Source organism: Pleurodeles waltl, chromosome 10 (genome assembly GCF_031143425.1).
Source record: "Pleurodeles waltl isolate 20211129_DDA chromosome 10, aPleWal1.hap1.20221129, whole genome shotgun sequence".
Taxonomy (NCBI): domain Eukaryota; kingdom Metazoa; phylum Chordata; class Amphibia; order Caudata; family Salamandridae; genus Pleurodeles; species Pleurodeles waltl.
The window spans coordinates 244,638,774-244,899,103 of record NC_090449.1 but is presented as its reverse complement, the minus strand read 5'-3'; the positions used below and the strand labels follow the sequence as shown (position 1 = coordinate 244,899,103).

General features: G+C 45.1%; 1 protein-coding gene across 1 annotated transcript; it reads right to left on the bottom strand.

The window, feature by feature from the left end:
- Positions 1 to 95,664: 95,664 nt before the first annotated feature.
- Positions 95,665 to 250,404, bottom strand: DAGLB (diacylglycerol lipase beta). The gene is made up of 15 exons (XM_069210317.1): positions 249,949 to 250,404; positions 218,678 to 218,829; positions 206,179 to 206,353; positions 204,517 to 204,778; positions 199,313 to 199,435; positions 198,326 to 198,450; positions 196,685 to 196,811; positions 171,951 to 172,034; positions 145,609 to 145,686; positions 143,052 to 143,132; positions 142,833 to 142,960; positions 140,227 to 140,295; positions 140,055 to 140,127; positions 108,400 to 108,653; positions 95,665 to 102,680 (listed from the first exon to the last, which is right to left on the bottom strand). The coding sequence occupies exons 1-15, from the start codon at positions 250,041 to 250,043 to the stop codon at positions 102,482 to 102,484; spliced, it is 2,025 nt and encodes a 674-aa protein (XP_069066418.1). The 5' UTR covers positions 250,044 to 250,404; the 3' UTR covers positions 95,665 to 102,481.
- Positions 250,405 to 260,330: the final 9,926 nt, after the last annotated feature.

Sequence of the window (260,330 nt, the reverse complement as noted above, 5' to 3'; positions counted from 1 at the left end):
GCAGCAGACTTTTATAGTGAAACTCACTTGATGTTCACTAAAGAGATGTAGGGGTCCTTTCTTTGTAAGTTGGACTTGTAATGCCTATTAAGCATGAACAGGTACCTGCTCTTGGTCTTTCTCACCACAGGAGCATGGTGTTCTGTGAAAGTTTCTCTTCACTACCTTCTTTTCACTTCCATTCAATGCTACATCTTGGAAATTCCTACTGTACGGCAAATAGAGCCGCTCTATTTTCTGTGCTGGAAGATAGCCTAACAGGAGTCATTCATTAATTTGCACTAAGTTTGGATTGAGGCAGTCTGCGCTGAGCCAAGCCACCTATTGTTTAATGGTGCTAAAATTCGGTTTGAAACTGATTATGCTCGCTAGTACTTGTTTTTTTTTTTTTCTTTTAAAAGATATTTTATTTGAATTTTTACTTAATAAAACACTCAAAAACCAGCAAGACCACAGTTCGATTCACAAAGAAATGCATACTTTAACACCCACTACAGCAGTAGTGAAACTTTCTATACACGCAGTGTCCCTTTGACTTGAGGTTGAGACCGAACTAAAATATATCTGTCATCAAACTAGTGTACATAAGAACTCTGGTCCTCCCCAGCTCATTCTAAGAGATCCATTTTCCATGTACGTATCTCAGGGGGGGCCAGGCATCCAGCCATTAAATTGTCATGCGTCACTTGGCCACCACTAGGGCCAGTTGTGCAAACTTATCACTCAGCCTCCTTTTGGGCACTCCGCGCAAAAGGGCCAATAAGCACTGTTTTATAGTCAGTTCAATCACCCATTCCCTAATAGTTGTGATATACGCTAGAACTGTTGACCAGTATGTGTGAATGACCGGACAGGCACACCCCACGTGGAAGAAATCTGCATTAGATCTGGTGCACCTCGTACATGGAAAAGTTCTGGTGGGGAATATGCGCTGTAGTCATTATGGTGACATGTAGTTGTATTGCACTAATTTAAAATGTGTGTTAAGTGCGATGGTCCATACAGTCACATGGGTTCTCATCTATCTATACTCTGTCAGCGATAGGCTCCATGCTCTCTTTTCCGCCACACATCCTCCATATGAAGCGTTGGGCCCTGTCATCTAAGCATGTAATTAAGTTGTGACCCCATGCCACGGACAGCATTGTTTGCACGGTCTGGGTGGGAGCCTGGACATCTGGAAACGACGGCCAAAGTCCTAGGGGTGGTGGGCAGCCATGCTAGAAGGCAGGCGGATTCTAACGCAGCTCCGACCAGACACCTGCGATCCTGACCTGCTAACCGCCATCTCTAGCCAGACAGGCCAAGCAACAAAGGGGCCAGCGGGGCGGACAAGTCGGGGAGTCCAGAGAAGCTGAAATTGTGGCTCGTGGTGTTGAAATCCTTTCTTATTGAATACAAGGCCAAATACTTTGAGCAATGTGGCGCCCCCAACCTTGATCTCCATTACTATACTGGCTTGTGAGTGGGGTTACTGGTGAAGAGCAGCACAGTGAAGCTCTGTAGGAAAGTGTCCTATTTGGCATGTTATCCCCTCTCCCCGCCCCCACCTCCACCCAAAACACACACACTTTTTACTCCATATTGATGCTGACTTGACTGTGTGCTGGGATTTTGCTAACCAGGCCCCAGCACCAGTGTTCTTTCTCAAAAACTGTACCATTGTTCCCACAATTGGCACACCCCTGGCTCACAGTTAAGCCCCTTGTAAAAGTTGCCCATGTTACCAAGGGCCTGTAGCCAGGGAAGATCCCTAAGGGCTGCAGCATGTATTAAGCCACCCTGGGGGACCTCTCACCCAAGCACATGTACACTGCCATTGCAGCATGTGTGTGTGCTGGTGGGGAGAAAAGTGTGCTGGGGGTGGGGGGGTGGGGGGGGAAGCCTTTGTTCTCTGAGGCCTGAAGCAGAGCAGGCACTGGTATTCTGCAGGGAGGGGAGTAACATGAGCTCTGGACACCTTAGGGTTTGTCCCAGCTGAAGTGGTCTCCTAATTATTTTTCCCGCCAAAGTTGCTGCCAAAAGTGGGACTTTGTCCAATGGGCAGGCATCTCCACTAGCTGGAGTGCCCTGGGACATTGTAACAGGAGACCTGTGCCTCTGAGGCTCACTGCAAAGTGTTAACAGTTCCTGTAGGGGGGAGGTGTGAAGCATAACCCAATGGGGTCAGAAACTTGTCTCTTAGTGGTCGACTGGAGCAAACTTGTCAGTCCTGCACTAAAGGATTGGGTAAAATACAAGGGGCATCTCAATATGCCCTCTGTGTGCATTTTACAATAAATTCAACACTGGCATCAGTGTGGGTTTATTATGCTGAGAAGTTCGATACCAAACTACCCAGACTTCAGTGTAGCCATCCTGGAGCTCTGGAGTTCGTGATGACAAACTCCCAGCCCATGTACTTAATATGGCCACAGTGCAATTACAATGTCTAAGAATAGACTTAGACACTGTAGGGGTATATTGCTAATGCAACTGTGCCCTCACGTGTGTGATAGTGCGCCCTGCCTTAGGGCTGTAAGGCCTGCTGGAGGGGTGACTTACCTATGGCACAGGCAGTGGTCATGGCATCCTGAGGGGGATGCCATGTCAACTTTCTTTTTCTCCCCACCAGCACACACACAAGCTGCATTGGCAGTATGCATTTGTTTGGTGAGGGGTCCCTTAGGGTGGCACCATATATGCTGCAGCCATTAGGGACCCTCCCTGGTCACACGGCACTTGATACCACTGGTACCTTTTACAAGAGTCTTAGCCTGGTACTGGGGCCTGGTTAACAGGATCTCAGCACACACTCAGTCAAGTTAGCATCAGATATCCTGCAAAAAGTGGAGGGGTTCTGCAAACAAGGGGCCTGTTTGCTACAGGGAGGCTCGCTGCACATGATCTATTGATAGTCACGCTGTACTGGTTCTCCCTTAGCATCACCATAAAGGGCCCAATAATATATTTAGGATAGGCTGCAAGGGTGGAGCAGGGCCTTAATCTCATATGCCGAGTGTTGGAAGCCCTCAGGCCCCTGGGATGTGCAAACCTGGCCCCTCCATGGCAGCGTCTCCCACCGAGGACAAACTAGACCAAATATTGGGAGCTATAGCGCCTCCAAGCAGGAGCTTGGGAACAAGATGGACATTGTAGCTGTTGAACCTTTTTAGGGCTGATCAACTGAAGCTAACTGACCAGGTCAAGCAAGTTGAAAAGAAGGTGGGAGAGCTCCTTCCATCTGTTCAGGAGCTGGAGGGGCAGGTGCGTCCACTTGCCGCTAAGGTCTGAGAACTAGAATCCAAAGGTGAGGATGCTGAGAAACGTTCCTGTTGGAATAATATCTGAATTAAGTTTCCTGGAAGGAGCGGAGGGGACAGACCCCACAATCGTCTTTGAGAACTGGCTGAAGTAGCAAGTGACATCTGAGCAGTTGTCTGAGACCTTCCTAGTGGAGCAAGCCCATAGTGGTAGCTTAGTGCCCTCCACCGGGGTCCTCAAGTTTGCGGTAGCCTGCATATTGAACTACAGAGACAAGGTGGCCCTCATGCGGACAGCATGAGCAAAATCCCTGCTTCAGTATGATGATGCCATGGTCCACATATTCCTGGACTACATTCACGGTGCAGCGCCGCAGGGCCTCCGTTTTGTGCATCAAGCTTAAGTTGCAATAAGCTGGCCTCCGTTATTCTCCTATGTTCAAGGCAAAGTTGAAGGTGATAGCATGAAACAGGATCTTCTTCACAGAACTGAAGGAGGCCTGGGACTGGGTGGAGCAGTGCGGAGATGAGGCGATCTCTGTAACTGCAACACCAAGGCATAAAGTCTGTGGGCAGATGGCGACAGATGTAACATCGCCCCAAGGCCACAGCCCAAGGCACTCCATCAGAACAGGCCAGAGGGGAACGCACGCAAGCGGTGACCATGGCGATCAATATTTGGGCAGACAGGCGCTCAGAACCAGCCTGCTCTCCAGATAAAGTTACAGCAAAGAAGACAGCATACATTTGAATTAATTGCCTAATGTCACTCCTCAAACAGCATTCGAGCTTCTATGGCACTATGACTGGAGGGTCTCTAACGTGATGGAGCGGTGACCTATTCCTGTGGATGCAGCTGAGGGTGGTGGCATACGAGAAGCTGCGAGAGGTGGCTGCTTGACAGACACGGGGGTCCTTTGGCACATGACACGTTACAGTTCACACTACCAACCTTAGGGTAGAACATGGACACTGGCAATGTTGTACTCCCCAACCCCCGTTAATGCTGCCCCCTTTCTCTTCTGCTTTAGTTGACTGTCAGACGCCATTGGAGCCCACAACAGCCAGCATGGGAGCACCCTATCAATGGGATATATTGATCATTGTTTGGGTGACCCCTGGTTCCGGGATTGCCCTGGGTTGGGAGTTCTAGTTGTTCAACTAGTCCTACTGTACTAGAGAAAAAAGAAATATAAATAAAATAAAATAAATACGTTAAAAAAAAGTTGAATATAAAATAAAATGTACTCTCTCGTAAGCTTTACTCTCTTGATCACCCTATGCCTCCATCAAATCTATCCTCCATCCCCACTCTGACTCGTCCCAAACCCATTCTACTACTTTGATCTCCAAAATAACCCTGCCTAAGCTCTCCCTCCTGTACTGCTCCTGGGTCACCCCACACCTCCATTTACTACTATGACCTCCCAAACAAGCCTACTAAATTCTCCCTCATTTATCTCACCTTTGACACCTGTGGTCCAAATCGCTTTCTTTTAAGAAACTCTTAATTATAGGGGAAGAAGAATGCTTGAAGAGGTGTTGGAGAGGACATTGTTATTGTACTACGAACTCGGTAATTTGCATGAGGGGTTATGGTGTGGATCTGTCCTGGAGTCCCCTTCCAAATGGTGAGGATAGACGTTGACACCCGAGGGCAGATATGTGCTGGTAGAAGGGCCCCTAACTCAGCATAACCCCTTTTTTCTCCAGACTAACCATCGAATTAATGCAATGGCTTATATACCATGGATATTAGGGGTGACTTTAATTGTATAACTGACACACGACTTGACTGCTCACACCCTCCTTTGCCTGGGTGTCCAGTTGAGGCAGCAGCAGTGCTTTTTTTTCCTCAGTGGCTCCAGCACTGGCACTTGTTAGACAGCTGGAGATCTTTATATTCAGCTGTGATAGACTACTCATATCTCTCAGTAGTGCATGACACGCATGTTAGACTTGACAGAATCCTGTGTGACCTGACGACTCCACTCCGGGTGATGGGTGAGGAATACTTGGTCAATAATTTTTCAGATCATAATCCATTGCAGATGCAGCTAGAGTTGGGGGCTGCTAGACTGCCGGTTCCCTCTTTGTGACTGAAACCGGCCGTACTTGAGGATCAGGCACTACGTGCTGAGATAGGCCAAGCAGTGACGCACTACTTTGCTGAGAACTGGGGCACACCTTCCTCCAAGCTCAGACTGGGAGGTTATGAAGGTAGTGTTACGGGGTCATTTTATCCATGCAGTAGTGGGTGCTAGGGCAACAATACACAGGTACCTGACACAAGTGGACACACCACCACCACCCGCCCACCCGCCTGCCCGCCTTTAGGTCGTATCAGGCCAAGATGCATGCTGAGGTTGCAAAGGCTGGACGTTTGTTGGCTTGGCTAATACGCAGTGCAAACCTCATCCCCAGTAAAGTTTCGTATATCGCTGACTGAGTTCACTTCACAGCAAACTCGGGTACATGGTGCATTTGCATCGCACTACCGCACACTGTATTATCCCTCACACTTGCCCAGACACAAAAACATGCAAGAGTTCCTAGCTGGGGTGTTACTCCCAGTTTTATCACCCGAATAGAAAGAAGACCCAAATACCCCCCTCACATTAGTAGAGGTTAAGGGGGCAATCCGAGGAGCAGCCACTCACTAAACTACGGGCTTAGAATGGCTCCCTATCTAATTCTGCAAGCCATACGAGCACCACCTTGCCCCCACTCTGCTCGAGCTATATCAATCTGCGATGGAACAGGCAGGAATACATGCATGGACAGAGGCGGGGGTGGACACAATGGGAATGCTGTTCCTGGAGGGCTCGCTACTGACTTACGAGCCGCTTCGAGAAGCATACCATCTGCCTGTAGGGCACTTCCTGGCGCACACTCAACTCTGCAAAGATGGCCAAGGGTGTAAACTGATAACATGGTTCGCCCAGCCATTCGCAGGATCTGCTGTCCACAACCCGTAGGGAATGGGAAGACTGCCTGGGAAGGGAGATTGCCATGAAGGACTGGGTAAAGATCACTGAGTACCCTCATAAAGTATCTCAGAATGCAAACATCCAGTATATCCAACATAATATTTTACACAGAGCGTAGCTAATGCTTGCGACTTTCCCAAATGTTTGTCTCCCTCTCCGAATGCCCACGATGTCAACAACCAGAAGAAGACATCAGGCACATATTTTGGACTTGCCCAGTTGTGGAAGAGTACTGGACCCGGATAATAGCTGATCTAGAACGAGTTTCACATCATACAGTCCTGCACATGTTGAAGAGGCAATGTTGGACCCCTTTCCTAGATCAGTAGCTGCTAAAGCTGGTAATAGGTTCATAGATCTGGCACTACTTCTAGCCCATAGACCCATTACAATGCACTGGAAATCACTGCATTTCCCACCACAGTGCACTGGTGGGCAGCAACACTTAAATGGGGTCGGGCGGAGGCGGTGGTCTTCTTGTGGGAAGAGATAAGGGGATTACGGAAGTACCCCATAGTCACGGCCTGGGAAACATTGCTCAACTACTTATACCCTCACCCAGAAACACCCAATAACTCTCAGGAGGATGCATGAGACCCACTCTACACCTCCCCTCCTGTTGTAGTCCCACTTCTTCTCACTTGTTATCTCATACACTTCACGTCCTATCCAGCACATACTCTATTCAGGCCGTGATTTGAGCTGGATGTAACTTGCTGCACTGCCTAAACACCACCCTAGAGATCAGGCCTGCCCCGAATGAGTGCACTAATATCAGGAGGACGAAGTAGATGTGTCACAAGTTGGTTTTGTGAGTGGACGTGATAATACTGTGTGATATAATACGACTGATTATCCTGTCAATGTAACTGGAGATTTGAAGATATAACAGAGAACAATGTGCACATGATATTATAGCCTATGTCCCCTCGGTATATTGTATGAAATTGTACTTGTGCACATTACTAAAAAGGGTTAAAAAAAAAAGTCCTCTGGCGATGGCTGATATCTTTCCATACTGCAAAAATTGCCAGTGGCCCAGTCTGAAGGTGTCCTGAATAGTTATGAAACTACCCCCCCAACCCTGGATAAAGATCGGAGAGTGATAGACACCCCCCTTCCTTCCACTTGTCAGCTGTCATCACTTGAGCTATCTGCGCAAATGGGTGTATTGTTCAGAGATCAAAATCTGGGTCATAGGGAGCGCTGCTAAATACTCGATGCACTGCTCTCTCTCTCTCAGCCTGCCTAACAGTTGGATGAAGTGTGGCAGTGTAACAGTGATGCGAGCACCATGCATCGTCACTCAATTGATATCCTTCAAATGTGCCTGCAAGCAAGTCCTGTTCCCAGCTGTTTTCCGTATCCAGCCTAAGCACTGCGTGTTGGAGATGCGCCGCCAGATGGTATCATTCCTCTCTTATCCCAAGTTCGCTCCAGCATCATCAGCCCAACCTTACACCTCCCACCTCAGAGGACACACCAGGAGCCAGTCCAGGTCCTTAAAGGTTTTATGTCGTATTTCGTGCATAGAACTCCTGGAGGGCATACAAGCAGCTGAGCAAGAATACCATATTAATGAAGGCAATCTTTCCCATAAGGGACAGGAATAGTGTGTTCCAGAAGTCAATAGACTGACAATCTAGCAATCACTTGGCCCATATTCAGCTTGTAAGACCTTTGATCGTCACACGCAACATATATACCAAGACTTCACTGACCTCTGGTCAGCATTTGCGTCGCTCCCCCTCCGCTGCACCACCTGTTACTTCTGCTGCCCTGCATCCTGTGAGCCTGCCTGGCATCATGTGTTCGGAGCCTTCTACCCGCAGGCAACCGCCTGCACCTCATCTCTGGTCACCAGCTGCCTTTCTGCTCCTTTTTTCTGCCTTTTGCTTTTCACTTTTCCCTCTCTTTTTGCCTCCATCTATTGTTTGTTTCTGGCCCTTTCTCTCGTGTTTCCCCCTGCTGCTGCCCCTGTGACCCCACTCACCTCCCAGCGGGGCGACCCCTCCCTCCCCTTAATGGTGGTCGCTGTGCAGTGGAAGAGCGACTTCACTTACCTCTGGCCAACGTTTGCGTTGCTCCCCCGTGCAGCACCACCTGTTGCTGCACTGCATCCTGTGAGCCTGTCTGGCTCCATGTGTTCGAGGCCCTTCTTCACACGCAGGAACCCTCCTGCGCCTCATCCCTGGTGGTCAGGGGTGGCCTTTCTGTCTTCTCTTTTGCTGCTTTTCAGCTCCTTTTTTCTGCCTTTTGCTTTTCACTTTTTCCCCTCTTTTTCCCTCCATTTATTGTTTTTTTTCCTCACCCTTTCTCCCATGTTTCCTGCTGCCCCACCCCCTTCTAGCGCTGTGTTTCCCACCCTCCCAGCTGAGCAATTCCCTCCCTCCTCTCTCCCCTTCTTTATGGCGGCTGCTGCTGCATGCACAGACCCTGGGTCCAGCACCATCCATTGATACAACACCAGCACCGTGCACCCCCAACAACACCGAGGCTCCACTGCATGCCATCATGCCTTGCTGACAGCCATTCATGGCCCATTTTCCTGTTGCAACTGCACGATAACCTGCTGTCATACACCAAACCTCCCTGCCGCTAGACCACCTGGACACCTCAGATGCATACTACTCAACACTCGATCCCTCGTCAGACATGCAATAAATATGGGACCTTCTTGACTCCATCACCCTCGACGTCTCCTTCACGGAGACCTGGATTACCTCCACCCCAGAGCCGGACATCGCCACTGACATCCCCATGGATACAAGATCATAAATAAAGAACCTGCCAACCAACCAGGAGGAGGCGCCACAATCGCCCACAAAAACTCACTCCGCCTCACGACCAGCATCAATGCCCAAACACTGTCGCTGAAGACATGCAGTTTCAGAGTCAGACTAATCATGACACCACCCTCATCTACAGACCCCTGGGACCCGTACCCCCTTCAGTGAAGCCCTGACTGACCTCATCGCTACCCATTCCCTCTCCTCAAAGGACTATAGCCTCCTCAGCAACCTCCGTTTTCACCTCAACAACCTCAGCAACTCGAACACTTCAACTGTCATGGAGGTCCTTGCCACCATCTGGCTCAAACTGGTCGACCTCCCCACACACACAGGACACACCCTCGACCATGTCTTTTCCACCAAAAACCACATTTCCTTCTCACACAGCTCTGACCTCCACTGAACCGACCACCGCTGCATCCATTTCTCCTTAACCAAGACCACTGAACGGCGCCAAGCCCTCCCCCCCCCCCCCCTGCAGAAACTGGACCAAGGTTACTGAAGCTCAGCGAGCCGCTGCTCTCCACCACTCCTCACCACTAGACACTGCGGACTCCACCGCCACACCTCAGCCCACAACCTCCACCAATGGATCTCTAACTGCGTCAACACTCTACTCCCCCTAAGAAAACCCGCTGACAATCAGCTCCATAGGAGACCCAGCCTGTTCTTCCATGACCTTTAATAATCCAAGAGCACTTGCAGATGACTGAAGAGAGAAAGTGGAGAGGCAGTAAGAGCAAGACAGACCACAAAGCCTTCAAAGATGCCATCAAATTGCATTACTGGCTCATCAGATCAGCCTTCCAGGAGCGCATCAATGGCAAAGCATACAACAGCAAGGAACTCTTCCCCACAGTCAAAGAATTTGAGAAACCCCACACGGACACCACAGACATTCATCTCTCCCAAGAGCTCTCTGACAACCTTACCACCTTCTTCCACCCAAAAATCCAGGACATCTACAAAGGATTCACAAGCAAAAACATGCCCCCTCTGCATACCATCACCACCACCACCGCCGACCCCAACCCCGCTGACCCTGGACCGTTGGACCTTCCTCACTCCGAAAGTCACCTAGGAGCTCTTGCACATCATCCACTCTGGGGCACCCTCAGACACATGCTGCCACCACATCTTCAACTGAGCCAGCGCCACCATCTCACCCGAACTATGCTACACCATCAACCGCTCCATCAAGACTGCCACCTTCCCGGAAGAATGGAAACACGTGGAAATAAACCCACTACTGGAAAAGCCCTGCACAGTCCCAATGGAGGTGAAGAACTACAGACCAACCTCACTGCTCCCTTTTCCAGCCAAGGTAATCAAAAAAGCGATCAACACACAGCTCAGAGTTAGAGACTAACCACATCCTAGATCCCATCCAATCTGGATTCAGGAGCAACCACAGCACCAAAACTGCACTTCTAGCAGCCACGGGTGACATCAGCTGAACCATGGTGAAAAAGCTGCCTTCATCGTCCTCGACCTTTCTGCAGCTTTTGACGCAGTCTCCCACACCACCCTGTGCACCAGATGACACGATGCCGGAATCCGGGCAAAGCCCTGGAGTGGATCCGCTCCTTACTTACCGGCCGGACCCAGAGAGTCAGGCTCCCTCCTCGAAACCGACGGAAACTAGCTGCGGAGTACCTCAGCGCTCTTCTCTGAGTGCCACCCTCTTCAATGTTTACATGACCTCACTCGCCAAGATCATCAGGCCATGGGCTCAACATTGTCTCATATGCTGATGACACTCGGCTAATCCTCTCCCTTACCAATGAATCATTGACAGCCAAAAGTAAATTTCACAACAGAATGAAAGCAGTCGCCGACTGGGTGAATCTCAGCTGCCTCATCTCAACTTGGATAAGACAGAGATCCTCATCTTGGGCCCAACACCACCGCCTGGGATGACTCCTGGTGGCCCACTGCCCTCGGAACTGGTCCAAATCCCATGACCACGCATGCAACCTCTGCATCATTCTTGACTCCTCACTCTCTAACATACCAAGTCAACACCTTCTCATCCTCGTGCTTTCAGACACTCTGACTGCTCTGGTAGATTTTCAAATGAATCCCCCATCAACATGACAAGAAAAGTCACCTATGCACTCGTCAGCCATAAAATCGACAATGGCAACGCACTGTATTCCGGCATCAACAAGAAACTCCAGCAAGACTACAGAGAATGCAGACTACCATGGCCAGACTCATCCTGGACATCCCCCACCACAGCCACATCTCCACCCACCTGAGAGGTCAACACTGGACCCCGGTCAACAAACACATCACTTTCAAACTGCTGACACACTCTTACAAGGCCCTTCACAACATCGGACCTGCCTACCTCAACCACTGCCTCTCCTTCTACGCACTCCCCCAGGCTACTCCGCTGTGCTCAACTGGCACTTGCCACCATCCCTAGGATCCGGAGGAACACTGCTGGAGTAATATCCATCTACCTGGCTGCGCAGACCTGGAACATGCTGCCACTTCAGGCAGTCTCCCTCGCTGGCTCAGTTCAGGAAGGACCTCAAGACCTGGCACTTTGACTGACCTGTGCCCCCCCTTCAGTGCCTTGAGACCCCCCCCCCCCCCCCCCCCCCAGGTGCTAAGTCGCACTTTACAAATATTTGATTGATTGAGATATTTAACACTATCCATGGCAGTCCCACATCCGGCAGGAATTCTGCTGTAACAGTTCAGAGCAGCCTATGGGGAAAAGTAATGACTTTGTGGGATTGACATATAAGCCAGAGGGTTCTCCAAACTCATTAAGGAGGATGGGGACTTGATATTCCGGTTGGCGAAGGTACAGCATGGTATCATCTGTATAGATGGAGAAGATATGCTCAGTACGGCACACTTTGATACACCAACCCTTCATCACCCTTCTGAGAAGGCAGGCCCAAGGGTTCCATTGAACTGGCAAAGATCAGTGGTGATAGGACATCCCTGCCTCGTACCACGTTGTGACCGTATGGGCCCCAAGACCTATCGTCCTGTCTTGACCCTCATGTCCAGATAAGTGTACAGTATCTGTAACCATTGAATAAACCCCTCACCTGGTCCCATTTTTTTCTAATACTTTCCAAACCTAGTCCCAGCCCACCAAGTCAAAACCTTGTTGTGTATTGAGGAAGGCTAGCGCATGGTGTTCAATCATCACTCACTGGGTGTATGAGATGTGGGTCATTTATCTGATATTGCACAGGGTATTTCTACTGGGATAACGCCTGGCTGATCAGGGTGTATACGTTGTGGAAAATATGGCATCAGCCTCGCTGCCAGCACATGGCCAAGTATTTTTTGATCCACATTCAGCATAATAAGACCCTGTTTCCAACTGATCTTTCCCTGTCTTGTACCAGTGCCTCTCTCAAAGAATCCGGAAGGGACCTTTCTTTTAAGGTTGTTACCATATACTTCCACCAACTTATCGGCCAGTGTGCCCTCAGACAAATGCTCGTTAGTACCTTAGTCGTTGCTTTGTGCATCAGTGAATCATTGGGTAGACAATCGAAATGGCTCTGAACTTTAGAGTGAGCCTTGACATTCTGACTAGGACATATAGGCTCAAACTGTGGCTCTGCATCTTAATGTTTGGATCGAGCCCAAAGTTATTGCTGACTCCGAAAAAGACCGGCGTCGCTCTATGCCGATTCCAACTTCGGCAGGGACTTTGCACCCTAGATCCAGATCCTGGCCCTTAGTCTTATGTGTATGGGTTCGGTGAGAATATGGAGGGAGGGTCACTGGACCTTTTAGAATACCAGCTTGAATGCCATATGGACTAGGCTCAAGAACTAAAGTCAGCAGTTTGGACACCTCCACTGAACCTGGCATGCTTTTGCCACCTACTGTGGCTACGGAGGAGGGGGTGTCTTATTCCATGGTGATGCGAAGAGCGGCTGAGGTCTTTGGCCTCGTGCTGCCTTCAGGGGCTGTCAGGACTTACCTCCTGGCTGAGGTGCTTCAACCTAGGGCTTCCATGTCAGAAGCCCTCACTGATGTCCTGATGAGGACCTGGGCCAAACCCAGCACAGGGGCTCCTGTGAACAGGACAATAACCTGTCCCTATTGATCTGTGCCTAACGACCCAGCGTTCCTGGCCTAATACCCTATTCCTGAGACCTTGGTTATCCAAGCCTCAACATCCCATGACGCGTTCTCTTCCCGACCCTGGATAGGGAATCCAAGAGGCTGGGTCACCTTAGGAAGAAGCTCTTTTCTTCCCCCAACCTGGCATTGCAGACTGTAAACAAGCATGCCTTTTGGGCCGCCATACCCCTACTTTATGGGACACGGTTGCGCAAATGCTGCCACAAGTCCTGGAGGAGCCCCTTTCTGAACTGGAGAGATGCAGATAAGTTCACAATTCGATGTGGACTCTCTGGGGAGATCGATTGCTTCCACAGTGGCCTTGAGGTGCCACACTTGGTTGAGGACATCTTCCTTCAGGGGATGTCCAATTCACTCTGATGGACATGCCCTTTGATGGCACTCATCTTTTCGGAGACAAAGCAGACTAGGGGTTTGAGCACTTTAAGAAGTCCCTAGCTATGGCCATGTCCCTAGGCCTCGCAGCTGCTCCTCATCCACCTCATTCTGCTATTCGCCCATTACGTGGCTACGGAAGGGGCGCCCAGCCACATCAGTTCCCTGTCAGCTTCCGTGTCGCACATGCTGCACAGCCTCTGCGTGGCCAGGGACATGGGATTCAGCATCCGCGTGGATCAGGGAGCCAGTGGTCTAGCCAGTCCACCACTCCTCCCCCTCCCCCCCCCCCCCCACTCCATCCATTAGCCTCCAAACCTTCCTAGTCTGACACTTCACCACCAGGGACTAGCCGGAGACAGGATTCGCTAACACCTGCCCCACTGGCACACCATTACGTCAGACAGGTGGGTTTTGCAAATAGTCCTAAGGGGATACTCCCTCCCCTTCGAGACTACTCCCCCTCCCCCATCTGAGCCACCATCTTATGACTGAATGCCAGAGGATCACCTGCCACTTCTCCGCAAGGAAGTTACGTCTCTCCAAGGCAGCCATAGAGAAGGTCCATGTGCCAGAGGTAGGTCTTGGTTGTTATTCCCACTTCTTCTTGGTGCCCAAAAAGGGCAAGTATCTCTTCCCTATCGTAGAACTCCGGTCCCTCAATCTCTTCCTCAAAAAGAAGTTCACAAAGCTCACTCTGGCCCAAGTCTTTTCTGCCCTGGACCCAGGAGACTGGATGGTGGCATTGGACTTGCAGGACGTATATTTCCATATCCCCGTCCTGCCTGCTCACAGGTGTTACTTGCGGTTCGGGATAGGTCCTGAGCATTTTCAATTTACCATGCTCTCCTTTGGCCTTACCAGCAGCCCTCAAGTTTTCACCAGCGTGAGGGCGGTGGTCGCAGCTCATCTGTGCAGGTTTGGGGTTTCAGTCTTCCCCTACCTCAACGACTGGCTGTTGAAGACGGGCTTTCCCCAGGCTGTTGTCTCCCACCTCCAGACTATGGCAGACCTCCTGCATTCGCTGGGGTTCACTATAAATGTGCCAAAGTCAAACCTGACTTTTTTTTTCAGATGCTCCATTTCATCTGAGCTGTTCTGGACTCAGTGCAGTTTCAGGTTTATCCTACTGAGCGGCAAGTCAAGGATATTCAGGCTATGATACTGATGTTTCAGCCTCTATCCTGTATTTCGGTGAGAATTATTCTGAGGCTGCTGGGCCTCATGGCCTCCAGCATCCTGCTGGTGACACAAGCCATATGGCATATGCAGGCTCTGCAGTGGGACCTGAAGTTCCAGTGAGCTCAGCATCAGGGTACTCTCTCTGACATGTCGTAGTTGGACTCTCGCTCCTGGGCAAGACTGCTGGCTTAGGGATGACAGCACTATTATTTGTAAACTATTAGGCCAATCCTACAACAAGTTGCAACTGCCGCCCCAACCCTCCTGGTTCACAAGCAGTACCTCACCAAAAACATAACCAGTAAAAGATGATTTCTCGCAGCCTTTACAAATCGACTCCAGAATGCAAAATTTCAGGGGAGTTGTGGTGGAACGGAAGTTATCCTTTTCTTATGTTAGAAATAAGTCTGTCACACACAGGGAATATGGGAGATGCAGGAAAGTTTCAATAGGTCTATTAAAAAGACTGCAATCCACAATAAAATGCATGAGCTGCAATGATTAGGATATTGAAGGATACAAGAATCATAATGGTAAAGATGAGTTGTGAATACAAAGTCCCCCACCATCTTGCAATAACATGAAATGTAAAATCCCTAAAACCCAAGCATGGAGAACCTGATCTCTAACCTAACGAGAGCTAGGTGTGATAAACCTAATCTGCCAGTATCAGATCCATGAGAAGCACCCCCTAACCCTTGTTACCTTGGAATTAGGTCTCTAGATCAGATTCCATGGTGACATGAAGACTGGGTCTGCATCAAGTCAACGTGCAGCATAGATTGCGTCAATAGCATCTGGTAGGAATCCCTCTGATAACCTTTTCTGTGGGAGATGTATTTATACAGATCATGGAGGACCCTGATTCAGGTATGTTCCCAATCAATAGATAAGGGGCAGGCTTGTGGCGGCAATTATGTAAACAAGCCTCCCTCCGGAGGTGGGGGAAAGGTTTCTTTGAGCAGCGGGGAGAGCCTTGGTTAGATCTGTTCACCTCCTCAGAGATTGTGCAATGTCAGCTGTTTTGGGTGCTGGAGTTTCCAAGGTAGCACTCACTCGGTGACACTTTTTGTAACCAGTGGAACTCTGGCCCCATTTATACTTTTCTGCTAATACCACTCTGCCCAGAATTCTCAGGAAGATCAAGAGCGACTGGTCTCAAGTCATTCTTGTGGGTCCAGACTGGGAACAGAGTCTGGTTCCCGAGCTTTTAAGCATAGCCATCGGTCCACCACTCTGACTTCCTCTTCGGGAGGATCTTCTGTCGCAGCAACAGGGGAGGGTTCTCCACCCGAACCTGTCCAGTCTCTGCCTCCTTGCTTAGAGATTGAGCAGCAGCAGTTGACAGTCTTTGACCTTCCACCCAAAGTTTGTAATGTTATCTTGGCAGCCAGGTGCCTCTCCACCAAAACGGTATACATCTGTCGGAACAAATTTGTGGCATGGTGTATAGGCAAGTCTGTTGACCCCCTACCCCCTTTTCTGTCCGTCTTTATGATGTTTGTTTGTTCTTTCTCTGGCCCAGCTGATCTCTGCTCTGGGCACCCTCAAAGATTATTTTCTACCATGTCAGCTTTCCTCCGATTACCTGACCAACCCTCCTTGTTTGAATCTCCCATTGTTGGAAGATTTGTAAAGGGTCTTACCCATCTGTTTCTTCCTTCTCCGTTCATAAATCCCCAATGAGAATTGAACTTAGTTCTTACTTTGATGTGTGCTTCTTTTGCGCCACTTCACAATTGCCCACTTAGGCTTCTCCCTTGTAGCCATCACCTCTGCTCACAGAGTGAGTGACCTGTAGGCTCTTTCCTCCAAGCCACATTTCATCTTCATCCATCCTGACAAGGTGGTGCTTTGTACCGGGGCTTCCTTTCTACCTAAAGTAGTCACGGTCTTTCATGTAGGACAGTCCATCACCTTGCGTACATTTTACATGCCCCACATCCTTCTATCTTGATTGTACCAAAGAGTTCCGGGTGGATGATCAACTCTTTGCAGGGTATGTGTGTGTGAAGAAAGGTCAGGCAGTGCAGAAGAGAACCTTCTGTAGATGGGTCATTCTCTGCATTAAAATGTGCTATGCATTGGCTAAACAGCAACCCCCAGAGGGTTTGCACGCTCACTCTACCAGAGCAACAGCCGCCACTACTGGGTTAGCATGCAGAGTTTAATTCCTGGACATCTGCCAGAAAGCAACGTGGGTATCTTGCACACGTTTGCCAAACACTACTGCCTTGACAGTGAGGTCTGAAGGGATTGGTACTTTGCCTGTTCAGTCCTGCAAGACTTCCTAGTATGATCTTAGTTCACAGACCCACGTCCGGGGATGGTATTGCTTGGGTATCTCTTCTAAGGTAAGGAATCTGCAATTAGAAGTTTCTATCAGGTGAACAAGTTATTTACCTTCGGTAACAAATTATGTGGTAGAGCCATAGTCTAGTTGCAGATTCCTTACTGACCCACCCATCCTCCCTGATCTGCAAATGGATTTCTGGGGACAGGGACTGCCCTTTCAGGGCCCTAGTTCTGGAGCACCAGGGTCAGTGTTCTTCATGGCTCTGCACTTCTGGCGACAAAAGTCGTGAAAAACTGACGTCAGCACGCTGGGGTGGCACCTATATAGGACCCGCGACTTCATATCCGGCAACCACAATGACAACAACAGAAGTGGAGTCGACCTGCACCACCTGACTGCTCGAAGAAAAATGTCTGGTTCCAGACTGACGCTTCAGAGAAATTTTAAGGTGAGGACTCTGCAACTAGAATATGTCTCTAGCAGATAATTTGTTACCGAAGGTAAGTAACTTATTTTTTAAGACTTATTTCAAAGTGATGAGCTGTTTATTTGAAATTGCATATATTTTCAGATAATAGGAATGTATTTTATCCTTTTAGTGGAGGTGACAAAGGTCTAAAAATGTAAATATGTAGATTCATAATAAAGTGAAGAAGAGGGGTAATGTCAGGAACAAATGTATTTATGTACAAGCAGCATGTATGTAAAGGAAAGAGGTCACTTTGCTTTAAGGGGATCCTCTTCAATAGCTATAGGCACTGAATTGCTTCGCCACATGCAGGATCCCAGAGCACTTTCGAGTAGTAAACCACGTACATATACACATGACCTTTCAGTAGAAACGTGCGCTTAAGCAGAGAAAAAACATCTTGGCAACAGATTAAAAAGTCAAAATGTCCAGATTGAATTTTTCATTAAAACAATGGTTAGACCCATTAGTCACTACATTAGCAGTAGGTAACTAGAAACCTTTTTCACAGACCTTTTTTTAAAAGGCACAGCAGTTAGTGTCTGTATGGTATGCCTTCCAAAAGACCATTGTCTCAGGACCCACAATTGCTGCCCTATATCCAGTAGAGCCCTGGAGGACAGACAGACTATCCAGCTGCACTGCTTGCAGGATAATCTACAAGACTGCTGCTAGAAGGCCATAGGAGCGATGAGAAAGTGCTCCCTCTGATTTGGTTCAGTCTTTACTCTCTGAGTAATTCAAAGATTTGGATCGAAAGAAAGGCCTCTTCAGGAGAAAAATTGTGATCACGGTCGATGTGAGAGCTACATTGATGAGGGCAGCCATAGTTCTGACTTGTTAGCTGTCAGGGGCTGGCTTGTTAGCTATCAGGGACTGGCTTGCCTTCAGCATTGAAGAAACCTGGGTGGTCTGCTAATACCATTGAAGTTGACACTCAAAGCTTCCAGAGAGCAGTCATTCTTTGAGCCTGCTTCATCATTGAGGGAAAGAGACCGTTCCCCTTTACCACCTTCTGGCTCATTACCTTTTCAAGGACATTCTCTGAAGCCAGAGCAACTCTGATGGCAAGTCTTTCACCTACTCCGTCTCCTCATAGATCAGGTTCACTTTGATTTTCATCAGCACCTCTTCACTAATTTCTTTAGCATCTCCCAGAGGCATCCGTGCTGCTTTACCCTCCATCTGCTACTTCCAAGCATTCCGAACTGTGCTCTCCACACAGGAGTAGTAAATCCTGCTCGAAAGCAGTGTCTCACAGACATTGTTCGCATTCAAAATGTTCACGGTGATCTAGCAAAAGTTCTAGCCCCGTAGAAGCTATTCATGGCAGATATACTAGAAGTTGCATTCTTCTATAAGAGATCACTCACCGATGTTCGCCGATTCTCCTCCTGCTGAAGTCTTGCCTAGTTTGTGGTGTGGCCAGTCTGAATTTCCCTAAACCAACTAATACTACCTTGACAGCAATTCTATTTGAAACTACACAACAGATCCTTGTCCAGGCCTCACAAACGTTTGGTTGGTGGAACCGGAAATGCAGTTATTCCTAACCCCTGCATCATTGATGTCTGCTCCACCTAGACTTGTTAAAAAAAAAAAATACAGTGCTTTAGACCAGGGCCCACTATTGAGGAAAGACCCTCCACCGGACTCAGTCATGCTTTCTGTGACCAGAAACATGCTCTAGCGTCTTCTACTGTTCCTCTTGACAAGGATGGTAAGCGTATAGATGCAGCAGGTACAGCACTTCAGCAACTGGCATGAAGATTGCAAGTGCCATTCTTTTCAGAGTTTTACAGAAAAGCTGACTGGAGAGGACAGGCAACACTTTTGGGGGTTCATTCAAGAGGGAATGTTAGTATCAAATTAGATGTGTGACTGCAGACTCAATGGAGCTGGATCCATGATTACTGCTATGGATTTTGTCTAAGGCAAATCTCTTGGCTGAGATTCGGAGGTCTTAAATGAGAGGCCTCACAAAGAATTTTGAACTTCCTGTTCTCGGGCAATGCTCTGTTTGGGTCTTGTATGGACAATGAGATGGCCTGCAGGAAGTCTGAGATGGACACCTTTAAGGAATTTGGCTTGAAGAGAAGAAAAAAGGAATATAGAAGATGGAACAGGCTTTATGGAAGATGCCCTTTCTACTAGAGTTCAAAACCCTCAATGGCCACAACAGTAGGTGTTGCATCAACATGGACAGCCTTACCAACACAGAAGACCATCTGGCGGAAAGGCAGCCAGCAGCAATCTGCAGCTGCAAGATATGCTACTGCCAAAAAAGCCATTATTACCTCCCAAGCTCATGTGGAACGTGCTTGGGGAGCATTGTTAGTCATCTACAGCAGTGGCAATGAATAATAAAGGAATATTAGTCTTTAATGTCGTTCAGAATGGATACTTTCTAAGGTTCAAATCTCCTCCAGCTGTCATACCACTGAAAAGAGCATAGGTCATCAGGAGTTATTCAGAAGCAAAAACACCTTGCCTCAGAAGCATGCTTTGGAAGTTGTTCCCAGCACCAAAAAGGAAGTAAATTCCTCTTGCTTTCTGCTCAAAACAGTCGTTAAAAGGAGGCACACCATTGATTACAATGGGCTTCAATGGGTCTTGCAGGATTAGTGTCAACGTTTTTGACTGTAATCCTGCAAGGCTCCGACCTAACGTCAAAAATGTTGACACTAGTTCCCCTAACTACCGCCATGGTGCGCCAAATCTTAGTTAAGGCACACACATGGTGGCATTGGGGGGGGCGCTAAGGGGCGGCACTTTTCTTAAATCAGGCCAAAAGTATTGCAGATCTTGGGGAATTAAACTAATCTCTTGGCTCTTTAAATCTCTCCACGCAATATCTATCACCACACAGATGAATCCAAAGGCATACTGGTAAAGTGCTACTAGGCGAGAACTAAGGGACAAGGAGTGGCAAGCCATTGTTGTTCACCCTAAACAATTTCTAGGAACACCAGATTCAGGAATACACCGTTTAATTATTTACACCCCACCTATCTTACACTACATAGGTTGAATTTCACCTGCCAAAATACAAACAGTGCCAAAGGTGTGCCATGGTTGACAGACTTCCTTCACATGACATGCCCAGTTTTTCTGGGATTTTTGCACGAGATTACTACAGTCCTGGGGAGAATACTAAGTAAGACCACTGATGTGTGTCTGTTGGACCTGTACACCCACACGACTCCAGAGAGGATGAATACCAGGTTCACGGACCTGGCCTCCAGTACCGTAGCAATGCATTGAAGATCCCCTAAGGGGTCACACTCCTCTACCCGCATGCCCTCTCCCACCCACCTCTGTGTCGGCGGAAGGAAGAGGTGTAAACATGGGCAGGAGAGGGCACACTTTTACTTAATGAGTAATGCTTACAGACCTTTCCTGTTTATCGGGTTTTCATGTTTTCAACTTTACTATGAGTGAAATTATTTCCCATTGAGATTCCATGACACACTCCAGTTAAATAATGTATATATCATGTGTTAGAATGTATACCTGTGGATGATGACTTAAGTCAAAGTAATGAAGTATTTAAAAAAAAAAAAAAGATTAACAACCCAGTGGATCCAAAAGGAAAGATTCTGTCTGTTGGTATTACATCAGATTCACCCTCAGTCACACCAAAGTGACTGGATGTGTGCCTTAGATTTATAGAATGCCTATTTCCACAGATCAATCATGAAGCATAGGAAATGTTTAAGATTTGTGGTAGGTAACAAACAATGCCAAGTCAAGGCATTCTCGTTTGGTCTAAAGTCACACCTATAACAATTATGGAGTGTATGGCAGTGGTTATGGCGCTGCTAAGAAGACAAAAAATTTTTTGTCTCCCCATACCTAGACAACTGGCTGATAAAAGCAGCTTTGCAAGAAGAGGTACAGAGTCATTTCCACCAGGCCATGGATATCATTTGCTGCCCATGTCTGTACATCAATTAGAAGAACATGTCTGTATGCAGGTCTCTGAGAATGTGTGTGTTCGACTGTCGAAAATGTACTTGAAAAGTCTGGCCGTATTAAGTCATATAAGGGTTTTATGCGTGACGCATAATCTGGAATGTAAGTTCTGCCAAAATGTAGGAAACCCAATAAAGATTGGAGTTTTTTAATTGTATTTGGAGGTTGTAACGGTGCGCACTTTCCTAAGAATTGTAGTGCTAGGCTCTTCCCTTCACTCAATAGCTGTTATCCCAGAAACAGGATGCTGAGGAAGGCTATTTGTGTTTTAAAGTTGATTTGTAGTCAAATTTGTCAAATCCCACAACAATGCAGGCTACCCATCTTAAATGTTGTAGCAATTCATCATCCGTAAGATAGATATCATCTACATAAGACAATGCTTCAGGGTCAATGTCGTGCAAAATTGCAGTCACACGAGCTGCAGTCCTGGACTGTTCCTGTAACCCTGGGGTAAACTACATAATTTTTTCTGAGAGCCCAGTGCGCGGAAACTTGTTAAGTCTCTACTCTCAGTTACTATATTCTGGCAGAAGAAACCATTGGAAACATCCAGTGTTGTTTTGTATTTTTTGCACACTATTTTTTTAATCAGTGCTGTGCTATGTGAGTTTTGTATAGCACATGTGCGTGTATGACTGTTTAAATATCTGTAGTCTAAGTCTATTCTGTATGAATGGTACATACATGGTCGGTTTAGCTACTGGGATTAAAGGATTATTCATTGGAGAGACACAGGGTTCAATTACGCCCTGGTACTCTAGTTGTGTGAGGATTTATCTCACAGGTGCTTTCGTATCATGTTTTATTGGATACCGCGGTTGAGGTTAATTTTTAATAGGTATTATGTGGCAGAGGGATTCTTCATCCCATCCTACATGGTTGCAATATAACACTGGTGCCTGCGCCAATGCCCAATCGATGGCGTAGGATTCAGCGAGTTCCTCCGGAACGGGGGGGGGAGAAGGAAGGTTTAATAACCTCTTCCCCCATATAGGCAGGTACGGACAAAATCAGGTGGCCAATCTTGTTCTGCCAACAAGATATCGTATATATTTACCACGCAATCCCAAAAGATTGCATCTATTGTGAGTTCAATGTCTCCTTCTAACTGTAGCGTTACTTTATACACCCTATCAGGCGTGGAGACTCGCATGTCCACAGTTTCTACTTGTAGAAAGTCATAAGTTTCTTTCACCTCCAGATGCCCTAGAAGACTCAGGCGAACTATTGTGACCTCTGCTGCGCTGTCTAGCAGCGCTAGTGCCCACTTCCTGTTCTTCAAGAGGACCCTCTTCGTGAGCGGCATGTCGTATTGCAACTTTGTTGGGGAGATTTCTCTTCCTTTTTAACAGAAACCTCTGATGAACGTTGTGATTCCTGTCACAGTTTCACGTACACTGTTCTTCGCTCTGATCTCCCACCTCTCTCACTGCGTTTTTCCGATGAGTCCTGAAAACTATGAGATTGGCGTGTATCAGTATATTGATATCTATCAGGCGTTTTTATATTATCTCTATTTCGGAGATTATATCTATTCTGTGGGGTCTCCTTATGTGGAGATTCTCCCCTTTCTTTTTTAGGAGTTTGTTGTTTTATCCCAGGGTTTCTTGTTGCCCTCAGGAGCTTGCTTGGAATTTTTTTTATTAGCTTTGCCCTGAAATTGTGGTTTAGTTGGTCTGGCCCCTAGACTATCTTGACCAATGCTAGAATAGGTCTCTGCGATAATCTTTGGCAGCTTGCGTTCCTGATCCTGTTGAGGAACATCACAGAGCCGCATGCGCACTGCTAGTGCGACTGCTTCCCCTTTAAGATTACTTAAAACAATTGAGGATACTGTGGCAAAATTGACCCTTAATTGAATCTCCAAGTCCAGGGCTGGGGCAGCCCTGTATTCATCTTGAATTTGCTTCAACACTTCCCGTAAATTGGCAAGTGTCTGTGTACCGTGTGCGGTAGTATAGAGTGCGGCAAATACCGTGCACCAGGTATTACAGTTATCTACTGTGGGGACCATCCCAAATGGCAAGCACATCGTTAAAATTCTATGTTTATCCTGAGGTCCCGTATGGGGAAATACCACTTCCATTGCATTTATTTTTTGAGCTAACCAAAACGGAGTTTCCTCTCGTTTGGCGGGTATTTTACCCATAATTGAATGTACAGTTGCAGGGTTAATACCTGGCGTCACTGCATGTGGTTGCGCTGGAGCAGCACATGCTGGGTTTGTATTTCATGTTTGCATTACAAACTATACTGATCGTCTGTATATCGCTGTCAATTTAGTATATAAGCGATGAACCTCAGCTACTGCAGGGCGAGGTGTGTAAGTGGCTAATAAAGGCCAGGTAGGACCATCATTACTTAGAGGACCTAACCTAACTGGTAAGATCGTGTGGGGTAGGGCGCCATCAAGCCAATTATTAAGTTCTTGATAAAATAGAGGTATTTCTAAGTATGCATATGCCCTGTATTGTCCAGGTACGTTTGCAAGTGAATAGTGATAAAATGTGTTGTTGCTCCCATCAGCTGCTGGAAATGTGTTCCAGGAATAGAAAAGTCCTGTTCTATAAGCTGCATGGGTGTCCACCACAAATGTGACTGGACCCCCCTGGGCCGTTAGGCCGTTTGCTAATAAATGTGCAGTCAGGGGTTGTCTCATATTGACTACAATTGCTACCGGTTGCAGATTCGCCTTAATAGATGGTGAATTTGTTCAGGGAAGGCACGCCAAATAGGGGTTTTCCTTTTAAATTTCAAGCTTGAACAACCTCCAGCATCAGATAGGATGTCCTACTTAGCCAAGGAAGAAATCCTCAGTACCACGTACATCTCCCTATATAGTACTGAGGTGTCTTTTTATATAATGAAACCGATTTACTCAGGAGGACCCGAAAATTAGAGCGTGTCCAAATGTTGGCGGCGCCATGTCCCGTAGGCTCTCATTATTCTAATGAGACTACTGGATTGGAGTGGCAGAATCGCCTGCGGTGTGGGAGACTGAGTCTAACCCATTACAGGTGACACCTGTCGCTCCAATCCGCGTTCTGCTCCGGCTAACTAGCAGTGCCTCATCTCTACCCAAGGGCAGGGAAGATTGGGCAGCCGGGCGCATGGCATACCTGGTTTCTCAGGGAGGCCGTGGTCACTCAGGTCTCATCCGTTTCTCTTAGTTACATTAGTCTCACATACACAATGTCAAACAGAGGCAGTATATATTTCAATAATGCTTTAATAAGGGAACTGCATCTTAGATAGCAAAGCGTGGACTGCAATAATCAGGACGATACAGCATGACAAGATTAAAATTGTGAGGAGGAGAGTAAAACATAAAAATAATGCTACCATATTGTCATGAGAGTCAACAGACTAATTCCTACCTAAGCGATGATAGAGCACAGCGTCTTAAGCTTTAATTCTGCCCTTCAGGTTCCCCTGGGAAGACATCATCCCTCAGACCTAAGCAAAGGCCTGAAGTCTGCAAAACATCTGTAGCAAAGCATTTGGCAATCAGCATACAGTTGTGGTTCTCTGGCTGGAATCTCCCTCTAATGTGTAAGGGACAGGGAAGTGTTTTTATAATAAAACGGCTGATGTTCTGAGAAAATGTCCCTACGTAAGGATGTGTATTTTCTATGAATGTCAGAGACTAAACATACCACGTTCACCAGCAACCTATCTTTCTGTAGCCTTGGAAGAAGCACAGAGTGAGCAAGAATGTCTTGTTTGAGAACAGAGTGCTCGCCTAGGCAAAAACAGTCAGATAGAGAGAAAATAAAACAAGACCGCAAAAGTGGCTACTGTAACAATAATAAAGCAAAGCCGAATAAAATATAACTAGGTTAAAGTGCACAGCGTCAGGCCTAGTATGTTAAAATAACATTCATGGAGCTATAACCAAAATGGCTACACAACAAACTCAACAGCCACCCCAGTTCAAAGGATTCTTTCCTTAGGCGTGACCTCAGATACCAATGTGGCACCAGTGTATCCTTCAGAGCAAAGACTTAAAATCAATCCATCTGAAATCTTTCTGTTATGATCTGACATCATGCCAGATTTCTTCTGTACGAAGATCGATGGCCTTGTGCATCTTCCTAGTCCTGGACACCGTACTTCATGGGAACCATCTGCAACTGTGTGTATGTGTGTGTGGAAGACCAGTAAAATAAGCTTTCAGACAGACATGATCAGAAAAGAAGGCCCTATGTCAGTCTACTGGAAGAGCTGTCCATCTAGCCCTGAAGTAATTTCATCCTTCAGGACAACATTTCTTCTGCAGGCAGACAACATAACAATATACTATCTGAATAAACAAGGAGGAATGTATTCCAGACCATTGGCGGTAAAAACTGAAACAATCTGGAGGTGGCTGATGGCAAGAGGCATGGCCATCACAGCTGTTCATCTTCCAGGATTACAAAATTCTGAGGCATACTCACTCAGTTGAACATTCCGAGAAAACCACTAATGGGTTCTCAAGGACAGGGTGCTTCAAAGTGTCTTCGGTAAGTGGGGCTAGCCCCAAATAGACTTATTTGTGGATGTCGCAAATAGACAGTGCCCAGACTTTGCTTCAAGGTACTACTAAGTAGGGCCAAAAGGGAACTACCTTTAACTGACTTGTCATGGAAAGTTCTTTGTTTTTTGTTCCCAGTACACTAATCCTAAACATGCTCTTCAGGTTACACTATTACAAGGCCTGATGATACTCGTACCCTGGAATGTCTATGCTAATGGCTGTTCACGGATATCGTGCATGTTTCTGGGAGACCACATAGGAAGTTGCTGTGCAGACTGGAACTCCTATTCAGATGCCAGATACTAAGGCCCTGATTTAAGAAAAGTGATGCTGCAGTGGGTGTAGCGCCTACTTTTCTTGCGTCCTTTAGCGCCCCCTTAACTCCACCGTGTGTGCTCTGTATCTAGGATACGGTGCACCATGGCAGTAGTTAGGGGAACTAGCATCAACATTTTTTACGCTAGTTTGGAGCTTTGCAGGATTAGTGTAAATAAATGTTGACGCTAATCCTGCAAAGATCATTGAAGCCCATTGAAAACAATGACATGCCTCCTTTTTAACCCCTGCTCTGAGCAGGCTTTAAAAGTGCTGTAATAAATGACACAAATAAATCTTTTAGATTTCTTTGCACTATTTCTTCTGCACCCCTAACGGGGGAACGCCCCCTTTGCATACATTATGGCCCATTTGACCTGGGTAAGGGCTGGTACTGTTGCTAAGAAATGCTCCCATTACATACATATCTAAAGTTGCTAACTGGACATCCATCAATACATTTACCAGACCCTTAGGTTTGGATTCTGACTCACAAGTTAGTTGGTGAGGCCTCTTTGGGGAATCTGGATAAGGGTGGATGCTGTCTTTCTTTCTTGCCCGCCATTTTTATTGGGATTTGCATGATATTGATTATTGAAAAGGATCCCTCTGGAGCAGGAAAGGTTACTTACCTATACTTCTAGTTCTTTATCAAGAAAATCTTCACCAACATCAAATTTGACCTTTCCTGGAGAAGAAAGATTGTAATATAATCCCATATCATTTAAAAAAAAAGTTTTTTTACACACTCCGGATACTCTTGTTGGGCATGGTAGGACACAGGAGGAAGGGATGAGGCCAATAAAGGCACAGTATCAGCTTTCACTTTTTCAGTGGTAACCTATCAGCAAATATTTCCCTTCATTTCTTTCGCTTCTCTTTTAAAAAGGGAACATTCTCCTTATGTTGCTGGCAGCCAATCAGAGCGCCCGCTCCCGCTTGAGTCTAACTCCCAAGGGAGTGAGAACACTTAAGAGAAATAAAGTTCCCTGGGCCAATCAGAAGACTATGAGCCAGATTTACAAGGAAGTGGTGCATCAACTGTGATGAGTCACTTTTCTTGCGCCTCCCCTTGTGCCCCTTAACACTACCATATGTGCGCCGTATTTACAGTACGGTGCACCATGGGGCACGTTAGGACAATAGCATAAAAATGTATGACACTTTTGTGGTACATCGCATGATTTGCGCCTTAAATTGTGGCGCTAATCCTGCAAAGTAAAGGGAGGCCCATTGAAAGTAATGGGCATATCATTTTAACGCCTGTTCTGAGCAGGTGTTAAAAATTACGCTTAAAGTGGCGCAGTGAAATGTAAATTTCACTGCGCCATTTTTACGGGCCTCCCTGTCGGGGAACAACCCCCTTTCATGCATTATACCTGGTGCAGGCATAACGTGGCACAAGTGGAGCAAAGTGGCGCAATGCAAGCATTGCACCACTTTGTAATTATGGTGAATTAGAAAGGCCTCCTTAATCCCACAGTGTATATAAAATTATGCTAGTGTGGCTCTAATAGGCACTAGGGCCTTGTAAATTTGGCCCTATATTTTTAAATCTGCACTACTGTGAGTTCCTCGAGCCTCATGCACACCCAACTGTCCAGATATACAATTATTTTTGAATCTCTAATCTCAAAAACTACTGAACAGATTTATACCATATCCCAAAAAGCACATTCTGCGGGCTAAAATCTAACTTCCTGCCAAAACCGATGTAATTCCGTTCAGCAGTTTTTGCTGTAGGACTTCTAAAAGAAGAGGATTTTACAATTTTGGGACCCCCCTGTTTTCTTGCTTAACAAATCACACTGAAACTATCCACGTCCAAGCTAGTAAAAAAAGCAGCACCTTTTTGGAACATTTTGTGGAGATTCCGCAAACGGGACCCAAGTTACTAGCAACACAAACACATTTTCCTATGGAACAACTGACCTAACTATAACTACCGGAGGGTGACCATCTATAAAGTGGTCTGGGTTCTGGCATGTCAGTGGGACCATTCAGTGTGTGACTGTGCATTTTACTAGAAGAGAACTAAGATTATAGTAACATCCTATTTTCTAACTAAACACCTCTGACACAGATAAGATGGCCTGCATCAGCTGGGGAGTGATGGCTAAAAATTAAACAACATATTTAAGAGCCCCTAGAACCACCGGAGCGTCACTTTTCATGACGCTCCAGTGGCGCTCTGCCCTGCGCTGTATTTACAAGGTGGCGTTAAGCCACTTTTTGTGGCTTAAACCCACCTTGTAAATACAGCCCCTTCACACGCAGCACTTTGCGTGGAAGGGGCGTGCCACATCAACCACTCTGATTGCATTTTGACTCTGCCCCCAAATTTACAAGTTTTCGTAAACCTGAGGCATCACCAAAATCTAACGCCACCCTACGGGTGGCATTAGAGTGGTACAACAAGGAGTAATGCTTTCATTTCTCGTTTTTTGCTCTTTTTGTGTGCTGCATTAAGCAGTACACATAGAAAGAGCCAATCGCCATTTAGGATTGTTTATGTGCAGGAAGGTGTTCTTTCATGCACAAAAAACAATCTCCCCCTCAACACAGCCATCCTTGCACTACTGTGCAAGGGTGGCTGCATTGGTGCATGGCAGCAAATTTAGCACTGGCGCAGGGGGAAACACAGAGGTGCGCCGTATGCTATTAAATACGCCACATCCTTGCGTTGTGACAATGATGGTGCACAACGCTGCCATATTTGGTGCAGTGCTGTGCAACATCATTTTCCATTAAATCTGGCCCCAAGTGTTTTTTTTCTCTATAGGAGCCAATCAAAATATGTCTGATGCTAAACTCACCCTGGTAATCACAATGAAAATGACAGTTCATGGACCAGCTTTGAAAGAGTAGACCAATAATACTGGTCTCAAGAGTAAGGGTACTTTGTTTAATACTTTGTGAGTTTTTGAAGGCTTTATACTGTTTTCCCGTATTCCGTTTCTTGAGGATATTTGTGAAGTTGGGTCCCTGGTTATTGGCATTACTGCTTTTCAATTAGAAGTAGTAGATTGTTTGTCTTCGCCTAAACCTGAGGGACAGTCCTTCAAACTACATCTTTGTTTGGCAACCCTGTCTTGTGAAATATTACATGATGCATTTCAGTACAAACCTCAAGACATCTTTTGAGTAGACCACTTACAGATTTTTTTGCGTGTGTTTTGGTCTCTACTGTTTCGGATCCACATTCCATGGTGGCAACATAAAATAGCTATTCCGCAAGTATTGAACTCCTTTACTTTCAGTGCCTGGGCTCTACAGCAAGGCTAGTTCCAGTATGAAGATCGCACCTGGATCAAGCAGGCGGGAGATTCCCATTATATATTTTATAAGTTTCAGCATAGATGCCCAGTAAGACTGGTCCTGTGAGCAAGACTACCAAACTTAGGCCATAGTGCCTCTAGAGTGACAATCATTCCAGCACATGTTGGCGGCGCTAAACTTGACCATTACGTCTGACTGGAGTCAGGTACTGTTGGGTGATGACTTTTAATACACACTCATATTTGGTGCAAATAAAAGCTGTTGCTGATGTTAGCCTTACAGCCTCCTTCTCTTCCACACCTAAGTCCCTCGGAAGCTCTTCCTCCCATTTACCATATCATTATGACATACTGCTTATAGAAAATGCCTTTTGGGCTAAAGGCCTGGTCGCATACTGATTGACCATGCAGTGGTCATCTCACAACCTTTCTCAGTTCCTCTTTCCACAGTGCTCGCCCAGTGCAAAACCTGATTTAGTTTAAACCTGTCTCTTCCCTATATTTGATCTGAAGGTTCACATTCCTCCCTGGTGTAGGAAAGCACCTTCTTTTTGACATTGTTACCCCCGCTTTTTGCCTGCTATCAGTGTGCTTAGACTGTTTTTACTGGGATCCAGGACCCCGATGATTATGCTCTCTCCCTCTAAATTTGGTTGCACAATCCACAATTGGCATACTGGTGTCCCCTTATAAGTCACTAGTTTATGGTAATTAGGTACCCAGGCCACTGGGACACCAGGGGTCCCCCATGGGATGCAGCATGTATTGTGCCACCCAATGGGAGCCCATGCAAAATGTGTCTGCTGGCCTGCCAATGCAGCCTGCGTGAAAAGGTGCATGCACCCTTTCACTACAGGTCACCGCTCCTGGTCACTGTAAGTCACCCCTATGGTAGGCCCTCCTAGTCCAAAGGGCAAGGTGCAGGCCCCCGTTTGTGGGGGCACCAATGCATGAGAAGAGGTGCCCGATGAACTCCAGCTCCATTACACTGGACTTCGTAACTGCGAGGAAGCCATTTTACCCGTGTACTGGAACCTGTGTCCAGCTACATAATGGTACTCCGAACCTGGGAATGTTTGGTATCAAACATGTCAGAATCATACCCCAATACTTGTGCCAGTATTGGTTGTATTATTCCATGCACTCTGGGGGCTCCTTAGAGGACCCCCCCAGTATTGCTCCTACCAGTCTTCTGGGCTTTTCCAGGCAGCCCACGCTGCTGCAACCCCACAGACAGTTTCTGCCCTCCTGCTGCTTGACCAGCACAACGAGGGGAAGGCAGAACAAAGGATTTCCTGTGGGGGAAGGAGGCAACACCCGCTCCCTTCAAAATAGGTGTTACAAGGCTGGGGAGGGGTAGCCTTCCCAAGATACTGGTTTGCTTCCTTGCATAAACCGGTTTGCACCAGTCTAGTGATCCCCAGTCCCTGCTCTGGTGCGAAACTGGGGTGATGCCCAGAGTTCCTCCAGGTGGCCACTCAATTCTGCCATTTTGAAACCAAGATGTGCAGAGGTCCCTGGGAGCATCATAGTGGCTAGGTCATGCAGGTGAGTCAGAGACCTCTCCTGATAGGTGGTCACCTTGCAAGGTGATCAACCCTCCCTTTTAGGGCTATTTAGGGACTTCCCTCGCAGGTGGGTCCCCAGAGTTGACGTGCAAGACTCCCCAAGGACTCCTCTGCATCATTTACTTCTATTTCTGGCCACTGGAACAGCAACTGGACTCTTCAGGAACCAACAAGACTGAAACTGCACTTCGCTATGCAACATTGTTTCTCTGGCTCCTTCCTGCAACTGCAACATTTCCCCAGCTGTGCATCCGCTGGAGTCAGCGAGACTTCAGCCTGCACCAAGAAGCAGTCATTCCCATGCGTCTGCAGGCACCTACAGCAACAATGTCCAGCTGCTAGGACCTGCTCTCCTCTGGAACCGCATGGATCCTGCATCACAGGTGGTGGTTTGGAGTGGTCCCCTTGGTCCTCTCTGCCAGTTGTCCAACTTGGGAGACCGTGAGCCCTTGCCTCTCCTTGCAGGCAGGAGGGCAGAAACCTCTGCACTGCAACTCTTGCAGCAAACAAGGCTTTTTCTCTCCTGCTCCAAGAGATCTACAGGCTCTGAGTAACCCGGGCCCCCAGTACTTCTTCCTCCCAAGCACAGTCTCCCCTCTGCTTATCCAGCGGCGTGGGACTCCTCTCCAGGAGTGCTGAATGGGCCTCATTGCGACTTACTGTGCCTGCTTCCAGTGTGTTGCCTGTGGGGGCTACGACTGCTTCTGTTGGCTCTCCTGACATCTGAAGGTCACCCCGGACTCTCGTCCAAGGGTTGAGTCCCCTGGACCTTGCTGGTCCTCTTTAGTCTTGCAACTCTCTTTTTGCTTCTCCTGCATTTGCCAAGGCTTGTTAGTGGTTCTCCTACACCACTGACCATCTGCAACCAGACAACCGGCGTGGGACACTATCTACACTGTTCCAAGGACTCCTCTTCAGCTCCTGGGCTCCACAGCTGGTCTTCTTCATCCCCGTCGACCTGGATCTTCAGAAGGGTGGGTAGTAGCTCCTGCCCCCACTGGGCACTCCATCATGTACTGGACTCTTCCCCTTCGTTTGCAGGTCCTCTTCTACCTGAATCCACCTTTGATTTCTTCTAAACAGGTCCTGGTCTTGCACAATCCTTTTTCTAAGTTCTCTTGTTAGTCCTAGGGAAGACCAGGTACGTACCTCTGCTCTCCAGGTCGCTTGCGGTCACTCAGGTACTCACCTCTTGGGGTTCCTAGGCCTTCCAGCTCCCCTCTAACAACTTCATATCCTTGAGTGAGGGACTTCACTTTGCGTTCACTATTTTCTACAATTCTTGCCAATGCTTGTTGTTTATATGCTATTTCTGATTACTATTGTGTATTTATATAGTGTGTATTTAACTCCAGTTGTGGGACTGCCTATAAGTAATCTAGTGCTGTCTTACTATAATAGAGTTCCTTTTAATATTTTTGTAACACTGTATGGTTCTTTCATGTGTGATAAGTTGCTGTGTGACTATTCTGGTATTGCATAAGCTTTGCATGTCTCCTAGACCAGCTGTGGCTGCTCATCCACAGCTACCTCTATAGAGACCCCTGGCTTCCTATACACTTCTTACATACACTAATAGGGGTCTCCTAGATCTGGTATAAAGTGCCAGCACCATAGGTGTCCACCACACACCAGGGCAGCTTTCTACATTGGTGGTGCCGCGATGGGATAAGACACTTGCAATCGCCTTACCACTTTGTCACTAGTAACTGTCCACAGCAGAGTCAACTACTATTCTTTTAGGACACACTGCACTTAGTGATTAGGATCACTAGCCTCTCAGATTGGGTAAGTCGGGGTCTGGCATAGCCATTTCTCCAAACTCTTAGGGAGTCTAGTTGTTTAGAGTAAATAGGTGCATCCACACTACTCGAGCAAGATGTCTTCAGTGGAAAACACAACTCAGGTCCCATACTCTTAGTAGGAGAGCTGTAATTTTCAGGAGTTGAATGAGATATGTGCTTCCAGGAAGCTGAAGACAGGGAGAAATCCCAATAAGAATCTACTTCTGAGATTACTACTCTAAGCTGACGAGGAAAACTCAGGTAGCCAGGAGGAGGAAGAAGTAGAAACGGACCCTCCAATCCTAGACAGGTTAGACGTAGGCTACACTGAGGTGGGTGAGGAACAAACTGGCGGACACCACAGCCCTGTTAGAAGCACTGCAGGTAGTGAAAAGGGGGGGTCACTGAAACAGGCCCACTTTTACTCCTGGAGGGTTGGTACAGAGGGTCCCCAGAAGGAGGGATAGGTCCTCCTCATCCTTCAAAACCCATGTCTCATCAGTGTCTGATGGGACCCACCACTCCAAATCAGGGGAAGATTCTCTAGACAGGGAACTCAGAAAGCTGAGGTTGGAGGAGGCCAAAATGAGACAGCAGCAGTTATCCCTAGATAAGGAGGCCTTGGCAGTGGAGAGGGAGAGACAGGATTTGGGGCTAGATCCCAGTGGTGACAGCAACAATAACTTCAGGGACACCAAGGTCAGGGAGAACTCCTATGACTCTAGGGACCTGAATAAGGTGGTTCACTGCCTTAGAGAGGGCCTGTAAATACAGAGGGTCCCTCAAAGACAGTGGGCAGCAATCTTGTGGGTCTCCCTCTCTGACAAAGGCAGAGACAAACTCCTCACTGTCAGAGAAGAGGATGCAGATAATTATCAAGCACTCAAGAATGAACTCTTAGATGGATTTGGGCTAACCACTGAACAATATAGAATCAAGTTCAGGGAGATGAAAAAGGAGTCCTCCCAGGATTGAATAGATTTTGTGGACTGCTCTGTTAAAGCTCTGGAAGGCTGGTTGCACGGAAGCAAAGTAAGTGACTACCAGGGCTTGTACAATCTAATTTTAAGAGAGCACATTCTTAACAGTTGCATTTTTTATCAGCGGCATCAGTACACGGTGGACTCTGGTCTGACTTTCGCAACATTGTTTCTCCGGCTACTTCCAGCAACTGCAACATTTCGCTGGCTGTGCATTCTCGTGAAGTGAAGAAGTAATTCCCCTGCATTTGCAGGCACCTACACCAACGAAATCCAGCTGCGTGGATCTGCTCTCCTCTGGAACCAAATGAATCCTGTATCAGAGGTGGTGGTCTGGAATGGTCCCCTTGGTCCTGTCTGCCAGCTGTCGAACATGGGAGTCCTTTCCTCTCCTTGCAGGACAGTACCCCTGTGCACTGCGACTCCTGCAGCTAACAAGGCCTGTTGTCTCCTGGTCCAGGGGATCTTCAGGCTTTGAGTAGCCCCGGCCCCATCACTTCTTCCTGCCAAGCACAGTCTCCTCTCTGCTACTCCAGTGACGTAGTACTCCTCTCCAGGTGCTGGTTGGGCCTCACTGCAACTTACTGTGCCTGCTGCTAGTGGGAACTACAACTGCTTCTGTTGGCTCTCCCCACAGCTGAGGGTCACCCCTTGACTCCCCTCCTGGGGTTGTGTCCCCTTGACCTTGCTGGTCCTCTTTAGCCTTGCAACTCTTCTTTTGCTAAGGCTTGCTGGTGGTTCTTCTACTCCACTGACCATCTGCAACCGGACGACCGATGTGGGACACCATCTGCATCTCTCCAAAGTCTCCTCTTCAGCTCCTGGGCTCCACAGCTGGTCTTTTTCTTTCCCGGTAGACCCGGATCTTCATCTACAGAAGGGTGAGTCATATCTCCTGCCCCCACTGGACACTCCATTGTGGACTGGACTCTGTCCCCTTCTTTTACAGGTCCTCTTCTACCGGAATCCACCTTTGATTTCTTCTAGACTGGTCGTGTTCTTGCACAATCCTTTTTCTAAGTCCTCTTGTTAGCCCCCTGGGAAGACCAGGTACTTACCTCTGCTCTCTTGGTCACTGGGGATCACCTAGGTACTCACCTCTTGGTGTTCCTAGTCCTTCCAGCTCCCCTTTAACAACTCCATATCCTTGGGTGGGGGACTTCACTTCGCATTCCACTTTCTTAGTTTATGGTGTGGCCCTCCCCTAGGGCCTTCATTATTTTCTACAATTCTTACCAAAGCTTGTTGTTCCTATGCTAATTTCTCATTACTGTTGTGTATTGTACGAAAGTGCCACTGTTGGTTACCCCCCCACTTTTCACCTAGTGTTGATGCCAACTTTGATTGAAAGTGTGTTGGGACCCTGCTAACCAGGTCCCATCATCAGTGTTCTTTCCCTAAAACTGTACCTTTGTTTCCACAATTGGCACAGCCCTGGTACACAGTTAAGTCCCTTATAAAAAGGTACCCATGATACCAAGGACCGGGTGGCCAGGGAAGGTCTCTGAGGGCTGCAGCATGTATTATGCCACCCTAGGGGACCCCTCCCTCAGCCCATGCACACTACCTTGCAGCTTGTGTGTGCTGGTGGGGAGAAAAAGGCAAAGTCAATATGGGACCCCTCTCAGTTTGCCATGCTCCCAAACCACTGCCTGTGGCATGGGCAAGTCACCCCTCTAGCAGCCCTTACAACCCTAAGGCAGGGTGCACTATACCACAGGTGAGGGCATAGCTGCATGAGCAATATGCCCCTACAGTGTCTAAGACCATTCTTAGACATTGTAAGTGCAGTGTAGCCATATTAAGTATATGGTCTGGGAGTTTGTCATTACGAACTCCACAGCACCATAATGGCTTCACTGAATACTGGGAAGTTTGGTATCAAACTTCTCAGCACAATAAACCCACACTGATGCCAGTGTGGGATTTATTTAAAAATTTACAAAGGGCATCTTGGAGATGCTCCATGTATGTTAGCCCAACTGCTAGTGTAGAACTGGCCGTTCTGTGCCAGCCTGCCACTTCCAGATGAGTTTCTGACCACATGGGTTGAGTGCCTTTGTGCACTCTGTGGTCAGAGACAAAGCCTGTCCTGGGCGCAAGTGCTTTACACCCCCCCATGCAGGAACTGTAACACCTGTCGGTGAGCCTCAAAGGCTCAAGCCGCGGAGTAGAGTGCCCCAGGGCCCTCCAGCTAGTGGAGATGCCTGTACCGTGGACAAAGCCCCACTTTTGGCAGCAAGTCCGGCAGGAAAATTAGGAAAAACAGGGAGGAGTGACCACCCCAGCCAGGACCACCCCTAAGGTGTCCAGAGCTGAGGTGACTCCCTCCCTGCAGAATCCTCCATCTTGATTTGGAGGACAGGGACTAATAGGGAAAGGAATGTCCCCCCCTCCCCGAAGGGAGTGGGCACAAGGAGGGTGTAGCTGTCCTTACGGAATGTAGCCATTGGCTACTGCCCTCTGACCCCTAACATGCCTCTAAATCTAGAATTTAAGGGCCTCCCTGAACCCAGCTCACCAGATTCCTGGCGACCTACAAGAAGACGAAGGACTGCTAAGCTGAAAACCCCAGCAGAGAGGAAGCAAGACAACAACTGCTTTGGCCCCAACCCTACCAGCCTGTCTCCTGCTTCAAAGAACCTGCAAAAAGAACACCGATGTGTCCTGCGGGCCTAGCAGCCTCTGACAACTCCAGAGGACTGCCCTGTACCCAAAAGGACCAAGAACTCCTGAGGACAGCGGCTCTGTCAAAAAGAAACCTACAACTAAGGACTCACACCCTACTCCAGATGCGCGACTCCTGACCCCTGTGCACCCGATGCCTACGGCTTGTGTGCATGTGGTCCACCCAGCAAGAAAGCGTCCCCAGGCGATTGGGAGCAAGAGTCCACCCTGGGCTGACCCCTCCAAACCTCCACAACAATGCCTGCAGAGGGAATCCAGAGGACCCCCCCCCCGACGCAAGCTCCGGATGAAGATATCCGACGCCTAAGGGACACACTGCATCTGCAGCCCCCAGACCTTGGAGAACCTGACCCCCAGTGCAGCATCGACCAGCAGGCGGCCCTCTTCCCTGTCCAGCCGATGGTTTGTCCGAGAAACCCCCTGGACCTCGTCTGCAGCCTCAGAGTGACCCCCAGGGGTCCCCTCTTAGAGTTGCATTGAAAACCTGATGTCCTGTTTGCACTCTGCACCCAGGCGCCCTAGTGCCGCTGAGGGTGTGTGTTTGGTGCCTACTTGTGCTCCCTCCAGTGCTCTCTTGAACCCCCCTGTTGTGCCCTCCGAGTCTCGGGTACTTACCTGCTGGCTGACCAGATTCCGAGTACCCCCCGGTCTCCATAGGAGCCCATGTTAATTTGGTGCCTCATTGACCTCTGCACCCGACCGGCCCTGTGTAGGTGTTTGGGGTTAACTTGAACCTCCAACGAAGGACAACCTAAAAGCCGCAGACAGGAAATGTAAGTTGAATACTTACCTATAAAACTGTACAATCATGTCTTCTCCCAGGAACTGTTGAAAATTAGTGTCCACTTTTAAAATTGCTTTTTGACAGTTTAAGAAAACCGTATACATTGTTGATTCCATTCAAATCCCTGATTATATATGCAAAGTACCTTTCATTTTATGTACTTACCTGCAAACTAACTCTTGTGGTTCTAGAAATAAATTAACAAAATTTATTTTTACATATAAAATTCTATTGGTCTGGAGTTAAGTCATTGAGTGTGTGTTTCTTCTATTGCTTGTGTGTGTACAACAAATGCTTAACACTACCCTCTGATAAGACTAACTGCTCGACCACGCTACCACAAATAGAGCATTAGTATTATCTATTATTGCCTCTGTCAAGCCTCCGGGGAACCCCTGGACTCTGTGCACACTATATCTCATTTTGATATAGTATGTGCAGAGCCAGCTTCCTACATGTATATATAGGTCCATATTTATACTTTTTTTGCGCCGCATTTGCATCAATTATTTTACTCAAATGCGGCACAAACTTAACTCCATATTTATATTTTGATGTTAGACACATGCATGAACCTACCTTGCGTCAATGACATGCAAGGTAGTTGTTCCCATCCAAAAAATGGTGATAGCCCCATATTTATCCCCCATGTTAAAACGACACATGGATGGGAGGAGGAGGGGCCAAATAATGGTGCAAAGCCTGCTTTGCACCATTATTTAACGGCTGGGTCAGACCAGGCATTAGGGGACCTGTGGACCTATTTCCATGGTCAGACACCATGGAATAGTTCCAAAAGTGCCCTCCCCAAGCCCCAGGAACACCCCCAACCCCACCAGAGGTACACCGGAGAATGGGGGACCCCATCCCAGCTAAGTAGGGTAAGTAGAGTTAGGTATTTTTAAAACTTTTTTAAAGTGCCATTAGGGGCCCTGAAATGGGCCCCTCTAAATGGCACTGGGTGCAGTGGCCATGCCCAGGGGACCCTTGTACCCTGTGCTGGCCATAGGGGTGGTGGGCTTGACTCCTGTCTTTTATAAGGCAGGAGTCATGTGGTGTGGATGGTTTTGTGTCAGAAAATGTCGTTAGGCTTGTTAAAAGGCATTTTTTTACGCTAGCCCACTCTTGGCGCTGGCTTGCGGGATTTTATAACTTTGGCACCCGGCTGGTGCTCTGGAATGATGCAAGCCGGCGCTGTACCTTTTGACGCAGAACTGCGTTTGCGCAGTTTTGCATCAAAAAGTATAAATATCGGCCATAGTGTGCACTTACCTCCAGTTGGGAGGACTGCCTATAAGTAATCTGGTGTTGTGTCACTATAATAAAGTACCTTTATTTTTGTAACACTTTGTGGTTCTTTCATGTGTGAGAAGTTGCTGCGTGAGTATTGTGGAATTGCATAAGCTTTGCATATCTCCTAGAAAAGCCTTGGCTGCTCATCCACAGCTACCTCTAGAGAGCCCTGGCTTCCTAGACACTGCCTACATACACTAATTGGGATCACCTAGACCTGGTATAAGGTGCCAACACTATATGAGTCCACCGCACACCAGGCCAGCTTCTTCCACATGGATTTTAGGGTTCTGTTTAAAAAAAAAATAGTGTGTTGTCTGGGTGTATCTGGACCTTCAGCGTTTAAGAAAAGTAAGCCGTGTTTTCCCGGGCGTTTGTGCCACATATGGTAAGCAGTGGAGGAAGTATGCCGATGCTATTGAGTCGCCTAATCCAGAACAGGTCCAGCCTGCCAGTTATTTTTTTTTAAAATTTGAAATAAAACACGCCTCTTCCTAAAATTAGGGCCATATATGTGCAATAAGACAACTAAATTAAAACATTTAACATCACATATAGTAGAACAGCCTGGGTATTATCGATTACGCTTGTTTACTTGAACGAGTATAGAAACCCTTTTTTAATGTTAATGTGCATCAGAAGAAAATGATACTTCCCGGCTTGAAGAAGAGGTGCTATTGACTTTCAATTACTGTAATCTTAAGGCCTAGTTAAGCACACAATGACCTTCAAAAATATAGAACTGATACAGTATGAAAGAAGTAAATATTACAAGACCTAAAAGTAGATCTAGAAATTGCAGAATGCAACATGCTTTTGCCTCGAAAGCGATGGCTGTGTTGACAGTGTCACTCATGGCTTAGTCTACTCAGCAACTCCATTTTTTGTTTTCGAGGTAATCAAAGGTTAATCAGTACACTGGTGAAAGGGGAGTGATTAGATTTTAAGTGCATATATTACCATATTTTAACATCCAATTGGTAGTGCGAAAAGATACACACGCCTAAAAAATAAATGGGATCATTGCACTTTATTGCCCATCCCAGTGACGCACACCAAAGGGTGTGGCCTGATGACATGGCACCTTCTGTAGTTTCTTCCTTTCCTGGCCACACTCTATATCAGCAGGAGCTGAAGACACCAGGAGAAGAGAGCACTTTTATGATGGTGATTCTGTTCTTAAGCTAAGCCCAGGTTGGGTATGATTTTATAGGCAGTATTTTTTTTAAATACGTCCTACATGTGCTGCACCACAAGGAACACCAGTGGGGCATGCATGTATCTGCTTGTACATAGTTGTTTATCCTTTTCTGCATGCTTTCGGATTCATGACAATGGTGGTTGCTCTCACTAACTCCTCATCTCTCTCCTTGCAGTGCACCACAGTTTGGTTATATACACTAGCAATTTCTGATTCTTCTGTGATTTCCCTCTTGTTTTTGCAGCTACGATTGTTGTGACCCCTTCTTTTGTCCCATACGTTGCAATGATTTTTTGTATCTCCTGTGATCCCTCATTTTTTGTAAGTCTACTGTTAGCCAAGACCTTTTTAGATACATTTATCTCTAATGGTGCGGATATGGTTAGGTCAGAATGTCTATAGGAATGGCATATTTCGTTTTCTTAAAAACGTTAGAGCTGTTTCCCCAAATCTGCACAAAATGTCCAAAAACGGTATATTATATTTATGACAAATTCGTGCAGACCTGTGAAGTGGCGACCAAAAGAAAGGGGGAGGGGGGACCATGAAGAGTAATATAATTTTTTTTATACCCATAGACTCCTTTGGGCCTCAACTGAACAGAAGTGCACCAATTCTAGCAGGAAGGTAGAACTTTCATTAAGGAAGTGCCAGTGCTTGGTGTATATCTTGTGAGATTAAAAAGGTGCTTGTAGGGGCGCGGCTTGGGGCATCAAGATGGCGCTCGCACTCTGGACCCCTCCGTCATCCGCCCCCATCCTCGTCCACATTCATCACTCCAAACTGCCCTGACTGATTTATGCCCACGTCCTGAATGCAGCACCATATACAGGAGGGGCTGGGTTGCTCCCGACGGGCCGGAGGCCGCCCCTGACCCTGCAGACCTAGCATCACCTGAGCACAAGATGGCGGAAAAAGCCGGCTGTATGGGTGATCGCTGGCTATAGGAGCCGCGCTGAGCTATGGCTTTTTGTTGGTGGATTCTCCAGCCCGGGGAACATCGTCGACCACAGGAGACTGCCGGCTGAGTCTGATTGGCAGAGCGGGGACTGCACTCCTTGGCGGTCAGTGAGTATTGCGTCCGTGCAACAGAGGTAAGAGGGAGCTTGTGGCTCTGAAAGGTCCTGAGCGGGAGAAGCTCGCTTCCCCTGGTGCGGGGTAGGTCAGAGGAGCGAGGTCTGGAGTGGTGTGCTGCCTGGTGTCCCACCAGTGTGGCGATCCCCGGGTTGGAGCAGCACAGCAGGCGGTGGCCTGGTGGAGGGCAGGACCTGGCACAGCTGCAGCCTGCGTCCACCTGTGAGCCTGCCTGTCGTCTGGAATTTCCTGGAAGAAGAACAGCGACTCACTCCTCTCGGACTGCTTGTTGGCTTTGAGCTGGCGGCTTGGGACCCCATGAGTCCTGCCTGCGACTTGGCTGGTGACTAGTGGACAGCGGGGGGGAAACGAGGCACTGGTGGGAAGACACGTGGCGGCCCGCTAGACAATGATGGAGGCCTGAATTTGAAAGGCTGGTGGGTCAGGGGGAATCCTAAACCTGTGAGTTAGTACATGTGATGGTGAAGCAGAGCAACATCACACAAATGAACAAAGTGGCAAGTTAGTGGTGCATGAGGAACGCAAGGATTCAGAGGGCTGGCGGCTAGCCTGAATGTTGGCACCTCGCTCTGGCACAAGTGAAGCTCCGGAATGTCAGTGGCGATAAATGTGGCCAAGGAACCTACTTCAAACCTGGGGGGGGGACGCCCGATGAATGGGAAGGGAGTATCCAGATGCTCTACCTCACAGCAATAAGAGAGGGGGACTCTGCTTGGACTGTGGGGCCTGACTTACCTTGTGTCACATCCAGATAGAATACAGTGAGTTTTGAGGGGCTGCCTGGTTCCCGGGACCGGTGGACCTGGAGTGCTGCGGGAACTGCTGGCGAATGGGTCATTGTCGGGGAGACCAGCTGAGCAATCTGTCCTGAGACGGTAGAGGACCAGCGATGGGGAAGGGTAGACAGCCGAGGCTGCCCGCCTCCCAGCCACGCATCCACAAGTATACTACTCCTGTGGGGGCCGAGGAAGATGACAGTGTGGAACCCTCTGCTCCTGGAGCGGGGACACGGACAGAATCCTGCAGGCAATCCATACCTCCCAAGCTGCTGTAGAGAGTAAGATTGGGGAAATACAAGTCCACATGGCCTTGCTCCATCAAGACCTGAAAAACGCAAAAACCCGTAAAACAGATGCTTAAAATCATGGAACAGTGGTGGAAGATGAAGTCAAGGAGTTGAAAAACAAAGTTAATCACCTCCTCATCAGCGACAACAACATGCAGAGGATGCCGAAAACCGATCAAGGTGCAACAACTTGAGATTTATTGGCTTCCCTGAAGAGGTTGAAGGGGCACAGGCGGTGGACTTCCTTGAGACTTGGTGGAAGTGGATGCCACTAGATAAATTGACTCCGTGGCTTGCGGTATAGCGTGCGCACAGGACCCTTTCCTCCAGGCCACCCCAGGGGCTCTACTCAGGGCCATCATAGTTTGTTTCTTTAGCTTCCGAGACGGGGACTGCATCCTTTAAGAAGCTTGCCTACAGTCTGAACTCCATTACCAAAATGCAAAGATTTTTATCTTTCTGGATTATTCTGGGCAAGAGCACATGCGCCAACGATCCTATGAGCCGGTCAAGAAAAAGCTAAGGGCACTCCAACTCACCTATGTGCTTCTATTTCCAGCTCGCCTTAAGGTGCTGCATGCTGGCAAAGCCCATTTCTTTGAGACCCCCGAAGATGCGTGAGAGTAGGTGAAAGAGGAACATCACCTGCAGAGGAATGCCCGTGTGAAGTATGCTTCTTGTATTCCAAAACATTCAAAGATGATGCTTTGCCAAGATAAATGTTTATTGATAAATCCTCAGAGAAAGAAACTCCATACACAGTAAATACAGATGTCATCCAGCCTTCACCTCTCCAACTGTCATCTACATGGAACACTCAGTCCAGAAGGGACAAAGATGATCACAGTTGGAGGGGGAGACGGACTATACCAAACATAACTAAGTAAGACAAAATACAAACGATAAAATATACACAATAACAAAATAATATATAATAAGTATTGCTAATACCTACCCATGACATACTACACCACCTCCCCTCCCATCAATGAAAACAAACACCAAAACAACATGAAAATAATACAATCACCCAATTTTTACAACTCTATTAAGGTTCCAAATACGACCATCATCAACCTTAATAGCACCTTTGAAGACTTTGACAACCTTAAAAATTTTACTGTAGTGAGATTGACCTGCCCTAAATTTTCCAGGTAATTTAATCTTGACACAGTCACCTATATTTACATGCAATTTCTTTACCGATTTTCTCGTGTCATAATTGTTTTCCCTCTTGTTTTGACAATCTAATTCTTTCTTTAGTGCCAAGCTTTTACACTTATCATAGTCAAATTGTTCCTTTACATAGGAATTGACCCACGGAGGACACATCTTAGTGTGAGGAATTCTCTTTCTGAACATTAGAAAAGGAGATGCATTCGTGCTAGTGTGAGGAGTAAATCTATATTCCTCAACTCGATCCTTTATCATTTTTTCCCACTCTTTACCAATCTGTTTTGCCAATTGGATGGTTTCTTTAAGAGTCCTGTTAAATCGTTCTACCATGCCATTGGATTCTGGATGATACAAAGTACACTTTTTTTTAACAATTCCTCTAGAATTAAAAAAATCACACATTAACTTGGAGGTAAATTGAACTCCATTGTCCGTTAATATACATTTTGGGTTTCCTTCTCTCCCAAATATTTCTGACAAAAAATTCACAACAGTCATAGATGTAATTTCTGAGGTAATTAATACTTCAGGCCAACGTGACAATACATCCATGACAACCAGAACATATTTAGGCGAGCTTCCTGAGCTGATAGGACCCACGATGTCAACTGAAACTTCATCCCACACATCTTTGGGAACCTCCTTTAATACCATAGGCTGAGTCCTAAGCATCATGGATTTGTCTGCCAACATTCAACACAATCACAAATCATTCTTTCTATTGATAAATCCATGCCTGGCCACCAATATGCACTTCTCATCCTCTCTTTAGTCTTACAAATACCATGATGCCCTCCATGAGCAATATCCATAAGGCGACTCCGTAAACACGAGGGTGGTATCAATTTACTTCCTCTCATTATCACTCCCCCGTGAACAGACAATTCCTTCCAAACTTTCTTAAATTGCAATCCAATATTCTCACTATTACAAGGAGCAATACCAGAAATGAGAAGTCTTTTGATTTCACACAACTCCTCATCACTCTCAGTCTCTGCAGCCATTCCTCCTCAGAAATGCAACCATCAATTACTACACAAATCTTAACATCATCCTCGACCCACCATGAGGAATCATTTTCATCTTCAATGTAATCCTTACGCGTCAATCTAGACAAACAGTCAGCAGTCTTATTCACACACCCTGGTAAATACTTCACCACAAAATGAAAATCTTGAAGTCCTACAACCCATTTGCATATAGGAGAGGAAATGTTGTCTAAACCCTTCTTCTCAAAAACCTCACGCAAAGGCTTATGATCTGTCGGTACTTCAAAAAATGTTCCCCACAAAAACTGCTTGAATTGTTTAACTGCCCAGTATATAGCCAAAGCTTCTTTTTCAATTGTGGAATATTTACACTCTGCCCCACGCAAACTCCTGGAAGCAAAAACAATATTATTGAACTCACCATTCTTCAACTGTTTCAACACACATCCAAGACCTTTATCTGAAGCATCAGTAGCAACATAGCATGGTAAACCCGGTTGAAAACTACTGAGAGCTTGGGCAGAGGATAATGCTTTTTTTAAATCATCAAATTCTTCTTGGCATTTGGCAGACCAATCAAACTCTACTCCTTTCCTGAGCAAATTCCTGATCGACGAACTTCTCTTGGCAAAATTCGGCACAAACTTAGAATAAAACTCGGCCATGCCAAAAAATACCTGCACATCCTCTTTTTTCTCAGGAGCAGACAAATCAACAATTGTCTTCACTAAATCCCCTTTAGGTCTTACACCATCGCCCGACATGACCTAAATACGTAATTTCAGATTTAAAAAACTTACATTTGGTTTCCTTAAGAGTGATGCCTTTCAGTCGTAAAATCTTCAAAACCTCTCTAACACACTGGACATGACGTTCAAGTGTGTCAGTAAAGATGAGAACATCATCCTGAAAAAACTTAACACAAGTCATACCACCCAAAATCTCATTCATGAGTCTCTGAAACACAGAGGCAGCAGAGCAAAGACCAAAAGGCATACGGTTGAATTTATAAACACCAAATGGAGTGATGAATGAAGTCAACAATTTAGACTCATCACACAATGGTACTTTGTGGTAAGCGGAACTGAGATCTAAGGTTGTGAAATATTTAGCATTGCCCAATGACCCAACCATTTCAGCAATATTGGGTAAAGGAAACTTATCTTCAACTACCACTTTATTCAAATTGCGTAAGTCCACACAGAGTCTGATGTCACCTGAGCCCTTAGTGGCAACTACAATGGGTGCAATCCAGGGAGAAGCTTCTACCTCAGCAATTATTCCCTCTGACAACAGTCTCTGAAGTTCCTGTTTAACCTTATCTCTTAAGCTAAAAGGAATGTTCCTAACCTTGCACGCTATAGGTGAAGCATTCTCCTTCAATATTATCCGATGTTTGTAGCCCTTGACACATCCAATTTTGGCGCTAAAAACATCACTAAACTCCCTCACAAGTTCATCTCCAAAATTATTTACCTTCTGTATTTGTACCTGTGCTTCAGCATTAGGATTCAAAATTATACCCAACAGCTTTTGATGTGGCCAACTTAGAATGGTATCCCCTACCACGGGGACATATACCTTACCGTTAATCTTGTTACCTTTGAAATTGATAGACGCATTAAAAAAAAACTTCAATTCAATTGGTTTTCCACCATAACTATATGGTGTAACATCTGGGTCAAGCAATGTTACTTTACCACAGAAGTATTTGAAGTAGTCGGAAAGAGAAACTAAAGTTAACTTAGCTCCAGAGTCCATCATCATGGAAATATTGATACCCTCTACTTCTACCTTGTCAGCAGGATACTCACAACCAATATGATTTACGCAATTTACATCATTAATCACCTGAAGAATAAAATCATGGTCTTTGTCATCATCACTGTCACACACAATTTCATTAACCTTAGATTTCACTTTCCCAGGGGATCTGCAACATTTCGCAAAATGCCCTTTCTTCCCACACTTATTGCAAACAACAGTAATTGCAGGACAATCTTTACTATTAGCTAAATGAGAAGGCGAATTACACCTAAAACATAACAATTTAGATTTTGCTATGGTAGAAGTCTTCAATTTAGCCTTCGTTTCCACCAGCTGAACAGTTTTATATTCATGCTTGGATTTTCTTAAGTTCTCAATGCATAACTCCGAGTGCTCAATTTGTTTTGCAATGACCAAAACTTCATCCAAGGTTGGTTCACTTTTTGACCACAATGCTTCTCTGATTTTATCGTTTTTACATTCCAGCATGAATTGGTCACGGATGCGCTCCTCCACACAAGTACCGAATTTGCATTGGCTTGCTAACTTACGTAAGTTAGTAACAAAATCCTCCACAGTTTCAGAGTCACTTTGCTTACATTTACCAAAGTAGTACCTTTAAAGAATTATGGAAACTTTAGGTAAGTAGTGTCTATCAAGTTTTAGCAGGATTATTTCAAATTCATTCAAAGACGCATCCCCATCAGCACCATCTGGGGATTCAATAGAAGGAAGAGATTCCAAAATTTCCTGACCTTCAGTTCCTAAACAGTGTTGAAGAAGTGACGCTTTTCTGTCTGCAGATAAATTACTCCCACACACCCTAATATAAGAGAGAAAGACTTTCTTCCATTTGTTCCAAGCAATAGGTGGCTCACCAGGTAATGTAAGAAAAAATGGAGGAGGTGTTATGTTCTGCATCTTGTGGAAATTATTATTATTATTTATTTTCTTATTTAACTATATTATATACATGTATACTTTATGTTTCTTCAGCCAGGAGATCCAAGAGATAGCCAAAAAAACAAAGCAGATAATAAACATAAATTTGAGTTTTTTATCCAATGTTGCTTTAAAGTCTTGGAATAATCCTCATTGTACTGTGCACCTCAGAATATTTGAAGAACAATGTGTCAATTATCTTCAGAAGTTAAGCCACGTCAGAAATGTTCCCTCATTGCTAAGCACGCGTTGTTTAGAGGCGTAACGCGCTGCCAAGAGCCGTGGCAATGAACAAAATGTTCCCTCATTGCTAAGCACGCGAGCGCGTTGCTTAGAGGCGGCACGCGCTGTCAAGAGTCATGTCAATGAAAAAAAATGTTCTCTCGTTGCTAAGCACGCGGGCGCGTTGCTTAGATGCGGCACGCGCTGCCGAGAGCTGTAACAATGTTTACTAGCACGCAAATGCGTTGCTAGGAGACACGAAGCGTTTAGCAATTGCGCAAGGTTATATACAATGCAATTGCGCAACGCAAAAAAAATTTTGAAACGTCAAAAGTATCGCAACGCGGAAGCGCCAAAACAAAACATCAAAATGTTGTTTCCTGACTTACACGAACGCCGCATCAATGCATCGGAAGCGCTTGCAGGCAGTATCTGTGTTGAAGTCTCTTTCAAATTCAAAGAAGGTTCAGAAAACCCAGTCGTCGCCAAAAATGAAGTATGCTTCTTGTATTCCAAAACATTCAAAGATGATGCTTTGCCAAGATAAATGTTTATTGATAAATCCTCAGAGAAAGAAACTCCATCCACAGTAAATACAGATGTCATCCAGCCTTCACCTCTCCAACTGTCATCTACATGGAACACTCAGTCCAGAAGGGACAAAGATGATCATAGTTAGAGGGGGAGGGGGACTATACCAAACATAACTAAGTAAGACAAAATACAAACGATAAAATATACACAATAACAAAATAATATATAATAAGTATTGCTAATACCTACCCATGACATACTACACCGTGCATGCTCTCTTTCGCCGTTACCCACAGCATATGGATGCAGACTACAGGACCGGAAATCCGGCTGTTCGAAGCGATACCACCCTCGGTCCCGCCGGTGGCGGAGAGGGACTAGACCTGCTTCTTGCTCACCGAGCTCTGGCACTTCGGTGCCGCTGCTCATGCAGCACAGAAGTAAGTCACCGGTCCCGGAAGATGGGGAAGGGGTGTCGGTGCAGCAGGAGGAGGAGGAGAGGCTGAGCCAGATACCGCTGGTGTTGTTTAAGCTGTACCAGGGCAGCTAATTCATTTAATTTCCTACATTTTAGCTGAATAGGCAATGCTCTAATCCTACCATTTAGCAGGTTCACTGCTCGACGTTATGTGTGTCTTTAGTTGCTGATTGTGGTATTGTGGCTGAGGGGACAGATGCTTCTGGTTGGGAGGAGAAGTGTGGGGCAAGGGTGTGGTGGGGGAGATGGGTTGTGTTTGAATACGCACTTGTTTTAGTGTTGCTGTTGTTATTTTGTTCTCAGTGTCACGGAGGTCGTATTACTCATCTGTACCCAGTAGTGTCCCGTCAAGTCCAGTCAGGGACGATGCACACACACTCCTTGGGGGCCCTGGGTGGGCCCTGGAGCCATCTAGGTGGACTGACCTGCTCTTCTCATGGCCACAGTTAATTTGGTGTTCTGGAATGTAAATTGGTTGTTGGATAAAATCGTATGCAAAAGCTTCATCCCTCCATTCTATTTCTGCAAGAGACATACTTGCTGGGCACGTCTTGTCCCTTCCTGGCCTGTTATGGGTTTGACTTGGTCTACCATGAGAGGTTCACGCGTGGCTCCCCGGGGGTTGCGATTCTTATGCGATGGGGATTTCCCATGGAGGTACATCAAGAAGGGCTGGACCCCTAGGGCAGGTATGTGGCGCTAGCAGGCATGGTGGGGGGGGGAAATTCCTTGAACTTGATAAGTGTCTATGCACCTCCCACGGCGCTTGACCCCTTTCTTGAGGAGCTTGCGGCTGTCGCAATGCAGATGCCTCCTGGCCTCACTATCCTTGGAGGTGATATGAACGCGGTCTTGGATCCCATCTTGAATATTACGGGTACAGTCTTGGATGTTAGATGTCGTCGTTCTGCTTCCGTGCATCAATGGATGTCAAACCTGGGCCTCTGTGAGGTGTGGTGGACTTGGAACCCCCGCTCCAAGCAATACACCCATACTTCTGCAGCACATCATATGCAGGCAGGCGTTGATATGATCTTCATGCCGGCCGCTGACCTCCCCTCTGTCATAGAGGTCCAAATACTTGCTTGGGGCATATCTGACCATGCCCCGGTTCTCCTGAACATTGGCTCAACTGTCTGGACACAGCGCCTTGTGTGGCGCTTTAACGCCGGGCTCCTACAAAATGGAGAATATAAGAACTTACGTAAGGAGATCAAATAGTACTTTGAGTTAAATGAAGAAACGGTACAAACAAAGGCAATATTGTGGGAAGCTGGGAAAGTCATGATTCGTGGTCAGTCCAAAGCTCTTCTCCGGACAGAGGAAAGAGCCAAGCATGCCCACTTGCCCATTTAGAGGCCTATGCACTTCAATTGGAGAGGCGCATGGACAGAGGGACCAAGGGGAAATGGAAAGTGCTTTGAACCTTGTGCGGGAAGAAATTTGGGTGCATTTACTGGAGGCTGCAAAGCAACTATGGCCTGCATTGCAGGGGAGGGTCTATGGCTGGGGTGATAAGAACAGCAAATTGCTGTACTGGCTGACCACCAAACCCTTGTAGGACGGGCGAAACCGAAGTCGTTGTTAAGACAGGATTGTCTCAGGCCACTCCTGCCGGCATAGCGGACTTATTTGCGCAGTACTATGCCACACTCTATACCACAGGACTTAGGCCCTTAGTGGAGCTAGATGCACTGCACTGACCTCTATGAAGAGGCAATGGAAATCGGCGGATAACGTGGATCATAGTGGTTCGGCCAAAGACACAGCCTCCATCCTTGTCATGTGCAGATTATAGGCCGATATCTCTGATCAATGGCGAACTAAAAATATATGCCACTGTCTTGGTGACCAGTTTTGGGACATTTGGTCCACCCTGATCAATGTTTCATGCCAACCTGCAGTACTAAACACTGTTTTAGGCGCTTGAATGATGCACTGATGCGAAGGCATATCCTTCCAGAGTTTCTGGCACTGATGCTGATAGACTTTGAGAAGGCGTTTGATGCTGTTGATTGGGGATAACAGAGACAGGTGTTCGGTAGGGCGGGATTTGGCTACAAATTCCGGCGTTTGGTACATCTGCTTAATCACTGTCCAATGACCATAGTGCTGGTTAATGGGACGGTGTTGGAGGCTTTTTCTATTTGTAGGGTAGCAAGGCAGGGATGCCTACTATCCTCTCTTCTCTTTGCTTTGGCCAGTGAACCCTTGGCATGCATGCTCTGAGAGGATCCATTGGTGATAAGTTGGCATTGGCCTCATGGGCTGGAGGACTGTATTGCCTTGTATGCTGATGAGGTGCTATTGTACCTGTTAAATCTGGCAGAGTGGCCCCCATTGTCTACGTCTACTGCATCTTTTTGCAGAGGCGTCCAGACTACTCATAAACCCTAAGATATCCCTCTTAGTTCCTTTGACTGGGACTCTGGATACAATTGAAAGGCAATCCGAATTGCCCATATCGCAGCTTAGCTTTACCTATCTGGGAATTTAAATTGCGCTGAGACATCCCTCGTATGGGCGTTAAACATTACGCTGCTCATCCACAGAGTTAAAGCTGACCTGAATAGGTGGCACTCATTGCCCCTCAACGTCCTGGAGTGTATTACCTTGTTTAAGATGCTGGTGTTGCCATGCTTTATCTCCTTTAAAACCTTCCAATACAATTACTGTCTCATTGGTTCGGGGAAATGGATGCAAGGGCTACTGCCTTCCTATGGCAGAACGGGAGGCGATGTCTTAGTTGGGCCATATGTCGATGAAGCACATACGAGGGAGGGTTTGGCATATCCAGTCTATGGGACTATTATTTAGCATCCCAGGCTCTTGTGAACAATGAATGGGTCACGGGGGTTGGGTGGATCCAGTCTATTGTTTAGAGCTTACAACACCGGGTCTCCCCCACATTATGGACCTTCTCTATGGTAGCGTGGTATCGCAGAAAATCCCAGGAGTAACCAGGATGGTGTTCATGGGATGGCTGGAGGTGCAGTGTCGTACCCGGTGGTGGAAGAATCTAACACAACAAACTCCACTGTGGTGGGGGACCTGACTGGGAGAGGTGAGTGCACTGGAGGGGGTTTCACAATTGGACTCTATTGGCATAACTGTGCTTGGCGATGTGTGGTTGGATAACCATAAGCAGTCCTTCCAGGAACTCCAGCTGGGATACACATTGTTGCATACACAGTTCCATAAATCTCTACAATTGCAGCATGCACTGACATCCCCATACCTGAGGCTACTCCAATATCTGAATTTAGTCCTATAGTGGCTAAAGAGATGATGGGGGCATTGGGCAAATGGAGAATCTCCCAAATATATTGTTTGATCATACTAAGGGGCAGATTTATGGAAAGTGGCAGTGCACCGAGTGCAGCGCCACTTTCCCTGTGTCCCTTAGCACCACACTACCGCCACCATGTGTGCAACGTATTTAAAATACGGCGCATCGTGACACAGGGTAGGGGGGCAATAGCATCATTTCTCATGATGCTATTGATGTACTCTTCAGGAGTGGCGCCAAAATATACAAGAATGAAAGCCCCCTTTTAATGCCTGCTCTTGAACAGGCATTAAAAGTGCCGTAAAACATGGCGCAAGGAAATCTCATAGATTTCCTGAAGCGAATTTTCTGTCTCCCCTAATGGGGTAATGCCCCCTTTGCATACATTATGCCTGGCACAGGCATAATGCAGTGCAACGGGTTACAGAGTGGCTCAATGGATGCCCTCAGAGGCATACTAAAATCCGGTCCAAATGGACTGGCGACCCAAGGGCCGAAGTGAAAGAGGAAATGTAACATTTGCTATAAAAATTTAATGTTGACATAACTGAATATTTCTAATGTACAATGGGGCTGACTGGATGAACAGGGGACGCATTCATATGTTTTATTCTACCAGATCTGTTTTGTGACAAACTTTACTCTGAATAAAATAAAAATGTGGTTATCAAAAAAAAGGTGCTTGTGCTGGGTTTTTGAAGAGGTTGAATTTTAGAGATATCTGGAACGTTAATTTGCAAGTCAGCAACTCTAATTAAAAAAATAAGGGCACTCAGTTGGACTAGGCAGCTTTTTCTTCTGCCATTCAGCTTAGATTATGAGGTCTTGAGACCGCCAGCCACACAGTGACAGTCGGACCGCCGGACTCCAGACGGTCCGACCCCAACATTGTGACCCTGGCGGTAGGACCACCAGAGGACCGCCATCACCAACAGGAACATTGTCCCCAAAGGGCTGATGGCGGTTGGGCTCGTGGTCCGCCACGGCAGCGCTGAACTCAGTGAAGCTGTGCTGATCTTGACTCCTGTTTCCGCCGGCCTTTCCAATAGCAGGGACCCCGCCATGGAAAGGCAGGTGAAAACACAGTGCAGGGGGACCCCTGCACTGCCCATGCCCATTGCATGGGCAGTGAGGGGCCCCTCCGTCCACCTCCCTCAGAATGCACACTGTCTGCTCAGCAGACAGTGCACATTCCAATGGTGCTGGTGTGCTATGGTATTGGCCTCGGCTCCCTTGAGGGAGACCAGTGGAAATGTCTTAATATGACCAGGGGGAGGTAACCAGTATGATGTCTACCTCCTCCCCATGGCGGTCAGAGTATTCCGACCGCCAAAGTCATAATGAGGCCCAAAGTATTCAATGCCCTACTACTGGGCTTGGTCAACAGCCAAACACGGGGGTTGGTTGCACATGGTAGGATGTAGCCATGTTTCAGTTGAAATGTGCACGGCTTAAGGTTGTGAGCAGTTGGGATTGCCCTTTTTTGGGGGTTTGAGTATAGGGTCTGGCTAGAAGTCATGCTCTGTGGCCAACTCCTGCTGAGGGTTGGCATAGGGTCTGGTCAAAGGCCAGGCGCTGTAGCCAACCCCACTGACATTGTAAGCACTGCACATAGTGGGGGTAGATGCAGGGCCTCGAGGCCAAGCCCTACAGCCAAGCACACTATGCACAGCCAAAGGCTGTGTGCAGTTGGGTTTGCCACCCCTTGGAGTTTTTGCTTATGGGGCCAGGCCACCCTGTGGCAAACCATCTCTGTGCACAGCTGAAGGTGATGTGTTGAGGGTCTCATTTTCCCGTGGACTGCTATGTGTGCAGGGTCTAGTCAGAGGCCAGGCTCAATGGCCAACTCCTGCTGAAAACAGCCAAAGGCATGGACATCCATGGTCTGTTGTCTTTGGATGGTTAGGTCCAAGGAAATGTTGGATGTGTATAAGATACAAAAATATCACTGAAGAAAATGGAGTTACGATTAACTTTGGTAATAACAGCTAAAAGTTTATTTGAAAAAAACTCAAATTCACCAAAAACATCGTTAAAGTGCAGTTATAGTTATGAAATAAAACAAAAAAAACAATGAATTTTTGTTAGGAGCACAAAACATAACTCGCATAACAGCCATGCAAACTCCAAGTGTAAGAGTAATGTGATATGTAATATTACGTGTAGGATGTTTTACATTTGTAATTACATCTGTTTCATTGAGGGTTAGGTCATGAGCATTACATGTGGTGTGTGAGTTATAATTTGCATAGTTGTGTATCAATAAAAAAACGCACTTTTAGCAGATCACAATATAGACTTTCAATCCCCTTAGATACCTTGAGAACCGCTCCTGGAGACATTAGAATGAAGGGTGCAGTAGCACTGTTCCCGCCGGTGTGACTCACTGGTTACCCTCCAGAAGTGCAGAAAATTCCACTCTTTTGCAGACTAATAAGGAACAGCACCATATACAGGTTGGTATCTGTTCTGCATTATCTTCTAGAGCGAGTGTTACCTGTGTCAGATCCACTCCCTGTCTGTCACAAAACGTCTTCAGTGCATCAACGCAGGAACCAGCCCTCAGCTTCCCACAAAGAACCAAACACAATGACTAGAGAAACAGCAAAAGGAGAAGAATTATATAGAAGAGATGCAAAGTTCAAAGCAGCCACTGTCGCCCAAGAGCTGATGGCAAATGAAAACTCAGGTTAGAGGAACTCAACCACCATTGCCTAAGGACATCAGTTAAGGATGTGCAGGGGATGCTGGTTATGAGGCTTCGATTATTGATTGATAAGACAAGGCTGGGCCAGTACATTCTAGAGGGGGATTGGGTGTAGGAGGCATAGAACCACATCTAAGACAAGGACATAGCAGTGCTCACCCAGATGTCCAGGCTTTGGCCAGATGGGTGTTTTCTAAATGTTTACACAAGAGGAAATGGGAGGGGGGTGGCTGAGTTCTGTTGGGAATTGTTCATGTTGTTTTGTTCTGGGTTTTTTTTCAGCTCACTCCTAGGGATGGAATCATTTATTTAAGCAAAATCACTTTCTTCCCAGAGATCCAAAGTGTAATGCATGCACAAAGGGTGAGTCCTGATAGAGAACTTTAACATGAACAAGATGATGTCCACACTGAAAATAATTACCATGAACGCACAAGGATTGAATGCCCAGCCAATGATGAGTAACATGACTCTGTACAACATATGTCTGCCACAAGAAAAGTAGCAGTATATTTACTAAGATTTTGCACTGTTTGCATCTCAACAGGGGTGCAAAATCTTAAACTTATTTTGTGCTGGAAATTCACTTGAAAGTAGTGCTAAGCAGCACCTAGCATTGCTTTGCATTACTTAGAGCCAATGGGGCACTCCATGGGTGGTGCGTGGGTGTTCCCATGCAACCGCCCAATGGTTTTTGATGCAAAACCCTTTAGACACGCTTATGCATAAAAATAATGCCCCATTGAAGTGGGCAGTATCAAGGAGAAATACCTATATTTCTCCTTTCTTTTCTGACTTTTCATGTGTGCTGTACTGTACAGCACATATACAAAGTAAAAAAGGTTTTAAAGTTACTATGGGCCAGATGTATGTCCATTTTATTTTTCGGTCTCTAATTGGGACTTTCTGCGAGTCGCAATTAGAGACTCGTAAAATGAAATGTACAAATAGGTCTCAGACACATTTAGCGATTCCCAATGGGGACATCAATTTTAATAACGTAGGTCGCAGTTTGTGACCCCGTTGGGAATGGCTGCACTCACAGGGATGGTGGCCTGCTGGGTACAGCAGACCACCATGTCTGCGACAGCTTTTAAATAAAACAGTTTTTTTTTTTTTTTTTGTTTTTTTTTATGCAGCCCTGAATGGAAAACGGGATGCATTTCAAACAAAAAAAATTAGTTTTCTTTTAATTTTTTCAGGGTAGACAGTGGTCCGTGGGACCACTACCTGGTCTGAAAAAATACTTATGCTTCCTTTCACTTCCAGTTTGCGAATGGGTTACCACCAACTTTAAGTTGGCGGCAACTGTGAATGTTTTTTGTTTTTAAAGATTTTATTGTAAACACTGCGATACTGTACAAAACCCAAGTGGGATCGAGGTCCCAGCATCTGCAAACAATTGTACATAATAAGTCAGAGAATTGGGGAAACGGGTAGGACAATGGGATATTGTCAATTGTGTTTTGAAAACATATTATACTAATCAAGTCAAATGGAAAAGGAGGAAAGGGATAAAAGAGAAGATAAAGATAGAGATAAGAGATGGGGAGTAGGCAAAATGTTGTACTATAGGACACTCGGGGTAGAGGCGAGAAGGGGTAGGGAGAATAAGCAAACTAGCCGGGTGGTGAGGACATAAATACAGAGTCATCTGGCCCCCTGGGGGTAGAGGGTGGACTCCTCACTGTGTCGACATCTGAATTGAGAGCAAGTCGTGGGGTGCATTTACAATGGGACATCCGTGTCAGGCCGGGTGTCTTTCCCTTGGGGGTCATAGCATCGGGCAGTAGTATACCCTGGACTAGTGTATTATCAAGGTAGCAGCACAATCAGGATATTGGGGCCTAGATCTTCTGTCTTCACTTGGCCGGTTCATGCTTATTACTAAGTGTCCTTCCAATGACTCGGAAAGATGGATCTGCGAGAGGAGCATGCTAAAAGAAATAGGAGAGACCAGGATTGAGTCTCTAATGAAGATGAGGAAGAGAAGAAAGAAAGAGAAGAAAGAGAGACTAGTGAGGAGGAAAAGAGGAAGAAAAAAGGGGGGGAAGGAAAGGAAGGGGGAGAGTGGGAAGTGGGGGAGGGAGGGCAGGTGGTTTCAGGTGGTCTACGATCATCCCACAGTGAGGAAGGGGGTCCCACACCTGGTTAAATATTTGAGCTTGGTCTTGCAGGTTATAGATGATTCTTTCATGCGTGGCAGTACGGGTCATGGCTATGATCCATTTTTCCGGGGTTGGAGAGCCCTCCGACCGCCAGTGACGGAGTATGCAGATTTTTGCGTTGTTGTGTGCAGCAATCTTTTGTGCGGTCTAGGGAGGTCTGGGAGGGAGGTCGTGTCTTGTAAAAGTATGAGGGGGGGAGTGGTGACGGGAGTAGCATGGATTCGGCTAGAGTGGAGCCCACCACGTCCCATAGTAGCCGGACCGTTGGGCAGTCAGTTAGGATATGTTTTAGGTCACAGCAAGTCTATGGACATCGCCAGCACTTCGCATGCGGGAGGAGCCCTGTCCTGTGCAGTTTCGCTGGGGACCAGTGCCAATCGTGTAAGACCTTAAAGAGGCAAAACTTTAAAAGTGCCTTCCGGGTACCTCTGTCCAGGGCTTCTAGGATGCCTTCCCAGTCGTCTGGGTCTAGGGTCTGTTGCAACCGGGTTTGCCATTGTAAGCGTAGCTTATCTAGGAGAGGTTGGGAGTAGAGCTGTCGGGTGATTAGGTCGTAAAGACCCGCCATAACTCCCCTGTGTTGCCCCCACTGCTGCAGGTAGGCCACTATGGGTGAGGACTGGGACCCCCGTCGAGTAGTATCGGTCCTGTGGGAGATACAGTGCTTGAGTTGTAAGTATCTCCACACTTGGCTCGGCGGGAGATTGAATTCTTCCCGTAGCCTGGGGAAGTATTTGAGCTTGTCATTTTCCAGGATCTGAGAAAGAGTGTGGATGCCAGCCCTCTTCCATTGCGGCCAATTGAGCACTTCACCGCCTATCCGAGGTCCACTGTTGCGCCACAGAGGCGCATGGGCTTGTAGGAGAGGATGGACTACAAGCAGTTGGTGGACCCTTCGCCAGGCTGCCCTAGTCGCCTTCAAAATAGGGTTCAACGAGTTGGCAGATGGGAGGTCGTCACTGTAAGGTCCCCAAGTCCCTCATTCGCAGATAACAGCTGCCTTTCCACTGCAATCCACTGAGGCGGATCCAGCACTTTGGACAAAGTATGGGACAGTTGGGACAGGTGTAGTGCTAATTAATAATGCTCTACCGACGGAAGTCCCATGCCCCGTGGGAGCGGCGGGCTAGGAGCTTGGCGGGCGATAAGCGTGGTCACATTGAGCCCCATACAAATGATCTGATGAGTGCATCTATGCTTTGTAGCGTGTGACGGGACACCTGTAGAGGGAGAAGTTCCGGAATATAGGTGAAGCGGGGCACCGTGACCATCCTGACCGCCTGTACTCGACCCCACATGGAAAGGCCCAGTTGGGTCCATTTTGCAAAGTCAAGTTTCGTCCGTGCGATGAGGGGATCGATGTTGTCCGCCACCATATGCACCAGGCCCGGATTGACTAGCACTCCCAGGTATTTGAGGCGTTTCGGTGTCCAGCGAAATGGGAAATCTAGGAGTGCTGGTTTTGTAGTTATCCGCGAGAGGGGGAGCGACTCGCTCTTAACCCAGTTGATGCGGTAACCGGAGAGGGTTGCGAATCCATCATTGACCTCCAGCGGAGCTGGTATAGAGCGTTCTAGATCCGTGAGAGTTGATAGGACATCATCGGCATATAGGTAGATTTTGGAAATACCTTCAGGTAGTATAAAGCCAGTTATGAGGGGGAGGATCGGATAGCTGCGGCCAGGGGCTCCATTGCCAGCAGGAACAAGAGGGGCGAGAGGGGACAACCCTGTCGTGTACCTCTACGGATAGGGAAGGGGTCTGAGATGAAGCCTCCACAATTGACTCTTGCCGCGGGCTGATCATATAGTAGCCGCACCATTGAAATAAATCTGTCTCCCAGACCAAATCTCTCCAATGTCGTAAACAGGTAAGGCCACTCTATGCGATCAAACGCCTTTTCGGCATCCAAGGACAGAGCCGGCGCCCTCTCTGGTAAGTCCCTCGAGGTCCATAGGGTATGGCATAAAGTGCGCAAATGGTTCCTAGAGGTGCGGCCCGGTACAAACCCCACTTGTGTATGGTGCATTAAGGATGGTATAACTTTGCGTAATCTATTTGCCAGGACACTTGCTAACATTTTGAATATCACCGTTTAGAAGAGATATGGGCTGATAACTGCCACACAGCAGGGGGTCTCTCCCGGGTTTTGGTATGATGGCTATCGTGGCATTGTTGGATATGGCCCCCAGTGTCTGTGCTGAGCAGGCTTCATTCAAGGCCTCGTGCAGATTATCAATCGCCTCTCTACCTACCCATTTGTAGAATTCCGCCGGGAATCCATCCTCCCCAGGCGATTTGTGGTAGGGGATGTCGGAGATGACTCTTTCTATTTCCTGTCTGCTTATTTCCCCATCTAAGAGGCTGCAACCCTCATCTGACAGAGAGAGTAGGTCAAGGCCCCGCTAGGAAGGCTGTAATCTGAGCAGGACTGGATGTTGTTTCTGGTGTATAAAGGCACCTGTAGAATGACGCGAATTCGTTTGTGATAGCTTGCGGGTGTGTTAGTATTTCTCCGGAGGAAGCACGGATAGCCAGGATGGCAAGAGCAGCTGTTCTTTGGCGAAGCTGGGCTGCTAGCAGATGCCCCGCCTTCTCGCCCTGTTCGTAGTGTCTCCCTTGTAACCTCTATAGGGCATATTCAGCCTGGGTAGTATATAGCTCATTAAGGGCCATTTGGGTACGCTCTAGATTTCAGCGCCCTGAGTGGGAGGGGTGTGCGGTGTATTGTCTAGTGAGTCGACGAATGTCGAGTTCCAGTGCCGCCTGTTTCTCTTTTCTGTCTCTGTTCACCAGCGCAGCATCCTGCAGGAGCTGTCCCCGTATCAAAGCCTTAGCTGCGGCCCACATGATTCGGCTAGAATCAACAGTGGCCAGATTATCTTGGGCAAAGGTGGATGCATGGTCCTGCAGTTGTAACCTACCTTGGGGGGAGCGATAGCGATGGACTGCAAATCGCCAGGGTTTGCGGCCCGGGGATCCTAGGCCCAATTGGATGGCTACACTGTTTGGGGAATGGCCTGAAAGTCCGCCCTCTAATATGCTGTCTTCATGGGTGTGGGCCACAAGTTTGTGGGACAGAAGAAAATAGTTGAGTCAGGATTGGGTGCCGTGTACCGGTGAGAGAAAAGTAAATTCTGTTTCTGTTGGGTGGGTCAGCCTCCAGTAAGCCACTAGGCCGTTGTCCGATAGTATGTCAGTCTGTAGGGCTCTGTCTGCATTATTACTTACGTCCAGGGGTCCCGTTCTGTCCAATACTGCGTCTCTGGCTATGTTCCAGTCACCCCCTATTGCATAGCGAGATGCCCCTATCTCAGTCAGAAGTCGATTGATTTGTAGGAAGAAGAGGCGTTTGGGGCCACTTGGTGCGTAGACAGAGCCCATGCACAGTGAGGAGTTGTCTATCTTTAGTTTAGCAAAAACGTCACGGCCCTCAGGGTCAGTCCATGATTTGATAACCGTATGGGGGAGGGTTTTACGCAGCAATAGCGCCACCCCGCATTTTCTCGGAGTATTCTTCGTACTAGGTGAGGGTGGGTTGCAGCTAAACAGGACGGTGCCAACCCAGTCTCGTCGTAATTTATCGGATTCCAGTCTGTCCAGGTGTGTCTCTTGTAAAAGGGCAATATCAGCCTGTTTGGAGTGAAGATAGGATAGAACCTTTTCCGTTTTATGAAATGGGTGAGGCCATTTATATTCCATGATATGATCCGTAGAGGTACTGCCAGTGCCTTGTTCGAATCGGACATCCCTGCTCCTTATGGAAACCTACCCGGGAGTGGGGGCACTAGGGGCAGGGCAGAGGGGGGAGGGAAGGGGTTAAAAAGGGGGGGGAGTAGGGACTTGGCACGGACTCTAGAGGCGGGGAAAGAGGATGGGGGGAAGAGAAGGCAGTAAGTATGTAGGGTGATAAGAAGAGGAAAGGGGGAAGAAAAGTGTCTGCAAAGAAAAGGAACAAGTGGGCAAGACTGAAAGAGAAAAGAAAGATTAGGAAAGAGAAAAGAAAATCAGGACAGAAGTCCCGGCGTTCTCGAGCTGTGACCTTGTGGGTCTAAAACCCAGGCGTATTGAGCTCCGGTGCCTGGCCAGCGGGCCCCGTGCAGAGGGAGGCGGTGTACGCGCAGCACCCCGGCACCCCCTGAACTGATTCTTCCATCTGGGCGACGAGGGAGGGAGGTGAAGGGTATGAGGGGAGGGTTGCATAAAGAGTATGTGTAGCTCTCATGGTAGCCTAGGTCCAGAGGCGGGGTGATGCTGTACCTTTGGAAGAAGGTGGGGGGGGAGGTGAGGGGAGAGAGTGGAGGGCAGGGGAAAAGCTCTGTGTGGAGCTGCAAAGATTTTGGGAGATAAAATCAGTACCTTGGTCGTATCCAGAGGGGTATAGCTGTAGGGACCATGTATGTTAATTTGATCTAAATCGCTACGCTGCTCTTGTACACTAGGCAGTTGCAACTATACCCTACCGCCCACAGTGGGCCCTCAACAACACTCATTGAAAACAATCCAAACCAAGATGAATTGGTAGTAAATGGGAACAGTGTAACAATTCTAACAGTTCTAAGGAGGTGCATAATATCTTTTTACCAGATAAAACGGGAGTCATGTTACTGAAAGGGTGGTGTTTTTCTGAGTCTCTAAGAAAAGAGAGAACAGAGAAGGATACACGGAAACAGGTAGGCAATGGCCCTCAGTAATAGAATGTCAATAAGTTCACAAAATCAGGTACTCATCTCTCGGTTTGGTCTTCTCTGCAGCAGGATCCCTTTGGCACATCCGTGACAGCCCATAGTCTACGATAGCGAAGGCCCTGAAGGGCGCAGTGCTTGTTGGACCTCACGTGGGGGCCACCGAGGGCTTAAAAAGGGGACTGGGATTTGTCTCTGTCCGACAGCTGTGTGTGCCTCGCCACCGCCTAGAGTACATGGCCCCTGTTGTCGTAGCTTTTTGTGAGTCTCTCTAGGTCTCTTCCCCTGGTTTGGGTGTCCATGGTAGATCTTCCGTCAGGATCAGGTGCGGATTTTGGATGGCCGGCTCCCGAGGGTAGGCCCCGTATGTCCTGGGGGATCTGAGCTGTCGTAGGGCTTATACACCAAGCTGAATTTAAATTAGTCATCAAGCCAGGAAGAATGAAACCAGTCACTATTGAAAGTAATGTTACTAACTGTATTCAAACTGTTTCTCACACTGCTGATTTTTGGCAACAGAAATTCCACAAATTGTTTCAAGACAAATTAGGGAAAATTATAAATTTTGCACACACCATAAAGATAAAACAAGCTGCAGTACCCATAAAACATAAATTGAGAAATGTTCCACTTAGTGTAAGATCGGATTTGTCCAAGTTGCTCAAAGACATGTGTGAACAGGGTATTATAGAGAAAGTGGAAGCTACACTTTGGCTGTCTCCCATAGTTCTGGCGAAGAAAAGTTCTGGAGAGTTGAGGATGTGTGTGGATTTGAGGAGTTTGAATGAGGTGATCTGGGTTGACAGTTTTCCATTACCACGCATTGATGATCTTATTACAAAAGTTGGCCCTGCGTGTTGGTTCACAAAATTAGACCTAAGATCGGCTTATCATCAAGTAGAATTAGATGTTAATTCGAGACACCTGACAGCCTTTGTTACTCCGGATGGAACCTTCCAATTTTGCAGGTTGCCATTTGGTCTAGCTTCTGCTGCTGCCGTATTCCAAAGACTGATGACTGATATATTTTCTAACAATTCTAATGTGGTGGTATTTCAAGATGACATACTGTTTTTTGCTGACACAGACAGTGCTCATGATAGAGTTTTGGAAGAGGTCCTGAAGACCTTGGAGGAAAGGGGGGTGACCCTAAGGAAGGACAAGTGCATTTTTAAGACTAGGGAAATTGAGTATTTAGGTCATGTTCTTTCTGACAAGGGGGTTAAACCCAAGCCAGGCTCAGTAAAGAGTATTCTTGAGGCTCCAGCACCGGAGACCAAAGAGCAATTACTATCATTTTTGGGGTTGTGCGAATTTTACGCAAAATTTCTGAAGGATTTTGCCAAGACCACAGATTGTCTCAGGTCACTACTTAGGAATAAACAGACTTTTGTTTGGTCTAAAGAATGTAATGAAGCATTTGAGCAGATTAAACAAAGTATTATTAAATCTCCAGCATTGCAACCTTTTTCAGAAGATCGTAAAACCATAGTTACAGTAGATGCATGTGAGTATGGTTTAGGAGCAGTTTTAACGCAAATTTCTGATAGTGACTTCGGCAAAGAAAATACTGTTGGCTTTGCTTCAAGAACTTTACGAGAGGTAGAACGGAAATACTCCGTAATTGAAAAAGAACTGTTAGCTTGTGTATGGAGTGTGGAGAAGTTTAGACAGTATCTTTGGGGTAGACATTTTATTTTAAGAACAGATCATCGGCCCCTGGTGGATATTTTATCGGGTAAAAAAGTTAGACACTCCACTGCTCGCATAACCCGACTTTCAGCTAAGTTATTGGAGTTCAATTTCTTGGTTGAATATATTCCAGGAGGGAAGAACAGTAGGGCAGACTGTCTTTCTCGTTTGCCCATCAGAGAGGATGACGAGTTAGAATGGGAAACTGAGATTGAAGAGTGTTTCATAGCATCCATCTCTGACTTTGATGGTATTTCAGATAAAGGGTGCTTGGTTGAATCATTGAAAAAGGATAATTTACTATGTGATGTTATGCGCATGGTTAAGGTTGGCTGGCCGAAGGAGAAAAGGTTGTCTTTAGATTTGCAGCCCTTTTGGAAAGTGTCAGACGAATTGTCTATTGAAGGGGACAAACTTATTAGAGGTGATAAACTTGTTCCTCCTGAACGTTTTAGAAATGATTTGATAATCAAAGCACATTCTGGTCATTTAGGTTCCACAATCACCAAAAGGAAACTAAGATCAAACTTTTGGTGGCCTAAGATGGACAAGGAAATTGAAGAATTTGTGAGAAATTGTACTAGGTGCTGCTCTAGCGACAAGGTACTCAACACTCAGGAGGCGGGAGATTCTTTTGTTCCATCCCCAGCTAGAGCTTGGCAGAAAATTGGGTTAGATTTTCTAGGGCCTTATTACATATTACCACCGGATATGAGGTACTTCGTTGTAATTGTAGACCATCTTTCAAGATGGGTGGAAGTTCTACCAGTTAGATATCCAACTACACAAAGTGTTATCAATTGCTTGAGAGATGTTTTTGGTCGGGAGGGTTTCCCAGAACAGATATTGACGGACAATGGTGTTCAATTTGTTTCTGGTGAAATGTGTGAATTTTTAGGCAAATGTGGAATCAAACACATAAGGACCCCATTGTATCATCCTCAGAGTAATGGCATTGTGGAACGCTTTAATCGTGTGCTAGTGGAGTGCATTCAGGCTGCTCTCAGGAGCAACTTATCAGTGGTTCAGGCAATTAAGGAATTGATTTGGTCCCATCGTACAACACCTCATGTCGCCACTGGTAGAAGTCCTTTTGAATTAATGAGAGGCAGAGTTGCTACAACGGAATTGTGCCCTTTCTGGATGATTGAGCTTTTTCATGATGGTAGCAACTTGAAGGAAATTTGGAACACTGCAAAACATAATTCAGATTTTAGTGGCAGGAAAAGGCTGGTTGTGTTTAGGGATAACAATACTCTGCAAGTGGGTGACTGGGTGAGAGTTAAAGATCCCTTAGTGGTTAGGAAAGGCTTGTCAAAGTTCAGAGAGTCTCAACAACTTCTTGAGGTACGTAAAAATGCAGCAAAACTTACTGATGGTAGTTGGTGGAGCATAACTAGACTGGCGTTGGATCCCAGTGTCTGAGATGAAGTTGCGGAGGGTAAGAAGTATGGGCACAAATCTTTGGGTCAAGCTAAACAAGCAGGGAAAAAAGTTATTTCTGAACAATCAGATATGGGAATTAGAAGGAGTGTGAGGAAATGTCACAGGCCTACTAAATTCCAAGACTATGTTTTGCCTAGAGGAAATATATTATAGTGTTGAGGAATAATTTTAATTTTATAGTGTTTAAGCTTCTGTGTGATCATTTTAGTACTTGTATTTTATTACTTGTTTTTCTTAGATTAGTTTCTCTTTAGTCATTTAATTTGTGTTTTAATGTTGCATTTTTGTAAAGGGGGGAGAAGTGTGGTGATGTAAGAGAGAATGCTAGTGCGTAGAGTGGAATCCACTGACCGGCAACGGGCTGGGGATTCCACACTACGCCAACGGGTGTCGGTGCTGATGGTTTTCTCTGTGCCTCCTATTACGATGTAACTTGCTTACTGTTTTGGACTAACATTAAACTACATGGAAAAGAAGAATGCTTGTCTCTCGTGGTGTTCCCCACAGATTCCCCGTTCTTGGTGATCCACATCCTGGCCGGCTCGAATAGGCCGAATTTCACACCTAAGCGGCGGAGGCGAGTGCGGAGAGAAAGGAAAGCTCTCCTTCGTTCTGCAGTCTCTTTGGAAAAATCAGCTGAGAGTCGGATTTCCAGGGTGCCCGACTGAAATGGACCTTGCATTCGGGCTGCCTGCAGCAGTTGGCGAGCCTGCCCATGGCGCAGCATACAGGCTATAATTGGACGAGGGCGTCCCTTTCCGTCTTGCCTCTTGGGACCCACTCTGTGCACCCTTTGAAATTCCAAAGGAGGATCAAATGTTATATCCGTTAGCTTGGGAAGTGCTTCCCGTAGGTAGGAGAGTATGTCCACGCCTTCGATGCCTCCCGGAAACCCAAGAAGGTGAACATTGTTCCTGCGGCTCCTTTCCTCCAAGTCAGTCAGTTTGCTACGAAGGTGCAGGAGTTCTTGGTCTCTGTCGGTCCAGGAGGCTACTTGAGTTTCGCAGAAGAGTAGTTGGCGGGCTGGTTTACCCGATGTTTTGCCCGTCGTCTTGCCCCTGGTCATTGCAGGTTCCCCCGTGCAGGTAGGGATCCGAAGGGTACCTGTCCTTGGCGCAGTAGATGCAGAGAATGTAGAAAATGTAGAATAGGGGAGGTGGGGGGAGGAGGCGGCAGGTGGTCGGCAGATTTGGGTGGGTACTTCGTTGTCTCACAGAAAAAAAAACTCAGAGAACAGGCATCCGGGCGCTTGGGCAGAGTGTGGGTCCGGGCGCAGGTACAGCCTCAGGCAATCTCCCGCTCTTCCAAGGGAGGGAGGAGGTCAGTGCAGCAGTAAGTCCGGCCGGACATTGATTGGAGATGCGAGGGCGAGAGAGGGCCCCAGTATGCGCACCGGTGATGCCCCCGCCAGGTTGTGGTGTCCAGGGTCCCCAAAAAGGGGGGGGGGGATTCTGCAGTTCCCCGCTCCAAATCAGGCGAGAGGGGGGTCCGTGGCGCTGTCGCTACCCTCTATTGGCTGTCCAAGTTTCACCCCCACGCCCGTCGGGGCGGGGCCCTCCAGGCTCCGGGCAAGGGGGGGGAGTGGGGTTAAACGAGGAGGCCCCCAGCTGCTCACCAAACCCAACGTCCGCAAAGAAGTCCGGAAAGAAGAAGAAGGAGGAGTAGGAGTGAGAGTGAGAGTGAGGTAAGCCCCCTAGATCAAGCCTCCTGGATGCTTGAGGTCACAGCTGTTGTTGTTGTTCTTGTTCTTTCCCCCCACTGCAGGCCTCTGTAATGATATGAGATGGAGGTGGAGGAGTAAGTATAGCGAGGGCCACAGCATGGGCACCGGCGACGTCCCCACTCATCCAATAGCAGCAGCGTGTCTGGGGCCCTTGGGGAGGGGGCTCCGTGGCTCGCAGATTCAGGTCCAGCTCCAGCATCGCTCCCCGCGAGGACAGGGCTTTCCAAGCCCCAAGCGAGAGGGGGGGCGGGGAAGTTCCTGGGCGCCCGCCGCCCTCGAAGTCCACGGCAGAGGGAGGCACGCCTCCTGGGTCGGGCCTTCCAACTACTCGAGGCCGCCACTTTCCGTCCCGCCGCAGGCCTCTATCTCATCCTCCGCTCTCCCCAGTCGCTCAGGGGAGAGCGTGCGTCCCCCGCTCGAGCCAGTGACTCTCCTGCGCCGCAATTCTCAGTGCTTGGTTCGGCGATGGTTGGGGGGGATGGGGTAGGCGGGGAAGTTCCTGGGTGCCCGCCGCCCCCGAAGTCCACGGCAGAGGGAGGCGCGCCTCCTGGGTCGGGCCTTTCAACTACTCGAGGCCGCGGCTTTCCATTCCACGCAGGCCTCTATCTCGTCCTCCGCTCTCCCTGCTTGCTCAGGGGAGAGCGTGCCTCCCCCGCTCGAGCCAGTGACTCTCCTGCTCCACCGATCCTCAGCGCTTGGTTCGGCGATGGTTGGGGGACCTTCAGTGCACCCCCGGCGCCGCCACCCTCGTCCCGCAGCCCGCGGCCTAGCGGAGCCCGGCTCCTAGGCGGCCATCACTGTTCGTGGCCAGACCACGCCCCCAACTGTGAATGTTTTGTGACCGCATTCATGGTCGCAAAACATTCCTACATGCCAGTGCAATTCAGTATTATTAAGGGACACCCTAAATATGCCCCTTCCCAATACTGAATCACAAAAGCAAAATGTGATTAGGTAAACAAGTTACTGAGTCGCATTTTGCTTTCGTACATAGAAAAAAAAAACATTTTTCTGCTTGCAAATGGCCTGATGGGCCATTTGTGACCTCAAAAATGCTTTGTACATCTAGCCCTTTAAATATAGTATTTTGTTCTGGAAGGGTACTCTTCCAGTACAAAACCTATTATAGATTCACTCAGATGCCTTTGCACTATGGAGCAAAGGTGTGTGCATGGCACTTGGCAGCCTGATTGTGTGCTGATGCTAGGGAGAAGGGAGGAGAGACTCATTTCACTGAAGATATGGTACTGTCCTGCTCTCCTTCCTCACGGAGCAGCATGTTTTGTGCTGCACAAAAATTCTGTAAATAGACTGCCTAATCTTTTAACTACAGGTATGGTATAGACTTAGGGCCTCATTACAAGTCCGACGGTCTGAAAACCAGACCCGTGGAGAGGAGATCGCCGCAGAGCTGGCGGTCTTCACCCCCAGCCCGGCCCTATTACAAAGTTTCCACTGGTTTGACCAGTGGAAACCTCTGAAATCAGAGGTTTAACCAGTCAGCCCAGTGGAAACCTGCAACAGCATTGGCCTCTGCTCCTCATGGAGCCGAGGCCAATGCCGTTGCACAGAGTGCCCCCAGCACCCTCTGAATGCTCACTGTCTGACATAGCAGACAGTGTGCATTCTGAGGTTGCTGGGCAGGGTGGCCCCTGTACTGCCCATGACATGGTTGTAGGCAGTGCAAGGGCCCCCTGTGGCCACCAGCATTGGGTTTCCGCCATCCTTTTCATGAAAGGGTCACCCCCATGAAAAGGCTGGCAGAAACTGGACTTGTGATCCGCGCAACAGAGCTAAACTCAGCGACCCCATGGCTGAGCTCGACTCAGACCCCGACAGCCCATCTGAAACCATGTTCCTGGCGGAAATGGCAGTCCCCTGGCGGACCAACCTCCAAGGTCATAATGTGGTGGATGGACTGGCAGTCCGACCTCCAGGGGTCAGCATGTGGAGGTCGGATCGCCTGGAGTGTGGCGATCCAACTGCCACTTCGAGGCTGGCGGTCTCAAAACTGCCAGCCTCGTAATGAGGCCGTTAGATGTTTCCCCACAAGGCAGTACTTCTTGGCTGGTTCCCAGAAGAAGGGAGGTGGTGAAGCAATATTACTGGCCAGCACCTTTTTTCTGTGGGAGGTCCTAGAGAAGCTACTGGAGGTGAAAGGAATAGTTCTAGCTCTAAAAATGACAGGTGGCATATTCACATTCACACTGGTTAACATTTATGTGTCAAATGACGGCCAAAGCCATTTGTAGAACGTTCACTAAATTCTGTCTTCTGTCACGGAGGCAATTTGAACTTAGTGATGGTTAGTGACCTAGACAGAACAGCTCACAGAGTGGGGCAAGCAGTTGCAATCACAAAGAATGAGGAAGGTATGGTTCCAAGAGGTGGGGCTGGAGGAAACCTAGTGAATGCAATGCATGGGGTTATATGTTATTTATTGGCTCACTGACGTGGGCTAAAACTGTCAAAGAAAGGGATCAGGTAATAAAAAAACCAACATAAAGCAAACATTAAGGATGACCTTGGAATCATGAATGAATTTAGGAAATACTATAAAGCTCTATATACCAGCAAAACTAGGCCTCCTAGGTCTCATATCCAGGTACAAGAGTACCTTAACCAGTTGCATATTACTAAACTCTGGACTAAACAGTCTAGACTAAACTCTAGACTGTTTTATTCAATTAGAGGAGGTGACCTATGCCATCAGTAGACTGTAACCTAATACGTGATCAATGCTGGTCGCTTTACATTGTTCTTCTACAAATGATTGTCAAATTCATTCCTTCCTTTTGACATTTTATAAGCCCTTTGTAGAAACTTCAACATTGACATACAATGTTAGTAGTGGTTACAGCTCTCCCAAAACCTTGGATTTACACCACAGAATGCTCTTCCTTCTGCTCCATTTCCTTCATTAATGTTGATCTGAAACTGCTAACTGCAATACTGGCTCATAGATGGAATCGCATTAATGCCAGGTTTGATAGAGTCACATCAATCAAGGTTTATCCCTAACAGGAACTACTGCGATAATATAAAAATAATTCTACATATCATATATGATGTCAGTAGAATTGCAACAATGTGTTGCTTCTTTCTATCAATGCACATTTGATAAGCGTCACAGGCTATTTTTAAATACAGTACTTCTGCATTTCGAATTTCACCTTAAATTTTACAATTGAGTCTTCTGTGTTACTAGCAATTAATTTCTATGTTTTTCATTTTAATTTTGTTTAAATTTGTAATATTTTTTTAATTTATAGTTGGTCTATTTTTATTTTGTACTTCATTTTATTTTTACTTTTCAATATTTATTTTATTTTGTATTGTTTCATTTGTATTTCTGAATTAAATTTTTCATTTTGCTTAATTAGTTAATTGCTTCTAATGTACTTTTAATTTAGAAATTATGTTTTTGTTTTTATTTTACCATTTTTAATTTACTGTTTTGTTTTAAATTTTTCAGTTTAATTTTCATTCTCATATATTCTCCCTTTTTTAATCTAATTCTTTTAGACTTTTATCTTTTATTTTGTTTTATGTTTATTTTATTTTTGAATTAATGTTCTGTTTTATTTTTACTAAAAGAGAACAGAATGCAAAATTAAAATGATGTAAAATAAAATTGAAAACACAAAAATGAAAACAAATAAAAAAGAATCAATAATCAAAATTAAAAAATAAAATTACAAAAACGTAATAAACATTTAAACAATAAGTTACATTTGAACTTAAATATAAAGAAAAGAAATACAAATACAAAAATAGAAATACATGAAAAAGTTACATTTAAAACATAGAAAAATCAAAAAATAAACAAAATAAAAATTAGAAATAAAAAATAAAATAAATAAAAAGTTATGTAACAAAAATCCAACAAACTTTATAAATAAAAAGTAAAGAATAAAAATGTATACAATTACACAAAAAAAACAAAAGATAAAAGTATTTAAAAGATGAAGAATTAAAAAATAATAATAAAAAACACAAAATGTCAAATTAAATGTAGATAAAACAAAAACTAAAAGATGTTACAAGTAAAGCATACAAAAACAAAGAAATAAAACAAGAAAATTAATACACAGAGATAATATGAAAATTAAAAAATTAAAAACAAGTACAATTAAAATAAAAATTAAAAATACAATGTAAAAAAGTAAATACAATATATTTCAAATTACAAACGAAAATGTAAAAAAAATTAAAAAATGTAAATGAAAAAAAGGAAACAAATTAAAAAATTATTATTTTAAATACTAAAACAAATAAAGTATGGAACTTAAACAAAAATAGATTTTAAAATGTCAGGTTAAAAAATACAGCAAACTAAAAAAGGAAAAATTAACTAAAAAAGAGTATAAATAATACAAATTAAATGAAAATACAAAATACATTTTTAATAACAAATATAGAGAAAATATAAAACATATATAAATTACAAAATGAAAGAGAACAATACAGTAACTAACTTAAAACATGCAGTAATAAAACCAAAAATAAAAAATAAATACAAATATAAGTAAAAAGTATAATAAAAATTCAAAAAATAAAAACAAAAAACATAGAAATCAAAATGTAAAAAGGAATAGAAACTACAAGCTATCAGATTATTAGGTCAAAACATTGGTTGTGCAAACATCCCACTCCCCTCATGTACCCTTTTACTGCAGCTCTAATTTATAGTTGATGCCATTGTCTTGTCCCATTGAGTGCACCTTCATGATATGTAATACCCCCTTTAATAGTATTCAATTTATGTTTCCAGTCAGTGTCAGCTCATAGTCCTGTCAAACAGCCCGTAGGCTTATAAAATGCACCATTAGGTTATACATTAAGGTATTTAAATCTAAAGAAAGTGTGTGCAGTGACTGCTGAATGTTTAGTACCAAACAAATGAGCAAGATTGGAAGCAATAACTAATACCAGGTTTATCCCATCTTTATCAAGGAAGAGACGCACCCAAAAAAGGTGAGGGTTGTTGTCCCTTTTTGTTTCTCTACTAGCCATGTGAGCAAATCGACCAGGTTTGATCGGAATGCCACAGGGATGGAGTTTACACAAAGACATATAATCCTTGGTAGAAACCCTCATTCTGAGGATGGCGGTCTCGAGACTGCCAGCCCCGATGTGACGATCGGACCGCCGCACTCCAGGGGGTCTGACCACCAAATTACGACCCTGGCGATCAGACTGCCAGGGGACTGCTGTCACCACCGGGCTGATGGCGGGCCGATTCGTGGTCAGCCATGGCGGCGCTGAACTCATTGCTGTCGTACTGATCACGACTCCTGTTTCTGTCAGCCTTTCCATAGGGGGACCCCACCGCGGAAAGGCTGGCGGAAACACAGTGCAGGGGGTCACGGGGGGGCCTGCACTGCCCATGCCCATGACCTGGGCAGTGCAGAGGAACCCTCCTGCCTAGCACCCCTGGAATGCACACTGTCTGCTCTGCAGACAGCGTGCCTTCCAAGGGTGCTGGTGTGCTATGGTATTGGCCTCTGCTCCCATAAGGAAGGTGAGGCAAATACAGTAGCATTGTTCTTGCCAGTCTGACTGGTGGGAACATCGTAATAAGATGTTTCCGTTGGTCAGCCCGGCGGGAATATCGTAATATGACTGGGGGAGGCAACCGCCAAAGTCGTAATGAGGCTCAAACTGTGCTTTATTGCTGTTCTAAAAACGCTTTGCCTTTAGGGTATTACCTTTTCAAATAAGAATCACCCATTGTATGCTGCTATCGACTACTCTAAGGTCCACCGCATCACCATAGGTATCTAGATCTCATTACCATATCTCTTCTTGACTGCTTGGTTGTTTGACAGCCTGGATTTTCTTCGACAGACATCTTTGAAACAGGAGAGCAGTTTGTTCACCCCAAAGAAGAGTTGGAAAACTTAGGGCCTCGTTATGAGTTTGGCGGTCCCACTGCAGGACCGCCAAACTCACAGCGAGTATGCCACCTACATGCTGTAGACGTCCACCCGAGCATATTAGAACGTTCCAGCCAGGCTGACCGGCGGGAACATTGTAATACGGGAACAGTGCTATGATATTGGCCTTTGCTCCTTTAAGGGAGCAGAGGCCAATATCCTAGCACTCCAGCACCCTCGGAATGGAATGCGCACAGTTTGCAAAGCAGACAATGCACATTCCGATGGTGCTGAGCAGGGCTTCCCTCCCTATCTCCTGGCACTGGCTTTCTGACCGCCTTCTAAGGGCGGGGTCCCCGCCATGAAAAGGCTGGTGGAAAGTGAGGTTGTAATCAGCCAGGCAGAGCTGAGTTCAGCACTGCCCTGGCTGGTTACAACCCCGACCTCTGTCACCCCGTTGGAAACAATGTTCCTGGTGGAGACGGTGGTCTCCTGGTGGGTCTGCCTGCCAGGGATGTAATGTGGCGGTTGGACCATCACAGTTCACCGGTCCAAACACCACAGTGAGAATGGCGGTCCTAGGACCGCAAGCTTCGCAATGAGCCCCTCAATCAAAAAATTGTGATAGTGAGAGAACTAATTGGTTTCTACTATGCTTGCATCACTTGAGCTGAAAGTAGTTAAAAGCATCCACTTTCAGTGGCTAAGTCGACAATGGAGCCACCACCTACCAATACTAAAGTGACTTTAGGTTGGGATGGTGGTTAAATGACTAATAGTTCACCGACTGTTAGAGAATGCTGTGTGTTGCAATTTCCCCCAGCCACCTCCTCTTGATTTTTGAGCCATCTTTCCTTTTGGTGGTACTAGATGCTCCAGGACACCTCCGGGCAGTGGGGAGGCCCGTAATTGCCACAACAGAGACAGCTTTGCTAGTACTATAAAGCTCTTTTGGAATACCCGTGGCACAGGATGCAATCTTTCTTCTTGTCGGGACTACATGCTCTAGGACATTGCGGAGCAGAGGAGAGGTCCCGGAACAAGCCACACTAGAGCCAGCTTTGCTATCTCTATGAAGTGCTCTTGGAATATCAGTGGTGCAGGATGCAATCTTTCTTTTTGGCAGGACTATGGGGCAAATTTATAAGTCGCTAGTGCCACATTAGCGTAATTTTTTTATGCTAATGTGGCCCAACAAGGCCAAAATCCTAGCACCATATTTACAAAGTGGCGCAATGCATGCAATGCGCCACTTTGTAAAGCTTTATGCTACATTATGCCTGCACTAGGCATAATGTATGCAAAGTGGGCGTTTCCCTGTTGGGGGGACTGAAAAAAATGGTGCAATTGCGTCATTTTGTACAGCACTTTTAACGCCTACTCAGAGCAGGCGTTAAAAGGGGGCTTCCATTATATATAATGGGCCCCTGTGTACTTTGCAGGAGTAGCGCCACATTTTGGTGTGAATCCTGCAGAATACATCAACACCGTCATGAAAAATGATGCTATTGCCCCCTTCCTAGAGCCATGGTGCGCCATGCCCCAGGGACTGGACTTAGCTGATTGGCTCCCTGAGTCTCTGCTGCACCTGAGGCCCGCCCCCCCCCCACCTGCTCTGGCTCCTTAAGTTTGTGGAGGGAAGGCCAAAGACAGGCACCTCCATTTTGTGTTCCTCTGTGCACTCTCTCCTGTGTCCTGATACAGCCCAGTGTTCAAGGATTGCAAAGAGACCTAGGTAAGGAGCCCAAAGATATTTTCTAGTCAAATAGTATTAATTGTTCAAACAGTGTTTGTTTTACTGTGGACTCTCTGTGTTTTTCAGGCAGCTTGGCCTCTTTTAAAGTGGTGTTTGTTTCAAAATCGTTTTTTTGCAGTGACTGTGTGAATTCCCTTGCTAGTTTAGTGGCTCCCCCCCCCTGCCCCCCTTTTTTTCACCCCTATTCTTAGTAAAAAAGACTACATAGACCTTTCAGAGTGTGGTTTTAGGAGACTGTTTTTTAATCTGTTTGTGTGATTTAAACTGTGCTTACAAGCTGTCTGCCCCCCTGTCTTTTTTGCCTTAAAAAGCCCGATTTTTAGAGTGTGCGCCCAGAACTATTGCAGTGTTTGTCTCTTAAACAATCTCCCCCTTACCTGAAAAGTAGACTCTGCTAGCTTGAAAGTGTGGATTCAGCCTGTCTGTATCCAAGGAGATACTGAATAGAGCACCAGTAGCCCCCCCCAGGCCCCAGGGACTGGACTTTAGTTAACTTGCTCCTTATATAGGTTCCTCGTGGTTGTTGCACATGCTGTTATGATAGGTTCTTTTGGGAGATGGTGTTTCATTGGTTGCTAGCTCCAGGGATGCATTTATGATTGGTGGATAGGGCTGGGATTCTGATTGGCTGTTTGTTTCTAGGGCTGTGATTGGTGGATAGGGCTGGGATTCTGATTGGCTGTTGGTTTCTAGGGCTGTGATTGGTGGATAGGGCTGGGATTCTGATTGGCTGTTTGTTTCTAGGGCTGTGATTGGTGGATAGGGCTGGGATTCTGATTGGCTGTTTGTTTCTAGGGCTGTGATTGGTGGATAGGGCTGGGATTCTGATTGGCTGTTGGTTTCTAGGGCTGTGATTGGTGGATAGGGCTGGGATTCTGATTGGCTGTTTGTTTCTAGGGCTGTGATTGGTGGATAGGGCTGGGATTCTGATTGGCTGTTGGTTTCTAGGGCTGTGATTGGTGGATAGGGCTGGGATTCTGATTGGCTGTTTGTTTCTAGGGCTGTGATTGGTGGATAGGGCTGGGTTTCTGATTGGCTGTTGGTTCTAGGGCTGGGGCTGTGATTGGGGGTCAGGAAATAGGGCTGTGACTGGAGATTAGGGCTGGGTCTCCCACTAATTGGCTAAATTAGGGTTTAAAAATCGGATTGGCTAGGGTTAGGACCAGCTTCTTATTGGCCAGTAGGGCTATAAAAGGCTAGGATTCAGGGCGTCTGAGCCCGGGCGTCGAGGCAAAGGGCGGAGAGGACAAGGGCAGCTGTCTGTTCGGGACAGGTAGGGACTAGGGACTAGGGCCAGAAATGCTGCCCAATTCCCATTCTCATTCCACCAGAAATGGTTTCTGCCCCAACACATCCCTCAACATGCAAACACATTATCCGCAAAGATATCCAATTCATGCATCACAAACTGATTACAGACATAATGCATTGCCCCACCACCCAACACAATACCCTACATACAACACATATACACATACACCCCATAACTATTACAGTCAAACACCTTCATACTCACAGCAAACACTACTCTATCCCCTCCCACTAACACTACCTGCCACCACCCACACAATACAAAACTACAACATACAACTCTCTCAGTTTCAGTCTCCCAGATACACACTCTCTACACATACCAACCAAAAACACTATCCGCTGTTCGCTTCACACAGACCGCCTGAACTCATAACAATGCCCAAACCCTGCCTTCAAACACATCATCTACACACACTCTTCCCCTCTGCTCACCAATTACACACAACCATACAATTCCCACATTTCACTCCACCACACATATTACCTCTTCCAGTCATCTCAACTAATACTTATCTCCCTGACACACATCCATCACCTCATATACACCTCATACATTCATCTCCAAAACACATCAACACCCCATCTAACACTCAAATTCCACTTAACAGCACTAACTCGCATACAAGTCCCTCACCAAAAACAACTACACCAATAACCCCTCTCATTATTCCACAAAAACAATACCAACCACAAACATCAGCACATCAAAGCAACACAAACTTACATTACACTCTTCATCATACCCACTCTCACCCCCAAGACTACACACAGGATACAAATTCCACCCTATCTCCACCCCTACCCCCCCACTCTTCACAAACACCTACCACAAGCACCCCATCCCAGCAACCTTCATTCAGTCGCCTCTCCTCCATTGCACAATTTAGAGCCTTACATCATGATCCACATGCTCCTCCCCCACCCCTAACCCATACTCCTTCCACTCTAAACAAACGCAAACATAATAAAAAACATGCCACTCATAGCAACCTCGCATCCCCTTGTTTGTTTCATAATAAAACTACCCTACAAAAAACACTACACTCCTCATGGCTCTCTCAGCCACCAAGTTCACCACCCACACACACAGACCCAACAAAATGCCTCCTTAACCTGCTGGAAGAGGAACACTATGTTGAAAAGCAAGACTATTGTGAGCCTCAAACAGTCAACACAACTAGCAACACTCCTGCTTCAAGCTCACATTATACTACTTACCCTTCTACTAAACAAAACAACACTACCACTAACACACCCTATCTAAACTGCCAGCTCATAAATGCTCGATCACTCTCAAAAAACAAGCACCACATCTACGACCTGCTCACAGACACACAACCTGACTTACTATTCATTACGGAAACCTGGTTGGGAGATGACATGGCACCAGTATTGCACGAAGCCCTTCCTCCAGGCTATCAAACCATCACACAAAACCGTATAGGCAAGAGAGGAGGTGGACTAGCTATTATATTCAAACAGGCAATAAACCTCAGTAAAACAGACAACATCTCCATACAAGGTTGTGAAGCCCTCCTTACCAGATGCCACCCTACTCCAACTTCCACCTGTAACTTTCTCCTCCTTTACAGACCTCCACCTAACAACTCCACTTTCCCAGATGCCTTTCTTGACATAGTCTCAAACCTTATTACACTATACTCCAATCTATGCATTCTTGGGGATCTAAACATTTGGTTTGACAAACCCAATATGCCCCATCCAAAAGCTATCACCACTGGCCTACTCGCATTGAATCTACATCAGATTGTACACTATCCCACACACATCGCTGGTCACATCCTAGATGTCATTTTTGCTAAGCCTGAACTTGTTACTATTCATAGCATCACACCAACCACCTGGTCAGACCACCATCTGATAACTTTCCGACAGACAACTCCACAAATCAACACACCCCACAACCACCTACATACATACACCTATCGACCATGGAGAAAACTCAATTTGGATCACTTAGAAACACAACTAACAGCAAAGACAGATCTAGATACAATCAATTCTGTACCTAAACTTTATGAGTGGCTACAGGAAGCTTTTGATGTCCTAATACCACTCAGAAACACTAAACATGACAAAAGAAAACCAACACCTTGGAGAAACACAGAACTTAAAAAGATTAAAAAACAAATCAGAAAGTTGCAGCGGACCTGGCTCAAAACAAACAACAGTCAGGACAAACTGCAGCTACACAAACTTAACAGGATATACAAATCATCAATCAAAAAAGCTAAAAAAAGATACTACTCAGACAGAATTCTAAATGCTCAATCTACAACCAAGGAATTTTACAAAATTCTCAATGAATTTCGAAAACCCACATGCATGGAAGGAAGTCATCCCACCACTCAAGATTTCACAAACAAATTGGCAACTCACTACACAACCAAGGCAGACACACTGGACTCCTATTTAAAACAGAAGAAAACCATCAGCACCAACCCCTTTACTAAAATACCCTTTAAGAATAAACCATCCCAACCTCTACAGTCCTTCAAACAAATATCCCAGGATGAATTTATGGATTTAGTCAAAGCAAGCAGACCTTCTGGTTGCCCTTCTGACCCTTGCCCACCACAGATCTTCAAGAACATCCTGCTATCTACTTCCGCTGCCACACCTGTAAGAAGAATCATCAACAACTCTTTAACTTCAGGAACTTTTCCTACAGACCTGAAAAAGGCATACATACGACCATTATTAAAGAAAACAAATCTAGACCCGCAAGACCCAAACAACTACAGACCTATCACAAATGGACCTTTCCTGGGCAAATTGATAGAAAGAGCAGCATTTGCCCAGATGTCACAATTCATTGAAGACAACTCTATACTTTCAGACTTCCAAACTGGATTCCGCCCAGGAAGAAGCACTGAATCGGCACTCATGGCAATCTGGGACGATCTTAAAAACACAGTTGACCGAAATGGAGTTGCTGCTCTACTTCTCTTGGACCTCTCAGCTGCCTTTGATACAGTTGACCATGACACCCTAACTCAAAGACTCCACGAAGCCGGCATACAAGGGATTGCGCTCGACTGGATTACTTCCTATCTCCAAAAAAGAACAAATATCATCCACTCACCCCCCTTCTCATCCGAACCCTACCTCACAAAAACAGGGGTCCCCAAAGGGTCAATCATCTCACCTTTGCTTTTTAACATCTACATGATATCTTTACCAGAACTGATCAATGATTTCCATCTCACATGCTACAACTATGCAGATGACACACAAATACTACTTCAATTAGAAGACCCCAAAAACATTGAAAACTCTCAAATCTTCAGTTGCCTCAGAGCCGTTGATCAGTGGATGACCTGGAGCCATCTCAAACTAAGGGCCGTATTTATACTCCGTTTGCGCCGAATTTGCGTCGTTTTTTTCGACGCAAATTCGACGCTAAACTAACGCCAACTAACGCCATATTTATACTATGGCGTTAGAGGCGTATAGCGCCAAAGTTCCCGGAATGTGCGTCATTTTTTAGCGTGAACCCCTTCCTTGCGTTAATGATATGCAAGGGAGGCGTTCCCGTCTAAAAAATGACTCCCAGGCCTTTACGTGGTATTTATACTCCCGGGCAAAAGAGACGCCCGGGAGTGGGCGTGGCTAAAAACGGCGCATTTGCGCCGCTTTTTAACGCCTGGGTCAGGCATGGCGTTAAGGGACAAGTGGGCTCAAAATGAGCCCAGAGTGCCCTCCCCTGCCCCCAGGGACCCCCCCTGCCACCCTTGCCCACCCCAGGAGGACACCCAAGGCTGGAGGGACCCACCCCAGGGACATTCAGGTAAGTTCAGGTAAGTATTTTTTTATTTTTTTTTAATAATTTTTTTTGGCATAGGGGGGCCTGATTTGTGCCCCCCTACATGCCACTATGCCCAATGACCATGCCCAGGGGACAGAAGTCCCCTGGGCATGGCCATTGGGCAAGGGGGCATGACTCCTATCTTTACAATGATAGGAGTCATGTTGATGGGGGATGGGCGTCGTTAAAAAATGGCGCAAGTCGGGTTACGACGATTTTTTCGACGTAACCTGACTTGCCCCATTTTAAGACGCCCATGCGCCATTTTCCCCCTACGCCGGCGCTGCCTGGTGTACGTGGTTTTTCTCGCGCACACCAGGCAGCGCCGGTCTGCTTGCGCCGGCTAACGCCATTCAATAAATACGGCGCCCGCATGGCGCTTCAGAATGGCGTTAGCCGGCGCAAAACTTTTTGACGCTAAACTGCGTTAGCGCAGTTTAGCGTCAAAAAGTATAAATATGGGCCTAAATACCTCCAAAACTGAAATACTCACATGTGGTGACTGGAAACATTATGACCCTCTGTGCGGCTGGCCTGACGATCTCGGACCACCTCCTCAATTATCCAAGGAATTGAAAAACCTAGGAATCACCATGGATTCCAAACTAACTTTGAATGCCCAAGTAGACAAATTAGCACGCACAAGCTTCATCACCTTAAAGACTTTACGACGCATTTTCCCTCACCTCGGATTTCCACACAAGGTGCAAGCTACTATCTCACTTGTATTATCCAAACTGGATTATGCCAATAGCCTCTACCATGGATCATCTCTATCTGTTATGAAAAAACTACAACGTATCCAGAATTCCGCAGCCAGGCTACTACTACATATAAAGCCGCAAGCCCACATCTCCCCTGCCTTGAGAGCACTACACTGGCTACCCGTTGCCAGAAGATGCACTTTCAAGCTGCTTTGTATCACCCACAAAGCTATACATGGAACAGGACCGCTTTTCATCAGAAAGAAAATTACCAAATACATCCAACAAAGAACCCTCCGCTCAAGACTGGCACCCCGCCTTAGAACACCACCATACAAGAAAAAGACTGTAGGTGGTACATCCTTCTCCGTCCAAGCAGCCAAACTATGGAATTCATTACCCCCAACTATAAGAGCCACAGATAACTTTCTTGTTTTCAGGAAACTACTCAAGAGTTGGCTCTTTCCTTCATAACCACCTTTTTCAAACAACTATGAACTGCATATGCCTATGGGGATAAATATTTTTTTCAGATTATATGTATATTTCTATTGATTTATAGTTTCTTTGGAAACTAAAGCAATGCGGTGCGCCCAGAGATCCCATAGCAGAAAAAGATCTAGAATCCTTCCTGGAGGTGAACTGATGATGTACTAGAGCGTAATCTGTATCTGACTGTGACGCGCAGGTTCTATCTCCCTCTCCTGGAGACACAGAGTAGAAGGTTCTCCCTTTATGAAGCACCTGTAAGCTCCGCCCGCTGAGCCACGCCCCGTCCACCCTCGAAGTAGGTAAAGGAATTCCCGCCTTTTACCAGGATGACGGACAGCCTTCCAAAACGACCCCACTGCGTTTACCGCCGATTCCGGTGGTGCGTTGCTGATGCACAGAAGCACGAGGACATCTCCACAGAGACACACTAGTAACAATAACATTGCCAAAGGCACACAAGGTTGCTGGAGACGTTTTACCCCGTGGCCCATCAGGTACCCCTAGTGTACAATATAAACGGGGCGTATAAAACATGCTAGGTAACACTTACTGACATACTCGTAGAAAATACTCCGGTTGGTTCGGTCACGATGCTCATTTTTACAGAAACTAAACCTCAACAGGAAACACTTACCAATATAAACGTAGCAGGTGCCCCAGTTGAAGCTCAGCTTCTAGAAAGGACAAGCCACCCTAACTCTCGGGCTTGGCAAAGATAAAGCAAGGCTGTGCGCTCAGAGATCCCATAGCAAAAAAAGATCCAGAATCCTTCCTGGAGGTGAACTGATGATGTACTGGAGCGTAATCTGTATCTAACTGTGACGCGCGGGTTCTATCTTCCTCTCCTGGAGGCACAGAGTAGAAGGTTCTCCCTTTATGAAGCACCTGTAAGCTCCGCCCGCTGAGCCACGCCCCGTCCACCCTCGAAGTCGGTAAAGGAATTCCCGCCTTTTACCAGGATGACGGACAGCTTTCCAAAACGACCCCACTGCGTTTACTGCCGATTCCGGTGGTGCGTTGTTGATGCACAGAAGCACGAGGACATCTCCACAGAGACACACTAGTAACAATAACATTGCCAAAGGCACACAAGGTTGCTGGAGACGTTTACCCCGTGGCCCATCAGGTACCCCTAGTGTACAATATAAACGGGGCGTATAAAACATGCTAGGTAACGCTTACTGACATACTCGTAGAAAATACTCCGGTTGTTTCGGTCACGATGCTCATTTTTACAGAAACTAAACCTCAACAGGAAACACTTACCAATATAAACGTAGCAGGTGCCCCAGTTGAAGCTCAGCTTCTGGAAAGGACAAGCCACCCTAACTCTCGGGCTTGGCAAAGATAAAGCAAGGCTGTGCGCTCAGAGATCCCATAGCAAAAAAAAAAAGATCCAGAATCCTTCCTGGAGGTGAACTGATGATGTACTAGAGCGTAATCTGTATCTGACTGTGACGCGCGGGTTCTATCTTCCTCTCCTGGAGGCACAGAGTAGAAGGTTCTCCCTTTATGAAGCACCTGTAAGCTCCGCCCGCTGAGCCACGCCCCGTCCACCCTCGAAGTAGGTAAAGGAATTCCCGCCTTTTACCAGGATGACGGACAGCTTTCCAAAACGACCCCACTGCGTTTACCGCCGATTCCGGTGGTGCGTTGTTGATGCACAGAAGCACGAGGACATCTCCACAGAGACACACTAGTAACAATAACATTGCCAATGGCACACAAGGTTGCTGGAGACGTTTACCCCGTGACCCATCAGGTACCCGTAGTGTACAATATAAACGGGGCGTATAAAACATGCTAGGTAACGCTTACTGACATACTCGTAGAAAATACTCCGGTTGGTTCGGTCACGATGCTCATTTTTACAGAAACTAAACCTCAACAGGAAACACTTACCAATATAAACGTAGCAGGTGCCCCAGTTGAAGCTCAGCTTCTGGAAAGGACAAGCCACCCTAACTCTCGGGCTTGGCAAAGATAAAGCAAGGCTGTGCGCTCAGAGATCCCATAGCAAAAAAAGATCCAGAATCCTTCCTGGAGGTGAACTGATGATGTACTAGAGCGTAATCTGTATCTGACTGTGACGCGCGGGTTCTATCTTCCTCTCCTGGAGACACAGAGTAGAAGGTTCTCCCTTTATGAAGCACCTGTAAGCTCCGCCCGCTGAGCCACGCCCCGTCCACCCTCGAATGTAGGTAAAGGAATTCCCGCTTTTTACCAGGATGACGGACAGCTTTCCAAAACGACCCCACTGCGTTTACCGCCGATTCCGGTGGTGCGTTGTTGATGCACAGAAGCACGAGGACATCCCCACAGAGACACACTAGTAACAATAACATTGCCAAAGGCACACAAGGTTGCTGGAGACGTTTACCCCGTGGCCCATCAGGTACCCCTAGTGTACAATATAAACGGGGCGTATAAAACATGCTAGGTAACGCTTACTGACATACTCGTAGAAAATACTCCGGTTGGTTCGGTCACGATGCTCATTTTTACAGAAACTAAACCTCAACAGGAAACACTTACCAATATAAACGTAGCAGGTGCCCCAGTTGAAGCTCAGCTTCTGGAAAGGACAAGCCACCCTAACTCTCGGGCTTGGCAAAGATAAAGCAAGGCTGTGCGCTCAGAGATCCCATAGCAAAAAAAGATCCAGAATCCTTTCCTGGAGGTGAACTGATGATGTACTAGAGCGTAATCTGTATCTGACTGTGACGCGCGGGTTCTATCTTCCTCTCCTGGAGACACAGAGTAGAAGGTCTCCCTTTATGAAGCACCTGTAAGCTCCGCCCGCTGAGCCACGCCCCGTCCACCCTCGAATGTAGGTAAAGGAATTCCCGCTTTTTACCAGGATGACGGACAGCTTTCCAAAACGACCCCACTGCGTTTACCGCCGATTCCGGTGGTGCGTTGTTGATGCACAGAAGCACGAGGACATCTCCACAGAGACACACTAGTAACAATAACATTGCCAAAGGCACACAAGGTTGCTGGAGACGTTTACCCCGTGGCCCGTCAGGTACCCCTAGTGTACAATATAAACGGGGCGTATAAAACATGCTAGGTAACGCTTACTGACATACTCGTAGAAAATACTCCGGTTGGTTCGGTCACGATGCTCATTTTTACAGAAACTAAACCTCAACAGGAAACACTTACCAATATAAACGTAGCAGGTGCCCCAGTTGAAGCTCAGCTTCTGGAAAGGATAAGCCACCCTAACTCTCCGGCTTGGCAAAGATAAAGCAAGGCTGTGCGCTCGGAGATCCCATAGCAAAAAAAGATCCAGAATCCTTCCTGGAGGTGAACTGATGATGTACTAGAGCGTAATCTGTATCTGACTGTGACGCTCAGGTTCTATCTTCCTCTCCTGGAGACACAGAGTAGAAGGTTCTCCCTTTATGAAGCACCTGTAAGCTCCGCCCGCTGAGCCACGCCCCGTCCACCCTCGAATGTAGGTAAAGGAATTCCCGCTTTTTACCAGGATGACGGACAGCTTTCCAAAACGACCCCACTGCGTTTACCGCCGATTCCGGTGGTGCGTTGTTGATGCACAGAAGCACGAGGACATCCCCACAGAGACACACTAGTAACAATAACATTGCCAAAGGCACACAAGGTTGCTGGAGACGTTTACCCCGTGGCCCATCAGGTACCCCTAGTGTACAATATAAACGGGGCGTATAAAACATGCTAGGTAACGCTTACTGACATACTCGTAGAAAATACTCCGGTTGGTTCGGTCACGATGCTCATTTTTACAGAAACTAAACCTCAACAGGAAACACTTACCAATATAAACGTAGCAGGTGCCCCAGTTGAAGCTCAGCTTCTGGAAAGGACAAGCCACCCTAACTCTCGGGCTTGGCAAAGATAAAGCAAGGCTGTGCGCTCAGAGATCCCATAGCAAAAAAAGATCCAGAATCCTTCCTGGAGGTGAACTGATGATGTACTAGAACGTAATCTGTATCTGACTGTGACGCGCGGGTTCTATCTTCCTCTCCTGGAGACACAGAGTAGAAGGTCTCCCTTTATGAAGCACCTGTAAGCTCCGCCCGCTGAGCCACGCCCCGTCCACCCTCGAATGTAGGTAAAGGAATTCCCGCTTTTTACCAGGATGACGGACAGCTTTCCAAAACGACCCCACTGCGTTTTACCGCCGATTCCGGTGGTGCGTTGTTGATGCACAGAAGCACGAGGACATCTCCACAGAGACACACTAGTAACAATAACATTGCCAAAGGCACACAAGGTTGCTGGAGACGTTTACCCCGTGGCCCGTCAGGTACCCCTAGTGTACAATATAAACGGGGCGTATAAAACATGCTAGGTAACGCTTACTGACATACTCGTAGAAAATACTCCGGTTGGTTCGGTCACGATGCTCATTTTTACAGAAACTAAACCTCAACAGGAAACACTTACCAATATAAACGTAGCAGGTGCCCCAGTTGAAGCTCAGCTTCTGGAAAGGACAAGCCACCCTAACTCTCGGGCTTGGCAAAGATAAAGCAAGGCTGTGCGCTCAGAGATCCCATAGCAAAAAAAGATCCAGAATCCTTCCTGGAGGTGAACTGATGATGTACTAGAGCATAATCTGTATCTAACTGTGACGCGCGGTTTCTATCTTCCTCTCCTAGAGGCACAGAGTAGAAGGTTCTCCCTTTATGAAGCACCTGTAAGCTCCGCCCGCTGAGCCACGCCCCGTCCACCCTCGAAGTAGGTAGGGAATTCCCGCCTCTTGCCAGGATGACGGACAGCTTTCCAAAACGACCCCACTGCGTTTTACCGCCGATTCCGGTGGTGTGTTGTTGATGCGCAGAAGCACGAGGACATCTCCACAAAGACGCACTAGTAACAATAACATTGCCAAAGGCACACAAGGTTGCTGGAGACGTTTACCCCGTGGCCCATCACGTACCCCTATTGTACAATATAAACAGGGTATATAAAACATGCTAGGTAACGCTTACTGACATACTCGTAGAAAATACTCCGGTTGTGTAGGCCACGATGCTCATTTTACAGAAACCAAACCTCAAAGGAAGCACTTACCAATATAAACGTAGCAGGTGCCGCAGTCGAAGCTCAGCTTCTGGAAAGGACAAGCCACCCTAACTCTCGGGCTTGGCAAAGATAAAGCAAGGCTGTGCGCTCAGAGATCCCATAGCAGAGGAAGATCCAGAATCCTTCCTGGAGGTGAACTGATGATGTACTGGAGCGTAATCTGTATCTGACTGTGACGCGCGGTTTCTATCTTCCTCTCCTGGAGACACAGAGTAGAAGGTTCCCCCTTTATGAAGCACCTGTAAGCTCCGCCCGCTGAGCCACGCCCCGTCAACCCTCGAAATAGGTAGGGGAATTCCCACCTCTTGCCAGAATGATGGACAGCTTTCCAAGGCGACCCCACTGCGTTTGCCGCCGACTCGCGTGGTGCGTCGTTGATGCGCAGGGGCGCGAGGACATCTCCGTGGGGACGCACTAGTGGCAATGACATTGCCGGGGGCACACAAGGTTGCTGAAGACGTTTTTGCCCCCGTGGCCCATCACGTACCCTAGTGTACAATGTGGACGCGGCAGATGCCGCGGTTTGAAGCTCACCTTCTGGAAAGGACGGCCCACCCTGGCTCTTGGGCTTAGCAGGGATGGGGCGGGGCGGGGCTGTGCGCTCAGAGATCCCATGGCGGAGGGGATCTGGAATCCTTCCTGGAGGTGAGCTGATGATGTGCTGGAGCGTGGTCTGTGTCTGACTGGGACGCGCGGTTTCTGTCTTCCTCTGCTGGAGACACAGAGTGGAGGGTTTCTCCCTTTGTGGAGCACCTGTGGGCTCCGCCCGCTGGGCCACGCCCCGTCCACCCTCGAGGTAGGTGGGGGAGTTCCCGCCTTTTTACCAGGATGATGGATGGACGACTAAGTATTTTTTACCCATGTTTCTAATTATGTATTGTATGTGCAGATGTGTGTGTATAGTCATGTGTGTGTGTGTGTATAAATATATATATATATGTGTATATGTTGTTTCTGTGCCTGGCATGTTTCTATGAATTTCTGCTCTCTTTTTATCACACTTATCTACTCATCGCTCTTATGTCATGTCTCTATCAAACTATCCTCCATTCTCACTCGGACTCATCCCAAATCCCTTCGACCACTTCCATCTCCTAAATATCTCTGCCTAAGCTCATCCCTCCACCCCCACATCTAACTCACCAAACCTCACTCTACCTCTGTGACCTCCCACACAACCCTACTAAATTCTCCTGCATTCATCTCACCCTGCTACTATGCTCTCCCTAACCCTTCCACATCCTCTTTCCCCTCCGCCCCCCTTTTATTCATCTCAAGCCTTTGGATTGAGCAAATGAAGGATAAACTCCCAATTAACACTTCTGGATTTCTTTCCTCCTCCACCCCTCCATTACTCCAGTCAATCTAACTAACAAACTCTCATATCCGCAACTCAAATTAACTCATAATAATACTAAAACTGTACTCCTTATTAAATTATACTAATCCATCACTAATTCTTGTTGGGTACCGGAGTAGCGTGCTACTCATCGAAAAGCGCTTCGACGCCTCGTCAGGGGTAGTAAGCGCTATATAAATACGATTACAATACAATACAATACAATATTTTAAATACGGTGCACACATGGAAGCTGGTAGGGGGTGCAGGGAAAGTGGCGCTGCACTCGGTGCAGCGCCATTTTCCATAAATCTGCCCCTACATCTCCCAGGACTAAGGTGACCAGATGTCCCTGTTTTTCACCAGCTGTCCTAGAAGATTTTGGTAATGTTTGGTCAGGTCCCGGTTTTCAGTGAGGGTCGACGCAAACAGTTGAAAAGCAGTACTAGCTAGCAGCTCTTATTAAAAAGCTGTTCAAAGAACGTTTGATACTGGTTTTAAAATTTGACTTTTTATTTCTTCCCTTAGTACCTCCTCAGTGTTTCTATATTGATAAGTGCTGTCATTCTCTGCTCCTAGAGTGATGTTGAATTAGTCCTTTTTTTGTGAAATGTCCCCGTTTTTGCCTTTCAAAATCTGGTCACACTACTCAGGACACCAACCTGTTTTGAGTTAATTTAGGGGTTACATTTGGTTGCACGCCCTCCCGCTGTGTTTTTGCCCATAACCACTGACATTTTATTTTAGGTATTTGTTTAGCAGTAGTGTCCATTGTTCGAAGGCCAGTAGGTATTGTCCAGTTGTGTGCTCTGATGGAGGGGCTGTAATAGGCAGCACAGCCTTGCCAAAGGTCCCCCGCTGTGTTTCAGTTTAGGTGTACAGATTTCACCGTGCCTTGTGCTGCTATGGAGGGCTCCTTTAGGCAGACTATTCCATTTCATAATTATCGTCTGCAGTATTTATCTATAATTTTCCTTTGTTTTCATTTTTGTTGGCATCCTTTAGGGGTTTCACTTACGGTTAATGTGCAGTCATGTTGTTTGTCGATACTTGTTATTAGACCAGGGAAAATAGGGAAACAGAAAGTAGACAATGGGATGGTGGGGAGCTCAGCGAAGGCCATGAAACAAGCAAAGCGTGCATCTCTCAGTTGTACCCTGGATGATATTGAGGCATTAATTGAGGGAGTGGGGGGTATGCTGAAGGAAAAACATAATGGGGGTGCTTCTCCACGGTCCAAGTCTAACTGTAAAGACATAAGGTCCTATTTAATCAAAATACGTCCAATTCAGACCATGACTGTGCCACTAGTTATTGCAAGTCCCATTAGTAATCATGAGATAGACTCTCACTCTCCCCTGATAGAGGCAGTCTCTGACGCTTGCATGGGAGAAAGAACCAAGGCCCAGATTTATAATTTTCACTCAAAACTGCGCTAACACAGTTTTGCATGAAATAGAATACTGCCAGCTAGCACCATAGCAAGATGCCGGCCGGGCGTCATATTTATGGAATGACGGTAGCCGGCAGTAAGGCTCGGCTAGCGTCATGAAAAAGATGCTAGCCGGGTGGGGGAAACAGAGACCATGGAATGGGCCCACAGGTGCCCTTCCCTAGCCCCAGAGACACTACCCTCTACACCAGAGGATGGGGGGACTCCATCCCAGGCAAGTACAGGTGAGTATTTTCATTTTTTTTTTAAAGTGCTATAGGGGAGCCTAACTTGGACCCCTCTACATGGCACTGGGCCCAAAGGCCATGCCCAGGGGACAAATGTCCCTTGGGCATGACTCCTGTCTTTATTAAGCCAAGAGTCATGTCCATGGGGGTTGTGCGTCAAAGGATGACTCTAGTCTGGTTAGAGGCATTTTTATGCCTCTAACCAGACTAGAGTCATCCTTTGACGCACAACCTCCTACTCCCCCTACGCCTCCCCCACCCAGCTAGCGTCCTTTTTCATAACGTTAGCCCGGCCTTACAACCGGCTACCGTCATTCCATAAACATGACGCCCAGTCGGCGTCTTGGTACGGCGCTAGCCAGCAGTATGCTTTTTCACGCAAAACTGCGTTAGTGCAGTTTTGCGTGAAAAAAGTATAAATCTGGGCCTAAGGCCTTCATTACGACTTTGGCGGTCCAAGGACCGCCAAAGCTGTGGTGGCAATCAGACCACCGCACTCCTGGCTGGCCGACCACCAGATTACAACCCTGGTGGTCCGACCGGCAGGATCATGGATCACGGTGGGGTGGCGGTGGTCACAATTGTGGTCAGTCACGGCGGTGTTGAGCTCAGCACCACCATGCTGATCATGAGTCAACTTTCTGCCATCCTTTTCATGGTGGGTCCCTGCCACGGAAAGCCTGGCAGAAAGGTAGTGCTGGGAGCCACAAGGGGGGCCCTGCATTGCCCAGCACCCTCAGAATGTGCACTGTCTGCTATGGCAGACAGTACTTATTCCAACGGTGCTGGGGGGACCTTTTCTGTGATGACATTGGCCACTGCTCCTAAAACTGAGGTTTCCGCCAGTCAGCCCAGATGTTGGAAGCCCTTGGGAGACATGACTACAGAACCTTTTGGAAAACGGTCATGAATGGCACTGCTCAAGTGCTTGTTCGAGTAGATTCTTGGGTTGAACACTTTAAATCTCTATATAGCAGGGTTGATAATGTCTGTCTAGATCCCCCCCCCCCCCCCCCCAGAAGCGGTCCAAATTGATCCTTGCCTCTTGATCTCGTTTCATTTACCCTTCAGGGAGTAATTTGCTAGTGTTCACATTGGACGACACTAAAGCTGCTCTTCACATGAGAAAAGAAAAAGCACCTGACCCGGACAGTATACCAGTGGATCATTTCCACTCAAAGGCAAGTATTTGGGTCCCATATCTAAATATGCTAATGAATGCTGTATCAGAAGGTGAGGAAATACTGGAGTAGTGGCGAGGGGCCATGCTCTTATTCATAAAAAGAGGGCTTTAGATGTTCCTGCAAATTATAGGCCAATCAGCTTAATTGACAACACTCCAAAGATCTTCTGCAGACAAGTGTTATCTCGTCTGCAGGTGTGGATGGATAAGACCAAGGTTCTGTCCCACCTACATCCAGGGTTCTGTGAGAACATCAGGATGACAGTTAAGATATTCTGCTTCATGACCATCTCCTGGAAGCATGCCACATTAAGAACGATCATCTGTATGTAGCCTTTATGGATATGAGGGCTGCATTGAATCTAGTGCAGACAAAATCTCTGAGAAGTACCAGATCGAAAGGGGTTTCTCCAGGACCTTCCTCTATTGGTCAGGCTTCCTACAGATACGTATGCCTAGGTGGGTGGAATGACCAAGGGGGTTTATCCCCACCGATCGAGGAATGAGACAGAGGTGCATCTTAGCTCCCACACTTTTTTCTTTGTTTATGAATAAAGTGGTGGAGGTGTTAAACAACTGCCAGCATGACACCCCCAAGATAGCTGGCGCTATGTCCCTGTATTGCTCTTCACCAATGATACTCTGTTACTCTCTCGTACACTGATGGGCCTCCAGCATCTTCTGAACCACTTTGTGGATTTTGGTAAACACAGGGGCCTGGAGATTAATGTAGGTAAAATAAAAGCTCATGACCATAAATCCCCACCTCTTATTTAGAAACAACTTGAAGGTGGATGGATCAAGTCAGGAGCTTTGCTTACATGGGCATTAGGATCATCACAGAGGTACTCCATCGGTACATGCAACTCCAAAAAAGAAACTCCCACTTATCTCTTGGACATGACCACTGGAATTATGCAACAATAGAACGCCAAATTATGTGGCAGTATGAGTAGATTATGCGGCTAGAGAAGGCAAATTATGCGGCATAATGTGCCACATTTTGTAATGTATTAATTCATTATTTCGCCATTTTTAAACTTGGTAACACTGTTTAGGTATTGGTTGCACCTTGTTAGCACAAGTGTAATACTCAAATATAGAAAAAAGCAAAAGAAAGGTGACCCGTCCAGCTTTTTAAAGGCTTTCCATTGTGCATCAGCACGTCTCGCTGCATTTTTACTTGCTAGAAACAATTTTTTTTTGTTAATCCATCATCTGCCTCACAAGCTGCAGATTTTATGTGGCAAATGTGGACAAGCTACAACCATGTAAAAATCACTGCAGCTGCACAATCACATAATTCCAATGGTCCTGCTCATAGATCAGTGGAAATTGCAGGGAACACAAAACATCGGTTAGTTGAGCTGTTTCTCCAGCTGTTGAGAAGCTTTGAGTTGGGCCCTCTATGGGGCAGGAATCTGAAGTCCAGGGGATGCCTCAGGTTTGAAAATTAAGGAAAATTAATTTGTAAGAACATTACTGAATGTCCCAGCTAGTGCACCTCTAATTCTTTTACAAAGGGATTTGTATCTTAAGAGATTGACCATATTGTTTGCCTCAAAATTCTGACCTATTGGACCAGAATTTGGATAACCCAGGAGTTAGTTGCTTATAAGGAACCTTTGCAGGAACTAATTTCTTACGATAAATCTTGTAACTCACTGTGGTTGAGAGACGTGAAATATGAATGTACCCAGCTAGATATGGTGGCCCTGTGGAAGAATCGAAATAAGATGGACAAAAATTCAGCAGCTACGACAACTGGAGCATACTGGAAACTCGTCATGCAGAAGATATGGCATGATACGAGGTCTGAAGGGCATATTGACAAATTTTTAAGCCACAAATGTACCCCGCATTTTGAATTATACCTTGATAGAATACTTCCTGCAGAGGCCAAGTCCCTATATAGTCGTCTCTGTATTGGCAAATTGCCTCTTTCCTTCACTTCAAAGAGGAAGCTTGATGATACGGATTCGGAGGGTTGTCCATTTTGTCCCAACATGGTGGAAACAGAGGTGCATTTCTTATTGATATGTCAAAGATACAAATCCCCGAGGTCAAGATGGATCCTTCTGTTAAGTGATAATTTAGGGATTAAACACTGTGCAGTTGCCTTACATTTACTAAATGTGACACTGCTGAAACAACTGGTTTTGCTCTTTTGAGAGCTAGCACAGTGAGTGAATAATCAATCTTCCCTTTACCCGCATAAGTGAAGACAATAATTTAAGTGCAAACTATCCTTTTAATCACAGTTTGTTTTATCAATTGAATGGAAATGTTTTTACGTGCAATTTAAAGGTTAATCTTCCACGATGCTGCACCTGCACTTTTTATAAGCCCGTAGTACTGGGGGGGAGGGGAAGAGTAGAATTTACTACCTGGTGGTATTCAGTGCTGATAGTCTGTTATCAATTGTTGCTAATTCTCTTTGCAGACAGCACTCTCGTTTTCAGAAAGGCCACACCATTTAATGGTGGCTGGGGCGCAAACGCGTTACTAGCAGAGAGAGTGAGTGAATATTCAATCTTCCTTTTACCCGCATTAGTGCAGACTGTAACTTTAGTGCAAACTATGATTTTAATCACAGTTTGTTTTAACAAATGAGTAGAAACGGTCTTATGTGTATTTGGAAAGTTAATTTTCGGCGACGCTGCACCTGCACTTTTTACATGCCGTACTGCTGGGGGGAATCTGGAATCAAGGGCAATATGGCTCACCTCATTTTTTTAAAAGCAGAGCTTTCAAGTTAGTGAGGGACCTTTTCTTTCAGCGAGACATCAGCTGAACTGTGGGGTACCTCAGGGTACTCCCCTGAGCCCCACATATTTTAATGTATATGTTCGCCCATTATCTGATATTATTTGCTCATTTGGCATCACAAGGGTATTTTACGTGGACGACACCCAGCTGATCGTCTCCTTATCGCCTGATACGGGCTCCACATCTGAGTTTTAACAGCTGCTTAGAGAAGGTCTCTAATTGGATGGCAGCCATCTGCTTAAAACTGAATGGGGAGAAAACGGAGATTATGGTGGACGGCAAAACCCCCCATACTCTGGGAACAGATTAGCTGACCCCACTCCCTGGGAGAACGTCCATCCCCTAAACCGGAAGTCAAGAGTCTAGGGATCACTTTAGACAAGCAGCTCTCAATGGCATCCCAAGTAAAAAAGGTAGAAGGCAGCTGCCTTGGCCCTCTGAGAGCTTTGAGGAAGATGTTGGAGTGGCTCTCAAGAAAGTCCAGAAGAATTGTGATCCAAGGATTAACCCTTTCCAGCCTCAACTACAGCAACTCACTGTATCTGTCCTTTGTCAGTTGTTAAAAACTCCAAGTTATCCAGAGTGCTGCGTACCGGATACTGTTAGGCATTCCCGAAATGCAGTCAGCGCTCGAAACACTGAACACCCTGCACTGGTTATCCATAAGTTGCTGAGTACAACTCAAAGCACTCTGCATCACACACCGGGCTAAATACAAAGGTGGCTCACATGCTCTCAAGCAGCTGATTACCCCATATCACACTAACTGGGCTGTTAGGTCCAACAATATCGACCTCCTTGCTGCTTCCAGAATCAAAAAAGCCAGAGGCGGAGGTCCCTCTTTTACATTTCTTGCTCCGAGGCTCTGGAATTCTTTGCCTACTAGCCTGAGAATGGACGGCGATTAGATGATTTTTAGAAAGAAACTAAAAACGTACCTATTTCCTGAAATGTTCAACCTATTTCACTCGAGCTAGCTCTGTTAGCACTATGAAGCCCGGTGCCGGGTTGCCATGCGCTTTTTAAAATCTGATTAACTGAATTGAATTGAGAGATCTAAAATAGGCACAGTCACTTTGAGCTGCTGCAATGAAGATCCATTTGGAAACGATCTTGTGAAAGTATTATGTACCTTAGGGACTTTTAATTATTGGTTGCCTTGTGATATGCATCTCAAATTGTTTGTCCATTAATGTTATGGTATATGTATGTTTCATTATGTTAAAGTAAAATAGGCACTTTAGCATTAGGGAATGTGCACCTATGCTGGTAATAATTGTATCCTTTCCTAGATCTGGGCAAAATTTAAATGATAGTGGTATGCAAACTCTGACTGTGTAAAATAATTCTATGAAAGTGGTTGCACCGTATTTCATGCAAAGCTACTGGGTCAACCCCAAAAAGGCTAGTCTTTGCCCAACGAACTCGAGTTGATCTTGGACATGACAATCTTTTTATGGACGTTGTTTTAATTGTAGCTGCTATTAAGAATTATTGTACTATTTAATCTCTTTTAATCAACATGTTTTTTTTTTTTTTTAAATTAATGAAGTATGATTATTATTGTTGCTGCTGTGTACTTTTATTGTTATGATCGAAATGAAGTAATTGATTCTACTGACTGACTTTTGAAATTGAAATTTTGTTTGTCCATTTTAGACTCCAAGGTCCACGTAGACTTCACATTGCATAAAGCCTATAAAGTCACAACTTATCATTTTAAAATACATCATTTTTTAAAAAATAAATCCCTCACATTAACATTAATTATAAAATGTCATTATTTTAAATTGACTCCGTAAAAATAAGCAGACTCTTACTGCCATCTTGTCACACTAAAGGTGAATAAATAATGAAATGGCTGCCCAACAAACCTGATACCGACTTGAATAAGCAACAGTTTAAAAAACTTCCTTTGTTCTGATAGCATAGTAGAAGGTAACAGTCTAAAGAAATATTGCATAATTACTGGTTATACAAACACACGAGTGCAAGGGCAATACAAGTTCTTAGTAAATCTGGGCCCAGTTTCTCAGGCAAGTGCAACGAAATGCAGGACAGGCAAGCTTATCATCGTAGCACAGCTGGCAGATTCAGGAATGAGTGATGCAGTATGACTGGGAGCGAGGGAGTGGGCAGAATGTCTGGAAAGGGTATTCAACATCTCATCATGTGGAGCTCCGAAGGGAAAAGGGAAATGGTGTCCAGCAGAAAGGAAGTGTAAGTTAAAGGTTCATCAAACAGCAGTGGGTGGAAGAAAAGGGAGGTGGACGGACAGCTGACAAGGAAACAATGGGAGGATGTGCTCAGAAGTACAAATGAAGGGTGTAGTAATAACATAAAACAGCCACTGCTAAGACATTAATTGACCTCCCTTCCAGGGTGTTGCGATCTACATCTCTGTTTCTAGATCTTACTGTGTCCCTTCTCGTCCACTCGCAGTGTCCATGTCTGGTTCCCCAGCTTTTGCCAATGACAACTTGTACTTCTCCCCACCTTTGTAACTTACGGGGACAGAGTCTTTTTGATTCCGCCTTGTAAACGCTTCGGGACCTGACATCACTCATCTGCCTTCGTTTGATCCACCTACCACAGGATGGCCAAGGTCGATACTATGCTATTTATTTATGTACGATATAGCATCCGCCATGCCACTTACATAAAATTTCAAAACATAATTACTGTGTAGGAAACCAACTACAACAACGTAATGCAAGTGATGCTGGAATTAATCCCACTCGCTGGTGATGTTCGCGAAGGCTGCATTCTAGTCTATTTAATTTTATGCCCAGCCAGATGCAAATCAGACTTGATCCTGTTCCATTAGGAAGAGTCGAGCCATCACAGGAACACAAGCAACATTAGACCAGGTCCAGCTTACTTAGCCTTATCAGTTAGGCTTAGCTTAAGTCCTTTGGGACAACAAGCCTGTGAGCCACAAGTGGGCATTACATGTTGCACTTGGATAATCTACAGCAACAAACGAGAAAGTGGTGGACAAAATGTATGACAATCTCAGCTTCTGGCATTCACCTGGGATCTCATTCTCCTCCAGCATTTTTTGCTCACGGTGCCTCGTCAGACAGAGCCCAGCCATATGCAAATCAGTCTGCTACACATAAAGGTAACAAAAGGTAAAGGCCCAGATTATGAGCTCAGGCCTAAATTCTGATCCCTGTGCAAAAACGTTTACTCAGGAATATGAATCACGAGTTAATTATAATACTCTCGCAATTTCCCCCAGTTAAATTCTGGCAGGTCAATTATGCAGAGATTTATCTGGTAAAGACTTGAAAAAATACAAAGCATGCTGATTTTGGTGTGTAAAAAACGACATTGCATGTTATGCCTTATGTTTCAGCTCAAAACGTGGAATAAGAGGTTATTTGTTTACCATATGTGGTAAATACCTCACCCTGGACTAATAGTATTTACCTCCTATGATAAATACCGCCCGCTCCCCTCCATTTCACCAAACTCATAAAAGTGATAGGTTTTAAACATGAACCATTAGTACATGAAGAGGCAAGACAATTGTCACGTAAACACTGTATATGACCCAGATTATTATAGAGCACCGTTACAGTCTATTAAATCAAGCACAACAGGTTTTTGTACAACTGGTGTTCTGAACTCACACAGTTGAAAGAGCTTTCATACGCCATAATGGAAAAATAAAAAAGAGTTTCGGTGAAATAAAATATTTGCCTAAGATCCCATAATTTAAGCACGGAAGTCACAATATATTCAGGCTCTTTAGTTTCACACTGTACATATCAGCCACTTAATGAGTATCTAGCTGTTTTTCATTGTGTTAAGGCTTTATTTTCACCTCTTTGAGCATTTTTAGCAGTTTTTACATAGCAGGAACTTGACCCGAACATATTGGAGAGATTCACATGAGCGGTAGTAGCATTACACAAGGTCACATTTATTATGCAGAGGGAGATTAAGTGATTTGCCCAGAAACACAGGATTTTGAGCCAACGCAGTGATTCGAACCTGGTCGCCAGTTCTGGGTTATTATGCCACAATATGGGTACTGGGAGGCAGAAGCCACAGAAAAGCTCAGCTCGTTAAGGGTTCGAGGTTCCAACAGGACCTTGAGCTGAGCCAGAGCCAGGCATAAGGCCCGACTAGTGGCTCACCCACCTCTAGGTCAACAGTTGTTGCAGTATCTCCAGACACATCCATACTAGAAGCTGGAATTGAAACAAAAAAATTACTCCAGGAGCCCATAATATGGCGGAGGGATAGAGTGTGCAATCAAGAAGCGGAATCACGAAAAGCGAGTCTGACCGTCAACGTATACAAATCTGGCTCAAAGAAATTGGCAAAAAGGACAATGTGACAGTAAACCTGTCCTAGCTTACTAACTGATTACACAGAGGCTGCATTTAAAATATTACAGAGCTAAGACATCTGCTGCACCACAGAGCTCTTTGTGTGCACTACAATTTTTAGGGGATAGTAATAATGGTAGCATAACTCTAGTGGTTAACAAAGTTCCAGGAGGGTTCTCTGTCTGTCCAGTTACGTTACAGTTTTGAGCATAGTAGCATAGAAGGTTAATGTGCCTGTTGCAAAACACATCATGTAACATACAAATCACTGATTTTGTATCTTGACAGGTAAGTGGGTCGCTGCTTTTGACACAGTGATCCTTGTGATACTTTAATTTCAAGTTTGTAAAGAGGGGTTCCTTGGTCAGTAATAAAGTGTTGATAATACAGACAACCCCAATTATGTTTTAAATCCAGATGTGGTGTTTCTCTCGATCATGCAATCTTAGCATATATGCCCAGATTTACAAAACATACACACAAGGCAGCACAGGACCCCAAAATACTGTGCTGCATTACGTGAGTGAGTAGGACAGCGCCATATCTACAGATATATGGCACTCTTCTCTCCTCTCCCTAGCGCGGACGTGCAATCAGGCTGCTGAGCGCCATGCACACACCTTTGTGCCATAGTGCAGTGGTGTGTATGCGCGAGTCTCGCATAGGCATTGTACTGGAAGGGTACCTTCAGCTCTAAAATACTATGCACAGACTTAACTCTAAAATGTTTTCCACATTGGATGTGTGCTGTATAATACAGAGCACCTACAAAGTGAGAAGAGTCGGAAAAAATAAAAGCATTTCTCATTTTCTTCCTGCTTCATTATTTTTTGGTGCAAAACCCTGTCTACTAACGTTATTAGACAGGGTTTTGCATAAAAAAGCATGGGAGGTTGTACGGCAACACCCATTTACCATTCATGTTACTCCCCCTTCATGCTAAGTAAAGCAAAGAAGCTCTCTGTGCCGCTTTGTGTTGCTTTTACGCAACTATCCAACCGCCTTTTTGGGAGTGGCAGAACTCCATCCCTACCTGAACTGTATCCTGACAATGCCAAATTGCTGAGCATTATCCTGGACAACCATCTGGACCTCTAGAAAGAAATCGCGGCTAGGACCAAAAGCACCCGCCTCCAAATGAGACTGGCTCTTTGAAATTAGTAGTTCACTCCTCAGCAGAAGATGAACTCTTGTTCAGGCCATGGTTCTTTCCAGACTAGACTATGGGCATTCACTCACCTCAGGACTTCCTAGGGCGCATTTAGCAATCCTCAGAGCAGTTCTCCATGCAGCAGCCTGCTTTGGGACAGGCCACCGAAATCTGTCCACATCGCCCTTATTCTTTGTTTCCTGCAATGGCTCCCCACAAGACCGCAGGCATCACATAAAGCCTTACACAACCCCACCCCCAACTATCTGGTAGGAAATCTAAAAATATGTGGCACTCACTGACAATTAAAAAACGTTGAATCCCTCCTACTGAACCCCGACTTTCAGTAAAGAGCGCTATATGAAGCACTGTTTTCGGGATGCGAAGTAAAACTGCGGAACTCCCTCCCACAGGACTGTTCCCTTTTACCTCCTCTACCCTGAAGAGATCAGCTTCTTCCCATTTTCTTGGCACTTTCTGGTTGTTTGTATCGTGATTTGTACCCAAGTAGCCCATGGCCTAGATTGTCAACGAAGTGACTAATTGCTTGTTACTGTCACTTCCTTGGTGTTCATCGTTGACTTTGTGATGTTTGTTCCACAGTGAGTGCTTTTCTGTGAAGCACTCGAATGCCTTTGGGCTACACAAAGCTGCAAAATGAAGAAATAATAACTAAGGACCTGCAAACTTTACTGAAGGGCAGAGGGCTAAAATTAGGCAACCGTCACTCTCTGATCACAGCACAGCTTTGACGGTCACAGGTTCACTCCAAGATCACCTCACTCTGGATCACAGCTACATCATGAGCCCTGGGAGATGGGCAAACAGGCAGGTGAAGAGAGGCCTGATCACGAGCGCCCATGGATGTCGGCCATCATGGGACATGGTCAGCTCACCTCCCATCTGACATGTACTGGCTTGCGTAGCCTTCTTTGCTTATTCTCAAGTCTAATTAGAAACTGCAGTAAAAAAAAAAAATGAAACTACAGAGGTGGTGTCCTTTGTGACCCACCTTGCCCCTCATAAAACAGAGGTAGAACAACAAATGTCCTGTTTTTTGTGATGGGGGGAAACCAGTGATATTTGCCTAAGAATCCTATTGTGAAGCTTCATTTGCAAACGTTTATGCCAGCTTCTTTTTATATTTTTCCAAGCTTATTAAATAATTGGTCACCTGTGACTTAATGGTTAACATGGAAGACTTATCTTTATAGTGGCAGTTACATCCTTGCAAAGTACTAGGGAATTTGGACTCCCTATACTGCATTCCATGGAGATACAGTTGTGCTGGGAACTACACATTCACGCAAACACCATATTTTGTTAGTTTGCCTCCTTAATCAAAGAATCGTTCTAACTTCCATATGTCCTAACCTGACAAGATGGTTAAGCTGTGCAGTTTTATATAGAATAAACTGAATATTCACTCTTTCAACAGACTCTTATCTCATACGCGATTTGATCCTTGGCATGCAAGCATCCAAGGCTTTCTTCGCTCCATGGATAGTCTTTTGAATTCTGGAAAACTGCAATATAGTTGGGGGTCCTACCCCCTGAGGGCATATGTCCAAGGGGGAGTTGGTTGGTTTTCAGCGCAATGTGATTTGTGGATCTTACATCTGTTCTGTAAACTTCACTCTACAAGTTTGACCAAGCTCTTCCTAAACATATATTTGGTTAGATTAATTAGGTGGCAGTCCTTCCCATCCCTATTAAGATTCCCATAGTTTCACGTTTTCCCCAGAGGCTTAAGCAACTGAACTAGCACAGCGCACCGATAAATACCGCTCACAGTCCTTCTCGCCTTTAGCTCATGTCTGAACAGAGAAAAAACATATTTAGAGCCAATGGTGGGTGCTGTGCATACACAACTGGTTCCTATTAAAAAGGGGTAGCCATTTAATACATAGTAACTTGGAGTTTTCAAAACAGAACTGCTGTTCGGACAGTGGGTGCGGATGGAGGAAAGTATTTCAGGTTTTCATGAGGAAAATGACGTCAAGGAGTCAGGCTATTACAGTGAACAGCAGTGGCTCAGAGGTGTGTGACGTTTTCTTGACAGAAGTATGTTTGCTAACTACAAGGCTGACTCTCGCAGGTATGTACCTTAAATGAAAGATAAAAAACACACCTGGGCGCTTTAGTAAAACATAAACAAACACACACATTTATGTATTTTTAAACCACCTGCTGGTGTGGCTTAATTAGCTCTAGCACTACTGAAGTGACTTCATACAAACTCATTCTGGATTAGAACGGAGGTGTCCTAAGTGAGTCCAGTACACTCGCATCCGTGGCAGATTTCTAGAGATCCACGTAAAATAAATGTACATACAACAAATCTAAAGTGGAGCTCATTTACATTGCCAAAGGTTTTCTTGCGAATCTGTTACAGCCCTACTTTTGAAAACCTGCGTCAGACATCCCCGATGTACAACAATTCTATAGTAAGTACATATATAAGTAACATTCCACAGAAGGTTCATATTCCAATAAAAATACTCTTTAGGAGTAAGATTGACTACATTCACGGCCTAATGAGAAAAAGCTTAAGAAATGTGGTCTGGGTAAAAAGTTGAGGAGAGAGTCTGTATCTATGTGCAGTAAGCTTACCATACTGTATTACTTGTTTTGAACTGAATTAGTTCTCTGCAAAAACAAGTTATAATCAGTACTTAATTCGAGCCGGTGGTTTCCGGTGCTCAGCACCGGCACTTATTCATCAACACCGGGACTTATGACAGGCAGTCACATGGCGCTGCTTGTCTAATTTTGTAATGGACACAACAACAGTTGTTTAATTATGCTATATATATTAATAATGACTAATCCTAACCACCCAAAGCTACAAGAATAGCTCGGTTGGCTGCTATTAATAATTTTTAATGTATACAAATTCTGAACTGTCATTAGTAGTGCTGACAGAGGCACTGGGTGGTGCCAGCTGTAGTTGTCTCCTGACAAGGTCCTGGCACTTATATAAAAAATTTTTTTTCAACAAATTAAGTACTGGTTATAATCTTTTCCCTTCTCAGTAGCCTACCTTAATTTACTGCTTTCTGTTACAATTCTGATGAGTGGATCCTTCCACATTATTAAAGAGGGATTTATTTGACTCTGGTCCTTATTCACTATCACATCTGCCCAACTGGTTGTAGCTACCATCTTAATTCACAATTTTGACCTCCCTTTTCTGTCCACGTTTATTGTGCTGCCTAAGATTTTTTTTTTTTTACATCTTGTTTGTGGAAAGCGTTTACTAGTTTTGACTTGTGTTCAAATTATACACTTTCTATGTCACCAAATCTGAGATTTTAAGTTAAATCAACTGTGTTTGTGTAGGGCCCAGTCTGCTTTTAGTGTGGTCTCACGTGTTAAATGATGGATTTGGACCACTCAGAAAATGAAATACTGTCTCTGCTTTTATTGCTCTTTTTTTTTTACCCCATTTGATTTGTCCTTAACTGAGGCTTCGTGGTAATTAGTACTATTGAACAGCTTGGGTACTTTTTTTTTTTTAGTTTAAAAAAAAAAAAAGTTTTATGCACATTTTCTATCATACAGAACCTGTTTTTAAAACCACAATATACTTTTGGACACTATCAAACGCAAACAAATGGAAACTTGCACGTATAAGATGTCTTTGTGAAAGATAGCTCTCTTGAGAAACTTTGCTCATTGATACTTTTTTGACGTAGGTTGATCTCTGCGCTCTGAATATACTCTCAAAAAGAAGTTTTGGAATTCTGCAACATGGATGCCTCTGTATTTCTGAACAAACAGACAAATGTATTTAAAATAGGTGAACAATGTCTTTGTTCCTATGGCAAGGAAGATTGGAAACACTATTGTAACTTAAAATACTCTACCTCAACGTAGGCTTTCAAATAAATAAAAAAAGTCTGTTGCACATACTTAGAAGGAATAATTGACAGGATGTATCAGGTCACCCAACACCAGGGTTGTGGCCCCCCCAGCGAGAACGGCCGTAACACAGATACACTCTGCTTTCTAGGATAACTGTGTAAACAAAAAAACACTCCCATTATCACACGCAATAACCTTTCTATTTACAGTAACACAGGTAGCACAACTAAATAACCAAAAATGCCACTTGAAAAGAGAAGGTTTCGGCAGTCTCAACATCATTTGAAAACAAACATTTTTCTTTCCCTCTTGCTTTCTCACCCTCCTTTGTACATCTATTCCGATCCATCTGTCCTACAGAGGTGGTGGGCCCAATTCATGCGTAACTCTGAAAAAAGACTCTAGTGTCGTTCGATATATCTTTGAAGGAGGAGGCAGACTATAGAAATCACAGTAAAAAAATTAATTAACATTCCACTGCTGCTAATGCATTATACATGGAAAGCGAAACAAAAATGGGATCGGGGAAGGGAGACTGAACAATTCTAATCTTTTGTACTCACAGAGCACTTTGTGGAATGGAGGCAGGAAGCATATTTAATATCAATAAAAGAAACAAAATAAATGTTTATACATGTTGTAAAAATACATTTTTGCATAGGTGATAAGCCTGCCTGCCTAAATGTGGCCATTAACTCGAAGGCCTAATAAAAACTGGCCAATGTGTACCCTCTCCTGACATCAAGTAAGCTACCAATGTGAGTTGACGAAAGATCAGTTAACTCATGCTTATCAAAGGTAAAACAAAAACAAATATATACTCCATGTAAATAATCCACAGATGCACATTTATAAAGCTTCCCTTTTTTCCCCTCAAGCTAGGTCATAAGACTGGCGTAAAAAAGCGCCAGATTACTGCTCACTATACACATTTTATTTCTCGTAAATCTGATACTCAAAACAATTCCCAGTGCATTCATCCTTATATACAGTGTACATCCCAGGCACGTTTCTGTAGCACCAGACAGTGGCCAGTGCTCAGCTATGTCCAGATTTCTCCCTAAGGTGGGTCCTTACTTCCGACTTGTAGAAGCGGACCTTTGATTTCAGGCCTTGACCTGTATAGGACATTCAGGAGATTTCGGTCTTGACGTATACGGGACGTCCATTACATATTGTTCGATACAGGTCAGTGGAAGAAGAGATCGCGAAACTTCCTAGTAGTGGAAAAAAGAGCTGCCACTGTGCGGCTGCAGCAATCATACGACATGTGTCCCCAAAGGGTCTTGCGGGGCCTGGCAAGAGATGCAGCTTGCCTTCTCTGGGCACAGGCTGTTTAAAGCTTTCAGTACGGCGTCTGGCATGTGATCCGTGATCATCTTTGGGCTGATGAAAATGCTGCTGAAGGCAGTTTCTTTCGACCACTTGGCACTGTACTTGACGTCGGAAAAACATAATCTGAAATGGATTAAGAGAAATGTTGAATTCAAGTAGAACATAAATGATGAACTAATGCATCTGCACAAAACACTCCATGCCATGTTTGTTTTACTGTCATTTAATAAAGCAAATAACAGATTGCTCTACTGAATTGAATATGGTATCCTGTGCTCTAAATGGTAATATTATTAAAGCCTCAACTCAAAACAAAAGAAGTGCCATTCTTAAATGTACTGCCCAGTACTGTTCAGTTCACTGCAGCCTTTCTACATTTGATGAACAGAACATAAGCCCTCTTTGGAATCCATACATGTGCACTCTGTGACAACTATTCAATATGGGTCCTCTATACGACCAGTTTTCTACATATGATATGCTTACTGTCTAAACTTAGTCAAGTGATCTTACTACAGGTAAACATGTTCCCTCTATCTGTAGACCAGAGCTGTAAAGCAATACTATTGGCAATACAGTGTTATAGAAATCTCTAACATTGCACAGGTCCTCAGTTACAATACTGGGCAAATGTGGGGCAACCAGAGGAGGCTCCTCCTTAAAGGCAGAGGAGTGTTACCCTTCCGCCAGCAGCGGCAGCTGCAAAACCTTTCTTTAAAAGGGGTGGAGCCACGGGGGTGACGTGCACTGAGGGGAGTGCACAGCACTCCCCCTCACTGCGCATGTATGTTTGGCTGGCTGTCTCGGGTCGGCCAAACACACATGCGCACAGGGCTCTCTGCAGCACAGCAACTCAGTTGCTGTGCTGAAGAGAGCCTCCATAGGCTTCCAGTCTGCCTGGGAGCGCCCAGTCAGGGCGCTGCCAGCCAATCCTCATACTGCTTTGAGCAGCGTCAGGATTAGCCACAGGGCAGGCTGGGAGCCTGTGCCTGCGTGCAGCGACGACGCAGGAGAGAGGAGCAGCTCGCAGCCGAGGAGGTAAGTTAAAAAAAAATATATATTAAAAAAATTAAATGTATCCCCCCGCACCTTCCTGCGCCCAGGAATCCCCGCGAGCCGTGACTGTTGGCAACACCACAAATCAGTAACTGCATTACTGCACCCGATCATCATGTTATTACAACACGTCTAGCATTAAAGGGGGAATGGCTTGCAGAAACACTTGTTTTCAAAAGTTGGAACACAAACGTTTCCATGGGATAAAGGAAGGGTTATTCTAGCACTGTCCTCCATATTCAGGAGGATTATATGACGGGGAAATTGATCTGCCCGAACGCAAGAAATGTAACATTTTGGCTTTGTAAATGATGGAAATAAGTCACTGGGTATTTGGCATCCAACAAGAATCATCAGTGCTGTCAGAGAGAAGGGCATTAGGACCCTAGGGATACTTTGGTTCCCTCTATGGGGTGCGGACTTCAAATAGTGGTCAGATCCTATTAAACAAGCTAAAACATGTCAGGAAGCCAATAAACACATAGGCTGACAAGAAATGCTCATCTTGGAAACACGTTTGTATACCTCTGGAATACTGTAAGCCAATGCCATGACACCGTATGAAGACTACAATGACTGCATACAATCATAGTTTTGGCTCATTCCTCCTAGGGATGATAAACCCACCCACAGAGGTGGGGTATCATTTTAATCAAAAGAAGACTGTCAATAAATGATAGAAAGGGCCCTAACTCAAAGTCCTGGAGTTTCTGGTCACATCAGTATGAGAAAATCATTTTTTCACTAATACTTTAGCATTTGCAGAGCATTCTGGGAGGGAAAACATTGTGGAATCCATGTAAGCCACACGACAGTGGACTCCTTGGGGATTTCTAGATTTCAGAAATGCCTAGGGTTAGTAGGATTTCTTGGGTGTTGACTGACCCCAGGCCAAAATACTGCAGGCATTCAACATGGAAAGTGAGAGCAAAAGGGGGGTTTATTAAATATACAACTGACATCTGAGGGTCGTTCTGGGTAAGAAAACATACATGTATCAACACAAGGCACTTCACCCTGGATTAACCTACATTTCCAGCTTTCAGAAAAGTCAATGGTAGGGTTTATGTGATGTTAGCTGATTGTGCCAAATACTGCTGCCATCCCCATGGATACAAAGGAAATTTAAGCTTTTTGGACATGGTATTGCCACTTGCATGACATTCTGTGTAAGAAAGAAACATGTTTGGATCCATGCAAGCCACACTGATCTATAATACCCTAGCTCTATGGCTTTCAGAAGTGCCCCAGGATTGGTAGATTTTACTAGGTGCAGGATAGCGCACCAACAATCACCCCAAGAATCAAAGTAACTTCAAAGCAAAATTCCTGATGTTGGAATTAGTTATTTCTGGGCCCTTCTTATCTGGGCGATAGGCCACCCACACAGTGTAGCATTTATTCTATGGAGAAGAGGGAGAAGGCTGGATTGAAGGAATTGTATTGCTCCCTGCAAATTCTTGAACTTTCTCTCACAGAAATATATGGACATTCAGTTGTTTTTGCTCAAAGTCCAATGTTTGCAGGACATTCTTGGAAAGAAAAATTAGTGGGCTCCAGGCAAGGTACACCTACCTAGATTACCTGGAGTATCGTAAATCTCTAAGGTTGTAGGGGTTTCCTGGAATAGGGCCAATCCCAGGCTGAAAGAGTGTAATTAACCACATTCTACAAAACTTTGAACTTCAAAGCTAAATTCTTGGCAATTCCACTGTATGTTTCTGGTCCTCTCGTCTTGTGTTCAATCAAACAATCAATCTGGATTAGTATAATGCTGTTAACCAACCAATTGAGTATCCAGGTGCTTGCTAGTCCCAGTCGGCTCATTCAGAATCTGAAGTGAGGTGATAGCCCAGAACTGTGTGGGGAGGCTGTTCCAGGTCTTTGCTAAAATGTATAAGGAGTGTTCTCTGCTTCTGCTTCTGCTTCAGTAGATACTAGAGTGTAGGCACGAAGGCATGAGAAAGGGAGGTGGATCGTAATCTTCTTGACAATTGGTGGAAGTTCAGGCGATGGTTAACATAGGCAGGTCCTTGGTTGTGTAGAGCCTTGTGTGCATGGGTCAGCATTTTGAATTGGCATCTCTTCTATAAGGGGATCTATTGGAGTTGACAGAGATGGGGTGTGATAAGGCTTCGTCGAAGGAGGTCCAGGAAGAGTCCGGATGCAGCGCTCTGTAGGGTTGCAAGTTTGTGTAGGAGGTGTGCTGCGATTCCTACATAGAGAGCGTTGCCATAACCTGTCGGCTGGTGATGAGGACCAGTGTCATGGGGCGTCTGGTGTGCAGAGATAACCATTTCAAGATCTTATGGAGCATGTACAGAGGGAGGAAGCAGGCAGACGAGACAGTGCTGATCTGGGATTTCATGGAGAGTTTGTGATTCATAGATTTATGGTGTGGTCTGTGGGTATGGGTGCGGATCCCAGGTCGGTGGGCCACCAAACCTCGCTTCATGGGTTGCTGTAGTTGCCGAATGTCAGACCTTCCGACTTGTCCATGTTCAGCTTCAGCCAGTTGGTCCATATCCGGTCGGCGACGCTTGCATTGTATCTGTGGAAGGTAGTCCTGGTGGTAGTGGGGTCATCTGTGAGAAGATGAGTTGAGTGTCATAGCCATAGGATATTATGGTGAAGCCGTGAGATCTGATAATGATGGCCAGTGGGGTCATATATAGTTGAAGAGCGTGGGGCTGAGCCCTGTGGAACACTGCAGACGATATTCTTGGGTTCTGAGGTGACCCTCTGTGTTCTTCTGGTGAGGAAGGAGGCGATCCATCTGAGTGCACCCCCTTGGATGCCGATGTGGTGGAGTCTTTTGATCAGTGTGTGGTGTGACACGGTGTTTAAGGCTGCAGAGAGGTCAAGGAGGATTAGAGCTACTGTTTTTCCTTGGTCAAGGAGGATACAGATGTTGTCAATGGCTGCAATCAGGGCGGTCTTGGTGCTGTGGTTGCTGTGGAAGCCGGATTGGGAGGAGTCGAGCAGCTGCTCCTGCTCCAGGTGTGTCATGAGTTGTCTTTTGATGCCTTCATCTAGTGCCTTGGCCGGGAATGGGAGCAAGGAGATTGACCGGGAGTGATTGAGCTTGCTGTGGTCAGCGGAGGATTTTTTGAGTAGTGGTCTGACTTTGGCGTATTTCCAGACATCAGGAAATGTTGTAGTGTAGACTGAGGTGTTGAGCAGAGTGGTGATTTTGTGGCTGACGCTTTGGTTTCTGAGGTTGAAAAGGTGGTGCGGGCAGGGATCTGTGGAAGCTCCTGAGTGTATGGACTTCAATATGGATGTGGTATCCTGAGTGGAGAGGTGGGTCCAGGTGGTCAGTCTGTGGTTTGTGTTGGCTGCGGTGACGGGGGCGCAAGACTGTTGAGGTAGTCCATGGGTGACGGCTGTGGTTCGAAGATTCTGTATATGCTTTCATTGGGAGAAGTGTGGGAATGCTAGAACGTATAGCATTTGTTATTCCATAGAGACTTTCTCTATATTCTTAGTGTGCACAAAAATCCATTTGGAAAAACACACTTTCATAATATTTTGGCTTTATGGGTAAGGGATGATGAAATATTTTGTTCTGCCCACAGAATCGGCGGAATTGCGGCGACTTGACGTTACTGTTGTAACGCAGAATTCTGGATAAATTCCACAAATCACCAGATGGCAGATTTTTTTTTTCTCACGCTGCTCGTATGGTAGGTTTGGCAAGCATGATTTGGTGTTCCTTAGCATGAGTTCCTGACGCTAGTAGAACATCTGGTGAGATTTTTCTAATGCGGGTGGTTGCGACCGTTCGCGGTCAGGCGGCTGCCGCTTAAGTAGAACATCTACTCAAGCAGTAGCAAAATCAACTTGAGTAATTGTGCTCTCTGGTGTGCTGCGTGGTGCCGTTCGTGTTGATTTGTTTTTAGCACAGAATGGGCTCCCTGCGCTAGATCACAGCGCAACATGCCTATTTCTGGCCGTTCTCTGCGAAACCTCCCAGAGTTTATTTACAACTCTGCGGAATTCCACGAAGTCGAATTCCATGAGTTCCACCCACCCTTAATTACGAGTTAATCAAACCTCCTGCCTCACATAACCCACATACCGAAACTCAAAATTTTAAGTTCATCTGAAAAAAGCACAGTTTACTACATACTTGTTTTTATGCAGTTGATTTTTCAGCCGAAAACCGAGTATGACCTTTTCCCACTAAAATTCACTATTTCTTAATGCCAAAAGGTTAGTTTACTTCGGAAATCCTCGAGCAATCCGCAAATGCATAGGCAGCAAATGGGTAAAAAACATTTCCCACTTTTGGAATGAGTATTTCCAAGAAAAACGTTACAAACCCATTGTTGTTACTTTCACTTGTTCTATTGACCAAAACTATAAACTTGTTTTCCATTGCCGACTTATGAACTTAGGTTATTTGGGTCTTTGCATTTTACTGTACCGTCCCAAGTGGGATAAAATGAACCGGATATTCAAATCATATCTCATAGATGTCTTTCTGTAACTTACACAGCTCAATTTAAATTTAAACTGTTTTGCTTCATGGAACTCGCTCCTTAGTGGATATTAAAGCAAAACATTAATGTGCCTCTGCCCAATTTTTTATATCTTACTTTTGTGTTAGGTATAGGATTAATACACAAGGGCTTCTAAGGTAAAGATGTGGAGTATCATGGGTTCTAGGCTGGAGATAAAAAAAAAAATAAGGTAAGTCAGGCTCACTGTGCACCATATGTTAGGAGTCTCATCGCAATGCCTAGACTGATCTTGCGATTTTTAATCATCATATTTTCATTACCTTCCAGAATTGTTTTCTTCTACAATATAGATGATTTTTCCGGGGAGATATAGCCTGGGATACGGAGATGACGAATTCAATGGTGACGTATCAAACAGAGTATTGTACGAAGGTGACCGCTGAGTCATCAAGCTCTGCTCAGCAAGAAGAGGTTGAGATAACACGGCTTGGGCTCTGCCATCCAATTCCGTTGGAAAGTCATCAGGAGTTCCTCCAAAAACTTCATACCAACACCCTCGTAGCAGGATTTTATACTAAGAAATAAATACAAAAGTAAAAATATAACATTTGTTTGTATTCACTGAAAGTCTGTTTATTACTGTAATTGACAGATTCACTGACGTGCTGCTCCAGGTCTAACATAAGACTAATGGTAGCACATGTGTACCAGCCATCCATAGACATATTCCTGACATGTGACTGACACGTCTTAGATTTATTAGTTTTTTGAAGGTACCAGAGAATATGTGGCTGACTAGTTTGTGCCCTACAGCCCATTCAAACCCTCTAGACTAAATGGCACTTACAAATGCACATGGCATGCAGGACTCAGAGGTGAACCTAGCATTTTCTAGATCATGTCCCAGGGTGATTTCACCTCAGTCATATGGGCGTTCAGGAAGAAAGCAAAGAGTGGCTCAGCTTGGCTCGATTTCTCCCCCGACCTTCTGTTCCATACCCCAGTGTATTCCTTGCATAGATATACATTGGTAGGCTTTTATATTTAAAAGGGGTGTTGCGAATTGTGCCTGGGGATCTAAGTGTTGTTAAGACAAATACATTTTAACATCTAACCAAAATTGCCTTATTGTGTGTTCCATGAGCCCCTTGGTGTACAAGTGAACATAAGCTTTTCAAAGAACCTCAGAATGACTGCTCACGTAGAAGAATTTGATCCTCATAAATCAATGTCCAGAAGAAATTATGTGAAGCTATAGGAATTTCCATGTTTAGTTGTCCTGTGTTAAAAAAATATTTAATGCGGAATTTGCCTAAAAAAGTGACAGTCATCAAGGCTTGAAAGTAATTGTTTTCAACCTAAATCCGGTATTGATGAATCATACAGACAAATTATATATCTAACCATAGCACTGAGACACATTGTCTCAATTCAGAATGATCTAGTGATGGAGATGGATAAGGATAGGGATGGTGTTTGGCTCTACTTCGTTTAGATCGGTCAGCAGCATTGGAGACAGCTGACTATTCCATCCTTGTCACAAGACTGGATTTCATAGGGATCACCGCTTAGGAATCAGAATGGATTCAATTCTTAAATGGGGAGAAAACAAAGGTTAGCACCACCTCCAGTGTTTCAGTCCCACAAAAAATTAGAAACTGGGTTAGACAGTTCAACATCCACATTCTTGTTTTCCAAATCGTTCTGGGAACTGAACTATAAGTTATTTGGTAAGATTGAAGAGAGAGGTTAGGTGAAATGCCACTATTTTGATATACTGTAAAATTAAGGAAGGTTTTTGTCTTTCATTATTAGATTTACCAATTGGTCACCAAGTGCAATGAAAAATGATGGCATTTTACAAGCCTTTACATTCGACATATTGAATATGAAGTAAATCACTCTCCCTACCACAAGTGTGTAACAGTTTTTTGAACACAGAAAATAATATTGTAATTTTTTTTCCTGTTCCAGTTTTTGTAAAATAGGCTTTGTGCACGGCTGACATTTCAGAACTACTTAATTGGATTAGATTGTGTGTCCACTGCATGGTTATGAGGACCAATCATGGAATACCAAAAATGGGTTACTCTTGGTTGATTGAAGGTGAGTGAATTGTTGTATTAGGGTGTTTTGTCTTTTAAGTATGTCAGTGTCCTAGGTACATGATTTGAAAATGTATGTATTTCTGACTGCAGATTCTACATATAACTGGCATTGAGTCCTCTGCTTATGGTGAAGTGTTGTGGTATTGTGAATTAGACCTGAGAGATTATACTGTGTAGAAAATGAAAGATGTGTCAAATTTCATTATCCCTTATTACGTCTATAGGTGCTGTTCAGTGTCCTTTATTAGAATTTAGAAGATTGGCCCTAATGCTGACTTGGATATACCATTGATTCAGAGCCATGATGAAATGTCTTCTTTCATCAGTATATACCTTTTAATCTATAACTGCACTAACACAGTCTAATCATTTTGGAAACAATCAATGCTAAATTCATTGATATTATACTCTGAGGCCACATGTGAGCGGAGTTTTCAAATGATATATATAATAAATGACTTCTCAAATGTTTTCTTATACTGCTGCTTTTTAATTAAATGATTCTTATTAATGTTGAAAAGTGATTGTTCTGTATTTGTAATAACATTTTTGTGTTACAAGTTTCATAAATTAGTGTAATGAATTGAGGGTAAAGGTTTATTTGATGTAAATAACCTTTACAATAAGCGTTTAATGAACATGCCTCTATTTTCACTTTGATTGGTTGTTCTGGTAATATCTGGAATTTATTATGTCTTTTTTGCTATGGAAAATTAAATAACTAGAGGTAGCACCTCTGACATGAAACTGGCCCAAGATGATGTTTGGGATGGGACTGAAACGTCTACTTATAGAGTATGATCAGATACATGGTTTGGGTTTTCTCTGTGCAGTATTTTCTGTATTTAGGATACTGGCTGATGTGTGGGTTTTATTTGTGGGTTGTTGTTTGACAATTACATATTTTCTGTTAATTGCTTTCACATTTTGTAAATGCTTCCATGCTCTCAATAATTATTGTTGAATTATATATTTAGGTTTGAAAAAGAATGGAATAAAATATATATTTTCATATATTTGTTAAAATTTTCAAAAATGTCCCTCAACCACCGGTGTTACTGATTTAATAATATCTTACTAGGATTTCTAAGCATGCTCTACTAAAACTGCTTTAAAGTTTGGCACACAAACACAAATTAATATTGTTAATGACACCCTCAGGGGGTATTATTTGTTGTATATGATTTAGAGTCAGTCACATGTCAGACCAGCACCTGAAATATTAGTAATCCTGGGTACAGTAAGTCACATGAGGCGAACATCTTAGAAAGGGGGCCCACGCACACAGGTGCCCAATAATGTAAAGCGGTGGTCAAGGCCAATTTGGGAAACCATGACTGCGGGGAGAATTCCAATGAGGGCTTCCCAGTATGACTGGATTATCGGGCACTGCCATTCTACATGAAAAAAAAAACATTAGGATCTCGGCATCGGTGACAGGCCTGGGAGTCACAAATGCCCACCCTCCACACCCGATAGGGTGTCATATACATCTGGTGTAGGTACTTGAACTGTACAACGCGGAGCTGTGCGGATGATGCCAGAGTCAGAGGGGCCATGCAAACATCTCTCCAATTCATATCATCCCAGGCTCCCGCCCAATTTTCCTATTACTGTTCCAAAGTGTCCAGTGATGTAGGGAGAGTGCACTACTAGGGACTTGTAAATCTGAAACACCCCGCCCTTGCCCAGGTAACCCATGAGTAGTCTGGGATGTTTCATAATTCGTCTTCGTAAGTGGAAAGAGCATGACTGAGCTGCAGATAGCAGAAGAACTGGGAGAGTGGCATCCGAAACTTTGTCATGAGTTCTTGAAAGGTATTCTGTTGGCTACCCCTCTAGACATCACCAATCTTAGAGAGCCCTATGGAGTCTCAACCTATAAACCCCTCTAGATTGGACACATGGGCCAGCCATCAACCCTCCTAGAGCAGTGTTTCTAGTGTAAGTTTGCGGTTCCAGCCTGTCCATCGGACCACAGCTCACCATGCTCTAAACAACACCTGGGTGATCTCCGGAAGCTGGGAAGGGATCGGGGAGCCAAAGAGGATGCCCATCACTTTGTCCAGCCCCAGCAGAGCCAGTTCCCCCTATAGGCAGGGCCATCCCACCTCCATGCAACCAATCATTAAGGGGAAGAAGCTGAGTCACCCAATAGTATAGCATGACGTCTGCCATTGCAAGGCCTCCGTCGTATGTCGCTCTGGTACATTTCCCAATATTCACCCTGGGGTCCCCAACCAGCCTGTATAAATTGACGTCCCTTGGTCTGTAATTGGCGTCAAACCACATCTGTGAAAAATGTAGGGGATAATTTTGCAATATGTATAAACAGTTTCGGGTGGACCATCATCTTAAAAAGTGCAACTCGACCCATAATGTTAAGGGGAAGGACGGTCCAGCGAAGTAAATCTTTGCAAACTCTGTGTCATGGGGCACGAGTTTAGGATCCATGTCTGGCTTGGTTCCTAGGTGATGTATACCCCAAGATATTGGAAGCTAATCCTACATATCAGGATCGAAGATTGTCAGACCTCGTCGCCACAGTCATCTCCCAGCTGGAATAACAAAGAATTATTCCATTTAACGCATAGCCCAGAGGCCTCCTCAGAATCCCAGTATGCGGAGAATCCTGGGTCCCGTCTTAAACGGTTGAGACATAACAAATATAACATCATCCGCGTAGAGGGCAATGCAGTTCACCTCCGCGAGGCCCCAGTTGAAACCCCATACTTGGGCAACACATCATGCTCAAACCGCCAGTGGTTCTATAGCCAGAGCAAAGAGGAGTCGGGAGAGAGTACAACCCTGCCAAGTTCCCCGGCCTATCAGAAACTCTTGAGACAATAATCCATTAAAGCACACACAGGCTCTCAGGCCAGCGCAGAGCACTTAAACATATGTGCATAATCGAGGACCAAAGCACATTTCGCCTAGAGTTTCATCCACGTAGGACCAGTCAACCGTACCAAATTCTTTTTCAAAGTCAATTAACAGGATGGCCACCGGACTCCCCACAGCCTTGATATGGAAAAGTGCTATATGCACCCGTCAAATACAGTGGCTGTTCCCTAATGAGGGATAAACCCACTCTAGTCCGAATGGACAAAAGAGGGGATGACTGTCATCAACTGGATGGCCAGAAGTTTTGCAGATAACTTAACTTCGCTGTTGATAAGTGGAATAGGGTAGAAGGAGATGCACAAGGACTGAGGATGGCCAGGATTGGGTTAAGACCACAATCATGGCCTGTTAAATGTTGGATGGGAAGAGGCCTCTACTAACTGCCTATATGAAGAATTGAGCATGGAATGAATAATGTCTGGGGGGAGCCTATGATAGACCTCTATAAGATAACCATTGGTCCTGGGTGTTTTACCAGGATTAGAATCAGAAATAGCCTCATCTATTTCCTCCATGGTAATATCCCGATCTAACACTGACTTCTGTGAAACAGGGAAATGTGGCAAGAAGAGTTCCTGTATCAAGGGGGAGTTTAACTCGCTGGCTGGGGCGCGCTCTGGAGGTGTATAGGGATTCTCAGAAGTGGGCAGAAACTGCTGCAATCTCCCACGATCACTCGACCCACTGTCCCAAGGCATTCTGCACACGAGAGACAATTTAGGATTATGAGTGGCGCTGTCCTGCCATTTGATAAAGTTTTGTTTTGACCAATGACTTTGTGTTTCACCACTGCGCATATTAGTTGCTCAATGTTCACCAGTAGCACATGGTATGTTTTGTTCAGTTTAGCCGCCTATGGGCTTTGACATTGCATTAGTCATTACATTCTGTATTGTGCCTATTGGCTTTGACATGGCATTAGCCATTGCTTTCTGTATTCATTTTAGCCGCCTATGGGCTTTGACATTGCATTAGCCATTACATTCTGTATTCTGCCTATTGGCTTTGACATGCTGTATCCAGTCTAGCCGCCTATTGGCTTTGACATTGCATTCCTATTGGCTTTGACATGATGTATTCAGTTTAGCTGCCTATTGACTTTGACATGCTATTAGATATTCTGCCTATTGGCTTTGACATGATATCATATATTGCATTTTGTATTCAGCTCCGCTGCCTTTTGGCTTTGACATGATATTATACATTGCATTTTGTATTCAGCTCAGCTGCCTATGGGCTTTGACATGATATAAGACATTGTATTTTGTATTCAGCTTAGATGCCTATGGGCTTTGACATGACACTAGACATTGCATTTGATATTTAGGTTAGCTGCCTATTGCCTTTAACATGACATTGCATTTGATATTTAGGTTAGCTGCCCATTGCCTTTAACGTGGAGTTCTGTATTTTTCCAAGCTGTGTTTTTGCACCAGAGAACCAAGATGTTTTGCTCTCACAGTAGACTAGACCTGATAAGAGAGAGTACATGGGCGTCGTTTCTCTTCCCTTGAGCTTGGGAACAGGAGTAGTCTTGGAGACCTGGCCAGTCTCCAAAAGGCTTGCTCAGTTTCCCAGGTCTGAGGGGAGGGGGCACACCTTTGTAACGAATGTAACAGGCTGCAGAGAGTCAGATTCGAATCTGCCGGACCTCGTGCTGGAGCTTGGCGCCAGCTGCCAGCATCCCGTGTGGGTAGATGACACTCTTTCTCGCGGCTGACAGGGGTCATCAGCTTGCAGACCTTAGAAAGATGTAGCTGTAAATAGTTCCTACACGGTGAAGTATTTGTTTTGCTTTGCATTCAATATCTTATAAATATAACCTGCTGTGTATATTGCAAACTGATATATTTTGTTTGATTAACGCGGACTTGAAAGCTACTAATTCGTCATTCATTCATAAACATTGTGGTTGGGGAAGAATAAAATAACAATAAAAGTCTTCTTTGACCTCAGAAGTGCATTTCTGTTGTGTTATGTTAGTGCTTAGAAACTAAATAAGAGGAAAGCACTACAATTGGTACCTGGAGTCGTGGGGTCGGTCATTAAGAGGTGATTAAAGGGTTTGACGAGTTAGTAGATTTCTAAGTGCACACTTTAAAAGTGTAATTGTTTTTTGTTGTTTGGAGAATTACAGAAATTGTTTTCTGTTTGGAGAATCACAGTAGCACGGCAGACCATGTCTGAGAATACATGTGTTGATGAACTGCCTGATGGTGCTAAGAAAAACTGTGAATTGTTTTCTGTTTGGGGAATTACAGAAGAAAATGCATGTGTAGCTAAAATGCCTGATGTTGTTTTGAGAAATAATTCCTGTTGTATATATGTAGAAAACGTGTGTTTTGGAAGTAATGATGACAGAAAGGTCTGGATACCTTTATCTGCTTACAGAGAAATGCAGGAGAAATGTAGGAAGTTGGAACATGAAAATAGGAATTTACGTGAGCAAATTAGCCAAGATACGATAATTCAAAATAATGCTGAAAGTTATAAAAATGAAGAATCTTTCTTGTCCCATTCCAGTAATGAGGGGGTTAAGACAGCTCCGAGCTGCACTGAGTTTCCGTGTGAGCCAAGGTTTTTGGCAGCCAAAATGCATTCCTTAACTGATAACACGGACGAGAATGTGATTTACAAGTTACCGTTGCAAAATGCACAAGTAAAACGAAGGATTTTAGAGCAAGACACCCCGAGTTTCATTAGTTTGTTTGATTTTTGGAAAAAGAATAGCCCTCATTTGAGAGAAATCCTAACACTTTTGTACATGGTCACTGTGAAAAATAATATGCAGCTGCGCGCTTGTGATTTGGCAAATGAAATAATGCAGACTTTAGGTTTCTGCGCAGTGCAAGAAGGAAAAACTGATGTACATGTAACTCAAGAACAAGGAAAGAAAATAGTGCCCCTAGCTAGAATCATACAATGGATCTGGTACTTGCAAGACAGGGCTAGAGTACCACAGGTAAAAGAATTACCGGTGAAATTGTGTGCACCATTTGAATTCGTGTCCACTGAAGATAAAAAGCATGTTTGTTTTACTAATGATTCATTGACTGAAATGTTGTTTTCTGGCACCGTAGAAGGAACAGCGTTGTATAATGTGTGTCAGATTTTAAAGCAAGAGCTACATGAGATGTGTCATTTTTATGCTGATTTTTGGTTCTTTGATAATGTTTTAGCACCTAACTGGTTCAATTACCTTGCAGATGTTAATGAGAAAAATGCAGAGAGAGAAGTGTTCACCCAGAATTCTGCCTTAGTGGGGATGGCTATGTGGGTGCCCCAGAAATGTGAAAAGGCCACTTACAGGTGGGCAGAGATGAGAGAGATGCACATTCCCCTAGATTTGATAAAAACTGTGCAGCACGCACAAAAGCAATCTGTCATGCAAGCAGTCACAGAGCAGTTGGGGAGAGGAAAGTTACCAGAACAGAAATGGCAAATTGATCAGGTTTTAGGGAGAGTGATTGCTGCAAATTACCAAGGAAAAATCGAAATTATGCTGATACCTAGAAAAGAATCTGATTCATTCATACAAATTGGAGACAGAATGGCCCAAATTGACAAAAGTGCAGTGAATGGAGGTTTGGTAAAGAATGAGTCTGCCCCAGCCCTTCTGACAGTGCAAGAAAAGGGGAGCTGTGGCGCAGCAGATAAAAACCTCAGTGCTGATGTGTGGGCTGAAGCCCCAAGTGATCCTCCAGAACCTGCAGAAAATATAACAAAGGGCCTCAAAAACGTCCTGCTGATTATAAAACAGGGAAAGAAAGAGGAAGGGTGCAGTTTAAATGAAAAATGTTATTTGCAAGAAAAGTCATACTTGTTTCTTTTGCAGATCCTACCACGTTTCGCCACTGTCCCTGAGTGCGCTGTGTGGTCCCCCTTCCGGTGTGTGCGTGTGGGGTCGGGGAAGGGACCGAATCCCCAACCTGAACCTGGCTGAGTAAAGTGCCAGCACCATGGATCCATTTTGCGCAAACTGCGCCTTCAGTTCAAGTTCAACTTGTTTGTTGTGTTTTTTTTTTTTTTCCCTCTCGTATGGAACTCTGACTTTTGCTTATCTTCCAGCAAACCTTTCAGGTGGACCGTGCACCTTTACATGAGTAGAACTCATGCCACATCAAATTGCTAACACTGTTGAATTAGAGACTCATTTAGAGAAAAAAAATAAATAAATAAAATAAATTGCCCAGTCTTTTCTATGTAGATGTATCTGATGTGAAAGGTTATGAAATCAATGTGTTAATTCACTTCTATTGCTTTACAGGGATTGCTTTGATCATTGAAATTTGATTTGATCATAATGTTTTTTTTTTTGTGCTGATGTATTTTTTTTGTTTGTTTGAAATATGAGATATGTGAAACAAAAATTCATTGGTCAAAGGGCGGAATGTCCTGCCATTTGATAAAGTTTTGTTTTGACCAATGACTTTGTGTTTCACCACTGCGCATATTAGTTGCTCAATGTTCACCAGTAGCACATGGTATGTTTTGTTCAGTTTAGCCGCCTATGGGCTTTGACATTGCATTAGTCATTACATTCTGTATTGTGCCTATTGGCTTTGACATGGCATTAGCCATTGCTTTCTGTATTCAGTTTAGCCGCCTATGGGCTTTGACATTGCATTAGCCATTACATTCTGTATTCTGCCTATTGGCTTTGACATGCTGTATCCAGTCTAGCCGCCTATTGGCTTTGACATTGCATTCCTATTGGCTTTGACATGATGTATTCAGTTTAGCTGCCTATTGACTTTGACATGCTATTAGATATTCTGCCTATTGGCTTTGACATGATATCATATATTGCATTTTGTATTCAGCTCCGCTGCCTTTTGGCTTTGACATGATATTATACATTGCATTTTGTATTCAGCTCAGCTGCCTATGGGCTTTGACATGATATAAGACATTGTATTTTGTATTCAGCTTAGATGCCTATGGGCTTTGACATGACACTAGACATTGCATTTGATATTTAGGTTAGCTGCCTATTGCCTTTAACATGACATTGCATTTGATATTTAGGTTAGCTGCCCATTGCCTTTAACGTGGAGTTCTGTATTTTTCCAAGCTGTGTTTTTGCACCAGAGAACCAAGATGTTTTGCTCTCACAGTAGACTAGACCTGATAAGAGAGAGTACATGGGCGTCGTTTCTCTTCCCTTGAGCTTGGGAACAGGAGTAGTCTTGGAGACCTGGCCAGTCTCCAAAAGGCTTGCTCAGTTTCCCAGGTCTGAGGGGAGGGGGCACACCTTTGTAACGAATGTAACAGGCTGCAGAGAGTCAGATTCGAATCTGCCGGACCTCGTGCTGGAGCTTGGCGCCAGCTGCCAGCATCCCGTGTGGGTAGATGACACTCTTTCTCGCGGCTGACAGGGGTCATCAGCTTGCAGACCTTAGAAAGATGTAGCTGTAAATAGTTCCTACACGGTGAAGTATTTGTTTTGCTTTGCATTCAATATCTTATAAATATAACCTGCTGTGTATATTGCAAACTGATATATTTTGTTTGATTAACGCGGACTTGAAAGCTACTAATTCGTCATTCATTCATAAACATTGTGGTTGGGGAAGAATAAAATAACAATAAAAGTCTTCTTTGACCTCAGAAGTGCATTTCTGTTGTGTTATGTTAGTGCTTAGAAACTAAATAAGAGGAAAGCACTACAGGCGCATGGCAAGCCAGTGAAGTAATTTGCTGGATTTATCTTCCCGCTCGTACACCTGACTTGCAGACACCATCCAGCACTTGCGGGCCTCCTCCATGCTAAGTTGGTGCAGGGCCGCTCTTCCAAGTTCTAAATAGCATTTTTCTGACTCTGTTAGCATCCGTGGATCACTGCACTTGCAAAGTAATATAGCTACCTCCAAGTCTGCAATGCTTTGGAGCTTTTCTCGGTTTGCACCTCAGAGGTAAGAGCGAGTTATGCCCCTCATGAAAGCCTTAAGCGTCTCCCACAAGGTGCCAGCTGAGTCTACTGAGTGTTCGTTCAGCCCAAGAAGAGTGTTCACTTCATTATGCAAGAGCTTGACGAATTTCTCGTCTTGGAGAAACCAAGTGTTAAGGCGACACATCACAGTTGGTGTGTGAAATAGAAGTAAGACAGGGGCGAGGTCTGAAATCCCAGAGGGTAAGATTTGAGCTCCTGTGCAATGAAGAAGATCGTCAGTGGGTAGGAACAGTCAATACGGGGCAGAGACCCATGGGCCGTGGAGGGATGAGTGTATTCTAGGGCTTCCGGATGCCATATGCACCAAGCATCACTAAGACCAAGTCCCTGTGCCCAATCTGTCAGGCCCCGACTACAGAGCTGAGCACCTTTTCACGATGCACCCCATTCCCTGTGTCCCATAATGTCATTAAAACCCCCTCCCACTATAGGTACCCCAGGAGGGAGTACCGCAATTAGTTCCCCAATGCGTTTTAGTATTGGATGGTGTTATGCAAAGGGAATATAAACATTTACAATATTGTACATGACCCCTTCCATTGTACCCTCCAATATAATGTATCTGCTTTGGGTGTCACCGGTTATGTTAGTGACAGCTAGCGGGAGATATCTGTGTACAAGAGCTACCCTCCAGGACCATCTTGTATGGCCAGCGTGAAATACCCTGTCGTATCCCTTACAGGCAAGAAATTAGCAGTTATGACCCAGGAGGTGGGTTTCCTGTAGCGAAAGGACTCACGGATTATGATGGTGTATGAATTGGAATAGCGACCCTCGTTTAATGCGATCTAAGAAACGGTTAACATTCCAATTAATGAGTGTTAAAGCCTCAGGCATGGTAGAAATGGTATATTCAATGAAGGACCTGTGCCCGGCCAGTGTCCGCTACTCTGTAGGCCCAACCAATAGGCAAGCCCTGTTAGTGGATCAGTGGGTGAGTCCCTAGGTAGGGAACCAGGAATCCATGGGATGACCCACGACAGCGCAAGAGCTAAAGAAAGAAATTCAAAACAAAAAAACATATAAAAAACCTCTCCCCCCCCCCCCCCCCAACAACCCCCCTCCCTATACTTCCCTTCCTAAAGAAGCATCTGTCGCCCATCCCAAACTGAAATATAGAACCAAGTATGAAATAATGAGGGGGAGATGTACCTGGGCGGGCAAAGGAGCCCCCTGTCCAGAACCCTTAGCACCGCAGTCACCAAGCACAATGCAGGTTACAACGACGTTCAAGCAGTGTTCCGTTTGTGGTGCAGTCGATTATCAAGAGTTAATGTCCACAGCAGAATCCGGGCCTGCATGAGCCCCTGGTGCAGCATCCCTTGCCTGCCATCCTTTCTCCCCTTCGGAATCTGTGGTGACATCTGCCTTAGAGTGTCCTGTGACCTGCTGACGCGACAGTTTCAACCCGCATTGGCCCTTCAGCCTCTTCGGGTCCTGTCCATCCACTCGAGGCAAACCCACAGAGCCCTGTGGCAGCAAAGGATTAAAGGCAAGCGGGTACTGCTCAGTTAGGCAGGTCTAGGCCTCTTCCGGTGATTCAAGCTAGATAGTCTTAGACTGGTGGATCACTTGCAGTTTGGCAGGATAAAGAAGCATGTAGGAAATGTGCATGGTCCTCAATTTAGCCCTGACCTGATCAAAAGAATTGAGCTGAGTCTGTACCAGATGAGTATCGTGGGAAAAATCATTATGTGTCCCGCCTAAAACCAGAGTTCCTTTGCAAGGCGAGACCCTCGAAAAACGGCGTCTCAGTCCTTGTAATTGAGAAAGCGTGCAATCATGGAGCTAGGAGTGGACAACAGCGGGGCTTAGTGGCAAGGGAGCAAAGCGCTCGCTCAAAGTACGGTGGGGTGAGGAGGGGGATTTGCAGCATCAAGTGAAGACCTGATCCACTGTTTGAGGAAGCCTTCAGGAGGCTGACCCTCGGATTCCCTCAGAGAAGCAGATGAAGCAAAGATTATTGCAGCAAGCACTGTTTGACATCCTCTGTATGGTCCTGGAGGGGAGTGGTGTGGGTGCACCTAACTACTCTGAGAACTTGGCTCCCTAGAAAAGTTTGGAGCAAGTGCTATGCTAGATCCCCGACTTACCCAAACTTAGGAGACTAGAAATCCTGACAACTAAGTGTAGTGTGCACCTCACAACTAGTAATGGCCTTTCCTGTGGAAAGTGGCTAGTGACAAAGTGGAAAGGCAATTGCAAGTATCTTATCCTACCACTGCACCACCAATGTAGGAAGCTGGCCTGGTGTGTGGTGAGCACCTATGATGCTATCACATTATACCAGGTATCCCCTATTAGTGAAGTGTGGGCAGTGTCTAGGAAGCCAGGGCTCTCTGGAGGTAGCTGTGGAAGAGCAGCCAAGACTTATCTAGGAGCCATGCAAAGCTTATGCAATACCACTATAGTCACACAGCACTATGCAATACCACTATAGTCACACAGCAATTACACACATGAAAGAACCACACAGTGTTACAAAAAATAAAGGTAATTTATTACAGTAACACAAATACTAGAACACTGAATAGGCAATTCCCCATCTGGGGGTAAGTAAACACACTATTATATACACATTAGCAACCAGTAAATAGCATAGAAAGCAATAGGCATTGGTAAAAGCAATAGCAAATAGTGAGGGCCCTAGGGGAGGGCCTAACCATATACTAGAAAAGTGGAATGTGAAAGGCAGTCCCTCGCCCAAGGAAGTGGAATCATTAGAAGGGAGCTGATGGGCCTAGGAACACCAAAAGGTGAGTACCAGAGTGACCCCCAGTGACCAAGAGAGTAGAGGTAAGTACCTGGGTTTTCCCAAAATAGGAGGACTTTGGAAAAGGATTGTGCAAGACCCAACCAAGACTCGAAGAACCCAAAGGTGGATCCTGACAGAAGAGGACCTGCAAAGGAAGGGGACCAAGTCCAGTATGAGTTGGAGTGTCCAGTGGTGGCAGGAGCCAATACCCACCCTTCTGTGGATGCAGGACCAGGTGGACGAAAAAGGTCAGCAGTGCAGCACAGGAGCTGAAGAGGAGTCCAAGGAGTGATGCCAGTTATGTCCCATATCAGCAGTTGAGATGCAGTCGGTTATTGGTGCTGGAACACCACCAACCTTGGCAAATGCAAGAGACCGAGAAGATTTGCTAGGCTGAAGATGACCAGCAAGGACCAGGGGACTCGACCCAAGGAGGGGAGTCCGGGGTGACCCTAGAAGCTGGGAGAGTCACAAGAAGAGGAGGCAGGCCCCACAGGCAACCACTGCAGCAGGCACAGGAGTTGCAGTGAGGCCCACTCTACACACCAGAAGAGGAGTCCCAGGTCGCTGGACCAGCAAGCAGGAGACTGTGCTTTACAGGAAGGAGTGCTGGGGACCGGGGCTACCTGGAGCCTGAAAATCCCTTGGAGGAGAAACAAACAAGACTTGGTAGGTGCAAGAGTCGCAGTGCACAGGGGTACTGTCCTGCAAGGAGAGGCATGGGCTTACCGTTTCCCAAGTTGGACAGCTAATAGAGAGGACCAAGGGGACCACTCCAGACCACCACCTGCGATGCAAGGTCCACACAGCTCGGGAGGAGAGCAGATCCACGCAGCCAGTTGTCGTTGCAGTTGGTGCCTGCGGATGCAGGGGAGTGACTCCTTGACTCCAAGGGAGATTCCTTCTTACTTCTTGTGCAGGCTAAGGACTCGCCACCCTCAGAGGATGCGCAGCCGGGGAAATGTTGCAGTTGTTGGAAGGAGCTGGAGAAACAATGTTGCAGAGCGGAGTTGTTGCTAAAGACGCTGACTGTCAGTTCCTGGAGGGTCCAGTTGCAATCCCAGTGGCCAGAAGATGAAGTAAACAATGCAGAAGAGTCCTGCTGGGCCTCTGCTCAAATTGGATTCAAGACAGCAGAATCAAGTGGCCACCTGGAGGAGCTAAGGGCACCACCCCTAGGGTGGTGAAGACAAGGGAGTGGTCACTCCCCTTTCCTTTGTCCATTTTTGCACTAGAGGAGGGACTGGCGGTCCCTGGACTGGTGCAAATTGGCTTATGCAAGGAGAGACCCAAATGTGCCCTTCAAAGAATACCGGTGGTTTGGGGATGCTACCCCTCCCACGTCCTGTAACACCTATCAAGGGAGAGGATGTTAACTGCCTCTCCCACAGGAATTCCTTTATTCCGCCTGCCTCTACCTGAGCTGGTCAAACAGCAGGAGGGTAGAAACCTGTCTGATGGGTGGCAGCAGCGCAGGCTGCCCAAAAACGCCCAGAAAACTGGTAGGAGCAATTCTAAGCATTCTCTAAGGAGCCCCCAGAGTGGCTGACATCATACAACAAATACTTGCAACAGTATTTGGGTATCATTCCAACATGTTTGATACCAAACATGCCCAGGTTCAGGGGGTACCATTATGTAGCTGGACACACGTAGCGACCTGTGTCCAGTACAGAAGTAAAATGGCTTCCCCGCACTTACGAAGTCCAGTGTAATGGAGCTGGAGTTCGTAGGGGCACCTCTGCTCATGCAGGGGTGCCCTTGCACACAGGTACCTGCACCCTGCCCTTTAGGCTAGGAGGGCCTACAATAGGGGTGATTTACAGTGACTTGGTGCAGCAACTGTAGTGAAAGGGTGCACGCACCTTTTCACACAGGCGGCAATGGCAGGCCTACAGACACATTTTGCATGGGCTACAACGGGAGGCACAATACATGCTGCAGGCCATGGGGAACCACTGGTGCCCCAATGCCCTGGGTACCCAAGTACCATATTCTATGGGCTTATATGGGGGCACCAGTATGCCAATTGTAGGGTGTGCAAAAGTCCTAAGCAACCACATTTAGAGGGAGAGAACACAATCACTGGGGTCCTGGTTAGCAGGATCCCAGTGAACACAGTCAAAGCATACTGACAGCAGGCAAAAAGTGGGGGTAAGCATGCCAAAAAGAGGGCACTTTCCTACACTTGGCATCACATGATAATCTGGTTATCTAAGAGGAGAGATGTCTGACAGTCTCTTCCAGCGTAGAAATCCTCGTCTTGACCTCCAAGACCCTGTCAACAGTTTGGCAGAGATTCTGGCGAAGCAGGGACACACCGGATCCCACTTCCCCTATTTTATTTTCCCTTGTGTTTTAGAGTCATGAATGGCCTGTAGGATGACAGCTGTATTGTTTTCAATTGCTGGCGCTTTCAGGTTCCCCCAAAGGGGCTCCCCCTCAACAACCCCTAATGGAGCAGTGTACATGTCCATCTTTTCCCAGCCCATTTCGAGGCAGTTGTACCACAGTGCATACAGTTGAAGAAGCAGGAGTCAGGTACCTTTGTGTGTATCCTGCAGTGTGTAAACAATAGTAACATAGACGTAAGAGGTGAAGGCTCAAATGTGGAGGGGCCAATCCGCTTGCACCAGGGGCAGGGCCTGGGCAGCACAAGTAGCCAGCGCCAAGTCCTAGTACCAGCCGCATGGGGATGTGAAGCTCCGCCCAGGGGACACCCAAAGGATGGCACAAAGTATGAGGGGCAGATGTGAAAACAGGGCCAGCCCTACCTCTCCCACAGTTCTGAACTGCTAGCTACAGGGCAGAAAGTCGTGGTCGCTCCAAGGCACTCATCCAACTCCTAGCAAGGGTGGGGGCCCACACAGCCCAAGGCCCCGCACGGACCAGGGACTGGACCAGCACCCCACCTGATCATGGTGCACGATCACTAGTGGTGCACGCAAAAGGGCCCAAATGTGGGAGAGGTGGGCACAGCCAGCCAGCAAATCCACGCAAGGAGGGCATCTAGGCAGAATGTGTTCAATGCAAGCCGCATGTCCCTCACATTGCTTCCTCATAGGCCCCACAATGCACAGAGTCTGGGCCACACTCTGGGCCAAACAGAAAGGGGTACCAGCCACTGGACACCAAGGGGCTCGCCCTGCCATGTACCCCCAAGTGCGCTGAGTATTCCTAGTAGAGTCCAGCAACTAAATCAAAGCCTCTACCAGCCGCAGATGCGAGCAGAAGACACCGTAGAGACCCGGCCCCGGACCGTGTCTGCATTGTGCACTGCAGGCCTAGGCTGGCGCCGGCTTTGCCCAAATTTCTCAATAAGCCAGCGCGCCAGACAGGATCACCAGGGTAAGGCTGTTCCTGGGACAGCCCAGTTGCCAAAGTCCTCCTGCAAATCAGGGGACGGCAGTCTCTCAATCAGGCCCCAGCACATGCTTCCAGACTGGCTGAGAGGATGCCACTCAAGCACAGTCGCCAATGTTGGAAGTGACGCACCTCGGGCCATAAGCGACTTTGGTCTCCAGGCCCCCAAAATCACCTCCGGGTGCGGTGCGGCTGACGTCCCTGTTACCTTTGGCATGCCAGCACCTGAAAATCGTGGCATGGGAGCAGTGGTGATGGGAGCTTAGAGACTGGCGCCCGCCATCCTGGCTGTCCAGGCCACGCTCTCACATTATACAATTTTTTTAATGTACAATCTTACTACATTTATCATCTCATCCCTCTAACAAGCACTACCATGAATGTAAACTATGCTGTTGAAAAAGTAGAGTCATCCCTAATGTGCTAGAACAAACACATCAGGACTGACTATACTTTTGCACAAACTGTCACACTTTTGTTTAGACAAACAGGTTTGCTCACAGAGGGCATACAGCAGAATGGCTGTATTCCCTCCCACTTCCCTTCCATGCAAGGAATATGTTACTTACCCTGTAAACATATTTGTGGCATGTAGTGCTGTAGATTCACATGCTCTACATGCTTCTGACATCTAGTGTGGTGGAACTTGTTTTTCTCCTAAGACGTCTTCTGAGTCACCAGGTATAGCAACTCCTCATATGACTGGTAATGTGCATGGTTATTGGCTCGACTGTTAAGATAGTTTTCCGAGGATGAAAATGGAGCTTAGAAAAAGACAGTAAATGACCATGCAAAAGAGAAACAAATAAAAGGCATCTCCAACAATCCAAGGCTTTCTGCAAGGCGGGTGGACATGTGTGAATATACAGCACTAAATGCCACAAACCGATACCACAGGATAAGTAACATATTCAGCTCGTGGCATGTGTAGATTTAGATACACATGCTCTGCATAGACAGTAAAGTAGTTCTCCCATAAACATTGGCTAGCCAAAGGATGTTCCAGAAGACTGTAAAAGGGTACGTAACGTAGGATGGCTAACCTTGCTTGTTTGCGTGCTAAGACATTCACACAGTAGTGTTTTTTAAGTATGTATGTGGAGTTGACCAAGTAGCTGCTTTACATATATCCGCTATGGGGTTGTTATCAAGGAAGGCAATGGAAGCCCCCTTTTTGTTGGTAGGATGGAGTTAGGGTGAGACATTTTTCCTTTTGGCTTTGGCGCAGCAAGTCTGAATGCACTTAACCAGCAATCTGGCTATGCCTGCTTTGGAAAGAAGGTGGCCCTTGTGTGGTTTAGCACAGGTGATAAACAGTTTGTGTGTCTTGTGAAATGGCTTTTTTCTATCAATGTAATACATGAGGGCCCTTTTGACATCGAGTGTGTGGAAGGCCCTCTCTGCCACCAAGTCTGGGTGTGAGAAGAACACCAGGAGCTCAAATGTCTGGTTGAGGTTGAAGATGGATACCACTTTAAACAGAAACGTTGCATTAGTTGTGAGGACAACTCTTTCATTGTATACTTGGAAGAAAGGTCCACTATAGTAAGAGCGTGAAGCTTGCTTATTCACTTGAAAGATTTTATGGCAACTAGGAAGGTAACTTTCCAAGAGAAATTGTAGAGGGCTTGATTAAAGGGGTTCAAAAGCGGGGCCTGTGAGACATGTTCCAGTAATGTTCCAGCCTTGGGCCGGGGCACCCTGGGTTTGAAAACTCATTTAAGTCTTTCCATGAAGGTTTTGATGACTGGAACTCTGAATAAAGAAGAGTGTTTCTATTTTGTAGGTAAGCTGGATCCACAGCAAAGTGCAAGTGGATAGAAGTGTAGGTAAGGCCTGTAGAGGAAGGAGGTAACAGACTATATCATGGACCGTTGGTTTCAATGTACCAATGTATTTGGGATGGCAGTAATGGACAAATCTTTTCCATTTGCCTGAATAGCAAACCTATGTGGAGAGCCTATGGGCCACCTTAAAGGTGGACATGCACTCTGGAGGCAGATAAAGGTAGCCAAATTCCAAAACTTTAGGAGTTAAACTGTTAGATTGAACTGCCTGAGTTTCCAGTGCATGATGGTGCCTTAGTTCTGTGTTATAAAGTCTGGCTGGTTGGGCAGTTTCTCATGGGGAGCTACAGACAGGTCTCGAAGGGCTATGAACCAGGTTTGCCTGGCCCACATGGGAGCCACCAGAATGAGAATGAGGGACATTTGCGAAATCTTCTGAACTACCTATGAAAGGAGTGGGAGAGGTGGAAAATCACAGGCAAATATCCCTGACCAGTTCACCCGTAGTGCACTGCCAATGGACTCGGGGTGGGAACCTCGAGATGAAGCTTGGGCATTTGGCATTTTCTGCAGTTGCGAAGAGGTTATGTCAGGGAACCCCGAACGACGAACATACAGGAGTAGGACTTGCTAGTGGAGTTTCCACTCGTGGACTTGTTGCCGCATCCTGCAAAACATATCTGCAAAATCATTGTCCCCAGCAGGTAGGCATTCTGCTAGTAGATGTATCTTTTGGTGAAGCACCCAAACCCCAATGCCCTGTGCTAGCGCTGACAGTTGCTGAGAGCGTATGTTTTCTTTTTCTGAAGGTAGTACTTAGCAGTCATATTGTCTGTTCTGATGACGACAACCTTGTCTTGTATCTGACAGAAGAAAGCCTTGAGAGCTAGATTGATAGCCTGCAACTCCAGAGAGTTGATATGCAAACTCAGTTGGTGGGGTGCCCACATCCACTGAACTGTCATAACGTGCAGATGCACCCCTATCCTGTGAGGGAGGCATCATTCCTGATGGACTGGTGGTCAACATATGGCCAGCCCAGCAACAGACTGTTGCTAAACCACCACTACAGAGAGTGATGGGTGCTGGCCCAAATCAACACTAGATCTTCCTAGTGAGCCTCTGCCTTTGACGAATGTGTTGCTAGCACTCCTGTTAATGATGCATGCAAAACCTTATCTGGGGAACTATAGCAATACAAGATGCCATCATGCTGAGGAGATGCATCATAGCTCTGACTGTTAGAAGGTGATGTGGCTGAAAAAGAGGCAGGAACAGCCGGGAAGCTTGAACCAGTGTTTGATTGGAGTAGACTTTCACAGTGACCATGTTGAGTACTTCACCCAGGAATGGTTGTATCTGAAGGGACTGAAGGTGGGGCTTGACCATACTGCTGGTGAACCCTAGATTGTGCAAGAGGTCAATGGTGGTCTGAGTGTGTGCAAGGCAATGCTGTCGGTTTGTACCCTTGATCAGCCAGTCATCTAAGCAAGGGCACATGCCTCCTCTCCTTAGGTGAGCAGTTACAACAGCAAGGCATTTTATGAACAACCTGGGGGACGTAGTGACTCTGAAGGGCAGCACTTTGTACTGAAAATACTGACCGCTTACAACGAACCGCAGATAGCGGTGGTGAGCAGGATGGATTTGATGTGGAAATAGCCGTCATGAACGTCAAGAGTGGTCATGAAGTCGCCTTGCTGTATCCAGGGGATGATGTCTTATAGTGTGACCACGTGAAGTGCTCTGGCGGGATGTACTTGTTGAGAGGCCTGAGATCAAGTAGAGCCCTGAGTCACCCGTCCTTCTTTGGGCTAAGGAAGTTCACAGAGTATACCCCTTTGCCGAGCTAAAGTGGTCACATGGGCTCTATTGCTACTTTGATGATGAGTGTCTGTACCTCCTCCTGAGGGAGGCTCCAGTGTTTTGGGAAGAGGGTGTATTTGTGAGGAGGGGTGTGTGGTGGTGCTGCATCGAGCTTTAAAGGGAAACCCAGCTTGATAATGGAAAGGACCCAGTGGTAGAATGTGATTCTTTCCCACTGTGGGAGAAACTCTTGCAGTCTTCCTCTGACAGGTGTAGTCTGGTTTGGGGGGTGGGGAAGGGAGCTGACAGGTGTAGTGTGATTAGGGTGGAAGGGAGAGTCACTGTTTAGCAGGGGTGATGCCCTTAGATGAACCACCTCTACCCTTGCCCTTGGAGCTATTGTCTCCACAGGCCACGTGTAGGCTGCTGCTGTTGTTGCTGCCTCTCGTAGGAGACTGATGCCTTGACAGAAGGACCTTTGTCACCCCCTTTGAAGTGGTACCTATGAAAGGATCCCAGGGGAGAAGGTGCCTGGAAAGCCCCGAAAGCACTGGCCCTATCAGAGTCCTTTTTGATTTTGACCAGCATCTGACCAACTTGTGGGTCGAAGAGGTGTTCCCTGTCAAGCGGCAAGTTGATCAGATGCTGTTGGGTCTCTGGCTTGAACCCGGAGACGCGCAGAAAAGCACGGCGCCTGATGGGGAAACTAGAGTTAATGCCCGGTGGCTGAGTATCAACTGCTTTAAGGGTGATGTTGGTTTTAGACATTATCTTGCCGTCTGAAACCAGCTTGTGACCACACTTTTTATACTGCTCTGGGAGATGCTGGAGGAGTTCCTCCATATCATCATGGTGGGCCCAATCATAACGAGGGAGAAAGCTAATTGAGTTGGCAATTCCTGAATGAGTCGCTGATTCCATGGTGACCCTCTTTCTACTATCTCAATCTTCTTACTGTCGCCAATACCGATACTCTGGGTGTCAGCACGCTGATGAGCAGTGTGGACTACCAGAGTGTCAAATGGAACTTGACTTCATATATGGGGGGGGTCAGAGGGCTATGGTTTGTACTTATCTATTCTGGGTGTCACCATTCTGGCCTTCTTGAGCATGCCCCTGAGCATGGGCAGGAACTGGACTATTCATTGGGTGGTGGATAGTGTTTCAATGAGGAAGTCCTTGTCTTCCTGAACGCTCTGTAGGTCAGCCTTATGGAATGAGGCAGCCCTGCAGCGACCTCCTGGTAAGAGGTGGTGTATTCAGGAGGGGATTGTTTGGCGGGGAAGAGATCTGGATTTGTGTCCCCAGGGGGATAGACATTGAAACCGCCCCACAGGTCCTCTCTAGGCTCAGGATCATATGGCACCTTTTATGAGTCTAGAGGGTATCAGACGGTACCAGGGGCTGCCCTCCAATAGAATGAATGAGGAGAACATTTTGCAAGGAAGGCAAAGATTGTCTATCTTGTGATGGTGGATGTGGAGGACGTGGAGGAGCAAGAGGGGGAACAGTGGGACAAAGTAGTATTGGGCTAGTGCCCCTGTCCTGGTGTTTCTTCAGCCTAGGTAGAGCTGAATGTTCAAATGTGAGTTCCTCCCAAAAGGTTAAATTCCTTCTGTGGGGAAGTGTTCTGTACTTTAGGAGGTGATGAAAATTCCCTTCTGTTGAGTGTAAAACTCCTCCTGGAGATTCTGGAGGATGGGCGGCTTAGTTTCCTTAGACCCTTGGACAACAGGACTTTGGGTGCCAGTCAAATTGAAGCAGAAAAGTCTTTTGGCAGGTGGTGCTGAAGTGTTTTTTGGTGCTGATTAATGTTTCGGACTCGAAGTGGGCTTCCAAGGCGCTTTTGGTGCTGGAGTCGAAGGGGCTGTTGCTGCCAGAGGCGGACTAATGCAGCTGTTTGGGCACGGGGCCGACTCAGAATTGGCTTCAAGGCCTTCTGTTGGTGACAACCATGGCCAGCAGGCAGCTGCAAACCTTTTGCTTGGCTTTTGCTCGATGCCCGACTCCCACTGGGACGGTGCTTCGCTTGTGAACTGTGCTGGGGTACAGCAAGTGGGAAGGAACGGGTACTCGCAGTCAAATTTTTGCCTTGTTGACATACCTCCTTCACTTTGCTACTCCTCGCTCTCCAACTGCAAATGGGAGCTTGGGTCTGGGCTGAAGTGGAGGTACTGTTCGCTGAAGGACCCAGGCTCCACTCCTCTGCCATGCCGCAGTCTCCTATGATATTGGGGGTATCATCCGGCAGTCGCTGGCCTATAGTGAGTCGACTGATGCACTGATGGCATCGGTATCTCAAGTTTTTCTTTGAGTGGAATTAGAAGCAGGTATAGCAAGTGGTCTTGTTGTACTCTGGCCAAAGAAAGGTTGCAAACCTGGTTTTGGTCCGTTCAAGGGTATCTGGAGTGGCACCAAGGACAATACTGAAAATGAGTCAGTTTCATCACAATGTCTTCACTGTTGGAGAAAAGAACAGAATACAAGGTCCCCGGAGGGGCATCATGGTGAAAACCCCAGGCCCTGAGCTGGTTCCTGTGCCACCATAACAACTGTACAAGGCTTTTTGGATGCGAGTGGTTGGGACAGAGCCTTGCACATGGGTTAGACTATGAGCCATTCCTGGGGTCCACTGCACTCTGTGCATGGACTTTGCAATTCATTTTTATTTTACTTCTAGGGATTATACTGTCCCTAGAAGTAAATGTCCACGCATTCTTCCCAGAGTCAGGTGATACTTCCCTCCTCCCCAGCATCCCCCCACTTCTGTTCCACAACTTATACACAGCTGTAATTTATTTTTAGGATGCAGGATTCTGTCCCTGCTATCCCGGAATGGTTGCCGGAACAAGCAGATTAAAACAATTTCATATACTTTTGAAATGTATTCTCCTCTAAGAACTCAAGGAACAGGCTCTACAAAGAATCTGCAAATTAACTCTCTAAATATCTTTAAAATAAATGAACCCATTTAATGCCTGCCCTTCAAATATTATTTAATGAAAAGATCTAAAAAAATTACTGAACGGCTTTAGGCAAATGCAAAAAACCCAAAACACTGCTCTCAGCAAAGTGTAAGCTTCATGCCACGTCTGCTGTACTCTATTCACTTGTTTTTGCTGTTGCAAAGAGCAAAGTTTCCAATGAAGTTAAAATACAAAACAAACTTTGTTTCCGCTATATCATTTTATACCCTCCGCCCCTGACAGACTTGCATGAAACTTCACGTCAAAACTTTAAAACTTAGAACTATTTGTTTGAAAAATTTATCAAAGTTTAGGTACAAACAAAAATGTTTTTCGAACATAAAGCGAGATCTAACCAAAACAAGATAGTTGCTATAACAGACTGTACAATATGTATGCCAAGGCACTGCTGAGGGCAGGAAACTGGGGTTCAGGAGATACCACAGCTCATTAATTCACACAAGATGTTACAGATTAAATCACAATAATCTTCATTCACAATATCAATTAAGATGCTATGGATGCTGTGGCACTCAGTGCAAATTATTGCTGAAAGGATGGCCCTAGACCAAGACTATATTGGGCATAACAAGGAGAAGTACGTTGAAATCAGAGTACAAGTGGTGTGAACACAGGGCTCGTGAGAATTGGTAACACCATGAATGTACTGGGCATAGCCACATTTTGGAAAAGTGCTTTGACTCCGTGGCCTGGCATCCAGATGTCCGTGGACAAGGATGTAGGTCTTACCAAAGGGGTGTATAACATTACTCATAGGCACTCAATCAACTAGTACAATTAACAAAAAACATGTTAAACCTGTATTCTTTCTATACATAACCTCCCAAAATATTATAACATTGAAATTGAGTCACTAAATACGCAGTTATGAATCCAAATTGTCTATTCAATTAATAGCTCAAATTTATTGTATAGTTTTATATAGTACACATATGTCCAAGCAATAGTCTTCTTGAGCCTTATAGTGTAGATCCAGATACCAATCAATCAATAAATCTCCATCCACGTTACAACAGTAATTTAATGTCCATTGAAAATAATGTCCTAGATACCTGTGTTTCTATACTTTACCCAAGGTACACAAGAATCTCCCATTTCCCCCAGGCAGACTTATTATTTCAGGGATTGGTGGACCTACAGAGAAGATTTCGGAATTTGTAGATTTCTTTCTACAGCCTTTGGTGGTTAATTTACCTTCTCACATTAAAGATACCAAACATATATTAGGACTATTGGACGATATTCAATGGGAGTCGGGAATGACACTAGTAACTTTGGATGTGGAAGCATTGTATACTAGCATTGAACACAAAAAGGGTCTGGAGGCATTGAGGTTAAACCGGAGGTCTGTTAGTTTACTTGAGCACACAGAGAGGATCCTGGAAATGGTGGATTTAATTTTGAATCATAATGTATTTTTGTTTAATGGTCAATGGTAAAGACAGAAACAAGGAGTGGCGATGGAGCCAGATTATCCCCTTCTTATGCCAATCTCTTTATGGGGTGGTTTGAGGAGAGGTGGGTCTGGGGACCCAGTGCCAAGGAATGGCAAGAATTTAAACTTTATTGGGGAAGATTCATTGATGATTGTCTTATGATATGGACGGGGAATTCTGGACAGCTCATGGAATTCTGTGAATATTTAAATACGAATGATGTAAACATTAGATTCACATATAAATTCAGTGAACACACAATAGAATTTTTGGATGTAGAATTATTTGTTGAAAATAATCAGATTCACAGTAGGTTATTCAGAAAACCTACCTCGTGTAATGCAATATTACATGCATCCAGTGGGCATCCAAAACATCAAATTCAAGCTATCCCTTTTGGTAAATTTGTAAGAGCAAGGCGTAATTGTAGCAAGGATGATGACTTTGAGAAATGTATTTTAGACATGCAATTACGTTTTGAACAAAGAGGCTATGATTGGAATACTATTGAAGCTGCACAAACAAGGATCAAGAGAATCAAGAGATCTAAGACTTTATCATCATGCTCTAAACAATGTGATGAAAACACCGACAAACTTTGTTTGATCACGGACTTCAATGATGGTGCATTTGTTATGCAGAAGATGATGAAAAGACATTGGAATATCCTAAAACAGGACAACATTTTGAACACCATTCTGCCAGCAGGTCCTTTGATCACATATCGGAAAGGAAGATCTTTGCAAAATATATTATGTCGAAATTACTCCAATACTAAGAGTAAGGGTAATTGGCTTGTAACCAATAAGATAGGTTTTTTCAAATGTGGTCACTGTGGTGTATGTAAATGGGCATGTCATGGCATTAAAGAATATGCTGACTTGTGTGGGAATGGATATCGACTTAGAACGTATATGACTTGTGGCACTATGTACATAAATTACGTTTTGAAATGCCAATGTGAACTCATATATATTGGTAGCACAATTAGACCGCTTAGAGAAAGAATTGGTGCACATTTAGGAGCACTTAAACAAAGGGATGAGAGATACCCTACTGTACAACATATGTTGTCTTTTACTGTTCAGAGTACTTATCAGAACTTTACATTTTTTGGCTTGGAACATGTTCTCCAAAACCCTAGAGGTGGAAATAGGGAACTACAGCTAAGACGTAAGGAATCCATTTGGATAATGAAATTGAAGGAGGTAGAAAAGGGTTTAAATACTGATCATGAATTGGAATATTTTTTGGGAACATAGAGGCTTCACTATTCTAAGGATGAGTATTTCACTGGGTGTACGCACACATTTTATATTAAATGTGTGTCTTATATGAGTATTTATTATCAAGATACTTTGACTAGTGTCAATCTCATTAGATTCACTGATAATAACATTGATACACCTATAATATGGACACTAAGAGGGTGAGATTGGTGTGTGTTGCCTTACTTACTTTTAAGAGCTTGATAGGTGTGGAATTGGTTATATAGGATTTTTCTATTTACTGAGGCAAACGCACTTTAGTATTCATTGGTGTTGCTGGTAAGTATACTTTACTATTTACTCAATTATAACATGGCAATTCAGTCCCCTTTTTATCTCTGTGAGTTCCAGGGGAGAAAAAAAATCGATGTAGGATTGAAACTAGTATGCAATTGATTGTAATAGTCCTCTTTCTATCTCTATGTACTACAGAGAGCTGAGGAAATCAATCGAGGACTTGAACTAGTGTGTAATCGAGTGTACGTGACACTCGCGTCACTAATTTATTTAAACAGCGAACGCCCGCTGCATCTGTTTATTTAGAGCGTACTCGCGTGTAAAATGCGGAATAAGATTGCTCACGGCTAAAAAAGTTGAAAGTAAGCTGTATTTTAGTGTATGCTTAAATTTTAGAGACGGTGCAGATGCTTATTATAGATTAGGCTACCGGTTTACTCTCCGAGCATCGTTTTAAATTTTAGAGTGTTGCTGAAAGTTCTACTGGCAGTGTGATGAGCTAGTATTTACATAACTACCTGAGGACATTAATTTTCTAACCAACGATAATGTTGAGAGGGTTTGTAATCACTAGAGTATTTAGAATATTAGTATTCTTTTCATTAATACAAGGACAATAGAGAAACTGCACTTAGCAGATGATGTTTGGTGATATACAGTTTTTGATAATTGGTTTCTATAGGCTTCCTTTGGTTCATTTATATTGGGCGATTAAATAGAAATTCAGATATAGGAATATATATACTAATTAGATTTAGTATTTGGTGTTATAGATATAGTGAGCAGACTCTTTGCCCGGATTTGGGGGCTTATCTGTCGTGAACCAAGAATTATTTGTAAAATTTGTTCTACACTGGGATATGAAGATTTCATTTATTTGAAGGTCAGTAATTTTTAATATGACTTACTCACTGGTGTATGCATGTCTTTAGAGGGGAATTTGTATTTCTTATTTTGTGACACTGTTGAACTTTATCACTATGTTTTGTAATAATATGGAGTTATAGTTACGCACCTATTATGGTACCGAGCATCACATTCCTTTAAAGATAGTATTATTTAAGATAAATTATTATTTCAGGGGTGTGGAATTTATTAAAATATCTACTTGTCCAGGGGACAGGTTGCTTCTCAAATCTACTTGTCCTGTAAAAAGATCTACTTGTCCCTTTGGTGCCATGTAGTGTGGCGACAAATTATGGCAGCAATTAATAGCCTCTCTGATTATGCCAGGGCTACTACCATAGTAGGGCTTGAATACTTGGAGTTTCAATCCCTACTGTAGCAATTTCCTTATTTTGCCACCTTTCTGCAGATCTGCATACTGGGGCTGGAGGAAGCAGTAAGCAATAGTTCCAGGGCTGGAATGCCTTTGAGTCTGCAAACCTACTAACCTGCATGTTTTAAAGATTTTTACCAGCTTCTCTCTAATATTTTCCCATAATAAGAAAGGTTGGACATTTACTCCTGACAATGGCAGAATTAGAACTTCTTCCAGGGTTGGGAAGAAAGTGGCTGGAGGGAAAATGAACTTGCAAATGCTCAATAGATTTTCACATGAGCAAATCTACACATCGTATTTACCCATGCTAAAATACAGTTCACAAATATTTTATAGGGGTACGACATATACCATGGGTGCACTTTTGTGACTTTCTTTAAGAATTTGGGGCCACAAGTAGGTAGGTTCAGATTTGTGACCTGCAAATTGCGAGTCTCAAATCAGAATGTAGGATGGTGTCCTTGACACCATCTGTGATTCGCAAGGGCTTCGCAAATGCCCACATCATGAATAATCATGAGGTGGGTCGCAATTTGCGACCCCCCTCGCGAATGGTGGCCTGCTGGAGACAGCAGACCACCATGTCTGTGACTGCTTTTCAATAAAGCAGGTTTTTTTGTTTTTTTTGTAATGCAGCCCGTTTTCCTTAAAGGAAAACGAGATGCATAACAAAAACGAAAAATTAAACGTTTTCGTTTAATTTTTTCAGAGCAGGCAGTGGTCCGCAGGACCACTGCCTGCTCTGAAAAAATGTTTACAGTGACATTCACAATGGGGGAAGGGGTCCCATGGGGATCCCTTCCCTTTTGCAAAAGTGTTAGCACCCATTTGAAATGGGTGCAAACTGCGATTGGTTTGCGCCCGCGTTCGTGGTCACAAAACAATCCTACATTGCACTGCGAGTTGCAATTAGGAAGGGAACACCCCTTACTAATTGCGAGTCGCAAACCCGTTTTGTGATTCGGTAACCAGGTTACTGAATCGCAAAACTGGGTTTGTGCATCGCAATGTGCTTTTTGCACTTCGCAAACAGCGAAAGTCGCTGTTTGCGACATGCAAAAAGCTACCTACATGTGGGTCTTGGTCCCTAATTAGGTCTGGTGTTAACAAAGACATTTTGTTTTTATTAAACTTCTATTTCTCTCTCTTTCGGCTGGCTTTACTGTGAGTGATCGCATTCTGCTCTTCCACAAGGATCATATTGCCACACAAAATAGTTTTGTTCAGTGTCAGGAACTACAGTGGCAATCAGTGACGTAACGAAACTGGAGGGTGCCCCTTTGCAAAGAACATGGAGGAGCCCCCTCTCCAGACTCACTCGGGGCAGGTGCTGTGCTGAAGGGGCCCCCTGGAGGGCAGCTGCGGGGCCTTTGTTATGCCGCTGGTGGCAACGTGTGCTTTAAGAGTTCAAAAACATTTTGGGGGGGGTTTGCCAATGTTTGTTACAATGTTGAGGGCCTGGTAGCTCCCACAACAATAAAGTGTTACAAAAGCCATGTCAAAACAAGACACGCATTGATGAAACTAAAAGACTTATAAAAATATGTCAGATCAGTTGGCTTTGTCCGTGTTAGTTTATTTTCATGCTTCCCATAATCGTGTTGAAAATGGTTACACTGATTTTCCATTAGAAATATTTTTGGGAAATACTAGTATGCATCAACACATTTTACTAAATGACACTTCATTTGCATATAATCAGAGAGCATTCTGGGAGCATTATACTTAGCCTCTTAGCCTAAACTTTTCAAACGTGTGTACACGTTTTTTTTTTTTTTTTTTTTTTGTACTGGAACCAACGTCAGTAGTGAAGTGTGACCTTAAAACATTTATTTACAGCACGCACCCTAATAATGAAGGCTTTCAAATAATGAACCATAAATACAAGTTCGAACAGCATTATCTTTTGGAAACACATTACCTCAACTGCAGAGAGTTCCACTCTCTGTAAACAGGCAGCCAAAGGGTTCGTGCTGCAGGGGGTTGGGCCTACTTGTCCCAAGGACAAAGTAAACATAAAAACTTGTTGCCCTTGACCCCAAACAAGATGTCCCGGGCGTCGGGCGATAGGAATTCCACATCCCTGTTATTTAATATGGACTTAGTGTGTTTTGAAAAGCATTGGATTGTCACCCACATAACACCACATGGTCACTGTAATGTGAACGAAAGTGAAGAGCCATTTTAATTAATATTTTGTGGTGTACGTTATTGTAGCTCTGATGAAGTCAAAAGGGAAATTTTCCTCACAAAATACGTGTTGGCTGTTGTTACTTGGAATAGATAAGCCAATGGATGTTTAACTGTCAGCTTGTGTCACGTGGAACATTATTTTCAATGGACATGAAATTACTGTTGTAACGTGGATGGAGATTGATTGATTGATATCTGGATCTACACTATAAGGCTCAAGAAGACTATTGCTTGGACATACTTGTACTATATAAAACTATACAATAAATTTTGAGCTATTAATTGAATAGACAATTTGGATTCATAACTGCGTATTTAGTGACTCAATTTCAATGTTATAATATTTTGTGAGGTTATGTATAGAAAGAATACAGGTTTAACATGTTTTTTGATAATTGTACTAGTTGATTGAGTGCCTATGAGTAATGTTATATGTTCTCAGCAAAGAAAAACCTATTTTTTGATGGTGTATAGGGTCTTTTTGGAGGTATTCACCTTAGTAGAGCACCACTCAGACTAGTGTATAGTGAATTTAGGCAGTAAGCGCCACAACACTCAGAGAAAACTTCCCTTATATAGTCTGATGTTACCAAAGGGGTGTTTGGAATAGAATTGCTGAGTGCACTTTGTATTTGACCCATTCCCAGTAAACTGATGGCCAAGAGTGTTGAGTGCAAGGTCTGTTCGAAGGATAAGCCCTGTACCCATAACCCACTGGGTCCTATCAAAATAAATGGTCTGTGGTCTCAGTAACATTTTACATTCACTATAGTGCATATGTAAGGTCAGTTCTTCCCCTTGGATACAGCCCACGGTTGAGCCTAATGGAAGGTGTAGGCGCTCCTTCAGTAATTAATAATGTGAATGGAGATGTTATATCATCCAATAAATCGTCTTAGGGTTCTAAAGCTGTGCACTGGGTGGGGAAGTTTGGATTGCATTGTTTACCATACTTATTGAATTTCAGTGATATGTAGGTTTTGGATCATAATCATGAACTCTCTTCAACTGATCGGGGGAAACAGAGTGTGTGTGTTGTAAGTGATGTATTTATATAGAAACATGAATAGTGGAATTACCAAACACATGGATTCAATGAGAAAGTATTTACAAAGTACATTAAACAAAGAAGGCCCCTTGACAAATGTTTTCAAGGACAACTTGCTTTTCAAAAGGAGTGTCAAATAATGCAAAGTACACCCATACCTCGTTTTGAGGACACTATTTAGTACCTATTTGATTAGACTGTATAATCTGGTCAATGTCTATAAACAGATTTTACAGACAACTTCAATATAGGATATAAAGAGAGTAAGCCTTTTCTGTGGATTGATTCACACAGTGATACCATAAATAATTTACGAGGGGAGGTTATGGCCTATTTTCCTAAATCAGAGTGATTGACCACTGGACCTGACTGAGGTGACATGCCAGAACAACCCTCAAAATATTCGTTCATTCTTCTATCAAAATCTGACCTGGGTTTCACTATAAACTAACTGAGCCATGGTCAATTCGCCAATAAAGATAGGCCAACCTTTACTTTATAAATGCCTCTGTGCTGCTGGAATGCATAACCTTATTTCCTTATTTGTGGAATAGACCTTTCTCTGCAGCACAGAAAAATCATCTAGTGGAAAGCATCAGCACAACCCTGAATTAATTTTGCGGGTATCACGATCATCAAATGCAGCAGCGACTTTCCTAAAACACAGAAAACAATCAGCATCTCAGAAACATCAGAGCTCCTACAGTGAAATAAACCAATCTTCTTTAATAGAGTCTTACCCCGGAAATTAAGTAGAAAATGCTTTTTTTATTACCTCCACCATTGAAAGAGATGGAATATGTTTGGGACGGAGAGGGCAATTTACTAGACAAATATAATTGCCTTACCTTAGGCTTATTACAATTGGCAACCATTCTTATTATTCTAGTCTTCAGATCTTCCATATTAGGCATACTTAACCTGGTTAAGATATAGAAATTAGTGTATGCTTTCTTGGTCTGTTCTGTACAAAACTAATCATAAAACAAGGCATTGCAATTGTGAGGCAGCATTTCTTACCTTGGAACAAGATCTTTTCCAACTATTATAGACACAATAAACTTCTTTGAGTAATCAGCCAGAGCTTTGCTAGGGGAAAAAAGATGCATGTATTTTTTCCAAAGATACAACACATTATCAACATTCAATTTTAGGAAAGTCGAAAAATGATAAAACAACGTATCACTAGGACAGGCTCAAATATTTACAATAAAGTAAAACCGCCTTGTAAAAGGTACAGGAATGAAATATCAAACTTTAATTACCCCTTCGATCTTCCAGTATGAGATATAACCATCGAACATCCATTGGCCAGCATATCTAGCCCATTAGCCAAGGTTATGAACCCCATGAAAACATGTTGCTCTAGTCTCACAAGGATTCTGAGTGGTTAGAAACAGATCGTATCCACTGACTGTAATTTCTATTCCCAAATTTTGGCAGTGGTCATACTGTGGACAATGTCATCATTTCCAGGTAACTTAACTAATAGCATCTTCCTCAGTTTCATCACAGGTGTGCTAAACATTAATCAAAACATACAGAACATGACAGATGTTATTCCTCACCCTTCACTGCGACAATGCATCACATCAGTAATTCTGGCTCTGACAGACTTATTTCAAAAGTGAATCATATTTATTTAAATGTCTTGTAAAGCTCCAACATGCCTCCTGATGGCCACATAGAAACACTGATGAGTGTGAGACTTCTTCTGCATGGGCCACATATTCCTAGTATTGAAGCCCCGTCAAGGATGGCTCTGCTGCTCAGGTACTAACATCAGGTCTTTTTTTATGGGCTGCTGAGGGGGAAGAGGGACCAGGTTGACTAGATGTTAGGCTGAGAATAAGAGCTCAGGGTGTTTCGGAATGGGAGCCTTGCATCACACAAAGGGTTTATCTTGGTGCTCTGGCACTTCAACTGGGGATGGCTGATAGATTTGGGATTGCCAGATAACAGGTTGGGGCAAAGAAAAGAACATAATAATTAGTGTGTTTCTAACGTCAACCACATCTCCTTATTCGAAGGCTTTGCAGATGGTGCACAGTATTTTAAATGTAATTATTTGCTCTATCATAAGTCAAAAGAGCCGACGTGACAACTTCAGGTTCAGTGTTGTTGCGTGATTCCGGATCTTTTTGACATTATGTATTCTGGATCCTGTTGTTTCGGCAGTTCCTCTTTAGTAATAAGAAGAATCTCAGTAAAAGGCTTTAGATCTCTGCAAAGGATTGGGTCGAACAGGAGATGTTTCCTTAGATGTGAAGAGAGAGGCTACGCATTTAAGCTCAATAGGCACAGTACATTTGTGACCATTACTGAAACTGAATTTCCAGACTCTTTGTATAATCTAATGATCATCTTTTGGCTACTTTTACTTCTGTTCATCTGTTTGTAAATGTTCCTCTTCATCCAGTACTTCTGCAAACACCAGCAGGGAAGACCACTTTCTGTTTGCAGATGGGTTCCACCAAAGAAACAGTGTCTCTGACTCAGGGCCAGACAGAAAATCACCACCAGAAGAGAAGATACATCAAAACCTTATTATTAACCCAGGAGTCACCAAGACTAATCATCACCTGCAAAGTAGAATAGGTCACTAGTTGCCACATATGCCACTGAGATCATCTCCTGGAAGTTCTGTTATGACATACAAGAACTTCCAGGCAAGCAAGAGAAGAGGGGCGACACAAATGAGCAAAACACCAAACCTAATTGCCACTTTAGAAACAATGAACAAACTGAAGTTTCCCATAATGTCAAGATTTTAGCTTAACAGTGAGAGAAGCTCAAGAGTTTCTCACAGCTTTTGGTGGTCTTTATATGGTTTATGCAAACACATTTAGGTGAGCTACCAAGGACTTCCATACACTGCACTGACTTCCTGTGCCAAAAAGGATTATCTTAAAATCGCTTTGCATTGTGCACAAAGCTATCTTCAAAATAAATTCAGTCACTACCATTCGATATGCCCTCTGATTTCTCTCAGCACGAACCTGCTTAATCTTTCTAAATTCAAGCAGTTTTGATCAGGAGGAAGATCTTTTCTATTCAGGCTTGTCACCGATAGAACAATCTTTTGTGCAGCCTTCATTCCATCAAGGATCACTTACCATTTCAGAGAACCCTGAAAACATGGCTTTTCAGATTCCCCTTGCATAGCTGAGTTTGCGATTTGTCCGTTAAGAGCACCAGGACACCTTTTTAGACAATAGTTGTGCTTCAGAGAGGTAAAAATATATATTTTCTTTAAAATCAAGGTAAAATTATCATGATCTCCAGTGAAACACGTATAACTGATTTATTTCCTCTTCTTTACACGGCTGCTCGATTAAAATCTGAAGGTTTGTCACCGATACTGAAATATGCTCCTTACAGCTATACTACACCTTTAATAAAACACTATAATATCATGATAAGACATACAATATGAAGGCTACAGCACAGGAAGGTGGTGTTAGGTAGGGACTGTATATAGGACCAAGGCATATGAAAAGTTGATGACCCTTACTGGTTTTTAGGGAGGGCAGAAACATCCCAATACAATAACCTGTGCTTTATATAGCACTTCACAGTACAGATACACAAAAAAGAATGTTGCTATGCAATGTTCTCTTCTGTACCTTAGTAAACCTCCAGGGGGCGAAAAGGCATAGCACTGCAGTGTTGGAAAGTCATTCTTAAGCATTATAGACAATATTGCAGCAGCTCCAGCTCCCAAGCTATGGCCAACTATTACAAGTTTGTATTCCTAAAGTTTAAAAACAAGAAAGAATAATCAGAACATTCTCTTTTAAAAATCCATTTTAATCTATGTGTGATTAACAATGTAAAATACGTACAGGAGCGACTGCAAATGCTTGGTTTAATATTCCATCATTTTTTAATCTTCTGTATATGTAACTTGCAGCTTGGGCTATGCCCTGTAACACAGAATTTTGATATCAATACACGAGTAAAGAATTCAGTTTTCAAATATACACGTTTCTCATAAAACACCAATAGAAAATAAATGGGAGACAATATCAGAGTTCTTCTCCTTGTCTCGCATAAAACGAAGATGTTCTATTGTCTTGAGTAAAACAAAAACGTGCTAAACTTCTGCATTCCTTTTCAACAGTTACTTAGCTATGGTGAGTTCAATAACTGCAGTCTCAAGGACTACTGCATAGGGCCAAAATAACTCTCTGATGCCCCAGATAAACAGGCGGATAGTCTCAGCAGCGCCCCCATGTTTTTGTGCGATCGCTCCCCTGTTTCTTCCTCATATGTACCACTGTTTCTCCCACTCTTCCTGTGTGCCCTATGAATTTACACTGCTTTCCAAGTATGCTTTTTAGTTTTCTCCAACCTCTGTGCCTGCCCTGCCTCTATCCAGAAGTTTGCAGCCTCCTGCTTCCAACTAGTCATTTTCGATGGGGTATGTCTCTCTCCCTTTGGGCACCCTACTCCCACTTCTCCCATGTTCTAAACGTTCCTCTTGATATGTGTTTGCACTGCTGCTGCATCTCCTATGTCAGTTTAGGCCTGGCGCCGCATTGTGCAAATGCTGGTATTTTACCATAAGTGAATCAGATGCCCAGACAAAGTGCGTATTAATTCTTGCTGATAGAATACATGCTTCACCTTCTAAATAAAGGCAAAGTTGTTTGAGTTTTACTTTGTAGAGCACTAATCGTTCTCATCTCTTGTAAACATTGAATAACAGACATTATACTTCTTATTTTCATATATGGTCCTGCTACACCACAACGTAACATTGCGTCTTCAACAAAATCGGGTTAAATGGTAATACCAATGCTTACGTGTGTATTTCAATATGTATGCAGATTTTTATTGTTATGTAAGAAAAAAACTAATTACAAAGTATTATTATACAAATGATTAGTGCTAAAAGAATGTGCAGTATCTAAGGTTATACAAAGATGAGGCACTGCTTGAAAAGGAGGGACATCAATTCCTGCCTGGAGGCAAATGGAGAGTAACATATCTATGTGGAGAGGGTGTACAGGATCTTAGGATTTTGTCAAGAGAAGGCTTGGTGTCTTGTCTTCCTACAGTCCCAAGCCAGACAGTGTTGCTGCAGCAGATGTCACCCCACCTAAAAGATACCTTGATCATACTTGCCACATAAAGTGAGATAGCTTAGTTTACAAAGATAAGATTGATACAGAAGACAAAGGCCTGAAGAGTGTGCCAGAGGAGTTCTCTCAGGGTGGGTGAGAAGTTTGACAAACTTCCCAAGAACTGGGGAATGCAAGAAAGTGGTATGAAGGCTACTCTTTAGGAACCATTGGTAGGTTCTAGGACACAAACCAGAACAGCGTTAGCTCAAGTGAGGTGCAGTTCACCCACATTGCATAAGGCAGACTTGATTCAATTACTACATTAAGAAGACAAACTCATGTGACAACAGCTCCACCTAAATTCCCTGCTCCATAGATGCCAGAGTAATAAGAGCCAACTGAGATAGCGCTCAAAAAAACATTAGCTAAAAAACAAAACTTTCTCATAAGGGGAGTGGAGGTTATAGTGGAGTGATATAGTGTAGTATATAGTGGAGTGAGTATATAGTGGAGTGAGGATATAGCAGAGTGATATAGCCACCATAAAAAGTTAAATAAAGTATTTACTGTGTTCGTCTATTGGATATTTTTTCCACAGAGTCATCATCTACAAAAACTCCCACTGCAATGCCACTGACAGCAGGAGGGTCTGAGGTGCACAAAAGCTTAGAAATCAAACCAGAGGCTGCAATAAAACAGTTATCTCAAAACAAGCCTCACTCCAAGTATCAGCTTAAGTAAATTTATGAAATGGAGACCAAGTCGCAACTTGAAAAATAATCAAAACAAGTACTCCTGTCAAAAGCACAAAAGTTACTTCTTACATCTCACAGTCAATTTGTAACAGTATTTCATGCAGATGTCGAAACGTCTTGAGTTCATCTGCCTGGCTGATGCTCTAGATTTTTGGCTCAGGAAAAGCAAATAAACATTAAGGCGTTATCACATCAGTTCATGGGGTAGTGTCAAAGCTTCCATGACTTATGCAGGAAAAGTGCTATTTAGTGCTGAGGTGAAAGAACATTTACCGGATCTATCGTTGACATATTCCATATGACAACTCCTTAGGAAGAAGCAGTGATTACACATCCTCCTAGTTTATCATGTCCTGATCAGATGCATGCAGAGATTTAATACCATAGATCTATCTTTGTGAAAAACTCTCACTTTTATTTTACATCAGTTTATGAAAACACAAAAAGACAAGGTTAAAAAGGAGAAATGACCAACTCTTTTGTAAAGTAGATTTCAGAAATATAATGACTTTTCTAAGGCATTTGGATTTTCAGTTTTTATGAAACAGAACTATAAAGAGTTAAAGAAGTACTGAAACCTTATGTCCGAAACAGTCCCCTTCAACGCCCTCTGTGTACAGGTTTTCACAGTCTGCAGAGAGGTCTGTAAGTACATCCTAAAGGCAAAAAGATCAAAGATGTAAGCACAATGATCGCTCACATCAGAATTATGTTTAGACACGAGTAATCATTTATTAAAAATCCATATTTGTGTTGAAGGCATAAAACTGAAGAATTCTATTTTCTAAACAAAAAATGTGTGAAAATGTATAACCTCTCACATGCAGTGAAATACCAGTGTGACAGTGCAAATGAAACTTACCCTTGCTCTGAAAAATGTACTGCAGTTAACATAACATAACATGGCTTATGGGACACACAATGACATCATAAGAGAGTATAACGAAAATATTGTTACAGGTGACCCATATGGCATCAGGAATCCTATCAGTGACTACGTCGGTTATGCCATCATGTGTGCAAAAGAAAACACCTCAGTATCTTGAATTAAAAATAATACATATAATATCATAAATAAGCTGTAACTTTGCACTGAATTCCCAACAAATTAATGTAGTTTCACCTTCAAACCTCCTTGCTTACATACAACTGGGCAAAACTAACGACATCAAAGGTGGGATGTAAAACCTACATCACTATCTAGATCTCAGTATGTGTGCCAAATCCTCTGCTCAGATAACATCTACATTCTCACACAATTAAAATAACTGTCCTGGCCCAACCACCCTTGAACCACATATTAAGTAAGCTGTACAAAAGAGCATGTCACCAGAATATCTGGTCAGCTCAAGTAGTATGGACTCCAACATCACTGCTGCAACCATGGATTCTCTGACGCCAACTAATGATCTCAGCACCATGCACGCAAAAGTGGCCCACCTATTAGATCCCATGCCCAATCAACTATCAATATCCATGTCATACAGAGACAACGTTTTGCAAGCAAGGGTGTCAAGGTACACACCTTTAAGATAAGGCAGTAGCCTTATTAGACATTTCTTGGATGGAACAAATTTGTCCCGCCTGTCACGAAAGAGACTTTATGGGCCACATGCTCCTAGAAGGGCTGCAGACTACGGACTTTCTACCTAATATTGAAAAGGTCAGTGCTCTCAGCTATTTCTTTTGTGGCAAGTCCTTCTCTAGGATTTGTGGTCCTTTGTAGCTGGGCAGGCATCCGATAAGTTTGATGAAAGTAGCTGAATTGTGCAAGTTAAAAACACACACATGGGGGATGCATCTACATAGTTTACATAGTGTTTAGCATTGACATTGACAACTGCCCTCCTACCATACTAAGAGCCAACAAGGTCAGAACTGCTCTGGTATTTTAGTAAAATGAGGCAAACTGAAAGGAGGACCACAAGTGAACAGGCAGAGACCTCTGCTCTTGTCTTCGCCCAGTTTTAAGGACAGTGGAACCTGGGACAGTCTAATTCAGCAATACCTTCAATATGGTAAGGATCGTGTTGTGTTCTACAGAAGAGTCTCCTTCAAGGTCTGTAATCCCTTGCCATGAACTGGATTGGAGAAGTGCTGCAAAATAATACAGACTATGCCACGAGTGATCAAGCCACATGAGGTGGCAGCTGCTGACATTTTTCAAAGACTCACCCCCCCCCTTCGCCTTCTACCATCACCCTACATCAGACTCGTAACAAGGGAATTCTGTTTTTAGAAAACAGACACTGAAGTACGACTGGCACATTTTGGAAGTAATATAGGAGTCAGTGGTGGTCTATCATTTTGGCCTAAAATTAAAATTGGGGAGTTTGTTCCAAAGCAGCCTGGAGATACTTCCAGCTTCCAGCACCTTAGTCAAGTCCCTGGTGGTAAGGCAATGAGATAAGTACATCTACATATCCTTATACTTGAAAGAAGACAGGTTGCTCACCAGTGTTGAATGTGAGATACCTCCAGAATGAACAGCAGATTTGCTCCAGGCCTCTCATGGCCAGAAAGCACTCCTCCATCTATATTCCGGGTGAGAAGTCAGTAGGTGGGTCCTTCATACATAGCAAAATATCCATTTATCTGGCAATAAAAGGCTCCTTGCAGCGTACACTAGTGCTTCAACTGCACCTCAATCCTCGAGTAGAAGTGGGCTGTGATCAGCTAGTTTTAACAAAGTGTTTGATATTTGTAACTTCCTGTGGCCTTAAGGGGTGCAATCTTTTTATGCTTTATGTTCAGATGCTCCAGAAATTATTTACTGCTGAAGGGTGGGCCACTGCAACATTGCAGATAAGCCCCATGTTGCAAAGATGCCATCAAGTTTTTTTTATATTCTCTCACGTGTCGTGGATGAAAGATCTTAGACCAAAGGAAAACGTTAACATTCATCTATAATTGCCATTAAATGATGTCCATTATCAAGTGGACCAAGGAAATCTATGGCTATTCTCTCTCAAGCATGTTTAGGGAGTTCTGACATGTTCAGAGTATGTTGAGTAACTCTGGTTGACAGGCAATTGCATGTATGGCAGGCCTCAAGTTCCTTTTCAACTCTTTCATGTAAGTATGGAAACCAAACTCTGTCTTGGAGCGTTCTCTTTGTAGCAATAATACTACGATGACCTTCAAAAGCCACTTCGGTAACCTTTTGCCGTAGACTCTCCGGAATCAAGAGCCTCAATCCTCGCAATATAACAGCTTCCTGAGTTATGGACAATTCATCCTCAACATTTTTGTATTTTTGATACTCACCTTCATTACTGAGAGGTCAAATGAGTTGATTCACGACTGATGTGTAATTATGTCTTAACTTCAGCAGGTCACTATCATGTCTCGTGGCAGTGACAATCTGGGCTAAAGACATAGCAGCTGGTATTGGACTTGACAATGAAAGGCCTCAATCGTCTTGGATTGAGTACCATGACCTTGGATAGACATTGTCGAAAGGTAGTCAGCAGGATTTTGATCCTATCTGGGTTGATGCACAATTGTATAATTGTACTCTTGCAATCGTATTCCCCATCGTTCAATGCGAGGAAACATCTTGGCTTTAGGATTGCTGAAGATGGTCAGCAAAGCTTGATGATCAGTCACAAAGGCTTTTTATACAGGAATACATGGTAATGTTCACAAGCCCATACTATAGCCAAACTTTCCTTCTCTGGCTGTGAGTAAGCAAGTTCTGTTTGAGACAAACTTCTACTACCATAGGCCACAATATGTCATCTAGTTTTTGGGCATCCAGTATGCTGTGCTAGTATAATACCCAACCTGTCTGTGTTAGCGTCAACTATAATCTCTGTATGGAGCTTTGGGATGAAGTATGTCATCTCTGTAGAATTAACAAAGGCATGTTTGATTCTTCTGAAACATTTTCCAGTGTCTTGTGACTTTTTAAAAGAAACATTTTTCTTCATTAACTTTGTAATGGAGCACTAACAGTGGCAAAGTCTTTTATGTATCTTGAAGAGTAACTGGCCATTCCAAGAAAAGAACGTAACATTGAAACATCTTGTGGGATTCAGCATTTGTCAAAGCTTCTACTTTTGTAGGATCAGGAGTCATACCCCTAACAGAAAAGATATGACCAAAAAGTTCCAGTTTTGTCTGGTTCTGTGTAGCTCCAAAACCTAATGTCTCTTCACTATAATTTACTGAATTCACAACAGGTTGTATGATGCGTCGTAGGACGTCATGAAAAAGTTCTGCAGCGATGACACACCAAAACAGTCTCTTGTATCTAAAAAACCAACATGTTTAGAAAAGGTTGTGATATATCTGCAGCTTTCTTCAAATTTTAACTGATGATTACCTTTATCAAATCGAAAAAAGACCTTGGCACCACTCAACTGCGTTATGTCCACAATGTTCGGTCCTGATGTTATTATTGTTCAATTGCTTTGTTCGCCTGGCGCAAGTCTATGCATATGCGAGCAGCTCCTTCATGGTCTTTTATAGGCACTACTACTATGAGAGAAACCCATGGCATTGGACCAGAGAAATGTACAATAATGTTGTGCTTATGTAATGATTCAAGTTCTTTTTTAACAACTTCTTGTAAATGAAAGGCAACTCATCTGTCTCTGAGGAACATGACGAACATACTCATTAATATGCCGCTTAAAAAAAAAATATTTTTTTAATAGTCTTTAACTTTCTTAAGCCATGAGACAACGAAGGGTATTGAATTACTATTGACTTTCTATTTCGTGATGAGCATTCATGTTGTAATTCACTGAAATCAGTTCCATGTCAGCAGCTGAATTGAAGCTGAGCAAGCAGGGACTAGCTGCTGTACCCTGAAGCACATGGATCGGTGCATGTACTTTTGTTTTCTTATGTTTCACTCTAACTATAAATGAACCTCAACTCTTCATGGGCATCAACAGAGCCCAAGTGTAGACTTTAGTTTCTGACTGCGTAAGCGAAGGTAACGGATACAGTTCATTGTACTTTTCTTCAAGCATTATGTTTATCGATGCACCTCTTTTGATAATGAAAGGTACTGAACATCCATTTATTTTCAGTGTAATTTTTGGACAGAGTTTGTATGATTTTGTTTCCTTGACATGTTGACTTTTCTTTGACTGACTTCTCTCCCCACATGTGACCAGTCCGACGTGCACATTTTTCTGACATTGCAATTTTTATTGAGGCGGAAGAACTGTTTGACGATGATTTAGATGACTATTGACTTCGCTTAGTATCTATTTGTTCTAACTGATGTTGTCGCTTGGCCATATGGGTGTGCATCGAACAATGCTTCTGGAATATTCTGGCGGCTGTTTTGCCTTCAATCTATGATGCACTTACTTTTTCCTTCGCTCTGCACATTGTTACAAAATGGTTCTCTTTACCACAGCCTTGCATATCTGACCAATGGCGGTACACTTTTCTTCGTGTGGAAACGCAAATCCACATCTGAAACACAATTATTTGCATGTAGACATCAATTTGTGTCCTTCAGTCTTTTTTTTCAAATTACTTTTCACATTCATGACTGATTCACTCTGGGCACCTCTGGCTCCCAGGTCAGCAGCTTGCCTTTCAGCACATTCCTCAGCTGTGGCAACCATCAATACCTGTTAAAGTCTAAGAGTTTCTCTCAGCATTTGTTGTCTAAATGAATCAGACAAGCATTCATCGATCACTAAGCCGCATGGCTGCTTCATCATTAAAATTAATTGCATATACAGTGTTTGATGGGTGTGTCAAGTCTTTCCACAAATTCATTGATTGTTTCACTAACTGTTTGACGTTCTTGACTGAAAATATATCTCTCACAGTCAAGGTTTGGCACTGGATTGAACTTCAGATTCCATGCATTCTTAATCTGACCGTATATGACTTTGTCAGTTCTTGGCATTTTCTTTATGACCTCTTTCATGCCATCACTAGCAAGATTTTTGAGATATTTGATACTCTTCCTATCAGACTTTTCAAGTGCATCAACGAAATCTTCAAATGTGTCTATCAAGGCAGTCCATCTGCCTCCAATATTTTGCTTTTTGGGGGTGTTGAATGGTGGTGGTTTCAGGAAGGTGGCAGCATTGTAGACCAGTGAATAACTTACTGACATCGGGATTGGAGCTCCACCCTGCTTCTGAATGGAAACCAGGATCAGTTTCATTTATGCCCTGGCCTTGGCCTAGTGATGGGCCGGCCTCGGGGTCGTCCTTGATATGCTCCCTCGGTCAAACAGTTGTTTGCCTAGATTCTGGCTGCTGTAGATATGGATCACTGTGGTAGAACAACCCTGCAGGCTTCTCTTGGGGCCACTGTCAAAAGGGTATAATGAATGCTTATCAGGCTCGGTAAGTTATCTATTTTATTCTTTTTACACTTCAGCTTGCATTCTCTTACACCTGGTTGATCTCCGTCTTTCAGCGTTTGGTATCTGATAATTGTCTTTAAATGCATTTTAAAAGCCTGGTTGTATCAACTTCAGGGTTAACGCTCAATACAATTTATAGCTTTATTGTGCGTGGCAGTGCAGTACCATTTTGTAGGATCTTGGTCGTAGTTTCTTGGCCAATGATGTATAGACTTTTCCATGAAGCTCTCTTTCCAGTCACATGCTTCACAACAGCTGGAGTTGCGATTTGACTCCACATACACCAACCGTCGACTTGGCACTTCGATGAAGGCACACGTGGCATGCATGAGCAGTTTTCTTTGACCATAGCAAACTCTCCAGGAGAGCACTTCTTCTTCGGGTTACTTATCCGCTATCTTGTCACCAGGTGTAGCGTCCCCCACAGCCTGGTACCCACTGAATGACTAGGTGGCACATGGAGCTGTAAATCACATCTTTATTTCTATGTGTGTACCAAGCTTTCATTACCTTCTATTCTAGCAATTACACTGATATGAGGTCGTCGGGGAGCCAGAAAGTTTCTACTCTAAATCAGGCAGGATACTACAGTATTGAAGCCAGACACACAAAGCCTCTATCCAAATGGAATGCATCTAATGTCATGTAGTTTGTATATGAGGAAGGAGTACTTCCTATCAAGTGGGTGTGTGTCTTTCCAAAGCTCAAGCTGTGCCTAGCCTTAAGCCATTTTATAGAATCCATGGTGGTCCTACCGTTGAACGTTAAGAACAGAAATGGGTAAGACTGATCTAGAGTTAAGCCTTCCATATCGTTTAAGTCACACCTCTCCTACAATATTAAAAGTGTACTAACTTGCCTCCCCCAACGTAAAGCAACATGAACAAGCTGGTCAATATCTAGTTGCTCTACACCAGGAGATACAAGCAGGTAAGAGAATTGATTTATCATATATACAACCATAAACGGTGAAAAATAACTCCTCCCCCAAATAGAACGTTAAGTCTGAACCAAGTCAAAACCCTTGTCACAAAGGAGGAGTGCTGGGTACAGTATATTTGCCCTCCTGATCTCTCATAGAAAAACTTTCATCTTCACTTGGATGGCGGTACTGTCTGTCGAAATGCTATGGAGATATTAAAGCACTCACATATAGTATTGCACTGGTGTTCACCTATGGTATTTCATTGTCCCGACCAAAACTAACATTCCATGGCATACAGTAATCACTAATAGCCAATGAACTACACCATGTGGTATTAGCAGGGGAACAAAATCCCACATCCATGCCTTCACATCAGGCTCTCAAATGCCCTTAGTACAGCATGTACAAATTATATTTAAATAAAAGTTTGGGACAGCCATTGTCGGTTCAATTGGGACTTCCAAAAGGGTGTTAAAATGCTTCCCAATCAGGACCCTGTGCCATGTAAGCGACTACAAGAAACCATAATGTGACCAGACAGTGAGTCAAGGGAACCTGCTTGTTGAAAAAAAGGATAGCTAAGGAAGACCACAGGAACCAATACAAAAACCCCACAATAAAAGCACCCCTTCAAGGCCAGCATACCCAAACCAAATATCCATGTGAAAACACAAATTAACGAAACCCACCCACATGAAAACAGCATTCAACAAACACAGTGGTAAAAATACTTCACTTCTTTTCTGCAGGTCTTGGTCAGGTCCACAGCAAACAAAGAGGTGCCTGCATATTTATAAAAGAAGTGGAGAAAACCCGAACTTAAGGAAAATACAGAGCAAGAAAGAGATGGGAGTTTTGTAAACTAGCTACCATCCACCACCTTCTGGCCAACCACCAACCATGAGACACAATACACCCATATCCAGATTAGCAGAAACAGAATAGACTTCCTTGTTCTGTCTGCAAACTGGGCATGGAAACAGCACCCGGCCTCGGTTCTGTTCACATCATTAATCATCATCTCATTATTTCTCACACAATATCAGCGTCAATGGGATATACTAGCATTATCAATCGATTTTGCTGACGTTGCTATTGGGAATGTGACATTTCCTGCAGTGTCTTCTTAGCTGACTGAATCTGGTTGGTTTCTGAGGTCCTCCAGCACCTTGTTGCCTGTCCGCTATTAGATGCCTTTTAGCATTAATCTCGGCCTCAGCCCACACTCAAGTCAGTGAAGGAATGAGGTTTGCCATTCACAATCACAAAGAATGTGATTGAAAACAGGAACATGTATTCCAGGTGCAGTTCCTAAAATCTTTCTGGCAGCCATGACAACCTCTGCTATTGCTGCACAAACCTGAACTCTCTAAACACTCAGATATCAATGGGCTACAGCGGGTTGCCATTTAGTGCCTGCTTGGTGAGTAGAGAACGGAAGCAGACATTGGACACGCTGTCTTAAGGAACCTTTTCAAATAATGTTAGCCTTGTTCCCACCTTTTCGTCTTATTATAATACTTTGTTGTACTACTATCCTACCCTTAATTAAAACATTATTTTACTTACCTGTAAATACAGTTTCACTCCAGAAGTGATGGGTGGAGCAGCGTGTAAGTGCTACCCATGCGTGCTTACATCAGTTCCTTTCTTTCCACACCTTCTGACATGGATCTGGAGGGTCTGCTGCTTTTTCATCATTCCTTGAGGATTTTTCTTATTTTTTCTTTTTTTAAATCTTTCAGTGTGCAAGAGAACATGTCACCTCCTAAGACAACAGGGTTTAAACTTTGTAGGAACTCTCATAAACAGATGCCTAGGACAGATCCCCACGATGTACGTCTCTAGTGTTTGAGTTTGGCACACGACTCTAAGGCCTGCATCGACTTCACTCAGATGAATCCAAAAGGGATCTAGTTACAGGAAGCGCTCTATGTGGCAAAACACCAAAATACTCCACACAAGCCCTGCTCTAAGTTGAGTGCTGAACCACCCCAGCTCCTGAACTTGTTCCATCTGCAGATAGTCTTTGCAGTCAAAGTCATGAGTTAGTGACTTCCTGCCACTCTCAATCTCCAAGAAAGTGCAAGGGCGTCACCATGAATGTAGGTCACACTCTGTTCACCCGAAGAGCACAATCCAACCTTGGCCCCGATGCACCAAGAATTTCCGGTTCAGTCGGTGACATTACAACAGGTCAAAGCCTTAGAGAGGTGATGCTGCATTTCTTCGGCACTCTTCTAATTCCATCTGGTGTGTCCATCCTCTGGGCCATCAGTGCCTCTTGAGTCCAGTTCATGCCATGCACCAACATCATTGCATACTTCAATTCCATTGCCAAGATCAGTTTTGGCCCATTCTGACACTTATCCTGCCAGTACCATCAGAGAGTTCTCACAACCTATCACAGTATATGACTGTGAGCTGAATTCGTCTCAACCTTGAGCGAGGCCATGACAAGAGCCTGATGTGGTACAGCCAACACACAATCCCTCTGATTTTGACAAAACATTATTACCGTACAATCGTGCAGATGCACTGCACCAACCTTTTGCTTGGAGTCTGACCAAAGTCAGCCCTATGGAGTCAACAATGGGGGTGATGGGGAGTTTACCCCACCATATAATGATGATAACTGGCAACTAGACCTACAAGATGCAAGAAGGTTGGACATCACACCTTACTGCGTGGAGGAACACAGATTTTTTTTTTATCCAATATTCAACTCTTCAGAGATTGGTAGTGAGAGTCCACCTACAGAATGAACCCTAATGCCTTTACAACTATTCTTCCTGGCAGATTCAAAACATATAGAAAGGTGTGGTAAGAAAACGTTTTAATTGGCCAGACTTACCTTGAGATCAATTAAAGCCAGCTGCTTCCTAGGACATTCCTTCCATGCACTCTGGGACATGGTAGGTGAGATCTTACCCGAAGTTCTCAAAACTATTCACAAAGGCTGGACATGATGACGTTCATCATCCGCTTGGGCTTAGAAACCACTGACTGTCCAGGATTCGAAGGCTGCAGTCTGTTTGGGGAAAAAGGCGGACTCCGCACATTAGCCTTTTTAAATAAAATCGAGCCACGGCACACTGTTTAGGAATTTTGCACCAGTCAGCAATCGTCCCAGCAGGTTTTCCCTTTTCGAGGCTATATTACAGGCTTGGCTTTTTGGCAGCACCAGGTAATGCTGCCCTCACAACAGGCCTCCCAGCCCCTTTCGAGGTCATGGGCATTGGGCCCTATAGGCAACAACCAAGCCATCAGGAGCAGTATACGTCCGAATCCCCTAACCCTTTGGCAACAACCTCGAAACATCTTTAATATACTCTTAGAGCCACACTGCCATCTGGCAGGAGGCAGTGTCAGACAGTTTCATACGTGGTGACAGAGCATAACATCTAACATGTGAGTCCTTAAAATTGTCCAATGAGGTTACTCACTGCCATCCCCTTTCACCTACACCTACATATGAGCAGCTTCCGAGGGCCATTTCTCTGATTTGCACCAGGAGGTGCAGTCCCGTATAGCTGAAAAGCCACAGAGAGGGTACCAGCATCAGAAGTGGGGACAGAATATTATTCTGGCTACTGCCTCGTGCCAAAGAAGGACATCTTATTATAGATTTTCACTCTCTCAATGTTTTCCTGTGAAAGGACAAATTCAAAATGCTCACAATGGCCCTGGTTCTCTCTGTCCTGGATACTGGAGACTAGATGGTGGTGTTGGACCTGCAGGATTTCACACCCCTGTCCACCTGGCTCACATGTGCCAACTGTGGTTCAAGCTGGGCCATAAAAATGTTCCCTTTTACTGTGCTCCTTTTCGTCCTCAACAGTGCTCCTAGGTGTTCACAAAGGTGAATGCTGTGGTCGCTGCCGATATATAAAGGTCTGGAGTCGCAGTCTTCCACTACCACGACAGCTAGCTATTGAAGGCAAGCTCACCACAGCCATTGGCAAACCACTTTCAGATGGCAGCAAGCCTTCTGAAATTGCTGGGGTTCTCACTCAACCTGCCAAAGTCACACCTGACTCCTTTGCAGACGCTTCCTTTTGTCCGAAACATTCTGGACATGTGCACTTTTGGTCCTTTTCTCCAGACCAATGAGTCCAGGACATTCAGACTATGATTTTGATGTCTCAATCTGAGTGCTAGGTCTCAATGAGGATGGTTCTGAGGCTTCTTGGCTTACTGACATCCTGTATGCCAATCATGCCAGATGGCACATTAGAGCCCTGCAGTGCACAGTGAAGTCTCTGTAGTCCCAGCCCGAGAGTAACAGCTCAGATTCCATCCAAGTTTAAGGAAAAACTGCATAGGATCTGCAGTGGTGACTGCCCAACTGTTACGGCAAGTGGCAGACCTTTCTGCCCCACCCAGATAGGACTGTGGTGACTGATCCGTCACTACTGGGTAGGTGAGACCATCCTGGAGAGATGGAGATCAGAGTACGCTGGTCTGTGGCAAAGACCCGCCTCCACAAAAATTTGCTGGAGTTGAGAGTTACTTGCTTGCCGTTAAAGACCCTCCTGCCAACCATCAAAGGAAGGCTGGTGCAGGTTCTTATGGATAATGGACAAAAACACCACCATGTAGTATTGCCACAAGCATGGTGGGGTGTGTTCCTAGCACCTGTGCCAGCAAGCTCAGCCCTTCTGCAACTGAGTTGTCAGGGTATTACTCTGAACATACATCACCTGACAGTATCTTTAAATGACATGATGGACATAATCAACCGACAACACTTGGTGGATCACAAATGGCAGATACACCTAAAGCTGGGGAATGGTGCCTTCCAGCAATGGTTAGCATCCTGCCTCGATCTCTTCATCACTGTCAGGAATGTGCAATGTCAACACTTTTGCAAGGTGGAGTTCCCACCCAAAAGTGGAAGCATCTGTCACAATCGTAGCCATGGGTGGGGAACACAATGTGTAGCATTGGGGGGGTTGGGGTCGTTTGGGAATAAAAGGACCTCCCTAGCAATAGGTTCTCTTTTATTCCTATCAGGTTAACACCACTGCAGTGTCCTTGAAGATCACAATGGAATCTGATAGATCTAGCTTGTATTGGAACAATTGTCTTTAGAGAGCCCTCGTGTGGCAGTGTGCATAAGTGACCAAGAGAATGCAGGAGGCCAACAAACTCAGCAGACATAGAACCATCAAGACTGGAAAAAGAGCACCTGGTTGAAACAATAGAATTGTGTTCCGAATTTCCTTAATCCTCTGTGGAGGAGGGAATGCTCAGAGTATGGTGGCATTCAGTACTGCCCCTATGAACAGGAGGTGCAGGGAGGGTTCTCGGTGATACCTGGGTACACTGATAGAAAACCCTAAGTTGAACAACAGAGATGCTCTCCTTTGCAAGTGGTGTTACACCATTTGCTGCAAACCAGCTTTCAGTAGCCAGTCACGATAAGGAAACACAGCAACTTCCGACCTCCTGAGATGAGCTACTTCCACCAACTTGGTGAAGACTCACTAAATCTGAATGGAGGGACGGCAAACTGGAAGTGAGTGGACCCAACTACGAATCCAAGATACATCTTGTACAACTGCAGGATTGGGATGTGAAAGTAGCTATCCTGCAAGTCTGAAGATGCCATCTAGTCTTATGCATCCAGTGCAAGATGGACATCAGCTAGAGACAGCATCTTGAATTTCTCCTTGTTTATGAAGAGATTCAAGTGCCTGAGGTCTGGAGTCAGATCAAGACAACCATACTTTTGGGGGATTATGAACTGCAAGAGTAGCACCCCTATCCTTTTTCCTGCTTTGACACCATATCCAATGCTCCTTTCTGCAGCAGGACTGCCACTTCCTGCTGCAAGATGTCTGTGTGTTCTTCTGATTTAAAGGAATGTTGGGAAGGTATTCTTGGGTGCTGCGGGCATACCCCTTTTGTACAATTAGTAAGATCCACTGGTCTGAATAGCATTCCAGGTGTGTAGAAAAGAGATTACCCATTGTCCCAATAGTTGTGGGAGGATGAGTAACCTCTATCACCGCCAAACTACAGTGCCTTCCATGGCAGTGTTGGCAAGGAGGAAGAAAAGGAGGTCTGATGCTGTTTGGCATAGCCTTTTCCACTGCAGCTATGCTGGCGCATAATGGAATTAAGCTGTTGCTGGGTAGCCAATAAACATTGCAAGGTTTGTAGTGACAGTACCTTGAAAAAGGTAGTTTTGCAAAAAGCACCTACCAGTGATGCTTGAAGACCTAAAGACCTACTTGTAGCTAAACCCTCAAATCTTTCTAATGCAGCACCCGCTTTTTAGCCAAAACGTGTCTCTCCATAAAAAGGAAGGTCCAATATAGTATTTTAGATACCCACGGAAAAGCCTGAGGAACAGAGTCAAGCATGTCACCTTAGGGAGATTTAAGAGCTTATGGACTGAGTAATGAGTCAATGGTGTTTAGTCCAGCTTTTATTTTCTGATGTGCTGCATCCTGTCTGTCACAAATTATGGCAGCAAAATGTGATCTGCGGTGGTCTGATAGGTTGGAACCACCACAGCCGTCATATCCCATACAGCGTGTGTGTGTGCACCGGCCAACATGGCATGTGGCATTCAAGGATCTTAGCCGTAGACTCCAAGAAGAAAATATTTGTTTGCTTACACCCTCTCATGTTTTGGATTCTCTACCCGGGCCTTAAGAAGGAAAGGCACACAGGTTTAGTCTAGTGGTGGACGAGGCATGGATTACTACTCTTTGGAGAAAGGCTGGGTCATTAGAAGGTAGCCTATATCTCCTTGCCACAGATCCGGTCATTGCTGGAGTAGTGGCAAGTCATGACCAGGGTTTCTTCACTGCCTCCATCAATACGTCATTATAGGGGAGCCGGGTGTTAATTAAAAGGAGTTCATGTTTGTAGAACATCTGTTAAAATGTTAGGACAATGACCTACTGAGGGGAGAGGAAGTCGTAATATCCCGGTCACTTTTTCCAGAACTAAAGGAAAGAGGCTATTTTTGGTGGAGATGGGGCTGGATCTTTGTCTATTTGAAGGAGACAAGTCAAGGTCACTGGGTTCCTGAATGGCTGAATCTGCAGAACACTTCGTAGGGAATTACACTATGAGGTCTTCAGCCTATACACTGGTCTGATCTTGATCTGACTCTGATCCAAATAGGTCATGATTATGGTCCCAGTAAACACTCTGGGTGTCCTCCCTCTATTGTTCTGCTTCAAAGAGTCTTTGCGTCTCGCATCTCAACCTTATTATTATTTTTTTTCATTGGGGGAAAAAGTGAATTGAGTGACGGTAATAGTAAATGAGGCATCAACGACGTTGGAGCAGAGGTCGAACCCTGTGTTAGTTCCTGCGCCTGAGCTAGCACCGAAACAGTAGCCAGGCGGCCATCAACTGCAAGGATGTCAATAATAGGAGAAAACCTATTTTTAATTATGGCATGCAATATTATTGTGACAAACTTTAGGTTGGCTAATTCAACAAATTACATAGCACAGCCTTACCAACCAATGTGTAATCCCGAGAATCTTTATAAAAACAGTAATGTCTAGCACATGTATGAACAGACTTTCAAGTTGCTGCTTTACATAGTTCTGAAAGAGCAACACTGCAGACCTAAGTGGCTAAAGCTGCTTCTTCTCTTGAGGAATGTGCTCAAGGTCGAGGCTTGTTTACAAACTGGTAACAACACGTAACACAAGATACAATCCATCAAGAAATAGTCTGTTTGAGGGATGCTAATCCTCTCTGTTGTATAATTTACAAAAGATGACTCATTTTTCTGAGGAGTTTAGTCTTTTACTAAATAACTCTTTACGGCTTTTTAGATCTAGAGACTAAAGAGTTCTCTCTGCTGGAGATAATGGATTGGGAAAAACACAGGATTAGAAATAGTTTATTTAAAATGGAAATCTGACGTAAAAAAAATAAGATGTGTCTTTAATAGTATACCATTGTGATGAAAAATTCAAAATTAATCAACACTTAACTCACTGAGCCTTCTTCCAGCTGTAGCGACAGCTAGCAAAGATGCTTCAATGCATCCTTATGCATACGCTTGAAGACAGGAGCAATGAATTTAGAGAGAACCAGATTTAACTCCCATGGGGGAGCAGAACTTCTATTTGGAAGGTAAATTTTTTATCAGTCCTTCAAAGACGTCTTTAATCACTGGGATGTGAAGAATGGCCTTTGATACAGGTCTTTACAATAGGCAGTTAAGATGGCTAGGTGAACTTTGATCCAAGAGACCTGAAGCTGGACTGTGGCGAATGTATCAGTAAGGAAGCATAACATTCAAGTGGATTATGAATGTTGGTACAAATCTGGTACACTTGAAAGCACAGGAGTTCCTTGATGATGGTCCCTTCGCTTCTTTGAGAATGTTCATACAGTTTAGTGGTAGATTTAGGTTTTCATACTATATGACTGCAGAAACTATGCTACAAAATTCAAGGATTATACATTGTGGTGGAGGATCTTCCTTCCAATGCTGGACAGTTGATTGTGATTATGTGGTATCTTCTTGTAATATTTACGTGATCGGTGAAGCAGCTCTGGAAACCACCATTGTATTGGTCCTCTAGAGCTATAAGGATCATGGCTGAGGGGGTCGGTCTGAACATCATGATGACTAATGGTATTAGTGGTTTTGGTGGTAAGTCATATAGAAATCTGTTCTACCACGTCATCAAAAGAGTGCTGCCCATCGACTGTGGGTACCACATTCTGGATCTGTAGTTTGGGCATAGGTGGCAAATATCTCTATTTCTGGAAACCCCCAATTTTGAAAGACAGAATGCAAGACAATGTTGCTGAGTACTCACTCATATTGTTTGTAGAAGCACCTGCTTAGTAGGTGTGGTTGATGCATTTGAAGACCTGGCAGAGGCCCTGCTTGAAGACCTGGATTCCTTGCCACTACCCAAAGCCAAATTACTTGAGATTCTAACAAATTAGTTCTTGATACTGTTCTTCTCTGTTTATTTGAATAATACATTGTGATGGTGTTCGTCTGTACTAGAACTCTGTCTGTGTGCAGTGTTGGTAGGAAAGCCCTGAGGGCGAGGTGGATGGACTGCATTGAGTTTGACTAAGTTGACGTGGTATAATTATTGTTGTGGGGACCATTGACCCTGAACTGTCAGATCATCCAGATGTTTTCCCTACCCAGTCAGAGAAGCATTAGTCACAATGGTCTGATTAGGGATATCATAGTGGAAGGGAACTCCTTTGAATAGCTCCTGCCCGTTGAGTCACCACTGAAGGGACACCTATGGCTGTTGATTCAAAAGATGTTGTCTTCCCTGTCACTTTGAAGATGTGGCCATTGGTTTTTTAAGCATTGCTGTGGTGGTCTCATGTAGTGACGAGCACTGAGTACTAGGAAAATGCAAGAGGCCATGCATCATAGGTCAGAGAAGACTTGCCTCGCTGTCAGCTTTGTAGCTAACAATAACTTGTGACATTTCTGAGAAATGATACACATTTTCACCTCCGAAAAAAAAAAAAAAACAGTTCTTTGACAGTGTACAGAGATGCTCTCAGTTCACATTTTGAAGCAGAGACATGCTTGATTTCTGTAGGTTAACACATTGACCTAGTAGGTCTAATACAACTGTAATCAAAGCCCTTTTGTTGCAGATATGCAGTGGGTACCTTTATTAACCAATTGGCTAAACATGGATAGACGAAATTGTGCTTTTGCAGAGTTAGGCCTCAACTATTGCCTTGAATTTGAGAATGTCCTTGGCACTTACTGGATAAGAGCATCTTGTACTGATAGTGAGCTTTGCCAACAAGACATCAAATAAATTCCCTGTGTTTTACTGCTACTGGAATGTGAAAAAATATATATAACGAACCATAGAGCATATCCAGTCTTTCTTGATGAGCTGTGGACAGATCTAGTGCAGTGCTAGCATTCTGGATTTGTCTAAGTCAACAGGGCTGGAAACGATGACTGCCCTGAAGCGCCGCACCACGCAACGGGACCAGCAGTCAGTCCCCGAGCAGCGCAGGGGAGGCCTTTGCGCACAACCTCCGCTCGCTGCAGGCCCCCGTGGGAATCACCAGGGCCCAGCCGTCGCGGTCGGGTCCTCAGAGGCATCGCTGGCCACCTCGCAGCCCGGGAGGCCCCCTGTGCACATAGAGGCCGCTGAAGCCGAGAGCCCTCCAAATCTGTAGCGCCGCCGATGAGGCCGCCCGCTGCTCTTATTTGTGCTACCCGGGCTTGGTCGCCGCCTCCAGCGTGGCCCAAGAGAGGCGCATGCTCTCTGTCTCAACTGCGTCTCCGCTGGTGCCAAAAAGAGGAAAGGTGCTGTGCGCAACCTCTCGGCACGACGTCCCACTGCAGAAAGGGGGGTCCCCGCAGCCTAAGGCACCACATGATTGTTGTAGGATGTCGCCTGGAGCGGGAGCTCACTAGAGCGCGTATTGGTTGACATGCCTAAGATCTGATATGCATCTGTATTCTCACTTGGGACCTATTTCAGTACCAAAATATACCTGGAATAGATACTGGCATTGTGCTGCTCGTTTTGGTGGATTTATGGGTGGTGGAGACTTGAGCTGAATGCTGCAGCCTCTAGGGATAATTTGAGAGACCCATCAGATGGCAGTAATTCTTCTCCACTCTTTCAGAGGTTTTGTCACATTACCTCCCAACAGAGTGGCGTACAGAGTAGATGGGTGTGTTCTGCTCATTATTTGTTGTTGTGGAGGTGAGAGTTTCCTGGAATGAAGTATCTATGTGACTGCTGTAGCTGTTGGCTGCTGTGACTCTGTCCATGAGAGTACAGCTGCTGATGTTGATGTGTTTGTTGGCCCTGTGACTGTGGGTAATATGGGCATTGAGGGGGCAGAGCACTTTACTACTGATGTTGATAGGTGTCTCTGAGACAGAACTACATTTTCTCTTCCAGGACCACTGCTTTAGGAGTCTCTAACTCCTTTATCATTCACTTCATTTTGTTGTATGAATCAAGGCCGAAGAGCATAGGACCTGAAAATGGTAGGTGGCTTTTATTTAATTGTGCATCTCTCTTCAATGATGTGAGAGGAAGTGATGATGCACGTCGTAGTGCATTACCATGATAGAATGCAGTGGCTGATAGATCAGCTGTTAGGCCTGCTGCTTTGATGCCTCCACTTAAGACCTTGTTAGAGGAAATATGACCTTCATTCAAGACCTAAAGAAAATCTTGTCTTCTGTCTTTTGTCGGATTGTCAGTGAAAGTGAGCAAGGATTGCCATAGCTCTCTGTCATATCTGCCAAGAGAGCGGAGTCTTTGGGCGATTTGAAGGCAACTGCTGTCAAAATGCAGACCTTCTTGCACACCAATCTTTTTGCTTTGTCTCTGCAGTGGTACCAATGACTCTGTTGCCAATGGATGTTTTCTGTGGGCTGCAGAGACTATTACTGAGTTTGGTTTTGTTTCGGGAAAAGATGTACAGAATCTTGTTGCGCAGGGTTGTATTACTTGAGGAGATGTTGCGTATCTGATTAAAGTGGCTGGTGTTCAGAATTTTTCTTCGGCAAGTTCCATGAAAGCTGGTACAAGTGGGAGAACAGGTTTTGGAGAAGCTCTAGATTGCTGTGCCTCTATTACAATTGAAATTGTGGAGTAAGGAACACATATATATATATATATATATATATATATATATATATATATATATATATATATATATACACACACATACACACACACACACACACATATATATATATATATATATATATATATACATCAGGCGTTTAGCCAAAACACGTTGGCCTTGTCTTGTGGTTCTGGTATTATTTATTAAAAGTTTCTGCAATTTATCCTGCTGTGCTGAAGATTTTTTGCCCTGTCGAAGAGCACAGATGTTGTGGAGTGTGGTGCGGCTGCAGTTGGGGGCTTTGCCCTTGAAATTGTGAGATAGATAGATATATATTGAAAATGTCACTTACCCAGTGTACATCTGTTCGTGGCATTAGTCGCTGCAGATTCACATGTTTCGCACAGTCCGCTGCCTGGTGTTGGGCTCGGAGTATTACAAGTTGTTTTTCTTCGAAGAAGTCTTTTTTGGTCACGGGACCGAAGGACTCCTCCCTCTTCGGCTCCATTGCGCATGGGCGTCGACTCCATCTTAGATTGTTTTCCCCGCAGAGGGTGAGGATGGAGTTGTTTGCTATAAATAGTGCCCATGCAATGGAGTGAATACGTATGTACATAAAAAGTTTATAATAATTATTTACAAATGTACAAGTGTTTAAGATTTAAGACCTACTTCTAAACGGCTACAGGCTTCCCGGGGAGGCGGGAGGGCACATGTGAATCTGCAGCGACTAATGCCACGAACAGATGTACACTGGGTAAGTGACATTTTCAGTTCGATGGCATATGTTGCTGCAGATACACATGTTTCGCATAGACTATAAAGCAGTTACCTCCCCTAAAAGCGGTGGTTTAGCCTGTAGGAGTTGAAGTAGTTTGGAATAATGTTCTTAGTACAGCTTGGCCCACTGTAGCTTGTTGTGCATTTAGTACGTCTACACAGTAGTGTTTAGTAAATGTATGAGGCGTAGACCAGGTTGCAGCCTTACATATTTCGCTCATAGGAATGTTTCCTAGAAAGGCCATTGTAGCACCTTTCTTTCTGGTTGAGTGTGCCTTTGGTGTAATAGGCAATTCTCTTTTGGCTTTAAGATAGCATGTTTGAATACATCTGACTATCCATCTAGCAATGCCTTGTTTAGAGATTGGATTTCCTATGTGTGGTTTTTGAAAAGCTATGAACAGTTGTTTTGTTTTCCTGATTAGCTTTGTTCTGTCAATGTAGTACATTAGTGCTCTTTTGATGTCTAATGTATGTAGTGCCCTTTCAGCCACGGAATCTGGTTGTGGGAAGAACATTGGCAATTCTACTGTTTGATTTAAATGGAATGGTGAGATTACTTTTGGTAGAAATTTTGGATTTGTTCTTAGAACTATTTTATTTTTGTGTATTTGAATAAATGGTTCTTGTATGGTAAATGCCTGTATTTCACTTACTCTTCTGAGGGATGTGATTGCAATGAGAAATGCGACTTTCCAGGTTAGATATTGCATTTCACAGGAATGCATGGGTTCGAAAGGTGGACCCGTGAGTCTTGTTAAGACGATGTTAAGGTTCCATGAAGGAACTGGTGGTGTTCTTGGTGGTATAATTCTTTTTAGCCCTTCCATGAATGCTTTAATAACTGGTATTCTAAATAGAGACGATGAATGAGTAGTTTGTAGGTAAGCAGATATTGCTGCGAGGTGTATTTTTATAGATGAAAAAGCGAGATTCGCTTTTTGCAAATGTAGTAAGTATCCTACTATGTCCTTTGTAGAGGCATGCAATGGTTGGATTTGATTGGTATGGCAGTAGCAAACAAATCTTTTCCACTTAGATGCATAGCAGTGTCTAGTGGAAGCTTTTCTAGCTTGTTTTATGACCTCCATGCATTCTTGTGTGAGGTCTAAGTGTCCGAATTCTAGGATTTCAGGAGCCAAATTGCCAGATTCAATGATGCTGGGTTTGGATGCCTGATCTGTTGTTTGTGTTGTGTTAACAGATCTGGTCTGTTGGGTAGTTTGACATGCGGTACTAGTGAAAGGTCTAGTAGAGTTGTATACCAAGGTTGTCTTGCCCATGTGGGTGCTATCAGTATGAGTTTGAGTTGGTTTTGACTCAACTTGTTTACTAGATATGGAAGGAGAGGGAGAGGGGGAAAAGCGTATGCAAATATCCCTGACCAACTCATCCATAGAGCATTGCCTTGTGATTCGCGGTGTGGGTACCTGGATGCGAAGTTTTGGCATTTTGCGTTTTCTTTTGTTGCGAACAAATCTATCTGGGGTGTTCCCCAAATTTGAAAGTACTTGTTCAGAACTTGGGGGTGAATTTCCCATTCATGGACTTGTTGGTGGTCTCGCGAAAGGTTGTCTGCTAGTTGGTTTTGGATCCCTGGAATAAATTGTGCTATTAGGCGAATGTTGTTGTGAATCGCCCACTGCCATATTTTTTGTGTTAGGAGGCACAATTGTGTTGAGTGTGTTCCTCCTTGTTTGTTTAAATAATACATTGTTGTCATGTTGTCTGTTTTGACAAGAATGTATTTGTGTGTTATTATGGGTTGAAAGGCTTTTAACGCTAGAAATACTGCTAACAGTTCTAGGTAATTGATATGAAATTTTGTTTGGTGTACATCCCATTGTCCTTGAATGCTGTGGTGATTGAGGTGTGCTCCCCACCCTGTCATGGAAGCATCTGTTGTTATAACGTATTGAGGCACTGGGTCCTGAAATGTCCGCCCTTTGTTTAAATTGTTGCTGTTCCACCATAGAAGCGAGAGGTATGTTTGGCGGTCTACCAACACCAGATCTTGAAGTTGACCCTGTGCCTGTGACCATTGTGATGCTAGGCACTGTTGTAAGGGTCGCATGTGTAGTCTTGCGTTTGGGACAATGGCTATGCATGATGACATCATGCCTAGAAGTTTTAGCACAAATTTTGCTTGTATCTTTTGGTTTGGAAACATAGCACTTATTACCTTGTGGAATGCTTGCACTCTTTGTGGACTTGGAGTGGCAATTCCTTTTGATGTGTTGATGGTTGCTCCTAGATATTGTTGTGTCTGACACGGTTCGAGGTGTGATTTTGTATAGTTGATGGAGAAACCCAGTTTGTGAAGGGTTTGTATGACATATGTGGTGTCGTTTGTGCACTTTTTTACTGTGTTGGTCTTGATTAGCCAATCGTCCAGGTAAGGAAACACATGTATCTGTTGTCTCCTGATATGTGCTGCTACTACTGCTAGACATTTTGTGAACACTCTTGGTGCAGTTGTTATTCCGAATGGCAACACTTTGAATTGGTAATGTATTCCTTTGAATACGAACCTTAGGTACTTTCTGTGAGAAGGGTGTATCGGTATATGAAAGTACGCATCTTTTAGGTCTAATGTGGTCATGTAATCTTGCTGTTTGAGCAGTGGAATGATGTCTTGTAGTGTGACCATGTGAAAGTGGTCCGATATGATGTAGGTATTTAGTGTCCTGAGATCTAATATTGGTCTTAATGTTTTGTCTTTTTTTGGAATTAGAAAGTACAGGGAGTAAACTCCTGTGTTTTTTTGTTGTACTGGTACTAACTCTATTGCATCCTTTTGCAGTAGTGCTTGAACTTCTAGTCCTAAAAGTTCTAAATGTTGTGGTGACATTTTGCGTGTTTTTGGAGGGATGTTTGGTGGGAATTTGTGGAATTCTATGCAATAGCCATGTTGGATTATTGCTAATACCCAATTGTCTGTTGTAATCTGCTGCCAAGATTGGTAGAATTGGCTTAGTCTTCCCCCCACTGGTGTTGAGTGAAGGGGTTCTGTGACTTGAAAGTCACTGTTTAGGTGGAGGTGTTTTTGGAGTCTGGAATCTTCCCCTACTCCTTGGGAATTGACCCCCTCTATATCCCCTGAAACCTCCCCTTTGGAATGAACCCTGATATGGTGTGGTTCTTGTTTGTTGGCTGGTGGTGTCTGTGGATTGGCCACGAAACCCCCCTCTAAATGGAGTTTTTCTAAAAGAGCCTCTGCTCTGCGGGGAGTAGAGTGCGCCCATGGCTTTGGCCGTGTCTGTGTCCTTTTTAAGTTTTTCAATGGCTGTGTCCACCTCAGGGCCAAAAAGTTGTTTCTCGTTGAAGGGCATATTAAGGACAGCCTGCTGGATTTCAGGTTTGAAGCCTGAAGTGCGGAGCCAAGCGTGTCTCCTTATGGTGACAGCAGTGTTGACTGTTCTCGCTGCAGTATCGGCTGCGTCCAGTGAAGAGCGGATTTGATTGTTTGAGATTGTTTGTCCCTCTTCAACTATTTGCTGCGCCCTTTTTTGGTATTCCTGGGGAAGATGGTCTACGAGAAGTTGCATCTCATCCCAGTGTGCGCGGTCATATCTGGCCAGCAGCGCTTGAGAATTTGCGATGCGCCACTGGTTGGCTGCCTGTGATGCTACTCTTTTTCCTGCCGCATCAAATTTTCTGCTTTCTTTGTCCGGAGGTGGGGCGTCGCCAGATGTATGGGAATTTGCTCTCTTGCGAGCTGCCCCTACTACTACGGAGTCAGGTGGTAACTGCGAAGTAATAAACACTGGGTCTGTGGGTGGTGGTTTGTATTTCTTATCCACCCTTGGGGTGATGGCTCTTGATTTTACGGGCTCTTCAAAAATTTGTTTTGCATGCCGTAACATCCCTGGTAGCATTGGGAGACATTGATATTGGCTATGTGTAGCCGAGAGGGTGTTAAATAAAAAATCATCCTCTATAGGATCGGAATGCAGTTGGACATTGTGGAATTCTGCAGCCCTAGCCACCAGTTGCGAGTATGAGGTACTGTCCTCTGGCGGTGACGGCTTTGTGGGGTATGAATCGGGATCATTGTCCGGCACTGGGGTGTCATATAGGTCCCAAGCGTCTTGATCCTGATTATCTTGACTTATGGTAGTTTGCGCTGGTGAGTGCATTTGTGGCGGTGTTTGTGCCGGCAATGCCTGTTGTGGTGGAGAGGGCAGAGGCGTGACTTTTTTAACCACTTTGGCTTGTGGTTGTGCGTCATCCTTGAGAAGTCCGATCCTTCTTTTCCTCATTATTGGGGGAAGGGTTGATATCTTCCCTGTGTCTTGCTGGATGTACAGTCTCTTTTGTGTGTAGTCTGATTCTACACTTTGGAGCTCTTGTCCAAATCTGTGCATCTGGCCACTTATTCCTTGTTCCTCTGTGTAGGATGAAGGTGTGGAACTTTTCGGCGCAGAGAGAGAATCTTTTTTCGGCTTCGGCACCAACACAATTTTTGTGGCTTTCGGCAGTGTATCTCGGTGCCGATGTTTTTCGGTGCCGGCATCTTGTTTTTGCCTCTCGGAGCCGCTATCTCGGCTCCGAGGTTGCTCCATGGCGGTCCCTCGACCGGAGTCGGGTGTCTTCGCTATGGGCGTGCCCTTTTTCGGCGCCTTCGACGGGTCGCCGGTTTTATGGGTCGAGCCATGGCCTGTTGGCAGTGGCGTCCCCTGGGCTTTTGTCTTCTCGATAGTTTTAATTTTCGACGTCTTACTCACTGTTTGTTGCTGTTGTTCGACGTCGGAGTCTCCGGATTCTGATTCCGGAACCGAGAATGTTTCCTCTTCGTCGTCGAAACTTTGTTTTGTTGGCGTGGACGCCATTTGTAGACGCCTGGCTCTTCGGTCCCGGAGTGTTTTTCTGGACCGGAAGGCTCGACAGGCCTCACAGGTATCCTCCTTGTGCTCGGGGGACAAGCACAAGTTACAGACCAAGTGCTGATCTGTATAAGGATACTTACTGTGACATTTTGGGCAGAAACGAAACGGGGTCCGTTCCATCGGCTTCGATGTCGCACGCGGTCGGGCCGACCAGGCCCCGATGGGGGAATCGAAGCTACCCCAAAGTCTTCCGATGATCGGTGTCGATGTACCTAACTATCCCGATACCGAACGGAACAATACCGACGCTTTCTTCCGAGATTCTGACTAACTTTCCGAACCGAAACACGGAGCGAAAAGGAATACGTCCGAACCCGACAGCGGAAAAAAACAATCTAAGATGGAGTCGACGCCCATGCGCAATGGAGCCGAAGAGGGAGGAGTCCTTCGGTCCCGTGACCAAAAAAGACTTCTTCGAAGAAAAACAACTTGTAATACTCCGAGCCCAACACCAGGCAGCGGACTGTGCGAAACATGTGTATCTGCAGCAACATATGCCATCGAACATATATATATATATATATATCCTAGTGGCAGCTAGTTATAGTTAGGACCATGTATCCATAGAAGAAGCGTTTTTGACTTGCCTATACCTTTGGCGCCGTTTGATGAATCTTCACCAAATTTTCCCCCAAAAAAGTGGGCCGGTTATTCTTGGTGCGCACGGAAAGTTTTGGGTGATCTGTGAAGCGGGGCCGAGAAAAAGGGGGCTCAAAAAACGTTGCATTTCCCTTTTTAATTCCCATAGGATCTGTCAATAGGTCCACAGCCTGAATTGCTTAATGGAATTACACTAAATTTGGCAGAAAGCTAGTTGTCCATACGCAGATTGTGCTTTTTGTTAATTAATGTACATTAGTTCAGTAGTCTTTTAGACACTTAGGGAAATTCAAATTTGTAAATCTCTGGCCGCGAAGAGTTTGCGAACAAAGACAAGCTTGGGCAGGGAAATACACAGCTCTGACTGGCTGCCAACACTTTAAACCAGGAAGTATTGGCAGTCATCAGGGGACTCGGCTTGAGCCGAGTCCCAGAAAAAAAGTAACCAAAAAAAAAAGGGGGGGGGGTGGGGGGGGCCTGGGTAGAGATACAATGACCCCCTTAGCACCGGTGGGAGGATCCCTCAGAAACCCTCCAAAAGCAAAAAAAACATTTTGTTAATTATTTTTTGGCTGCGAGTTCGAGGTAAATATTTTAAAAACAAAACAAAAAACAAACGCAGGGTTCTGGGATTGTTTTTTTTTTTTTTGATAGGCCCCCGGTTGGTCCATGGCCCCCCACACCACCACACCTGGGGCATTAATGAAAGTATATCCTGGGGGCCCACACCCTGGGGACCACCACAGCCCAGGGAAAAGTGTTTAAAAGAAAAAAAAAAAAATACTTGTACAAAAGCATAGAACTTCAGCAGTTACTGTTAGAGTACCTTCAAGTAACGAAAACTCACACCCTAAGATAACTATAACTTGCACCTTCGCCATGCACAGCTAATTACGCCACATATTATATCATTGACAACATATTCTATGGCATCTTTCATAATCTCACTGCAATTTTTGCAATAAAATGAATGATGAGACAACTGTGCATGGCGAAGGAGCGAGTTATAGTTACCTATAGTTACCTTAGGGTGCGAGTTTTCGTTACTTGAAAGAACTCTAACTTTAAGCTGAATTTCTATGGCTTTGTATGAGTAAATTCAGAACCTAACTGTAACATCCCTGTAACGTTTGTTTGTTTTTCAGTGAAAAAAAATATATATATATACATACACCAAAGAAGCTGACACCTGTAATATGCTGCTCTTGTGGTTTATTATTTTATCACCGTGCCACCATTCTCATCAGACGTGTTTCGGTTGCTTCCGCTGCTTTACCCATTTTGTTTCGTTTACTGAGAGGGACCTAGTGTAACACTGTATTATAAGTGGTGTATAAACCCACCTCACATTATAAATGCATTCCCTTGATTTGTAATTTTCTTGTAAAGGCAACTTAACTGACACAATAATTACTTTTATTATTTTACTGCACTGACGTACATTTTTTTGCATGGTACATCTTTGCACAATTTAAGATTTTAGATTTGTCGGCGCTGGCACTAAGAAATTCACCATTACATTTTTTTAACAAGTACTTTTGTTCTTTTCTCTATGATTTATTTGAATAAGCAGTTCCTCAGATTAAGAAATAGATAATTTTAATAGTATCACGTTCCGCATCAGCTGCAATCATAACACATTGATCTACTTGTTACTGGATCTAGAAAAAAATATTTAAAAAATCTTCCAATAAAAACTGAAAACAACGTCAGGCAATGCCACGGGCGGCAAATAAAAACAATGTATTCAGATAAATACCAAGCTGACTTTGAAATCATTAAATGTTATACCTCCAGTGATAAGGTTCCTCGCACAGCGACTAGGATGGCTTCTGTCTTGTGATCCAAAGCAACGAAAAAAGGAATTTCATAAATCTGAAAAAAGAATAAAGTTCCAAATGAATAAAAACACAAATCAGCAGAACATTTTCATAAGCAAATGCACGGAGTACAGCTTACAAGGGAAAAATGCACCGCAGACTATATCAAATCCAGCATCTTACAATCAATGTATTTACTCATGTTGAATGTAGGGAAGATATTGGGAAATTGTTTCTCCCACAACGAGGCTCATCTGCATCTGCAGATGCCTATATGAAATACTAACTTTTTAATTTAACGAGAGGAAGCAACTGATCGGCCCAGAAGCAAGAGGCCCATGGTGACCAGTATAGAACATTGTACAAAACAGAACTGGCTTAAAATATAATACTTGTGAATGAAAAGGATTTTTTTTACTCTAATGCATATGAAAGAAATACGGTCCCTTCGGAAACAATTATCTAAGCTTTTGCTTATATTACAGTGTAGCGTGAAAACATCTACCGGCATTCCTGCGGTGAGACAGCCAATAGTTCAAGACTTATAGTAACCAAATAACATATGGTAAAATGACCACTTAACAACAGTAGTATTTTTTATTAAATCTAGCAAGTGAACAAAGTCAAGGTATAGAGACGTAATTTGTTTGTTATAACGCTGCGGAGTGCTCAATTGCCACACACATGAAAATACCAAAGGTGGCATTTAGTAACAACCACCTATTTTGGCTGTATTGACAAAAGTCACTCAGAGACCACGGCTAAACCATACATCATGTTTCTGAGCTGTTCCTAAATAGTAAACAGCTCAAACATGCTGTTCTGGCAATGTCCTGATCCTATTTGAACGATTTGCTGCTGTCTTCATCATGAGCAGGTCAAAGCAGTCAAGTGCAGCAACTCTCTTGTCAATGGATAAGCAGGGCTGAGGTAATTTGGCACAAACCTTTAAAAATTGGCCTCGGCATGGTGGAAGAATGTACATGATTACTGACCGCCACTGAGGAAACATTAAACATAATGTACGTCTATTCTCAACTTGCTAAATGGATCTCTTGCTGTTTAAAACACTAGCCAGGGCATTCCCTGATAAATCTGAATGTACAGCGGTCTATTAACAGGAAGATCAATACTTATTACTTGTTACACTAGATCATGGACTAAATTACATTTATATAGTGTCCCTACTATGTGTTTTTAGATATGGTGATCAAGATGTATGTAGGATACTTTTTGTTTCTATTCTTGTTTTTTTCACTAATTGTAGAATATGTATCCAAATGACTCATCTCATTATGTGAAAAACAAATTAACTGTCAATTAAGAAACTAATAATAGGACTTAAAATTTTCTATGCTTGTGAAACATGAAGTGACAACACGGAACATAAGATATGTACTGTTTAGCATCTTTTTTGGAGGCTTCATTTACTTTAAAAGTTCTCTACTGTATTTTATGTGCTATGGTTTCTGTTTAAATGTTGCACTGGCTCTCCTGTCCAAACAACTTTCATGTTGGAAAGCAGGCAGGATGTGGGTAGCTAGGGACACATGCTGGAGGACAAGAAGAAGAAATATCAGTTTGAGAAGCCTTGCTCAATACTACTGGGAGGCGGCAGGGTTCCAGTGCTTTGATTTGTGCTAGGTCAGAACTTGCTCCACAGTGACGCGCTGGGTGTGTAGGAGCTTCCACTCAATAGTTCGTAAGCAAACTGAGTATCTGGAGCATAAACCACCATCCGTCGTAGGTCACTTATGCAATACTTACTTTTTTGAAACATAAAATACTCCTTTAAACAAAATGTACAAAATCAATAGCAAAGTTTGGTTGGAATTCATATGTATTTTAGATTATACTTTAAGACACAAATACTTTGCTTGACTACGGAGGGTGTGTGACCACGGAGTAGGCAGGACTGTAGTTCTCCCTTTAGATTTGTGGTAGGTTTGTCCAGCACCTTCAATTCCACCACACAGAACAGATGTCCCACCACCCAAAATAATTCTACATGCAGTTAAGCCTGTGGTGCATTTCCTAGCATGTCTCCTAGTATATCCAGCAGAATGGCAATGCTTAGGGATGCACAGAGCAGTCCAAAAGAGCGCTCCTTCCTGCCTTGCTTGGCCAGTTCAAGATAGTGGCTACTGCCAAAGATGTCTCTGGACAGGCAGAAAACAAGTGGGAGGCTAGTGGCTGAGAGACAACCGGGAGCTGGAAAGGAAGAGACAGAAGTTGGAGAGACACGTGGCCTCGACAGAGACTGATGACTAGGCTTCCTTTCAGTTCCTTGTTTGGGATGTGAGAAAGAGGCCCTCCCTTTCTGGCCTTCAGTAAGGGAGTAAACCATACTGAGATTGATCTCGGTAGGGACATTTCATGCCTTTTCAGCAACTGAATGGCAGTGTACAGGGAGTGCAGAATTATTAGGCAAATGAGTATTTTGACCACATCATCCTCTTTATGCATGTTGTCTTACTCCAAGCTGTATAGGCTTGAAAGCCTACTACCAATTAAGCATATTAGGTGATGTGCATCTCTGTAATGAGAAGGGGTGTGGTCTAATGACATCAACACCCTATATCAGGTGTGCATAATTATTAGGCAACTTCCTTTCCTTTGGCAAAATGGGTCAAAAGAAGGACTTGACAGGCTCAGAAAAGTAAAAAATAGTGAGATATCTTGCAGAGGGATGCAGCACTCTTAAAATTGCAAAGCTTCTGAAGCGTGATCATCGAACAATCAAGCGTTTCATTCAAAATAGTCAACAGGGTCGCAAGAAGCGTGTGGAAAAACCAAGGCGCAAAATAACTGCCCATGAACTGAGAAAAGTCAAGCGTGCAGCTGCCACAATGCCACTTGCCACCAGTTTGGCCATATTTCAGAGCTGCAACATCACTGGAGTGCCCAAAAGCACAAGGTGTGCAATACTCAGAGACATGGCCAAGGTAAGAAAGGCTGAAAGACGACCACCACTGAACAAGACACACAAGCTGAAACGTCAAGACTGGGCCAAGAAATATCTCAAGACTGATTTTCTAAGGTTTTATGGCCTGATGAAATGAGAGTGAGTCTTGATGGGCCAGATGGATGGGCCCGTGGCTGGATTGGTAAAGGGCAGAGAGCTCCAGTCCGACTCAGACGCCAGCAAGGTGGAGGTGGAGTACTGGTTTGGGCTGGTATCATCAAAGATGAGCTTGTGGGGCCTTTTCGGGTTGAGGATGGAGTCAAGCTCAACTCCCAGTCCTACTGCCAGTTCCTGGAAGACACCTTCTTCAAGCAGTGGTACAGGAAGAAGTCTGCATCCTTCAAGAAAAACATGATTTTCATGCAGGACAATGCTCCATCACACGCGTCCAAGTACTCCACAGCGTGGCTGGCAAGAAAGGGTATAAAAGAAGGAAATCTAATGACATGGCCTCCTTGTTCACCTGATCTGAACCCCATTGAGAACCTGTGGTCCATCATCAAATGTGAGATTTACAAGGAGGGAAAACAGTACACCTCTCTGAACAGTGTCTGGGAGGCTGTGGTTGCTGCTGCACGCAATGTTGATGGTGAACAGATCAAAACACTGACAGAATCCATGGATGGCAGGCTTTTGAGTGTCCTTGCAAAGAAAGGTGGCTATATTGGTCACTTATTTGTTTTTGAATGTCAGAAATGTATATTTGTGAATGTTGAGATGTTATATTGGTTTCACTGGTAATAATCAATAATTGAAATGGGTATATATTTGTTTTTTGTTAAGTTGCCTAATAATTATGCACAGTAATAGTCACCTGCATACACAGAAATCCCCCTAACATAGCTAAAACTAAAAACAAACTAAAAACTACTTCCAAAAATATTCAGCTTTGATATTAATGAGTTTTTTGGGTTCATTGAGAACATGGTTGTTGTTCAATAATAAAATTAATCCTCAAAAATACAACTTGCCTAATAATTCTGCACTCCCTGTATTGGGCACGTAACATATGCCTACACCCTACTGGCCACTGAATCGCAAAGGGATCGCTAAAGAATCACCTTTCTGTGGCTTGTCCTATTTTATAGGCTGTACAAAGGTGATTTCACAGGGACAATGGTGACACCTATGAGGAGTGCCAACTAAGATTCTCCACTTGAAGATTTTTTTCAACCTCACTCTTAAAGCTGTGAGAGTTCAAATGTTGAAGATAATACTTGTGAAGCATCAGAAGACGTTGATGGCCTCTTTGGACAGATTGAATAAAAAGTAGATGAGTCCCAGTCCCAGTTTGTGGAACTGGAAGGCAAGCTAGGCAAAATTTCGTAACATGTGGGGGAGGCCAGACCACTGCCTCAGGTTCTAAAAAAGAAATCTGATGAGGCGAAGGACTTTATGACTTATTATAGGCAAGCATCTGAGAAGGGGGGGGGGGTCATTTTGAGGTCTGTGTGGTAGTGTCAATAACCTCAATTGAAGTAAGGTTTGAAAGTCTACAGAATTAAAAAATATATATATCAGCTGCCTTGATGTTTATTGGCTGCCCAAGTTATCAAAAGCAAGGAAGATAAATCACTTTAAAGTAATGACTGAGGCTTTTCAGAATGAAACATTGTATGCTCAGTATGACTACTTCTCGATTTATCTAAAGAGCAATTAGGCTGACGACAAAAAGCCTACAAGAAGAGGATAGCAGCTGCTGCAACGCACTCTGTACATGTGGCGTATCAGAACACTGGGAAGCCATATAGAGGAGTGTGTCTAAGATGAAAGACGCAAAACACCAAAGTCAGAAACTCGTTTTCATTCAAGACGTTGGTCTAATAACGTTACGGAGAGAAAGGGCCTTCAAGAAATGTAGAAGGAATCTATTGGTCTAGTTCAACTAGTGAGAGTGTAATTTCTGACATGAAATTGAGCGGTGATGGGGAACAAAGTTTCATTTTTCAAAGAAAAGGAGGCAGATCATTATATCTGGAAAGACTTAAAACTGAGACAGCCTATTAAAGTTGTCGAATATATTCCCTTATTGAATGTGATGTACTGTTACATCTTTTTCTTTCATTTTGTTAGACTGAGATATTCCATGCATATTACTGTATAGCATTGATACCTTGCAGTGGTTGGACATAATCCGGGCCAATGGTGAAGTACTTCATTTTCACACGGATTGTGATTTATGTTTTTAGTCTTTCCTGCTTCCCCTCAAATGTGTTTCTTTCTGTGTTAATTATTAAACACTTTGTTTTTGGTGTTTACAATAATGAATAACATGTTATTTTACAATGTGGCAGGTCTTCTTGTTGAGCTTTTTGTAAGATTCATAATTCAATGATGGTATTCATTGAAAATAATTATATGGCATATTATCATATGACAAAACCTAAATACAATTGTTAAAAAAGAAATTTGAATATTAGTTGCACACAAAATTGTCTATCTAGGTTTAGTTGTATAAAACAATCTATTTAATAATTCTATTGCAGATTAAACAAAATAAGAGAGCAAGAAAGTCAAAGAGGCTGTCACGACTTTTGATCGTCAGTAATTAGAAAGAAGAAACAGAATTAACCGGCCTTCATCAGTTTAATTCAATCTCTATTTTGGATTCCACTGAGCTTAAATGGCATTGTTGCGGTCTACATCCACACCAGTAGGTTGTCTCCCTTTTGCAGAGACACCAATGTTGACATGCGGAAAATATGACGACCTAAAAGCATATATTTATCTCCAGATTTGCATTTGGCTCCCCAGTCATCCAGATGTTTTCCAGTACAGCAAGTAAGAAGCACATCCCTGCTTTGTTCTACTCTGGGGACCCAGTCCTAACGGATAAGACTGCGGATGGAGTAGTACCTTTTCTCAACTCATTAGAAGGTATCTGCTGTTCAAAATGCACATTGATAAAAGACATGAAATCCAAGCTCTTTTATTCGAAGCACAAACCTGGGGACAAAGATTAAGTATGTGAACCAACATCTATATTGAGAAACAGTTACAGGCAGATGTTTAAAATGGCTTTCCACAAGAAGCTATTCTGGACCAAAAAAGAAATAAGGTAGTCTGGCTGTGCTGTTGTGAGTATATCGGGACAAGGAGGCCCAGATTTAAGATTTATAGAAAAGGCTTAGGCCTGTGTATAAACATAGAGTTGGATAAGTATCATCTTTGAGAAGCCCAACCCTGTGGAGGCAAATGGTCTTAAATATGACCTGCTAGCCTGCACAGTTAGTTGTAAAAGTTAAACAAATGGGTTTCTTCTTGGTACTTCGAGTTCTGTCACGTAATCTTAATTAAGCTGTAAGATTCTGTTACCTTCAGAACACTAATTAATGGTAATTATACATTGATACATCAGTTATCTTATTAGGATAAGGGAGTTTCTGCTGTGATCTTGCCATTTTTAAATCTAGTACTGCTTCAACCCGAAAGAGAAAGAAAAGGAGTAGGTCAAAACAAATGGACCTCCGGCCACTTATAAAGAAGTCTTCAATTGTGTTCTGTGGGTGAAAATTTCTGACTCACAGAATCGGCTTCCACTGACATTTCCTTTTGCAGATCTGAATTATGACTTAAGAATCATAACTGCAAGGGGACGAAGGGAAGTTGTTGATTGTGGGTAGTCCATGCAACATTGGCTGTACAGCCACAAACTCACAAGCCTGTGGGCATTCCCCAAGTTTACTCCTGTAGGTATTTTCACAGCGTTTTAGTGAAAGGGGTTTCACCATGGGAAAAATGTGCACATATATGCCATTAGTACTTCGGTGCATTGCATGCCATGAAAAGAATCCACTTAATTAAGCCTGGTTGACGAGGAGTACGTGTGGGAAATTATGTTATATGGCGATTTAATGACAAACTTGTACTTCCGTTTTATTAATCAACAACAATTGCATACATTGCAAAATAAATTCAGGTTTTGTTTACTCCTGCTTCGAAGACCCCGGATGATAATGCATCGAGCAGTGCGTTTAAATTCTAAAACTACTCCGTCTCCGAACTCTTAAAAAGGGAACCATATATACTGAACATGTCCAATAGAGGTATGCTGGGACAAATGGACATCAAGAAGGGTTATTCAAGATAGACTAACTTTACAAGTCACCACAAACTACTTCTGCAGCAGTTGTTTTAGATTGGGCCTTCAAAAGGCACTTTGTGACTTTAAGGAAAACAAGCATTTCCATACCCAATCAAACTCGCCAGTATCCTCAATCCACAGCCAGATAAGCCGTATTCCTGGAAAGCAGAGCAGGACTGCCCAATGTAACTCATGGCTTACCTAAATCTGCAGCCATCACCCAAACACCCAGCCACAGGCTGACAACAGTTCCAGTCAAAACATAATGTACACTTCAAACTAGAAAAGGCACCTTGCACAGAGTGGATTCGAGTTCTATCCAGTGCAATACAGTTCACAGGCTTCCAGTAACAGGGATGGGCTAGTGGGTAGAAAACTGTTAAGGGAACAGTTAAATGTCATACATGTCCTGAGACACAGTTTATTATATCAAAGGTTGCTGAGGGACAGCTGAGCACCTTGTAGTCTGCAACACGGGATATCAATTATATACAGCGATACTCACAGTTCCGGAACAGCATGCTCCTACAAGGGATGCTGGATCCTTATTTTATGGTGACGATGTCACCAAATACTGATTCATGATAACACAAGAACTTAAAATCCAAGTTACATGGTGGTTCATAGGGGTTGGAGACCATCTCAAAGCTTAATAGCAAGGTCAAGATTTTTTTTTGTTGGGGGGGGGGGGGCAATTACTGTTTCTCTTAGTTGAGAAAAATAGAAATACTAGCCCTCAGGAAAGCCACAAGGATAGTTCAATGCCAGCTAGAGGTGTAGGAAGCTGGCCTGGTGTGTGGTGAGCACCTACAGTATTATCAACTTATACCGGGTCCAGGTATTCCCTAATAATGAGGTGTAGACAGTATCTAGGAAGCCAGGGCTCTCTAGAGGTAACTGTGGATGAGCAGCCAAGACTTATCTAGGAGATATGCAAAGCTTATGCAATACCACTATAGTCACACAGCACTTGCACCCATGAACGAACCACCCAGTGTTACAAAATTAAAGGTACTTTATTATGATTACACAAATACTAAAAACTGTATAGGCAATACTCTACTAGCAGTTGAGTGAACACACTATTACATACACATTAGTAATCAGGAATGGGCATTGAAAGCAATACAAAACAGTGAATTAACAGAAAATAATGGAGACCGTAGGGGGAGATCAAACCATATACTAAGTAAATAGAATGTGAAAGGCAGGCCCCCACCCAAGGAAGTGGAATCTGTAGAGGGTAGCTGGAGGAACTAGGAACCCGAAAAGGTAAGTACCAGAGTGACCCCCAGAGACCAGAAGAGAAGAGGTAAGTACAACCTGTAAGTTTTTCCCCAAACCCACAGGTAAACTTTGTAAAAGGACTGTGTAAGACCAAAGCAACACTTTGAGAAAGGGAAGACGGATCCTGGCAGAAGAGGACCTGCAAATGAAGGGGACCAAGTCCAGTTCCAGTTGGAGTGTCTGGTTGGGGCAGGAGCCACTACCCACCCTTCTGGAGATGCAGGACCAGGTCGACGATGAAGATGAGGAGTGGGCTATGCAGCACAGGAGCGGGAGAAGAGTTCCAGAAGTGATGCAGTCGATGTCCCACATCGGAAGAAGAGTTGCGGTCAGTCAGTGGTGTGGACAAAACACCAACAAGCCTTGGCAAAGGCAAGAGTTGCAGAAGAAGAATTGCAGGGCTGCTGGGGGCCAGGAAGGTCCGGTAGCACTCAACTCAAGGAGGAGAGTCCCAGGTGACCCTCAGCAGTGAGGAGAGTCAGAAGTCGAGGATGCAGCCCCCACAGGCAACTCACAGGCAGCAGGCACAGGAGTCGCAGTGAAGCCCACTCTGCACACCTGGAGAGGAGTCCCACATCGCTGGAGCAGCAAGCAGGAGACTCTAGCCCTCATTATGAGTGAGGCAGTCTCAAGACCTCTACACTCGCGATGGCGGTCGGACCGCCGCAGACAGGGCGGTCTGACCGCCCTATTAGGACCATGGCGGATCCGCCATGGTCCGACTGCGACACCGCCAGGCTGCTGCCAGCCTGCACCCTGGTGGTCCCTGCGGTTATAATCCGAATTACGGGCAGCGGAATGCACGACGGGTGCTGCTGCACCCGCGGCACCACCACATTGTATCCGGCTCGATTGCAAGGCGGCTGTAATGTTACGGCCCTGTTTCCCGCTGGGCCAGCGGGCGGAAACACTGTTCCGCCCACTGGGAAACTCAAAATAGGGCTGGTGGGGTTTATCCCGCAATGGCAGTATGGTGGTGGGATGAGTTTGGTGGGCGGCCTCCTCCACCTGCCAAACTCATAATGAGGCCCTGTGCTTTGCAGGGAAGAGTGCTGGAGACCGAGGCTACACAGAGCCCGAAGATCTCTTGGAAGAAGAGCCAACAAGCCTTAGTAGATGCAAGAGTTGCGGTGCACAGGGGTACTGTCCTGCAAGGAAAGGCAAGGGCTTACCATCTCCCAAGTTGGACAGTTGGTAGAGAGGACCAAGGGGACCACTCCAGGCCACCATCTGTGATGCAGGATCCACGCAGTTTTGCAGGAGAGAAGATCTACGCAGCCGGTCGTCATTGTAGCTGTTGCCTGCGGATGCAGGGTAGTGACTCCTTAACTCCAAGGGAGATTCCTTCCTGCTTCTTGTGCAGGCTGAAGGCTTGTCGCCCTCAGAGGATGCACAGTCAAGGAAATGTTCTGGAAGGAGAAGGAGAAACAATGTTGCAAAGCAGAGTTGTCGCTGAAGTTGCAGATTGTCAGTTCCTGGAGGGTCCAGATGCAGTCCCGGTGGCCAAAAGATGAAGTAAACGATGCAGAGGAGTCCTGCTGGAATCTTGCACATTGAATCTGAGGACTCACCCAAGAGGGAGACGCTAAATAGCCCCGGAAGAGGGATTGTTCACCTAGCAGGGTGAACAGCTATCAGGAGGGGGCTGTGATGTCGCCTGCTTGACCTGGCCACTGAGATGCTCCCAAGTGCCTCTACCCACCTTGGACTCAAGATGGCAGAATCAAGTGGCCACCTGGAGGAGCTCTGGGCACCACCCTGGGGTGGTGATGGACAGGGGAGTGGTCACTCCCCTTTCCATTGCCCAGTTTCACGCCAGAGCAGGGACCGGGGGTCCCTGGACTGGTGCAAACTGGTTTATGCAAGGCAGGCACCAAATGTGCCCTTCAAAGCATAGCAGTGGCTTGGAGAGGCTACTCTATCCAAGCCATGTAATACCTATTTCCAAAGGGAGAGGGTGTTGCCTCCCACTTCCAAAGGAAATCCTTTGTTCTGCCTTCCTGGGCTTGAGCAGGTCAAGCACCAAGAGGGCAGAAATCTGTCTGAAGGATGGCAGCAGCGCGGGCTGCCCGGGAAAAACCTGCAAACTGGTAGGAGCAAAGCTGGGGGTCCTCTAAGGAGCCCCCAGAGTGCACTGAATCATACAACCAATACTGGCAACAGTGTTGGGGTATGATTCAGACATGCTTGATACCAAACATGCCCAGGTTCGGAGTTACCATTGTGTGCCCAAAGTAGTGACCTATGTCCATTACACAGGTAAAATGGCTTCCCCGCACTTATGAAGTCCAGGAAAATGGAGTTGGAGTTCATATGGGCACCTCTGCTCATGCAGGGGTGCCCTCACACACAGGTACTTGCACCCTGCCCTCTGGGCTAGGAGGGCCCACCATAGGGTGACTTACAGTGACCTGTAGTGAAAAGGGGTGCATGCACACTTTCACGCAGGCTGCAAATGGCAGGCCTGAAGATACACTTTGCATGGGCTCCCCATGGGTAGCATAATACATGCTGCAGCCCATGGGGGACCCCTGGTGCCCCAATGCCCTGGGTACTTGGGAACTATATACTAGGGGATTATATGGGGGCACCAGTATGCCAAATGTGGGGTGTGTGTGGTCCAAGCAACCAAATTTAAAAGGGAGAGAGCACAGTCACTGGGGTCCTGGTTAGCAGGATCCCGGTGAACACAGTTAAAAACATACTGACAACACGTAAAAAGTGGAGGTAACCATGACAGAAAGATGGTACTTTCCTACAGCAGTGGCCTGGTGCAGTGACCTGTAGTGAAAGGGTGCATACATCTTTTCACGCAGGCTGCAATGGCTGGCCTGCAGACACATTTTGTATGAGCTCCCATGGTTGGCATAATACATGCTGCAGTCCATGGGGAAACCCTGGTGCCCCAATGCCCTGCGTACCTAGGTACCATATACTGAGAGCAGGGACTGGTTGAGAGCGCCTCAAAGGTGTGGAACAAATCCTGAGCATATTTGAATGTCTCCTACAATGGAAACAGAAAATCAGAGTACAAATAATTCTCTAGGTGTGGGACGTATCGCAGGGAGCATAGAAGAGGAACGAGGTCGGCGCAGGGTCTGCGGTCAGCAGGCAGCTGGAGTTGCCGAGGAAGCCATGAGAGAAACGGAAAGACGGCAAGCGACAGAGGCCCAGGCAGTGTGGTGGGACCGCTGCACAAGGTGGCGTAAGGCAAACCATCAAGGCCATAAGGTCATATAAGCCACAAGGAAAATAGCAGCTGAGAGGCCATGAGGAGCGGGACGGCAGACATCTGGTGTGGCCTGAAGGCACTAGGAGAAACCTGGAGCCAGTAACCTAGTGCTGTTCTGCAGCCCGATACTGGCGTCCGCCCGCAGAATCTACAGTGTGCCGGGACTTGCCAACACAGTGAGCCAGTGAGGCTAAAGACACAAGGCCAGAAAGCAGGAGGCAAGCAGAGGGGATTGGAGGTGAGCCAGGGAGGGGAAGGTAAAGCTCAGAACCTCTTAGGATGGAAACCGTCAGCACTAGGCCGGTGCGGCTTTCTCTCGCAGGGGGTCCACTTTCTTCAACTGATTCTCCCTTTACCTGGTTATGCCGTAAATATCCCAAACTCTGCTACTGCGACTGGTCCAGCATCTACGACACGCGTTACATTCCGTACGCACTGTGTTCACCTTTTTCACCTTCTATATGGAGCTTTAATGAAGGCACTGGAGTACAGTTAAAAGAACGCTCAAGGGACACACAAGGGTTAATTTGCCTGCTGGCCCTATTTGTTTCCTAAACTGTCAGATCTAAAAGGACTTCACGTTAAGCGTGCTTGTGCCCCCACCCCCTCTCTGCCGTAGGATTCCAGAACATTTCTGAGGGGTGTGGCAGCGCTGACTGGCATAAAAGATACAAAACCACAGATGTTGGTAAAAAATCAAAAAATCTTTCCGCAATTTTTATAGGCGCAAAAGTGTGTAACAGCAGGCGACTATCCTTAGGACCAGGGCAAAGCCAGAGTCCCAGGAACTCAGGACCAGTGTGAGACCAGGGTGAGTATTAGTCAAATTCATTCCCCGGTCTTACCTCAGCTGATTGTGGAAAGAGTTTGCAAGTCTTTTGATCATTCTGCTGGCTGGCAGGCGCATGTCCTGGAGTTTTGGCATCCCTTAGTATGGCATAGAGGGGTTTGCCATCTCTTTTTACTGGCACCAAGAAATTGATCTGATTCATTTATAGCTAAGGAACAAGGTTACTGCAAAAAAGTTAAGATCAGGGCATTTGTTTCCGGGAAGGGCATGCATGAAAACTGAATTTAATCCCCTATGGAGCAAAGCTAACCTCAGCACGACGCTGAAGAGAAAGAACTCAATTTTTACCATGTGGGAAAATGAGAAGATTACCCAAGAGGTCCTGAGTTTTGTTTTGAGCCCCCCAGTGAGGGGCCAGAGGGAGCCCCAAGATTGGTTGTCCCAAGGGGGTCATGCCTCAAAGGGGTCACCCTACCTTCCTTACCTCAGGGATGGGGGTTCTGGCAATTACATCACCCCTAGGGCTCTCCTCGCAAAAAGAAGACCATGGAAAGCTTGGGGCTTCCTTCATTTTCCCCTCTATATTCTTCTCCCCTGTATGTACTGAGTCAGCCCTCCTTTTGTCAGCGCCGAAACGGTGGCTAAGCCCTCTACATTCACCCAGGAGGGCTTTCCCAAAAGCAGGACCACGGGGACTCTGGACGTCGGCTCTAGAGATGAGGATTTTACCTTGGTGGATCTGGACATAGATCTATGCAGTAGATATGAGCAACATGATAAGGTGCATGATATACCCCTGGGAGACTCCGCCCCAGCCTTTATCCACAGGACTGCAACTTTGTAGTAGTTGGCCCTCAAGCCATGCATCGCTGTATTCCCATCTGTCTGTGACACCAGCTTTGGACTAAACAATAACTTGCCAAGTCAACAGCCTGACCAAGGAGTGATGGTCTCTGCATCACTACTGAGCCCAGTAAGACTTCTTTTATTGATTTTGGTACTGCTGGAGAAACTTGAAGGGGGATCTGACTGTATCTTTGATATGGTGACAGCAATACTGAAAGAACCGACTAAGGATGATAAAACCAGGGGCTCAAATCAAGTATAGCCAGTCCCCCTGGAAGTGTTTCCAACATCATCAAGAACGTCTGAGAGCACAGTTGCACGATCTTACGCTGATGTTAGTACTCAGGCTGGCAAACCACAGTGTAAACAGCTAACCAAACAAATGATCAGGTGGCAAGCCTAGTGGATTCTATCTGATTCATCTTCAACTCTTTCGCTGATAGGTGAGGGTGGGTGGGATCAATTACATCTGCTGATAAGGAAGTGGTTCCAATTTCCAAATCGCACACTAAGCAATCAAAAAGTGCCAATGTGACATGTCCGCCCCTCTCGCATTCTAAACCTAGGAGGAAAAGCCAGAGGGTTGAAAATACCCAATCGTCGAATTACAAAGAAAGGGCGAGGGAAGGTACAATTTAGAGAAGACGCAATCTCCCTTCAAAGACCTAAGTGACTAACGCAAAATATCTTTGTCTCATTCCCCTGGCAGAAGGTACTGATTCTGGACCCATAAGGCCATTAAATGAAGAGTCAGAATAGGTCTGAGACAGAGATTGCTATTCTACAACTCCCTGGGTCATTGTCAGCACTGAATCCGATGGCTTTTCACTTTGCAGATGTCGTTTTTAAGAAGGGTCAGGCTGACCCACCTAAATTAAAAGGGAAACCCCCTTCCTGGTGCAATGTGGACATGTGCACGCTAGACTTCTTGCCACTCTTTCATGCAGATTTAATTCTGAACAGATCAACTTTGCTTCAATGATTTCTTGAGTCTCAGTCTTTGAGGCTAATTCAAAGTAATGATATTGATTTGGTTTCTTTGTTGTACTCTAGGTTGGGCTTTAAATCTAGGGAGACTTTTATTCGAAGCTCACAGTCAATAATATGATTTTACAAAATGCTGATTATATGCAATGTAGGGACACTGACATTGTTCCATTTCTAGGAGAGAATGGAAGACAGGCTTGTGAGGGGTTTCTCCTCAGGGTGACGAAAGGGATAGTGAGTGGTACCCTCTTTTTCAGTCCTCCAGTAATAGATCCCCGGTAGATTTCCTGGGGGTGAAAGTTTTTCTTGGCGGAAACGGCAGGCAAGGGTTGGTCAAGCATCCAATAAAATCCCCCGTCTAAAATCTAAATGAAGGTTTAGACGTATGGGGTTTTCAATGGGGGGCGGGACTCTAGGCAATTGCTGCAACTTTACAACCAGCACTGAGCTTAGGGTTGTGTCTTGGAATGCTGCAGGGGTAAAGAAGAGTAGTAGTAGTATTTCTGAATACACTATCTGCGGATTGATTTGTCTCCAGGAGACTTGGTGTGATGGGGAACGATTATGTGAGGATTACTATACCCTAGATTGTAACGCTAGGCCTTCTAGGAGGAGCCATGCAAAGGGGGGAGTGGGCATGCTTGCTGTCTAATGAGCTGAAGTGGAAATTATGAATGTTCTAGAGATCCTAGCAACTTGTTTTTGGCTCTATCCCCCTGTGCCTCCGGAAGGGTTTCAGGTACAGTCCATCTCTTAATGGTTACATTCCCCCTGATGCTGCCTCTGATTTTCTCCTGCGCAGGGTTTTTTCTCCGATCAACAAATCTCTTGATAGTGAGCCACAACCAACCCTCCCACCCCCCCCCCCATGTAATGCTAGTGGGAGATTTAAATTACAAAGTTTCTAACTTTGCCTTGTACCAGTTTCATGAGGTTGAAAGAGAGGAAGCCCTGTGAGTCCTCCCAAGCACCTTTCTGCCAACAATAAGAACAGATAAGTGAGGGAAACTCATTCTCGATCTTCTGAGAGATACTGATCGTAACGTAGCTAAAGAGAGGCTACCCTTGGACTCCCCAGGATCATACACGCATACTTCTACCAGTCCTAGATTATGTGGTTGTAGGTTGTCCTCATTCTTTTTGTTAGATGACCTAAAGGTCATAGTTACCCCCCTCAGTGACCATAGTTTGTTGGTTCTCTCCCTGGATTGGAATATGTTGCCCATCAGGTCTTGGAAGTTCAAAGGGGTGATATCCAAACTTGATAAAAAGACATGGAGGACTCAGTGGGATCTCAGGATGATCACAGGTTTCAAACATACAATAGAAATTACTCTTGAAAATCTCGAAGCTTGGGTGGGGGACAAATTGGAAAGCTTCAGTAGGTGCATGAAGCAATTGCTAGCAGGGACCTCTTGAAATTTGACCGAGAGTAAGTCCAAAGCAACCCCCCCACCCACTCCTCCTATTGAATAGGTAAATAAATGCCCTAGTTAGGAACCAATACATAGCATATTCTCCTGAAAGGAATGCTAGGATGTCTCTATTAAAACCAGAAGGTGGCAATTGAAAGCCCATATAAAAAGGGAAGCAAGGGATAGGCTTTGGATCAATCTAAGGGAAGCTGCAGTAAAAGGTCAGGCAAGGTGCTTTTGGTCTTTGGTTGGTCGCAGATGGATGTGGGTCAAGAATAAGATAGTCTCCCATAACAATTGATGAAACTAGTTAGGTTGTGTTTATTTCTAATATTTATGCCTCCAATGGCGCGGGGTGGAGTGGGAGGGGAGGGGGAGGGTCGTGCACTGTATACAGGTGTTTCCATTCTCTCATATTCCCTTCTGAAAAAGAAATAGAGCTGGCCATTCGCATTGCTCTGCCGCAATGGGACCAAATGAAATACCAATTTCAGTTATAAAGAAAGGTGCCGGCACGCACACGTGGAGTAAGATATTATTCTTGATCTTTAAAAGTTGCTTTGAAAATTAAAAAATTTCCCCCTCCTGGTTGGGAGGTATCATAGTGCCATTGTTTAAGAAGGGATATCGAAAATCCCCAGGCAATTATTGTAAGATCGCTCTTCTAGATGCGGTGGGTAAAGTTTTTGCCAAATGGTTTTTGTACTGGATAAGTGTGTGGACGGAAGAGAACTAAATTATACCTTTGGAGCAAACTTGGTCTAGGAGAAATCATGGCACCATGGCACATAGCGGCCCTTCAGGTGATGAATGAAAAATATGTAAAAGCAAGAGAAGGAGTGACCTTTACAGCCTATATAAATTTTTCAACTGCATTTGATAGAGTGGATCAGTCTTTGCTGTGGAGAAAGCTCTCTAGACTGCGTATGCCGAGCACCCTAGTGGATCTAGTCATTTCTCTACACTTCCACCTGATGTAGAGTACTACTAGGTGGTGATGTGGGCTTGTCCAAGGAAATACCTACCCCGAACAGGCTAAATGAAGGGTGCCTCTTAGCCCCTTCTCCTTTTTTCATTGTATAATTCAGACCTACCTATCTCAGAGTGAGAGTTACGCCCCGATAGTTGGAAAACATGTAGTTTGCCTGTTATACGCAGAGGACATAATCCTGGATCTCACCCAAAAGGATTGAACTGCCATCTATAGGCACTGAAACAGTTTGCAAAGGCCCATTTCCTACAGATTAACAGCTCGAAAAGTAAAATCATGTGTTTTCACAGAAATGGCTAAAACCCATTTGCCTTCAGCTTTCCATACTCTCTGTCTCTGAGCTATTACGGTCTTTGTATGTACTTTCTAATGAAATGTTTTGCTACAGGGTTTTTAACTTTAAGTGGTTCTTAAATTTGTATTAATTGTATTATATGCTAATATTATGTCTCTTTCTTTAAAAAAAAACCTTGGTCTCATTAATTAGTAAGAAATGTATGAAGTTTTTATCTATGTAGTATATGCAGTTTGGATATTTATCTTTGTATTTGGATCTCTCTGAGAGTTCCTTCACATAATTAAATAAACTTGAATCTCACTGCCAATACCCACAGACCTCTCCGTAGGTTGGCGAGAAGAGCATATTCTCCACATTTACAGGTGAGGGACAATTTATGTGTAGCAGTGTTGAGCTGAGAGCAGTAACCAGAAATGAGAAACAGACCACTGGTGGCCTTGAGGATGCAAGCTCACTGGGCACAAAACACATCTAAAATGCACAAAGATAAAGAAAGGTGGATCAGTCAATTGCTCTAGTAGTGACCTCAATTTGTACAAATCGAAGAGTCAGAATTGCACCAGAAGCCACTGTTTAATAGTTCTCTTCAGTGTGCCACCCTGCCACACTCAAAAAGAATGTGATGACTGCAATATGTGGTCATAGTAGGTAGTATGTGGTCATGGCAGGTGTATACGACACCCCACCAACAGGCTGGAATGGGTATAGGCAGTTAGTCCAAAAATCAGATTATAAATGGTTCTTAGAAGAGCAGCCAGTTTGTTAAAAGAAAAGTCTGTGGATAACAACCTTACCAGACAGTCTTCCAGGTAGAGGGTAGGAGGGACGTTTCAACATGATTCTTTTGTGTTTACAAGCACAACTAATAGCTTCAGTGAGTTTGCTATTGTGACATAAACAATGATTATTTTCCTAGGTCAGCCTTTCTTCAAATTTGTCCTCCAGCTAACTTCTGGCAGCATTCTCATTCATTGAAAGCATAATTAACATTAAATATTCCATCGGTCAAGCAGGCTGTGCATGCATACTCAACATTCAGAGCAGACCAGGAGTATGTCTGATTTACAGGAAGAGAAGGAAATTGAAAGGGGCACGTAGGACATAAAATAAAGCAGTTTGTGGCATATGTTCAATTTATTTAATATATTGGTGCACCCTGTGAAACAAATGTGTCAGTATTGTTGAAAAATGACATACATATTGTCTGGAACAACTACAAGCATGTTATATTGAACAGTGTTGGGCAAACTTTACAATAGAGACTCAACCCTCTACACTCAAGACAACTATAGCAACTCAAGTTCAAACTTATCTCTATGCCCATCACATTAAAGCATACAAATACATTGGCATTAATATATATGTAAAGCAAAGCTGCCACTGTTTTGTCTTAATAGGCCTTTTTTGTTTGCTGATGCCCTTACACAATAGGAATCTATATAAGTGTAGTGGGGTGTCATAAATGGACATAATTTGGCTCCTCTTGCCAGAGCCACAGGTGTGCTACAATCATGCTGCAGTAGATGGGTGTAAGATAGTGTAAGAGGTGTGCTTTCGTTTATGGTTTCACAGTGACTGTATGAAGTGCTTCCTACGTAGGAAGAATTATGTGTCATGCTAGAGGACCATATGTGTGCTCCGGGTTTATTGAGGAAAACATGGCATTACAATTACACCTAACAAAGTCACAGAATTGTATACTGGAAACTGCAAGAATTATGCTTTCATACATACTTATTTGAGGTCAAATATTAAGAGCGAAGGCTAGGTATTCAGTACCGCTCACATCAAAGCAAGTGATCCTTAACCAAACTATCCAGAGAAAAATAATCTTATTCTCTGGCACAATTAAGAGAATGAAGATCCCTTGTCAGGCCAGTCTAAGAAGTTATGGGTAGAGAGCCACAGTCAGTTCAGTTTGAGAAGAGGAGTGACAGTCAGCCATACAAAGTAGCCAAGAAGAAGTATCATGGTGATTAATCAGAATGGCACACCACAGAATGGTGAAAAGAATTCTCACTGGGTCCACTCAGTAACATATACTACATTAGCCAAACATCAACTCAGATACCACAAGAGCATCTTAGCACAATTAAGTTAAAATCTGTGGTAAGGTCCGCTTGGATGAGAAAACATAGCAAATAGGAAATACTCAGACTTGAATCCTTAATCAAATCTATCCACATAAGAACACCAAACACACAAAAAGACCAAACCTGACAGACAAAGCAGGTAGTTTTCCAACAAGAATACCACAACAAACTGGTGAGGTGAAGACAAAATAAGATGCAAAGAAACTGTGATAGAGAGCTATTACATAGGTAACATGATCAGCGCTATTGACAGGATACCGATTTTTGCTGAACAAATACACACACACTGCTTAGGCTGTGAAAGCCCTGTTGTACTATTACTTATACTAAAAACTCCAAAGGAATAATCAAGATGCAATATAAAATGAGTGCAAAAAACTGGTACCAAGATGCATGTGGCAATACTACTGACACAATAGCCTTAGAACCAACTGACAGAGAATGCAAGGAGTGCCGAGAAATGCTCTGATCCTTGGTCATGAGCAGAATTGAGAATACAATACACAATGAGAATTACCCAGATTCTCTTAAGATGCAGTATTACTAGCACAATAGTTCCTGTAAGGTCAACCCAGATATGGTACAACAACAATGAGAAAAATTCTGATTTCATCTGCCTGGTGAAATATTACAGGCACATTTAGTCCTCATAAGGTCAACCCAAATGTGATACAGAAGAAGCATAGAAAAGTGTTTCAATCACAGGAGCCCAGTGGAAATGCCAAAGATACAAACCTGGGATTAAGTAACCTGGTTCAAGGTCGGATACAGGACATACTGAAAATTATTTAGGCCTGTGAAACAACTGCAGTCATGCTAGACATCACCATATCTATTGTCAGCACCAATCTGTGCTATATTAACATTAGATATGTTACCTGGACGCCCTTGTCACCACTGATCCATGTTAAATAACCCCAGAAGTTAAGTGTGAGCAAATGTGGGGAGTAGCAATGTTTCTGGCCACTCATGTTGGTCATTTTATTTGTATGGAAGTGCTTCAATAAGTGGAGGAACTGCAAATTTAGAGTTCTTACATCACACAACTACTTTGTAATTAGGCACAGATCTGTTAACGAAATCTGATGAAAGAAGCATATTGGTATCACCCGGATACATAATCTAACACTTAATTTAAGGAAAGGTCTGACAGAGGGAACTGTTGGCTATTCTTGATCTTGCATGAAATTTCAGCGCTACAAACCAGAATGCTCATTTACTTACATAATCAGCGCTGCCATTCTGGCTCTGGGCACCTTCAGTTCAACTAAGGGTGTACCCACAAGTGAGCCACATCCAATGGGTATAGGTGAATTCACCACAATAAAAGACTAAAGAAATTGCTTACTGTTTGCTAATGCATTCAAACATGCCTTCAAGCATCCAGTGGGAATTTTTAAAACACTTAACAATAATGTAAAACTAGTGCAAAATGGCATTGTTATAGGATGCCAATACAACTACGAGTGGGTGGGCATGAAGGAACAAAAGGGAGAGAGCAAGACAGGGTCACACCAAGAGAGAGGAGAAAGAACCCCTCTAATTAAGAGACTGAATTCCACTCCCACAGCTAAAGTGCGATCCAAATTGAGTCTGTTTTTAGTTTACTCTTTAACACGAACATAGATCATGTCCCCAAGTCACACAGTTCAATGAGGCTATTTTAAGAAAATTACCTCTGCTAAAGCATTACATAAAGTATAGGACATTAGCCAAACATCAACTCAGAATTACTTTTCTTTTGATTTACTCTGTGTAACCGCTGCACAAAAACAATCATTTACACTGACCTATTTGAATAATTTTCATATCACAGTCACTTAAACCCCTGAATTTTTAGATATATAAATATATCACAGCAAGGCAAAAGGACAAACGCATTGTTACCTTAGCAAGACTCTCAGGATACACCTAAATGCTTTATCAATTTTTACATTTTGCAGCCATTCATAAGGAGATTTCACCACTGTCAAAGACATTAAAAGACTCCTTGGCCATACGAAATTCTCACCAAATAAAAGGGATCCATATCACCGGGGGCATATCCAAAATATATCTCTACGCAGACGACATTCTGTTAACAATGTCCGATCTAGAAACCTCGCTCCCAGCACTACTTTCCACTATAGAAGACTTTGCATCCCTATCCGGATATCGGGTAAACTGGGATAAAAGTGAGGCACTACCATTATCCCGCATAACGACGAGGGCAGCGATACATGGCCTTCAATTCAAATGGACCCCGACCCGCCTTAAATATTTAGGAACGTTTATTAACAGAGGTCTAGAACATATGGTCAGGGACAACATAGACCCCCTTATATCTAAAAATGAAACAAGACTTTGCCAAATGGTCCCTACTAGGCCTGTCCATGTGGGGCAGGACACAGGCGGTCAGAATGGTCACCTTACCACGCTTCACATACGTGTTAGGCATGCTTCCCCTACAGATTCCTCTTTCCTCACTCCGATTAATAGACGCATCCATAAGGGCCTTCGTCTGGGGCTCCTCACGCCCAAGATTGAAACCTGCAATAATACTGGCACGACGGCTCTACGGAGGATTAGGACTACCCTCGGTAGAACAATACTCTCTGGCCCTACAACTCTCACAGCTAATATATACGCTTCCGGATATAGCCGATCCACCGCAATGGGTGATCACAGAGAAACTCCTATATGGACAGTATACGGAGATGGGAGGAACATACGCCGACCACGTTCCCTTAACTAACCCCATCCTCAAGGCTACAAACACAGCGTGGTGCAGAGCCCATCGACTACTAGGAGTACACCCCTCCCTGCATACTCAGGCTCCCATAGCAGGGAATAAAAGCATTAAAATAGGAGGGACTATTCTTAGATGACCCCAATGGTCCGAGGCAGGTATCCACAATATATCTCACATAATAGATGGAGATAGCTTCCGCACATTCGCCTCCCTCCAGGAAGAATTCGGTATCCAAAGTAACCAGGAGTGGCGATATCTACAGCTCAAACACTGTATGCGGAGAACATTAGGAACCCCCCCGTGGCTGCTCAAAACCTCACCCATCGTCACGTATCTTCAGAAATGGGGCCGACAAAAAGGCGTCTTGGCTGGCCTCTATGCCGAATTAACTAACCACCTTTACTCTCAGCCTTTACTTGAACGACTACGCTTAAAGTGGCAGGACATACTAGAGATAACCTACACGGACGAAGAATGGCCAGACATACTAGAAGCCCTCGACAGGGGCGTACGTGAAGCACGCCTGAAATTTTGCCTATTTAAAATCCTTCAGGGATGGTACTGGACCCCCGTTAAACTCTTCAGGGCAGGGTTGATACCTCACGCGAACTGTTGGAGATGCACAGAGCCATATTGCGACCAACTTCATATTTTATGCCACTGCCCCACGGTACAGTCACTATGGGACGCGGTACGCCTCGCCTTATCGGACTTCATACAGATACCAAAACCGACCCCACCAGCATTTATCATTCTACATGACATTCGCCCGTATCCCTCCCTATCGCGGGCACATAAACGATTAATCCACACGGCGCTAGCCACGGCCAAAATATGCATACTCCGGCACTGGAGATCTAGCATTGCCCCCACACCCATGGAATGGATGACGGCCATGTATCAAACGGCTACCCATGAACGAGTGATTTATAACCTACAGGACCAAGCAGAACAATTTGAGGAGGTCTGGCGCCCATTCTTGAAGAGACCATGAAGCGGCTGGTGGATGACCAACGGATGATCAATGTTCAATGATCAATGATTAGGGAATATTAATTACCAATCACCCTCTGAGAATCCTAGACTCCGGAAACACATTTAATCTCCTACTGCCCCCTCTCTCTCTCCCTAGCTACGCTATCCTCTCTTCTCTCTCTCTTTTTTCTCTCTCTCTATCAATCCACAGGCCTCTAATTTTGTCACATGCCCGAGACCCTGAACTACCCAACATAGTAATACAAGTCGCTTCCTAACACAAACAGGACTGAGAAATCAACTCATATAAGACGTAGACACTCTCTAACCGACCTTACCATATCTATCATACATATTATCTACCCCTAGATAATAACTTGCTACAGACGGAGAAGTACAGAACGATCTACTCTTAGGCCTGAACAAGCTAGTCTCAGGATACAAAGACCCCCTGCCTACCTCGAGTCTCTTCATTCTACATTCCCCCGCGATTTCCCTTCCTCTTTCTCCCTCTTTCTTTCCCTTCTCTCCCCCTCCCCATTTCATATGACTATTTTGCCTCTCCCCTATACCAAGACCAACCCCTCCTACACAACCCTATCCTCGCTCCCCCTCCCCTTACCACCCCCCCCCCCCACCTGTTTTCCACTCTTCTTCAAAATAAGGGTACACAACTCAACTATGCAACTGGGAATTTTTACTTACCTGACAGTACATGTATATATGCTTACAATGGAAATAATTGTGGTAAACGAACAAAAACAATGTTTTGAAAGCTAAACATTTGTTTATATGCTGTATGTACCGCCTTATATATTCTTAATCAAACTTTTGAAACTTAAAAAAAAAAAAAAAAAAAAAAAAAAAAAAGACTCCTTGGATAATGGATTTAAACTTATTAGTTACAACCTCGATTTAAAATCTCTTTGTACGTTCTGCTACGTTTACTACGTGTATTCTGATCACATTATTGTTTAGAATTATTTTAAAATAATGGTTATTCTACACAGAATTATTCCAGTTTGCAACTTCATTGTGGAATGCTATCTTTCCACCGTAAAGACAACTGCTGTTCCAGTACACAACTGCTACAGAAATCATAATTTGGTTGAGACGTCCTTTTCCCTTAAAGTGACTAAATCTTTATATAATTTAATTTACAGGCTATTGAATAACAAAAATTTAGTGAAAGAAACTTGCAGAGGTGTCCATCATATAAAGACACACAGCAGGGATATAGTGAAGTGTTTTGGTTTGTTTCGAACACTAAAGATAAAACAAGAGTTAGGCAGTAATAAAGTAAAATATTATATGATTACAACAGTTAATGACAGCTCTCGGCAGAAATCTCTGAAAAAAAAGACACTCATGTTAACCAATTGTAATTAGATATTTTGCAGGGACACCCTCTGTCAGAAACTACCCTTGTGAACGTGTTGTCAACCTAAGCAGATGCAAAAGCCTCCATCAACAAAATAACGTGCATATAAAAGATCTAAAACAAGCACTGGAAAAGCCAACAGGTTTCACCTATGCAAGCTATTGGCTTTGTCAATGTTTTCAGCCTTGTTGCACACCAGCACGGCTGGTGTGTGCCATGGCTAAAAATTTACAAAAAGAGCGCTATGATGAAGCCAGTGCTGGCCGCATAATATCGCTTTTTGTAAATTGCTGGTGGTAAGCTCTCAGAGGGGAGGAGGGTGTGCGACGTAGATGCCTCCATTCTCATCCTTCAGCAAATAAAAACAACTTTATAATATTTGTTTGCTGTCTTGGCTATATTTAGTTGATAGTTAGCCTGGTTTCAGTTTTGGAGAGAAAGAGTACCAAAATCCCTTTCAAGAGTCTTTTTAGTGAACCCTACAGGTCTTTTCCCTTAGAAACAGGCGAACTCACACAACTTGTGGAAGGAACTGTCAGGTACCATGGATAACACATTTGATAAATAAGCCTACCTAAGAACTCTGAATGCAGTTATGCTTAATGATTTTTATGGAGATAAAATACGTACTTTATTATGAAAGCTGATGTGGATGAAGTCTCTGAATTGAAGGCCTGTGGTTTGTAGAATGGCTCCAAAGTGGCAATTCAGGATATCACCCCCAACAATGTCATACTCTTGGGCCCTGCTTCTGCAACTAAACATTGGGAGAACACAGAATAAATAAGTTTACAAAATCACCTCTGTTACTGCAAACATGTACAAATATAAAAACTGCGTGCACAAAAAGGTAGTAACATTTGCTACTGGTGGCAAAGAACCTGCATGTGAAACTGAAAAACAAAATTTTACATTTGGAAAGATTTATAGGGAGGAACTATACGTCAAAGTAATCAATATCAAAAATGAAAGTGGTAGTACAGCAGACCGGTGCACGTGTTTTACATTCAATATGCATTTTGGGTAAGTATACACCACACCCAGAGTACTACCTAGCTACAATTCCAAGCTCTATACTATCCCATTCTCAGCATTTCAACTAAGTATCCATGTCCTAGGCAACTGCTTTGTTACAGGTTAGAAAAATGTTTAAGAGTGGAGTATTTTAGTGACACACTAGACCATGCCTTCACTACTGGTCCTATATTTTATGTAGGGCAGTCGAGGCAGGGCTCACCTCTTATTCACTGCACACTTTATTAACATGGTTCGTTTTACACTATGGGCTCATTGGTAGCAATGGACTGCCCAATATTTGTTTTTAATTCATTGTAAATCTGGAATCATATTTGTAGGAAACAGGCTCTTGCAGCCAATACTCCATTTATATTGAAGGCGGTGCTCTTAAATAGGAAGAAACACCCAACTTTCCCTTTCCCATACAATCCCAGGATTGTCAAGTCAACAGATACGATTTAAGGCAGCACACATATACGTAACATGTATAGTCCTCATACAGTCTTGTGTATGAACATCAAGTTTATTTCTGGCTCACATGATTTATTTTGGTTTACTATACACCAATGTGAACACTATTATAAGGATCAATATCTGTGTCCTGCAATTTGGGTATAGGTGTATGTATGCTTTGACCTGGCAATATACTTTTGGTTTCCACATGCTCCAATGATAGTGGCATAATAAGCACATCACAGGAGTACTGGTGGTGGAATTTTGGGTTATGTTTAAGCCAATTTACAATCAAAGGTTGTACATGTTATTTTCAGCCCTGATGAAGTCATTGGGATACCCCCAGATGACGAAACACGTGTTGGCTGAAGATTGGCTGTAACAGGATGAATAAAGTAGAGAATGTGCTGTGATTGATGGTGAAAAGAAGAGGGGAAATAAAGCCAGAAATAAACTTGATGTTCAAACACAAGACTGTATAAGGAATATACATGTTACAGGCGTGTGTCTTAAAATTGTATCGGTCCACTTCCTGTTTATGCTGTGTGAGGGGTAAATAAGAACATAATGTTGTGCTGCAGCCTAAATAAGCCATAGCACACTGCTATTCCTAGGTCTATGAAAGCTTTCACTGTGCTCCATCATGCTTTATGGCTCACCTAAAGTGCACAGTAAAGAAAGAATTGGAGCAAACATGCATCACAAGTTTACTTTTGCCTGTCTGTGCCGCAGCGTGATCAACATAGAATTGGGGCAGCGGTGTAGAGTACCTGAACTTGAAAGAGAATAAGAATAACTTACCAATCCCTACTCAGTTTGCAAAGTCCAGTGAGTGGATTGCTGAACACGTAGAGTGGCCATCCATAAGCTGCTGCAGCAAACTTCATGTAGTGGGCAGCCATTTTTAATTCCTCATCCAAGTCTCTCTAAATGAAAGATGACAAAAGTAAATAAATGCATATATAGGCATGGTGATCCAATACCTGATCATTTATTATGGTCCAACAATGCTATGTCAAGGTTCAAGACATTTTACAAACCAAATGCCCTTCTCCCTTTTCTTTTAGCAACATGGCACTATTGATGTAGTTATGGGAGTTCTGTCAGGACAAATGGGCAGGGCTACAGGGCAGGAACACCTGCTTATTAATCCCTTTGCACAATCACATGGTAGCAGAATACCTATGTGACAACAACAGGGTAAAGAGTATGAGACTTAAGTTTACAGTGACATGGTTTAAGACTCCAGTTAAATAAGAAAGCCATCGTTCAACGTAAAAGCCAAAATGTATGTTCACCTTAAATTAACTGCAGTGAATAATTCTGGATTTATTTTTATTAGTCAAGGTTTTTTGTTCTCTCTTATTAAGGCATTTACACATGCTGTATCACAGTCCTTTACCAAGTACTCATTTGACAATGCATTGAGAGCACCCACGGTTCACAAAAAGTCAAAAGCTGCATAATTGGCATTATTGTTAGATAATTTATTTTGCTAACAAGCTCATTTAAAATAACAGGCTATGTATATTTTGCATAAACATGTTATGATTAGGAAACCTAAAATACAGTTGATGCAATAAATGCTGTGGTCGCATAACTACACAAGCTTCCAGGAGAGGAATGCTTAGACTCTTTGGTCTGCCCTTTCGGTTTGATCCCCTTTTTAGTATTTTATAAGCAGCTTACATAATGAACGCTATTCCATTTTAACAAGTCAAGATGTGCAAGAAAAATATATTTAGGTCTTACTCTAAATGGCAGTGTCGGACAAGTAATGGAACTCACAGCAGTTGATGTTGGAGAAAGGCATACTACTTCCTCTGGGTCTCTGCAAAGATCTACTTTATCTTGCTCCTGATGCAGAAGTGCCATCCCAGCAGCTATATCACTAGGTACCAGGTCAGTATCCTGGAAACGAAAATTGCACAAGCATTAATTCCAAACCCATAACTACTGGCAGTGTTGTTCATTATCGAGGTTTCCAATGGTTATAGATCAGTAGACAAACACATGACTACTTAATGACTGTTTGTATTTACGTAATATCTCTAATGCATTCTGCTGTACCATGTACCAACAACATTGATTACAGGTTTATTTTTGGAACACACTTAGGTGCTACATTATTTGTACATTTATTTTCATGGATTGTCAAATTATGCTTTGACGAGGCATTAAAGCTATTTCTGCTTGTTCCACATCATACTCAACATTCAATTCTGAATGTCCCCTCATGCCCAAACAACATTTTATGCTAATAGAGTCCGGTGGGTACCAAATAAAACTGAATATAAATGCCAGTAAATAATGAAGTGTAGTCTTTGACTTATACCTAGAGCTGCTCGGATATCGAGTTGACCTAATGTTGGTTTGCCTTTCATCACTGTGCCCACTACATCGAAGTATATTTTCTGATGCCATTTGCGGCCAATGTTGATTGGACAAGGAGTAGCCTCTCACTGACTGATGCTTGTATGAATGATGCTTGTTTAAAATTAAAACCTTCACAAAAACTAGTATATCTATTTCTAAGGAATGGCTAGACCAGAGCATCAACAATGGTTGTAAATTAGAAAAGATTAAAGTATACCAACACTGGTGGAGTCTTCAAACACTTTAGGATTATTTGGAGACAGAAAACTATTTCTCCATTAGCTGGTTTCAGAAAAGGCACAAAAATCTAAAAAAAAATAAACTGTGTTAAATCTTCCTGGTACCATAGCATTCCCACTCTCATATTCTTACACTGGCTGCCTACCGAGTAGAGGATTCACTGGTGTTTCCCTAGCTTTAGCACAGAGGAAAGCTAAGATTTTATTAAAGACAATAAAGCAGTACAATATGTGCACACCCTTTCATTACTGTTCTAGTAGTAGCAATTAGAAGATGCCCAAACACACTATGAGGTCACTGTGTCTACCCAAATAAGGCATAACATCCTGGTCACTGTCCCTCACCAGGAAGGGTCAATCACCCAAATGGGAGGAGACAACAGCAAGGAGGACATTTTCAACTTGGAGCAGGCAGGGATAACTCCGTCAGTAAGAGATGCAAGAAAAGGCTGACAGTTATTAAGATGAACCAGAACTTCAAGGAAAACCAACAAGCACAAATGTCTTGGGTGATATTGCAGCACAAAAAAACTCATCAACAGTATACTACCACTAGGATGGGTTGAGGTGATATATTTGCCTCACTGTCTGCAATAAAATCTTATTTTTCCCCATGCGCTTACGCTAGGAAATTTCCATTTAATGCAAAACAATGGGATGGTACAATATGAAAGTTCAAATCCTACACAGGTTTCTGTCAGCCACGTGTTTGAGTGCCCTTAATTAGAATGTCCTGAAGGTAGCTACACTGGATTCACAGCTCCAAGGATATCCTCCAACCTTCAGCCAAGCACAGAAGGCTTTGGAAGCTATGGAGCCACACTGAAGTGAGCCTAAATGGAGGAAACAGCAATTCATCAAGGGCCACACATCCTGAACCCAGCGAGCCATGTTCAAGCAAGAGTCTGGACTGTGAGGCCTCCTGAAAGAGACTGAGCTGAAGAGGGGAAAATATCCTAATTGAGTTGGTCCTAAAAGGATGCCCCCTCAGACAGTTAACTAGGCACAAGGAAAGAAATGATGTAAAAAAAGTGATACATCGTCAAGCAGAAAGCATTCTTGGTCTGTGTGGATTTGTAAAATGCACCTCCATCCAGGAAAAAATGTAGTCCAGAAACAGTTGAGACTACCCTACAACGGGTAAGACAAAAAAGCAATACCAGAGAGAATACCAAAAGAGAGATCCCTAAAATAAAGAAATGAAATGAGGAACCACCCTAATAACGAACAATGATCCAGAAAAAGTCCTAGATAGAAGAGTAACAAGTGAGAGGGAACCCCTTGAGACAAGTGCATTTCATGTGAAGACTTAGAAGAGGGGCTCTACCAATTTAAACAGTTACAGAGGGGTAGAAGTGTGGCAACTGCGGACTGGAAAACACTCATCCTGTGGGAGAGGCCTTTAGCTAAAAGCTCTGATAGAAAGTTCACTAGGGAAGTGAGAGGATTATAAAGGGAACTGAACACCCCTTCCTAGGCATGTTGGGTTTCTGGATGTCTGGACTCACTAACCCATCTGACAGCAAGTCTCCAAACACCTGGCCATCCAAGGATTCCTAGATATTATCCATTTGGGAGATGAGGATGTCCTAAAATATTAGGCTGTAGCATAGACCTTCTAGACTCAGAAGGAGAAAGCTGAGCAGAGGGCAATGGTGCAGAACGTTCAATGCCACTTAAAAGAGGAAAATATTCCATGCTTCACAGGACCAGTCCAGAGCCACCAGTGCTGTCTTGCAGTCAATAAGGAGGAGAAGCTTGGGGAAAAGTTGGTGATAGCCGTGTGGATGCAATTTTAACGGGTCCTGGGTAAAGAGATCTGTTGCCCAAGCTAGAAAAACGGCCTGGATAGGGGCCATGAGAAGGCTGATAAGGAATGTTTGCTTTCCAAAAGGGAAAGAATGAGCAAAGAGAGCAGACTCCAGTCTGCATCTGATAAAGGCCTGATTATTCACATGATGCACCAGGGTGCACGAGGTTGTGTTTAGGCTAAAGCCCACGACCTCTGCTACCCCTAAGGAGAGCAATAAGACACTTGAAATTTAGCAGCAAACTAAGGACATGAATTACAAACAGCCGGGTTCAGAGGATAAGGTATTGGGCAATGATACACCAGAGGATGTCATCCAGCAAGATAATAGGTGTTAGAAATAGGGTCTATAGTTGGCAGTCAGTTTACACCCTGTTGAAGTAAGGACCCTCACTCGAGTCAGAGTAAGGGAGTCAACACACCTATGATAACTCCTGCTCACCCCCTTGGTAGCTCGGCACAAGCAATCAGGTTTATTGCAGAGGCAATGTGTAGTTATTTGTACATACACACACACACAGTAAACACAGTGAAAACACCACAAAAGTACTCAAAAACTGTAAACTTCGCACTTGTATAGTGCATTACTCACCCATTAGGGTCTCAAGGCGCTGTATGCATACCGCTGTGGAACCCCTCCTGGCTTTTCCCTGTGAGGCGCCCACTCCTGGACAGCCCAAAGGTGAAATCAGGCATCCAAGCGCTGTGAGGGCTGTTGTGGAGATTAAGCAAGGTATTTCCCAGAGTTACAGAGTGGGACCCATTAATTAGATTAGGCACCGAGGCGAGAATTATCTGGTCCAAGGGAATTGAGCCCAAGACCCTCCGAGGTGGGAATTGAACCCTGGTCCCGGGCCAGATCTCTGCATCAGGGTCTGCCGCTCTAACCATTGTGCCACACTTCTCCACACCAACACCAGTTTAGAAAAATAGCCAATATTTATCTGAGTAGAACGAGACCAAAACAATGAAAATCCAACATACACAGGTAGAGATATCAAATTTTAAAGATTTCAAAGTCTTCATCCTCAGTGGTTGTATCCTTATAACATACAGTACCTTGGGTGCTTCAAAAACGAAGATGATGGGGTCTACAAAGGTGATGATGCATCGGAAAAGCAAGGGATGTGTCGATTATTTTCACGCTGGACAGGAGATGAGTGCCTATGAATGTCAGTGTAGGATCTGTCAGGATTTTCTGTCTAGAGTTTCACAAATTAAACTTTCCTTAACCTGGCCATACGCAGTAATTCAAAACAGTCCTCTCTATCTGCAGTTAAAGATTTAATTGGGGGTACCACAAGGCTTCTTCCTATCACCAGTTCCCTTCATTAGCAGTATATGTTTACTAGTGAACTTCCAGCACAGGTTCAACATAATCTACAGTATACAAGCAGGCAGTACCCTGATCCATCCAAAAATAGTAAAGGGCTCCGAATGTCCCATGCAAATTGGAAATGTCCTAATAGTCCCAGAGCACCATGCACTAGAACAAGATCTTATTAAATGCTGCTAAGTCTCAAACACTGATTACTCAAGAACACAAAGACCACAACCATCTGTTTTGATTGCCCACCTACAATGGGGTCTCCCAACTGAAATAATGGAGCCTGGGTGTGCCTATTTTATCCTTTATCCTCCAAGTCAACAACGTGGTCAAATGTGTACTGTTACCTAGAAATCCTGGAAGGGCTTCTATTCTACTGCTTCCACCACAGCAAATTCACACTCCCATCTCTGTTGTCATGCCACACCTTGATTAAAGAATTGTCATAGGCTACTCTACCAGCCAAGAATAGAAATAGCCTACAAGCAGCCAAAATCCAGGAAGCTTGCCTTGTCTTCAGCCAAAAAAGGAAATATCAACATTCAAAGTCCTTTGCCTCCTGCACAAAACAGCACACAGCCATACATACAGTGGGCTATCCAAGCTGACAGTCTACACCACATCAAGTGACTAGACACCTAAAGTTGGTTTCTATTGCCCCATACACCCAAAAGAAACTGTACATGCATCTTACATGCTACCACTGTTTAGGGGAACAAATCTGCCCCAAGCCTTGAATGCAACAAAGCAGAACTATACTTTATGATGTATGGATTATTTGTAAAGACCGGCCTGTTCCTATCACTTGGAATCTCAACTGAAGACACACGAACAAAAGCAACATCTAATACAGGCACCCATGACGGTATACAAATAGATTCACAGATACCGTTAGGAGCCTCGTTACATTTGTAAACCTAATGTAACCTTCCTTGCCTCATGCCAAATGTGTATTTACAGCTGCATTGAGAATGTTATACAATTCCATAATAATAAACTGAGACAGTCACAAAAATGTGTGTGATGATACACTTCAAAAAAGAAAATTGTTGAGTTCATTGTGAGGCATTTTTCATTACAGTAATGAAATCAAATTATCCTACGTATTCCCCTTGCATTTGTACTTAAATGCATCTAAAGTGAAATTATGACAATCGAGGTGAAATATATAAATTATCATTTTTGAAGGGCTATCAATGAATTTAAAAATCAAATAATAGGTAGCATAATGTGTGCATACCGAAAAATAGGACGAGAAAAGCTCTGCAATGCTTGAAAAAGCAGCTCGATTGTCATTATCACGACCAACGCAAAAACAGAGCAGCCGGAGTCGGTTCTCCCAAACTCTTGTCGTAGCCTTCTTGACGTTGTATAACATTTGTCTGGACTGACTGCTTTCCAGGTCGTGAAGCTCATTTCCAGAAACATATGGAACTCTTTTCTTTCCCAAGGGATCAAACACAATTACAATTGCAATTGTGGTGAATATGATGATAAACCAGCTGAAAAATAAAAGGTAGCAAAGATGGGTATCAAAATATTGATATATTTACAAACTTGATTAGAATTATGGTTGAACACTTGGGATTGAAACAAACCTTTTATCTTGAAGCAATCAAGGTCAATTTTTAAGCCATTGGTGAACTAGGTCTGGCAATTCTGCACAAAATATAATGATTATGCTATGTCAAATATTTCAAACCACTTGTAACTCTCTGTGTGACCAACAAACAAACTAGGGATTTCTATCCAATTACGGAAGCTGCTTTAGGACTGAGTGAATATTTCTTAAGAAACCCCTGATTGACTTTAGCATTATTCACCCCAAAACACAAAGTTCAGCCTTAAAATTATACTTGGGTGACAACAGGTAGGCAGACTGCATAATACAGCAGCAATAAATATTTAATTTGTCGTGGAACAGTTAGTTAATAAGAAACATTACCAAAATATTAGACATGGCCAAGATTCAAGTTTTATTTGTCTGTTTTTCAAAAAGAGCTTGTGTCATAGAGGACTTCCGAACTAAGATTGGGGACAGCAGTATTGAGACGCTGGACAGTGCTTGACCTTGCGTGTCAACGTTGTTGTTGAAATAATTTTCCCTGGTCACTAGTCCACTTATCACCTAGCCTTTAGTCTGCCGATTTTGTTGTTTTTGCTCCTACCTGATCTTTGCATTTGTTTTCTTGGTCAGTGTTTCAAACTGCCAGGAGTCTGCGCCTGGCCTTCCTTAATTCCTGCTTTTAGTGGAAGCCTCCTGCCAGGTTCACGATTGATGTTCCTGTGGATTATTTCGGTTTACTGTTTGGAGATGCTAGCCCCAAAAGGTTGCTCCTCTAAACACTGGAACCCGTAACACCACCAAAAGGAAACTTTAGATAGTGATCAGCAGATGGTTAGTAAGTGTGCCGTAGCCATACGGTTTAGAGATTGTTCTTTATTCTTTGCAAAACTCCGAGGGTCTCATGTAAAGTGGTAATGAATTTCAAAGTTATGTGTGTCTGACTGCTGAAGGGTCATCATAGAACATTACAGATAGAGCAGGAAGAGGCTATATTCCAATACTGGGGTGAGCCTCGCTGATCCATTCATCCAAACTCCAGTAATGCAGTTGGCCATGTAACATTACAGAAACTTCAGATAAAGTGTCTGACAGAGAATAAACAGTCTTGTTCCATTACTTGTTTGTGTAATATTTTAGTTAGCATTTACAGTGTACAATACGATTAGAAAATGGTGCTCAAAAACAAGAACTGAAGATGAAATCTTACATACAATTTTAACGGAAGGAAAACAGGAGGAGAGATGAAAGTAGAGATACAATGAAAATCAATGTCCCAAATATTGTAATCTTAAAAAGTGATAGCAAGTGCTAGGATGAAAAAGGTAAAGCCCTTACCTTGCAATAACTGTAACAAGTACGACATGAACCAGAGTTCGATCACAGAGCACACTGTTGTCAGACACCCATATTGCTCCTAATGTGGCCCAGGCAAACTCAGGCAGGTAGAGACCGAGGCGTATATACACCAGTTTAGGGATAGACTTCCTCGGTCCAGGGTTTAAAATTGTCCCTGAAAGCGCAAAAAGTTAGGTCAGTGTTCTTTTTTTATTTAGAAAGACTGAATACTTTTATTTTCAAATTGGCAGTATATTGCTATGTAGCAACATACTCTAAAAAAGATTGTAAAAAAAAAAATGTAAAACCAGACAGACACTGAAAAGTGGGGTTAAACTGACCCACCAAAAAGACGAGCCAAAAAAATCACATTTTACATAATGTATTAATTAATATGAGCATAATCCACATGCTTCCTGAGATTACACTGCAAAGGAGCAAAGAACCCCTCTGACAGTTACAACATGTAGCTGTAATAATAATAACAATAATAATAATATTAGGATAAAGTTACCTTGATGGCGACTCCATTGCTCTTAGTCCAACGGCTCATTTCTACTACCAACTTCATAGGTACCCTGCCACCCTGTAGCGGGCAAGGACACTGCTTACATAGCTGTTAATTTAGCGACTGCATGCAGAGGTGCAAACCCAAGGCTGGATCATACGTGGCACACTTCCTTCTTGGTGCACATTACCACTCTCATTTGTTCCAGTCTTAAAAACGAAGGCAAATAGTTTCTGGTCAAGCGCATAGTTGTTGGAAGCTGGGGGTTGACTGTGGAAAAGAGCCTGCAGACTAGGAGTAACAGGGTCCTTTGTACATTCCTAGCTAGGTGGGTAGACTCTACTTACACTGAAAATGAGAAACAGAGGAGGAGGAGGCAGCTTTGGACTTAGCTAAATCTAGCATCACTCTGGGAGGAAGCAACAGAGTACAGTGTCAACAGAACATACATGAACTAAGTATGCATCAGACAGGTGCATGCCTAGAGAATGGCACCAATGCTCCCTTAACTTGGGCACCAGTGGAAGACTGCATAATACAATAAGGTGGATTCCTCAGCAAATATAAAAAAATGTTTTACAAGTGTATTCTGTAGGAGGCTGACCTGGCTTGTAGTGGGGTACCAAAGGTACTTACACCTTGTGCCAGGTCCAGTTATCCCTCATTAGTAGAATAGAGGTGTTTCTAGCAGCTTAGGCTGATAGAAGGTAGCTATGGCAAAGCAGCTTAGGCTGAACTAGGAGACATGCAAAGCTCCTACTATACCACTTATATCATATGCACAATGTCATAAGAAAACACAATACACAGAGTTACTAAAAATAAAGGCACTTTATTTTTATGACAATATGCCACAAGTATCTCAGTGAGTACCCTCAGTAAGAAGGTAAGTAATATACACAAGTTATATGTACACAAACCACAAATAGGTAAGTAAGAGTCAGAAAAGTAATGCAAACAGTGTAGAATTACAATAGGTTGCAATAGGCAAGCATAGCTCTAGGAGCAACACAAACCATGTACTCCAAAAGTGGAATGCGAATCACAAATGGACCCCAGACCTATGGGAGCTTGTAGAGGGTCGCTGGGACTGTAAGAAAACAGTCAGGGTGTCCAAGATACCTCACCCCAAGACCCTGAAAAGTAGGAGTAAAGTATACCTACTACCCCAAAAGTGCACAATAGTCGTGATAGGGGGATTCTACAAGAACCACAAACACCAGCAGTGCACTGAAAACGGATTCCTGGACCTGAGGACCTGCAAAGCAAGGGGACCAAGTCCAATAGTCGCGACAGTGTCCGGGGGGGGCAGGAGCCCAGGAAACCCCGGATGAAGGTGCAAGGAAGCTGCCTCTGGATGGAAGAAGCTTGGAGTTCTGCAAGAAAGAAGAGGACTAGGAACTTCTCCTTTGGATGGAAGATGTCCCACGTCGCGATGAAGCTTGCAGAGGTGTTCCCACGCAGAAATACAGCAAACAAGCCTTGCTAGCTGCAAGGGTCGCGGTAGAGGTTTTTGGGTGCTGCTGAGGACCAGGAAGGACCAGGATGTCCCTCCTTGGAGGAGGAGACAAGGGGGCGCTCAGCAACTCAGAGGGCCCTCACAGAAGCAGGCAGCACCCGCAGAAGTACCTGAACAGGCACTTGGAAGATTTGTGAACCGGAGTCCACGCAGAGTTACAAAAGAGGGTCCCACGACATCGGAGGCCAACTCAGCGGGTTGAGCAGGACGGAGTGCTGGGGACTCAGGCTAGGCTGTGCACGAAGGAAATCCTGGAAGAGTGCACAGAAGCCAGAGCAGCTGCAAATCACCCAGTACACAGGTTTGCAGTCTAGCGTGGGGAGGCAAGGACTTACCTCCACCAAACTTGTACTGAAGGGCCACTGGACTGTGGGAGTCACTTTGGTAGAGTTCCTGTGTTCCAGGGACCACGCTCAACAGGATGAGAGGGGACCCAGAGGACCGGTGATGCAGTCTTTTGGTGCCTGCATTAGCAGGGAGAAGATTCCGTCGACCCACGGGAGATTTCTTCTGAGCTTCTGGTGCAGGGTGAAGGCAGGCGACCCCCAGAGCATGCACCACCAGGAAAGAGTCGAGAAAGCCGTCAGGATGAGGAGCTACAATGTTGCTGGTAGTCGTCTTGCTACTTTGTTGCAGTTTTGCAGGCGTCCTGGAGCAGTCAGCGGTCGATCCTTGGTAGAAGTCGAAGAGGGAGATGCAGAGGAACTCTGGTGAGCTCTTGCATTCGTTTTCTGAAGAATTCCCCAAAGCAGAGACCCTAAATAGCCAGAAAAGGAGGTTTGCCTACCAAGAAAGGAGGATTGGCTACCAAGAAAGGTAAGAGCCTATCAGAGGGGGTCTCTCTGACGTCACCTGCTGGCACTGGCCACTCAGAGCAGTCCAGTGTGCCCCCAACACCTCTGTTTCCAAGATGGCAGAGGTCTGGGACACACTGGAGGAGCTCTGGGCATCTCCCCTGGGAGGTACTGGTCAGGGGAGTGGTCACTCCCCTTTCCTTTGTCCAGTTTTGCGCCAGAGCAGGGCTGGGGGATTCTTGAACCGGTGTAGACTGGCTTATGCAGAGATGGGCACTATCTGTGCCCATCAAAGCATTTCCAGAGGCTGGGGGAGGCTACTCCTCCCCAGCCCTTCACACCTATTTCCAAAGGGGGAGGGTGTAACACCCTCTCTCAGAGGAAATCCTTTGTTCTGCCTTCCTGGGCCAGGGCTGCCTGGACCCCAGGAGGAAAGAAACCTGTCTGAGGGGTTGGCAGCAGCAGCAGTTGCAGTGGAAACCCTGGAAAGGCAGTTTAGCAGTACCGGGTTCTGTGCTAGAGACCCAGGGATCATGGAATTGTCCCCCCAATACCAGAATGGTATTGGGGGGACAATTCCATGATCTTAGACATGTTACATGGCCATGTTCGGAGTTATCATTGTGACGCCATACATAGGTAGTGACCTATGTATAGTGCACACGTGTAATGGTGTCCCCACACTCACAAAGTCCGGGGAATTTGCCCTGAACGATGTGGGGGCAACTTGGCTAGTGCCAGGGTGCCCACACACTAAGTAACTTGGCACCCAACCTTCACCAGGTGAAGGTTAGACATATAGGTGACTTATAAGTTACTGATGTGCAGTGGAAAATGGCTGTGAAATAACGTGGACGTTATTTCACGCAGGCTGCAGTGGCAGGCCTGTGTAAGAATTGTCTGAGCTCCCTATGGGTGGCAAAAGAAATGGTGCATCCCATAGGGATCTCCTGGAACCCCAATACCCTGGGTAACTCAGTACCATATACAAGGAAATTATATGGGTGTACCAGTGTGCCAATGAGAATTGGTAAATTTAGTCACTAGCCTGCAGTGACAAATTTAGAAAGCAGAGAGAGCGTAAACACTGAGGTTCTGGTTAGCAGAGCCTCAGTGATACAGTTAGGCACCACACAGGGAACAAATACAGGGCACATACTATGAGCACTGGGGTCCTGTCTGGTAGGGTCCCAGTGACACAAGGACTAAAACAACATACATACAGTGAAATATGGGGGTAACATGCCAGGCAAGATGGTACTTTCCTACATATTCAGGTCAATATTACTGTATTTCACACAGAAAAGGGCTGCCGAACAGCAGTGAGAAAAATATATGGATATCCATTTATATAGTAAATAAATAAATGAGGTAGTCACAGTGGTACTATGATGTTAAAAGTTTTTTTTTTAGTCTGTGCCAGGGAACGGGAGGAGGTGATGTCTGATGGAAGGGTGGCCCCAGAAGCGCACTGCCAGCACCGCAAATCTCCAGTTGCCTCTGCTGTTATTTGTCAGTCTTAGTATGATAAGAAAGTTTTCATCTTGCGATTGAAAAGCACAAGGTGAATAGTTTTTTTAACATTTTGGCTGGGGCATATATCACAGGGGATTCTTCAAAACATTTACATGTAAGGAAGAGTATCCTTAATTTAATTGTCTCCTGTACCAGGGAGCAATGGAGACTTTTTCGATTTGCATCACAGGATGGCTTTTTGTTTTTGAACCCAAATTGGGGTAGATGTCTGCATTTTGTGGTTTTAGCAGTATTTTGATCTGTCATGCTGGGATATCTTCATAGAAGGGATTGCTTTAATCAAGACTGAAGATAACCTGGGCACCTGACTGTAGGCTGGTTTGTAGTATTATGAATAGGAGAATTTGTGAGCTTCAAATGGAAAAACATAGCTATAAATATTCTTGTAGCCTGTCAAATTACACTGAGGAGAGCATCCTATGAGACTCCCAGGTTTCTTAGTTTTGATTTGATGAGAACTATTTTGGCAAAGAGTAATTCAGGGCATAGAGAAGACTTTGAAGGCACGGACAAGGTTTTCAGTCTTTGGGATTGATTATGACTTAAGAGGTCTGACCACCAGTCCGCTGTTGGGGCAGTTGGGAGAAAGGCGCCAAGTCGGCACCATCCAGATCGCGCATTACGACACTACCACCGGGCTGGTGGTGTCTCTGCGGCAGTGGCACTGTGGCCGCATGCTTCAGCTCATAAAATGAGCCTGAAGCACATGCCACTGCAGTGCAGTGCCAGATGCGCCTCGAGCACACTGTTGCCAGCCACAATGTTGTGCATGGCAAACAGTGGGCACCAACAGTGCAGGCATAGGAGACACAGCATGTCTCACTGTTGCAAGACCCAAGCTTCTGTAATAACTAATTTAGCCGGTCTGCAAAAAGACTTAGGCGCCCTCTCTTAGGTCTATTTCCTAACCCACTGATTTGCTGACAGTTTAAAGTGCAACAAGGATTTGTGCTGTGTCTTACCTGCGGACGAGGACTTATCGACTAAGGGGGACATTGCAGACAAATGACTAAGGGCCAGGTTATGACTTTGGCGGTCTGACCGTCAGAAATTATTGAAAAATGGATGAACATAATTAATTATGGAATAGAAATGATGGTATGTGCAATAAGGTTCAAACTATTTCTCTTTAAAAAATGGCATTTTACTTACCACGATTTTCTGTGTTGTACTCCTGTGCCAATTTTTAACCCATACACGTTGCCCAGTGCCTACTTAAGCACCCCAGTCAGGACTAAGGCTTCCAACTGCACCCACTGAGATTTTACAGAAGTTTAATCCACAGCTCAACATCCATGCAGGCAACCCTCCTTGTCCATAGCAAATTCAGACTTGAATCATAGGTTGTCACAAAGAGATCTCACAGACATTACCACTGATTGCCAGGGAGAATCAATGCCTCCACTTTTCTGTCAGTGCATCGTCAACAATTGTGGTGTTGCTTCTCAGGCTCGGAAGCAATTAATCCACTTGCTGAGTATTCAAAATCTTCCCAACTGGAAAAATCTATGAAACCCAGAATCAAGGAAGTTTTGCAAATACTGTTGTCTGGGAGGGACTAGGAACACCTCCTTCTGAGGGAGCTACGAGGTCATCAAGACTATTATGAGCCCAACCGTGTCCTCATTTCTGGGCATAATTCACATCTAAGGAGCACAATCTATGCCAGATTCTGATGGACAGCTGCAGAAGTGGCCCTTCCTGCCAGAAGTGAATTTACCTCAGATCACTTCACATCAAGCAGGCAAACAAATCTGATGAAGCACTGTAAAGAATGCAAAGATATTTGAAGGCCCAAGCTTGTCTGGGCCTGGTATGATACAGACTGTAGTCCCACAAAATGAAGGGAAGTCCTCCAGTGACTTTTTTTTTTTTTAACATGGCTGGGGTCTTTGGCTAGTAATTGTAGCAACATGACTGATGAGATGGACAGACATCAAAATATAGTAAGTACTAACGCCTTCACTGGAGGTGCATGGCTCACATAGAGGATTATGGAAATAAAACGAAAGGGGTGAACACCCTCGCAAGTTTCCTCAGCTCAATGTCGGCAGGTGAACTCTGGTGAAATTCACTGGAAGAAAAATGTCCAATAATGACATGTTGATTTTGGTGCGGAAAACACTCAAATCTGTAGGTTATTCCCACTGCTACACGGAACTGATAAACAGGAGATGTTTATTGCACGGGATAACTAACAAATCTAGGTATGATCCAAAGGGATAAATATTGCACCTGGGCCTCCAGTGAAAATCATCCCAAGCTACCATCATCAGTGTGTTATAACATAGACGACACCAGACACTATCACACTGGTGGCTTCCCCATGCAAAATTACCACTAGTAATCACCTCAGTGTATCAGGAATGTTTTTCAGAAGTAATGCTTTGTCGATGCGGAATGTCTCTCCATGGGTAATACATATCAGCCACAGCTGCAATGCCCCTGGTACGAAGTTAATAATATTAGTAATATGTTTCCCCAATCTCCTATTATTTATAACTCAAATATCAGCTTTAAATACAATTTGAAAATTCATCAATTTTTCTCCAAACATCTAAAAATACACATATCTTTGTCTCAAATACACAGTTTGTTATTTTGGTACACAGGTACTCTACCAAGCAACAGCTTCCAATTTAGTAGGCTGAGTTGCACACAGGAGAGCTATTTATGGGTTGTGATTTTCAGGACCAACAAGGTTCACCTCTGTGTGATGTAAGAATTTTGGAAAAGGAGGTTTAGCTTTCAGGTGCTTCATCTTCATGGTGAAAAGAGAAAAAGTTAACAAAAACTTTAGAGAACCGATACTGGAAACTAGAAATAAAATGATATGAATCCATAGGCTTTTGATGACACACTAATGACATAATGGGTTTCAGCACGTGCAATTCATAATTAAAGGATAGATAAGCTGATATTAAATTATATATGGCTGTAAAAAAGATTACTGTTTTCGAATAGAAAGATCAGATTCAAATTTGAAAAGGATGACGTTTGGGCTTGCATCAGCAAGGATCATGTTCTAAAGGTCAATGCGTCACATTCTTAAAGATGTGTGATATTTTGTAAGTTGTTTCCACATTTTTATAATGATTTTTTCCAAAAATATGTTCACCGAAAACATAGTAATGATATATGAAAGACTACAGAAGCATTGTCTTACTTTAAAACAAAGAGAGAAATGTAGAATATTCAACTACAAGAAATCTATTTAACACATAATTTCAAAGAAAGTATTGTGCAAATAATTTGTTAGCAGAAGCAATTCAAGAAGCTCTCTACCATGAGTCTATAGATTAATGACTATTATTTGCAGGGTTATATATTATAGTAAAATTGTATGTAATCTTTCAGAAAATATGAATACATTGTGGAAACTGTTGAGAAAGGGTTCAGAGTTCACTTGAGGAAGACCAACCGAGGACATTTTATTACATTATAATTTACATTTCTACTGCTCCTACACTAAAATCCATTTGTGTGAGGAAATTACAAGTAGTGCTAGCATGTATGGTATTGGGCCATTTTGTAAAAATAAAAGCTGGAAAAAAGGAATGCCTGGAGTTTGTGCTTCACAAACCTAGAATGTCACAGAAAGAGACTTATGCTGTGACTCAAAGAGTTGTTAGTATGCTTCTGAACCACTGACCATTTCAGAAACTGCAATTGCGGCAGTCAGTTTGAACAGAGACCTGATCAAAAACCTTTGGTTGCTGCTTTTCTTATGGTGGTAGTTGAAATTCAACTGCTTGGATAGCTAAGCTTTTTTTCCACACTTACAGGAGTTCCAGGGACGTACCTTCAGGGGAACTGGGGTGTTTGGGATGTTACACCCCATTAAAAAATTAAATGTCTGATAAAAGTGTTGGATAGCGGTGCTTTCAGTCGGGTACGGTGAGGTATCTGTCGGACTTCAATAATGTTTACAAACACAGACACAAACGCACACTGTCTCCCTCTCTGTTTTAAAAGTCTGTAAAAATGTTGGTAATTTTACAAAATATTGTGTTTTCTCTCACTTAGTACCATTTCCCTTTCCACTGCTTCTTTATCCCTTCTCATGTGCCCTGCTTCTCATATAAAGTAATTTAACATTATATGCCCTTATGAATGTTGGAAAATCTGAAGCTCACACCCTCCCACCGCCAATCTTACTGACCAGGCTACGCCCCTAACTGGCTCTCTTGAGCTTCTTTATGTTATTACAGGAAAGAAATGTGTAATGGCTATCTGACTAGCTAGGTTTCTTCAGTTGTGTCAGTGAACCAGAATGGGAGGAAGCGGATGTCACTGACTTTGTTGTTTGTGAAAAATGGGTTTTGAATGGTTTGCCTACTAACAGGTCTACCTAATCTAGTGTTGGAGCTTTTTTTGAGGTGGAAAGCGAACTGAAGTGGGAGGAAATATGATGTAGAAAAGTGGCAAACGAGTGGGCCTTTGGGAAGGATATTAAAAATGTGATTTTGAAGAGTACACCTGAGGGGCAATCTGGGACGTCTTCTATGAAAAAATTGCTGAGATTAGTTCTTGTGGCTGAGCTTTGGTCTGGTAGTGGAAAGATGGATAAGAAATTGTACCAACTGTAGCTTTAGTGAGAACATGTAGAGAATCATGCAGCACCCTTACCTGTTTTGATCGCCACAAAATGCATGGCAGAAAAATACACCAAGTTTAATTACTTGCATGATGCATACCTCACACTCCGCAGACCGGATTTAATGTTGCACACAGACAATACGAGTTGCCCACGCTGCAGTCTTGTGGAAGAAGGCTTTATTCCCATGGTGTGGAACTGTACAGCGCTGAGCTAATTTTGGGTTCAAGACCAGGGAGATCTGGTGTGGTCACGGAATCGGAGGGCTTTGTTGACAATGCAGACATGCCTGCTGGGTTTATAAGTCAGGAGAGTTTGCAACAGGTTTCTATATTTAGCTCTAGTACTCTCTGGCAGAGACACAGCTAGGCACTGGCGATTCCCTGGAGGACCACCTCACAGTAGATGGAAGAGGGAGGTTGAAAAGTGCGCAATAGAAGAAGGGGCCCCTTTGCGCCCTGAAGAGCACTGAGGTGTACAGCGAATGTCACTACCAGATCAATGGGTGGAAGTGACTGCTGCCCTTCCTGAACCCATGGGCCAATGTCCGAGATGTCAAGCCTCCCTTCAACTCATAAAAATCATCCTTTTTGAAGTCAAGGCTCAACTTATATAACTGATACACATACTTGGAATGTTACAAATGATTCTGTCAAGACGATAGCAGTGCTGCATAGTAAGGGGCGAGTTACTATCTCTTCAGGTTTAAAAAGAGACAATAGCTTTAGAAAAAGAAACAAATGCTAATAATAAAAAATTATGTTTCTACAGTTCTCACAAAGCAATGTGGTTAGGACACAGGAAAGGGAAGTTGGGACATTTACTCTAGGCCAACAGATCCACTGAAAGATAAAAATTCATGTATGTATGACTAGGCTGCCACTCGTGGTGGAGTGCCTTCTTTTCCGCAGGCTGCACATTTCATTGTACCATGATATTGCCCCTAAATGTCGATATGTGAAAGGGATAAAAAGGAGACGACCGGTCAAGATGTGACATGGAATACCTCTGCCAGTTTTCCTGCTGCCTTCATGTGTAGAAAGGTAGCTTTAAAACGTATACACCAGTAGGTTGAAGACACATAAATCATTTCCTTTCTATCATTAAATCACTTAAGAATCACTAACTACTCCAGTCATTAGTAACTCTAAGGTCCCCAAAATCCAAATCATCAATTTGCCACCCTCTTCCCCTCCACTTTATCCACATCTAATTCTTTCTGCATTACATACTTATGCTCATACCCCTTCAACACTAACGCATTAACTTCAACTTGCATCTTGAGCATTTAGTTGGCCCCTCTCCCCATATCCCGCCTGCTGTATTACGAGTTCCATAGGATATAATGGACTCGTAATTCGGGAGGCGGGTTATCCGTCACATTTGGGACGGAGTAATCCCCTCCGCCGAAGTCGTAATCAGGCCCATAGACTCTTCAAACCCCTCACTTATACATCTCCACATTTCTCCTTGTCAATAGCATGGATCCTTAAAAAATAATAATAAAAACTAGGGCCTTGTTAATACTTCTCTCCCTGTTCTTAAAGGCAGCAGATGCTCTATCCACTGCACATCACCTTGATGCTAATAGTTAAGGCTATGCTTTGCCAGGCCTACTGCTCTGCCAGTCACAACTTAATTTGAGTCCAAATCATCATTCAGCCCATCCAGATTTAAGTCCTTGGATAATTGACACACCATATTTGCATCCTGTGTTAAGTCTGCCCTTAAAGCCCACTTCCTCAGCATCGAGCACTAGTAGTTGATACCCCATATTGACATTAACATTTCCTGGATCTCGTAGTCCCTGGTTGCCTACAAAGATTTGAAATCTGTACAATTTTCTTGTGTATTGCACTGTCATCATGTAAATGTTATTCTCTGTTAATAAAGCGAAGCAAAATAACAGTAATATAATTACCCACACTGTCTTACAACCAATAGTTTCATTACTAGTAGAAAGCCGAAATACAACCTAACCAGAATTGAAACTGCTATCACCAACAAACACCCCACAGCAACACTAAGAAAACATACACACTACAGGATGCCTGAGGACCCAGCCACAATATAATGTCCAGAAATATTTAATAATCTATAACTGGGTGCTTCATTTTGCATTACCAGTTTTCTAGGGGTGCTTGTGTAAAATAGACCTATGGTAAATGGACATGATTTGGAACGCTAAAAACCTAAAAATCATAATCACTTTTTTAGTATAATACACATGAGAACTTTAGGATTCAAACTGCATTCGAATAATTATCTTCTCATAAATATTTCACTCCTGGTGCAAGTGTTCTACTACAAAAATAAAATGATTTACCTATGTAATAGTCAAGTGTGCATATTTTTCACATTGGCCATGAATCATTGCTCCAATAGTATCCTGCCTTGGTTGTTAATGTGCGGGACAGTGAACAAGTCAGTCATCTGGGGAAAGAGGCCCTTGGACACCCTTCTTGTGCAATAACCACACCATGGGGGCAAAGATTTCTACGAACATGCACCCCTCGTATGGTGAACCTTAGGAACGGTAGTAATGAAGAGCAATATTAATATGTAAATATGCATCTACTTGAGCATGTGAAAAAAGAAACTCTCCCAGAAGAATAAATCAGGATAGTTACTGAGGAGTTTTAATCTTGGATGGCTGTTTGATGATGAAACTTTTCTTTTGCACCGGAATTGTCTACTGGAATTATGGCTGTGCCCTAGATCGAGTAAATCTCTTTCCCTCTTTACTCGTCTGGTATTTCCAAAATCATCATGTTCTGCAGGACCCTCTGAATACGGTCCTTGAGTGTTTGTCGCTTCACAGTATTGTAAGGAGAAGGCATTGTCAAGTGTCTTGAGTCAAGCAGCAACTTGACATACATGAGTGCTTATAATGTTGGTGATGCTAACTATCTACATGCCAATCAATGTTGTTTTCCAGAGGACATGAATTTGGAAATACTACAACTCAATGGATCGCTTGTGGTCAGAATAGGAGAAAGAAAAAAAGCTATTTTGGGCTGTTGAAAATCTGCTTTGTCGAGTCCATAGAAATGGCACAGTTTACATGTTGGTTATATCTGTGGCACCTAAGGCTCTTCTGAGTAAGACACAACTATTCCTTAAGACTTAAAAACCAGAGTGCCAGCTTGGTCAAACCAAATGAAGAATGCAATTCTTCCCTTTTCATAATGGATATATGCAATTAGGTGCTCTCTGAAGCATATTTGTTGTATGTGAATACTATGTTGCAGTCAACTCACCAGCGTGGGTCCTAAAAGTGGAAATATTGTGTACTTTTGATTAATATTCTGCACCAAATTGAACAGTGTTGACACCCGTGCCTTTCATTGCTTGTTTTCTTACAAAGAGGGAAAAACATTTTTCACGTAAAAATAAATAATAATAATAATTTGAACAAATGTGAAGTATTACATCACCTTCCACAATGCATAGCACAACATCTCATGTTCTCAGTTATAGACTTATCGACATCTTACTTCAAACAATACAGAAAGCCACTAACTACATATTGGGACATTACATACCTTGCATGCTGATGTACACAGTGGCAGATATAACACAAATAATGGCAGCCAGAAGACCAATGAGGCCAATAAGGTAACTTTGTAGCAATGTTCCCCCGGCGCAGTCAAAATGCCCTTTGTGTATCGAATAGAGAACAACAATTCCAATCCACCTACAAATACAAGGATGAGTAAAAATACTTATGTTAATCATGGCCATCCAAGTTAAGATTTCTTATACTAGGATCAAAAACATCTTGATCTGAACCAAAAGGAATTTAGAATCTCAAACTTACTCTTTTTGCTTTTATTTGGTCAGTTCCTTTAGTTTACAAGATATGAGGGTGAGGATTTACTGCATGTTTTGTAAAAGGCATTTGCAATTTGCATTAGATGATCCAATGCAACGCAGCCAATAGAAACGTACATTAAAGTGCTGTCATTTCATTTGGACAGAACATTATTATTTAACTCCACAGTGATATGCACATCTCCATTAATCAACCTACGTTATATGATCAAATGAAAAGACAATATGTATTGACAGGAGTTGTGAACATGTTTCTCAGTTGACTAACCACCTTTCGCATATCTTTTCCAAATTGCGGAAAGCACTGGGCATTACATGAATTAGACTACCAAGTGAGAATTCATCAAACAGTTCCAACCTGAAAGGGTTAACAGTATAAAAAAAAACATTGGTAAAGTCTGTACAAAATATAATACTTTCAGCAGTTATTTGCATGCCACATAAACACTTGCCTTTTCCTGCAGAATCCCTGTCCATAAAGAAACATAATTAAATAATTAAAATAAGTATGTTTACATGCTTATCTTTAAGTATTTTACAACGATTTCACCATTCTTTGTTTCTACAATTACTGAAACAGCTTCTGAAAGTCAGCATCACCACCACCATGGTGAGAAGAACAGTTGATGGTCCAACCAATGTGGAGGGCAAGTACATCATTCTCTGAGGCAATGGTCAGTCACCATTTTTCTTTTTACCGAGATCACTAGAGTAGCGAGGCATCCACCCCGAAGCATGCAACATGGCGACACCTGTGCTGTCTCGGATGAAAGAATTTGAAAGAAGAAAAGCAAAGGTAGTAGAAGGGGGAGTTTTGAATCCCCTCGTCAAACGAGGGGCTGTGGTAGTTTCCGGTGGCACACGATACAGTAGCGAAAAGGTGAAATAGCAGAAGAGCTGCTGTGGAGACAGCTGCAAGTTCAACATATTGGAGCTGGGTGAGAGGCCTGCTGCCAGAAAATCAAGACTTAGGGGCATACACACATACAGAGCTGACTAATGGGCATCAATAAAGGTCACAATGAGTCCTAAAGACAGTAGACAATGTTTACACTGAAGGACTTTTTCAATGTGAAACCATGCAAACAAGGGGAAGAAAGAGCGGAAGATACCACTCTTGCAGAGAAGGATGAAGTGGGACTCTCACAAAGGGAGGTCTTTATCTTGTGTATATTAAAGGCCCTGAAGACCACCACAAGGCTGACAGAAGGGGGAAGGTAACCGCATTGGAAAAGAACATGAAAGACTTTTGGAGTTACTTCAGTCACAGAATAAGTGGAAAGAAGAAATAAGGGTGTGGTCTGCCCACAATAAGAATGTCCACCTGAAGCTCATGCGCCACACGCTGGACTGTGCCGGGGGAGGATTGCGGGGACAGCGAACCAGAGAGAGGGCTCTCCCTTCTCTTGCCTGTCTCGCTGAGTGGCCAGACCGTGCCAGCGCCTACTCTGAAGCCAGGGATGGCCCGGGAACCCAGCGAGCTTTGAGGCCTATCGCCCCACGGTGATCCTCAGGCTCGAATTAGACTGCAACTGCATGCGTGGTCAGGAGGCCTGAGGGTGCGGCCCTGCATGCAGTCGCCATTTTATACCAGCACTTCGAGACACAATTCCTTCCTTGTTACCTCCCCTCCACTCCACTCCCCCCTTTGATCAACAGAGTGGCCAACGGACAGGGTTGAGAGTGCAGGGAGAGACACACTGCTGGGCCCCCAACCTGGGACTCTTGAATATTGGTATACAGTACCATTACTCCCCAAGGTTAGAGGGGCATGGATGCAGCATTAGCTGGTGTCGGGACGGCACTATCAGCCCGCTCCTACTTGTGGACAGGAGGAGCCCAGGAATTGTCAGTGGTCTGCCCCCCACCCTCAGTACAACTAGCCCCCTGCCCTGATGACAGCACATCCCTACAGTGGGACCCAGGGGCCAGAGAAGAGACATGTGGAGTCCTTAATGAAGGCTGCATTGTCGCCCTTCAAGGTGGGGATGTGACCCACCACCCCCAACCTGCTGACAACAAACGGACCAGGAGAAGATAAATACCCGGGTGTGGTCGTTGGGCGACTTGGACCGCCCTCTCCTCAGCTGCTCTGTGACCGTTGTTCACCTTTCCCTAAAGGGGAGCACTTTACCTTAATCTCCAGGGACAGGATCCTTGGTGGCACAAGCCCTTACTTACCTCTCCACCCCCTACTGTTACGCAAGACGAATACCATAAGCTGCAGCTAGGCACAAAACGTGGAGAGGTGAGAGAAATCTCCGAAGGAGACATGTGCAGTCTGTTATGTAAGAGAACACGCTTCCCTTGGAGATCTGCTCTACATCCTAGGGCGTGGAAGGTGACCCTACGGATTGGGGTACGACCCCTGGACCCACACTTCTAAGTGGTGCCATGAGAAGGCCCGGCACCACGCTGCTCCATTGCATGTTATCGGGGTAGTGCCCTGGAGACAGTCCGCCCCCCTGCCCCCACTCGTCGATGCCCAACGGGAAGGCGGTGGGTAAACATGATCCAACTACTGTTTTCAGAAGCTATCTCCCTTCCTCGACCCATGGCCTCACTTGCAGCCCCCACGGCTCCCAGCTCCACGGCCCCCTTTACTGATGCACGCACGGACACTGCCATGGAGCGCATTCTCCAGGAAATCGCAGCAGTGGGCCGCCGCTTGGAAGCCATGGACTCGAAGATCCACTGACCTCTCTACAGCCTCTAATTCGATCGGACATTTCCAGCTTCCATGATAAGGTCACAAACCGAGAACCATCGCCTCACAGATGTTGAAGGCCAACCGGCAGTGCTACCGGAGCAAGATTCAGAATTACAATTCCTTTGTGCTAAACTTACGGACCTGTAAGACAGGAGCTGGAGGGACAATGTTCACTTTTTTGGCATTCCGGGACGCAAGAAGGGCACAGATGTCAGAGCCTATCTCAGGGAACTCCCACCTGAGCTCACAGGCCTTGCCTTCTCCCTGACACTAGAGTTCCAACGGGCCCACAGAATTGGTCCCCTCCACAAAGGTGATTCGGGAATGCCTCGCCCCATCATCGCATGCTTCCTCTGTCATGAACAAGCACGCCAGGTTATTACGGCGACCAGAGCACATGGTCCGTACACTATGGATGGGAATTAAATCTGCGTGGCCGCAGACTTCTCACGCGAAACCAATGAGAAGCGGAAATCATTTCTGGCCCTCCGACCACAACTAAGAGACATGAATATCAAATTTTGCCTCTTTGGACCTGCTCGCATGTGGATCACGTAGGAGGGCAGAGGCAGAGACTTATTCGATCCAGCAGATCCATGTCATTTTTTGGATGCCCTCGCCACACAACCCAAGGACCATACATCCACACATTCACAGTCAAACCTTTTTATTTCGGAGGGGTCTTCCTCGTACTCAGACTCTAACAGACATGACGCCAATCCTGAAAAGCAGAAAAGAGGCAGGACATGTGATCTCCCACAGAGATCCCAGGATGGCAGAGATCATGCCCTTCAAGCCGTGATTGCTCTCACCCAAGACCTGAGTAGAGATAAGTCCTGTTCTCCCTTGAAACCGCCACCTCCAGTTGTTTGACTGACGCACACACTGACAAACTATTGCAACAGCTGAGGTTCCTTGCATGGACGCTAGGAATGCGTACTCATCGGATGGCTAAGTATCCTGCACCTTTCTACTGGATGATATTGATATTGATTCTGACATGGATATTGTTGTTGTTATTGTTCTTGCTCCTGTATACATGGTAGACAAACAGAGAGACTTTCACAATTTAGTCTACTGTTTATCTGATTGCATTACAGTTTTGAACCTGTTCTTAGGGTAGATGTGTACGCAATTAATGTTTTACAAAGGATGTATAATACTTGTGATGATGTTGCACTGCTGCTTCGGATTTGCTTGACACTTAAGGCTCTACCACTACAAGTGCTTAGGGGCTCCCTATACTGTATTATGCTGCCTCTCTCTGGGGTCAGCTTGACCACAGGGCACCAAGTGTAATTTTACTTCATAAGCACAAGACCTTGGGCAAAGATAACTCCCCAACAACTTCTCTATATCCATGCGTTGATACACTACCTCAGGGACAACATGGCTGTTGTAACATGGCAAAGCCCCTCATAGCCCTCTTCCCAGTTAGAGCTATTGTGACCCTTATGAGTGTTGCAACTATTGTTATATATCCTCCTTCAGCAAGAGCCCAAGCTGTGGAGTAGAGAGAAAAGCTAATGCTGTAGCTGACGCAGAGATATTGAATCCAATGTCAGTGCCACTAGCGCTACTGGCAGTACCAGTGCTCATGGCCCTTGGCAGGGGAACACCGATATCAGGAGTGCTCTTCTGACGTAACTGCATCATTATCTCCAAAGCCACCTCCTCGGACAGTCCCTATATTCCTGCAACGGTCCAGAAGCAAGGAGATCCCCAAGGACGCCCTTATCATCTAACTTTTCCCACCCTGTCCCTCCTGGCCTACCGTCAGATGATTGCTGGCCCCCCTTTTTTTCACGGCGACCGTCCCCTCTTCCCTCCCCTCCTCACACCTCCTCATACATCCCCCCTTCATAACTCCAGCTGTAGAGACTCGCTTTGATACGCCCTCGCAGCATTCGCGGGCCTCCCCTCCCCGTGCACATGCCTGGCTTGCAGACTAAGCAGGTTTGACCCGCAGTTCAACAGGTCTTAGAATTTGCGAGGTACTTACCTTGATTTCCAAACTACCCCAGGTCCATTGCCACGTACAACAGTTATAATTCTCCTCTCCTCCTCTGTTCCCCTTCTTCTCTTTCTTTCAAGGCCCCTTACTTCTCCCTCTCTATTCTACTCTTTACACTCTTATCATCGTACTCTTTCTGCTCTCCACCTCTTTCTCCACTCTTTATCTGGTCTGCCCCTTTCCTTAACCGGCCAGGGGTCCCCGCTCCCCCCCACTAGAGCTCCCCTGTGCATTGACTTTGCCACGGTGCACACCACTCCTAGCTGCATTGGTATAGCGGGGGAAATCACCATTCATAGCGACCTAACGCGCCTGACCCTAAAATGGCATCTTCCCTTCCACTAACGGTCCTATCCCGGAATGTTCATGGTCTGACACACTTCATCAAGAGAAAGAAAGTTCTGACCTACCTACAATCCAAATGTGCAGACATTGTCCTCTTGCAAGAAATGCACCTTTCCCCACAGGAATCATAGAAACTATGCAGTGACTGGGTGGGTCGAGTGCTCTATAGTGGGACCACGCCGGCACGGACCGGAAAACCCCGTTCCGGGAGAAAATGCAGGGTGGCGATTTTCATCCGCCGGTCCTTACAATTCAAGGTACTTAAGACATGGACCAATCCGGAAGGATGGTATGTTTTCACCAAATTTGGAACGGGTGCTCATACAATCTGTGTTGGTTCTATAGATGCCACTACGGGCTCCAAACATCTCTTCTTCCTCTCTCTTAATCGCCTTCTAACAGAGATTGGGGCCTCGCAATATCTTCTTGGCGGTGACTGGAATCTGGCATGTGATGCAGTACTTGCATGCACAGGCAGTCTGGACGTGGGTAACAATGCAGAAAGAGCGCTCCTTGGGGACATACGTTCGGACCAGGGACTGGTGGATCACTGGCGTCTCTCCTACCAGCTTGATCGTGAATACACCTATGTTTTACCAGTCCATGGTACACAATCTAGACTAGATAACTTCCTTGCTACTCATAGTCCGGTCCCACTGATCAAGGAGTCCCACATATTGATGGCTGCGCTATCGGACCACTCCACGGTGCTACTGGCACTGGATCTGGTCTTAGCTACCCCTGGACGCAAGCCATGACATGTGAATTCCCCACGATATCGCACACCACAAGGGAAAGAAAGACTTGGCTCACATCGCTAATTATTTGGCCAAAAATAAACGTTCGGTCTTTTCTCCACAGACCTTATGGGCTGCTTCGAAATCAACGATAAGGCGGCAGCTCATGAGAGACGCTGCCATTGGCAACGCTCGGGACGTTCCCACCAGCAAGCTCTAGAATAACGAATAGGAACGTGCACCCGTGAATACACCGCAACCCCCTGCCCCCTGTTCGCCATCATCTCGAAAAGGCCAAAATGGAACTGAATGCTCTCTATACCTCTCAGGTGGAATATGCGTTGCAGCTGATGAAAGGACGACACTATGAACACGGGAAAAGGCAGTCCGACTACTGGCTGCCCCACTTCGCCAGCGGGAACCAGCGCTGGTCATACCAGCCATTCGGGACATTGATGACACGATTCTCACCCATCCCCAGGCTCCTGCCAACGCGTTCGGACGATTCTATCAGGCCTTACACCCTCCCGAAACAGAAGAAGATCACGATAAACTGACCGCGTTGTTCGAGAAAGCACATATTCCTAGCCTTACGGAGGAAGGCAGGGCACTTTTAGAAGGAGAAATAAGTAAAACAGAGACTCACCTGAAATTCTGTCTCTTCAAAACACTACATGAACGGTACTGGATGCCCCAGAAACTTAGGGCTGCGGAGCTACTGCCCCATGCAACCTGCTGGCGTTGTCCCCACCCCGCTGCGACTTGTTACATAAACTCAACGATTGTCCGACCATCCAACCTTACTGGAAGGCAGTGGGGAACACGCTACAAGAAGTCTGGCCATTACCGCCCTCTCTTACCCATCCCCTCCTCCTCCTGCATGACACAGGTGATATTCACGGTCTCTCTCACCCCCAACTATGCCTTTTTCATACAGCGTTAGCAAACAGCCAAACTCTCTATCCTTAGACAATGGTGCGCAGCACCAACCCCCACCACCCATGATGAGTGGCTGTCAGCCATGTACCAAGCTGCCTCCCACAAGTGACTTATTTACAGCCTACAAGACAAGACAGAGGTATTCCTTCAGACTTGGGCCCCTTTCCCGGCTACCCCGGACACCTGATTGCCCGTACAACTCCCCGATAATGGATATAACCACAACCTTCAAATTTGAACACACCTACCCCTCCCTTACTTTCTGCTTTGCCGGACCGTGCTCCCCGACCCCTCTCCCACCTCCACACCCAGACCGTACAGTTCCCCACCCCTTTTTTCTCCTGATGCCCACCTTCTTCCTATGCCTCACCTTCCTCCTGCGTGAACCACTATTATACTACTGTACTAAATTGCTACACTACACTTGAACATAGTAATTATTGTCATACCTCAACTCCCTCTTCCCCCTCATATTCCCTCTCCCTCCTTAGTCCCCCATACTCCCCCTCCATCAGTGTTGTTGTTCGTGTTGTTAGTATTATCATTTCTGTTATTCTTGCTGATCTGGTTCTTATTATTCTCTTTCGTGATATTACAGTTCCTTATCTTGCTACGTTCCTTTCCATCATCATTATTTTTAGCTTCTCCACCATTGCCTGTGTATGTTACTACTGATATGACTGGTCCCCCTTCTCTATTCTTCTTCTAGGTTTCCCTTTGTATCCCTTTCTCACAAAGCACCTTTTTCTCCCTTTCCACTCGTTTCCAAACCTGTTTATTCCACTTTGTTGCATACCACCCATTCTTGTTTATCTCCCCCCCCACGCTCCCAAACTTGCAGTGTTCCTCTATCTATATCCATTCGCTACACGTAGCCTTTCTCACCTTCTAATCTGAGGATTGGAGTCCTATCACTGACCAGAGTCTCTACCTAGACATCTCCCGTTGCTGCATCTTTGCCTCATTTTTCTTACCCTTTCCTATTGTCCTGCTGCAGGTCCTGACCTGTGGATAGCTTGGCGGCTGGGGGAATACCCACCGCTTCCCCAATAGGCTCCCTCCTCACGTGAATCATCTTTATAACTGTCCTTCTAGGACCGTAGTTGGAAAACCAAGCGGTTAAACTAAGATGGACCCTACCGTTATACATGGTACTAAGATCGCAATTATAATTATAAACGGCACTGTATTCCTTTATTCCTATAAGGATGTTTCCTTTTTTTTTTTTAGATGTTTTTCACTGTTCATATATCAGTGGGATTGCTTACCCCGTTGTATGGCTTTGTAGTAGGCTTCTCATGACTCATAAATAAAGAATTGCAAAACAAAAAAAAGAAAGAAGAAATAGGGGGCATTATGACGGTGATGGTGGCCAGACCGCCAACAGCTTGCCGGTGCAAGACCGCCAAATTATGACAAGTGAAGTGAACTGCCTGCATTGCAGCCAGTTCACTGCCTGTACCGCCTGGGGGTAGGACCGCCTGGCCGAAGGGAGACCACCTTCATCCTGGCGGGCTACCTAACACCGCCTGCGGTATTTTAAGCATCCTTACCGCCAGGTATTCCTTGGCTGCAGCCCCGCTACGGAATCCCTAGCGGTGATAATACTTGTGACAGGAAAACTCATTCCTGTCACCACTGCAGGACTCCTCTAACCCCCCCGGCACCATGTAGGACCCTCCCTCCACCCTATCAGAAGCCCCCATCCCTCCCAAGCAGTGACTCCCCCTCCACCAAATTCCGAACCCCCCACCCCGTACATCCACGAAGGCACACATCACAAATACATGCACACTCATTCACACACACACATGCACACACGGCCACGACACCCCCCTGCCCCTGCATACACGCATTCACACAAGCACACATGCACTTGCATACACATGCACACAAACACACAAACACCCCCCAACCCCTCCATTCACACAAACACCCCCCCCATTCACACACACAATACTCAACACCCCCCTCCCCTGTCGGTTGATCACCTTACCTGGTGGTCGCGTTGGTCGTCCGGGAGGGAACGGGGTCCATGGCACTTGCTCCCCCACAGCGGGCGGTGCAGTGGTGACGTGGCGGTGGAGCAACCTCTACTAGACCGCCGACCGTCAGTATGACTGCTGGCTGCTTCTCCACCTAATAGTGGTGGATAGCAGGAAGCAGCCATAATTTGGCGGTCTGAAGACTGCCAACACTGGCAGCCATTTGGCAGGAGCGATATTGGCAGTCTCTGTAAAAGACCGCCAATGTCAAAATGACCACCATAGTGTCAAACAGTCATTAAAGACCATGACATCCAGCGAAGCTGACAAGTTGAGGAGTCTATGGTCACCTCTGTTTCTAACATCGAAACAAAAATGGAAAATTATGAGAATGACTCTAAAACCACCAATATTGGGATCGCGAGGATTCTAGCCTAAACACAGGATATAAAATATTTAGAGGGACTGGGAGCTTAATGGTGCAGTGTACTGCCTCCCAAATGATACTGATGAACGAGTTACTTACCTTCGGTAACAACTTTTCTGGTGGATACATTAGCTACCTGTGGATTCCTCACCTAATGAATACTCCCATGGCGCCAGCATTCGACGGAAATCTTCTTCCTAGTCTCTGCACGTCGACGAGGACGTCACTCTAGCCCACGAGACGCCGTCTGACGTCATACAGGCAATAAGAGGTCCTCGACGACGTGCCGACGTCAGTACCAACAATTTTTTACGTGCATGAGAACAACAACCCAATGCAATGAAAGTGCAAGGCAACATCCCATAACATTGTAAAATACACAACATTGCAATAAAATGGTTGTAGATTTAATATAACTCTCTTTTTTTTTTGTTTTTTAACCAACAAATATATGTAAATCATGTATATACCCAAAAATATATACATATAAATATATACAAGTGTCCATATATACATCATCTATTGCAATCCTGAAGACCAAGAGGAGCGCACTCAAGGATTACTTGGTAAGACCAGAAAGGCAACGGGGAGGCGGGTGGGACCGTGAGGAATCCACAGGTAGCTAATGTATCCACCAGAAAAGTCGTTACCGAAGGTAAGTAACTCGTTCTTCTGATGGATACAACTACCTGTGGATTCCTCACCTAATGAATAGAGTCCCAAAGCAGTACCACTCCCGGTGGTGGGTGCCGAAATGGTCAAACCAAAAAATCCTGCAGCACTGACCGTGCAAAATGGCCGTCCCTTCTGACCTCAGAGTCCAAACAGTAATGTTTCGCAAAAGTGTGAAGGGACGACCAAGTTGCGGCCTTGCAGATGTCGACCACAGGAACACCTCTGGCCAAGGCCGAAGTGGCCGACTTAGCTCTGGTGGAATGAGCTCTAATGCCATCAGGAGGATCCTTCTTTGCCAAAGAGTAACAGATTTTAATGCAAAGAACAACCCACCTGGAGAGTGTTCTCTTGTGGACTGCCTTTCCTCTCCTCTTGCCCACGTATCCGATGAACAGCTGATCCTCCAGCCTGAAATCCATCGTTCTATCAATGAAGAAGCTTAACGCCCTCTTTGGGTCCAAGCAATGTAGTCTCTCTTCCTCCTTTGAAGGATGAGGCGGAGGATAGAACGTGGACAAAGTAATTGTCTGGGCCAAATGGAAGGGTGAAACAACCTTCGGGAGGAAAGCAGCCTTGGTCCTCAACACCACCATATCCACATAAAAAGTTGTATAAGGGGGTTTTACCGATAAGGCTTGCAACTCACTCACTCTCCTTGCAGATGTTATAGCCACCAGGAAGACTGTTTTAATAACCAAATACCTTAAGGGGCAAGAATGCATAGGCTCAAAAGGGGACCCCATAAGGAAAGTGAGGACCAAGGACAAATCCCATTGAGGCATAACGAATGGTTTTGGAGGATATTTATTTAGAAGACCTTTCAAGAATCTGAGAACAATAGGGGATTTAAATAACGATGGCTGATCTGGAAGACAAATGAAGGCTGACAAAGCCGACAAATAACCCTTAATGGCAGCCACTGCACAACCCTTCTGCGCTAGAGACAGAGCAAAAGACAAGACATCTGACAGATGAGCATGTAAGGGATCAATCTGTCTCTCCCCACACCACGTAACAAATTTAGACCACCTATTAGCGTAGATAGATTTAGTGGAGTGTCGCCTGGCCGCTAATATAACATCCACTACATCAGGCGGGAGAGAGAAGGAACTCAGGTTGCCCCGTTTAATCTCCAGGCATGTAGGTGTAGACTCTGGAGGTTGGATTGTAAAACCTGCCCCCGCGACTGCGAGAGGAGGTCTGCCCTGAGAGGGAGATGGAGCGGAGGGCACAGCGAGAGTTGGAGAAGGTCGGAATACCACACCCTCCTTGGCCAATCCGGAGCTATTAAGATGACTTGGGCCCGGTCTTGGCGAATCTTCCTCAACACTCGAGGAATCAAGGGTATGGGGGGAAACACGTAAAGCAACTGGTCGCACCAGGTTATCAGAAACGCGTCCCCCAATGCTCCCTGCACCGGATACTGGAGGCTGCAGAATAACGGACAATGCGCGTTCTCCCGAGTGGCAAACAGATCTATCCGAGGAAACCCCCACATCTGGAAGATTAAACGAACTTGATCTGGGTGGAGACGCCACTCGTGGTCGGCCGAGAATTGGCGACAGACTGTCCGCACGTACATTCAAGACCCCGGCCAAATGATTTGCTACCAAGCAAATCTGATGGTCCTTTGCCCAGGACCATAGTCGAAGAGCTTCTCTGCAGAGAAGGTACGACCCTACTCCTCCCTGTTTGTTTATGTACCACATCGTGGTAGTATTGTCCGTCAGGACCTGTACCGACTGACCACGAAGGGAAGGGAGGAAGGCCTTGAGAGCCAGACGTACAGCCCGTAACTCTAACAGATTGATATGAAACATCTGTTCCTCTGGAGACCAAAGTCCTTTGATCTCCAGATCCCCCAGATGAGCTCCCCACCCTAGAGTGGAAGCATCCGTTATGACCGTGGCCACTGGTGGCGACTGCGCGAACGGCTTTCCTTGTGAAAGATTGTTGCTCGCAATCCACCACTTCAAGTCCACAGCAGCATCTCTGGAGATCTTGACCGCACCTTCTAGATCTCCCTTGTGTTGAGACCACTGCCTTCGGAGGCACCACTGAAGAGCCCTCATGTGCCAGCGAGCATGCGTGACCAACAGTATGCAGGAGGCAAACAGACTGAGCACACGAAGGACCTTGAGGACTGGAACTACCGCTCCATTTCGAAACATTGGAACCAATTCCTGAATATCTTGAACCCGCTGAGGCGGAGGAAAGGCTCGATTCAATGTTGTATCCAGTACTGCCCCTATGAACAGGAGGCGCTGAGAGGGCTCCAGGTGAGATTTGGGCACGTTCACCGAAAAGCCCAGGTCGAACAACAACTGGGTTGTTGACTGCAGATGATACGACACAAGTTCCGGGGACTTGGCTTTGATCAACCAGTCGTCCAAGTAAGGGAATACTGCTATCCCCTTCCTTCTGAGCTCTGCCGCAACCACTGACATCACCTTCGTGAAGACTCGAGGTGCTGAAGTAAGACCAAACGGGAGGACCGCAAACTGATAGTGCTGCGACCCTACCACAAACCGGAGATACTTCCTGTGCGACTTGAGTATCGGGATATGAAAATAAGCATCCTGCAAGTCGACAGACACCATCCAATCTTCTTTGTTCAACGCCAAAAGCACCTGTGCTAGGGTCAGCATCTTGAACTTTTCCTGACTGAGGAACCAATTCAAGATCCTCAGATCCAGGATCGGTCTCAACCGACCATCTTTCTTGGGAATCAGGAAGTACCTTGAGTAACAACCTTGACCCCTTTCCTGCTCTGGAACCAACTCCACCGCGCCCTTTGAAAGGAGGACTTGAACCTCCTGTTCTAGCAACAGGAGGTGTTCTTCTGAACAATAAGATGGGCGGGCGGGAGGGGGGGCGGAAACTCCCGAAAGGGAAGGGTGTAGCCTTTCTCCACAATACTGATAACCCAAGTGTCCGTTTTAATAGTCTCCCACTTGTGGAGAAAATGCCGTAATCTTCCCCCTACAGGAGAGGAGTGAGTGGGAAATGGTGGAAGCCTAAGGCTGCTTTCCCTGCTGCACCCCTCCAGAGGACGAGGAAGAGGCAGAGTGCTGTTGAGAGGCTCCTCTGGTGCGGGCCCTACCTCTCCCTCTAAATGATCTATAGGGGTGAGAAGAGGCGGCTTGCTGGAACCTCCCCCGAAAGGAAGAGGAGGAAGAGCCACGCCCAAATCCACGAAACCTCCTGAAAAACCTGGAAGAGGCAGAGGAAGAAGGAGCTTGCAGCCCTAACGATTTGGCTGTGGCCTTGCTCTCTTTAAATCGCTCCAAGGCCGAATCTGCCTTTGCTCCAAACAGTTTGTCCCCATCAAACGGGAGGTCTAATAGGGTTGACTGTACATCCGCAGAAAACCCTGAATTACGGAGCCAGGCCTGTCTCCTTGCCACCACAGCCGTGCCCATCGCCCTAGCCACCGAGTCGGTCGTGTCCAGTCCAGACTGGATAATCTGGGTTGCAGCAGCCTGGGCGTCTGAGACAACATCCAAGAGTCCCTGGGGAAGCTCCGTAAAAGAAGATGAAATATCATCCATAAGAGCATGGACATATCTCCCCAGAATGCAAGTTGCGTTGGTGGCCTTCAACGCCAAACTGCAAGAAGAAAATATTTTCTTGGATTGCGCATCCAGTTTTTTGGAGTCCCTGTCTCCTGGCACCGTCGGGAAAGATCCAGGCGCTGATTTTGATGAACAGGAGGCTTGCACCACCAAGGTCTCCGGCGTAGGGTGTCTTGAAAGAAAGCCAGGGTCAGATGGTGCAGCCCGATATCTCCTGGCCACAGCCCTATGAACTGCCGAGGAAGATACAGGCTTCTTCCACACCTCCAACACCGGATCAAGCAAAGCCTCATTAAACGGCAAGAGAGGCTCCACTGCAGCAGAGGCCGGATGCAGCACCTCCGTCAATAAATTCTGCTTCGCCTCTGCCACCGGCAAAGGCAGGTCCAGAAAGTTAGCCGCCTTCCTCACCACCGCGTGAAAGGTAGCAGCCTCCTCCGTATACTCCCCTGGAGATGAAAGGTTCCACTCAGGGGAAGTATCCAGCCCACTGGCCGTATCCAGACCATGCAGTCCATCACCAGAGTCCTCAACCTCTCCTTCTTCCAGGACTCGCTGGTACTCCTGCTCTTCCAACAGACGGAGAGCACGCCTCCTTGAATGTAGTCTCTGCTCAATCCGCGGAGTCGACATGGCCTCTGCCGAAGTCGAAGATCGGCGCCGATCTCCAGAAGCATCCGACGCCGCATCCGGCGCCCCAGGCAGCTTCGGCGCCGATAAAGGAGCAGGACAAAGAGATCCTGGAGCCGATGGACCCACCGGAGTCACAGGACGAAATCCCAACGTCGACGGGATGGAAACCTCCGGAGCCAGTCCCTCTGAAGCCACTGGAGCGGCCACCGGCGCCGAGCCCACATTCCCAAAAGGGAGAAAGGGCATAAAGGGTGCCGGCCGAAGAGGTGCAGGATCACCCAATGAAAAGACCAAAGGCCCTGAAGGACCAGCCGGAGCACCTCCTGGAGCCATCTGCTGAAAGATGGTATACATCGCATTCAGAAATGCTGTACTATCGGCCCCAGGGGCTGGAAAAGCCGGATACTGAGGTGCCTGGATCGAAGGCGACCCCAACGTCGGCCTCGACGTCCGCGACGCCGGAGACATCACAAGAGGCTGCATCACCTCAACACAATCACAAAAAAGGGGAGTACGGGGTTGTTTATAAAGTAGGGGGGTCAGTAGTGTACTAATTGTGACGCTAGACCACTCGTAGTCCTCAACTAGAGGTGAAAATTGGGTGGGCTGTGTAGTGGTGTTCGGTCTGGGGGGAAGGAGAGGAGCTGGGGAAAAAAACAAGGAGAGGAAAGTTTCCTTTACGGACTAGGTGGTCTCACACACTATATAGTGTCATGCTTCATCATATGACCACCTAGCCCCACCCAGGTAGGACAGTGCCACCTGGGCGGACTCGACCTCACTGTTAAAAGAACAGGAGGGAGTGCGTAAATTAATCTTATTCCTGGAAATAGGGATCCAGCTATGCTAGGGAAATAAAAACACCTACTCAGGTACCCGGGTAACTTTAATGGGGGTCCTGTGTGGTGTGGTTAAAAAGGATGGGGAACCAGTGTGAGAGCAATGACTCACAATGTCACCTGTCTAAAATGGGGTAGCCGACATGTTTCTGCCCTTATGGTGGAGCTATGGAGAGTCTCTGGGCATTCATCAGGGCATTGGATCCCTGTAGTGATTCCTACTTAAACACTGCGAAAATAATCACATAGGGAAGGGAGGGCCTACCTTAACCAAGAAAATATCTGGGGAGGACCCTCACAGTTGAGGCTACTAGCCTCTGGTATCCTGGAGAGGGAGCGTCCCCTTATAGTCAGACTTGCATCTCCAAGCGGTCCTGAACGAGACGTCGGTATAGGCGCACAGAGAGCGCCCACCTTTGATGCAAGTCTGACTATAAGGGGACGCTCCCTCTCCAGGATACCAGAGGCTAGTAGCCTCAACTGTGAGGGTCCTCCCCAGATATTTTCTTGGTTAAGGTAGGCCCTCCCTTCCCTATGTGATTATTTTCGCAGTGTTTAAGTAGGAATCACTACAGGGATCCAATGCCCTGATGAATGCCCAGAGACTCTCCATAGCTCCACCATAAGGGCAGAAACATGTCGGCTACCCCATTTTAGACAGGTGACCTTGTGAGTCATTGCTCTCACACTGGTTCCCCATCCTTTTTAACCACACCACACAGGACCCCCATTAAAGTTACCCGGGTACCTGAGTAGGTGTTTTTATTTCCCTAGCATAGCTGGATCCCTATTTCCAGGAATAAGATTAATTTACGCACTCCCTCCTGTTCTTTTAACAGTGAGGTCGAGTCCGCCCAGGTGGCACTGTCCTACCTGGGTGGGGCTAGGTGGTCATATGATGAAGCATGACACTATATAGTGTGTGAGACCACCTAGTCCGTAAAGGAAACTTTCCGCTCCTTGTTTTTTTCCCCAGCTCCTCTCCTTCCCCCCAGACCGAACACCACTACACAGCCCACCCAATTTTCACCTCTAGTTGAGGACTACGAGTGGTCTAGCGTCACAATTAGTACACTACTGACCCCCCTACTTTATAAACAACCCCGTACTCCCCTTTTTTGTGATTGTGTTTATGTGGGAGTCGAGTACGGTTTGGTTTTTTCCCCTTGCTCCCATCCGCTCTCCCTTGTGTAATGCATCACCTCAACCACAGACGCTTGTCCAGGCGAAGTCGGTGACGCCGGAGAGGGCAACGGCGTTGATGGATGCGGCGTGACCGTTGGACTGACCTCCCAAGTCCTCCGACACCGAGCCGAAGGCGACCTCGAACGAGTCTCCTTGCTTGAATGACGCCGTGAATCTCTACGGCGCCGGGAGTCTCGATGACGCCGATGAGACCTTGGCGAGGAAGACTTCTTGTGATGTTTTTCCTTTCTCTTCGACTTCGCCAGGAATAGTTTAGCCTCACGTTCCTTGAGGGCCTTCAGATTCATGTGCTGACATGAATCGCAAGTCACAACGTCGTGATCGGAGCTCAAACACCAGAGACAGTCAGAGTGAGGATCTGTAACTGACATCTTGCCCCCACACTCTCGACAGGGCTTGAAACCCGACTTTCTCTGAGACATTGTTACCGCAGAGAAAAACTACGCAGCAGAAAACACACTGTAACCACTAAAGTAACAGTAGCTCCCTCAAAGATAACCGTTTCGAATGCACGGAAAAAAGGGAACTGACGTCGGCACGTCGTCGAGGACCTCTTATTGCCTGTATGACGTCAGACGGCGTCGCGTGGGCTAGAGTGACATCCTCGTCGACGTGCAGAGACTAGGAAGAAGATTTCCGTCGAATACTGGCGCCATGGGAGTATTCATTAGGTGAGGAATCCACAGGTAGTTGTATCCATCAGAAACACAAGAATACACTGTTCCAGAAAAGAAAAGTAAGTCCACCAGGCACTCCTCTATCTAGAAGCAAATGCCCTCACACATCCAATTGTATGTCATGCTTCATCATAGGGCTTGCTCCTCGTCAGACTGGTGCTGCAATGTCGGACGGGCACCCCGTAGAGGGGGCTATTTGCCGGAGATCTTATATTAATACTCTGTGCCTTGATATGATGTGTAGGGAAGAATTCCAACCTACAGGCAAGCAATGAACAGGATAGCAAAAGGAGGAAGATAAAATTGGCACAAAACCCTCCAAAAAAACACAATTTATTGATTGAGGAAGGTTCTTGGTCAAGGTTAAAAGAATAAAAAGGAGGGAAAAAGAGGTAATGCTCAGTCACTCTACCAGCAACATCTAATCAAGGGTGAAGAAATTACCTTCAAACCTTACAGTAGGTCAACATGTTTCACACCTAAAGGGTCCATGTGGATGTGGTGGTGCTTCATCAGGACCAAATACCAGAAAACAAAACACTTCTCAATTATACAAGAAGACCACAGTGTGACTAGGGATATAAGTACAGAAACTCCAGTCACTTACTCAAAAATGTCTACACATCAAACTAGTCATATGTAGAAGGAGACCTCTGAAAAAGCAAAAAAAGATACAATCTCGAGATCCAAATAAATACAGTACAATATAGTGTATGAATAAAAGGTGACATGACAGTCAGTGTTCAAAGTGCTGCCATGCTCGGTGGCGGTGAGGCGTACTGAGGTATTGTTGCTAACCATCCCAAATTAAGGACCAGGCTCCATAGGAACAAGGTGCCATAAGACTGGTCTAATATCTATATGGGTATAGAAAAAAACATAATAAACCCCAATGCATATTCAACAGGTACACCCTGAGCTTGATGAGTGTCCCACACAACACTATAAGAAGATCAGGCACACATGTAAAAAGTGTCCCTATATTGTCCGAGGTGTAATGTATAATACTCACTTCACCCCCTATATCCTCTTAAGTGACCACACACAATTTGGAAAAAATATAATCTAGTCTACACTCAAATTGGAGTGAAAGCAGGCATCTTAAAAGCCGTGTGTAAAAGTATGCTATGTGAATACAAAAGGCATTGAAAAGAAAAACAGCACCGCTCAAATGGGCTCGGCTTCACTTACTTTGATGCTGACAGTCCCCCACTTGGAGACCTACCCCAAGGATGCGTTCCTGAAACAACTAGAGGAAACGCGTCCGTCGGGTTAAGTAAAAAATATTGGGACCGTGAACCAGCAAAGACGTTCGCTGATTGGTTGTCTTAGAGCAGGCACTCCCCTAGTGCCAAAGTAAAAGACGGACTCAAAGAGGCACAACACTAGTGCCAGAAACTGAAGAAGGACTCAACTTCCAATTGGCAGGGCCTCCACTAGTGTTACTAATGACGAGGGGCTACCCCAGAACTCAGGGGTGCTGAAAACAAAGGAAGGACTCCACTCAGAGACAAAAAAGGTTAAACATAAAAAAAATACATATACGGAGCATGAAATACTTGTGCAACTTAAACAGGACAAGCTTGCCCCATATACCACAAATCCTTATCCCTGATGTCGGGGGAAAAAAGTAAAAATACTAGAGTCAGACAGAATAAGATTACTGCCCCTTATATGTGACTGAATTGAAAAACAATCTCCAAAAATAGCAATAAAAAATACAAATATATGAAAAAAAGCATAAGGAATGTCCTCCTTGATATGTAGCAGGGGGTATTGCAATGGGAAGGAATGCAAACTAAATCAAAAATATAAAACTACAAGGGAGTATCGAGGAAGGTGCCTCTGGCATCTGTTAAAAGATCTCTGGCAAAGAACCCTCGTTATGGGGTTTCTGTCAGACATTGCAGCACCAGTCTGACGAGGAGCAAGCCCTATGATGAAGCATGACATACAATTGGATGTGTGAGGGCATTGGCTTCTAGATAGAGGAGTGCCTGGTGGACTTACTTTTCTTTTCTGGAACAGTGTATTCTTGTGTATTACTGAGCACAGGATGGACACTTAAGACAGGGGGTGGAACACTTTCTTAATGAGCCATCACATGTAGTGAACAGGCATTGATAAGTACAGGTGCAGAAAACAGATGGACTACATACTAGAGAGTGTACAGACAAAGAGCAGGCACAGGCAGAGTTGCTGATTTGTTGGACCCACTTCAGCGTGACACAGTGGACAAGGCAGCAGCAAAGGAATTCAGTACCGAGCTGAACAGTGCCAGGGTGATGTGTTTTCCAACTTCAGTTTAGTGACCCTGAAGGGTAAATATAAACCACAGGATGTGAAGAGGAGTTTTCCTTGCTTGTTCTTAAAGTGTTAACTTGGTTTTCTGCAAAACCAAGAGTGTGAGACTGAGTAAAGACCAGGGTGTTTGCAAACCCAGTGGCAGCTAGGAGGTTCCTTGCTGAAAATGACAAAAGTAGGGTCAACTTGAGGCATGAGCACAACCCGAGATATGCGGTATTGCGACACACTGTCACTGCATTCAACTCCACCCTCAATGGAGCTCGAATCACAGGATGTTCTCCGAATATAGGCTCAAGGGACTTTTTTTTGAGGAGACAGTATCTTTAACAGTTGTATATGCAGAGATATTTTTGGATCCCCTTTTTCTCTTCTTCACAAAATGCTGGGGTCTTAGACAAAGATTTATGTTGTTACCAAGTAACGTTTGGATATTGAGGTGCACAGTCTGTAAATAGCTGCTTGATTGTTGACGTAAATATCTTTGTGACGCGTTGCCACTTTAACGGCGATAACCATACTAGAGTTCTGGTTACAACTGATGACTATCTCTGTCCGATTTTGAGAAATTAATACAAAATTTGGAACCGTAATCGAGGAGCAGAGCAAGTCTGTCATGTCGAGCTGCTTTATTATTGATTCTAGACATCAAATCAAAAACGCTTTTTACTGGAATATTTCCTTATTAAGTTTCAAGCTTTTAAGCATGATCAAGCCACTTCTAATTGTTTACTGTCAGCCTCATGAGGTGCTGAATTCAGGTACCGGGTAGGCTAGTTGTAACTGCCTTGAACAGGATGCAGCATATCTTGAAGGTCTTTGGGTTGAAGTGGAAGATACTGTAGATTAATCTGGTTTTGGGGCTTGCAATACACTCTTCTAGTGATCATTATGACATTGAAAACACTACTGAGAGAGGTCCAGAGCTGTTGGCAAAGAGAAGACATTTCTTTTAAGTCGGACTCGATTTTTTGCATTTGAGATTACGATTTGAATGAAGCAGTTAGGCATGTCCATGACAGTAAAGACATTCAGATACAATTGGGGTTTGACAGTTTCTTAGTGTATTGGGAGTACATGACTGGATGGTACTATTGGCACTGTATGTGAAATATATTTTTATTTCATGACCAAAAAGTAGTACTCCAACTGTGCCATGAGTAACTGAAAATGAAGGCAATGGGATGTGAACCTTGAGAAACAAAAGATTGGGAGCTGTTGGACTCTGGATGTTCCTGTTTAGACTAACTGATGAGGGTCATTGAGATATGATAGTAATTAGCCAACTTTATCATTAAAGTCCTTGCCTACCATCAGCTCCATCACCAACGACATCCCGCCATCTCAAGACCTGTGCGACTCCCTGGCCACCTTCTTCCACCGCAAGATCACCGACATCCACGACAGCTTCAATCCCGACCCCCCCGCACCCACCACCGAGTCCACCACCCCTGCGACTACCACTCGCACAGTCACCTGACCGTCTGGTCCAGTGTCAGCGACGAAGACACCATCAAAACCATGAACTCCATCCACTCCGGATCCCCATCGGACCCCTGCCCTCACCACGTCTTCAACAAAGCCAGCGCAGCCATCGCGCCCCACCTCCGGAAAACAATCAACTGTTCCTTCGAGACAGCAACCTTCCCAGAAAGCTGGAAGCACGCCGAGATCAACGCCCTTCTGAAGAAGCCCAAGGCGGACCCCAAGGACCTCAAGAACTTCCGGCCCATCTCCCTGCTCCCTTTCCCGGCAAAAGTGACCGAGAAGATTGTCAACAAACAGCTGACCCGCTACCTCGAAGTCAACAACATCCTGGACCCTTCCCAATCCGGTTTTCGCAGTAACCACAGCACCGAGACCGCCCTCATCGCCGCCACTGACGACATCCGGGCCCTGATGGACAAAGGAGAAACAGCCGCCCTCATCCTCCTGGACCTATCAGCAGCCTTTGACATGGTCTGCCACCGCACACTATCAGCACGCCTCCATGACGCCGGTATCCAAGAGAAGGCCCTGGCCTGGACCACATCCTTCCTCTCCGGCAGAACCCATAGCGTCCGCCTCCCACCCTTCCGCTCCAAAACCACCTAGATCATCTGCGGCGTCCCACAGGGATCCTCCCTCAGCCCGACACTGTTCAATATCTACATGGCCCCCCTCGCCCATGTCGCACGACAACACAACCTCAACATCATCTCCTACGCCGACGACACCCAGCTGATCATATCCCTCACCGAAGATCCCCACACCGCCAAAGCTAACCTCCACCGAGGAATGAAGGCCGTAGCCGACTGGATGAAGGACAGCAGACTGAAGCTGAACTCGGACAAGACGGAGGTCCTCATTCTCGGACCCACCCCATCAGCCTGGGACGACTCTTGGTGGCCCACGTCACTAGGCACAGTCCCGGAACCCACGGACCACGCACGCAACCTGGGGGTCATCCTTGACTCCACTCTCTCCATGACCAGGCAAGTCAACGCCGTCTCAGCGTCCTGCTTCAACACCCTCCGCATGCTCCGCAGGATCTTCAAATGGATCCCCCTCGACATGAGAAAAACCGTTACCCAGGCCCTCATCACCAACAGACTCGACTACGGGAACGCCCTCTACTCAGGAATTACAAACAAGCTCCTGAGACGACTCCAACGCATCCAGAACGCCTCGGCCCGACTCATCCTCGATGTCCCCCGCCGCAGCCACATCACACTCCACCTGCCTGCACTGGCTCCCCGTCAACAAAAGGATCACCTTTAAGCTCCTGATCCACGCACACAAAGCACTGCACAACACCGGACCCACCTACCTCAACAACCGACTCAGCTTCCACACCCCCACCCAAAGCCTCCGCTCAGCCAACCTCGTCCTCGCCACAGTCCCCCGCATCCGAAAAACCATCGCCGGCGGCAGATCCTTCTCCTACCTTGCCGCCAAGACCTGGAACACTCTCCCCACCATCCTACGACAGACCCAGGACCTGCTGGCCTTCAGAAGACTCCTCAAGACCTGGCTCTTCGACCAGTAGCACCCCCCCGCCCCCTCCCCCGCAGCGCCTTGAGACCCTCACGGGTATGTAGCGCGCTTTACAAATGCAGTGATTGATTGATTGATTGATGATCAACAGTGTTTGAACCACTATCTGAATCTCTGTTGTCTGTGATGGGTAAGGCATCACCCACAACATTCATGATTATGGGTCCCATATTGTAGAGTAACCTAAATCTGAGTAATAGACATGCCATAAAGGAATATTTTAGTATTGTTGCAGTAGTTGGATAGAGACTTCCTTGGTTTTTTTTGGTTTTTTTGGGGGGTGGGGGGGGAAGAGATGACTGGGTGACAATTCAAGAGTTAGCTTTGCAGTGAGGATCCACCTGTTTTTCAGGCGAGAGGGGATTTACCCTGCTTAAAGTATGTGGAAATATGACTTGTGGGAGACTTACACTGATTATGATGTGGCATGGCAGAAGAGTTTCACAGACAACATTACAATGCTGGAAGGTATTACGTGGTCTTCATAAATCATGGCTTTGAGGGTATGAAAGATGTCTGAATGGTATTTGCTTGAAAATGGGTTAAGGGTGATCTATTTTTTATGTTCCTGGGGAAATGGCAGAACTCTTTAGGGTTAGGAAGACTTTACAATGTATTGTGTACTCCGGTTTAAAATGACCACAAACAAATTGATGAAGAGAGTGGCATTTATTGGTTTAGTGAGATGATGGAGTGTATTGTACAAAGGCCATCATGGTGTTTATCAGCACTAAAAGGACTCCACTCTGTGCTTTGGTCTAGAGTCATTTTTTCCACTTGTTCATTGATGGTATTTTTTTGATCATTCAACTCTGGGGTTTATCAAGAAGCAGAATGCTTTGTTTTTTATGATCTGAATTTCATTCAGGCATGTGTTAGTATTGACTGAATCTGGACTCAATTATGCTACCGAGTGTTGACTGTGGCTCCATGTAGAAGAGGTTGAGGATTTGTGAGAGAATGTCATTGGAGAAATCCCGCTCAGTTTCTGAAGGATGTGGTGGATGAGTTTGGGGCAATGCATCAAGATGTTGAATGCAAAGTGATCAGAGGTGATTCAGTGACGGTGATTACAGGATGCTATTAAGAAGGGTAAGTGATGTTTCTTTCATTAAGAGAATAAGCTTGTCTACTGCGCTGTTGAATAGGCGGTCTGGTGACTAGGTCTGTGATCTCCTCACTAAGTGTTTCTAACTTGTATCTATGAAGGAAGGTAGTGGTTGGTGAGGCTACAACAGCAGAGTATCAGTTGGGAAATTTTAGTGAGAAGAGGAGTGTTTCCTTCCTGAAGTGTACAAAGCCAGGAGGGCATGTGTGGTCTCCTCCAGAGAAGACTTCTGCATGCACAGTTGATAAGCTGAATGTTACATCTTGTGAGAATGTCTAAGATCTGCTTGCTGCATGATTGCTAAACAAGGATGACAAGACACAATGTTGTATATTTTTCATACATTAGCCTCTTGGTGATGTTGGGTGTCACAGTAGTGACTTTCAGCTGGCTGTGCCTTTCTCAAAAGTAATTAGAGAAGTTAGGACTTGAGACTTGCCAGTAACCACTGTGAATACGATATGCAGAACTTAAATCCACTTTTCTGTCATTGAAATCGAGACCTTTGTCTGGTAGATATCAAGTTTCACTATGATAAAGGCACCATAAAGGGTGGGTAACTTTAATATTCATGGAGTGGGCTTTCATATGTGTATGATGGCACTGGCCTTGTGAGTGTATTATTATAATTTTTATTAGGGTATTCTTATAGTTTGGACGTAGCACATGGGCAGAAGAGGAATTCACAAATACCGACGAGCCATAAGTGCATCTACCTTTTCACACCTCCAATTCCTGATGTGGAATAAGACTAACAAACCGACCAGGATTTGCCCAGGAGCTTACACTGTTCAATAAACTAGGAAATATTCTTGACCACGTTTTTGCAGAGTTGCCCTCTCAGAGCCTTGAGAAAACCCCAGTCACACAAGCAGCACTGTTAGGGGTGAAACACATATTGGCTGTTAATGCCTAGTATGAATAAAATGAAGAACGGTTGGCAAATACTATGGATGCAATAAAAGGATACAAAACACAAACATTTGCACGGAAGTTCATTTTTCCTTAACTGGGTGTTTAAAATTGTGATTTTGAGACCAGGAAAATACAATTAAAAAAGGAAAACAGTACACTCTGCACACTACATTAGGAAACAAAAGCTCTGAGATGGACAACAGAATATGGAAAGAACTAGGACAGTTGCCTAACTTGTTTAGATGGTTTCTGATTTATTTTTATTTTTTTTCTCATTTTAGAATGCTAGCACCTTTCATTTAAGTCTTACATTTTATAGTAAGGTTTTCCAAATTTCTTGTGTTTGGCAGAATGACTGAGGTTTTTGATTCTTTTGTCTTCAGGATTTCAAGCAAGAGGCTCTATTTATCTTTCGTGTCTTTTTTCTCTCCTAGTAGTGCATAGCTTATCTTTGACATAGTTGAGTGGCCTGGGATAGAGAGCTTTGTGTATGATACAGGCTATTCTGAAGAGGATAGTGGCTCCAAGGAGAATCAATAGAAATGTGTCCAGCATCCTGAATATAGTAACCACTTTACTATACCCAATTGAAAAATGCCTGGTGAGTGAAGACTGGAGAGCATCTGAGCTGTGATACTTTTAGCCTCGTCACCATTTATCAAGTCGTAGGCTCAAGACACAAGTCTCCGAATCTCGTTGAAGCCATGGCGCAGGGAGATAGGGCACTAAGGCCTCTCAAATATCGGCAATATCTAAATGCTCTCTCCTGGAATCTTTTGTTTCACAGCTACAAGGTCACAGTCAGAACGTCAATGCACTTGAATGCCCATGGCAGTTAAGTATGGCAAGGGAGAAGGATATATTATAACACTGGTCCCAAACCTAAATTGGTAATTTCTTTAGTCTACCTCTTGAAGTCACGCATGTGGAACATTGGCACTGGGGAACAACTGCTGCCTTCTTCAGGAGTCAGTAAAAATCTTCAGGCTCCAGCAAAGCTATAAATGCAGAGGCACTTGTCACGCGACTTTTCTAGCAGGCTCTTATAAAGACTCTTCATTTGACACTTTGAGCCAGCAATGCCGGGTTGCTCTCTAGAAGCACAAAAGGGAAGACCCCCTCGTACTTCAATTGGACAACTAAGCTTTGGATTGCCATTACTGAGGCACATCCAAAGAAGAGGAGTGCTTTGGTCTTTCTCAAGCAGCTTCACAGGAATACGCAAAAAGTAATTCAACATACCTATGAATAGTCAAGGCAACACAGAAATCAGTTTGCATAAGTGGCAACCTCTACAACTTCTATAAATCTATGATTAAGAACCATAATACTAAAAAAATGAATACTTGTTCATTACGTTGATATACCTTATAATTAGTACAAGGATCACTGTCACCTCAAAGTTATTTGTTTATTTAATTAAATTAAGTTACATTTAGATACACCTTTCTGTAGGCCACTGTTTGTAAAGAACCATTGTACCATGCTCCGGTTGGGAATAAAGAATCTGACTGCCACACACAGTAATAATAACATAAATTCAGGAGTGAATTAAGAAGCATCCCAACAAGAACTTGATTTCCCCCAGACCAAATTAAGTGTAAAGTTAACCACAGCCAATAACAAAGGCACGGGCACAGGTTTTCAGTTCCCATACTTAGCCTTTTCAATGCCATGACAAAAATCTACAGTCAGTACTTTATCAGAAGAACATAGGTCCTGATTCCGAATTTGGCGGATGGGATACTACATCACAAACGTGACAGATATCCCATCCGTCGTATTACAAGTTCCATTATATCATATGGAACTTGTAAAACGGCAGGCAGGATATCCATCACGTTTGTGACGGAGGATCCCATCCGCCAAATTCGGAATCAGGCCCGTATTCTGCTACCAAGCAATATTGCATATTTTCAACAACGCCTAGATGCTTGTCAATGTTGTTTACACAGGGCTCGCGTGAAGGATGGAAGATCCAACATCAATGACCAATAGACAAGTAGGGTATTCCGATGAATATTGGTTTTATATAACATATGTAGTATTCACTTACTTAAAAATACCTTTAAAATGACTGATAAGAAATTACTCTGGAAAACTCTACTTAATCTTAGAAATTATCAAGCTCATTTAAAATGCATCATATTTTATGATACTAATTTGGATAATTCAAGGTACTGCTCAAAACTAACCAATAACTGAGGAATTTGTGATAATTAAATGAGTGAAATAAGGCTGTCATCACCCCTTCAGGCGATTGTGTCATCTGCTTTGCATGCAATACCTTAATTTTATTTAAGGTCTACAGGAAGCAGAATCAGATATTCACTGGTAGTAGGCCAACTGAATCCAAATATACTATTTGGAGATGCCATGGTTCTTCCAACCAGGATTTCAAGAGCACTTCACCGATTACTTTCCTGCTTTGCATATTTACTTATTACTTTCTTGCTTTACAGATTTATGCTGTCTTGCTTTACTCTATTGCTTTCTTTTTTCTTCTTTATCCCCTTTCATTACTTTGTTTTTTGTATTTTCTCTTTGTTACTCCTTTATTCTGCTGATTTTTCATCCACTTTCTACCTTTCTTCTTTCTATATTTTTCTTCTTCTTCTGCTTTTCTTCATTCGTTCTTTTTCTGTTTCTTTCCTATTATCTGCTCCTTTACATTTGTTCTTTTCTTGCGTCCTTCTCCCTTTCTGTCCTTGTTTCTTCTTTTTCTTTCACCATCTCTATTCCTTTAGTTTCCTCCCCTTCCCTCTTCTTTTCTTGCTTCCTGCTCAATCCTCCATCCGTCTTTACTTAATTTTTCTTCCATCATTTCCTCTTTCTTCCCTCTTTCTTTCCTTGAACTTCCTTCCCTTCCTCCCACCTTTTTCTTCCCTCTTCCATCCCTTCTTTCCCGCCAGTTCCGCCTTCATCTTTATCTTTTCCCGTCCTCCTCTCCCTTTTTCAGCCCTTTTTTTTTACATTCATTCTTGTTGTTCCTTCCTTTCTTTAAGTGTGCTTATCTTTCATTGAAAAATCTATTAATGCATTAATTTGTTTGGCATGACTGCCTGATTGATATAAGGTGGGGGGTCCACTGTAGAAACAGGTTTACTTCTACCTAGCTATGAAGTCTACATGTACACTTCAAAATGGATTACAGCACCATATATATGACACAAGAATACTGTTTTTGTCTGTTACTTTGTGGGCATCAACTCATGGACCTCAGAATAATTAGCAATATAGTGAAAGTGTTTCAGGCCTGGACACTCAAAATAAGAGTGTAATGTATTGCTTGTCAATGATAACAGAAGCCCAAGGAGACACTCGCCTCACAGAGGTGATTCATAAACAAGAGTAAAGGGGGAAAAAACAGATTCTATATGACCCCACAGGTAACCCTTTTCATATAACTACTGTGACAATGCTGTATGCGCACTGTAAAAGAATTGGAGGTGCTAGAGCAGAAATCTTTACGTTTATACCATTATGTAATCCTTATGTTGGGCAGAAGCTCATGAAAGTTTTCAATGATCAGAAGCAGCTCTCACTGTCTGAAAAGCTGGAGACCCCTGTTTAGAGTATGACAATCCTGCTAATAGGGTGCAATAACAGTACATAAAAGCTACCCGAATCATACCGAAAAGTGTTCTTACTATTAGTAGTACAGCTGCCCTAGTGAAGCAAAATGCAAAAAACGCCATTTAAAAATCACAACACCATGGTGACAAGTGCAAATACTGTAGAAACATCACATAATTGAGTGTACGGGTAGTTGCAGCACCTTACCCTGAAAAATTAAGACGTAAGAGCATGTCTGACATTAGTTGCCATTTTAAATAAACTACGCAAATTCGACTTTAATACGAGGTTGACCTCAAGAATAACTGAGAGACCCTAAAAAGAGTATCAAATGCAGGGGCGGCTACTCTGCTAAGGCGTAGGTGCATCGCCCTGCTGGATTTTTTTTTAAATGAAAAATAAAATGATAATAATGTACGCTACATTATTATCATTTTATTTTTCCTGGGAGCAAGGGGCGGGCTAGGCTGAAGGCAGGGGGCCGGAAGCGGGCTATGCACCACGATGTGCGCATATCTGTTCGGCTGGCTTGTAGGACCGGCCAAACAGACATGCACACTTAGAATGTTCTCTACCCCACTGTATTGCACAGCAGAGTGCAGAACATGCATAGGCTCCCACTCCCAATCTAAGCAGCGAAGCAGGCTGTTCAGACCAATCATGACGCTGCTGTCATGCTGAGGACAGCAACGTCGTGATTGGCTGGGAGCTTGTGTGGACGGAGGAGAGACAAATGCATCTCCTTTCGAAGGTAAGTGTTTTTTTATTATTATTTTTCCCCAATACCCCCCCATCCTGCCACCCCTGTTCAGAGGCAGCCACCACTGATCAAATGCAAGTGGCAGGAAGCCGCGCCCCATTCTCCTCGGCGCTCTTGTACGTGCTTTGTATCTTAAATGGAACTCTCTGAGACACTTTTTACTCAAATCACCAGGGTTATCACTGAAAACAAATATAGGTGTTTTGGCAGGGCTTTAAGAGGGCCGGAACCTTTCTAAAATGCAGGTGCTGAGATGGATCCCTATAGGGTTCTCCATTTTTACCCTCACCATCAGGGTGGAGGAAAAAAAATTAACTCCGCAGCAGTAGCACCCTTCACTGCTGTTAGCGCGTCAGATCTTATTAGGTAAACTTATAAGGGAGACGTGCATGGCCGATGAACCTTTTGACTCGCTTCGAGTTTTTCCCCACCATATATTCCGTACCAATACAGATCAATAACATCAACAATCAATAATCATTAGGAGTCAGTGATTTACACTCACCATGACATCTAGGCCATGAATAACCACACCTGTATGTAAAAGTTAGAATGTTTATTTCCCTATATGAACAATGCTAATGTCCCGTAACTTAGTCTCAAAATCAAATGATAAGCATACAGAAACAATACTGCTTGACCAAAGCGGAGAAAGAATAGCAATCTACTCAAAGCTTGAGCTACTACACATTCCAAAGTTACAGTACAAATTAATAGCACAAATAACTGTGCAAAAGATATTACATATATTTAGATTCAGCAAAGAAAAGAGATTAACTGTTATTACATGTAGCGAACTTCATCAGTGAAATCCCTAACTAACACCAGATCAGAATAGCATTGTTGGGCATCATGCAAAACAATTTAGTCACACAAATTTGGAAACTAGCTATGGCTCTATCAAAATAGAGGTTGGTACCTAGAAACAAAAGCAAATAGACATAATCAGTAACAAGGGCAGTATATCGGTCCTCAATATGGTTCAGCAAGCTGTGACAGTCTTTGTCAATAGGACATCAGTTCAGTCAGCAATACATAAGGATTCAGCATCAAAGTTCAGAAAAAGCAAAGTCTCTCTAAGCAGTAAAGTTAAACACACTTCTTCTCGGGACGGTCTAGAAAAAAAGTAGCAGAGTGGCCTCTTAGGACCGTTAGGAAGAAATTAGCTAATGGCCTCTCTCCTCCTGGTGCAATCCGGCTAAGTTAGATTTCCAAAAACTACTTCCCACATCATAATTGGTCAGAGGATTGCATGTTTACTCTTAATCGGCTGAAACAAAACCCTCAAATCTACAAATTTTCCATTACATGGTTCACATGTCAATAACTGGCTCCTTTTCTCCTGCTCTCTTCATTCGGCTTGTCAGGTATCAATATTGTTGCAGCTTATACTCCAGTCAGTGCATCCATTGACTTCTCCTGGGAAGGTCAGTCTTACACATATTACATTAAACGTTGTTTCACTAGCAACTACATCATCCTCTATCAAGCAGTCTCTCATGAGAAAGAACTTCAGCTGCAAGCACATGGTCAGTACAGTGGAAAATTATTTGATTCTCTGAGCATCCAATTTATGAAACGCCTAAGAAATGTAGCTTGACAAGAGGGTGTGAAACTAGGCCACGACCTTGCTAAATTAAGGCCTACAGTTAATAAAGTTAATAAATAATGCATTACCTTTAATATGACCTATTACTACATTAATCAAATATAAACTCAACATTTCATATTAATAAGCCATCAATAACTACACTTCATGAATATTGGTGGCTACTCAGGCAGGCGCACCTTCAAATGTGTGCATTATTTTTCTCCACATTAGCACATTTTCTACGTAAAACAATCACTCAAAACACATGAATATTTAATATTAAAAATTCTGCATTAACACTGCTTTAGAAGTAACTTCAAAGAGACTGGTTATGGATCTTTCACAGTAGCACTTCAGAAAGGAGGCATTTCCACGGTTATAAACAATGAAGCTATTGTTGATTATCTATGCAACTAACACTGACTGACTAAGCCAATAGCAATGGTGTGTTGTTACTTGTATTATTATATATATATATATATATATATATATATATATATATATATATATATATGAAATGACAAAAAGAAGCTAAATAACGTTCGGGGATTTTTAGCTTACATATTTTGAAGCCAAATCCTTAATTACATCAGCCACACCCCTTTGAGAGACACTCACCGCCCTCAGCTTTTTTTTTCATTCCACTTAAAGCCCTTTGTTTTGGGTTGTTTTAAGTGAGACACTACTTATTCTTGTCACTTTAGGGTGTTAAACAGAAAGACAGCTGCAAAATGCTGGACATTCATTCTCCGAGTCAAGTAGGGAAGAACAGCCAGGAAGAACAGCCAGGAAGAAAAGCCAGGAAGGCTCGCCCGGGCGAACAGAACTGACAGCTCTGTGTTTACCTCCACGTGTGCCGTACATAATGCATGTAATTAAAGGGAAACGTCCACTCCCACCTCGTTGTAAAGCCCAGGCCGCTCTGCTCACCATATGATCCGAATGAAGAGCTCGAAAGCTCCGGGGAACACCAGGTCGTCGCTGGCTATGGCCCAGCGCCTGCCGAACGCCACCAGCCCAGGCATGCTTGGAGCGCGGGGCGGCTCTCTGCGCTACACCGGGGATCGACGGCCTGCTTTGCGCTCACAGCCGCAGCGCCTCGCACGGCGCCGTCTACAGGGCCGCTCGCCAAACCCGCTCCGGCCTCCCCTCTAAGGACAGTGGTCGCATCCCGGCGCTGGCAGGCCCGCACTTCCTGCAGGCTCTGTCCTGTCACGAGCCTCCGTTACCGGAGTTAAGCAACATCCCTGCCAGGCCCAGCGTCTCGTCAGTTACTGACTGCGAGGCCGGGCCATGAGGATACGCCCCCAGTGGCGAAGCTAACGCAGGGAAGAAAACTGGAACCTTCGCCGCTTGTTAAACTGTGAAATGCAGCCATAATCGAACGCTTTTTGAAACTGTGAAGTGTTTGTAATTCTGGGAAAAAGTAATAGAAATATTTATAATAAGATGGTTAACGTGAGATTTTTGTCGTTGCAAATATAAACGACACGCAGTGTACTGGCCTCGCGGGCATTCATTACACTGGCTTTTTTTTTTTTTGTTGCGTTGTTTAATATAGCCTGAACTCCACCGGAAGGTACTGGAGCGTTTTACATGAGCACCAGTTACCTGTGTTAGCTTATCTGACCTTAATAAGTAAACTTAAAAGGGGACACGAATAAATCAATGAACCATTTGACTCGAAATTAAGATGTACTTACCATAGCTCTAGTACATAATCAATAACTAAAATACAATATCAATAGTCAACAGCAATCAATAACATCGATAATCAATGGAATCAGTCATTGTCACGCACCATGACCTTTCAGTCATGAATAACCATACCTTTTAGTAAAAGTTAGAATATTTATTTCCCTATTTTAACAATGCTAAGGTCATGTAGATTAATCTAAAAATCAAATGAAACACATACAGAAACAATACTGGCTGTCCAAAGTGGGGGAAGAAACGTAAATACAACACATTCTAAGGTTACAGTGCAAATTAGTAACAAAGTCAATTGCGTCACAGTGATTACATACATCCGAATTCAGCAGAGAAATTCATCAAACATTATTCCCTGTTAGCAGAATTTCATTAGTGAGGATCCTTAACTAACACCAGATTAGCATCAGCATGTTGGGCTTCATGCAAAACAATTTAGTAACACAAAGTTTGGAAAAACATCTAACTATGGCTTTATCAAAACAATGCAGTTGGTATCTAGAAAGGAAAAGCAAATATGCATGATAATTAACAGTCTAATTCATTATACCTATCCTCAGTGTGGATCAGCAAGCAGAGTCAGTCTTCGTCCTCAGGACATCAGTCGATCAGCAAGGTATCAGGATTCAGGATCAAAGTGAAGAAAACACAAAGGTGGTCATTACAACCCTGGCGGTCGGTGTTAAAGCGGCGGTAAGACCGCCAACAGGCCGGCGGTAAAAAATTTGGAATCACGACCGTGGCGGAAACCGCCAACAAAGACAGCCACTTTAACACTCCGACCGCGACGGCGGTACAAACAAACAGCGTGGCGGTCACCGCCAACAGACAGGTGGAAGACAATGTACCGCCCACAGTATCATGACAGACCAATCTGCCACCTTTTCCTGGGCGGATTCACCGCGGATAAAAAAACGGCGGAAACTGGAATTTCGAAGGGAAAACGCTCACCTCTACACACTCCACGAGGAACGAGGACATCATGGACCCGGAACTCCAAATCCTACCTGCGATAGTCTTCCTGCTCCTGTACCAGGAGCACGAACGCCGGCGGCGAAGAGCACGGTGAGTACTGCACCTACGACATAGGGGAGGGGGGAGGGAAAAAACAGGGACACACACATGCAACACCCCACCCCCACCCTCACCCACTACAACACACATACTAATACATATCTATACATCATAGTTACCCCCCCCTAAACCCCCCGGAAGAATGCAAAGACCAAAGGAAATGATTGTAACCATTGTAATCTATTAAAATACAGTATTATAAAATATATATATATACACTATAAACAAATATATACATCAATAATGCAAGTCCAGGTATTGCACCATTTATAGTCCGTGGACCACTGGGCCCAAAATGAATGGTCGAGGCCCACACTCGATACCAGATCAAAACAGAGAGAACACTGCAGGGGCATCAGATAGAAATACAACAGGCACCTCAGGGGGAAGGGAAGGGGGGGCACCTCAGCCGATGAGTGCACAACGCCACATCCACGACGGGGCTCAATGCCCACTGTTCAATCCTGGGGAGTGCAAAGCCACAGTCTCTCAAGTCTCTACAGTGGATGGTTTGCCCACTGCCATATCCTGAGGAGTGCAAAGCCACAGTCTCTCAAGTCTCTACAGTGGGTGGTTTGCCCACTGCCATATCCTGAGGAGTGCAAAGCCACAGTCTCTCAAGTCTCTACAGTGGGTGGTTTGCCCACTGCCATATCCTGGGGAGTGCAAAGCCACAGTCTCTCAAGTTGATAACAGTCTCCACTGGTTCTGGAGGGGGACTGGTGCCCAGAGTGCTTCAACCTGTGAAGGACAGAGGTAGTGGATGGATGTCTCCACTGGTTCTGGAGGGGGACTGGTGGTCAGAGTGCTTCATCCTGTGAAGGACAGACGGAGTGGATGCATGTCTCCACTGGTTCTGGAGGGGGACTGGTGCCCAGAGTGCTTCATCCTGTGAAGGACAGAGGTAGTGGATGCATGTCTCCACTGGTTCTGGAGGGGGACTGGTGCCCAGAGTGCATCACTCACCCCGTGACGGTCCCAGTTGCGTCAGTGCTCCTGCCGCTCATGGGCTAGCGGTGCTTGAGTTGGCAGTGCCCTGTTCAGCGGTGCATGAGTTGGCGGTGACCTGTTCAGCGGTGCTTGATTTGGCGGTGCCCTGTTCAGCGGTGCTTGATTTGGCGGTGCCCTGTTCAGCGGTGCTTGAGTTGGCGGTGCCCTGTTCAGCGGGGCTTGTGCTGGCGGTCCTTCATGGCCCAGCAGGGCTTGTGCTGGCAGTCCTTCATGGCCCAACGGGGCTTGTGCTGGCGGTCCTTCATGGCCCAAATGGGCTGGCGGGGCCGTCCTGGGCAGCTGTGCTGGGGCTGGTGGTGTCCTCCTAGGCAGCTGGGCTGGGGCTGGCGGTGTCCTCCTGGGCAGCTGGGCTGGGGCTGGCGGTGGCCTCCTGGGCAGCTGGGCTGGGGCTGGCAGTGGCCTCCTGGGCAGCTGGGATGGGGCTGGCGGGGCCCTCCTGGGCAGCTGGGCTGGGGCTGGCAGGGCCCTCCTGGGCAGCTGGGCTGGGGCTGGTGGTGGCCTCCTGGGCAGCTGGGCTGGGGCTGGCGGGGCCCTCCTGGGCAGCTGGGATGGGGCTGGCGGTGGCCTCCTGGGCAGCTGGGATGGGGCTGGCGGTGCCGTCCTGGGCAGCAGGGATGATGGCGGTCTTCTCCGCCGTGCTGCTCTTCCCAGACTTGCCGGGTTTCTTGTGGCCCGTCCCCACCTTGGGAGGTGTCACAGCTGAGTCCACACTCCCACCGGGACCCCTGGGAGCGGCTTTGGTGGCTGGAGTCTTCCCCCTCTCCCGCCAGGCACTGGCCAACTTCTGATGCTTCACGGGGGGACTGGCTGTGCTGTGGCTCCGTGCCACACTGGCTGTCCTGGTGGCCGGTGCACTCCACATACCTGTGACTACAGGCACCACTGGTCCCGGAGATGTTGTGGCTGAGGTGCTAGTTCGGGACCTATGAGATGGACGGGGTGGGGGAGGTGTGGGAAAAAGGTCAAGGCTGGACATGAAAAGTTTTTTGGACACACTGGGACGGGTAGCTGGAGGGGGTTTGGGAGTGGAGGAAGAGGTGGTGGTAGTAGGAGGTGTACGTTTGGTGACTTTGGGTGCAGGTGCATGCGCTGGAGGCTGTCGTGAGGTGGATGGCTGTTGGGTGGGTGTGTGGCTGCGTTTGTGTATCTTGGGAGAGGGTGTCACAGACACCCTGGGAGTGGACACAGGGAACGTGTGAATGGTAGTGGGGGTGGTGACTGCACATGAGCGGGGTGTACTGGTGGGTGTGCTGGTGAGGGAAGTAGTGGCTGAAGAGGTAGTGCATGCAGATGTGTGTGTAGACGAGACTGGGAGGGAGGAGGGAGACGAGGAGGAGGGGGACACATTGGAGGCAGTGGATGTTGGTGTGTCTGCATGTGTGTGATGCTTGCGTGAGTGCCTGTGGGATGTGTGGTGCTTATGTTTGCCTGAGCTTCCCTTGTGTGGTGAGGTGTGTGCAGGCTGGTCTGATGGTGTGCTTGGGATAGGCAGAGGTACAGGGGATTGGGTCTGGGTGGAGGAAGTTGGAGGGGGAGGCTAGACACGGGGACAATGGCTGCCATCAGTGCTGAGGCCAGAGTTTGAAAGGCTCGGTGAAGGGCCGCCTGACCAGAATGAATGCCCTCCAGGAATGCATTAGTTTGTTGCAACTGCCTTTCTACACCCTGGATGGCATTCAAAATGGTAGACTGCCCAACAGTGAGTGACCTGAGGAGGTCAATGGCCTCCTCACTGAGGGCAGCAGGGGTGACTGGGGCAGGGCCTGAGGTGCCTGGGGCGAAGTGATACCCACCCTTCTGGGTGAGCGGGCACGGGGCGAAGGCTGAGGGGCTGCTGGGAGGGCGGTGCTGGTAGGGGGGGTGGCGGCTGTACCTGTAGATGCGAGGGGCACAGATGTTGCCGCCACCACAAGGGAGCTCCCATCAGAGGACGAGTCCGTGTCGCTGGTGTCAGCTCCTGTCCCCGCCATGGAGCTCCCCTCGCCCTCCGTCCCAGTGGTGAATTCAGAGTCCGTAGTGTGGCCCTCCATGGCCATGTGGGATGCAGCTCCCTCGTGCTCCGGTGCCACTGCTCCTCCGCCTGATGATGCTAATGCACACAAGAACAGGGAAACCACAAAAAGGGGGGGAACAGAATAAAGATATGTTGAGTGCATGGATTACCGCTACCGTTGGCGGACAAGACAGACACAGAAGCCCCCTGCACTACGTCGCGCACTTGGGCTCTACAGTGCAATTCCTGGGAAATGGCCTACAAGCTATGGACGACATCTGCACACAACGATGACACAGGGGCATGAATAGCTGTACTTGGCACTCTACAGAGGTGGGGTGGGGGGGCCACAGGGCCATCCCTTACGGAGGGGCCTAGCCTACGGAACTCGCCCTGGCCTAGGGAAACCCACAGCCCTCCTCCCCCACCCAGACAACTCCACTGCGCGCAATGTCAGCTGAATGAGAGTGTACTCATCCCCTTGTGTCTGCTGTGATGCCCTCAAGTGCCCATCCAACTCCGGGTAGGCCACCGCCAGGATCCTGAACATCAGGGGGGTCATGGTTCGACGGGCACCCCTCCCACTTTGGGAGGCCATCCCCAGCTGAGCCTCCGCCGTCTTGTTGCTCCAGCGGCGAATGTCCTCCCATCTTTTCCGGCAGTGGGTGCTCCGTCTGTGGTAGACCCCCAGGGTCCGGACGTCCTTGGCGATGGCACGCCAAATATCTTTCTTCTGGTGGGCGCTGACCTACATGAAATGTACAGGGGAAGAAGAGAAGTCATTACCAACTGCACCGTCAAAGTGAGTGGCCCCCATCCCTACCCTTGCCATGTGGCACATGCACTCACCGTCTTACATGCACGCAGCACTCAGCCCCCTTCCTTCTAACATCCAGCCCTCTCCACACAGGCATAGCCCATACAACATGCTCCCTGTGTACATACTTGTTGGTCTGGAGGACCGTAGAGTAGCGTGTACTGGGGGAGGACCCTATCAACGAGCTTCTTCAACTCCTCCGATGTGAAGGCAGGGGCCCTTTCCCCGGACGCACGAGCCATTGTCTCTTCCAGACTGAGGTCACAGCAGCACTTGCAGTGTAAGTCCTCTCCTGTCGAAGATCAGGTATCGAGTGATTGAAGTGATAGAAAATGGCAGTCACGTCCACGGCGGTGCGTACCATCACCGCCGGCGTACATCGTCATTGGTTCCTGGGACCCATAGGGTCCAATGTTAACCAATGCAGCATTGCGCCGCGGTCTCCGACCGCCTACCGCGACGGTGTTCAACGCCAGCGCAGTTACCTTACATCCCATTGTCCCACTTTAGAGGTCAGGCAGCCGCCATTTCAGGGGCCCACATGGCCTCATTTTCAACTGCGTCACACATACCTAGGCCTAGCCTCAACACACATACAGGCCACCTTTTGTGTATGATTGGTGTTCTGGGTAAACTGTGGGTAAGTACCTCTGAGTTGGTTGACTCTGTGGTCGCTGTTGTCCTTCATAGGCATCGTCCGCTGGGACATGTGAGGAGATGGCGGCATCCTCCGGTGTACCGACCTTTGATGGACCTGTCGACAATGGAGGAGCGACATTTGATAATCACCTACAGATTTGACCGTGCCACAATCCAGGAACTGTGTACCCAGTTGGAGCCAGACCTGATGTCAGCAATCCGCCATCCCACAGGAATCCCCCCTCAAGTGCAGGTGCTGTCAGTGCTCCATTTCCTTGCAAATGGGTCAGTTCAAACAACAGTGGCCATGGCATCAGGGATGTCCCAGCCTATGTTTTCCAACGTGTTGTCCACAGTGTTGTCTGCTCTTCTGAAACAAATGCGGAGCTACATCGTTTTCCCTGAGGTGAAGCCTACAGTGAAAGGTGATTTCTATGCCCTGGGACATATCCCCAACATCATAGGTGCCACTGATGGGACACATGTGGCTTTGGTACCCCCACACAGGAGTGAACAGGTGTACAGAAACCGGAAGAGTTATCATTCCATGAATGTACAGATGGTATGTTTGGCCGACCAGTGCATCTCCCATGTGAATGCCATGTTCCCTGGCTCAGTGCATGACGCCTACATCCTGCGGAATAGCAGCATCCCTTATGTGATGGGTCAACTCCAGAGGCACCGTGTGTGGCTATTAGGTGAGCCCCTGGAAGCAAGACAGTGGGAATGGTTGTCTGGGGTTTTCCCTACAGGTTAGTGTGTGTCTAACAGTTGTCCCTCGCCATTTGCAGGTGACTCTGGTACCCTAACCTGTCATGGCTACTGACCCCAGTGAGGAATCCCGGGACCAGGGCAGAGGAACGCTACAATGAGGCCCATAGGCGCACTAGGAGGGTGATCGAGCGGACCTTCTGCCTCCTGAAGGCGAGGTTCAGGTGCCTCCACATGACAGGTGGATCCCTATTCTACTCACCAAAGAAGGTGTGCCAGATCATTGTGGCCTGCTGTATGCTTCACAACTTGGCTTTGCGATGATAGGTGCCTTTTCTGCAGGAGGATGGTCTAGATGGCGGTGTTGTGGCAGCTGTGGAGCCTGTGGACAGTGATGAGGATGAAGCAGAGGAAGTAGACATGCAGAACAGGGACTCAGTGATCCAGCAATATTTCCAGTGACACACAGATCAGAATACAATCCTGCCTACTACATGTACTTTTACACTACTACCTCTATCCTGTCTGTCGTTTTCACCCAGTGTATGGTCACTGAGTTGTCACTTTCCCTTACAGTTTCACAGATGTGGGTCCCACTGTGTGTCATCTGCTTACATTCCTCATGGACTAGAGCTGTGTGACATAGGTATGTTGACATTACTATTTGAAACACATTTTGTCACTGTAATTGCTAATACACTATTTCGAAATCACAGACAGACTCCAGATCAGTTTGTGCTTTAGGTGTGTTTATTTCAGTGCAAAATATTGGAGGGGGAAATTAATTGGTGAGGGGTGATGGCGGAGGAGTGTCCATGTTAGAGTCCAGTCTATTAGTCTCACAGGTGCATTGCCCATATGGGCATAGGAAGTGGAGCTGGGGCAGTTTAATTATGGACAGGGTGACAAAGTGGGACAGTAGGATGACAATCAGGGTGGTCTCATTTCTTGGCGGGGGTCTTGGCATCGTTCTCTGTCTTGTTCCTGGATTTCATGGACCGTTTGCGGGGTGGTTCTCCCTCTGCAGGGGGTAGGGTGCTGGTGTGGTGGTCCTGTGGCGGGGCGTCCTGTCCACTAGCGCCGGCAGAGGTTGTGGGCAGTTCATCGTCCATGCTAGTGTCAGGGGCCCCTTGTTGTGCCACAGTGTTTCTCCTGGTGTTGAGTAGTTCCTTCAGCACCCCTACGATGGTGCCCAGGGTGGAGCTGATGGTTCTGAGTTCCTCCCTGAAGCCCAAATACTGTTCCTCATGCATGCGCTGGGTCTCCTGGAACTTGGCCAGTACCGTTGCCATCGTCTCCTGGGAGTGGTGGTATGCTCCCATGATGGAGGAGAGGGCCTCGTGGAGAGTGGGTTCCCTAGGCCTGTCCGCCCCCTGTCACACGGCAGCCCTCCCAGTTCCCCTGTGTTCCTGGGCCTCCGTCCCCTGGACCGTGTGCCCACTGCCACTGCCCCCAGGTCCCTGTTGTTGTTGGGGTGGAGGGTTATCCTGGGTTCCCTGTAGTGGTGGACACACAGCTGATTGACGTGTCCTGGGGACGGAGGTATGGGCCCACTGGGTGGGTGCTGTGCTGGTGTTTCCAGAGGGGGAGGCCTGTGGTGGCCTGTGCCTGTGTGAGGGGAAACGACTGTCCAGAGGTCCCCGATGGTCCGGGCTGGTCATCTAGATCCAGTTGGACAGAGGTGCTGTCATCACTGTGGGCCTCTTCTGGGGGTGGAGTGGACATGTCTGGACCCTCCTGTCTGGTGACGTTGGGTAGGGGTCCTGCAGGGGTGGAAAGGCATGATTATTGCATCTATGTGTGGCATGGTGTGCAATGGGTGGGTGACTGTGTACCCCAGTGCTGGCATTCCTGTGTGGGAGCTTGTGTGATGATGGTTTAGAGGGGTGTATGGCTATGTGCAGTGTGCATGCTTTAGTGATGGGTGTACATGTTTTGTAGTTGCATGCAGGGCTTGGTGTTGGGATGGGTGGGTTGTGATATTGGGACATTTGTGAGGAGTTGGTGTGATGGGGGTGAGGGTGAGGGTGAGGGTGAGGGTGGGGGTATGTGATAGCATGCAGGTAGGGTGGGGGTTGTAATAGTTAAGATTTGACTTACCAGAGTCCATTCCTCCAGCTACTCCTGCGAGGCCCTCAGGATGCAGAATTGCCAGGACCTGCTCCTCCCATGTTTTTAGTTGTGGGGGAAGAGGTGGGGGTCCGCCGCCAGTCCACTGAACCGCCAGGTGGTGTCTTGAGACCACGGGACGCACCTTCCCCCGTAGGTCGTTCCACCTTTTCCTGATGTCCTCCCTATTTCTTGGGTGCTGTCCCACTGTGTTGACCCTGTCGACTATTCTTCGCCTTAGCTCCATCTTCCTTGCAATTGAGGTGTGCTGCACCTGTGATCCGAACAGCTGTGGCTCTACCCGGACGATTTACTCCACCATGACCCTGAGCTCCTCCTCCGAGAACCTGGGGTGTCTTTGCGGTGCCATGGGGTGGTGTAGGTGATGTGTGGGGTGGAGTGTGTGGTGATACGTGTGGTGATATGTAGTGGTGTGTTGTTTGAGGTGCGTGGAAGTTGTGTGGGTGATGGTGTTATGTGCCTGTGGATGCTGTTGTACTTGCTGGTTGTGTCTCTCTCTGGCCTTCTTTCTGTATTTCTGGTCGTAGGGGTTTGTGGGTGATGTGGGTGTGTGTTTTATATTGTAATGGGTGTGTGGGAGTGGTGTGTGTATGTGTCTCAGGTGTGTGTATTTTGAATCGTCCAAAGTGGCTGTGTTTTGTATATGTGTGTGTATTTTGAGCGCGGCGGTGTGTACCGCCAATAGAATACCGCGGTTGAAAGATAGTGTGGACGTATTTCTGTTGGCGTGACGATGGAGGTTTTGTTTTCGCCAGTTTATCACTGACCTTTGGTGTGGCGGACTTGTGTGGGTGTCTGAATTTTGGCGGATTCCGAGATGTGGGTCATAATAACTGTGGCGGAATTCCGCGGCCGCGGCGGTGTGTTGGCGGTCTTCTGCACGGCGGTAAGCGGCTTTTACCGCCAATGTTGTAATGACCGCCAAAGTCTTTAGGCATTAAAGTTAAGCACGTCTCTTGTCAAGATGCACAAGTAAATAGTGACCTTTCGGTCAGCAAGGAAATGAGCAATTAATCTGTCTTCTCTCACTGCAGCGTCGTTAAATCAAGACTAGTAAAACTATATCTCAAATCCCTATTGGTCAGTTAACCGCATATTCACACTTGGTCCAATAAAACTAAAATTCCAAATCTATGAATTCTACCATTACTTCGTTCACATGTCGTTGATTGGTTGTCCTGTAATGTCCTCATCATCCGGCTTGTCAGGTTACAATATTTATGCAGC

Bases quoted from the DNA above. Each gene is read 5' to 3' on its own strand.
- DAGLB (XM_069210317.1), bottom strand. From the start codon at position 250,043: ATGCCTGGGCTGGTGGCGTTCGGCAGGCGCTGGGCCATAGCCAGCGAC. The intron at 206,354-218,677 runs GTATGTAATGTC...TTGCGCTTTCAG, and splicing joins TGTGTACATCAGCATGCAAG to GGACAATTTTAAACCCTGGA. The intron at 108,654-140,054 runs GTAAGGCAATTA...TTTATTTCTTAG, and splicing joins CCAATTGTAATAAGCCTAAG to TATAAAATCCTGCTACGAGG.